The sequence below is a fragment of the Heterocephalus glaber genome, unplaced genomic scaffold (genome assembly GCF_053883595.1).
Source record: "Heterocephalus glaber isolate CG9 unplaced genomic scaffold, H.glaber_assembly_v1.0 deba00001662, whole genome shotgun sequence".
NCBI classification, from domain to species: domain Eukaryota; kingdom Metazoa; phylum Chordata; class Mammalia; order Rodentia; family Bathyergidae; genus Heterocephalus; species Heterocephalus glaber.
In genome coordinates, this window is record NW_028258403.1 from 1,699,233 (window position 1) to 1,985,058 (window position 285,826).

A 285,826-nucleotide genomic window follows, 5' to 3' on the forward strand; every position below is an offset into this window, starting at 1 on the left:
AGCAAGAGAAACCACCAGTAGTGTGAAGAGACAACCCACAATGTGGGAAAAAATTTTCACCTGCTATTCCTCAGACAAAGCTCTACTATCTCGAGGGGCTGGGGATTTACCTCAGTGGTTTTGCCTCCTGCTGTGCAAGCACAAGGACCCAAGTTTGATCCCCAGTACCAAAAAAAAAAAAAAAAAAAAAAAAGGTCTACTATCTCGAATCTATAAAGAACTTAAAAAAATCAGACCTCCCAAATTTAAAGACCCAATCCAAAAATGGACATCTGAAATGAACAGACATTTCTCACACAAAGAAGTAGAAATAGAAAATATGAAACATATGATAAAATGTTCAACATCATTAGTCATTAGAGAGATGCAAATGGAAACAACACTGAGATTCCACCTCACCCCAGAAAGAATGGCTGCTATCAAAAAATCAACCAATAGCAAATGCTGGTGGGGCTGTGGGGAAAGAGGAACACTGCTCCACTACTGGTGGGAATGTAGACTGCTGCAACCACTGTGGAAATCAGTATGGAGATACCTCAGAGAACTAGGATTGGAAGTCCCATTTGACCCAGCTATTCTCCAGCTGGGTATCTTCCCCAAAGAATTAAAAGCCTCATACCACACTGATATATGTGCACCCATGTTCATAACAGCTAAAACCGGGAAACAGCCCAGTTGCCCATCAATTGGAGACTGGATAAAGAAAATGTGGGATTTGTTATAAAATGGAGTATTACTCAGCAATAAAGAATAGGAAACTGGTGACATAGCTAAATGGATCCACATTGAGGCAATACTCTTAAGTGAAATTAATAGGACACACATGTGTAAATACCAAATAGTTTCTCTGGTGTGAGAAACTGAAAGTGTAAATAAGGACTAAAAGCTATAATAGATAATGTAAAACAGGAAGAAAAGGTGCAAAGGGGAATGGGAAGTGTGAGAGGTAGAGTAAAAGAAAGAAGGGAATGGAGTTAATATGAGAAAATGAAAATATTAAAAGAAAGTCTTTGTAGATAGGAAGGGGTGGAGGGGTTGAAAGAGAGGGCAGGAGAATGGGGAAAAAATAAGAACCAAGATGGATTATGTAAAGGTACAAATTCCCAATGATGAATGTCATTATATTATATACCTTAAATGTACCAATAAAATTTTAATAAAAGAAAAAATGAAAGATACTGAAAAAGAGACAAAAACCCCTGAGGCCCATGTTTATCAAAACCTCTGCACTAAGTGGACTCAGAAGAGGAAAAGAGCTCGATCTGAAGGAAAATTGTTGAGATATCAGGTTTCTTAGCTCAGATGACTGACAATTTCTCTTGGCACAGGGTGGTAAATGGAAGCCCAAATAATAAGTGAAATTATATTTCTTCAGCAGTTTTGGTGGAATAAATCAGAATTGAGAGTACTAAAAGAAGATAAAGCAGCATACTATTTCATGTGTTCCTGAATTTGTGGAGCTAGAATTATACCTGCAACAAACATTGTGGAAAATATAAGTGAAGTTTTAAATAGAACCTGTTGTGGCTTGTGTTTGGGAGTCCCCACAATGTCTCTTGCTTTTTCAGAGGTGGGTGAATCTAGAGTGTGTGTTTGCTTCATGGTGGGGCTAGGCCTGAGGGCACTGGAGTTAAGGGCATGAGTACTATCTACCCTGAGTAGTCTGAATAAGATAAAAGAGGCAGAAAGACACTGTTAAATTCCCTTTTTGCTTTTGATGCTTCAGCAGCCAGGAACTGTTACTCCTCTGCTATTCTGCCTTGAAGCCAGCTGATTATGGACTGAAAACTCTACAAACTGTAAGTCAAATAAATCTTTTCCTCTTTAACTTTGTGTGTTGGGTATTTGGTCTCAACAACAAGAGAAATGTAAAGAACACAGAAATTTTATATCAAGGGTTGGGTTGTTGCTGTGACATTTCCTGGTCATGTGGCTCAAGAGCCTTTGTAACAGGACTGTAGGAGGGGAAAGAGTTGGGAAAGATTTGAAGATGCTGGCTAAAACAGTAGAGCTTGAACACATTAAGCTGTACTATATGGGAGATTCTGGTCAGAGCTCAGAAGACAGAAATCAGGTAAAGACCAGGCTCAGGAGTTTTCTGCTAGGAAGGACTGCATTGGTTACTGGACTCCAGATGATGTGTGTTATGAGTTGGCAGAAAGTGTGTCTCCATTTTTTTGTGTGCAGAGATTTTGCCTGAAACTGACATTAAGGATGGCACATTAATTAATCTTCAAGAAGAAATCATAAGGCAGAGTAAATCTGTGGTCATGGCATGGCTGCTGTTGGGGGCTTTTAGCCAGATCATTTTGAGAATCAAGAGCAAAAAGCCCAGCGCAATGACATAAAATGTTTTGAATTTGGCCAGAAGGTACATTCTAGTAAAACTGAACTAGAAAGAGAGACTAGAGATCTTGATTGCTGGCAAGGGACAGGAGAATAGAAAAGATGGTTTGAGGGCATCACAAGAAGCAGAAGGGCTCCACCCTTTGCAGCCTCAAAATTTCAAAAGTGAAAGACTTTGCTTTGAGAAGAAAGCCCCAGAGGACCACGTTCCAGAATGGCAGTGGACATATCATTGTGCAGAATGGCAGTGGCCACACCATGTTATACAGTAGCAGAGACCCAGAAAATTTGTTCCTTGGAATTGGATTCAGAGAGCTCAGTAATTCAGGCACTTAACTCCTACAGCCAAGAGAGAGGGAAAACAGGCTACTAAATTCCAGCTAGCAGCAGACCTTGACATCATGTACATGGTGCTGGCTTTAGGTGCATGCAGAATAAAAGAGTTGTGGGATCAGGAAAACTTCAACCTATGTTACAGAAGAAGGCATGGGAAGCTAGGCAGTGAGCCCCTGAGAGAGCAGTGTGTGAAGCTGTGAGTGAAGCTGAAGGTGCAGTGGAGTCACCAGAAGTTTGGAGAATTAAGGAGCATGGATCATCTGAGGAAAACTGCCAGGAGGCAGCAGAAGCAACCCAAGAGAGAAGTCTTGGGAGCTACAATGACCAGAAGTGTCATAGAGGTGGAGCCAACCAAGCCCTTTGGACTTCACAACTTGCCATAGATTGCCAGGGATGCTGGAAGTGGAACAGTGGGATTTAATGTTTGCCCTGCTGGATGTTGGTCTTGTTTTGTTCCCATTCCTTGCTATCTCCCTGTTTGCAACTATTGGAATGAAAATGTTTATCTTGTGCCATTCAATATTGGAAGTGTTTGACTTCCTTTTCATTTTTACAGGGGATTGAAGCTAAGAGTTTGCCTACAATCTCCAAGGAGACTTTGGACTTGGCCTTCTCAGTAATACTGAAACTGTTAGGACTTTGGCAACTCTTAGAGATGGACTACATACTTTTTTGCATAAAGGAATAGGCATGAGTATTTGGGAGGTCAGAGGCAGAATGTTGTGGATTGTGTTTGGGTGTTCCCCGCAAAGCCTTGTGATTTTTCAGAGGTGGGTGAATCTAGAGTGTGTGATTGATTCATGGTGGGGGTAGGTTCAAGGGCATGGGTATTAAGGGCATGAGTGCTACCTGCCCAAAGTAGTCTGAATAAGATAAAAGGTACAGAAAGATGCTATTAAGGTCCCTTGGTGCTTTGCTGTTCCCATGACCATGAACAGTTATTCCTCTGTTACTCTGCCTTAGAGCTAGCTGATTATGGACTGAAAGCTATATTAACTGTAAGCCAAATAAACCTTTCCCCCTTTAACTTTAAGTGTTGGATATTTTATCTCAGCAACAAGAGAAAAGTAACAAATACAGAACCCTACTACTTTTTCAGTTCTAAAGTTTTATGGATCTATGAGTACACAAAATATTCAGGACAATTCTAGCACCTTTGGAATGAATATAGAATTATGTGGCTAAATGTAGACAATGTGAAGATTAAAACTTTTTGCCTGAATAGATTATTAGTGGATCAATCTTTTTCATTACTTTCTAACCAATCATAAGAGATTCCTGGGGAAAGCCTGAAATTATGCTTAATATCCTAATGTACCTAAGCACCACACATGGCCAAGTGAGCAGCTGACAGCTTCTTCTCAGGAAAGAAGCAAGATGGCACAGGTGAATAGATGAGCTGGGTGTAGTGGTGCTCATCTATAATTCTAGACACTCGGGAGGCTAAGGCAAGAGGATGGCAAGTTCGAGGCCAGCCTTCATTCTGTTCCTGACTCATTCATTCTGTTCCAGGGCTCACACTGTGTGAGATAGTTTATAAAATCAACTTAATTTCATTATACTAATCATATTAATTCAGTACTTAGGTGGTAAATCTGCCTAACTCTACAGCCTGTTCATTGCTTTGTTGGTATTATTGGAATGATTCTATCTCAGAGAATGAACAAGAACTACATTTCTGCTCATGGATTCATCAAGCAGTAAATTTTTTCCCATCCTGGAGGTCATATCTTCACTCTGTTGGTTATTTTCTTTGTTATGCAGAATTTAAATTGATATAATACCATTTGTTAATTCTAGTGTTATTTCTTGGGCAAGTGAGGTTCAGTGAGGAAGTCTTTGCCTACATTTATATCTTCAAGTTTTTTCTATTTTGTTTTCCAGTAAATTAAGTTTTTTCTGTTTTAACATTTAGATATTTGATCAATTTTAATTTTGGTTTTGTGCATGATGAAAGATATATCTATATTCAATCTGCTACATGTGGATGCCAGTTTACCCAGCACGATTTGTTTAAAAAGCTATCTTTCCTCCAGCATAAACTTTTGGCCCCTTTGTCAAACGTATGTGAATCTTTGAATCCTGCAGTTGCTTCTGCATCCTCTATGTGGTTCCATTGATCCACATGTATGGTTATTGTTCAAATTCTATGCTGTTTTGTCATGGTAGCTTTGTAATATGACTTGAAATTCAGGATTATGATACTTTCTAATTTGCTTTTGTTGCCCTGGATGGCTTTTCCTATTCCAGGTCTCTTCCATTTCCATACGAATTTTAAAACAGTTTTCTCTAGATCTGTGAGAAATACTGTTGGTATTCTGACTGGAATTGAGTTAAATCTCTCTATCAGTTTTTGAAGTATATCCATTTTGATTATATTGGTTCTGGGTCTGATCTTTATAATTTCTTTTCTTGTACAAGCTCTGGGTTTGGATTGTTCTTGTTTTTCTAGGATTTGAGATGCATGCTTAGATTATTTATTTAGGCTCATTCTGTTTTTCTGCTTTTCTTTTTTCACAGTTATAAACTTCCTTTGTAGGACTGCTTCCATTGTGTCCCATACATTCTGGTATGTCATACTGGCATTATCATTTAATTCTACAAAACGTCTTATTTCTCCTTTAACCACTTAACAGTTTACCCTGAACATCACACAGGCAACATGGTTGTTTACATACTGACTATCCCCAGCATTGCTTGAGCAGGTGTCATTTCAAGCAATAGAGTCTTGCATTGAATAAATTTGATACAACTGTGATTTTTTATATTTTCTGTTATACTGCCTTATAAAAATTAATGAAAAATATGCAAAATTTGGTCATCTTGTGTTTAAATAATCAATCTAATAAGTGGTTAATTTCTTGTTATCCATTGATTACTCAAGAGTATGTTGTTTAATTTTCATAAGTACACATAGTTTCTGTGGTTCCTTTTGCTGTTGATTTCTATTTTCATTGTACTGTAATCTGATAATATCCATGGTAAAATTTTGATTCTTTTTCATTGTTTTAAGCAAGATTTATTAGCTAATAGGTGGTCTGTTTTGGAGAAAGGTACTACTAAAAACAACATGTACTCTGCTATTGGGTGAAACATTCTTTAGATATCTACTAAGTTCTTTTGTTCAACAGTGTGATTCAACTCTGATATTTCTTTGATTTTGTCTAGATGACTTGTTTATGTATGATATTATGACATGGAGATTCCCCACTGAAATTATACCCATGTTTATCTGATCTTTTATGCCCATTAGTGTTTGTTTTATGAAGTTGGGTGCACTGTGACTTGGTGGAAATATGTTTATAATTCTTATCTCTTCCTTTTGAATAGTCCCATTGCCATTCTAATATCCTCCTTTGTATCTTTTCAGTTTTGGCTTAAAGTCTATTTTATCTGAGAATAGGATAGCTACTACTGCTTGTGCTTGTATTGCTATTGCATGAAATATTGTTTTTCATCTTCTGATTTTTCAGTCTATGAATTTCTTTTGGGGTTAGATGTGTTTCTTATATAAAACATACCGTTAGATTTCATCTCTTGATCCATTTTGCTAATCTGTGTCTTTTGATTGTCAAATTGAGCCCAATCACAGTTATAGCTACAGTTGATAGGTATTTACTAATGCTTGTCAGTGTATTATTTACTTGTTGCTGTTTTGCTTTCTTTACCTTCTACTTAATTGCTAGCCCTATCTGATTCATTCATTCTATTGGACATTTTGGCATTGCTAGTTTCATTCTCTCTCTCTCTCTCTCTCTCTCTCTCTCTCTCTCTCTCTCTCTCCCTTCTGTTTTGGTTTTGTGAGACAAGGTTTTGCTATGAAATTCAAGCTGGCCTTGAACTTGCTATGCAACCTAGGCTGGGCTCAAACACACAGGATCCATGTGTTTGACAGGATCTGTCTTAGCTTCCTGAGTGCTAAGATTATAGACATACACCACTATGCCCAGAAGTGATTTTTTTATTATCTTTTTTATTATGATATCCTTGAAAAATTTTTTGTTGGTTTCGTAGTCATGAATTTCTTTAGGTTTTCATTACCGCAGAAATATTTGTCTACCAATTTTGCAAGAATTTTGCAGGATCTATCAATTTAGGTTGGAAGTTGTTTTATTTTAGGGCTTGAAATACTTCATTCCAAGCTCTCCTTGCATTTTTGGTTTGTAGTGAAGAAGTCTTTTAATTCTGATGCATTTTCCTTATAGGTGATTCATTGCTTTTCTCTAAAACCTTCAAGATTCTGTTCTTGTGTTGCATTTCTGATATTTTAATTATTTAGTAGTGTGGAGTAGTTTTTTTCTGATCATGGCTATTTGAGGTTCTTTACGCATTAGTCATCTGTATGTTACATTCTTTTTTCATGTCTGGAAAGCTTTTCTGCTCTTACATCCGTAAACAGGCTTTTTGCCCTATGTGTTGTCTTCTGATTTTCCATTAATTCTTATTACTCTTATATTTGTCTTCTTTGAGTCATCTAGCTGCTGTCCAATCCATTTTCATGGTCTCTTTTTTTTAAAGTATCTCTTATTAATTGATTACTAACCATCCCCCTGCCATATAGATCTGACACTGTGTCCAAACATAGGTGTCCTGTGCTGTCCAGATTTACTACTGAATTTTAAATCTCCTAGATTTGTCTTTGTAACTTTTTAATGGACTCTCTTTCATTGCTGGGTATTCATGTTTCACATTTCTTTCTTTATCTATACTAGATTTTTATTGGTGTCTTCTCTAGCCTCATTGATCATTTGTTTCACTTGGGTCATTATCTTTCTAGTTATATCTTTTTTTAATTCATCCAACACCTTCTGAACTGGTTTTTTTTAACCTACATTGATACCTTTCCAGATATTTCTGATGTGTGACTTTGATTTCCTCCCATTTGATGTCCTCTGGATTAGCTTTGGGGAAGTTGGGAGTTCTTGGAAGCATTTTGTTGCCTTCTTTTCTCTTGTTTCTTTCTTTTTGTTTTCTGTGGTGAAGTTTGCAGTGTCTTGGCTCAATGGCTGCATCTTTGGGAATGAGCCTCTCAATATTGTTCATTATCCCCAGACAGTCCAGATATCAGCATACAGAGAAAACTAATTGACAGCACCAACTATGTCACCTTGGAATAGCAGCAAAGTGAGTGAAAACAATGGCACTGAATATCAACTAGATCCTAACAATCCCTGAGAATCACTCATGAACCACCCTTAACCAGAGAAAAGAGGACAATTATCTTAGTGTAGCCTTAGCCAACACTGATAGTGACCTCATCAGATCGATATTTTCTACTGGATGTAGGCAGTGGTAGAAAATTACAAGATCACTGGATGAAATTCTATCTCCTTCAGGTCCACCCTTCTTGAAGTTTACACCCACTATACCTGGCCTCCCACCACACAATACAGACCCCATGATCTTCCTGGTCTGAACTTGAGCTTATCAGGTGATTTCAGATCTCTGGCCAGGTTTCACACTCTCCAAGCTTGGCTCCCAAGGCTGTCACTCACTTTAAGTAACACTTTTAGCCCTGGAGCAAATTCTTCTCCTAGGTGTTGGTCTCATATTCAATTAGGTCAGTTTTTTGGTTGTCACCTGTATGACCTTGTGCCGTGGGGCTTGCAAGGGACTGTTTGTGTTGGGGCTAAGGCAAGGCCTGTCTCATCACTCACAAATGTCCAAGGCTGCAATGTCAGCAGCAAGATGGGGTAGTGGGGCAGATTCATTCTTTATAGCTAAATAATATTCCATTGTATATGTGTACCACATTTTCCTTACCATTTAATCTACTGGTAGGAAGCTAGATTGATTTCAAATCTTACCTATTTCTTTGACAGGCTGACATAATTATCTTTAGCTATATATTTAGGACAACTGTATTATATAGTGGATCTTCTTTTAGTTTTTAAAGAACCTTTATACTGTTCTGAATATTGACTATATTAAGTTATACTCTTATCAACATTTCTTTTCTCCACATCCTCATTAGGTATGAAATTTTTTGTTTCTTTGATAATAACCATTCTAACTGAGCAACACATATTTCTAAAATAACTATTAAGAAGTACTGACTATGTGTTCTACCACTGCTTGCTCATCTTTGCTGATCTGGCTAAGGGAGCGTGTGTGGTGATATTGAAGTTAGTTTAGTTCTTTCTAAGAAGAATTAACATGCAGTACTAACATCTGAAGAATGATGACCATAATAGAAACAAAGGAAAAGATCAGAGGACTGTGCAAGAAAAATGTTATAACTTCTTTATTAAATATGGTCAAGGAAGGGTTTTCTGGAAAAGTACAGTTATGGAAACTTTATGACATAGTAGTTTCTTTCCACTGCAATAATGAACACTATAATTTGACAGTCTATCAGATGGAAACCCTTGGTAGTCTGAGATCCTGAATTTGGAGCCTTGTGGAATTGCAAAACATTTAGAAAACTGCAGAAATTGCCAAACTGAAAGAGAGTTTTATGTTTTGTGGTTTCTCATTTCCTGTGTCCTCATTGAAGAGCCTGCTTTGGCTATGAAATCTTTAGTCAGTTCCAGGAGAAGAGTCACTTTTTTCCTTCCACCTGTGTTTACAAAGTCTTCTAAATAGTTGGATTTTTCATCATGTACTTTATTTTGAATGAAACATATTCCTATGCACTGATGTAGGACACCATTATATTTGTTACAGAAAAGCTGTCTTTTCCTTTCTGTTCTATTGTCCTTTTTTATTCCCTGGGTGAAAATCAGGGTGGAGAGCCAGGGATTTAGCTCAGTGGTTCTGGCACCTGCCTCACAAACTGAGGACCCAAGTTCAATCCCTGGTACCAAAAAAAAATTTTTTTTAAAGCTTTAAAAATAAATAAATAAATAAAAAATTTAAAAATAAAAGAAAATCAGGGTGGACTCTAAGTTATAATTCCCTGGAAAATCCAATCAACTAAGGACTAATTATTCCCCAGACAGAACTATCATTTGGTCAGCTATATTGCAGGTTGCTAATTAGAATCTTTTACCTCACACACACAAAGATATAACATAAGGCTCTTTGTTTTGCAAAAGGTTACAGTCCTAGGCAGAACATGAAATTATCTTCTTCTGAATCTAGAAAAGTTTTCACCTCAAGTGCTCTCATTTTACACATATAAATGTTTTACACTTTAGCACATTATTCATTGATCCATCCTATATTTTGCTAGTAGATCTGCCTCTAAGATCACTCAATAGTTGTTTTCTCTTTAATTTCACCAATAATTTAGTTCTTACTTGACATATCTGTTACATATGTGTTTGGGAGGGGTATGGAGAAGAATATCAAATGAGCAGGTATGTTTTGCTAACAGAATCTGGGATGATTCCTTTGGAGAAGACACTAAAGCTGGGTCTTGACAGAATGGCAGAAATTTGATCAGCGGAAAGTATTCCAGATGGAAGAAACAGTATGATATTTCATCCTTTCTAGTCCATATTTCTTTCTACATCCCTACTTTACATTTCCTTTTAATTTTTCATGATAAATTGTTAAGTTGTATAATGCATTTTTGTGGGGAGGGGTTCAAATTCTAATTTCTGTCACTTAATTCTTAGCATAACTTAAACAACTGCCTACTCTTCGCTTTAAGAATTATAGCTCTCCTATGATTGAAGCTTAAATTTTATTTAAATTCTGAGACAGGGTCTTCCTATGTTGCCCAAGATGGTCTTGAACTTGAGGTCATCCTGCCTCAGCCTCCTGAGTAGCTGGGATTGCAAATTTAAGCATTGTATGTTTTCTGAAAAATTGAAGAAATTGGTCTGCCATCTGAGGAGAACAGACTCTAATTCAGGTAAGAGAGAGTTCTGATTCTCACTGCCTTTCGTTGAAAACAGGATTGAAGATTTCAGTTTTGAATATGAACAATTTCTAGGCCTCAGAGAAAATTTATGTGTTTTTCTTTCCTTATTCTTTTTTTTTTTTTTTTGATGCAACCAAATGAAGGGACTGTGAGACAGAAAATACTTCAATTCCCAGGAGAAACTATGCCATAGGCATCTAAGATTACATAGGCAATACTTCACAAATTGAGTGCTAAATTTTAATATCACTTTCTCTAGTGGCCAAGGTGCAGAATGATACTTAGGGCGGTGTAGCAGTGTAGAATATCCAGGAAATACCACAGTTTAGAATACATATATAGCTAAAATAAAAATATGATGATAGTTGCATTAATATAAACCCAAGATACTGCATTAACCAATGTCTGCTAACACCTCTTGTAGAACTGGCTTGGTATATAAATGGTTTATTTTAGAGGAGTCTGGGAAGGATAATTCTGAATCTAGGAGCTTGGAGGACAAGAGATTAGTGAGAGAATGACATACTAGTACAGGCTTTGGGGCTAAAGGGAGTGCAATGAGTATTTAAGAAGGAGTAGGTGGTATTATGATGAGAGGTGGCAGGGGAGGTGGCAGTGAGGGATTAAACACGGATCCCAGCTAGGGAGGCGAGTCACCGGTTTGGGGCGGGACTGAGTCCTCATTCAGGCCCACATGCAACCTGCACCCCGCCTGGCTGCATGAACACCTGCTGCCTCGCCTGCCTCCTGTGGTCCATCCGGTCAGCTGTGATCCTCCTGAAGTCCCTATGCTGTTCTATTATTGTTGGTCCCCTCGCGCGACAACAGCAACCTTTTTAAATTATTGTTAAAAGATTAACTGGCGATTAAAAAAAAAAACCAAGACACACATCATCTGTAAAATTCAGTTGAGCACCCTGATCCTTAGGCCCCTAAAAATTATATTTGACTTTAGGTTGTCAGTGACTTAAAGAGTGGTATAATGGGGCCGGGGATGTAGCTCAGTGGAGCCGCCCCTGCCTCACAAGCGCAGGGTCCCCAGTTCGATCCCCCGGTAGCAAAAAAAAAAAAAAAAAAAAGGTGGTATAATGAAGAATACCTGGAAAGTGGAGTCTACTTGTTCTTGAATTTTGCTTTCTTCTTCTTTTATTGTACTGAGAATTAAATGCAGAACCTTTCAATTGAGGGTACATTTTCGGCTATTTTGTATTATTTCAGAAGAATCTTGTGAAATTGCCTATTTGCCACACTGGGCTGAAACTTGTTTGGTAAAAAGGGGTTTTTTTGTTTGTTTGTTTGTTTTGTTTTGTTTTGAACCCTGGATCGAACTCGAGTCCTTGCACTTGCGGGGCAGGGGACGGAACCACTGAGCTAAATCCCCGGCCCTCGAACTTGTAATTCTCCTGCCTCATTTTTCCAGAGCGCTGGGACACTTTTAGGTGTGCAACACCATAACCTGCTTTGAATACTTGTCTTTAAGAGAATGATGTGCACAACAGAAAATTTATAAAATAAAATTAGAAAGAAGAGAATATCCACTCATACTTCCTTCACAGAAAGATAGCTGCTGTTAAAATTTTGTTGTTTCCTTCAGATCTTTAAATTCACTCACAGTCTTTAAGCAATTGAAATAATTTGGCTTTAATTTAATACTTACTTGTCCAGAATTAGGAATTCTTTGAATGTCTTTGAATCTTTATTTTCTAACTTATAAACTATGAATTATTCTTCACTGGTGATTTTGCAAAAAAAATATACAAAACATATTTAGAGGTTGAAATTTTTTTAAATCAAATTAATTTTATCAAATTTGATATTTCAATCCTGAAGAAAATTACTAATAAAAGAAAATAAAGGGCAGAACTTATGGTAGAATAAAACTTGAATAAATTATCTTAGTAGAGCTTATGTGAGACAATATGAACATTATTAATTCCAGTAAGTTTATAACACAGAGGGCTTATTATAAGGACCCGGATAATTCAGGAGCTGAATTTAAAGAGAAGATGATCATCATTGAAATTGAAATCTGAGCTGAAAGATTAGGTTCATTAGATTTTCTTAAATGCATAAATATCTGTAATGAGAAAGAAATCAAGGAAGAAAACAAAATACAAAGATAGATTTAGGAGGCACAATAGATAAAACAAATAGTACTTACAGAAGGATAAAAAGAACTGACTCAAGTGGGAAGAATAAAAGACCAGAGGATGGAGAAAAGTATTCTAAAAGGTCTTCTTAATTAGCGTTGGGAAAATGTAAGGAGGGGAATACAACGTACTGCTGAGAGAAATAGTTGACTTCTTATTTCAAAATAAGAGTAGAACAATGTGTAACTGGAAAATGGATAGTAAACATGAAATGAATATTATACTAGGCCTTCTATATTAAAGGATAATAAAATGAGTAGTATCTGCAACCAACAAAAATTTAAAAGAAGTATTATTTTTGTATATGACATAATTGTAAACCTACAGAACTTAAAAATTTCCAGTAAAAAAACTCCAGAAAGTAGGCTATATATAACAGACAAAAATAAATCCTTCCTTCTATTTTAGCATATTTTCATTCTCTGGGATTTTTTCAAGTAAAAATTAGGAAGTAGAAGCCTCTGTACATCCTCATATACCTTTCCTTAAACTCTTAGGTGCCTTGGTTTATATTTCTCTCTTCTTGGTTATATACCAGAGCTCAAACAAAATTTGAAGTGATCAAGTGGTCTCAAAGATCTAGGCATGAAAAGAATCTGGGGATACTCCATTGTTACTCTTGGACTGTGTAAACTCTATTTGTTAAAAAAGGCAAGATGATCTTCAATTTTTGATATTTGTGTCATTACTCTATAAACAGGACATCCCATTCAATGTAAAAATTACATTTGTCTGCTTTCTGTGTTCTTGAAGGAACAGTAGCTTTTGGATGAGCCTTCCCAAGGAAAGTTGATGGATGCAGGAAATCACTCGGTGGTGTCTGAATTTTTGCTGATGGGACTCACCAGTTCTTGGGAAATTCAGATTCTCCTTTTCCTGTTTTTCACAATATTTTATGTGGCAAGCATGCTGGGAAACCTTCTCATTGTGCTCACAATCATCTCAGATCATCACTTACATTCCCCAATGTACTTCTTGCTGGCAAATCTCTCCTTTATCGATACAGGTGTGTCAAGCATCACAACTCCAAAGATGATTTATGACCTCTTCAGAAAATGTAAAGTCATCTCCTTGAAAGGGTGCATCATTCAGATGTTCTTTATCCACACTGTTGGAGGTACAGAGATGGTGCTGCTGATAGTCATGGCCTATGACAGATACACTGCCATCTGCAAGCCCCTCCACTACCTGACCATCATGAGTCCGAGGATGTGCATTTGTCTCCTGGCTGTTGCTTGGATCATTGGGTTCATCCACTCTCTAGGCCAGCTGGCTTTTGTTGTAAACTTACCCTTCTGTGGAGCCAACAAGATGGATAGCTTCTATTGTGATTTTCCTCGGTTCATCAAACTTGCATGTGTAGACTCCTATAGACTGGAGTTCCTGGTCATGGTCAATAGTGGTTTCATCTCCATGGGCACCTTCTTCATCTTGATTGTGTCCTACATCTTTGTTTTGGTCACAGTTTGGAAACACTCTTCAGGTGGTTTATCCAAGGCACTCTCCACTCTCTCAGCTCACATCACTGTGGTAGTTTTCTTCTTCGGTCCTTGCATTATTGTCTATGTGTGGCCATTTCCTACCTTACCTATAGATAAATTTTTAGCTATCTTTTATGTCATTATCACACCTTTTATGAATCCTGTCATCTATACGTTTAGAAATAAGGAGATGAAGGTGGCAATGAGGAGATTGTTAAGGCTTTGTTTCAACAAGAATCCTTAAAGGCACACTCCAAGATACTCAGGTTAAGATTGTTTATTCTTGAAAATTAATTTTTTAAAATGTTTTACACGTCTTTTTAATTCAGTTTTCAAAGTCTCCTGTGAACTCTCTCTCAAGGACTGTTTTGATCTAATCAAATTTTGTGCTCACTTTGGCAGCACATATACTAAAATTGATCTAATCAGACTTCCTGCAGGAATTCTTTCTCTAAGGATTTTGAAAATATCAAGGAGGTGTTAGTTCAGCCTTGGAATGTTGCGTTTATTACTGGAGGCCATGCCTGTTACAGAAGACTTCAATGATGGTGATTTCTGAAACTTCACGTAACAGCACGCATTCCATTAACACCCACTTTGGGGACAGCTCTCTTACACTGATTCTGAAGGACAAATCTCCTCTAATCCACATATGTACCTCTATTTATGCTGCCTGAGTTTCTCAGTGTCTATGTACCTGGAGATAATCAATTATTCATAAACATGCAAAAAGCTCTACTTTATGTGAATTATATTTATAACTAATTAAAAGTGTGGAAGTTAATAAAGATAATGCATTTCAAATCTACAAATGAAAAGGTACAAAGATACATCTCAAGAAGTACATTACCTTACTTTGCTTGTGATAAAGTAGACATTTTATTATTACTATTATTATTACTATTATTATTATTATTATTAGACACTGGAGATTGCATCTAGCATCTTCTCACTGACCTGCATCTTCAGCCCTACTTTGTTTATAAATTTTTTTTAAAATTGTGTCATTGTCTTGCTGAGTTTTTACACTGTTCAAGATGAATTTGTACTTATGGTCTTTCTGCCCCAGCCTCCCAGGTTTTAAGAATTATAGGAGTGGGCCACCATTTCCAGAATTATGCTATTCATAAATACTAAAAAATGACTGTTTAAGTAGAGTATTCCTTGTTCCCACTGTTACATTATGAGTAGGAGCAAGTATCATTTGAATACAGTATTATTTAAGTGTGGATTATACAGTGTTTAAGGAACTGATCTGCCCTCCATGAGCTGCGGAATATCCTGCAGCCCTCAGTCTAATGGCAGAAAAAGACTCTTAGTAAGATTGAGAGAACAATGTTGAAGGTTGAAATTCATATTTTAACTAGACATTTTCCTATCCCTTGTAAAAATTTTCCACCTCTGTAAAAATGTTATATTAGATCCTTTTGCACTTGAAGATAGATAGCTTGGCACTCCTGCTATGCAGTTCTTGCAGTTATACATTCAAAATTCCATCTCAGGATGTTCCATGATAATATCATGTATAGGAGAATTTCCACATATAACTTGCATTAAACTTGTTTTCTTCCCTTTAGAAACCTGGTTATCTTGTACTCACTTTGGTGGCATATATATTGAAAAAAGAAACCTAGCTTGCTCGCTTTGTTCCTTTCTTTTGTTCTTTCTTTTTTTATTTGGGACAGAGTAGCTAGGTAGTTCAGGCCAGTCTTGAACTCACTATGTAGCCCAGGCTGGCCTCAAACTCACTGTGATTCTCGTCCCTAAGCTTTCTGAGTGCTGGAATTATAGGGGTGAGCCACCAGACCTGGCAGAAACCTAGTTTTCCTTACTTCTTTGCTACCTTGGTGATGTCATCAAGCCTGGGTGAATCCTAGGTTCAGTCCATGTTTGCTGAAATCCTGTCATTTAAACATTTTTTTATTCTTTAAAAATTTTTTGTGATGCTGGGGATCAATTAAGTATATTAAAGAAAATTGAAAGACTATATAGAAATATTTGATCATATCTGAAGAATATTTTTATTAATGCCATTGACAAAGATGTATTTGTATATTTCAGTTCAGGGACTAATAAAATCAGAAATATGAGTCTTTCTTATAAAGATGGATAAGAGGTCTGCCTATCTACCTACAGTGAAGACTAAACAAAAATTTTAAAGCAAATATAAATTCATCAATGTTATGATCCAATAAACAGTGCTATCAGTTGCTAAACTATTTTTGAAGAAAGTGGAATACTCTTGATTCCTATCGATTGAGACTTTTGCTTTTCTGTTATTGTTTTAGTTGTATGATTTGTCAACCTGAATAATTAACACCCAACTAAAATGGCTAGCGTTGTTCTGGTTGTGGAAGACCCACCCTAGGGTTGATTGTTGTCAAGAATGCTATAAAAGGGAGACAAAGAAGGAAGATTTGCTTCTGTCTTCTTCAGAGGAGCCCCAGTCTTCACTTTCACATTGCACCTCATCTCCTGGCTTCCAGCGCAGACTCTTCAGCCTTCCAGTGGAGACTGTTTGGCCTTCTGGCACAGACTCCTCAGCCTTCAGGCACAGAGCCTTTGGACCCCTGACGTAAGACACTCTATGGAGCTCCAGACCTTCAATGGGATCCTTTGGACCATGGAGAAGGTACTCCACTAGTCTATGTCAGACATACAAATGAGTTACCAGATGGCTTTCCTTAACTGAGATCTTATGCATGCAAGACATGATGAAGAAATGTGATCGCTTTTAAATCTGAATCATTACCCAAGGACTAGCTTTGAAGGTTGGTACAGGAAAAAAGTTAAGAGTAGAAAGGCTGGGTAGCAAAGAGACAGTCCACAAGAATGGCCAATAGAACTGAGAAAAGGAGAAATACAGTTGGACACTAATTTACCTACTTTATAATCTCTTAAAGACCAAAGAAGAGAAAATGATACAAATATCAGCATATCTGGAAACTTAGCTCTTGCCTTCAACTCTTCAGACTTCTTGAGTACTGAGTATCCATCCCTTAGTGATAGTCTCTGAGTGGCATCCAGGGGGACACTTACTTGCTTTGAGGCATCCCTCCTGGAAGGAGTCCCCTCACAAGACTGTTGTTACCTGGAAATCTTCTGCTTTAAATTCTATAATGCTATCTTCATTTCTATGAAACTGGAAAACATTTACATGATAATTTTTACTTTGAAAATTTGAAAAAATATAGAAGATCAAGAGAAAGGGGAGCACTAAAAATGTGTTCAAATGTTGCTTCAGGCTGTAAACAAACAGCTCACAAAGGAGAAATAACACTACCAGGTTTGGAGTGAAGTAATTGGGAAATTTCAGTTGATGACAACAGAAGGCACTATATTATATTTTGCCAAATTAAAGCCTTATTTATGTTTTCACCCTTTCTACTTTGTCAGAAACACTGATCAAGGTTTTGTCTTTTCTAATCCTTTTTAGACTACTGATTTAAAGAGAAAAATTTTAAAAGAAGCCAATTCTGTAGACACCTTCAGAGTTTAGTTTTATAATAAAAACTGTTTGAAAAATTAGACCTTTACATTCCTGAGGATAAACATGTAATATTTTACCTTATTTTGCTCAGTTCAATTGTTCAGAAGATCAAAATGGTAAAGACAACATAAAATTTAACATTTTAATACTGATGTTGTACACTGTTTTACTTAACACTTTGGGGAAGTAACTGTCTCTGACATCAACTCAAGACACTTTTGTTTCTAATGTAATCGATTTTTGTAATGGCAGTCAGCAAATAAAGGGATGCGTATTATTCAAAAAAAAATGTGTTCAGGACCAGTTCCTTAACTTCATCTTTCATTCAGCACATGTCAGTTCTTTATCAATTTGAGAGGTTTGAAAATTCATTCACTTCCTGGGTTTCCTCCTTTTTAATATAATGCAGAAATTCTTCTTTGCAAAAAGGAAATCTTTCATCCTCTGTGAATATGAAGAAGTTGTTGGCAGTGCACTCAGATGTTTGATATTCTTGAATTTACTAAAAACAAATAATATTCTAATCATCTCAATTCCTTTAGCCTTTCCTCTTAGAACCCATATTCTAGTTGTTTATCTGTTACTCTTGCTTAATCACCCCATTTCACCACCAAACATCTCTTTGTACTGACCTAGAAAAAATTATAGTAAATTATTTTAAAACATAAAAACTAGAAGATTGATTGCTGGCTGTTAAATATTGCACATTCAGTTTCCTACTTTTTCTTCATTCTTCCATCATCTAACTGCATTTTATACTGTAATATTTTTGTTTGGGATAAGTTAGATGTCCAGAAGTTTTTCTTCTCATCCAGTTTGTAATCACTTTCCATCTTGATTCCATAAAACAGGGGTTTCAATTTGGAAAATTGCACATATAGCTAATATCTAATAAACTTTCTCCTCTTTATATCTTATCTCTTTTTAAAAAGTAAATCTGACAACAAGCATTTAGGAAATTAAAAAGCATATTTGTCTTCATTTTTGGTGCTAATAAAATTCCCTAAAGACTCCTGGGCACAGTTAAAACTTAACCTGCACTGTAGCTCTGTCCTGAATCAAGGTCCAGAGCCCACACTCTGTACCCTCATCATTGGATCTTTAAGTCATTTCTAAATCCTAGTTAAGAACTATGATGCTTTTTCTATATATATATAATGATTCATATTTATTTTTCTGCTGTAATCATCATCTCATTTCACTACCATCACCTCTTTTTCTGCTACCAAGCCAAAGTTTAATTCAGGTACGCAAAAAGCAAATGACTACATGAGTCTTCTTTGCTGCTGAAGCATATCTAGTATAGTATCTTCTGAACATCATGAACTTAATGGCTTCTTCCTTCATAGCTATTGAAAAATTATTCTGAAGCACTCAGAGGTATAGAAAATGTTCGATATATAGAAAAGTTAGCTAATTAACTGCACTGAAGGATGGTTCCTACATGAAGCTATAATGATCTGGTACTGTAAAAATAAATTCAATTAGTCAGGGAGGTTGTCTTTTTTCTATTCATTAAATTTATTGGTACATTTTAGGTATACAAAATGATGACATTCATAATTGGGAATTTGTAACTTTACATGATATATCTGGGTACTTATTTTTCCCCTTTCCCTGCCCTCCCTTCACCCCCTCTGCCCCTCCCTATTTACAAAGACTTTGTTTCCATTTCTTCCTTTTCTCATATTTATTCCTTTCCCCTCTTTCCTTTCCCCTACCCCTTCCTTTTCCCCTTCCCATTTGGACCTTTTCTTCCTATTTCACACTATCTATTATACATTTTGATCCTTATTTATACTTTCAGTTTCTTAGACCAGCCAAACTAATTGATATTTACACATGTGTGTTCTATTTATTTCACTTAAGAGTATGCCCTCAATGTGCATCAATTTAGATATAAATGTCTCTAGTTTCTCACTCTTTATGGCTGAGTAATACTTTCCTTTATAAAAAAAAATCTTTTTTTATCCTGTCTCCAGTTGATGAGCAATTGGGCTGCTTCCAAGTTTTATTATTACAAACTACTGCTATAAACATGAGTGCACATATACAATGTGGTATGATTTTTTAAATTCTTTTGGGAAAATACTCAGCAGGGGAATACCTCGGTCAAATGGGACCTCTAATCCTAGTTTTTTGAGGTATCTCCATGCTCATTACTATAGTGGTTGTACCAGTCTAAACTCCCACCAACAGTGGAAAAGGGTTCCTTTTTCCCCACTTCCCGGCCAGCATTTGTAATTGGTTGATTTCTTGATAGCAGCCATTCTTTCTGGGGTGAGGGGGAATCTCAGCGTTGTTTTCATTTGCATTTCTCGAATGACCAGTGATGTTGAACATTTTTTCATATGTTTATTTGCTACTTTTACTTCTTTGTCTGAGAAATGTCTGTTCATTTCAGATGCCTATTTTTGGATTGGTTCTTTAAATTTGGGAGGTGTGATTTTTTTTCAAGTTCTTTATATATTCTAGATAGTAGACCTTTGTCTGAGGAACGGCTAGTAAAAATTTTTTCCCACAGTATGGGTTGTCTCTTCACTCTGTGGTTAGTTTCTCTTGCTGTACAGAAGTTTTTCAATAAGATGAGATCCCAGTTGTAGATTTTTGGGGGCTAGTTCACATGCAACTGGGGTTTTGTTCATGAAATCTTTTTCTACACCAATGTCTTCAAGAGTTCTACCTAATCTCTCTTCCAGCCAGTTAACGTTTCTATTTTAATATTTCGATCTTGTTGGGGTCTCCTTGGTGGGAGACTGGAACCTAAAGACAGTATCTGACAAAACTTATAAAAAGAAGGAGCACAGGGGATCAGAGCTCCATGAGGAGTTAAGGCAAGGTTTATTGCTAGTATTCCTTTTTTTATACATTTTTTATCTGGATACATCAATCATTAACAGTTTACAATGCTAGTCAACTAACCACCAGTTAGTTATATCTGTGAGTACCTAAAACATCTAAAGAACCACCTGTGCTCCCTTAATCTTAGTGCCTCTTATCTAAATCATCTTCATTACTTAAAGCTTGTAAAGAATTAGCTACTCTTATCTATTCTTATGCCAAGCAAATATCTGAGAGTCTCAAGGGACCACGTGGAAGGAACACTGTGGGAATAACAAATAGCTTTCTGAAGTTATCTTTAACTTCTCTATCTGGGCTTGCCACAGACATCAGGACAATCTGTCTTCCCAAGGCTGTCAGAGAACTTCTCCCATCCTCCACAATTCACCCTTCTTTAAATTATTGTATATGTAGGAGGCGTTCTTTTCCAAAGAGCAAGCATAGCAGTAGCAGTAGCATGTAAATGAGATTGAATTATTTGTCTTTGGAGGACACAGTATCCTATAACAAAAATGCAAATAAAAATCAATAAATCCATTAGCCTGCTCCCCATGCTATGGGTTAAACTTTGAATCATTCCTCATGGGCCCAAAACACTTAATCAATCAGCTATATAATCAGCTAAAGTAGCGAGAGAAGTATCAGGGAGTTGTTTATTGAAAGTATCAAATATTTCTCATTGGAGCTCCTTTACATCCAGGGTAAAATTTCCCCTTAAATTTTGTAAATGAAATGTAATTTGGTCCCATGTATATTTACTGTCATTAAATTTTGCAGGAGTTATGCAAAATTGAGAATTCCAATCGCATTTTAACATTGACGCTGCATATCCATCACTTGATCTCCAAGCCATTTTAACCCATATTGTAATTCACCAATTTGTTCATATATATCTTTGTCTATAGAAGTTTGCATGGCCCAGAGTTGGTGTGAATCTTTTTGCCAATTTTGTATAAATTCAGTATTTTTGATACTCTGTTGTAACGCAAATCCTGCTACTGCTGCAGTGGCACAAATAGCAATAAATCCTAATATTCCTAAAATTACCCATTCTATGAAACACTTGGATTGATGTATCAAACGTTTTAACAAGCAGTGGGCAAGCCCTGCCATAGGTCCCTCCTCCCATTGTCTTTCTAAATTTACAGGGACCCATATACCCATGTGATTTCAAAATCAACAATGACACATTAGAGAGATTAATATCAAGATTAGGATGAACACAAGCACGTAAAGTACAATTATAACAGATAACAGCTTTCAAGTTTTCATTGATTTTCAATTTTCCCGAAGCTAATACATAAGGTAATTGAACACAGGCAGCAATTGGAATGTCCTTTTCTTTACAGAATTGATATTGTAAGGAGCTCTGTTTATTTCCTGAAAAGTTGCCAGTCCATAATTCAAGAGGTTGTGTAGCTGCAGCCAATTTCCATAGCTCCCATTGTTCTGGTCCCAAAGAAGCATTATTCAAAACAATCCTGGGGCCGGGGATTTAGCTCAGTGGTTTCGCCGCCTGCTGCGCAAGTGCAAGGACCAGAGTTCGATCCCTGGTACAAAAAAAAAAAAAAATCCTGAGTCGAGGGGGAGAAAGTCCACTATCATGTCATGCTGTAAGACCTTCAGGATGATTTCTATCCAAAGAGTCAGTGGTTCGAGTCCAACTAACTTGTGTAACATAATCACATGACAAGGTTTATCATTATCATTACAATTATTTAAAAACATTCCTCTTGGACCCCCAATCTATTATAGAATAATTACTTAATGAATATAATTTGCCATGGGGAGATCAGCATCGAGACCACCTAGGCATATGTTTATATACATAGTTTTGATAAGAAAACCCTTTACACACTGGATAGGACCCTCCTTTTAAATTATAGGTATATTTATAGGATCTGGCCAATGACATTGCTGTGAACATCCCATAATCATACGAGAACCCAGAACAGGAGGGTGGATGTAAGCCCACCACTGCTCTTGAGTTTTAAAACAAGCAAGATCCTCCCCTAAACAAAGAGGCAGTGACTCATAGCCCAGAGAAATATTGAGAGGAGTTCCCTGCTCAAAGGGAAAGGTGGGAATCCCCGTGCCCCAAGGAGGAGGTAAATAAGTAGATTCATTAGTATAAACTAAGGAGCCAACCTCATTCCATTCTACAATTGCCAATAAAGGTGGATGGGGGACGTAAGCCCAATAGTGATGATCATAAGCACTCACCCCAGTCGAAGCACAAACCATGACAGCCATCCTAGCCAAAAACAGGTTCTCAGGTGTTTGAGGAAGAAGTACGGGTCAATACTTGGCCAGCGCAAAGAGTCAAATGTTTAATCTGGCCCCAGGTGGGAGGATCAACCCGATAGTGAGGACCCCGGAGTTTTTCGGTTTCCCTCGATCTTTAGAGCTGCCATTTCCTGAACCCGAGGTTGGGGCATTTCTCCCTTCAAGGCTGTCTTGATTCCCTTGGGGCTGGGCTACGGGAATTTGAATACCGCTGGCTTCCCTGGGTGTGACTTTCCAAAGATGCAATCATATTTCTGGATTGGATCCATTCTCTAAAGAAACAGAAGCATAGCCTCGACCCTGAATTAATAACTGAGCAGGTTCCCACACATTTTTTTCAAAAGTTTGGACCCGAACTGCTCGGGGAGTCTCCAGAGGAAGCGTGGTCTCCTGAAAATGTAATTCTGCTTTAGTTAATATTTCCCCTTGTGGTAAGTTCAAAAAATTTAAAATAAACAGCCATATTTAATAATTCTTGTGGTGATTGTAACATTTTAAATAACTTTCTTCTATATTCCTTTTGATTAATATGTGTATTTGCTATCAAATCCTCTACCTTTTCTGTGTATGCCCCATATGCCCCCTTCTTTAATTTATGTAATTGCAATTTAAGAGTTCTATGGGCTCTTTCTACTATAGCTTGACCTTGAAGATTATATGGAATTCCTGTAATGTGTTGGATCTTCCACTGTTCACAAAATTGTTGAAATATTTTTGAAGTATAGGCAGGAGCACTATCAGTTTTTAGAATTTGGGGAGTGTCCATAACAGCAAAACAGGCTATTAAATGTTTAATAACATGGCCAGAAGATTCACTGGACATAGCAGAAGCCCACATAAAAGAAGAATAAGTACCTATAGTAACATGAATATAAGCCATTTTACCAAAGGAAGGAAAGTGGGTAACATCCATCTGCCAAAGATTCTTAGGTTGTTTTTCTCTAGGGTTACTACCCATTGGGAGAGGAAGGATATGTAAAGGGTGACAAATAGAACAATGAAGAATAATTTGTTTTGCCTGAGAATAAGGGATCTTATATTTTTGATGTAATCCTCCTGCATTAGTATGTAAATGAATATGTTTATCTTCAGCTGATACAAAAAATACCTTAGTTCTGGTTGTGGAACTGCATAACTCTGTAATCATAAAACCTCCTAGCCCCAACTGTGATTGAATGTGAGTTAATGGATAAAGATGCTTGTTAGTTTGGGGACACTAGATAAAATCTGTAACAGACCTAAAGTTCCAAAGTAAACTACTCAACTCCTTGTTTGCCTGGAACTGATGTTCCAGATGCCACAATCTATAGAACAATCTATAGCCTCGGACTCTGAGCCAGTTGCCTCTCTAAGCTACTTCGCTTTGGGAGTGCTGTCTGGCCAGACTAATAAAGTTCTGTTTTACTTTCCAACTTGTCCGGTGTGTTCCTTCCCAGGTGTTCTTCACTGCAGTCAGCTCCTCGGAGCATTTGATAAGGCCCTCAGTCTTACACTGGTGAGTTTATCAGCTTGTTCATTACCATATGTTAATGGACCAGGCAGTTCTGTATGGGCTCTTATATGAGTAATGTATATTAGAAAGGAACAAGCTCGTAAAAGTTCCTGAAGGAGAGAAAAGAGCTCCAAAAGTACAGGATGTCTTACCATTAAGAAGGAAGTTAAGGGCCAGGGATTTAGCTCAGCGATTCTGCTCCTTGCCTCAAAAGAAGTGTAAGGTCCTGAGTTCGATCCCCAGTACCAAAACAAAACAAAAAAGACAAAAGGAAAGCAATCAATATATTTTTGGTCACATACACCACATAATTAGAGTCTGTAATAATATTAATAGCTAAAGGAAACAACTTTAGAACTTGAATAAGAACATACAATTCATTTTGTCAGGCAGAAGAATATTGAGTAGGAAATATCTCATAATTTTTTTCCCACCATATAGCGGCACAACCCTGTTTAGTACCATCAATAAAGATATTAGGAGCATCAGAAAGAGGGTGTGGTGAAACAACTGATCAACAATCCACTGAGTATGTTTAAAGAATTCCCATATCTTAGCAGAATTGTAATGGTATTGGATTTGACCAAAATATGCATAGTGATAATTGAAATGCTGTGGATAAAGTTAATAAACTAGTAAAATGTTCAGAATTAAAAGGAAAAATTATTACTGCTGGCCCAGCTCCAGTGAGCTGATGGATTTGGGATAGACCTTGAAAAACAAGAAGAGATATTAAATCATAATAAAGAACAACATTTCTTTTTTGTGTATGTTTTGTGTGGATCCATTCCACAGGTTGATCCTCTTGGGCAATTAATACAGTGGGTGTACCTTCAGAAGGCAAAATTATTAAATTGAAAGGCTTAGACAAATCTATCCTAACTATAAATTGTTCCTTTATTTTCTTTTGTACCAATTCAAGTTCCTTTTATGCTTCTGGTGTTAATTCTCAAGGGCTGATTAGATCTGAATCTCCTTGTAATATCTTTAAAAGATTGAATTCCTAAGGATGGGCGAAACCAATTAATATGACCTAAAATTTTTGAAAATCATTTAGTGTTTTTAAATGAGATAAATCCAATTTCATAAGTTGTGGCATAATTTGTTTTTGATTTATGATATATCCAAGATATTGATAAGGAGATTTTATTTGAATTTTATCAGGAGGTATAATCAACCCATAGTGCTGCAAATCCACCTCAACCATTTTTTAAGGTCATCTCAGTAAGTGCAGTAGCCAGCATCTTTGCTTTGTAAGATTGTGAACTGATATTTTGACAAGCTTTTAAATAATCCCAAACCGTTCCTGTCTCTTTAATGGGTAACATAGCCTTTTGATAATCCTCATTAGCATTTTCAAAAACCAGCAATCTTTTAACTGTTTGTGAGCTTGTTCTCCAACCACTCCCCTGGATATGGCCGTTTCTAATCTGGCAAGGAACTCAGAATAAGGTTCATTAGCCCCTTGATATATCTTAACATAACTTTGTTTTGGTTCTCCCTCTGGGGAAATACAATCCCAAGCTTCCAAAGCAATTTCCTGTAATTGATCATGAATTATAGCTGGTAATGTGATTTGATTATTAATATCTTCAAACTGTTCTATTCCTGTTAACATTTCATAATTTATTCCAATACTACGAGCTGTTTTTTCTTGGGCCTTTTGCATAGCTTTAATAAACTTCCAGCCTGTCCGGGCGGTCCCGCGCTCCGCGCCCCCCACCCCGCTCTCTGCCCTCGGCGCATTGCCTGCCCCGCTGCGCGGATCGCCACCCCGCGGGCCCGCAGCCCTCTCTTCGCGCGGAGCCGGCGGCGGCAGCAGCAGCAGCAGTGGGAGGAGGAGCCGGGAGGCGGCAGCCGGTCCCATGGCGTACAGTCAGGGAGGCAGCAAGAAGAAAGTCTGCTACTATTACGACGGTGACATTGGAAATTATTACTATGGGCAAGGTCATCCCATGAAACCTCATAGAATCCCCATGACTCATAACTTGCTGTTAAATTATGGTTTATACAGAAAAATGGAAATATATAGGCCTCACAAAGCCACTGCTGAAGAAATGACAAAGTACCATAGTGATGAGTATATCAAATTTCTACGGTCTATACGACCAGATAACATGTCTGAGTAGGGTAAGCAGATGCAGAGATTCAATGTTGGGGAAGACTGTTCGGTGTTCGATGCACTCTTTGAATTTTGTCAGCTCTCCACTGGTAGCTCAGTTGCTGGGGCTGTGAAGTTAAATCGGCAGCAGACTGATATGGCTGTTAACTGGGCTGGCGGATTACATCATGCAAAAAAATCAGAAGCTTCAGGATTCTGTTATGTTAATGATATTGTGTTTGCCATCCTTGAATTACTAAACTATCATCAGAGAATCTTATATATTGATATAGGTATCCATCATGGTGATGGTGTTGAAGAAGCTTTTTGTACAACAGATCGCGTAATGACTGTTTCATTCCATAAATATGGGGAGTACTTTCCTGGCACAGGAGACTTGAGGGACATTGGTGCTGGGAAAGGCAAATACTATGCTGTCAATTTTCCAATGAGAGATGGTATAGATGATGAGTCTTATGGGCAGATATTTAAACCTATTATCTCAAAGGTGATGGAGCTGTATCAGCCCAGTGTGGTGGTTTTGCAGTGTGGTGCAGACTCTTTATCTGGTAATAGGCTTGATTGCTTCAATCTCACAGTCAAAGGTCATGCAAAGTGTGTAGAAGTTGTAAAAACTTAACTTGCCGTTACTGATGCTTGGGGGCAGTGGATATACAATCCGCAATGTTGCTCACTGTTGGACGTACGAGGCTGCAGCAGCTCTCGATTGTGAGATCCCTAATGGCAGCCTTTATTTGAAAATTTGCACATGTTACCTCATGCACCTGGTGTCCAGATGCAAGCTATACCTCATGAAGATGCTATTCATGAGGACAGTGCGATAAAGATAAAGAAGACCCCGACAAGAGGATTTCTATTTGAGCATCAGACAAGCAGATAGCTTGTGATGAAGAATTCTCAGATTCTGAAGATGAAGGGGAAGGAGGTCGTAGAAATGTGACTGATCATAAAAAAGGAGCAAAGAAAGCTAGAATTGAGGAAGACAAGAAGGAAACAGAAGACAAAAAAGCAGATGTAAAGGAAGAAGATAAATCCAAGGACAATAGTGGTGAAAAAACAGATACCAAAGGAGCCAAATCAGAACAACTCAGCAAACCTTGAATTGGAGAGTCTTCCCAATTTTAGAAAATCATTAAAAATCGAGGAAACATTGGGACAAAAACTTTTCTTTTTGAAGACTTCAAGTTTCATTTTATACTACTTTGGCATGGACTATATTTATTTTCAAAATGGCTTTTTGTTTTGTTTTTCTTGGCAAGTTTTATTGTGAGTTTTTCTAATTATGAAGCAAAATTTCTTTTCTCCACCATGCTTTATGTGATAGTATTTAAAATTGATGTGGGTTATTATGTCAAAAACTGATCTATTAAAGTAATTGGCCTTTCTGAGTGATTTTTCTATCTTTCGTAATTATCTTTATTAAAAAATTGTACTTGGAAAAAAAATAAAATAAAATAAAATAAACTTCCAATTACTGTAATCCAATCATAAGGGATAAAATTTCCTACTGATCTCACAAACCCATTTAACATTTCTTTAGAGAATTGAGAATGAGGTCCATACATCATAACAGACTTTTTAACTGATTGTAATAATTGAATATCAAACCCTTCATATCTAGGCACATTACCTCCTTGAGCTCCGGGTTGTCTAATTACAGGAAAAAGAAAAGGCTTATCATTGTCTGAACCGTTTATCTGAGCAATTTTAGCAAACAAATCAGAAATGCAATGGTGAAGGTGAGCAACTCTTTTTACTTTTGGTTTAGCCCCAGACCCTTTTCTGGCTGTAAGCTTAATAACATCAGAAGAATAATCAGGATCAGGAACTAGATCAAAATCAGAATTTTTAGAATCTGATGAGGAGCTAGAAGAGCACCGCTGTGAACCCCTTGATCCCAATTTTAAAGGTTTTGGGGAATCATGGAATGAAATCAAAACTTCCAGAGGATCCGTGGAGGACCTTCCCCAGAGAGGGAAACAGATTTTTACTTTCACTTTTAACTTTGTCCTTTTGTGCATCAGGTATTTCATATTCATGCAAAGACTGTTTTGCCAAATTGTAAACTTCCTCCCTCTTTAACGTCCTTTCAGATGTAAATGGATTCATGACTACAAGAATCAAAGCCCAAATAGGCCAAAAGTCGACGGGGATGTTCTCTCCCTGTCGCAAAGCTTTTTCCACATTTTGTTTAACCCTTACCCAAGTCTCATCTTGCAATGTTCCTGTATCAGGAAACCAAGGATTATATTCTGTTACTACTTTTAAACAAACTTCTATATGAGCTTGGGACACGTGGGCACCTTGTGTCTTCACCAAATGATGAACTAAAGTAGTAAAAACAGCACCATGTCCCTGTGCTTGCCCCATAACCCCATTATTAGTTTTGCTTATCATCAATACTGCCTGAGCCCCAATTTGTTCAGGTCCCTGTTCAGGCACCACTTATTGGGGTCCCCCTGGTGAGAAACTGGAACCTGAAGACAGCATCCGATGAAACCTATTAAAAGAAGGGCACAGGGAACCAGAGCTCTTGGAGTTAAGGCCAGGTTTATTGGTAATATTCTTCTTTTATACATTTTTCTGTAGGATACATCAATCATTAACAGTTTACAATGCTAGTCAACTAACCACCAGTTATATCTGTGAGTGCATAAAGCATCTAAAGAGCCATCTCCTTTAACTATGCTCCTTTAATCTTAGTGCATCTAATCTAAATCATCCTGGCTACTTAAAGCTTCTAAAAAGTTAGCTATTCTTATCTAGTTTTATACCAAGCAAATATTTGAGAGTCTCAAGGGACCAGATGGAACAAACACTGTGGGATCGACAAACAGTCTTCTGAAGTTATCTTTAACTTCTCTATCTGGGCCTGCCACAGACATCAGGACAATCTGTCTTCCCAAGCCTCCACGAGGGCCTGAGAACTTCTCATATCCTCTGTGAGACCAAAGCGACTCCATTTTGCTAAAATCCACTATTCCCCTAGTCTCTATTGTCCTCACAAAATAATGGTTAAAATGTGCTTGCTCTGGGACAAAAGACATAATCTGTAATGAAGCAAAGTTCCTAAGTTAATTACTCAACCATCTGTTTGCCCAGGAAATGAACATTCCGGGTCCACTATCTATAGAACAATCTGTCAATGTGCTGACCATCAGTACGTGACAGTTGACCACTAACCTTTGTCCCTCTTTTCCCCAATAAAACCTACATGTAACCACCCCTCAAACCCCCGATGGGCCTAGCCAATCAGAAATATACACTTCATGCTTGCAAAATGCCAACCAATCATGTAACTGCTAAGTGAAAAATCTCCAAACCTTGCTGTAACCACAATAAAAACCCTGCTAATTTGAAATTCGGGACTCTCAATCCTGATCCGCTGTGTCGGCGATGGTTGAGAGTCCCTGCTCGAGCTTGAATAAACAACCCTCATGTGTTTGCATCAGAATCAGCTCCTTGGTGGTCTTTGGGGACTTCGTGATCTGGGCACAACATTTGGGGGCTCATCCGGGATCCCCCAAGACCCCAGGATCCCCGTACCGGAGGGTCGATGCCGGCCGGTGAGTGTCTGGTGTCTCTTTGTTTGTCTGCAATACGGGGGGCCCAATTCTGAGTAGGTTGGCAGACGGTCTAGGCGGACGCGCTGCAAGGGCCGCCAACCCGGGATCCTGGAAGACGTTCCAGATCCTTCTGGAGGGGACGGAGTGCCCCATGAGTATGAGTCTGTGAGACTCCTGGAGGGACTGTGCGGGTCGCTCCCGCAGTACAGCATGAGGCCGTCGTCCCATTTTTGGTATTGCCTCTGGTCGGGCGGAGGCCAGTTTTGTCTTGTTTTTTGTTTTTCTGTTGCATTTGTTTGTCTGTTTATTGTGGTGACTTGGACTGAGACGATGGGACAGAATGGGACCAAACCCCGTCCCTCATGATGGACCATTTTAGAGAGGTTAGAGAGCGTGCTCATAGTCTAAATTTAGAAATAAAAAAGTCTAGACTTGTCATTCTATGTAGTTCGGAGTGGCCTTCCTTTGAGAAGGGATGGCCCCCCGAGGGAAATTTTGATTTACAGATCATATGCAAGGAGCTGTTTTCCGTCCCTATACCGGACATCCTGATCAGGTTCCCTACATTGTCACTTGGGAGAGTCTAATCTGCAACCCACCCCCATGGGTCAAGCCCTTTTTGCCTCCACAGAAAGAACAGCCGGAGGTAATCCTGACAGCCTGTGAGAAAACTCCCAAAGAGCACGACGGAAAGAAACAAACCAAAACTGAGCCGACCATGCCGCTTTACCCAGTCCTCCAAGGAGGAACCGAGGAAGATCTCCTTTCCCCCACCCCTTATAACTCTCTCTCTAGTCCCCCACAACAATGGGGGGGGAGAGGTCCCAGCCCCAGCCAGAGCTGGGGAAGAAGGCCCGGCTCCGGGTACCAGCAGCTATGATGGCCCCGCCCAGAACACTTGCCACCGGCATGCTGCCTCCCCAGCAGGGCCGGTGGACTCTACTGTTTTCCCACTGAGAGCCATAGGGCCCCCTGATGAGCATGGTAACCAGCCTCATCATTACTGGCCCTTCGCCACCAGTGACCTTTATAACTGGTGTACTCAACATGCCAAGTTTTCTGATAACCCTAGGGATTTGATTAACCTATTAGAAGCTGTTTTGTTCACCCATCAGCCCACTTGGGATGATTGTCAGCAGCTCCTCCAGATCCTGTTTACCACTGAGGAATGAGAGAGGATTCAAAATGAAGCCAGGAAATTGGTTCCTGGTGACAATAGTCAACCCACCACCAATATTGATGCTATCAACACTTCTTTTCCTTTGTCCCGGCCCAATTGGGACTTCAACACAGCAGAAGGTATGGAGAGGCTCTGGGTCTATCACCAGGCTCTGTTGGGAGGTCTCAAAGCGGCTGCTCGAAAGCCCACCAATTTGGCCAAGGTAGGAGACATACAGCAGAGGCCGAACAAAAGCCCTGCAGCCTTCCTAGAAAGAATTCAGGAAGCCTTCCGTAGGTATACTCCCATGGACCTGGAAGCAACTGAGACAAAGGCAGCTGTAATAATGCAATTTGTCAACCAGGCAGCACCAGATATTAGGAGAAAATTGCAGAAAGTAGACAGATTAGGAGAGAAGAGTATTCAGGACTTAGTGGCAGTGGCAGAGAGGGTATATAACAACAGGAAAACCACAGAGGAGAAACAGATAAAAGCAGATGACCACCAGACCTGAAACCTGGCTTGAATTCTTCTGGCCACCACTGTGGGAGAGCTGAGGGATCGTGAACATTGTTTGAGAAAGATTGCAGCAGAAGGACAAGGTAAGGGGGAACACAGGGATTGCCCCCGATTGGGAAAGAATCAGTGTGCTTACTGCAAGAAGGAAGGCCACTGGGCTAAAGAGTGCCCCAAAAGGCCACAGGGGGGCCACCCAGAGGCCTCCATCCTGGCCATGGGTGAACTAAGTGATTAGGAGGGATGGGGCTCGGCGCCCCTCCCTGAGCCCAGGGTAACCCTTAAAGTGGAGGGGGAGCCTGTTGAGTTCCTGGTAGATACCGGTGCTCAACATTCAGTTCTGCTTAAACCACATGGCCATATATCTGACAAAACTTCCTGGGTCCAAGGAGCCACAGGCATGAAAAAAAATATTCATGGACTACCTGAAGAACAGTGGACTTTGGGAGTGGGCCGGGTAACCCACTCATTTATGATTATACCTGATTGCCCCTATCCTCTACTTGGAAGAGACTTGCTCACTAAGTTAGGAGCCCAAATCCATTTTCAGCCCAGGGGCATGGAGGTCCTTGACCAGGAGGGAAAGCCCATCCAAGTATTAACTATGAGCCTTGAGGACGAATATCTGCTACATCAGAAGCAGTCCCCTCCTGATCCTGACTGGAACAATGGCTTGCCATGTTCCCGCGAGCATGGGCTGAGACTGGGAGCATGGGGCTGGCCGGACACAGGACACTTGTGTTCATAGAGATAAAGCCAGGAGCGGACCCTGCATGAGTTTGCCAATATCCCATGTCCCTAGAGGCCCACAAAGAAATAACTCCACACATCAGGATGTTGCTTGCTCAGGGTATTCTAAGGCCCTGTCAATCGGCCTGGAACACCCCCTTGTTGCCGGTGCAGAAACCCCACTCGGATGACTATTGACCAGTGCAGGACCTCCGTGAGCCTTCCACTGGCACCCAAAAGCCAGCACATCTTCACATTTGAATAGAGCGACCCTGAGCAGGGCATCAACGGACAGCTGACCTGGACCCGACTTCCTCAAGGATTTAAAAACTCCTCCACCATTTTTGACGAAGCTTTGCATGAAGACTTGGGCTGGACAGAGGCTTTCCCCACCAAGCACGAAACGGCACAGACTGTGGCCAAAAGCTTTTAAAAGACATCCTACCAAGGTATGGTTTTCCTGTTATGTTAAGATCAGACAATAGACCTGCTTTTGTCTCTAAGGTGAGTCAGAGTTTAGTGCAGGTCCTGGGAGCAAATTGGAAATTACATTGTGCATACAGACCCCAGAGTTCAGGACAGGTAGAGAGAATAAACAGGACCCTAAAAGAGACCTTAACTAAATTAGCCTTAGAGACTGGCGGTGACTGGGTGGCTCTCCTTCCCTTTGCCCTCTATAGGGTATGCAATTCACCCTATAAGATGGGACTGACTCCCTTTAAAATTATGTTTGGGGTGCCCCCTCCCATTATCCCTAACCTCCAGTCTGAAGTGCTCACTGAGCTTGGTGATCAAGAGCTGTTATTTTCTTTAAGAGGTATTCAACTGATTCACAAGGACCCAGGACAGGACCAGAACCCAGACGAACCACTCTGGAAACTCATGGTCCAAACTTTCCAAACCCTAAATGCCTCTCGACCTGATCTTACTCAATCTTGTTGGTTATGTTATGATATTAAGCCCCCTTACTATGAAGGGATAGCCTTTCTGGGGAATTTTACTGAATCAGATAGTCCTAGCCAATGCAGATGGCAGCAGAAGGTTTCAGCTAGATTAACCCTGCAGTCGGTGGTCGGACGAGGCACATGTCTAGGTGATGTGCCTCCCACCCACCAACACCTGTGCAGCCAGACTCATTCAATGTCCTCAGAAAAATATTTCGTACCCCCTTCAGATGGTTGGTGGGCATGTTCTACTGGGCTCACCCCATGTGTACATGGAGGAGTACTCAATCGGACTAAGGACTTTCGTGTGCTGGTGCAATTAGTACCTAGACTGCTGTATCATTCAGAGGAGGAAGTTTATACTCACCTAGTTCATTTAGTGGGGGCCCCCAGTCGGGTAAAAAGGGAGCCCATAACAGCAATCACCCTGACAGTACTCCTAGGCCTGGGCTTGGCAGGAGCAGGAACTGGGGTCTCCTCTTTAGTCTTACAAAACAAGCATTATAATGATCTGAGGGCTGCCATAGATACTGATATAGAGAGACTTGAAAATTCCATTACACACATTCAGGAGTCATTAACCTCCCTAGTGGAAGTGGTGCTCCAGAATAAAAGAGGCCTAGATTTAATCTTCCTACAACAGGGAGGGCTCTGTGCCGCCCTGGGGGAAAAAATGTTGTTTCTATATAAACCACTCAGGAGTGGTCAAAGAATCTATGGCAAAGGCTAGAGAAAGTCTCGCTAGATGAAAGCGAGGGTGAGAACAAACTCAAAGTTGGTTTGAATCCTGGTTTAATTCCTCCCCATGGCTGACTACTCTGATCTCTACTCTACTGGGCCCCTTGCTTATTCTGTTACTACTGTTAACCCTTGGACCTTGTATACTCAATAGATTAGTCTCGTTCATCAGAGAACGCATTAACGCTGTACAGCTGATGGTGCTCAGGTCCCAATACCAGCCAGTTTCTACAGACCTAATAGAATTAACCCCCAGAGGCCCATGATTGGTCCTCTATAGCATCATGAGAAGGGGGGAATGTGAGACCAAAGCGACTCCATTTTGCTAAAATCCACTATTCCCCTAGTCTCTATTATCCTCACAAATTAATGGTTAAAATGTGCTTGCTCTGGGACAAAAGACATAATCTGTAATGAAGCAAAGTTCCTAAGTTAATTACTCAACCATCTGTTTGCCCAGGAAATGAACGTTCCGGGTCCACTATCTATAGAACAATCTGTCAATGTGCTGACCATCAGTACATGACAGTCAACCACTAACCTTTGTCCCTCTTTTCCCCCATAAAACCTACATGTAGCCGCCCCTCAAACCCCCGATGGGCCTAGCCAATCAGAAATATACACTTCATGCTTGCAAAATGCCAACCAATCATGTAACTGCTAAGTGAAAAATCTCCAAACCTTGCTGTAACCACAATAAAAACCCCGCTAATTTGAAATTCGGGACTCTCAATTCTGACCCGCTGTGTCGGCGACGGTTGAGAGTCCCTGATCAAGCTTGAATAAACGACCCTCGTGTGTTTGCATCGGAATCGGCTCCTTGGTGGTCTTTGGGGACTTCGTGATCTGGGCACAACATCCTCCACATCTGTGTTCATACTTTTTCTTCTATTATCTTTATCCAGTTTTAGGATTAGCACAAAGTTGATTTCCTAAAATGTGGGGAGAAGTGTTCCTTCTTTTTTCTGCTTTAAATGTTTGATATAATTTATCAGTTAAAATGCATATGAGCCTGTTGTCATATAGGTAGGTTTTCAAGCTAGGAATATACTTTCTTTAATAGGTGCTATTCAAATTTTATATTTCTTCCAGAGTCAGTTTCATTAATTTGTCTTCCAAGGTACTTCTTAGAAGTTGTCAAATTTATTTCAAAAAAGATTTTTGTAATATGCTTTCTATATCCTTTTAAATTCTGTAAAATCTGTGGTAATGTCCTCTAAATCTTGATATTATAATTTTTAAAATGTATGATTGATATTGTGTAATAGGAAGCAAAGGTCTAAAGGAGTAGGGGAAGTGGGAGGATTAGGAGAAAGGAAAGAAGAGAAAAGAAAAAATATGAGAAAAGAAAAAAATGGAAACAAAGCCTTTGTAAATAGGGAAGGGTTGAGGGGGTGAAGGGGGGCAGGGGAAGGGGAAAAAAATAAGAACCAAGATACGTCATATAAAGGTAAAAGATCCCAATGATGAATATAACTGTATTTTATACCTAAAATGTACCACTAAACTTAATGGAAAAAAATGTGTGTCTGTGAACCTTCAACTTTGGTGAGCTCACTTCTCACCACCTGTACACATTTCATTCTTTAACATACAGCTTCATCTTAAACTTCAACTTGAAAACTTCTACCTGAAAAAAAATCCTTTTATAGAAGAATGAAAGTCTGAAGACAGTAGAAAAAAAAAGAAGCCTAAAGAGAAAGATTTTGTCTGTTTGTCCAATTTTGTTCCAAAGAGAGGTCAAACCAAGCAGGCTCTATTTAGTCATTATGGAAATGTTCCTAATCACTTGCTAGGACATTTCCTCAGATTTCTCATGGAGTAAACAAGAAAAGTAATTTTTCTTAACATTTCCATTTGCTCTGACTCAGTGTGTAGTGTGCTAATCAGTGATTCTTTTCATCTCAGACAAGTGGTTGTATTTCACTTAGAATCAATCTTCCAGATTTTAAGGAAAAATTCTTTAGCTCCAACTCTCCTCTAACATGTTGTTCTATAATTCTATTTCAACATCCTTTTCCAACAGTAAAGAAAAAAAGAAATTGTTATCAGTGCAGACAGCATGAAGAGCTCTGAAGTTTCCTATTTCATTCCTGCAACCTGATCAAGTAGGTCATACTACACAGCTGTCCAGTGCAGAAATATACCTAGGAGGCTGCATACAACAAGAATGAGCCCTCAGGCCAGGGAAAGCTCAGGGCATCAAATCTCTTTCCAACTAAGCTTACTTACTTCCTTCTCCATGTTGGAATACAATTAACCCGCCCCATGTTACTGTGAAAACCCTTCAGATGGCACAACCAAGGAGTGTGCACCAGATTCCCATGGACAGCCACGGTATTTGGGGCAGCTGTGTACAAGGTGGTGTTGGTTGGCCACTCCTTCTCAGCAGCTAAAGGGTTCCCATTGAAGAAATTCTGGACACCAATGAGGCTCTCAGCAACCCTGTGGCCAATGTCTTAAATAGCTGTTTTTACCTCAATTTCAAAAGACATTTTCTGGGTACTTTTACCCTACAATGTCCTTTTATTGTAAATAATAGAATAATTAGCCAATGATTCAATGCCTAATGTGACACTGATGTGGTGCTTAAGCTAATGCAACTATGCAATGAACCCACATATAGCAGTCTTTTAATACTAAAAATAAAATCACATCGAGAATCCAGGGTCCCTTCTTAACATGTATGTGTTAATTTCTATTTCATGAAAACACATCCTTAACCCAAGAACTCTCCTATCAACTAAGTCACTTGGATGTACCATACAGGTCATGGAGGGCAGTCAAATAGTTACAGAATGATTACACAAGAAGCATTAAGAAAAATCTGTCCAGGGCTGTGATTTGATCACAATTTCAAGGAGGACTGGGCAGGTCTGACCTGAGTCATCCCACAGGACAGCAAGTCTGAGAGAGGACTGTGTTGTCAGAGTGAAAAGCTGGATTTTTTTCTTTTTTTATTCCTTAAGTTTATTGGTACATTTTAGGTACACAATATAATGACATTCATCATTGGGAATTTGTACCTTTATGTGATATATCTTGGTTCTTATTTCTTTCCCATTCCCCTGCCCTCCTTCAACTCTTCCACCCCTCCCTATTTACAAAGACTTTGTTTGGATGCACATTGAGGTCATACTCTAAAGTGAAATAAATAGGACACACATGTGTAAATACCAAATGGTTTCTCTGGTGTGAGAAACTGAAGGTGTAAATAAGGATCAAAATGAAAAATAGATGTGAAATAGGAAGAAAAGCTCCAGAGGAGAAGGGGAAGTGGGAGGGTTAGGGGAAAGGAAAGAAGGGAACGGAATAAATACAAGAAAAGGAAAAAATGGAAACAAAGGCTCAGAGTTTATAAGGGTTTTGTAACCAATCAGGGCACAGTGAAACTAAAATTTAGATTTTTTTTTTCCTATAGAGAGAAGTGGCTCCTCCAAACTGGCTCAGACCTAGGGCACAAACAGTCATTCTCATGTCTCCTCAGCCCATGTGAATCTACAGGATGCACAGATGCTAGCACCGGGAGGTCAAAGTCCACAGACAAGGGAGGGAGAGGCTGGGTCCAGGAAGGATGAAACAGGCCTGGAATCATCTACCATCTCACCAGATCACCATACTCCCTCCCTACACTGCTCCTTGCTATAAAGGACCCTCACACACCTGTACATGGGGAGATGATGATTTGGGCTGTAAGCCCCTCCATCTCCTCAGAACTAGCTTTGAATAAAGCTTTTTTTAGTTTTTTACCAAAATAAATGGCCTTCTTTCATTTGGTTAATGGCCAGAAAAGAAACCTGAGGATAAGGACCTAATGGCTGGTAACATTTTGAGGATATGAGAGGGCTACAGGATTGTCAAAATAAGCATCCTAGGCAGGTTTAAGTCAATCTACACTCTGCTTATCTCACAAAAGTACTTGTATTATGTCAAGAGTTACACACTGAAGGACTCAATTTGACATGGTTCACTGCTCTGGTCCTCACAGAAGCCCATAAGGCTCACGATAAGGACATGTGTATGCATCAACTCCAAGGAAAGAGTCACAGGGCATTGGGAAGAAATATGTGTGATGGGCCAGGGATTTAGCTCAGTGGTGCCACCGCCTGCCTTGCAAGTGCAAGGTCCTGAGTTCAATCCCCAGTACCCAAAAAAAGAGAAATACGTGTGTTGCACATCAAAGGTATGCTTGTTGTCATGTATGGTGGCAAAAGCCTGTAATCCCAGCACTCAAGAGGCTGAGGCAGGAGGATCTCTGTGAGCTCAAGGCCAACCAGGGCTCCACAGTGAATTCAAGGTCAACCTAAACTACAAAGTGAGACTTTGTTTCATAATAAACAAAAGGGCATGTTTACTATTTCCTTATACACGTGACTTAGCCTGGGTAGAAGGTTAAGGACACTTGGTTTGTGTTCTTTCAGAGAAGTCTCATGGGGCAAGAAGCTAGGTCTAAAGTCTCGCGCTAAGTGCCCTGGTCTCAGAGGCTTTATCACCACCACTGTAGGCAGGCAGGTAGCTAGTGCTCTGCAGATCTTGGTGTGGGCTACAAGTGTTGCCGCCTCTTTCATGATGGCTTCAGTCTGGACTGCGCCACAACCTCTTGGGAGATGTGGGTCGTCGGAGCCTCTTTAGTGTTGGAGTTTAGGCTGCAGGCATCTTGGTGGCACCAAAAGAACAGAACCTCTGGATGGACTCTTCCTGGAAAGCTTTACCAATTTGACCAGCTGGACAGTGTTCCTCATTAACATCTGTCTGTCAGTAGAGTCGTAACATCATTTCACTGTGGTGACAGGGACTCATCTCTGAATTCTTTTCTTTTTTTTAACAGCAAAGAATTCTCCCACTTTTTATTTATTTCAACATACTGATATTTCCATAAACTTGTAAGTGGAAGATCTTTTCATATATATAAATATACAGAAATTATTTTAAAAGTCTGTTCACATAATGGATTTTTGGTACTAACAAAAAATTGATACAAATAATTGACTAGAAATGAAATCACTAAACCAAGATGCACAGGACACTTCATTTCAGGGAAAAAAATAATCCAAATAATCTGTGTTAAAAGAATAAAGGACATTTGTCATAAGATACATTATCATACTCCCTTAAACAGGGACTATTAAAATTTTTTAAATTAAAAAATATTCAGGCTTAATTCTATCTATACATTCAGGAACAATCATATCACTGGTTACATACAATTCTCTTATCATGCAACAACTCCTTACCCGTTTCCTAAGGTCTAATTAAGTCAAATGAGCTAATAAAAGCAATTTAATTATCAAGCTGTAAACCAAAGAAGTACAGAAATTGAGCAGTTGAGTTATATATCCTGTTTATAATATTGCTGCTACTCAACTACTTTCTTCACATAGTAGAACTATTAGGCATTGATAGGCAATGAGAATTTCATTATTACAGCAAATGACAGAGTATGTTAGAGAAAGGAGAGTTCCCAACATTGTGACAATCTTTGTGATCCTTGTATGTGTAGAAAGGAGTGGAAATAAAGGTAGGTATGTAAGGGAAAGCTGAGATAGCTACATTAGAATTGCATTTATTGAAGAAACTGATTTCAAGTCTGCCCAGTGTATCAAAACAAGCAGAGCAGACACTAGTGCAAGTTTAACCTAGCAATTTATTTAAGTTTTGATGAGAAAAATTTCAGTCTTTTCCTTGTAAGCACAAAGAAATCCAACAGGAATTTTGAAGGCAGTAACCAGAAAATATAACAGTAACTCTTGGAATCCTTCTCAGTCAAACAGACAAATCACACTGAAGACAACTGTTAAAAATACCTTTAAAGCCTGAGTATTTATCAACCTATATGTCCTGCTGTTCCAATTGGCTTTTGATAAAATACAAAAAGCCCAACAAACTTTTTGTAAGAGGTACCACATCTACAGGTGATGAAAATAAATTAGTTTCCCTCCCCCTAAAAGACGTTAACTTCTAACGCATAAAAAGCTATATAATATCTCATACAAATTAACCAGTGTTCTTACAGAAGTAAAGCAGTTTTGGACTGATGACATTATACCGTATTTGTGGTGAAGTATGAGGCATAAGGATGCGTGCATTCATGAGGCATTTTCAGTCTAATCAGTCTCTAAGGTTATCATTGAATTCTTGGCAATATATAATAAACTGGTATGTATTTTGGTACTTAAATCATAAATTGTGGAGAAAAGAAGCAGTGTATCATAGTAACGGGATTTGTATTTGACAACTGCAGTGCAGAACAAAGCTCTTCTATGAACTTTGGAATTTGTTTTGCCGTTGATCACCTGTAGTAGATCCTTGCTTCGCTTCTTCAATATTCACGCTTTCTCCATCTGCAGTCTCTGACATTTCTTCGTCTTCCTCATCGTCATTTAGGTCTTTTGAAATTAACTGTCGATGGGGCCGGGGATTTAGCTCAGTGGTTCCGCCGCCTGCCTCAAAAGCGGAAGGGACCCGAGTTCAATCCCTGGTACCTGGTACCAAAAAAAAAAAATGAAATTAACTGTCAAGCTAACTTAATATTCCGTCCTTCATTGTAGTGAAGCTTCCTTTTCATTTCAAATTGTCACATATTTTCTCGCTCTTCTGGTGAGAGATCATTATCCTCCTCTCCACTGCTTTCTTGCTCCCGAATCCAATACTTTGGCTCTGAGCCTTCAGCAGTAGCTAATTTCTCAACTAAGACATCTGGAGTTAGGGCTTCAGTGGGTTCTGAATCACTACCTGCATCTTCATCATCACCTATCATACTATGGAAAGGAGTGCTTGGTTCGCCTATGTTCATTAAATCATAGTCTTTGTCTGCTGGGTGATAGGTTGCCAGGATGTTCATTTCATCCCACTGCTGGGACTTTTTACATTTCCAGTAACTGATAAAAAACAAAACAGGAATATTTTCTTGGCAAAATTTCTTCAGGGATATCTCAGCTCCTCCTCGACGCTCTGGCGGGGCTCTTCGGCCGAGGCCGCCACCGAGGAAGTCGCAGCCGTCTTGTTCTTCGAGATCCCCTTGATGGGCCGGTGCGACGCCGTCCAGACTGCCATTGCCGGTGGTGCCGGCTGTTGGCTCAGGGTCGCTGCTGGCGAAGGGTCCAGGAAAGAAAGGTCGAGCACTCGCAGCGAACAGCCAGGTAGCCGCAGAGCCAGCTCCGGGCTAAAGCCGCCGAGAACTCGCTGTCGCGGGAGCAGCTCCCGGCGTCACTGTCACCACACGCTGACCGAGACGCCACAGTGGACGGCGCTCAGCGAGAGCCTCCTCACTGCTGCCTGCGACACTCAACCCGAGCCCAGAGAGACGCCGGGCTCCATCTCCGAATTCTTTATAGAAAAAGCACCTGGATCCCAGTGTTTCAATGGCTTCAAGACAACCAGAAGTGCATGCTCTTGGGCCCAGTGGGCCTCTAGGCAAGATGTCCCTGCCCATCGGGATGTGCAGCCAGGCATTCAGCTATGACGCTGCCCTGGAGAACCCTGCGCCCATGACTCCTCCTCCAGCGGACATGGGCAGCATCCCCTGGAAACCAGTGATTCCAGAGCACAAGTACCAGTACCTCGCTAAGGTGGAGGAAGGAGAGGCCAGTGTATCCCCCACTGCCGTGACCCTGGCAACGGCCACTGACAGTACAGACAAGGTCCTGGTGGTGAAGGCTAAAGCTACCCATGTCATCATGAGTTCCCTGAAAACAAAACAGACCCAGGAGAGCATTCAGCATTTCGAGCAACAGGCAGGGCTGAGAGATGCTGGCTACACACCGAACAAGGGCCTTATCACCGAGGAGACCAAGAACCTTCCTGTGGCAGAAGCACTCCATGCTTCCCAACAGATGTAACCCTCGATGATATCAAAGAATGGCTAGAAGATAAAGGTCAAGTACTAAATATCCAGATGAGAACAACATTTACACAAAGGGTTTAAGGGATCAATATTTATTGTGTTTGTTAGCATTGAATCTGCTAAGAAGTTTGCAGAAACTCCAGGCCAGAACTATAGACACAGACTTGCTAATGCTTTTTAAGGAAGATTATTTTGCAAAGAAAAATGAAGAAAGAGAGCAAAGGGGCCGGGGATTTAGCTCAGTGGTTTCACCACCTGCTGTGCAAGCGCAAGGACCAGAGTTCGATCCCTGGTACCCCCCCCATAAAAGAAAGAAAGCAAAATAAAGTGGAAGCTAAATTAATAGCTAAACAAGAGCAAGAAGAAAATCAGAAGTTAGCAGAAGATGCTGAAATGAAATCTCTAGAAGAAAAGATTGGATGCTTGCTGAAGGTCTCAGGTGACTTAGATGATCAGACCTGTAGAGAAAATTTGCACATCCTTTTCTCAAATCATGGTGAAATAAAATGGACAGACTTTGTCAGAGGAGCAAAAGAGGGAGTGATTCTAGTTCAAGAAAAAGCCAAGGAAGCACTGGATAAAGCCAAAGATGCAAACAATGGTAGCCTACAATGAAGGAACAAAGAAGCGACGTGGGAAGTCCTGGAAGGAGAGGTGGAGAAAGAAGCTTTGAAAAAAATCATAGAAGACCAACAAGAATCCCTAAACAAATGGAAATCAAAAGGTCGCAGATTTAAAGGGAAAGGAAAAGGAAATAAAGCTGCCCAGCCTGGATCTGCTAAAGGAAAAGGACAGTTTCAGGGCAAGAAAACAACATTTCATAGTGATGAAGAGCGTGATGGAAATGGTGCAGCTGGGCCAGTGAAAAGAGCGGGAGAAGAAACAGACAAAGAAGAACCTGCATCAAAGCAACAGAAAACAGGAAACGGTGCCGGAGACCAGGAGTTTAGGGACCGATTTGTTTTTCATTCATCTTAGATTTTAAGCTGCCTTTTGTCTTTGGAGGCTTTTAAAAAGAAAACTGAATTAGGTCCACTTCAATGTCCACCTGTAAAAAAGGACGATTATTTTGTGGTTGTTTTAACTTGTCTTTCTGTTGTTATCCACACACATTTTTAAAAAATGTGTAGTTCTGTTTGTGTTCACATGACTCAAGTATCAAAAGGAAGATTCTTCCACTAAATTGCCTTTGTAATATGAGAATGGATTAGGATAAAATAACAAAATATATACTATATTTTTTTTAAAGTAGGAAATATTTATTGAGAGAGAGATAGAGCTCCTGAGACAGGAGGGGACCTGAAAATGGGTTGCCACGGTCCCCACTTCACAGAAGAAGTTTTATAGAGCAAAATCACAAGAAACTAAAGCTGCAGAGCGGAGAGACAACAAAAGAAGAGAAGCAGCCTGCATCAGCCCAGTCCTGCCCAAGCAGCACCCCTCATTCTTCCCCGAAGCGGAAATCCAAAGGCTGGTTCATGTCTGGTTCCTCCACACCTTAATGGGCCCAAATCCTAGCACCATGGATCTTGGAAGTGGGGATAAAGATAGAACCTCATTAGATAAGTGGAATGTCTTTGGAGCAAGACCCCTCCAGAAGTCTGATTCTGGAGGTTTTGCTGTCCAGGCCTACAAAGGAGCCCAGAAGCCCTCTCCCATGGAGCTCATCTGCCCCCAGGCCACTTGAATGGCTGAAGATCCAGCAACCTTCAAGCCCCCCAAGATGAACATCCCAGTGACAGAAACAAAGAAACCACCACCGCCGACCCATAATCTCAAACCACGTGACTTGAATGTTCTCACACCTACTGGGTTCTACAGTGTTTTCTATCCCAGGTTGGAGGGACAAGTATGGACAATGACTTTACATGAAATATATGAAATCATGAGCAGAATTAGAAGGGGTGGAGAACTTCCTTGCTTGCACTGACAGAGACACAGGGGCAAGGGAAGTGGTTAGGTTCACAGGGAGACCTCAAAGGTACCGCAAGGACCTAAAAACAAAAATAGTTCTTGGGATACAGGTGGGCAATGATATAAAAAGGCATGAAACACAGTGACGCTCCCTAGAATGCAGGAGAAAGTGGTTTTATTGATGTGAATACAGTGCAATAAAGCTTGGCAAAATTCTGAAGGCCAACATCTCAACACAGACAGATCTCTAAAGCAGAAAAGAAATATACATGCATATATTCATTCCCAGGTCTAGTCCAGTATCCTAGACACGAATTCTCCCAACACTTACCTCTTTCTTCTGTGGGAGCAAAGAAATAAAAAGGGAGAGAGAAGAAGAAACTGTTGCAGAAACTGTGTGAAAAGATAGGAAAAGCAATCAAAACTCTTAAGTGTACAGGAGCCAGCAACAGAGAGGCAGGGTCAACATTCTGGCAATAATTACAGGCCACAGCGAACAATCTGGGGGATTAGCAACAGTTAGGAAACGTCCCTCCAGTGAGCCTGCAGAGAGTCAGGTTGACAGGATTTGCACCCCAGTGGTAATTTTTGTTTCCATTACAGCAGGTAATGTTGGGCACTGCACAGGTAACAGCCATGTTTTGGAAAGAGTCATGCAGAAAGCTGTTTGTAGGCTTGCAACACTGGAGGAAACTGTTGACATGAAACATTGCTCCCATGCATTGGAGAGCACTGGGCTGAATGTGCTGGATGTGAAATCACTGAGCCCCAGTGAGGCCCTGAGTCACAGCCCAAAGAGGACACAGTAGCGCAAACAGCCCCAGCAGCAACAGGAGACGAAATCTCATATTTCACACCATCTTTTCTGTGTAGGAAAAGAGATTAGAGTAACAACACAAGCAATAAGAGCAAAATTATTAATCATAACTATTATATTCTTATTTTGCCTTTTAAGATCTCTTACGTCTTAAAAATCTCTACTCACATAGTCTCCCAATTCCAGTGAAAAGAATATTAGCTGAGTATACTTTTTCTTTGATTGGGATAGCCCAATCCCCTCTTTGACTTGTACTCATGTGGTCAATAAACTTCAAATCAGATACCTGGTTTTCTACCTTTTCCCCTGAGATGTTGACCTTCATCTCTGACCACCACCTCCCATCCATCTTCACTGCCCTGCTCATCCCATTCTGAAGTTCTCCCCTCTTACCGGTGCCTGTGCTTGGTTCCTGGTGAGCTCAGAGATTCCTTCTGCTTTTCTTCTCCCCGGCCCACCAGTGCTGCTTGTGCCAGGCAGGGAAAGATAGGTTCTGAAACCCAGGAAAGGGAAACCTGCCTCCTAGCAGATGTGAACTCTTTCTGCAGTGAGAATGAGAACCTAGATCTTTAAATCTCCTCTTTAAACTTATAACATTATTCATATTTATAGAGGAAGAACTCTATTTGTGTAACAAGATTACTCAAAACTCACAGTTTAAGAGAAATGATCACTTGTTTTGAACCAGAGTCTCTCTGTGTTGCTGGGTAGCCTCCACTGGCCTAGAATTTACTAACCTCCTGCCTCACCTCACAGAATTCTGGGATTACAAAACCAGCAATGAACAACAGGAGTTTGAAATTAAACACACAATGTCATTTACAGTGCCCCAAAGAAAAGAAATACTTAGGTATGCATCTAATTAAAGAGGTAAAGACTCTGTGTTACTCAGCTATTTCTTACTGTGACCAAAAGTTAAAGGGGATCAAGGGCGGTGAAAGGCCTCAACTAAGATAACTGAATTATTTTGCTGGTCCACCATCAAGACTACAAAAATAGCCCATGAAAATGCAAAAATTAGTTTATTCAAATTTTGGCCAAATTCAGAGAACACATCGTCCACTCCTTCCCCCGAAACCTCAGTTCACAGCAGTACTAAGCTAGACACATAGATAATCCACGTTTGTGGATAGGAAGAGTCAATATTACTAAGATGTCACTTCTTCCCAATTTGATCCATAGACTAAGCACAATATTAATCCATAGCTCAGAAAGTTATCTTATGAATATTGGTAAATCTTGAAATTTGTATGAAAAGCCAAGATTCGGAATGGTCAACACGATAAGGAAAAAATAGCACAAATTCCAAAGACAGTCCCCACTTTCAAAACACTTTGCGCCTCTAGCAATCAAGAAAGTCAGCTAGTCAGCTTCCACTGCTGTAAGGAAACACCTGAGATGAGCAATTTAGATGAGCCTCACTGAGGCTTGAGGAGGATGGAGAGCTAATTCCACAGTGGCGCTGCCAGGTGGGGCCTTTGCGGGGCGAGGAGGATGAGATGAAGTCACCAAGGTGGAGACCTCAGGATAGGTTCTGATAGTTGAAAACAAGAGGGAGAGGGACGGCTTAGACACACACCCACTCCCCTGTCTCTTCCCATATGATATCCTGGCCACCCTGGGAATCAACTACTCGCACGTGTGCCTCTCGAGCCCCCTCTCCACTCTCTCACCGGCCCTGCAGGGAGGCGGGGTCTGCTGAGTTTCAGGGAACCCCCAGACCTTCCTGGTTTGGTTCTGGGGCAAGCGCAGCACAGGATTCTTCGGGCGCTGCTGCTCTCTGCCGGCCGGACGGCGCATTACAGTCCTCTCAGGGCACTGCGGAGCTGGCAGCAGTTTCAGGGAAGGAGCTGGGAAGGTGATGATGACTTGCATGTGGGTCGCGTGAAATTTGAAACGTCCGACGCTGACGTCCTAGTGAAGATGCCAAGTAGACAGTTGGATGTACTAGTCCCAAGGGGGGGGGGGACAGAGCGAGAGAGAGAGAGAGACAGAGACAGAGACAGAGACAGAGAGAGGCTGAAGGCAAAGTCGGGAGCTGTGGGAAAGTAGGGGTGAAGCCTAAGGCTGGATAAGACCAGCAAGAGCCTGTGAAGAGGGGACCATAGGTGAGCCCTGAGTCTCCAACAGCAACTCCCCACGGGAGAGGGGGAGCTTAGCGGGGAGCCTGAGAAGAAAAGCCCTGCGAGTAAGGGAGGAGCCAAGAGGCAGGGCTCCCCAGAGACCCCCTCGCCCCAGGACCCATAGGTGCTGGTCACCCCTCTTTTTTTTGTTCATTAATTTTATTGGTACATTTTAGGTATACAATGTGATGACATTCATCATGGGGAATTTGCACCTTTACATAATCTATCTTGGTTCTTATATTTTTTCCCCATTCCCTTGTCCTCCCTTCAGCCCCTCCACCCCTCCCTATTTATAAAGATTTTGTTTCTGTTTTTTCTTTTTCTCATATTTATTCCTTTCCCTTCTTTCCTTCCCCCAACCCCTCCTTCTTCCCCTTCCCCCTTGGAGTTTTTCTTCCTGTTTCACACTATCTATTATACATTTTGATCCTTATTTACACTTTCAGTTTCTCACACCAGAAAAATTATCCAGTATTTACACGTGTGTTTTATTTATTTCACTTAAGAGTATCGCCTCAATGTGCATCCATTTAACTATAAATGTCTCTAGTTTCTCTTTCTTTATGGCTGAGTAGTACTCCATTTTATTAAAAAGTAAATCTTCTTTATCCAGTTTCCAGTTGATGGGCAATTGGGCTGCTTCCAAGATTTAGCTATTACAAACTTTGTCACCCCTTTTTCTGCCACAGGAGCCCTGATTGCAGGGCAGTGTCAGCACAGAGAGAGGATTCATTAGCTGTCCCTAATGCTATTGAGTGTAAAAATTCAACCCCATCGGGGTGGGGAGGTCTTACTTCCAAGATAAGCAGCGCCCCACAATCCCCATTATCCCTACTGGAGAGAGGGATTCACTGAGATTGACAGAGTTCCAGACCCAGAAGAAGACAGGGCTGTTCAGGAGGGGATTAGGAAGAGTCCGCATATGAGTCGTGTGATGTGTCCTACAGGAGAGAATGGAGACGTGGGCAGTGGAGTATCTGCATCTCTCTTCCTCTGATTCGCCAGCGCCACCCCAACCCCCAGGACTTCTCGTTCATTTCATCGCTGCTCCTGCCCTCTGCTGGCGGGACCGCGCACTTACACATCCCCGTGTGAGTGATCACCTGACTTCACTCTGCCAGCTCCTCCTCCCTCCCAGGCTCCTCCATCCTCCCCCTCTGACTGCGCGCATTCTTTTGGAGATCTTCACAAGTCAACCATAGACCCACCTCATCTTTTAAAATTGTGGTGAAGTACTAACGCACTCCTCATTTCAAAGACTCATGTGTTTCACTCTCATGTCAAAGAATCATGTGTTTCACTCTCATGTCAGGAATTCATGTATTTAATCATGTCAGCCATTCTGGGTCTATGCTATAAAATGAAGAACTTGGAATGAAAGACCTTACAAATTCTTTCCATTGCTGTTCTCTCTGGTTCTCCGAAACCTTGGCCAAAAAATAGGAGTGTGGTGCTTGTGACTGTAGAGGAATGTCTACATTCTCCACAATTCTGATTTTTTTTTCCATTAAGTTTATTGGTACATTTTAGGTATACAAGACAGTTACTGTCTGAATTTTTATAAAATTTAAATCTGATTTTCATCACAGATTAGCCCTAAACCCAGAGGACATATCCGATTACCTGAGCTGAAGTTACTATCCTGTATACACACATATGTTTATATAGAATGGTCTCCTCTTATCCACCACTCCATTTCCCAAGAAATCAGTTATGCATGGTTCACCACAGATAAGAAAGAGGGTGCATACAGTACAAGATAGACAGGCTGAGAGAATATTCACACAACTTTTATTACAATATATGATTATAATTGCTGTTTTATTACTGATTATTGTTGACTTTTCACTGTGCCTACTGTATAAATTATTATCATAGGGATGTATGTATTGGAAATAACATAGCACTGTATATATGAGGTTCAGTACTGTTATGGTTTGGGTCTAGATGTCTCCCCAAAGCCTTATGTGATATTAGGTGGGTTTTGTAGATGTGGCTGAATTTAGAGTGTGTGATGCTGGGATTAAGAGCATCTGATTACTAAACCAGTACAATGATTGCTTTGGAACCACCCTAATCTCAGTACCCTGTATAAGATAAAAGTGGCAGAAAGACGCTGTTAAGGTGTGGGAGAGGGATCAATCTTCCAACTGCCTGGAAAGGGGGACCACAAGGACTAAAGAAAGAAAGACAATAGAGACTTAGGTGATTTCAAAGAACATGGGAGGCAGGAAGGTTAGTGCCTCAGAGTGGTCAAAGACACTCCAAGCTAGCCATTACTTATTGGGCACACACAATAATTGGAAGACTATCAAGTGACTTAGAGAGCAGCAGTAATCCTATGTTGCTGAGGGTCTTAGGTCAATGAGGATCTTATGTTCTTGAGGGCAGTAAGGAGAGCATTCTTACAACAGTAGATGGGACAAGATAGCAGGCTAATAAAGAAGTTGTCCTTCCCCATGGTGAAACCTTTCTCCTTTTTTATTACCACTCAGTTCTCAAAGAACCAGGATGTAAATGGAGTTATGTTTCCCAGTGCCATAGCCAGCTTCCAGCCAAGGTGACATTGGGCCTTAGTCAGCCATAGCCATACTGTAATTATTAAATGATTTTCACCACAAATTATGTAGAATGGCTATTGACAGGAAGATTCCCTTGTTGATTTTGCTGCTTTCTGGCCACTATGAACTGTTCCTCCTCTGCCAACTTGCCTTGGAGCCAGCCAACTATGAACTGAAAACCTCTAGAAACTGTAAGCTAAATAAACATTTACTCCTTTACCTTTGAGTGGGTGCCAGGTATTTGTCACAGCAACAAGAAAAAAGTAACTAAGACATGATTTTGGTACTGAGAGTGGGGTTGTTACTGTGACATTACATGGCCACGTGGCTGAGAGCCTTTGGAACTATCTTCTGGGAAGAGGAAGAGTTTGGAAAGGTTCAGAGATACCAGCTGAAAAAGTAGAGCTAGAACACTTAGGCTGTGCTATATGGGAAATTCTTTGTAAGGAAGATTTTGTAGAAAAACAAACCTTAACAATATAAGAGACCAAGGATCTCTTTGAGAGGCACCAGAAGGAAAATCCAACTCCTAAATATTCCAGCAGTAATCACTACTACTTGGAAATAGTGCAATAGCTGAAAGTAAGAAATCCAGGCAATTAGAGTATAGACCCAGGGAAGCCTGACTGTTTATCTCAGGGTTCTCCCTATGCCAGTCATCCTGCACCATAGCACCAGGCAATCCACCTACACTATTGATTAATGTTTCATTTTAATATTTATTCACATTTCCATACTGTTCTCTTGAATAAACTAAGAATCATGAAACTAGAGATTTGCTGTATTGATTATTCATGCACACTAGAATAAACCTTTAAATATAAACACTTTAAATGTGTGTCTGTGAACATTTAACATCGGTGAACTCATCTCTCACCTCCTGTACACATTTCATTCTTTAATTTATAGCTTTATCTTAAACTTCAACATGAAAAATTCTACCTGGAAAAAAATCCTTCTATGGAAGAATGAAAGATTGAGGACAGCAGAAAAAGGGCTAAAATGAAAGACTTTCTCCATCCAGTTTTGTTCAAGAGAGAGGTGAAATCAAGCAGACTCTGTTTTGACATTATGGAAATGTTCTTAATAACGTTCTAGGAAAGTTCCTCATATTTCTCATGGAGTTAACAAGAGAGGTCATTTTTGTTAAAATTTCCCTTTGCCCTGATTCAATGTATAAAGTAGTGTGCAGATGGGTGATAATTTTCATCTCAGACTTAGCAAATGTCTAAATAAATGCCTTCTATTTTCAAATTTTATGGTGGTTCCATTTAGAATCAATCTTCCAGATTTTAGGGAGAAATTCTTCTGCTCCAACTCTCCTCCAACATGTCACTCTGTATTCTGGTTTGGCACCAATGATTGAACTCAGGAACTTGCACTTGCTGGGCAGGCTCAGTACCACCGAGCTGAGTCCTCTGCCTGTTCTATAACTCTATTTGAACATTCTTTTCCAACCTCTCTAAAGAAAAATAAGAAATTATCAGTGCAGACAGCATGAAGAGCTCTGAACTTTCCTATTTCACTCCTGCAACCTGATCAAGTAGGTCACACTACACAGCTGTCCAGTGCCCTCAGGAGAGAAACCTTAGGAGGCTGCTTACAACAAGAATGAGCCCTCAGACCAAGGAAAGCTCAGGGCATCAAATCTCTTTCCAACTAAGCTTACTTAGTTCCTTCTCCACGTTGGAATACAATTAACCAGCCCCTCCACCCCACCCAGTTACTGTGAAAACCCTTCATGGGGCTTGGGCAAGGAGCACACACTGCATTTCCACAGAGAGCCAAGGTGGAAGCTGTGTGCAAGGCAGTATTGACAGTTGGTGGCTCCTTATCAGCAGCTTAACGGTGCTCATTGCTAGAGTGACCCAAGACTGAAGAAACACCAAGTGCTGGACACCAAGGAGGCTTTCAGCAACCCTGTGGCCAATGTCCTCAACAGTTGTTTCCACCTCATTGTGGAAGGCAAGGTGTTTGCCTGCTGTGCTTACCTTACAGTCCCTTCATTGCAAATAGTAGAATAATTAGCCAGTGACTCAACAGCTCCTGTGACACTGATGTGGTGTTGAAGCTAATGCAACCAGGCAGTAAGCCCACAGTTTGCAGTCTTTTGGAACTGAAGATAGAATAACTCCAAGAATCCAGGGTCCCTTCTTAACATCTTTGTGTTAATGTCTGCTTCACAAGAACACATCCTTAGCCCGAGATCTCTCCTATCAACTAAGTCACTTGGATGTACCATACAGGCCACGGAGGGCAGTCAAATAGTTACGGAATGATCACACAAGAAGCATTAAGAAGAATCTGCCCAGGGCTGTGCTTTGAACACAATTTCAAGGAGGACTGGGCAGGTCTGACCTGAGTCATCCCACAGGACAGCAGGACAATCTGACGCCTCTCAGCACTCAGGTCTCCAGAACCCAGGCGGTGATCACTGAGGGAACAGGGAGAGCGGTGTCAGGGAAGGCCCTGAGCTTCTGACTTGAAAGGAGAAGCTGCTTAAGAGTTAGGATGCCACTCAGCTCTGGATGGTATTTATGTTCAGCTAACAGAGGCGTGATGTGGCCACTTTTTTAGCTATTTTAAGGCTAATCAGGAATCCAAACTATCACAGTGAAAATTTATTTTTGGAAAGGATGCTACCAAGGCCAAAACTTATTTTTAATACAATACAGCCTTGTAACTATATTGTGTCAGTTTAGCCTAGAGCTATAAACTCATGGTACAATTTTTCCAATGATTTGAAGTCTACAAGCAACCCCTTTTCATCATATATGAAATTTATAAAATTGCCTCATGCACAATACAGAATAAGCTTGCCTAACAATTGAAGGAATTAAGTGATTCCACAGGAAAAATGGTAAAGCCAGTGCTATTAGCTCTGCATGCTGTCCTGTGTGGGTGATTTTAGTGTCCATATTCACACAAGGATATCAACTGCAATATGATTCCATGTTTGGATGACAAGAATATAAAAGGATAATAAAAGATGTTTAAACTCATTTTATTGGGAGATGTTATATAACCACAATAAGTAATTTTGACTTTTTTTTAATTAAGACATGAACCAGTGATTTACCATCTTGTACACTTAGGGCCTTCTCTACCTTCAGCATGCTTCCCATCTCTTTGTCTTTTCCCTCAGCAGCACCTGTGCATGAAAGGTCCATCGCTTCTCTAGTGCTTTTACCAACTACTCCTCATTCCACATTGTATGATGGGGCTTCCTCTTAGGAGCCTTCTTGGACCCATCAGAAAACTGCTCCCTGTTATAAAGAATCCATTGGTCAAGAAACAGGCTCTTTACGGTGAGAAAAAGAAGTTTATTCCACTGAACAGGGACTAGAATCGGGAATTTAAATCAGGAGATTCTAGCAGGTAGCAGGGAAAGATTTCATCTGTGAGTGGATGGGCTAACATTGGGAGAGAAATAGCAGCCAGTACAAAAGGAAGACCATACTTCTGTAGATTTGGGGTAAGGGGCCATAATCATAAGGAATTTTTATTACTTAGATGCCCAAGGACAGTCTTCTCAGGTAGGTATACAGTTACTGGTCTTCTCTGTACTATGGGGGGTGGTAAACCTCATTTTGAGTCCATTTGCCATATTTACTGGGAAGCTGCTGTTGTTTGCTGAAAGCAGCCTGCTTGCTTTTTCCTGTTGGTTTAGGGCAGGCAACTCCTGTCCAACACACACATGCTTCCCTCTCCTCAGTCCTGCTTTCACATGGTTTTGGGTCTGAGAGGGTGGTGAGGTTGGCCCCATATTAACTCCTTCACTGGTTCTTTCGAGAAAACACAGTTGCAGCCACCTGATTCCTGAAGCATCCTAGCCAGGTGCTGTTTCTGAGGTTGCTTTCCAGCAAGGAGTAAGGCATGGAAATCAGATTCCTTTTGGTGAACAGCAAATGGAAAAATTAAATGCCCTCCCCCTTCAGATTGATACACTTCAATGATGTGAGAAATCGATCCCCGGTACCAAAAAAAAAAAGAAAAGGATGTGAGAAAATTCCCTTTCTTTGTTGATTGCTTGATGTGAAGTATGAAACTTTTAGGTGTATGCTATTTTAGATAAAAGGTAGCTACAAAAAAGAGCATGATGGTGCTGGGTAAAGGGACAAAGGTCAAGCTCAAATGCCGTAATTCTCTAGCATACTAGGAGAGAGAGCACAGCCCCAGGAAGACATTGCATGTACTAAAAATGAAAGGAGTCTCTGAAATTATAACCCTAAGTTTCCATTATTTTTTGTTGAATGAGATGTTTCCACATCAGAAAAATATCTGTTACCTGGCAAGTCAGGATCTTAGCCCACAGAGCTTGGAAGAGACTCCAGGTCATTATATTGAGGTATTTCAAGTAGCTTTCACCTTGGATACCAACTTTATTGGAAGAACCTACCTAGACAGCTGTAGAAAAAAAAATCTATATGATGCTGTGGTTGAAGCACTGCCTCTACATGAAGAGAATACGGCACACATTTGCCATCCCTCACCTAATATAAGCCCCATGTCATGCGCCCCTGCTAGTGGCACAGCTGTGACTGGAACACAGGACTCCTTAGTCTTTCTGCTGAGAGATTAATTCAGGAAGTAGTCCCCCAGTCCCACTTCATCCCTAAATTCTATGCAGGCATATCTCCTCTTACTGTCACCATCTCCTATAGATTTCCAGTGTACTTGGCCTGTGAGTCAACCCTCAGTTCATGGCAGCCCTTCCTGAGGCCTAGTGAAAGCACAAGATTAGGATTCAGTCCTCCCTTATTCGTTACATTGGATCCTTTACTGGTAGTTATGTCTGTCATTAGTCTACAGGCTCAAAGAACAAGGGAAAGGCCCTACTTCCAACATGTATGACTATGAGAAATTGTAGAATTCAGCTATGTAGTTGTAAGAATTGATCACAAGATGTTTGTTAACTGAGAAAATTAAGTCGTTTCTGGGAAATTCCACAAGTCTGTTTGTTAAAAGAATGCCAGAAAACTTTGAGACCTTGTAAAAGTCTCACGGGAGAAAACAGGTTTTCATAGTTTTCTTATTTACTATTTCCTGGGATCAGAGGACCGCGACCCAATGACTCTATGGGTGGTGAGAGAGATAGGACTCACTATGCACATCTGTGATGTTTGTGGTGGGCCGGTGGGCTTGATTTTGGCTGAAGTCGTCCTGCTGTCTTGATACTATCTGATAAGAAGAGGGCTGTGGTGTGCTCTTTGATGTACGGGATTGGTAAAGGAAACAGGGGACTTGTGAATTCGCCAGTAGCTTTTATGAGTCACTTAAAGTCACTGGTTATCATCAGAGGTGAAAATCAGAAAGACGATAGCCAGAATAACTAAGCTGCTTTCCTACATGTATAAAAGCCTTGCTTCTTTCCTTTGTGATGGTCGAATAGTGCCACAGGAATTAAACTGCTGCTCCTCCCCCAGGCTGTCTCCTTTTCTTTCTTTAAAAGTCGGTGCTTTCTGGGGTTTCAGGTCTCCCTCTAGAGAGACCACCAACATATGACCAGCTCTGTTATTGCCTTGGCACATTTATAGACTTGGGAGTGACTCTGACAGTCCCAGGTATTGTGTAATTGAAGCCCATATGGACTAAGATGACAGGTGAACACATCTCAGTGACCCAGCCCTCCTTACTCCTCACAGCTGTCAGTGTACGGACAAAATGATCATCTTCTGCCTCTTCTGGTCATCCATCCACTCCTGCTTCTCTGTGAGATAAATTCCTCCATCAACTTAGGAGCCAGTAGCCCCTCAGTCCAGCCCTATCCCACATCAAGACAGAGCAGCCACCAACACCTGAAGTGAGTTCTTCAAAGAAGAGTAAATAGCTGAAATAAATAAATAAATTTTAAGAATTTTTTAAAAGAGTAAATAGTTGAGTGTCATGGTGATATAGGACCTACCAGTGATATAGGGAAAATAAAATAACTCTCAAGCTGTGAGATGTCAGATATGCCAAGTTTGTGTTTCCCAAAATCAAAGAATGAATTCTAAGGAACAACAGAGGTGAAGAGTAGGACATATTTATGGAGACAGAGACATTTTAGCTCCTAAGAGACAGGAGGACTCCCAAGTGTGTTCCCAAAAAGCCCGCTTCTCAAAGGCAGTTTTAACAGCAAAATCACAAGGTGGGTACAACATGAGTCAAAACTATGGTCAACCAAAAATATTCCAAGTATAACCATTTAGTAATATTGATCCAGTACAGAAGCAGGTCACATACATATGCAAAGAACTTTTCAGGAAAGGATGGATCCAGAGATCTTGGTCACACACTGGGGTGACTGATGTCGATCTAGACTTTATGGCCACGTGTTACCACTTATCTTATCCCTTGGGGAAGTAGGTAGGCCTGGCCATTTCATCTTTATCTTGAGGCCTGGCTCCAATCAATGCATCTCTGGCCACAGTTGTAATGTGTTTGCTTCTGTTGCATTGACTTTCTTGAAGGCCTATCCCTGGCTGACTGCCTATAATATTTGTACATAACATAGCTGTCTATAAAAACAGCACATGCTTGTAATTCCAGCACTCCTGAAGTTGAGGTAGGAGGATGGAAAGTTCAAAGTGACCCTCAGCTACATAGGGAGACCCTGTCTAAAACAAAAAGCTAGGTACACTGGCATAGGCCTGTAATCCCAACGCTCTGAGGCTGACACAGGAGGACTGTGTGTTGAAGGCCTATTTAGCAACTTAGCAAGACACTGTCTCAAAATTATAAAACACATAAAATAAGAGCTGGGGATGTAGCTTTGTGTGAAGGACCTGGTTTCAATCCCCAAGATGAAAAAAAAAAGGGAAATGATCACTAGATCAGTTTCTTATTTTCTATGAGCCACCTTCGTCAGTATTTGCACTCAGTGCTTTTTCTCTAATTGTGAAAGGAAAGGCTGCTCCTAAGCCCTGCTCTTGGTATGCACTTGTCTCAACTTTTTAAAAACTGAATAAAGGACTGGACATTGTTAGCATTGTTGCTCATGCCTATAATCCCAGCACCTGCAAGGCTGGGGCAGGGGGATTGTGCGTTTGAGGACAATTTAAGCCAGATCCTATCTCAAAATTTTTAAAATAAATAAAAAGAATTAGGACTGTAGTTCAACATTTCCTGATTACACACACACACACACACACACACACACACACACCCCAATAAAAAAGAAAATACCATTCTCTCTCTCGCTCTCTCTGTCTCTCTCTCTCTCTCTCTCTCCCTGCTCTCTTTCTCTCTCTCTTTCTCTGTCTATCCATCTCTGAGGGATCTGTATCATCTTCAAATAAGAAATATACTGACTGAACCAGGGATTCAGCTCAGTGGCACCATACCTGCCCAGCAAGAGCAAGGTGATGAGTTCAATCCCCAGTACTAGGAAAAACAACAACAACAACAACAAAAGAATGGACACTGGCTTCAAGGGAAACATACAAAATCACGAGCAGTGTTTGAGGGGCTAGAGGATTCGTTGCTCGCACTGACAGAGACACAGGGGCAAGGGAGGTGGTTGAGTTCTCAGGGAGACCTCAAAGGTGGCCTAGGTAGTACAGGGAGACCACTCCCCCTCCACCACCTAAATTCAGGCAACACCCCAGGGTTAGACCTCCTTACACTGTTCTAAGAGAAGCAAAAATAAAAATAACCAAAGTCCAGCCAATCTCTATATCTCCATTCCAGAGCACAGGCATACTAGGCAGTGGCCTGACCTTCAGTAACCTTTCCTTCACTCGAAGCTCATTAAAGGTTCATAAATATGGAATTGCATCTCATGCATGTAAGTTATTCAGAGTGAACTCTGGGAAACATACTCAAGTTACAGTGTCTCTGAGATGACTCAGCAACCTATAATTCCTGTCAATCTTATCCAGAGACCAAATGAGAGACACCTAGACTGAGGTGCACATTCTTTAAAATTCAAAAGCCTGATTTTTCTATATGCTTTTTTTTGTTGAGGGGGTGGTACTCAGGGGATTGAACTCAGGACCTTGTGCTTGCCAGGCAAGTACAGCACCACTGAGCTACATCCCCAGGCCATTCTGTATGCTTTTTATTTTCTTGTCTCCCTGACACTACTTTTCCATTCAAGCCACCTGAGCATGTTTTCCTGATATCTTCAGTAAATGCAGTTGCTTTTTCTTTTACCAAAGGATGTACACTTGCACTAGAGTGTGGGATACACAAGAGTCTGGTTTATATCTGTCCAATCTAGTACACAGATTCATACTGTGGATTCACAGACAGATAAGTTAGGTAGAAATATTATAGGCACCCAGACGGGGCTAGGCCCTCGAGAAACTCAATACAAAAGATGAAAACACATTACCACTGTGGTTGGAGGTGCATCTGTTGGTACCCAGGCCTCAAGATAAAGATGAAATTACCAGACCTCCGTACTTCCCCAAGGGATAAGTGCTAACACCTGACCCAAAAAAAGTCTAGACCAGTCACCTCCATAGGTGACCAGATCCCAGGAACTATCCTTTCCTAAAAAAATTCTTTGTTCTTTCCAGGTATAACTGCTGTGAGACCTGCTTCCCATTGGATCAATATTACCCAAGTAGCTATACTTATACTCTTACTGGTTGATCATAACCTTAACCCTCATGGTTACCACCTCATGATTTTGCTCTATAAAAGTTTCTCTCTGAGGTGAGATCCACAGCAACCCATCTAGATCCCCTCATGTCTTTCTCAGGAGCTATCTCTCTTAATAAAATTTTCCTACTCTTAACCTCCACTGTGCCACAGAATCCATTCTTCAATTTTGGGGAGCTCAAACTCAGCGTATCTGACACCTAGCAGGTTGGAAATTATATTATTTCCCCTGTATCATTTGGAGGTCCTGTATCAATAGGAACCTACAAATAAAAACATTCTTGGAATACTGGCAGGAGATGATTTGAAAGGTGATAAAAACACAGTCACACTCAATGGAATGCAGTAGGAAGTCATTTTATTGTTGTGAATGCACTGAAATAAAGCTTGGCAAAAGTCCCAAAGGCCTAGAACTCTTCCTCCTTTCCATATTTGCCGTGCCTCAACACAGACAGATCCCAAAGCAGAAAAGAACTATTTTTATTCATATTCAATCCCAGGTGTGGTACAGTATCCTAGGAACTCTAATTCTCCCAACACTTCCCCTGTTTCTTCTTGTGGGAACAAGAAAATCAAAAGCAAAAGAAACTGTAATAGAAATAGTGTCAAAAAAGAGAAAAGCGATCAAAACTTTAGCAAATCTAATCTAAGTGTACAGGAACCAGCGGATCCGGAGGGTCACCTGCCCGAGGTGGACTACAGGCCACAACAAAGTTTGCAACCATGGCTCTAGCCGTGTAGCGGCAGTTAGGTTTGGTGCTCCCTCTAATGAGCCGGCAGACAGTCTTGTTCACAGGACTTGCACTCCGGTGGCAGTTGTTCACACCATTCTGGCAGCGCATGTTGGGCAAACTACAGACATTAATCACATTTTGGAGAGAGTCATGCAGGAAGGTGTTTGTACCCTTACAGCGAGGGAGATGTTGGTTGATAGGTCTCATGGCCACATTGCATGAGGCGATTGGATTTGGGCTTACATGCTGAATGGCAAACCACTGAAACCGTGTGAAGGGCTGAGACACAGCCCAAAGAGGACACAGTAGCCCCAGCAGCAGTAGGAGTGGAAATCTCACATCTCCCACCATCTTTTCTGTATATGAAAAGAGAAGATCATGGTATTAATGGAAGTCATAAAAGAAAAATTATTAATCATAACTATTTATATTCTTATTTTGTCTTTAAAGATTCCATACTTATTTTTTAAATTCTCTTATGTAGTCTCACAATTCCAGTGAAAGAATGTGAGGTAAGCAGACCTCTCCTTTGACTGGGTAAGAGAAGCAAAAATAATTCCTCTCTTTGACTGGTACTACTGCATGCAGTAACCCTCATGCCAGAAACCTGGGTTTCACCTCCTCCCTCCTGAGATGTTGACCTTCATCTCTGACCACCTCCTCCCAGCCATCTTCACTGCCCTGCTCATCCCAGCCAGAAGTTGTCCCCTCTTACCGGTGTCTGTGCTCAGTTCCTGCTGTGCTCAGAGCAGTGCTGACTCCAGGTTCAGAGGATTCCTTCTCTTTTCTTCTCCCCAGCCCACCAGTGCTGCTTCTGCCAGGCAGGGGAAGATAGGTTCTGAGCCCCAGGAAAGAGAAACCTGCCTCTCAGCAGATGCAAACTCCTTCTGTAGTGAGGATAAGAAGCTAGATCTTTAAATCTCCTCTTCAAGCTTATAACATTGTCGGTGCTTATAAAGGAAGAACTCTCCTTTGTGTAACAAGATTACCCAAAACTCACAGTTCTGAGGAACTGATCACTTCCTCATAAAGATTTAGTGCTTTCTTCTTGATGAAAAGCTTCAGTTTTTTGAAGCTTTATAATTTCTGTTTTTTAAGAAAAAATGTAAAAGTGATATAACAGCCACCAAATACTTAGTAATTGTTATAAAGAATCCACTTGTCCAAAATGGGCTTTTGAAAGGAAAGTTTATTCCAGTTAACAGGGACTAAAATCCGGAGATTCTAGCAGCCAGCTTGGAAAAGCCGAGTTTATCACATTCGCATGTGGATGAGCTGACATTGGTAAGAGACATAGTGGCAGCTAGCTGGGTGAGATTTCATCCGTGAGTGGATGGGCTAACACCAAGAGAGAGATATATATTAGCAACTAACTGGGAAAGGAATTGGGCTTGTATAGGTATTGGACTGGCTAAGGAATCTGGGGTGAAATGTTTATAACTTGGATTCCAAAGGACCGTCTGCTCAGGTGTTAGTGTTAGACAATGACCGACTTCTCAGCACCAGGGTGGTTGTATACTACATTTTGAGTCCATTTGCCCTATTTACTGAGAAGCTGCTGTTGTTTGCTGAAAGCAGCCTGTGTGCTTTGTCCCATTTGTTGTTGAAGGATTCACTTAAGTCAGGCCTAACAGTAAGTTTCTGACTTGCAACAGTAGATGTGAGTGAATTATTCATTCATGTAAGTCTGTCTTGGGCCAGACCCTAGGCTACTCCGATTCAGGAGTGCCTGGTCTACGGAAAGACAGAGTCAAGTAAGTAGGCAAGGCTGTTGGACATATAAAGATAAAGACAGACAGCATTCAGTTTGATGGAGGACATGGTAGAGGCTGTGGGGAGCCTGTGGAGACCAAGATTTATTGGGACACAGCACCTGAATTGATTTTTGAGGAAAAATTAGACATAGGTGAAGAGGGTGATAGGGCATAAAAGAGGAAAGTGTGTATGAAGAGACCCATAAGCAGGAAAAAGAAAGGCAAATTTAAGCCATCTACCTTTGAATCTGCTCTTTCCTTCCCACTGCTGCTGCAACACTCTTTCTCTGAACCTGATTTTTCATAGGCTGCCCACATAAAGCTTCCTTCATGCACTGTCTGCCTCCAGCCTCTCTTCCTCACATCCAATCTGCTTCCAGATCAGTCTTCTCCAGCAGAGTTATAATGGGTTCACCACTTTTGTCCAATGCTTTTTTTTTGTTTTGGTACCAGGGATCGAACTTGGGATCTTGCGCTTTCGAGGCAGGCACCTGAACCACTGAGCTAAATCCCCAGCACCCCCCAATGCTTTTTTTCTTTTTTTGAGACACGGTTTTATTATATAGCCCAGACTGACTTTGAAACTCAGTCTCTGAGGGTGGCCTTGAACTCACATGGATCCTCCTGCCTCAGCCCCCTGAGTGCTGAGATTACAGACATGAACCGCCATGCACAGCTTGTTCAATGCTTTTAATGGTTCCAAATACTTTCAGGAAAAAAAATGTTGTGTTGACTTGCACTGAGATTACATGCAGAACACAATGTTAATACACAAAAGCCAGTACTTCTTTGGTTTTCTTTTGTTTTGAGCCAGAGACTCTCTATGTTGCTGGGTAGCTTCGGCCGGCCTAGAATTCACTATTCTCCTGCCTCAGCCTTCTGGATTCTGGGATTACAGAAATGTGCTACCATGTTCAACTCAAAATTCATTTGCTTTTTTTTTTTGAAACAGGATCTCACTATGTAACCCAGGCAAGCCTTAAACTCACTGTGCAGCACTGGCTGGCCTTGGAATTGCAGAAATCCTCCTACCTCAGCCTCCTCAATGCAGGGATTACTGGTATTTGCCACCAGGCCCAGATCATTTGCATTTTTACACATCAGCAATCAACAATAGGTATTTGAAAATAAAAACACAATGGCATTTAAGCTGCCCCAAAGAAAACTGAAATACTTAGATATGCATCTAATTAAATATTTAAAAATTGGACCGGGGATTTAGCTCAGGGCTGCTGTTGCCTGCCTCACAAGTGCAAGGTCCTGAGTTCAATCCCCAGTACCAAAAAAAAAAAAAAAAAAGTAAAAGTTGTGTGTTACTCAGCTATTTGTTGCAGTCATCAAAGGTTACAAGTGATCAGGAGTGGTGAGTGACAGGGGCTGGCACTTTTAGAGTCTTGATTTGAGGCCTCAACTAAGATAACTGAATTATTTTGCTGGCCCACCATCAAGACTACAAAAATAGCCCATGAAAATGCAAACATTAGTTTACTCAAACTTTGGCCAAATTGGGAGGGCAGATAGTCCACTGCTTCCCCTACCCCTCAGTTCAGTTCACAGCAGTACTAAGATAAACAAACACGCATAGATATCTCTGGGTAAAAAGAGTCAATATTATTAAGATGTCACTTCTTCCCAATTTGAGCAATAGATTAAGCAAATCTCAATCAATATCTCAGAAAGTTATTTTATGAATATTAATAAATTTTGAAATTTGTATGAAAAGCCAAGATTCAAGAATGGTCAACACGATGAGGAAAAAACAGCACAAATTCCGAAGACAGTCCCCACTTTCAAAACACTTTGCACCTCTAGTAATCAAGAAAGTCAGCTAGTCAGCTTCCACTGCTGTAAGGAAACACCTGAGATGAGCAACTTAGATGATCCCCACTGTGAGGTACAAGGAGGATGGAGAGCTAATTCCACAGTGGCGCTGCCAGGTGGGGCCTTTGGGGGGCGAGGAGGATGAGATGAAGTCACCAAGGTGGAGACCTCAGGATAGGTTCTGATAGTTGCAAAGAAGAAGGAGAGGGGCCATTCAGGCACTCAACCCCCTCCCTGTTTCGTCCCACATGACATCCTGGCTACCTCGGGACTCTGCCACCGCACGTGCGCCTCTCGACCCCCCTCTCCACTCCCTCAGCGGCCCTGCAGGGAGGCCTGAGCTGCTGGGTTGGAGGGAACCCAGCACACCATCTTGACGTGGGTCTGGCCTCTGACAGGAGCCCAGCAGAGGATTGCGCAGGCGCTGCTGCCCTCTGCCGGCTGCATAGCGCATTACAGGCATCTCAGGGAAATGCGGAGCTATTAGTTGCAGGGAAAGAGCTGGTGATGAGGATTTCCACGTGAAGTTTAAAGTGTCAAACGCTGGCGTCCTAGTGAAGATGCCAGGCAGACAGTTGGATGTACTACTCCAAGACTGAGAGACAGTGGGGCTGAAGGCAACGTCAGGGAGCTGTGGGAGAGGAGGGGCAGTTCAAGCATGAGGCTGGATAAGACCAGCAAGAGCCTGTGAAGAGGGGACCATAGGTGAGCCCTGAGTCTCCAACAGCAACTCCCCAAGGGAGAGGGGGAGCTTAGCGGGGAGCCTGAGAAGAAAAGCCCTGCGAGTAAGGGAGGAGCCAAGAGGCAGGGCTCCCCAGAGACCCCCTTGCCCCAGGACCGGTGGGTGCTGGTCACCCCTTTCTGCCAGGACAGCCCTGATTCCAGGGCAGCGTCACCACAGAGAGAGGATTCATCATCTGTGCCTAACGCTGCTGAGTGCAGAAAATCAACCCCGTCGGGGTGAGAAGGTCTTACTTCCCAGGCAAGCAGCACCACCACAATCCCCATTATCCCTGCTGGAGAGGAGGTTCACTGAGAAGACTGACAGAATGCCAGACCTAGAAGAAAACAGGGCTCATTCTTGGGGCGGGGAGAGGTGGCATTTGAGTCCTCCGGTATCCCAGCAGGCAGTGCAGCCCGGAGACGCTGACAAAGGAGCAGAGAAATATTCGCGGCTGTTTTCCCAGGAACCTGTGTTGCAGAGATTGCCAAAATGCTTTGGAGTTTTTAATTGAATATAAGAAAAGTCCAAAGTAGATTTGAGACTGTAAAACAGAAACTGCAGTAAGGGCGATTCAGTGCCTATGCATCAACAAAAAGACAACCAGAGTTAGTAGAAGGAAATCTTCCTGTTTCTGTGTTTCCCACGGAGCTCATATTTTATACAGATGATCAGTCAACACATAAGCAAGTGTTGATTCTGTACAATCCCTATGTGTTTGCCTTAAAGTTCAAAGTTTTGTGTACTACTCCAAATAAGTATGCTGTCGTTGATGCTGCAGGTGCAGTAAAGCCTCAGTGTTGTGTGGATATTGTGATTCATCATAGAGATGTTTGATCCTGTCACTGTGGTGTAATAGACAAATTCCGTCTCCAAGTTTCCAAGCAAAGCCAGAGGAAGGCTTCAGGAAGGAGAGAGGTTGTTGCTACTCTTCTCCCATCTGCAAAAGAACAACAAAAGGAAGAAGAGGGGAAAAAAAGAATAAAGGAACACTTAACTGAAAGTTTATTTTTTGAGCAGTCATTTCAACCAGAAAGCAAAACTGTCTCCTCAGGACCTAGTTTACCGGTGGTCTTCCTGGGAGTGGTGTGCATTGCAGCCCTGATGCTGCCTACGCTGGGGGACATGGAATCGCTGGTGCCTCTCTACCTCCACTTAAGTGTGAACCAAAAATTAGTGACTGCTTATATCTTAGGTCTTATCACAATGGCTATACTTAAAACATGAGTGAGGATTTCAACTGACTTCTAAAGTAAATTAATCTTAAATATGAATGTGGACTGCCTTTCTCTATTTCACTCCATTATCATGCTACACATTATTGAATGATTTCAAATCATTGTAAATGTATAATATATTTTAAATTACTCTATAATTTTATTTGAAGGACTCTAGCACATTATGTTACAGTCAGCAAGGATGCTTCTGAGTGACATTTAGGAAATTATTTAATGAAATTCTTTTTATATCTATACCTATGGTACAAAAAGATTTTAATTAAAACATTTGTTATTTTCTCATCTTTTTAAAATTCACTTTGATTGATAAAGGTCACGGGTCCTTCAAAGTTAAAGGCCTCAAAGAGCAAACTTTCCAGCCTGAAAATCAAATTACTTTTATTTTCTAGCTGTGAACATAAACATAACTATCTGAATTATACTTTGCCCTCTATTGTCATAAAGAGTTGCTATGATGGGGCTGGGGACTTAGCTCAGTGGTTCCATTGCTTGCCTCGCAAGCGCAAGGACCCCAGTTTGATCCCCAGTACCAAGAAAAAAAAAAAGAGTTGCTATGATGTTTCTAAAATAAGAGTTTGCAGTTAATGTGTAGAAGGTTAAAAAAGGGATAAGGTACTAAGGGATTGTGCTTATTCTAGGTCTTGCACAAGATAGGACCTATTTAATTCATTTTGTGACCTACAGAATGGGTTGTGGTCCAGACACCAAGCATAGGAAACAGGTTGACCTCTCCATTTGGTCTGAGAGTTCTAAAGGAAGGCTAGCATTTGTTTGGTTAGTTGGTCCAGGCTGGCTTTACCTCTGATTCATGCTTTATGTTAATGGGAAGATCACTTAATCTTTTCTCCCAAACCCCTTGCCTGCCCGAATGTAAGTTACTTGTTCCAATTGAAATTATCAGATACCAGGTGGTGTGTGTGAGGATGATTTTGCCTTTCAAACTCTAAGCCAAGTATAGGAAACCCTTGATAACCTGTGTCTACTTTGTATCTGTCACTGAGACATTTTTAAGTTTTTATTTATTAAAACAACTTTACCAAAAAAATCCACTAAGCACAACCATTTACATTTCAAATAGCCTCTTCTGATCTCTAACGTATGAATATATATGTAGTTTTAACTGTTATTGTCATAGCAACTGATCATTTGTTTTAGAATTTTTATCTGAAAGCACAATGCATTGAGTCTCTTGAAAGTCACCTTTCAGATCTTTTTACAGAATGAATTTATGCACTGCTGCTGTAGCATTCTCAAGGAATATATGTAAATACAAATGTATGCCTGAAGCGGATTTCTTGCAGGAAACAGTACTCTGCTTCTAAAAGCTTTTGTGCCTAGTCTTTCATAGAAAAGCATTGTTTAACCACTTGGAGAGCATAAATCATTGCAGGATCATGTCTGTACATTGTGTAATGACTGAAAAAGCACATCAATGTAATCTACTTTGAACTTTGTAAAAAAAAAAAAAAAAAAAAAACAGCTTGTTTGGAAAGCTCTCTTGTTTCTCTGTTTCTCAAGTCCTGTGTTGTGCACGCGCATGTCCAAGTGCACACATGTATGTGTGACAGCACATTGTAAAAAGCAAATTACTTTCACAAATAAAAGAAAATGGAGGGAAAAAACCAAAAAGAAAACAAGGCTGTTCAGGAGGGGATTAGGAAGAGTCCTCATATGAGTCGTGTGATGTGTCCTACAGGAGAGAATGGAGACGTGGGCAGTGGAGTATCTGCATCTCTCTTCCTCTGATTCGTCAGCGCCACCCCAACCCCCAGGACTTCTCATTGATGTCATCGCTGCTCCTGCCCTCTGCTGGTGGGACCGCGCACTTACACATCCCCGTGTGAGTGATCACCTGACTTCACTCTGCCAGCTCCTCCTCCCTCCCAGGCTCCTCCATCCTCCCCCTCTGACTGCGCACATTCTTTTAGAGATCTTCACAAGTCAACCATAGACCCACCTGGTTTTTTAAATTGTCGCCAAGTACTAATCCACTCCTCATTTCAAAGAATCATGAAGGGGCCGGGGATTTAGCTTAGTGGTTCTGCCGTCTGCCTCGCAAGAGCAAGGACCCGAGTTCGATCCCCCGTACCAAAAAAAAAAAAAAAAAAGAATCATGTGTTTCACCTTCATGTCAGGAAGCCATGTATTTAATCGTGTCAGCCCTTCTGGTCCTGGGCTATAAAATGAAGAGCTTGGAGTAAAAGACCTTCCAGATTCCTGCCATCACAGTGCTCTCTGGTTCTCTGAAACCTCAGCCAAAGAATGGGGGTGCGGTGCTTGTGCCTGTAGAGGAATGTCTACTGAAAATGAAACCCAAAATTCTGAATTTTTGTACTATGTAAATATGATTTTCATCAAAGATTAGACCTAAGCCCAGAGGACATATCCAATTACCTGAGCTGAAGTTAGTGTCCTGTATACACACATATGTTTATATAAAGTAATCTCTTATCCCCCACTCCATTTCTCAGGGAATCAGTTACCCAAGGTTAACAACAGGTAAGAAGGAGGGTGCATACAGTAATATTTGTAATTGCCCTATTTTATTATTGATTATTGTTGAGTTTTCACTGTGCCTAGTGTATAAATTATTTATCATAGGATGTATGTGTTGGAAATAACATAGTACTGTATATATGAGTTCAGTACTGTCCACTAGAGGTCTTGGGATTTAACCCTCATGGTTAGGAGTGTCTATGGTAATTGTTGTCGTTGTTACTTTAATAGCATCAAAACATTAATTTATCATTTTATTATATTTCTGACCATATGCAAATCCCTATCCCTCAGAACTCTGAATTCAAGTGAGCAAAGGTCAATGCGGAGAAGTATAAAGACACAGCAGAGAAGACTGTGGGACAATCTTACACCTCTTCAGATTTGAGAACCTTTTAATATACTAGGACAGATCAGTCAGCAAACATTAAAGTAGCAATTCCTATACTTAGTTGTCTGTCCCTGTAAGCTTTGCTTAGCCCTGACTTGTAAACCAAAGAGCCAAAACTCATTAAACTGATGAGGAAGTTGTGATGGATGCTTTACAGATTAAAATATCTCAGCTTCACTCAAAATCCTTAACTGCTCATGATTTTTCAAGGAGCACTGGAAATAAGCAAGGAAGCCGGTGCCTCCCTACTGCACTTGCTTCATAGGAGACACCTGGGATTAAGCCTCACATCAATGCTGTCCAGTAGGGAACACTTTCCAGGCCTTTACAGAGATGATACAGGCTTGCATTTGTTCTCACAATGTAGGCTGACCCACCCTCAGAATTAAGTCTCTTAATGTTTCCTGATGGGAAAAAGAAAAGAAGCACCTTGCCTGAGCTCACGTGATGGGGGAATAGCACAGCTATGAGTCAAACTCTGACCTATCATTTTTACAAGTCCTTACATTCTGCACAGACAGCCAAGCTGGTTCCTCTTCAATAAAGGGCATGAGGAAACTGGGCCACTGAGAGTAATGGATGATGCTCCATCCAATAAAGTGTCCTTTGTAAGAAAGGTTTTGTAGAAAGAACAAGCCTTGCCAATGTAAGAGGCCAAGGGTCTCTCTGAAAGGCACCAAAGGGGAAATCCAACTGCTAAATATTCCAGCAGTAATTGCTATTATTAGTAAATAGTGCAGTAGCTGAAAGTGAGAAATCCAGGCAATTAGGCTATAGACCCAGGGAAGCCCAATTGTTTATCTCAGGATTTTCTGTATCTCAGGAATCCTACACCAGAGCACCCATCCACCTATACTCTTAATTAGTATTTCATTTTAATATTAACTCACCTTTTCACACAGTTTTCTTGAATGAAGAAAGAAACATGGAACTAGAGACTTGATGTATTGATTGTTCACATACACTGAGCTACATCCTTTACTGTGAACACTTTAAATGTGTGTCTGTGAACCTTCAACGTCAGTGAGCTCACATCTCACCAGGTTTGTACATTGCAGTCTTTCACTTACAGATTTATCTGCAACTTCAACTTGAAAACTTCTACCTGGAAAAAATCTTTATATGGAAGAATGAAAGTCTGAGGACAGCAGGAAAGAAGAAGTCTACAATAAAAGATACTGACGTGTTTGTCCAGTTTTGTTCAAAAGAGAGGTAAAAACAAGCAGGCTCTATTTTAACATTGTGTAAATGTTCCTAATCGCTTGCTAGGACAGTTCCTCAGATTTCTCATGGAGTAAACAAGAAAAGTAATTTTTCTAAACATTTCTATTTGCTCTAAATCAATGTGTAAAGTAGTGTGCAGATCGGTCATTCTTTCCATCTCAGACATAACAAGCATCTCAGTAAATGTCTTCTTTATTCTAAATTTGTGGTGATTCCATTTCACTTAAAATTAATCTTCCAGGTTTTTAGGAAAAATTATTTTGTTCTAACTCTCCTCTGACATGCTGTTCTGTAATTCTATTTCAAAATTCTTTTCCAACCTCTCTAGAGAAAGAAAAATTGTTATTAGTGCAGACAACATGAAGAGCTCTGAACTTTCCTATTTCACTCCTGCAACCTGATCAAGTAGGTCACACTACACAGCTGTCCAGTGCCCTCAGGAGAGAAACCTTAGGAGGCTGCTTACAACAAGAATGAGCCCTCAGACCAAGGAAAGCTCAGGGCATCAAATCTCTTTCCAACTAAGCTTACTTAGTTCCTTCTCCATGTTGGAATACAATTAACCAGCCCCTCCACCCCACCCAGTTACTGTGAAAACCCTTCATGGGGCTCAGGCAAGGAGCACACACTGCATTTCCACAGAGAGCCAAGGTGGAAGCTGTGTGCAAGGCAGTATTGACAGTTGGTGGCTCCTTATCAGCAGCTTAACGGTGCTCATTGCTAGAATGACCCAAGACTGAAGAAACACCAAGTGCTGGACACCAAGGAGGCTTTCAGCAACCCTGTGGCCAATGTCCTCAACAGTTGTTTCCACCTCATTGTGGAAGGCAAGGTGTTTGCCTGCTGTGCTTACCTTACAGTCCCTTCATTGCAAATAGTAGAATAATTAGCCAGTGACTCAACAGCTCCTGTGACACTGATGTGGTGTTGAAGCTAATGCAACCAGGCAGTAAGCCCACAGTTTGCAGTCTTTTGGAACTGAAGATAGAATAACTCCAAGAATCCAGGGTCCCTTCTTAACATCTTTGTGTTAATGTCTGCTTCACAAGAACACATCCTTAGCCCGAGATCTCTCCTATCAACTAAGTCACTTGGATGTACCATACAGGCCACGGAGGGCAGTCGAATAGTTACGGAATGATCACACAAGAAGCATTAAGAAGAATCTGCCCAGGGCTGTGCTTTGAACACAATTTCAAGGAGGACTGGGCAGGTCTGACCTGAGTCATCCCACAGGACAGCAGGACAATCTGACGCCTCTCAGCACTCAGGTCTCCAGAACCCAGGCGGTGATCACTGAGGGAACAGGGAGAGCGGTGTCAGGGAAGGCCCCGAGCTTCTGACTTGAAAGGAGAAGCTGCTTAAGAGTTAGGATGCCACTCAGCTCTGGATGATATTTATGTTCAGCTAACAGAGGCGTGATGTGGCCACTTTTTTAGCTATTTTAAGGCTAATCAGGAATCCAAACTATCACAGTGAAAATTTATTTTTGGAAAGGATGCTACCAAGGCCAAAACTTATTTTTAATACAATACAGCCTTGTAACTATATTGTGTCAGTTTTGCCTAGAGCTATAAACTCATGGTACAATTTTTCCAATGAATTGAAGTCTACAAGCAACCCCTTTTCATCATATATGAAATTTATAAAATTGCCTCATGCACAATACAGAATAAGCTTGCCTAACAATTGAAGGAATTAAGTGATTCTACAGGAAAAACGGTAAAGCACAGTGCTATTAGCTCTGTATGCTGTCCTGTGTGGGTCATTATTAGTGTCCATATTTATTTATTTATTTATTTTAGTGTCCATATTTATGCAAGGACATCAGCTGCAAAATGATTCCACTTTTTTTTTTTGGTACTGGGGATAGAACTCAGGTCCTTGAGCTTGCACAGCAGGCAGCAAAACCACTGAGCTAAACCCCTGGCCCCCAAAATGATTCCACTTTTGGATGACAAGAATATAAAAGGATAATAAAAGGTGCTTAAACTCATTTTGTTGGAAGACGTTATACAACCACAATAGGCTAATTTCAACTTTTTCACTAGAACATGGACTGGTGATTTACTCTCTTGTACACTTAGACCTTCCTTACCATCAGTATGCTTCCCATCTCTTTGTGTTTTCCCTCACCAGCATCTGTGCTTGAAAGGTTCATCCCTTCTCTAATGCCCTGACCAACTGCTCCTCATTCTTTTTTTGGGGGGGTACCGGGGATCAAACTTGAGTCCTTGCTCTTTCGAGGCAGGCGGTGGAGCCACTGAGCTAAATCCCCGAACCCCTCACTCTTCATTGTAGAATGAAGGAGCCTCACATTAGAAAACTGCTCCCTTTAGCCATAGGCTCCCATGAAACCATGTTTATACAAGTGGGCTCTTTCTATGCTGTGTTTTGTTTCTCTGTTTCACTACAAGTTATTTGGGGGCCAAGACTGTATTTCCCACACGTTAATATGTGGGAAGACTGACAGTTTGAAAAAGCAAGGCACAGTCCATAAATGCCTGGTTTATAAATAAAATTAAATTCCCATTTTACACCAGGAAATACAAGCACTGGGAGTGAAAAGATGGTTGTGTAGAAAGCAGCACAAATGGGAGCAAATCCAGTTTTAAGAATCTAGATTGGAGTCATTTGCATGACATCAGATATTCAGTCTTTCACAGAATTTACAGAATGATCTCTGTGTTTTCAGCTTATGTGAGTTGACATGGAGTGGAGGCAATAATCAGGTCAAGACTAAAATGTAGGGCTGGGGATTTAGCTCAGTGGTGCCACACCTGCCTTGCAAATGCAAGGTCCTGAGTTCAATCCCTGTTACAGGAAAAAAGAAAAAAAAAGATTAAAATCCAGAGAAACTGAATCCAACACAGTTACAATAGAGGAAAAAATCATGAGGAACTCAACAAACTGCTTTAACTCTGCAGGGCTTTGAACAGCAGGAGACATAAAGACTCACATTCCCAGGATGGAGGGGTGATGTGATGCAGAACGTTTGTGTGAAGAGAAAAGCAGGGATATTAATAAAACAGTTTGCTGAATCTTAGAAATTTTTCTGAGAGGACTAAGTGGTCACACAGATATCCCATCAGGAACAGAAGTAACAGTTTTCTATAATCTAACAATTCTTTCCAAGTTTTGAAAGAAATGCAAATATCCTGGGCATTAAAATGGATATAGAACATTTATTGACATCACTTTCACATCACTGAATTTACCTTGATCCTGCTTGTCTTCCCCAAAGATTGCTCCTTTTTGTCATAAAAGACTTAATTGTGCTAAGCTTGGGGAAAACATTGGCCAACTTCCTTAACTGAACCTGTGTTTTATTGATTCACAAATATAGTTTACACCCAAATGAGATGATGTTTGCTTTATTTGAAGCTTATTTATAATTTCTTGTTTTGCAGGGCTGGGGAACTGAATGAACTATGGGAACCTAAAGCTAAACTAGCATCACGATCCTTCCCTCCACCCCACCCCTGCCATGTCCAACTGCACATGCACCAGAAGTGAGGTTGATTGCAGTCAGACCCCACAAAGCAAAGCAACTTCGAATTTCCTGACAGAATTTGATTCTTTGCACCCAAGGTCCCCCTGTCATCTTCCTCCTCTTTCTTTCCTCCCCAGAGTTTCAAAAACACTGTTACATTCAGCTCATGCTTTCAGCAAAACAAGAGTGTGGAGTTTCTTGACTCCACTCCCTTCAGGAAGCAACTCAAAGACGCCACTCAAACAGCCTTGGGGGGTGCCGGGCCACCCATGAAACCATCTCGGGAGCCACTGATGCTCTCTTTAGGTCAGCCCACTCCTCTGAACCCTCGCACATCCTACTTCATTGCAACCAATGACAAACCTAATAAGTAGGTAAGATCCTCATTGTAGGTAAGATCCTCATTGTAGAAAAGGGGAAACTGAGGGACAGAGAAATAAGTTTCTGTAAATTGCTTAGCACTTAAGGTGCTGAACCAGGTTGTGCACTAAGGCAGTTTGAATTCTGAGCATGGAGGGATATTTTGATATTTCTTGACTCTGCAAGTATCAAAATTGTTTTTCAGAAAAAATAGGTCTCTTACTCTAAGGAAGTTCTGCTGAAAAGAAATGTATTCATCATACATTTTCCCTAAAAAGGATTCAGTGTTTTGGTTTCTCTTCAATCCCTCTAGCCAGGTCTGACCTACAGGGTCAGTGGTCATTGTGGATAAGAACAGCCCAACCACCCTCAATGCACACAAGTGTTGTGGAGCGGGTAGAAGGGTCACACTGGGTAGGGTCACCCTAGAGGCCCCCTTGTCCTCCCAGTCCTGACACCCTCTCCCTTTCTTCTCCAGGTCTGGGAAAGCTTCTGGATGAAGGCAAGGAACACCTGCTTCCCCAGCCCCTTCACCTTCCCTCCAGGAGAGGTGCTGTTGGTAGATGTGGAATTCTTTTTTTTTTTTTTTAATTCTTTTATTGGTACATTTTAGGTATACAATACGTTTACATTTACCAATGGGTGCTTGTACCTGTACATGATGTATCTTGGTTCTTATTTTTTCCCCCATTACCTGTGCGTCCTTCACCCCCTCCACCCTTCCCTATTTACACAGATTTTGTTTCCATTTTTTTTCTTTTCTCATAATTTTTCCTTTCCCTTCTTTCCTTTCCCCTTCCCTTCCCACCACCCCTACACCTTTGGACCTTTTCCTATTTCAAATTATCAATTATTCATTTTAATCATTTTCTTCCCCCCCCATTAACTTTATTGGTACATTTTAGGTATAAAATACAGTTACATTCATCATTGGGATCTTGTACCATTGAGTCTCTTGGTTCTTATTTTGTTTCCCCCTTCCCTTGCCCTCCCTTCACCCCCTCCACCCTTCCCTATTTGCAAAGAGCTTGTTTCCATTTTTTTCCTCTTCTCATATTTTTTCCTTTCCCTTTTTTCCCTTCCCCTACCCCTCCCAATTCCCCTGCTCTTTTAGACCTTTGCTTCCTGTTACACAATATCAGTTATACATTTTTTAAATTACAATATCAAGATCTAGGAGACATTACCACAGATTTTACAGAATTTAAAAGGATATAGAAAGCATTTTATAAAAATCTTTTTTGAAATAAATTTGACAACTTCTAAGAAGTACCTTGGAAGACAAATTAATGAAACTAACTCTGGAGGAAATATAAAATTTGAATAGCACCTATTAAAGAAAGTATATTCCTAGCTTGAAAACCTACCTATATGACAACAGCAGGCTCATAAACATTTTAACTGATAAATTATATCAAACATTTAAAGCAGAAAAAAGAAGGAACACTTCTCCCCTCATTTTAGGAACTCAACATTGTGCTAATCCTAAAACTGGATAAAGATAATAGAAGAAAAAAGTATGAACATAGATAGAAATTTGTTTAACAAAACAAACTATTAGAAATCAGATCTGGCAGGATGTAGAAAGTGGTTTTGTTATAGGGGTGGCAGTGTTGGTTCAGCATTGGAAGATCCACCCCCAAAAGTCATCATTTTAACAGAGGAAAGGAAAAAGCCATATGATCCTGTCACTAGTTGGAGAAAAGGTATTAGACCAAATTCTACAGCTGTTCATGGTAAAAGCTATCAGGAGACTAGAAGTAGAACAGAACCTTCTCAACAGATTAAAGACATGTACTCCATACTTCCAGCGAGAATGCCTTATATAAATGGAGAAGATACAATGCTTTCTCCTTAAGGTGGGGAACAAGGGCAGATATGCTTACTCTTTATCTGTCCATTAAACTTTGAAACCTAGTCCCCACCAAAATAGTCTGGCAATAAAATGACACAACTAGGATAGGACTGACACGGCAGAAGCAAAATCTTTATATGTAGATGAAATGATCATCTACAGAGAAAATACTAAGAAATCTCTAGGAGCCCTGAGAACTTGTACTTGAATTTAGCAGGATTAGAAAACACAAGGCATATATAAAAATTCAGGTCTGTGTATAGTTGCTATAAATGAAGACTTGGATATTGGCATTTAAAAGTTATGTAGGAGTACAAAGGACCCAGAAAAGCCAAAAACAAAACAAAAACAGTGTTGGAAGATGTTTAGCACCCAATTTTAAGACTTCTTCTAAAGCTACAGTAATGAAGGCAGTGTTGGTGTAAGGAAAGACATATAGATCGTTGGAATAAAACAGAGAATCTAGAAATAGAACCACACATATATGGTCCACTGAGTTTTGAAAGATTATTTAACATTAGCATTTTATAGAATATAAACTCGATTCAAGAGCTGAGGAAGAGATAGTGCCTTCAGCAAATGGCACTAGAACACCTGGTATCCGTATATAAAAAATTAACCACAACCCTTTTTTTCCGTACATGAAAATAACTTGAAGGGATCTGTGAACCTAAATAAGAAAGCCTAAAAGTATAAAACTTCAAGAAGAAATTATAAGGGAATATATTTATGAATTCAGGGTAGGCAAGAACTACCTAGGATACAAAAAACATGATATATAAAAGAAAAAAATTGATAAATGAAATTCCATCAAAATTTAGAGCTTTAAATGACATCATTAAAATGAAAAGTAGTCCTTAAACAGACCATATTTACAATGCATATAACCCATGAGCAGAATATATAAAGAATTCTTAGAGCTCATTAATAGATAACCCAATTAAAAAGTAGACATAAGAAGATGATAAATAGCCAGTACAGCACAAGGAATGGTGTGCAACTCTAGAATCAGAAAAATAATAATCAGTACAATAACAAGATTGAATTATACACTCATTAGGGAGATGAGGTTAAAAGTTTTAAAAGCCTTGTCATGACTTTTTCTTTTTGTTGGATTCTCCCGCTTTGCGTTTAATTTGTCATGCCCAGTGGATTCATTCTGCCGGGTTTCCTGGGGTTGTGATCCTCATTGTCTTCTCCTAGGGTATGGTCTAAAATATTTTGGAGTGCCGGTTTGATATTCATGAAGTTCCTGAAGTGCTCTTTATCATGAAAGTATCTTATTTCTCCATCAATGTTGAAAGATAGTTTTGCAGGGTACATCAATCTGGGTTGGAGGCTATTTTCCTTTAGGGCTTGAAATACATCACTCCAAGCTCTTCTTCCCTTGAGGGTTTGCATTGAGAAGTCTGCTGTGATTCTGATGGGCTTTCCTTTGTATGTGATTTGTTTCTTTTCTCTCACTGCTTGTAGAATTTTATTCTTCTGTTGGACTTCTGGAATCCTAACTATTATATGCCTATGTGTAGATTTTTTTTTTATTAAGGCTAGCTGGAGTCCTATATGTCTCACTTATCTGTATGTCAAGTTCTTTTCCCCTCCTTGGGAAGTTTTCTGCCATCACTTCTGTGAACAGTTTTTTTATGTTATCTGCACTCTCTCCTCTTTCTTTATTGACTCCAATCAGTTTTATGTTATTCTTCTTTGCATCGTCTAGCAGCTGCTGGATTGATTTTTCGTGTTCCCTTACAATTTTAAAACAATTTTTCTTTTCCTCCTCACTAATTGCAATCTTATCTTCTATATGTGAAATTCTATCCTCACATTGGTTCATTCTGCTGTGCAGACTTTCGATGGAGTTTTTAATCTCTTGGAAACCTGTTTGCATCTGTTTTATGGATTCCATTTGTTTCCTATGTTGGGATTCCATCATATTCCTCCGATCCTCTATTTTTTTATCTGTGTCCTCTCTAGATTTATTAATCATGTCTTGCACCATGAGAAAAATCTTTGCTGTTATCTGAGTAATTATTTCTGATTTTATTTTTCCCAGATCCTCTTTTGTTGCCAGTTCAGAGAATCCAGGTGGTTGAGTATCAGAGTGTTCCATCTCATTTCCCTTTGGGGTTGCTGTAGGTGATCCAGAAGTCTGTTTTTGAGACTTGTTTATGTGTCTTCTCATTTCCATGGGGGGGGGGTGCTTCTGGCACCCACGCGGCTCACCTTCTCTGCCCTAAGAGCTTGGGATGGCAGTGGGGGAGCTTCCTTCCAGGTGCTCCATTTTAATCGTTTTCATCCTTATTTACACTTTCAATTTCTCACACTAGTGAAACTATTTGGTAATTACACATGTGTCCTATTTATTTCACTTAAGAATATGGCCTCAATGTGCACCCACTTAGCTATAAATGTCTCTAGTTTCTCATTCTTTATGGCTGAGTAGTATTCCATTTTATAAAAAAAAAAACACATCTTCTTTATCCAGTTTCCACTTGATGGGCACTTGGGCTGTTTCCAAGTTTTAGCTATTACAAACTGTGCCACTATACAGGGCTGCACATATATCGCTGTGGTGTGATTCTTTTAATTCTTTTGGGAAGACACCCAGCAGGGGAATACCTGGGTCAAATGGGACCTCTAGCCCTAGTTCTTTGAGGTATCTGCACACTGGTTTCCACAGTGGTTGCACCAGTCTGCACTCCCACCAGCAATGGAGAAGGGTTCCTTTCTCTCCACACCACACCCAGCATTTGTTATTGGTTGAATTCCTTGATAGCAGCCATTCTTTCTGGGGTGAGGTGGAATCTCACTGTTGTTTTCATCTGCATCTCTATAATGACCAGTGATGTTGAACATTTTTTCATTTGTTTATTTGCTGTTTTTACTTCTTTGTCTGAGAAATGTCTGTTCATTTCAGATGACCATTTTTTAATTAGGTCTTTAAATTTAGGGGGTCTAGTATTTTTCAATTCTTTATATATATTCGATAGTAGACCTTTGTCTGAGGTACAGCTGCTAAAATTTTTTTCCCACATTATAGGTTATCTGTTAGCTCTGTTGGTGGTTTCTCTTGCAGTGCAGAAGCTTTTTAATAAGATGAGATCCCACTTGTTGATTCTTTCTGCTAGCTCCTGTGCTATTGAGGATTTGTTCATGAAGTCTTTCCCTATGCCAATGTCTTCAAGAGTTCTACCTAACTTATCTTCCAGCAAGTTTAGTGTTTCTGTCTTAATATTTAGACCTTTAATCCACTTCAATCTTTGTTTAGTGCATGGGTCTAGTTTTAATCTTTGGCAGGTTGAAATCCAGTTTTTCCAACACCATTTAGTAAATAGGCTATCTTTCCTCCAATGAGGATGGTTGTCTCCTTTGTCAAATATGAGGTGGCTGAGTATGTCTGGAGTTGTTTCTGGATCTTCTAATCTATTCCACTGATCCTCAGGTCTGTTTCTTTTCCAATACCATGCTGTCTTTATCACAGTAACTTGGTAGTATAGTTTCAAGTTGGGGATTGTGATACCCCCATCCATGCTTTTGCTATTCTAGGTTTCTTCTGATTCCAAATGAATCTTTGGATTTTTTTCTCTAGTTCTGTGAAGTATATTGTTAGAATTTCAATCGGCATTGCCTTAAATCTATATAGTAGTTTTGGAAGTATGGCCATTTTCACTATATTGGTTCTTCCTACCCAGGAACAAGGGATATCTTTCCATTTTCTTATTTCCTCTTCGATCTCCTTTTTCAGAGTGCTGTAGTTTTCAGTGCAGAGGTCTTTGGCTTCCTTTATTAGGTTGATTCCTAGATATTTCATTTTTTTAGATGCTATTCTAAAAGGAATTATTTCCCTAATTTCCTCTCTAAATGAGTCTGCTGTTTGTGTACAAGAAGGCTATTGCTTTTTGAGTGTTGACCTTGTATCCAGCTACTGTACTGAATCTGTCAATTAGGTCTAGAAGACTTTTGACCAATTTTGGGGGGTCCTCTATGTAAAGTATCATATCATCAGCAAATAATGACAGTTTAACATCTTCCTTTCCCATCTTTATTCCTTTTATTTCTTTCTCTTTTCTAATTGCTGTTGCTAATGCTTCCAGAACGATATTGAACAGGAGTGGTGATAGTGGGCATCCTTGTCTTGACCCTGATTTTAGTGTGAAAGTTTTCAGGTTTTGACCATTTAGTATGATGTTGGCTGTTGGTTTTTCATAGATAGCCTTAACCAGGTTGAGAAAAAGACCTTCTATTCCAATTTTCTGTAGCGTTTTTATTATGAATGGGTGTTGGATTTTGTCAAATGCCATTTCTGCATATCTTGAGATGATCATATGGTTTTTGTCCTTGACTCTGTTAATATGGTGTATTACTTTTATTGATTTACAGATGTTGAACCATCCTTGCATCCCTGGGATAAATCCAACTTGGTCAGGGTGTATGATCTTCTTGATGACCCTCTGTATTCTGTTTGCCAGTATCTTGTTGAGGATTTTTGCATCTATGTTCATTAGGGAGATTGGTCTGTAGTTCTCTTTTTGGGTTGGGTCTTTCCCTGGTTTTGGAATCAAAGTAACACTTGCTTCCAGGAATGAATCTGGAAGCCTTGCTTCCCTTTCAATTTCCTTGATGAGTTTAAAGAGTAATGGCATTAGTTCTTCTTTAAATGTCTTGTAGAATTCAGTAGTGAAGCCATCAGAACCTGGGCTCTTCTTTGTTGGTAAATTTTTTATTACATTTTCAATTTCACTCATTGTAATTGGGGTGTTTAGATTTTCTATATATTCTTCATTTAACTTTGGTGATTCATATGTATCTAGGAATCTGTCCATTTCTTCTGTGTTTTTCATTTTATTAGAGTACAGCTTCTCAAAGCAGGTATTGATGATCCTTCTGCTGAGTCTGTTGTGACTTCCCCTTTTTCCTTCTTAATTGCATGGATTTGAGCCTTTTCTTTCCTCTGTTTGATAAGGTTGGCTAAAGGTTTATAAATTTTATTTATTCTTTTAAAAAACCAACTCTTTGATTCATTAATTTTTTGTATCATTCTCTTAGACTCCATTGCATTGATTTCTGCTCGGATCTTTGTAATTTCCTTTCTTGTACAAGCTTTGGGTTTGTTATGCTCTTCTTTTTCTAGGAGCTTGAGGTTCTGCATTAGGTTACTTAACTGAGTTCTCTCTGTTTTCCTAATATGGGCATTCACTGCTATGAATTTCCCATGTAGAACTGCTTTCATTGTGTCCCATAGATTCCTGTATGTTGTACTGGCATTATCATTTACTTGTAGAAACTGTTTAATTTCTTCTTTAATTTCCTCTGTCACCCATTGGTTGTTCAGGAGGGTGTTATTCAATTTCCATGTGTTCGTGGGAGTTTTGCAGTTTCTTATGTTATTGACCTCCAGTTTTATTGCACTATGGCCTGATAATATACAGGGGATGTGGAATTCTAACAAAAGCTACATCAAGACACCTGGGGAGGGAGACCTTCCCTCAGCCACAGTTGCCTTATTTGCCTTTTGTTACCACCAAGTGAACATGGACAATATGTGAGGGAGAGAGGTGACAAGGACTTTGTCAAATGTGCAAGGCTTGGATTCCTGTGCTGCAGTGCATTTCCCTGCAGCTGCCTGTGCATCAGCAGACAGATGAGGTTCACATGGGAGACAGAGTCCTACGGGCAGAGTCCCTCTCCCCAGCAAACCTCAGGAGATGGCCTGGGTGATGCCCACCCCTCCCTGTCAATCTCCTTGTTCTCATCTGAGTGGATCCCAAGATGCTCCCCAACTTTTCTTGCTAGCCAATCCTCATTGCATCTATATAAGTGCACACCCCAGGGGCTGAGTGACTGCAGAAACTTACCTCCAACGCTGGAGTGTAAAGGGCCCAAGCAGTGGTCTCAGGAGCTTCCTCTGCTGAAGTTCTGGGGAGGAGGAAGTTAAGGTGAGTGGTGCAGTGAGAAAGCTTGGGCTCTCACTAGGGCCGAAATGCTTGTGCCAGGCCAACATCAGCTGGGGGGAGAAGGGTGGGAGGGTGGGTGGGAACAGGCAGGTACACAGAACTCATGGACTGCAGGAGGAATTCTCAAGATGAGGAAAGACAGCATCTCTCTTTGGGAAACAATAGAACCCCTTTATGATGCCAGTGTCAGGCACTGGACTGCGTTTCCCTTATGTTCTAAGACAACAGGCTCTGTCACCCACATCCTGGATGTCATGGCAATAACTCAGTGATAAACATGGGCTCACAGTTTGCTCAAAATGATCTTCTGATGAGCCATTTAAATACTGGGGGAAGGGCCAGGGATTCAGCTCAGTGGTTTTGCCGCCTGCTACGCAAGTGCAAGGACCCAAGTTCGATCTCCGATACCAAAAAATAATAAAATAAAATAAATACAGGGGGAAAATATATTTTATTTTTCAAATGTATTTTAGATGAAAAAAATCCAGTATTTAAATGAGGCACTGCCAGTATTTTACATGACATTAAGTTACCACCTACTGGGGTGGATGCCCTCAGAGAAGCATGAATATGAGTGTGTCATCACTTGGAAAATGTCTCTGGAAAAGACCTGTCTTTGTGAAAGGAAGACTGTGTGCCAGGAAGCAGCAGGGGGGAGATACAGTGCAATATCTGAAGGCCTGCTCTTCCTTCCCTTTCCCTTTCCTACTTAGGCTCCCCCAGGACCGTGAGGTCACCATGGCTCAGGAGCAGTCCTTTATCCTCTTCCCACTGCTCATCCTGGTGCTCCTGGGGCTGAGGTAGGTCCAGCCTTTCTTGGGAAAAGATCTTCAGAGGTGAGATCTCAGCAGCAGCTCATGGACTCAGACAGTTCCCCCAGCAGCAACACCAACTATGGCAATGAAATGATGAAGCACCGGTATTTGACCCAGAGATGCTGCAAGCTGGTGAACACCTTCATGCATGATCCCCTGGCTAATGTCCAGGCTGTCTGCTTCCAGAAAAATTTCACCTGAATGAATGGGCAAACCAACTGCTACCAGAGCACCTCCAGCATGCACATCACAGACTGCCACCTGACGAGCAACTCCAAGTACCCCACCTGCTCCTACCACACAAGCCAGGTGGAGAGGAGCATCACTGTAGCCTGTGAGGGGAATCTGTATGTGCCAGTTCACTTAGACACTTCTGTGGAGTCCTCCACCTAAGCCAGAGCAGGGAGACACCCATCTCACCCCTTCTCAGCATTTCAACACCCACCTTTCCTCTCTTCTCTCTTTCCCCCAAAGAAATAACTACAGTTAGGGCTCCTGTCCAACACACACATGCTTCAGTGTCCTGCTTTCTCATGGTTTGGGGCTGAGGAGTGGATAGTGAGATGGGCCCTATATTAATTCCTTCACTCCTTCTTTCAAGAAAACACAATTGCAGTCACTTGATTTCTGAAGCATCCTACCCAGGTACTGTTTCTGAAGTGTCTTCCAGCAAGCAGTAAAGCATGGAAATCTGATTCTTTTTGGTGAACAGCAAATGAGGAAATTGAATGCCCTCCCCTCAGATTGACAGATTTCAGTGATGTGAGAAAATTCCCTTTCTTGTCTATTCCTTGATGTCAAGTATGAAACTTTTAGATGTTTACTGTTTTAGATAAAAGGCAGCTACAAAGAATCACATGGTAGTGTGGGGTAAAGCAACAGAGGTCAAGCTCAAATGCCATAATTCTCTGGCACAGCAGGAGGGAGAGCATAGCCATGGGATACCCTGCGTGTGCCCATGGTGGAAAAGAGGAGTATATGAAATTATGACACTGAATTTCCATTATATTTTTGTTGAGTGAGCTATTCCCACATCATAAAAATGGCTGGTACCTGGTAAGTCAGGACCTTAAACTGCAGAGCTGAAAGAGACCTGAGGTAATGGTATTGAATAGTAAGTAGCTCTCAGCGTGTGCATCAACTTTATTGGAAGAACCTACATAGACAGCTGTAGAAAAAAGTCTATATGGTGCTGTTGTTGAACCAGTACCTCTACTGAAGTGCATACAGTGCATACTTGCCAGCTCTGACCTAATATAAGCCCCACTCTTTGAAGGACTTGCTAACAGTACCCTGCTAGTGGCATAGCTGGGACTGGGATTCCTTAATCTTTCTACTGAGAGTTTAATTCAGGAAGTAATTCCCCAGCCTCCCTCTTCCCTAAATGCTGGGGAGAGTTGGCTGTCTCTTGCTGCCAACATGCCCTACAGATTTCCAGCGTAGTTGGCCTGTTCTTGCCTCACAGTTCATGGCAGCCCTTCCTAGGGGCTAGTGAAAGGGCTAGATTAGGCAACAGTCATCTCTTAATCATTACATTTGATCCTATACTGGTAGTTGTGTCTGTCTTTAGCCTACAGGCTCACAGAACTAGGGAAAGGCTCTACTTCCAACAATTATGACCAGCCGTTGTTGTCTTTCACATTTATAGACTTGGGAGTAACTCTGAGGTGGGTATTATGTAATTGCAGCCGATATAGACTAAGATGACAGGTGAACACCTCTCAGTGACCCAGCCCCTCCTTACACCTCATAGCTGTTAGTGTACTGGCAAAACGATCATCTTCTGCCTCTTTTGCCTGCTGGTCTTCCATCATCTCCTATTTCTCTGTGTGGCAAATTCTCCCTTTAGTTCCATCAGCCAGTAGCCTCTCAGCCCAGCACTAACCCACACCAAAGCAGAGCAGTCACCAACACCTGAAGTGAGTCCTTCAAATAAGGGTAAATAGCTGGGTGTCATGGTGATATAGGACCTCCCAATGATATAGGGGAAATAACGTAACTCCCAACCTGTGAGATTTCAGTTATGCTGAGTTCATGTTCCCCAAAATCAAAGAATGAATTCTAAGGAACAACTGAGGTTAAGAGTAAGAAATATTTATGGAGACAATGAGATTTTAGCTCCTGAGAGACAGGAGGGGGCCCAAGTGCATCCAACAAGCCCACTTCTCAAAGGAGTTTAATATAGCAAAATCACAAAATGGGTACAACATGGCTCAAAACTATGATCAACCAATAAGGTTACAACTATAGGCCCTTAGGGAATATTGACCCAATGGGGAAGCAGGTCATGTATATAGGCAAAGAACAAAGAACTTTTCAGGAAAGTATGAACCCAGAGATCTTGGCCACACACTGGGGTGACTGGTATCTATCTAGACTTTACTGAACCAGGTGTTACCACTTATCTTATCCCTTGGAATTTGGGCCTGGCCACTTCAACTTTATCTTGAGGCCTGGCCTCCAACAGATGCATCTCCAGGCACAGTTATAATGTGTTTTCATGTTTTATATTGACTCTCTCTAGGGCCTATCCCTGTCTGACTGCCTATACTATTTCTACCTAACTTAGCTGTCTATAACAATGGCACATTCTTGTAATCCCAGCACTCCTGAGGTTGAGACAGGAGAATTGCAAGTTCAAAGTGACCTTCAGCTACATAGAGAGACCCTGTCTCAAAAAAACAACATAAAACATCAGGCATAGTGCCACAGGCCTATAATCCCAACACTCTGGGAGGCTGAGGCAGAGGACTACATGTTCAAGCCCTGCCTAGCCTACTTAGCAATTTAGCAAGGCACTGTCTCAAAATTATAAAAAAACATAAAAAAGAGCTGTGTGCCAGAGACCGCAATATTGATTATGCCCAAAATATTGTGCAACCACTGCAGTCTGCAGAGTTAAATCCCTTGATTGGCTGACTTTAAGAAGCGAGTCTGACTGAAGCTTCGTGACTCACAGAAGTATCTCATGAGCCATGCAGTAGTGTGCAGGTCAATATGACCTCCCCGCAAACAGCCACAGCCAAGGCCAGAGTAATGGCCTATGAAGCTGTAGGGCTAATACAAGATAACATCCATAGCTGAGGTCAAAGTAATTGCACCCAAATTCCATTCCCACAATTACTGCCTTCATAGCTTGAAGGACAATGCTCTAATTACAACCATATATTTTGTCTATCTTGCTTCTAATTTGAAAATGCTTTGACTTCTCTTTAAAGCCTTGCCTGCATCAGTTTCCATGGTAATTTCACGTACTGCACATCTATACATGCACCTTCACCCTGATCGATGAAATAAAATTCAGTGAAAGAGACTTTGGCCATCCCAGTTCACACTTTCTTTTTAACTCTGTCTTAAGTTTTTCTTCAACCTTGCATCGCGCATTGGGCAGGTGGGGACTAGAGACTTACTGCAGGAGTCTCTGGCAGCTGGGGTTATAGCTTTGTGTGAAGGACCTGATTTCAATTCCCAGTTCCAAAAAATAAAAAAGAGCAATGATCACTACATCAGTTTCTTGCTTTCCATGTGCCACCTCCATCAGTATTTGCTCACTGAGTTTTTTCTAATTGTGAAAGGAAAGCCTGTTCCAACGCTCCACTCTTTTCATGAACTTATCTCTAATTTTTAAAAAATGAATAAAGAACTCGAGATTGTTGGGCATAGTTGTACATGCCTGTAATCACAGTACTGGGAGGCTCAGGCAGAAGGATTATGAGTTTGAGGCCAATTTAAGCCAGATCCTGTCTCAAAATCTTTTTTAAATAAATAAAAAGAACTAGAGATGTAGTTCAGCATTTCCTGGGTTTAATTCCCAGTACCACAGGCCCCCTCTACACACACACACACACACACACACACACACACACCCCACACACACACAAAATTTTTTTAAACTACCATTTTCCTCTCTCTCTCTCTCTCTCTCTCTCTCTCTCTCTCTCTCTCTCTCTCTCTCTCGGATCTGCATCACCTCCAAATAAGAATGGACACTGGCTTCAAAGGAAATATATGAAATCATGAGCAGAGTTTGAAGGGCTAGAGGATTCCTTGCTTGCACTGACAGAGACACAGGGGCAAGGGAGGTGGTTGAGTTCTCAGGGAGACCTCAAAGGTGGCCTAGGTAGTACAGGGAGACCACTCCCCCTCCACCACCTAAATTAAAGTGACACCCCAGGGCCAGCCCTCCTTACTCTGTTCTAAGAAAAGCAGAAATAAACAACCTGTTGGATACATATTCACTACTGAAATTCCTCTGCTGTTCTCCATTTGATGAGTTCAATCTGCGGAAAAGTCATGGTTGACAATGGCTCAAAGAAAGGAGGAGAGCAGTTAAGTATTTTAACCAAGAGCGTTTTGCTGGGGAGAACAATAGACCAAGTGGACTCCACTGGCAAACCCTTGGTGATGCTGCCCCAGCATAAATGTCAACTACATCATTTAAAGCTTTCCAAAGATGAAGAGACTGTGTACAATGTCTTTTTTGGAAGATCAAGGTCTGCTCTACACTCCTATCTAAAAAGACATGAAAATGGAGGAAACCAATCTGGAAAAAGCCCTGATAATCCACTCATTAGAGCATCACCAAAGTTTGGCCCCAGTGAGCCTGTGCCTTGTGGCAGCAGACTTGCAGAAATCCAGCACCATCCACACCCTGTCCCAGCTGCTAAAACCCCACCAGTCTTCCTATCATCTTTCTTTATGGAAGTTGGCCCTGGATCTGGCAGAATTGAAGAGCGAAGGCCTTGCCCTGTCCCTAGAAGAGAGCTCAGTGCTATGACCTTGTCTGAACTCCACGACGCAGAGCTCTCTCCCACTGTTGCCTTTAATGGCATGCACTTCAAGGTGGAGCTTTCTGAAGACACATGAGGTAACACTGAGATACCATCTCTGTCGGCAAAACTGGAGGCAATCTGAAGAAATTCAGGGTCCCAAAAGAGTGTCATTGTCTCTCAGCGGACCAGCATGCTGAAAGTGACAGCGCTGCACCTTAAGAAGGGTGGACTGACTTATACCACCATTGATGGCTCCTTCAACCCCAAGCAGAGAAAGGACTTGGTACAGGCATTTAACCACTCCAGGGCCTCAGGCTATGCTAATCTCTCTCTTGGCTGGAGGTATTAGTCTAAATCTGACTGGAGGAAACCATCTTTTCCTTCTAGACATGTGCTGGAATCCAGCCCTTGAAGATCAAGCTTGGGACTGAATTTTCTGAGTAGGGCAACAGAAAGATGTTGTCATTCACAGATTTACTTATGAGGGGACAGTAGCAGAGAAGATCTTGCAGCTTCAAGAAGAAAAGAAAGATTTAGCCAAATAAGTTCTATCAGGATCTGGAGAATTTATCACCAAGCTTACCTTGGCTGACCTCAAAGTCCTTTTCAGCATCTAACCTCCTGTCTACAGGGTGCAGTCAGTGCCACTGCTGGTTTGAATTAGTCTCTGGGTAAAACACCCTAACCTTGAACCCTGAGCTCTGTTCTTGCATTCCACTTCACCTACAAGCTTTACTTGCTCCTCGAAATGAGGCATAATCTTATCTCTAGAATTGAGGATGGGTTATTATGTTAAACATCTGGTTACTCAATTATGTTAATCAATCAGCTTGTTTAATGCACAGTATAGAAACCAATCAATTATTTCAGTTAGATACAGTTAGACAACGCTCGCAAAATTGTACATAAGCTTCAGTAAAGCTCAAAAAGCCCTGCATTGCCTTTCTAGGCTTAGTTGGTATGAGAACCCGCATTACTACCTCCTCTAAGACAGGCTCATATCTTCTTGCTGGTCCTGCCCTTCTCTTCTTGCTCCTGTAAGCATTTCAATGGGCTTCCTGAAGTTGTCTCAGTCCAGGCAATTCTTCCTTTCAAGCTTAAAGTCAAGGAGATGCTTTGCACATAAACAGATGTTGAGTACTGTATCATTACTTCATTTAGTATCCGTGCGTCCTTTAGAGTTTGCATCACGGTATCATTTAGTAGTGTATCACTTAGTAGTGTATCGTGTATATCAGTGTGAATCTCACTTAATCACTATTCATTTAATATTTGTATCATGTATCAAAGTATTTCCATCATATCACAGCATTTGTACCATGTTAATGTTTGTACCGTATTTTAGTTATTAGTAGGAATTAGCATTATGTCATTTAGAATTTATGGAATCATTCAGCATTTGTGCTATCATTGTATAGTCTAATAAATATGTGTTTGACAGTGTTGCAGATATAATGCTGGGAAAAAAAGAGAGAGAAGCAGAAATAAAAATAATCAAGGCAATTTCTATACCTCCAGGCCAGAGCACAGGCTCACTAGGCAGTGGGCTGACCTTCAGTAACCTTACCCTCCACCTCAAACCCCATTAAAGTTTATAAATATGGACTGCATCTCACACATATAATTTAATCAGCATGAACTCTGGGACACACATGCAAGTTACGGTGCCCCTGAGATGACTCAGCACCCTGTCAATCTTTCCTGTCAGTTTTACCCAGAGACCCAGTGAGAGACACCTGGGCTGGGGTGCACATCCTTTAAAATTCAAAAGCCTAGGGCCGGGGATTTAGCTCAGTGGTTCCGGCACCTGCCTCACAAACGCAAGGTCCCGAGTTCGATCCCCCATACCAAAAAAAATAAAATAAAATAAAATAAAATTCAAAAGCCTGATTTCTCTGTGTACTTTTTATTTTCCTGCCACCTCCGACACCACTTTTCTGTTCAGGCCACCTGAGCATGTCTTCCTGTTATCTTCAATAAATGTAGTTGCTTTTTCTTTTACCAAGGGATATACACTGGCAATTCTTTGCTCAATATACACAAGAGTCGGGTATGTATCTGTCAGATCTACCACATACTATGCATCATACTATTAAATTAGGGAGAAATATTATAGGCAATGAGACAGGCCTAAGCCCTCGGGAAAATCAATACAAAAGATGAAAACATATTACAACTGTAGCTGGAGGAACATCTGTCAGAGACCAAGCCTCAAGATAAAGATGAAATGACCAGGCCTACAGACTTCCCCAGGGGATAAGAAAAGTAGTAACACCTGGCCCAATAAAGTCTAGATCAGTCAAGACCAAGACCTCCCCAGACCCTTCCCTTCCTAAAAAATTTCTTTGTTCTTTTCATGTACACTTTCAACTTGACCTGCTTCCCCATTGGATCAGTATTACCTAAGTGGCTATACTTACACTTTTGTTGATTGAACATAGCCTTAACCCATGTGGTAACCACCTCATGATTTTCCTCTATAAAACTTCCTCTCTGAAGTGGGATCCATGGCAACCCATTCGTGCTGCCTCTTATCTCTCTCAAGAGCTATCCCTCTCAATAAAATTTTCCTACTCTTAACCTCCAGTGTTCCACAGAATCCATTCTTCGATTTGGGGGAACACAAACTCAGCATATCTGACACCTAGCAGTCTGGGAGTTATATTATTTCCCCTGTATCATTTGGAGGTCCTGTACCAATAGGAACCTAGGAATAAAAACATTCTTGGAATACTGGCAGGAGATGATTTGAAAGGTGATAAAAACACAGTCACACTCAATGGAATGCAGTAGGAAGTCATTTTATTGTTGTGAATGCACTGAAATAAAGCTTGGCAAAAGTCCCAAAGGCCTAGAACTCTTTTCCTCCTTTCCATATTTTCCATGCCTCAACACAGACAGCTCCCAAAGCAGAAAAGAATTATTTTTATTCATATTCAATCCCGGGTGTGGTACAGTATCCTAGGAACTCTAATTCTCCCAACACCTCCCTTCTTTCTTTTGTAGAAACAAGAAAATCAAAAGGCAGATGAAATTGTAGTAGAAACAGTGTCAAAAAAGAGAAAAACGATCAAAACTTTAGCAAATCTAATCTAAGTGTACAGGAACCAGCGGATCCAGAGGGTCACCTGCCCGAGGTGGATTACAGGCCACAGTGAAGTTTGCGAACCTAGTACTAGCTGTGTAGTGGCAGTTAGGAGGGGTGCTCCCTCTAATGAGCCGGCAGACAGTCTTGTTCACAGGACTTGTATTCTGGTGGCAGTTGTTGTACAGACAATCGCTGCACGGGACATTGGCCAAAGTACAGACATAAATCACATTTTGGAGAGAGTCGTGCAGAAAGGTGTTTGTAGGCTTACAGCCCCTGTGTGGGAGATGTCGGCTGATATCTCTCGTTGCCCCACTGCATGAGGTGAGAGCATTTGGGTGTACTGCTGAACTTCAAACCACCCAAATGGGGCGAAGGCCGGAGCCACAGCCTAAAGAGGACACAGTAGCCCAAGTAGCCCCAGCAGCAATAGGAGAGGGAATCTCACATCTCGCACCATCTTTCCTGTGTAGGAAAAGACAAGATCATGGTAATAATAGAAGTAATAAAAGCAAAGTTATTAATCATAAATACTTATATTCTTGTTTTGCCCTTAAAGATTTCGTACCTATTTTTAAAATCTCTCCCATGTAGTCTCACAATTCCAGTGAAAGAATGTGAGGTGAGCAGACCTTTCCTTTGATCGGCATAGCCCATTCCCCTCTTTGACCTGTACTCATGCATGCAATAACTCTCATGTCAGATACCTGGGTGTTTCACCTCCTCCCTCCTGAGATGTTGACCTTCATCTCTGACCACCTCCTCCCAGCCGTCTTCACTGCCCTGCTCATCCCAGCCAGAAGTTGTCCCCTCTTACCAGTGTCTGTGCTCGGTTCCTGGTGAGCTCAGAGCAGTGCTGACTCCAGGTTCAGAGGATTCCTTCTCTTTTCTTCTCCCCAGCCCACCAGTGCTGCTTGTGCCAGGCTGAGGAAGATAGGTTCTGAGCCCCAGGAAAGAGAAACCTGCCTCTTAGCAGATGCAAACTCCTTCTGTAGTGAGGATGAATCTCTAGACTTTTAATCTCTTCATGCTTATAAACAGTATCTGTATCTAGAGAGGAAAATCTCCCTTTGTGTAACAAGATTACCCAAAACTCACAGTTCCAAGGAACTGATCACTTCCTCATAAAGATTTAGTGCTTTCTTCTTGATTAAAAGCTTTAGTTTTTTGAAGCTTTATGATTTCAGTTTCTTAAAAGAAAAAAGTAAAAGTGATATAACAGCTGCCACCTATTTCGTAATGCTGTGAATTCCAACAATGAATGTGAGTGAATTATTCATTTATGTGTGTATGTATTGAGCCAGATCTTGTGCTACTCACATTCAGGAGTTCGTGTTCCAATGAAAGACAGAGTCAGGGAAGTAGACAAGTGTGTTATACATATAAAGGTAAAGGTAGACAGCGTTTACAGGGTGATGCAGGACATTGCAGTGGCTGTGGGGAGATTGTGGGGAGCAAGAATTATTGGGACACAGCATGTGAAGTGAACTTTGAGGAATAATTAGAATGGGGTGAAAAGGGTGTTAGAGCCTAAAAAGAGGAAAATGTGTGTGAAGGGACCCATAAGCAGAAAGAAGAAAGGCAAATTTAAGCCATCTACCTTTGAATCTGCTCTTTCCTTCCCACTGCTGCTGCAACACTCTTTCTCTGAACCTGATTTTTCATAGGCTGCCCACATAAAGCTTCCTTCATGCACTGTCTGCCTCCAGCCTCTCTTCCTCACATCCAATCTGCTTCCAGATCAGTCTTCTCCAGCAGAGTTATAATGGGTTCACCACTCTTGTCCAATGCTTTTTATGTATGTATGTATGTATGTATGTGTGTATGTGTGTATGTATGTGTGTGTGTTGAGACCAGACTTTCACTATGTAGCCCAGGTTGAATTTGAAAACTCTCTACTTACTCAAGGCTGGCCTTGACCTCGAAGCAATCCTCCTGCCTCAGCCTCTTGAGTGCAGAGATTACAAGCGCGCACCACCACACCCAGCTCGTCCAATACTTTTAATTGTTCCAAATATCCTCAGAAAAAATTTTCTATTTGTGGTTTACCTGAACTGAGGTTAGTTACAGGACACAGGTTACCACACAAAAGTCAATGCTTTTTGGTTTGGTTTGGTTTTGAGCCAGAGTCTCTCTATGATGCTGGGTAGCCTGAGCTGGCCTAGAGCTCAGTATCCTCCTGCCTCAGCCTCCTAAATTCTGGGATCATAGAAGTGTGCTACCATGCCCAGCTCAAAACTCAATTGATTTTGTTGTTGTTGTTCTTTTCTTTTCTTTTTATTTCTTTTTGAGAGAGGGTCTCTCTATGTGGTCCAGGAAAGCCTTAAACTTACTGTGTAGCCCTGGCGGGCCTCAAACTTGCAGCCATCCTTCTGCCTCAGCCTCCAGAGCACTGGTATTACAGGCATGCACCACCAGGGCCAGCTCAATTGCTTATTCACATACCAGCAATGAACAATAGGAATTTGAAAATAAAAACACAATGACATTTACATTGCCCCAAAGAAAAATGAAGCAGCCTTGAGCATCTCTGGTGCTCCGCCACAACCCCAGCACCCAGAGGAGAAGAATGGCACTGAAGCGAATTTCCAGCAACAAGTGCTTTGGAGGATTGCAGGAAGTTTTTGAACATGAGAGTGTGGAGCTGAAATGTTTTGGGTTTTTCTCTTTTTTTTTTTTTTTTTTTTTTTTTTGGTACCGGGGATCGAATTCGGGTCCTTGCGCCTGCACAGCAGGTGGCGAAACCACCGAGCTAAATCCCCAGCCCTGGAGCTGAAATGTAAAATGAAATTTGCTGTCTACTTACCACCAAAGGCAGAAACTGGAAAGTGCCCTGCCCTGTATTGGCTTTCTGGTTTAACTTCCACAGAGCAAACTTTTACATCAAAATCTGGTTATCATCAAGCTGCCCCAGAACACAGCCTTGTCAACACTGCTGCAGATACCGGCCCTCGTGGGTGCCATATTAAAGGGGAAGATGGTAGCTGGCACTTCGGCACCAGAGCAGGGTTTTATGTGAATGCCTCTGAAGATCCTTGGAGAACTGACTACAGAATGTACTCTTATGTAACAGAGGAGCTTCCCCAACTCATACATGCCAATTTTCCAGTGGACCCCCAAAGGATGTCTATTTTTGGCCACTCCATGGAAGGCCATGACAGGGACCATTCAGGAACTCACCCACTCCCCTGTCTCTTCCCACATGACATCCTGGCCACCTTGGGAATCAACCACCAGTACATGCGCCTCTCGACCGCCCTCTCCAGTCTCTCAGCGGCCCTGCAGGGAGGCCTGAGCTGCTGGGTTGGAGGGAACCCAGCACACCTTCTTGGCGTGGGTCTGGCATCCAACAGGAGCCCAGCACAGGATTGCGCGGGCGCTGCTGCCCTCTTCCGGCCGCATGGCGCATTACAGTCATCTCAGGGCATTGCTGAGCTGGCCGCAGTTTTAGGCAGGGAGCAGAGAAGGTGATGAGGATTTTCCACGTGGGACGCGTGAAGTTTGAAGTGTCCAACACTGACGTCCTAGTGAAGATGCAAAGTAGGCAGTGGGATGTACTAGTCCAGAGCTGAGAGAGAGCGAAGCTTAAGGGAAATTCGAGGAGCTGTGGGAGAGGAGGGGCAGTTCAAGCATGAGGCTGCATAAGACCCCCCAAGAGCCGGTGAAGAGAGGACCGTAGGCGATCCCTGAGTCTCCAACAGCAACTCCCCACGGGAGAGGGGGAGCTTAGCGGGGAGCCTGAGAAGAAAAGCCCTGCGAGTAAGGGAGGAGCCAAGAGGCAGGGCTGCCCGGACACCCTCTCGCCCCAGGACCTACAAGAGCCCCAATTGCAGGACAGCGTCATCAAAGAGAAAAAATTCATCAGCTGGGCCTAACGCAGTTGAGTGTGGAAAACCAACCCCGTCGGGGTGGGGAGGTCTGACTTCCAAGGCAACCCGCGCCCCACAATCCCCATCATCCCTGCTGCGGAGGGGGGTTCACTGAAGAGATTGACAGAGTTCCAGACCCAGAAGAAGACAGGGCTGTTCAGGAGGGGATTAGGAAGAGTCCTCGTATGAGTCGTGTGATGTGTCCTACAGGAGGGAATGGAGACGTGGGCAGTGGGGTATCTGCATCTCTCTTCCTCTGATTCGCCAGCGCCACCTCAACCCCCAGGCCTTCTCATTGATGCCATCGCTGCTCCTGCCCTCTGCTGGTGGGACCGCGCACTTACACATCCCAGTGGGGTGATCACCTGAGTTCACTCTGCCAGCTCCTCCTCCCTCCCAGGCTCCTCCATCCTCCCCCTCTGACTGCGCACATTCTTTTGGAGATCTTCACAAGTCAACCATAGACCCACCTGGTTTTTTAAATTGTCGCCAAGTACTAATCCACTCCTCATTTCAAAGAATCATGAAGGGGCCGGGGATTTAGCTCAGTGGTTCTGCCGTCTGCCTCGCAAGAGCAAGGACCCGAGTTCGATCCCCCGTACCAAAAAAAAAAAAAAAAATAGAATCATGTGTTTCACCTTCATGTCAGGAAGCCATGTATTTAATCGTGTCAGCCCTTCTGGTCCTGGGCTATAAAATGAAGAGCTTGGAGTAAAACACCTTCCAGATTCCTGCCATCACAGTGCTCTCTGGTTCTCTGAAACCTTAGCCAAAGAATGGGGGTGCGGTGCTTGTGCCTGTAGAGGAATGTCTACTGAAAATGAAACCCAAAATTCTGAATTTTTGTACTATGTAAATATGATTTTCATCAAAGATTAGACCTAAGCCCAGAGGACATATCCAATTACCTGAGCTGAAGTTAGTGTCCTGTATACACACATATGTTTATATAAAGTAATCTCTTATCCCCCACTCCATTTCTCAGGGAATCAGTTACCCAAGGTTAACAACAGGTAAGAAGGAGGGTGCATACAGTAATATTTGTAATTGCCCTATTTTATTATTGATTATTGTTGAGTTTTCACTGTGCCTAGTGTATAAATTATTTATCATAGGATGTATGTGTTGGAAATAACATAGTACTGTATATATGAGTTCAGTACTGTCCACCAGAGGTCTTGGGATTTAACCCTCATGGTTAGGAGTGTCTATGGTAATTGTTGCAGTTGTTACTTTAATAGCATCAAAAAATTACTTCATTATTTTTTATATTTTGAAACACATGCAAATCTGTATTCCTCAGAACTCGGAATTCAACTGAGCAAAGGTCAATACAGAGAACTATGTATGTACTGCCAAAGCGAGCACAATACAGAGAAGTATAAAGACAAAGATCACCACAGAAGACTATGGGATGATCTCTCACTTCTGAGACTTTTCAGATTTGAGCACTGCTTAACATACTAGGGGAGAAAAATCAATAAGCAAACATTAATGTAGCAATCCCCATACTTAGCTGTCTGTTCCTGTATGCTTCTGATACCCCTGACTTGCAATTAAATTCATTAAACTGATGAGGAAGTTGTGATGTATGCTTTACAGATTAAAATACCTCAGGTTCATTCAAAATCCTTACACCTCTTGATTTTTCAAGGAGCACTGGAAATAAGCAAGGAAGCTGGTGCCTCCCTACTGCACTTGCTTCATAGGAGACACATGGGATTAAGCCTCACATCAATGCTGTCCAGTAGGGAACACTTTCCAGGCCTTTCCAGAGATGGTACAGGCTTGCATTTGTGCTCACAGTGTAGGTTGACCCACCCTCAGACTTGTCTTTTAATGTTTCCCTAATGGGAAAAAGAAAAGAAACACTTTGCCTGAGCTCGCATGATGGGTGAATGGCACAGCTATGAGTCAAACTCTGACCTATCATCTTTACAAGTCTTTGCCCTCTACACACACAGCCAAGCTGGTTCCTCTTCAATAGAGGGTGTGAAGAAACTAGGAGGCTGAGATAGAGTAACGGACAATGCTCCCCACAATAAAGTGTTCGGGTTTTTTTTGGTACCGGGGATCAAACTCGGGTCCTTGCGCTTGCAAGGCAGGCAGCGGAGCCACTGAGCTAAATTCCTGGCCCAATAAAGTGTTCTTTTAAAGAAAGATTTTATAGAAAGAACATAGCTTGACAATGTAAGAGGCCAAGGATCTCTCTCTGTAAGATACAAAAAGGAAACTCCAACTACTAAATATTCCAGCAGTTAATTTTACCAGACATTTAAAGAAGAACTAACACCATTACTCTTCAAACTCATCAAGGAAATTGAAAGGGAAGCAAGGCTTCCAAATTCTTTCCTGGAAGCAAGTGTTACTTTGATTCCAAAACCAAGGAAAGACCCAACCCAAAAAGAGAACTACAGGCCAATCTCCCTAAGGAACATAGATGCAAATATCCTCAACAAGATACTGGCAAACAGAATACAGAGGTCATCAAGAAGATCATACACCCTGACCAAGTCGGATTTATCCCAGGGATGCAAGGATGGTTCAACATTCATAAATCAATAAATGCAATACAGCATATTAACAGAGTCAAGGACAAAAACCATATGCTCATCTCAATAGACGCAGAAAAAGCATTTGACAAAATCCAACATCCATTCATGATAAAAACCCTACAGAAAATTGGAGTAGAAGGTCTTTACCTTAACCTGATTAAGGAAAAAAACCAACAGCCAACATCATACTAAATGGTCAAAAACTGAAAACTTTCACTCTAAAATCAGGAACAAGACAAGGATGCCCACTATCACCACTCCTGTTCAATATAGTTCTGGAAACATTAGCCACAGCAATTAGAAAAGAGAAAGAAATAAAAGGAATAAAGATAGGAAAAGAAGAAGTTAAACTGTCATTATTTGCTGACGATGCGATAGTTTACATAGAAGACCCAAAAAACTCCACCAGAAGACTTCTAGACTTAATTGACAGATTCAGTAGAGTAGCTGGATACAAGGTCAACACTCAAAAAACAATATCCTTCTTGTACACAAATAACAGATTCATTGAGAGGGAAATTAGGGAAACAATTCCTTTTGCAGTAGCATCCAAAAAAAATGAAATATCTAGGAATCAATCTAACAAAGGAAGCAAAAGACCTCTACACTGAAAACTACAGCACTCTGAAAAAAGAGATCAAAGAGGAAATAAGAAAATGGAAAGACATCCCTTGCTCCTGGGTAGGAAGAACCAATATAGTGAAAACGGCCATACTTCCAAAACTGCTATATAGATTCAATGCAATGCCAATTAATTCCAACAATATACTTTACAGAACTAGAGAAAACAATCCAAAAATTCATCTGGAACCATAAGAGACCTAGAATAGCTAAAGCAATTCTAAGCAACAGAGACATAGCTGAGGGTATCACAATCCCCAACTTGAAACTATACTACAAAGCTACTGTGATAAAATCAGCATGGTACTGGCAAAGGAACAGACCTGAGGATCAGTGGAATAGATTAGAAGATTCAGAAACAACTCCAGACATGCTCAGCCACCTCATTTTTGAGAAAGGAGCCAACCACCCTCATTGGAGGAAAGATAGCCTATTTAATAAATGGTGTTGGAAAAACTGGATTTCAACCTGCCAGAGATTAAAACTAGACCCATACCTATCACCATGCACTGAACTAAGATCAAAGTGGATTAAAGATATAAATATTAAGACAGAAACAGTAAAATTGCTGGATGATAAATTAGGTAGAACTCTTAAAGACACTGGCATAGGAAAAGACTTCATGAACAAAACCTCAGCAGCATGGGAACTAGCAGAAAGAATCAACAACTAGGATCTCATCTTATTAAAAAGCTTCTGCACTGCAAAAGAAACCACCAACAGAGCTAACAGACAACCTACAATATGGGAAAAAAATTTTAGCAGCTGTACCTCAGACAAAGGACTACTATCTAGAATATATAAAGAATTGGAAAAAAATCAGACCCCTCAAATTCAAAGACCTAATTCAAAAATGGGCATCTGAAATGAACAGACATTTCCCAGACAAAGAAGTTAAAGCAGCAAACAAATATATGAAAAAATGTTCAACATCACCAGTCATTATAGAGATGCAGATGAAAACAACGCTGAGATTCCACCTCACCCCAGAAAGAATGGCTGCTATCAAGAAATCAACAAATAACAAATGCTGGTGGGGTTGTGGGGAGAAAGGAACCCTTCTCCATTGTTGGTGGGAGTGCAGACTGGTGCAACCACTGTGGAAATCAGTATGGAGATACCTCAAAGAACTAGGACTAGAGGTCCCATTTGACCCAGCTATTCCACTGCTGGGGATCTTCCCCAAAGAATTAAAAGAATCATACCACAGTGATATATGTGCACCCACATTCATAGAAGCACAGTCTGTAATAGCTAAAGCTTGGAAACAGCCCAAATGCCCATCAACTAGAAACTGGATAAAGAAGATGTGTTTTTTTAATAAAATGGAGTACTACTCAGCCATAAAGAATGAAAAACTAGAGTCATTTATAGCTAAATGGATGCATATCAAGGCCATACTCTTAAATGAAATAAATAGGACACACATGTGTAAATACCAAATAGTTTCTCTAGTGTGAGAAACTGGTAGTGTAAACAAGGGTTAAAATGATTAAAATGAATAATTGATAATTTAAAATAGGAAAAAAGGTCCAAAGACAAAGGAGTGAAGGGAGGGGAAGGGGAAAGGAAAAGAGGGAAAGGAAAAACTATGAGAAAAGAAAAAAAACTGGAAATGAAATCTATGTAAATAGGGAAGGCTGGAGGGGGTGAAGGCTGCACAGGTAATGGGGAAAAAAATAAGAGCCAAGATACATCATGTACAGGTACAAGCACCCAATGATAAATGTAAATGAATTGTATACCTAAAATGTACCAATAAAAGAACTAAAAACAAACAAACAAAAAATATTCCAGCAGTAATCGCTACTATTGGGAGATAGTGCAACATCCCAAATTAAGAAAATCAGGCAATTAGGGTATAGACCCAGGTAAGCCTGACTGTTTATCTCACTATTTTCCATATATCAGGCATCCTGTATCTTAGCTCCATTCCACTTGTACTATTAATCAATATTTCATTTCCAATAACTCATCTTCTCACACTGTTTTGTTGAATGCAATAAAAAATATAAAACTACAGATTTGATGTATTATTCATGTATATTAAAATACAGTAAATCCATAGTGATGAATATTTTAAGTAAGTGTGTGAACCTTTAACATCCATTATCTCACTTCTCACCCGTTGTACCTACTTCGTTCTTTTGTGTGTGTGTGTGAGACAGGATCTCACTATTTAGTCCAGCCTGACCTTGAACTCACAGCAATCCTCCTGCCTCAGCCTCCCAAGTACTGGGATTACAGGCGCGTGCCACCATGCCCAGCTCACATTTCCTTCTTTACATACAGCTTTATCTCAAACTTCAACTTGAAAATTCTATCTGGAAAAAAGTGCTTTCATGGAAGAAAGAAAGACTGAGGACAGCAGAAAAAAAAAAAAAAAAAAAATGAAACCTCAAGTGAATGCAGGGCATTGTGGTACACGTCTGTGACCCCAGCATCCAGGAGGGTGAGGCGGGAGGACTGCCATGAACTTGAGGCCAGCTTGGACTACATAATGAATTCAAGGCCAGTTTGAATTACAGAGTGAGGCCCTGTCTCAAAAAAAGCAAACAAAAAAAAAGTGGAAGATTTGTAATATTTTTTCAATTTTGCTCAAAAGAGAGGTTAAACCAAGCAGGTTTTATTTTGTCCTCATTGAAATGTTCCTAATTGCTTGCTGGGACAGTTCTTCACATATCTCATGGAGTTAACAAGAGCAGTAATTCTTGCGAACATTTGTTTCTCTTTGCTCTGGTTCCATGAGTAAAGTAGCACCCTGGAAGGTGAAACTTTTAGTGTCAGATTAGCAAAGGTCCCTGAGAAATACAGGCCAATGACTAACCCATTTCAACTTAACCTACCTTAGCAAATCATTGTGAAAAGGAGGGTGATGAAACACTGCTTTATGACCTTAGCTTAAAAGTGCCCAGTCCATGAAGGAGCTTGCAAAGACCTAGAAAAGAGGAGTCTCAATTTACATGATAGTTACAGTCCCAGAAAATTCTTCTTATTATAAACCTATGCAAAACAAAAAGGCATTAGGATGGAGACTCAGATAGTTATAAGCTGTTTTCTTGCCCACATCAATATCAAAGAGGACCATCACAAGTTGTGTAAGTCACACACTGATTCTTCATCTTTTAGGACTTTCCTACATGTTGCTATCTGTTCAGGTCACCTGCTACCCATTAAATGTCAGTAACTAACCTACCCAATCATTATGTTGCCAAATTATCTCTGGGAATTTCAAACCCCATAATCACTGAAAACAACTCGGCTAGAATGATGAGAATTTGTGTAAAATTCCTTTTCCTGTGCAATCAAATATGAATAGCTCAAATTGCATGTTCGCCACATTCACACATCCTAGCGATGTATATTTCATTTTGTAAGTTTTCATTTATTTTTAGACTCCAACAATGTCCAAATCATTATTCACTCGACATAAACATTCCAAGTTTTGGGCCAGGGATTTAGCTCAGTGGCACCATGCCTGCCTTGAAAGCACAAGATCCTGAGTTCTATGCCTGGTACAAAAAAAAAAAAATCCAAGTCTAACAATGTGCCTTGGCCTTCTTCTCCTCGGCACCCAAGATACAAATATAAATAAGAAAAAATTTTGCCCTCCAAAGCTCCAACCAGAAGCCCAGAAGCTCAGCGGCAACTATGAGGTACAGTGATGAGTTAGTGTCACAGAGCTCTCTGAGACCAAAATAACACAATACACATAAACTGCCCTGAAACACAATGGCATTAGCTCCTTCCTTTTTCCTACTGAATGACATCAAACAGGCACGAGAAAGCCCAGGAATGTCTCTAATGTGGCCTCCTCAGCAACAGCCTTCCTCAGTGAGGTCCAACCTTTGGCCCACCTCACCTTCTGTACCTGTGCTAGTGTTGGGGTGACCTGCTCAGAGGCACCCTCAGTCTGTGATGACTGTGGCGTTTCTGTGACACCCGATGGGTCAATGTCTCCTGAAGCTGGCTCAAGAGGTGTTGATTCTGAGGAGCCAGATATCTCAAAGACAAGGTGTTTTGCCAACTCACTCAGAGATGGACCTCACAGGAAAACGAGGGAGCAGTTGTCCTGAGGGGACAATCAGATAAAAAATTATTTGGCCAAACTGTCAGTATGCCTTGGTTGTTTGCCTTGCTACCTAAGACAAACTTCTATGCTCAGTAGAACTCTGTGTCTTTGTTGTTCCTCAATAAATCTGGGGGTTTGAGTCGGTTTGGGTCTTCACTCCATTCCACACTGCCACACACATAAAGATATTATGTTCTCTGTCTCTTGTGTCTTCATTCATCTCTCTAACAGGGTTGCGGGCCTGAATCCAGGAGATGGCCTCAGTGCCCTATTTCAGTAATTCTTCAAGGATATCTAGGATGGAGAAAAGGATTGCTCTGTGTCCTAATATAAAAGACTGTCTCTAGGTATTATTTGGTAGAAGGCTGTGTTGAGGTCACTGAAGGCTTAACTCCAAAATGAGAGTCTGTGTCAATATTGACTTAAGTTGGATTGACACTGGACTGAGGTCCAGCCCAACTTGGCAAGAGTGGAGTCGTGTCACTTGTCTGTGGTAGCAGGGACGTGACACACTGATGGGAAGGAGGAAGTGAGGAGAAGCCAGAGCACTTCTTGGCTCTCTGCTCATGAACCAGATCCAGCTATCCAGAAAGTGATGTCAGATACATCACATGGTGCCTGTGTGGCTCCGTCTGGGCGGTACCTTAGAGTGCGGGACTGATTCTAAGCTCCTTTGTCTCTCAGCTGCCAACTAAAAGAATTTAGCAAGTTCTTCCTGGAACTTGTTCGATCTTGTCAATAACCAGCTTGGCATCTATCACCCCTGCCCAGCTGTTGCTACTCTGAGATCTGTACTCACCCAGAAAGATCTCTTTCAATAAAATGCATTGAATAAATTCTACTATTGTGATGAGGGTCCCGATATAGTACTTGCTACAATATTACATGCAGTTCCTGGTTTTGGAAAGGTGCAGTCCCTGGTTTTGGAAAGGTCTTACTATGCTTCCCTGAGACATCCTGAACTCAGTAATTCTTTTCCCCGTGGCTATAGACAATCCATAACATAACTGTAATGCTCTCAATTTCTAAGAACCTTCACAACTGATCTGCCCCCTCCCAAATGTACTTCGAACTTGGAACCTTGCGCTCGCGAGGCAGGCTTTGGAACCACTGAGATAAATCCCCAGCCCTGTACTTCTATCTTGATCACATCAACTAGCCAATGATTTTTACATCTAATTATTCATAATGACAAATAAGCAAAGGCTGCTCTTTCAGGCTTGATTTTATAAGATCAAGAGGAACTCTTTTGATGATGTTGCTACATGAATTAGCCCGTGTATCATAGGCCAGGATGTCTCAGACCATAGCATTGCTGGATTTCATTCCCTTGGTGTTTTGAGAGGGGACTTGACTGTAAGAGTGGAAGTGGTGCTGGGGGCCCAGACACTACTAACTGCCCTTTTCACGCACAAACCAGGGTGGATTACCACATCTTGTCTCCCCATCTTGGTTTTGCACCAAAAGAAGCAAGAGTACATGGCAAGCTGGCTGACTTCAATTCTCTTCTCCATTTTTGGAAGGGCGTCAGCAAGCAGGTCCTGTATTCATCAATAATCCCAACCTCCTGAGGATATCTAATGAGCTCAATTCAAACAAGTTCTGAGCCCAGAATCAAGAGGAATCTTTAATCCAGCAATAATTTAAGTTCCTGAAATATTTTTGAAAGATTAGAAGGGAATTTAAAACAACTCTTCCTTTGTTGGCCAATCCACTCATATTGTCAATAAAACATACAAAAGCAACAATTTGGTTGGGCCAACCATGCCTGCCCTGCTCCGTAATGATGGCCTGCATGTCTATATCCAGATTTCTCTAGAATCAGGAAAGTTGCTTTTTACATTCTTTTCTTGACTTTATTCCAGCTCCATTCTCAAACATCAAATCTGCTTTTGCAGTTTCTGTACCAGAGCTCTGAGTGCCTGTGCTGACCTCTTTCTCACTCTGACCCTCAGGGCATGTTTTAAACTCTAGTTTGTGATGCTCTTGGGGAATGGAGGAAACAAAAAGCACACCCTGGCACAATGAAAGGTCAGTTCTGGATGCCACACCAATGCCTTCTAAGCACAGCTGATATTCCTGATTGTATCTTTTACTTCGTGAAATTCTTTTTTTTTTTTTTTGAGACAGGATCTCACTATTTAGGCCAAGCTGAACTCAAACTCGCAATCCTCCTGCCTCAGCTTCCCAGGGTTAGGATTCGTGGAATATTTTATGTGCAATATTTTATGTATGTTAACTCATTATAACTTATTCAGTGTATGCTATTATTATCAGCATTTTGAAGACTAGAAGTCTGAGGCTTAGAGACAATGAGTAAATGACCAACATCATCAGGACTCACATAATTTTAGAGATGCAAACTGACAGAAATAACTAATCACTGCCCGTGAGCCCTGCAATTTAATAAATGTATTCTTTATGACAAATTTGTGATGGTTCCATGTCACTTAGAATCAATCTTTCAAGATTTTAGGAAAATTTCCTCTGTTCCAATTCTTTTCTGACATTTCATTCTATAACTCTATTTGAGCATCCTTTTCCAACCTCTCTAGAGAAAGAAAGAAATTATTATCAGTGCAGACAGCATGAAAAACTCTGAGCTTTCCTATTTCATCCCTGCAACCTGATCAAAAGGGTGAAATTATACAGCTGTCCGATGACCTCAGGAGAGATGTGAAGGTGGCTGAACAAACTGGGATTCCCATGGGACTCATGTCACAAAGCACATGAGTGTCATAATTCGGGTAGCAGTATGTGAGGCCGTGACATGATCTCAGCTATATGAACAGATTCTGAGTGCAAGAAGCTGTGGGATTCAGTCCAGATCTTTAACTCACTGACTATGGAATCTTGCCAGATCCTCCCATCACTCTTTATCTGTAAAATGTAGGGCTTGGACAAAATGACTTTGGTAAGAAGATGTACATGTGTAGACAAACTAGGCTTATATTTATGATCACATGAAATAAAATAATTTTATATCCATGGTGCATTACTAACATGGCTCTACATGTGAGTCATATTAAGGCCTAATCTTCAGAGTAATATTTGCATTTGGGCAAGACATCATTTCAGGAATAAGAAGCTCCAGGTCCTGAGATTTAGCTCAGTGGTTCCACTTCCTGCTTTGCAAGTGCAAGGTCCAGAGTTCAATCCCTGGTACCAAAAACAAAAAAGACAATGGAGAGAGGAATAAGAAGTTCTGAGATCATCTGGGTTAATACACCTATTAATAGCCTAGAGAGATCAGTCAACCAACAAGCATAAATTTAATATTAGATTTATTTATAGAATTAAAAATCAATCCTACAGCTGCTAGATGATGAAAAGAAGAATAACGTAAGATTGATCCAAGTCAATGAAAAAGCAGGAGATAATGCAAATGCCATAAAAACCAAAGTAATGGTAGAAAACTTCCCAAGAACAGAGAAAGAATTTGACATACAAATAAGTGAGGCATATAGAACTCAAATTAGTCATGATCAAAAAAAAAATCTACACCAAGGCATATAATGGTCAAGATTCTAGAAATTCAACAAAGAACAGAATATTAAAAGCTGTTAGGGAAAAGGAACAAATCACCTATACAGGAAAGCCCATCAGAATCCCAGCAGACTTCTCAACACGAACTCTCAAGCCAAGGAAAGCTTAAAGTGAAGGATTTTAAGCCTTAGACGGAACCAAACTCCAACCCAGATTGATGTACATCACAAAACTATCTTTCAAAATTGATGGAGAGGGGCTGGGGATTTGGCTCAGTGGTTCCACCACCTGCCTCGCAAGTGCAAGGTCCTGAGTTTGATTCCCAGTACCAAAAAAAAAAGATGGGGAAATAAGATACTTCCATGACAAAGAACACCTGAAAAAATTCATGACCACCAAACCAGCTCTCCAAAATGTTCTGAAGGACATTCAAGAAAGAAATAACAGAAACAACAATACCATGAACCCCAACAGAATGAATCCACCAGGCAAGGCAAGCAATTAAACGGGGGGGGGGGGGGGTGAAGGGAACTAACAACAGGAAAATAACATAACAAGGATAATTCAATACATATCGATTATAACAATCAATGTAAATGGTCTCAATTCCCAAGTCAAAAGAAATAGACTAGCAGAATGGATCAAGAACCAAGACTCAACAATATGCTGCATACAAGAAACACATTTAATTCAAAAAGAAATTCACAGACTTAAAGTCAAAGGATAGAAAACAATACTCCATGTGACAGGGACCCAGAGCAAAGCAGGAGTTTATTCTATTTGCAAACAAACTGGAATTCAAGCCAAGACTGATTAAGAGAGACAAAGAAGGTCACTGCCTCCTAGTAAAGGGAATAATCCATGAGAAAGATATAACAATTGTAAATATATCTGCACCAAATACTAGCACACTCAACTATATAAATAAATATTTAAAAGACATGATAAATCAAATAAACATTTATACAATTGTAATGGGGGACCTCAATACCCCACTGTCACAGACAGATCAACTAAACAAAAACTCAACAAAGAAATAGCAGAACTAAACAAAGCTTTAGAACAAATGGACTTAGTAAATGTCTAAAGAGTGTTCCATCCCAAAACATCAGAATATACATTCTTCTCAGCTCCGCATGGGATGTTCTCCAAAATAGACCACATACTATCTCATAGAACATGCTTACGTAAATGCAAAGGAGTTGAAATTGTCTCATGCATATTAACAGACCATTGTAATGAAATTGGAAGTTAATGGCAAAAGAAACTTCATAAACACATGGAAACTAACACCCTCCTGAACAATCAATGAGTCACAGATGAAATTAAAGAAGAAATTGGACAGTTTCTACAATTAAATGATAATGCCAATACAATATACCAGATCTTATGGGATGCCATGAAAGCAGTTCTACAAGGGAAATTTTTTTATTGAGTTTATTGGTACATTTTAGGTATACATTATGATCACAATCATCATTGGGAATTTGTACCTGTACATGATATATCTTGTTTCTTATTTTTTTGCCATTCCCCTGCCCTCCCTTTAGTCCCTCCAGCCCTCCCTATTTACAAAAGCTTTGTTTCCATTTTTTCCTTTTTTCATTTTTTTCTTTACCTTCTTTCCTTTCCCTTGACTCCCCTCCCTAGTTCCCCTTCCCCTTTGAAGATTTTCTTCCTGTTTCACAATATCTATTTTGCAGTTTAGTCCTCATTTACGCTTTCAGTTTCTCACACCAAACCAACAATTCAGTATTTACACATGTGTGTCCTATTTATTTCACTCAAGGGTATGACCTCAAGTTGTATCCATTTGGCTGGAAATGTATCAAACTTATCCTTCTTTATGGCAGAATTGTACTCCATGGTATAAAAAAAGACACATCTTTATCAATTCATTGGTTGATGGGCATTTGGGCTGTTTTCAAGATTTAGCTATTACAAACTGTGCCACTATAAACATGGGTGCACATATGTCACTGTGGTATGATGCTTTTAATTCTTTTGGAAATAAACCCAGAAGAAGAATATCTAGGTCAAATGGGACATCTAATCTCAGTTTTTTAAGGAATCTCCACACCGATTTCCATAGTGGTTGCACCAGTCTACACTCGGTGTTCCTTTTTTCCCACAGCTCTGCCAACATTTATTATTGGTTGATTTCTTGATAACAACCATTCTTTCTGGAGTGTGATGGAATCTCAACATTGTTTTCATTGGCATCTCTTGAATGACCAGTGATACTGAACATTTTTTCATATATTTTCTATTTCTACTTCTACATCTGAGAAATGTCTATTCATTTCAGATGCCCATTTTTGGATTGTATCTTTAAATTTGAGAGGTCTGATTTTTTTTTAATTCTTAATATATTCTAGATAGTAGTCCTTTGATGAACAGCTGGAAAAATTTTTCCTAAATTGTAGGTTGTCTCCTCACTCTGTTGGTGGTTTCTCTTGCTATGCAGAAACTTTTTAAGAAGATGAATCCCAGTTGTTGATTCTTTGTGCTTGTTCCTATGTGATTGAAATTTTGTTCATTAAGTCTTTTCCTACACCAATATTTTCAAGAGTTCAATCTAACCTATCTTGCAGCAGGTTAAATGTTTCTGTTTTAATATTTAGATCTTTGATCCATTTTGATTTTAGTTTAGTGCATGGTAAAAGACATGAGTCTAGTTTTATTCTTTGGCAAGTTGAACCCCAGTTTTTCTGGTACCATTTGTTAAAGAAGCTATCTTTCCTCCAGTGAAGGTATTGGGCTCTTTTGTCAAATATGAGGTCGCTGAATATGGCTGAAGTTATTTCTGGATCTTCTAATCTGTTCCATTGATCCTCAGGTTTGTTTCTTTGCCAGGACTATGCTGTTTTTATCACAGTATCTTCTACAAGGGAAATTTATAGCAGTGAATTCCCATATCAGAAAACAGTATGAGCTCAAAGAAACAAACCAACACTGAATCTCCACTTTCTTGAAAAAGAAGCACAAATCATGCCCAAAATTCATACAAGCAAAGAAATTATAAAGATTAGAGCAGAAATTAATGCAATGGAGACTAAGAAAACAAAACTAAGAAACAATGAATTGAAGAGTTGGTTCTTTGAAAGATTAAATAAAATTGACTAACCGTTAGCCAACCTTATCAAAAAAGAAAAGAAAAGACTCAAATTCATGCAATTAGGGATGAAAAGGGTGAAATCACAACAGATCCTGCAGAAATCCAGAATATCATCAATATTTACTTCGAGAACCTATATTCTAATAAGATGGAAAACACAGAAGTGAACAGATTCCTTGATACATATGAATTACCAAAGCTGGATCAAGAAGATATAAAAGTTCTAAATAAATCAATATCAGTCAACAAAATTGAAGATATAATTAAAAACCTACCAACAAAGAAAAGCCCAGGTCCTGACAGATTCACTGCTGAGTTTCTACAAGAAATTTAGAGAAGACCTACTACTGCTACTTCTCAAACTCTTTAATGAAATTGAAAGGGAAGCAATACTCCCAAACTCATTCCTGAAAGCAAGGAACTAGAGAAGGATGCAACCAAAAAACGATAAATACAAGCCAATCTCCTTCATGAACATAGATGCAAAAGTCTTCAATAAGATACTGCCAAACAGAATGCAGCAAATCATCAAGGAGATTATACATCATGATCAGGTAGAATTCATCCAAGGGATGCAGGGATGGTTCAACATACCCAAATCAATAAATGTAATATACCACACTAACAGAGCCAAGGACAAAAACCATATGATCATCTCAATAGATGCAGAAAAAAGCATTCAACAACGTCCAACACTCATTCATAATTTTTTTTAAAAACCTACAGATTTGGAATAGATGGTCTTTTTCTCAATCTAATAAAAGCAACCTATGACAAACCAAGAGCCAACATCATACAAATGGACAAAACCCAAAATCTTTTGCTCTAAAATCAGTAACAAAACAAAGATGTCCACTGTCACCACTCTTATTCAATGTAGTGCTGGAAACATTAACCAGAGCAATTAGACAAGACAAAGAAATAAAAGGAATAATAAGAAAGGACGAAGTTATCATTATTTGCAGATAACATGATTCCCTACATAGAAGACCCCAAAAATTCCACCAAAAGACTAGATTTAATAACCAAATTTGGTAGTGTAGCTGGATACAAACTCAACACTCAAAAATCAATAGCTGGGCCGGGGATTTAACTCAGTGGTTCTGCTGCCTACCTCAAAAGCGCAAGGTCCTGAGTTCGATCCCCAGTACCAAAAAAAAAAGAAAAAAAATCAATAGCTTTCCTGTACATGAATAACAAACTTACTGAGAGAGAAATTAGGGAAATAGTGCCTTTCACAAGAGCATCCCAAAAAAATGGAATACCTAGGAATCAATCTAGCAAAGGAAGTAAGAAACCTCTACATTTGGCTGGACATAGTGGTACACACCTGGAATCCCAGCACTCAGGAGGCTGAGGCAGGAGGATCACTGTGAGTCCCAGGCCAGCCTGAACTACATAGTGCATTCAAGGCCAGCCTGAACTACATAGTGAGACCCTGTCTCAAAAAAAAAAAAAGAGAGAGAGAGAGAAGAAAAAGAAAAAAAGACCTCTACCCTGAAAACTACAGTATTCTGAAAAAGGAATTCAAAGAAGATATCAGAAAATGGAAAGATATCCCTTGTTCTTGGGTAGGAAGAACCAGTATAGTTGAAAATGGCCATACTTCCAAAATTGTTATACAGATTTAATGTAATCCTGATTAAAATTCCAACAGTATATCTCACAGAATTAGAGAAAACAATCCTAAAATTCACTTGGAACTAGAAGAGACCTAGAATGCAAAAGCAACTCTGGGCAACAAAGGCAAGGTTGGGGGCATCACAGTCCCTGACTTGAAATTACACTACAAAGCTACAGTGATAAAAATACTATGGTATTGACAAAAAAACCAAAAAAACACACCCGGGATCAATGGAACAGACTAGAAGATACAGAAACAATTACAGATATACTCAGCCACCTTATCTTTGATGAAGCAGCCAAACACCTTCAGTGGAAGAAAGACCACTTCTTTAATAAATGGTGCTGGAAAAGCTGGGTTTCCATTTGCCAAAGATTAAAACAGGATGCATATATTTCACCATGCCCTAAACTCAAATCAGAATGGATCAAAGATCTAAATATTACAACCCAAACAATAAATCTGCTGGAAGACAGTATAGGTAGAACTCTCAAAAACATTGGTGTAGTCAAAGACTTTATTAACAAAACCCCAATCCCACAGGAACTATCACAAAGAATGAACGACTGGGACCTCATCTTACTAAAAAGCTTTTGCACATCAAGAGAAGCCACCAACAGAGTAAAGAGGCAACCCACAGCGTGGGAAAAAATTTTTGCCAGCTGTTGCTCAGACAAAAGACTACTATCTAGAATATATAAAGAACACACACAAAAAAATCAGACTCTCCAAATTTAAAGACCCAATCCAAAAGTAAGCATCTAAGAAGTACCTATTCATTTCAGATGTCTAAACCAGACATTTCCTTCTTATAGCCCTATGCGACATGGCAGGATGATGACAGACCTTCCCCTACTGCACAGTGCTCCAGGGTCTCCAGATCCCTGTGTGGTGTCTACCCAGCTTTGCACTGCCAGAAGTGTTGTCTCACATGCTAGTCTTACCTGAATGCCTTCAGAATCATAGGACTCCTAGGACGCTATTCACTTGTGCCTTTTCCAGAGAAGATGGGATATAAAAATAAACTCTATGTTAATCCTTACTGTTGCAAAACCTTTCTTAATGCCCTCTCTTCTAATTTTCCATTAGGTTTATAATTTTCAAGACATCAGTCATTCCATTGACATCCTTTGGTTCTTCTGAAAGTTCCTCTCACCTTACCAGGCCACTTTGCGAAGTAGAGATGCCATGAAAAATAATGGTATCACTTAGGTACTGCATTTCTTGTGCCCCCTGACTCCCAATGCTAGCCTTTCCTCCCAAGAAGCCATCTCTGGTTTCCCTTAGGAGCTCAGGGAGCCCTGAGGTCCTCCATGGTGCTAAAGGGACCCAGGGAACACATCTTATGCTGGTTGGCCAGTAACTACCACAATGGCCAAGATGACATGATTTGCCTATATCTATCCCAGAGAAGGAAGAGATGAATAATATATATGGTCTAGAGAATAGTTAAATAACTTCCTGAAATCTCTTCACTCTTTTCTGGCCACACTGAACAGTGGAGAAACACTTCCCATCCTTTTTCCATCTTTGCTTGGAGCACCCTTCCCCACCCAGTCTTCCACAGAAAATTATCATTTATCCTTCCAGATTGTCTGTTATCATGTCCTGCAGGAAACCTTCCCTATCCCCAGACCTTTGGTTAGACGTCCCTCTTCCCTGCTCAACTTGCGTTAATATTATCTAACTACTCTCTTTCCACATCCAGCACCACGCTGACCTCTACTCCTCACTCACCCTGTCCTCCATAGACACCTAGTAGGGTTCTCTTTATTCCAGGTTTTTTGTTTGTTTGGGGGGTTTTTTGGTACCAGGGATTGAACTCTGGTCCTTGAGCTTGCGCAGCAGGCAGCAAAACCACTGAGCTAAATCCCTGGCCTATTCCAGGTTTTTTAACTTGGACATTCCTTTGCCTGAATCATTCTCCTTCCATGGTCCCCTCCTTCAGATATTTCCTCAACTGTCATCTTCTCAAAGAAACTTTTCTAAGGATCCTATTCAAAATTGCAACCCTACCAAATACTCCACATCCCTCTTCCCTGTTTTTTTTTTTAACCCAGGATTGAATTCACAACCTTGAGCTTGTGAGGCAGGCATGGTGCCACTAAGCTAAATCCCCGGCCCATTTTCTTTCTTTGGTCTGGTACCGGGATCGAACTCATGACCTTGCACTTGCCAGGAAGGCACAGCATCACTGAGCTACATCCCTGGCCCCCTCTTCCCTGCTTTCATTTTGTTTTGGAGTAGGGGGTTAAGACAAGGTCTCACTATGCAGTTCAGACTGGACTTGAACTCACTGTTTAGCCCAGCCTGACCTCAAACCTAGTGCCTCAGACGAATCACCCGCTGCAGACAGGCAGGTCTGTGCACGCCCTACCGTGGTCCTGAGTCGCGTGGAGGACACCGAATCACCCGCTGCAGACAGGCAGGTCTGCCCACGCCCTGCCAAGGTCCCCAGTCTCGAGGAATACGCCGAGTCAGCCCACTGCAGACAGGCAGGTCTGTGCACGCCCTACTGAGGTCCCGAGTCATGCAGAAGACCCCGAATCACCCCGCTGCAGACAAGCAGCCACCTGGTTCCACACTACAAAGACGCAGAGGACACCAGACCAACAGACCAAGGTACTGAGTCCCACTGTTCCTGGCCCAGAGGTAGGGGCTTCTGAGCCGTCAGCCCACTGCTCCTGGTCCAGAGGAAGGGGCTTCCCAGTCACCATCCCTCCCGCTGCTCCCAGCCCAGAGGAAAGGACTTTTGGGCCACCTTCTGTCCCGCTGCTCCCGGCCCAGAGGTAGGGGCTTCTGAGCCACCATCCCACCTGCTCCTGGTTCAGAGGAAGGGGGTTCCCAGTCACCATCCCTCCCGCTGCTCCCAGCCCAGAGGAAAGGACTTTTGGGTCACCATCCCTACCGCTGCTCCTGGCCCCTGTCTCACCTCTCCCAGCTCAGAGGAGGTAATCCGTGCAGGCGCAAACAGCCCCCCCCCCCGCTCCAGTCAAAATGAGAAAACACATAAATAAGTCTCAAAACCAGACTTCCAGATCACCTACAGCAAACCCAAAGGGGAATGAGATGGAACACTCTGATACTCAACCACCTGGACCCACTGAACTGGCAACAAAAGGGGATCTGGAAAAAAGGAAATCAGAAATAATTTCTCAGATAACAGGAGAAATTGTGCCCCTAGTGCAAGACATGATTAATAAATCTAGAGAGGAGCTCAGGAACATGATGGAATCCCAACAGAAGAAATAAATGGAATCCATAAAACACATGCAAATAGATTTCCAGGACATGAAAATCTCCATTGAAAGTCTACACAGCAGAATGAGCCAAGGTGAGGACAGAATTTCAGGTACAGAAGATAAGATTGCAATTAGTGACCAGGAAAAGAAAAATTGCTTCAAAATTATAAGGGAACATGAGAAATCAATCCAGCAGCTGCTAGATGATGCAGAGAAGAATAACATAAGACTGATTGGGCTCAATGAAGAAACAGGAGAGAGTGCAGATGGCATAAAAAAAAAAATCTCTTCACAGAAATAATGGCAGAAAACTTCCCAAGCAGGGGAAAAGAGCTTGACATACAGATAAGTGAGGCATATAGGACTCCAAATAGCCTTGATCAAAAAAAATCTACACATAGGCATATCATTGTTAACATTCCAGAAACTCAACAGAAGAACTAAGTTCTCCAAGCAGTCAGAGAAAAGAAACAAATCACATACAAAGGAAAGCCCATCAGAATCACAGCAGACTTCTCAACACAAACCATCAAAGCAAGAAGAGCTTGGAGTAACATATGCCAAGCCCTACAAGAAAACAGCCTCCAACCCAGATTGATGGACCCTGCAAAACTATCTTTCAAAATGGATGGAGAAATAAGATACTTTCATGACAAAGAGCACCTTAGGAACTTGGTGAATACCAAACCAGCACTCCAAAGAATTTTACACAATAGCCTAGGAACAGACATTGAGGATCACAACCCCAGGAAGCAAAGCAGAATGAATCCATCTGGCATGACAAGAAATTAAATGTAAAGGGGGAGAACCCAACAAAAAGAAAAGGTCATGGCTGTAGGGGGCCCTGCCCCCCCCCCCGCTGGAACTCTTGAGTGCCTTCTATGGACATGCCCAGGCTTGCTGCAGGCCTTTGACAGACATGCCCGGGCTTGTTGCAGATCTACCCGGCAACAAGGAAGTATCCCCAGTACCCTCCTCTTGCTCCTCCCCTCTAGCCCTACGGTATATATGTTGTAGCAGCTTCCACAATAAACGAGACTTGATCAGAAACCTGTCTTGTCTCCATCTCTTGTGTCCCCTGTCCCCTCTCATCCTCGCTCCCCCTCTAGGATCTTCGTTGACTTACCCGCAGGCCGGGACACATGGCAATGACAAGTCAATACGTTTCATTTATAACCATCAATGTTAATGGTCTCAATTCACCAATCAAAAGAAATAGACTGGCAGAATGGGTCAAGAAGCAAAATCCAACAATATTCTGCATACAAGAAACACACTTAATTCAAAAGGAAACTCATAGACTGAAAGTTAAAGGGTGGAAAACAATACTGCATGTGACAGGAACCCGAAAAAAAAGCAGGAATAGCTATCCTCTTTGCAGATGAAGTAGATTTCAAACCAACACTGATTAAGAGAGACAAAGAAGGACACTACATCCTTGTAAAGGGAAGAATCTAAGAGGAAGAGATGACAGTCATAAATATCTATGCACCAAACACTAGTGCACCCAACTATATAAAACAAATACTAACAGACATGAAAAGTCATATATGCACTAATACAATTGTAGTGGGGGACCTCAACACCCCACTGTCACAAATAGATAGATCAACTAGACTAAAAATAAGTAGTGAAATACTAGAACTCAATCGAACTCTGGAACAAATGAACTTGACAGATGTTTACAGAGTCTTCCACCCCACAAAATCAGAATACACATTCTTCTCAGCTGCACATGGGTCATTCTCCAAAATAGACCACATACTCACACATAGAACATGTTTAAGTAAGTGCAAAGGAATTGAAGTTATCCCCTGTATATTATCAGACCATAGGGTGATGAAATTGGAGATCCATAGCAAAAGAAACTCAAAAAATTTCATAAACAAGTGGAAATTGAACAACACACTTCTGAATAACCAATGGGTCACAGAGGAAATTAAAGAAGAAATCAGACAGTTCCTTCAATTAAATGACAATGACAATACAACATATCGGAATCTATGGGACACAATGAAAGCAGTCTTACGAGGGAAATTCATAGCAGTGAATATGCATATTAGGAAAACAGAACGAGCCCAATTAAACAACCCGATGCTGAACCTCAAACTTCTAGAAAAAGAAGAGCAGGACAACCCCAAAGCTCATGCAAGGGAGGAAATTATAAAGATCAGAGGAGAAATCAATGCAATGGAGACTAAGAGAACAATATAAAAAATCAATGAAGCCAAGAGTTGGTTCTTCAAAAGAATCAACAAAATTCACAAACCTTTAGCCAACCTTATCAGAAAAAGGAAAGAAAAGGCCCAAATCCATGCAATTAGGAATGAAAAGTGTGAAATTACAACAGACCCAGCAGAATTCCAGAGGATCATCAATACCTACTTCCAGAACCTATATGCCAATAAGATGGACAACACAGAAGAAATGGACAGATTCCTAGATACATATGAATTACCAAAGTTGAACGAAGAAGACCTAAAAATTCTGAACAACCCAATATCAACCAATGAAATTGAAAATGTAATTAAAAACTTATCAACTAAGAAAAGCCCGGGCCCTGATGGCTTCACTGATGAATTCTACAAGACATTTAGAGAGGAACTGCTGCCACTACTGTTCAAACTCTTCAATGAAATTGAAAGGGAAGCAATACTCCCAAATTAATTCCTGGAAGCAAGCATCACCTTGATCCCCAAAGCAGAGAAAGACCCAACCAAAAAAGAGAACTATAGGCCAATCTCACTAATTAACATAGATGCAAAAATCCTTAATAAGATAATGGCAAACAGAATGCAGAAGATCATCAAGAAGATCATACACCCTGATCAAGTGGGATTCATCCCAGGGATGCAGGGATGGTTCAATATACAAAAATCAATCAATGTAATACACTATATCAATAGAGACAAGGACAAAAACCATATGATTATCTCCATAGATGCAGAAAAAGCATTTGACAAAATCCAACATGCATTTATGATAAAAACCCTATAAAATATTGGGATAGATGGTCTCTACCTCAAACTGATAGAAGCCATCTATGAAAAACCAACAGCCAATATCACTAAATGGTCAAAAACTGAAATCCTTCACACTAAAATCAGGAACAAGACAAAGATGTCCACTATCACCACTCTTGTTCAATATAGTCCTGGAAACATTAGCCACGGCAATTAGATAAGAGAAAGAAATAAAAGGAATAAAAATAGGAAATGAAGAAGTCAAATTGTCATTCTTTGCAGATGACATGATACTGTATATAGAAGACCCCAAGAACTCCACCAAAAGTCTTCTAGACTTAACAACCAAATTCAGCCAAGTAGCTGGTTACAAGGTCAACACACAAAAATCAATAGCTTTCCTCTACACAAATGACAGACTCACTGAGAGAGAAATAGGGCAAATAATTCCTTTCACACTAGCATCCAAAAAACTGAAATACCTAGGAATCACCCTAACAAAAGGAATCAAAGACCTCTTCTCTGAAAACTATGGCACTCTGAAAAGAGAGATTGAAGATGATATCAGAAAATGGACAGACATCCCGTGCTCCTGGGTAGGAAGGATTAATATAGTGAAAATGGCCATACTTCCAAAACTGCTATATAGATTTAATGCAATTCCAATTGAGATCCCAGCAGCATACTTCATAGACCTCAAGAAAACAATCCAAAAATTCATCTGGAACAAGAAGAGACCCAGAATAGCAAAAGCAATTCTAGGTAACAGAGATATGGCAGGGGTTATCACAATCCCCAACCTGCAACTATACTACAAAGCTACTGTGATGAAAACAGCATGGTACTGGCAAAGAAACAGACTTGAGGACCAGTGGACCAGATTAGAAGAGGCAGAAACAACACCAGACACACTCAGCCATCTCATCTTCGATAAAGGAGCCAAACACCCTCACTGGAGGAAAGATAGCCTCTTTAATAAATGGTGCTGGAAAAATTGGGCTTCAACTTGCCAAAGATTAAAACTAGACCTATATCTCTCACAATGCACTAAACTAAAATCAAAATGGATTAAAGATCTAAATATTAAAATAGAAACTCTGAACCAGTTGGAACAGAGGTTAGGTAGAACCCTTGAAGACATCGGTGTAGGAAAAGATTTTATGAACAAAACCTCAGTTGCCCGTGAACTAGCACAAACAATCAACAAGTGGGATCTCTTCTTATTAAAAGGCTTCTGCATAGCAAGAGAAACCACTAGCAGTGTGAAGAGACAACCCACAATGTGGGAAAAAATCTTCACCTGCTCTTGCTCAGACAAAGGTCTACTATCTCGAATCTATAAAGAACTTAAAAAGATCAGAGCTCCCAAATTTAAAGACCCAATCCAAAAATGGACATCTGAAATGAACAGACATATCTCAGACAAAGAAGTAGAAATAGCAAATAAATACATGAAAAAATGTTCAACATCCCTGGTCATTCGAGAGATGCAAATGAAAACAACGCTGAGATTCCACTTCACTCCAGAAAGAATGGGTGCTATCATGAAATCAACCAATAACAAATGCTGGTGGGGCTGTGGGGAAAGAGGAACCCTGCTCCACTGCTGGTGGGAGTGTAGACTGATGCAACCACTGTGGAAATCAGTATGGAGATACCTCAAAGAATTAGGACTGGAAGTCCCATTTGACCCCACTATTCCACTGCTGGGGATCTTCCCCAAAGAATTAAAAGAATCATACCACAGTGATATATGTGCACCCATGTTCATAGCAGCACAGTTTGTAATAGCTAAAACTTGGAAACAGCCCAAATGCCCATCAACTGGAGACTGGATAAAGAAAATGTGGTTTTTTTATAAAATGGAGTACTACTCAGCCATAAAAAATGAGAAATTGGAGACATTTATAGCTAAGTGGATGCACATTGAGGACATTGAGGCAATACTCTTAAGTGAAATAAATAGGACACACATGAGTAAATTCCGAATAGTTTCTCTGGTGTGAGAAACTGAAAGTGTAAATAAGGACTAAATGTATAATAGGTCATGTGAAATAGGAAGAAAAGGGGCAAAGGGGAAGGAAGTGGGAGGGCTAGGGGAAGAGATAGAAGGGAATGTGATTAATATGAGAAAATGGAAAAATAGGAACAAAATCTTTGTAAATAGGGAGGGATGGAGGGGTTGAAGGGAGGGATGGAGGGGTTGAAGGGAGGGCTGGGCAAGGGTGAAAAATAAGAACCAAGAGAGACTATGTAAAGGTGCAAAGTTCCAATGATGAATGTCATTATATTGTATACCTAAAATGTACCAATGATTAGAATGAATAATCGATAATGTAAAATAGGAATAAAACGTCCAAAGGGGTAGGGGTAGTGGGAGGGGCAGGGAAAAGGAAAGAAGGGAAAGGAAAAATGATGAGAAATGGAAAAAATGGAAATAAAGTCTTTGTAAATAGGGAAGGGTGGAGGGGGTGAAGGGAGGGCTAGGAATGGGGAAAAAATAAGAACCAAGATGCATTATGTAAAGGTACAATTCCCAATAAGAAATGTAATTGTGTTGTATACCTACAATGTACCAATAAAAGAATTTAATTTAAATAATTAATTAATTAATTAATTTTTAAAAAAAACACCTTGTGCCTCAACCTCCTGAGTGCTGGGATTACAGGTATGGCAGACCACCCTGACCAAAGTCAGACCAGGCTGTCATGAGGAGCAGACATTTTTCTCCCATAATTGGCTATAAAGTTTTTGGAGCTGGGCCCAAGCCTGTGACTCACAGGAGCTTGTCTAATAATGCTGTGAGCTAGTACAGCTTCCATGCCAATAGCTGCCATGGAGATCTAAGTCCTGATTTGTGAAGTTGCAGCACTCCTAGTGAGGTAACACTGCAGCCAAGGAACATGTGGCTCCAATCCACATTCCATCCCCAGAGCTGCCCATTGCTTAACTGTTTTCAGTAACTTTCTAGTTAACCATAACCCACCTTTGGTCAGTTCTGCTCCTTCTGCAAGAATGCCTAATCCTCCTTTCTATAAGCCTTGCCTGTGTCAGCTGATATCATAGGATGCCACAAATCGCTCTACCCAATTCTTACTCATAGCTGTCAATAAATACCAATGGACCCTACTGATTGTGGTCCTTGCCACATGCCCAGCTGCATCACCACGTATTTGGTGTGGCCCACTCCAGTTCCCCACTACCTGTTTAAGTCTTGTTTCTGTATCTTTCTTTTGCCTTGCATCATATTGCCTTGTAAGAGATCAAGACTCTTGGCCAGGGCCTCAATAACAGGCTCAATAACAACCTTGCTTCCCTGCTTTCTTACAGTAGGGATTTCATTTAGTTATTTTGCTTATTGGCTGCCCCTATTGAAGTTTTTATTGTGATGATTTGTTTTTGTTTTGTTTTGTATTATTTGAAGCAGGGTCTTGCTATGTAGTTCAGGCTGATCTGGAGCTCATTATGTAGCTTAGACTGTCCTCAAACTCATGGCTTCAGCCTCCCTAGTAGTGGGATAACAACCTACTAAAGTTTAAGATCAACAAGAGCAGAGATTTTTGCCTGTCTTGTATACTAGTATATTCCCAATGTTTAGAATACCATCCAAAAGAAAGAAAATCGCAGCTACTGTCCAATAGAAATAGAGTGGAAGCTTGTTACAGTTGTATGATTGTGTCAACTTGAGTAAGAGAAGCCCAACTAAATTGGCTTGGCAATTCCACACAGCTTATCACTTGGTGTAGGGGAGAAATGAAGGACAGATGTGCTTCTGTTCCTTTGGAGGAGCTCCAGTCTTTGCTTTCACCTTGGGTGTCATCTCCTGGCTTCTAATGCAGACTCTTCAGCTTCCATCACAGATCCTTCAGCCTCCTGGTGAAGACCTATCAGCCTCGATGTAGATTTGCATGGTACACTGCAGTGAGCTCCAGATCTTTGACGCTAACCTTCTGTCTCCAGTGTGCAGACAGGCCCTCTGCACTATTCTACATCCGACTCTGTGGGTGGCCTTTGTAAGCCAATCTTGTAATTTCTTATATACTTGTACATTCTGTGTTATGTCTGTTTCTCTAGTACACACTAACTGATACAGACTTTGGCACCAAGAGTGGCTCTAGAGAAACAGAATTGTAAAAGTGAAATGTTCAGTGGTTTTAGGGGTTCCTGGAGTCAGCTCTCTAATTTGATGAAACCTACAGATGCCATGGTCTCTCCAATTCTCTGGAGAACACTGATAGTCCTTGGTGTGGACTGTTTAAAGTGATATGCAATGTAGATCCATTTAATTATCCTAATTCACCACTTATGAGACGTAAGGAATTTAGTGACCCTGTACATGAAAACTTTGAATATTTTTGAATATATTTTGGGAAATACAAGGATGAGGTTTTTGACTGGCTAGTCTTGGCATCTCCAGAAAAACTAGTGAAGAAAAACAATGAGCTCAAAACATCCAAAAGAAATCTAAAGTCTTCTATGAGGGAAAATTAATAAAGGAAAACAAGGAGCTCAAAGATTCAAATTCCCAGTTCCAGACACAAATAAGATATTTAAAAGTTTCTAAGTGTGTCCTGAAAGAAAACCTCTCTTTTAGCTGCAAGGCTGAGATTGCAGAATCCTAAACACAGGCCCTCATAATTCAATTGGCTGAACTACAATGTAAATTTAATGCTCAGCCTCAAAGGGAATCTTAAGCAAAAGTGAGGGCACTGACTGGAAAAGAACAGGATCCCATAAACTGGGATGGAGATGTTTGGGAGGATCGTGATGAAGCAGAGGATGTTCAGTTTCTAGATACTAATGAGATTATTTTGCCAGAGGAAGAAGTTTCTCCACCCGCAGTGGCTGAGGCATCCCCACCCCCCACCCCATGGTGTTGGCCTCTTCCAGTATACCTGAAGAAACTAATCCTGTGTTGAACAAGCAACATAATGCTGACACTCCTCAGGACCCACCCTCACCACCCGCTTTTGCCTCTAAACTCACAGAAGGTTCCTAAGGATGAGATACGTAGTGTGACCCACGAGGAGGTCTGATGTTCTCCCAAAGAATTTCTTGAGTTTTCTAACTCTTATAAGCAGAGGCCTGATGAGCAAGTCTGAGAATGGATTCTACAAGTGTGACATAATGGTGGCAAAAACATACACCTGGATCACACTGAGTTTGTTGATTTAAGCCAGTTAAGCAGAGATTCTGAATTAACGTTGCAGCTCGTAGAGTAAAAAAAAGATGTTAATAGTTTATTTAGCTGGTTGGCAGAAGAATGGATCAAAAGATGCCCCCCGGTGAATGAGTAGAGGTCCCTGCTATTCCATGGTTACTGTTGATGAAGGGATTCAGAAGCTTAAGGAAATGAGAATGCTGGAGTGTTTAACCTAGTTCTCCACACTGGGTTGATCCAGAAAATTTCACTACACCTTAAGAGACAGAATCATAAGGAGAGCAGCCCCATAGAGCCCTGTTATTGCTCTTCTTTCTATACCAGACCTTACAGTGGGGTCCATGGTTACTCAATTGGGAAATTTCAGAGCAATGGGCTTCATTGGATCCCGGAGTAGCAGAGGTCAAGTGGCAGCACTTAATCACCAAAGACTGGGTGCATGTACTTACCAGAAAGGACAGAAGCAGAACAATGGCCAGAATGGGCTGACATGTGTAGACCTACAGCACTGGCTGCTCAGCCACAGTGTTCCCAAAAGTGAAATAAATGGGAAGCATACAAAATTTTTACTAGATTTATATAATCAAAAAATTTAAGGGCAAATGAACAGAAACCTACTTCAAATCATTGAAACCAAGAAGCATGGCCCCTCAACCAGTTCCCATATTTGAGCCACCTTACACATCCAGAACCCTTTGAATGAAGGGAAGGCCAGGTCCCCTTGGAGAAGGATCCTGATGCACCAAAAATTTGTGCATTCAATCTTTCTCCCGTTCTTCTCCAGAGGGACTTAAGGCCTTACCTAATGACTTGGAAAGCTGCTAGTTTTGAGTGGGGCCCAGAATGAGAAAAGGCTCTGCAACAGGTTCAGGCTGTTGTGCAGGCTGCTCTGCCACTGCAGCCATATGATCCAGCAGATCCAATGGTACTTGAAGTGTCAGTGACAGGAAGAGATGCTATCTGGAATCTGTGGCAAGCCCCCATAGGTGAATTGCAACAGAAGCCTTTAGGATTTTGCAGCAAGGTTCTGCCATCATCTGCAGACAACTACTCTCCCTTTGAAAAACAGGTCTTAAAAGAAAAGAAAAGCAGGTCTTGGCCTGCTACTGGGCCTTAGCGGAAACTGAACACTTGACCATGGGACACAAGGTCACCATGCAACCTGAGTTGCCTATCATAAGCTGGGTATTATCTGATCCACCCAGTCATAAGATTGCACATGCACAGCAACAGTCTATCATTACTGTGAGGGTTTTTTTTTTTTTTTGGTATTGGGGATCGAACTCGGGACCTTGTGCTTGCGAGGCGGGCGCCGGAATCACTGAGCTAAATCCCTGGCCCAACAGTCTATTATTAAATGGAAATGGTAGATATGTGATGAGCCACAGCAGGTCCAGAAGGTACAAGTAAATTACATGAGGAAGTTGCCCTGACATCTATGGCTTCATGGGGTATACCATATGATCAGCTGTCAGAGGAAGAGCAAGCTAGGGGCTGGTTTATGGACGGTTCTGCACGCTAAACAGACACCACCAGCAAGTGGACAACTGCAGCATTAGAACCCTTTTCCAGGACATCCCTGAAAGATAGTGTTGAAGGAAAAGTGTCACAGTGGGCAGAACCTCATGCAGTGCACCTGGTAATACATTTTGCCTGGAAGAAGAAATGGCCAGATGTGCGACTATATAACTAATTCATGGGCTGTAGCCAATGGCCTGACTGAATGGTAAGGAACTTGGAAGGAACATAACTCAAAAATTGGTGACAAAGATATCTGGAGAAGAGGTCTGTGAATAGACCTCTCCCTACGGACAAAGGATGTAAAAAATATTTGTTCCCCATGTAAGTGCTCACCAAAAGGTGACCTCAGCAGAAGAGAACTTTAATAATCAAGTGGATAAGATGACTTGTTCTGTAAATAGTGGTCAACCTCCTCCTTTAGCTACCCCTGTCATTGCCCAATGGGCTTATGAACAGAAAGGCCATGGTGGCAGGGATGGAGGTTATGTATGCATGGGCTCAGAAACACAGACTCCCACCCACCAAGGCTCATGTGGCTACAGCCACTGTTGAATGCTCAACATGCTAGCAGCAGAGACCAACACTGAGTCCCTGATATGGCACCATTCTTCAGGGTGATCAACCTGTGACCTGCTGGCAGGTTGATTATATTGGACCAATTCCATCATGGAAGGGACTGTGCTTTGTCCTTACTGGCATAGACAGTTATTACGGATATAGATTTGCCTTCCCTGCACCTAATGCTTCTGCCAAAACTACCATCTGTGGACTAAGAATGCCTTATCCACTGTCATGAAATTCTACATTGCATTGCCTCTAACCAAGGAACACATTTTACACCCAAAGAAGTGAGGCAATGGGCTCAAGCTCATGGAATTCACTGGTCTTACCAAGTTCCTCATCATCCAGAAGTAGCTGGATTGATAGAAAGTTGGAAATAGTCTTTTGAAGACACAGTTACAGCACCACCTAGGTGGCAGTAGCTTTCAGGGCTGAGACAAGTGGGTTGTATAGGCTTTGAATCAGCATTCTCTATATAGTACTGTGTCTCCCATAGCCAGGATTTGTGGGTCCAGGAATCAAGGGACAGAAGTGGGAATGTACCACTCACCATTACCCCCAGTAATCCACTACCAAAATTTTTGCTTCCTGTTCCCAAGACCTTATGTTCTGCTGGCTTAATAGTCTTAGTTCCAGATGGGGGAAAAACTTGTACCAGAAAGCACAATGATACCATTGAACTAGAAGTTAAGACTTCCCCTGGTCATTTTGATCTCCTCATGCCTCTGAGAAAACAAGCTAAAAAAGGAGTCACAGTGTTGTCAGGGGGTGCAGACTATCAAAGGGAAATTGGACTATTACTCCACAATGGAGGAAAAGAAGAATACACTTGGAGTGAAGGAGATCTCTTAGGTTGCCTCCTAGTATTACTACGCCCTGTTGTTATTATTAAAGTCAATAGGAAACTACAATAACTTAATTCAGGATGAATAACAAATGGTCCAGAACCTTCAGGAATGAAGGTATGGGTCACTCCACCAGGGGAAAAACCAAAATCTGAGGTGCTTGCTAAAAGCCAAGGGAATACAGAATGGGTAGTAGAATATAATTCTAAATACCAGCTATGATCCCTTGATCAGCTATGTAAATGAGGATTGCAATTGTACTAGTTCTCTCCTAATATGATTCTAATGTAATATAATGTTGATAGAATTAATACTAGTTCTTAAGGATTGTTAAACCTATGTTATAATGTTAATTTATGAAATGTTAAGAGTAAGCATCACCCAAAGAAAAGTTGCCTTCTATTCTAGGGAGGGAACTAGTGTATTTCCATTTGTACACAGGAAAGTTATAACATGTTAGGTATAATTATGTGCTGGTCTTTGTATCTAGAGACTGTATCTTTGTATCTAAAGAAATGAGTCTGGTTGTCAGTTGACAAGGGGTGGACTGTGAGGATTGTTTGATTGTGTCAACTTGAGTAAGAGAAATTCAACTAAATTAGCTCAGCAATTCCACACACTGGGGTGTTCAAGACCCACCCTAGGGTGTCTTGTCACCTGGATGGTATAAAGGGGAAATGAAGGACAAAAGTGCTTCTGTTTCTTTGGAGGAACTCCAGTCTTCACCTTCACTTTGGACATCATCTCCTGGCTTCCAGTACAGACTCTTCAGCTTCCAGGACAGGTCCTTCAGTCTTCCAACATAGACTCATCAGCCTTCCATTGCAGATCCATCAGCCTCCTGATACACAGAACACTGTAGTGAGCTCCAGATCTTTGACTAAATCCTTTGTTCTCTGTAAGGAACAGGGAAAGGGGACGTTACTAGAACTTCTACAGTGAGTCCTAGTCTCCTGTGAGCCATGACAGCATAAGTCAAATTAATTAATATACAGACAGAAAATGAGACTAGAGAAGAAGCTGAGCTTTGGCCTGGTCAATGCTGCTCTGGGCAGCAAAAGACCCCAGACCCCGAGCTTGCCATGCCTATATTCAGAACATCAGCAGAAACAAAAGTAGCAAATGACTCAGAAAATATGGGATGATCCTAGAACTATGGAACTATGCAGATGAAGATTTGGTTCCTCCCAGGATGTCTCCAGCTGGTGTAATCCTGCCCTAGAGTATCACAGCATCACAGGACCATTGAGGTCTTAGCTGTGACCGGAGATGAAAACCGAATTAGGTCTCGACATGCTGGCCTGTAGCCAGGAAAACTAGGCCCTAATCATGATTTAATTATGAAATGATTTTTCCCCCAAAATCATATAGAATTTCTCCCAACAGTTCTCCAGTGTGCAAAGAGAAATTCTGCATTCTTTCATATCCAATTTTGTGGGTGGCCAGGCTGCCCTCCCATTCACTGTGATCCCCCTTCCTCAGCCTCCAGAGTGCTGGGATTACAGGCATGCACCACCATGCCCAGCTCAACCTTGATTTTTCTTTTTTCTTTTTTTTTCCCCAAATATACCAAAATCTATGGGACACAATGAATGAGGAAGCTTATTGCTGAAAACACACACATAGTGCAATCACAAATAAAGAACTTAATGATGCATTTCAAGGTCCTAGAAAAACAAGAACAATCCTAATCTGAGACTAACGGAAAGAAATTATGAAGATCAGAGCAGAAATGAATGAAATTAAGACAATGCAAAGATCAATGTATCAAAGAGTAGGTTCTTTGATAGGATGGGAAGGGGATCTGGAGATACAGGGAAGGTAGAAGAAGTAAAAGGGTCAAGATGTAATATGTATATTTACCATTCCCCATGATGAATTTATTTACTATGTATCACAAACATATACTAATAAAAAATTTGAGGGAAAAGTGTACCCTTAAATCCTCTTCTATCCCTATACTTCCCCATATTTTCTGGTGGATGATTGTTTAAAGAACACATTATTTTACTAAGGTGACAATGACTTTTCACAGTAAATACCAGATATAATCAGGGAAAACTTATAGATACTATCTCATGCCACACAATACCACCTGGCAAACTCATAGTGATTTATTCAGGCTTTGAAGCTCGCTCAAGTTCTACTTCAAAGTTCATAAGCACTGCCAGTGCCAGTTTGGGGCCAGATCTATTTATCCCTTGATCTCTGAGGAAGCAGAGTTCTTTATACATAAACTCTGAGCTCAGCTTTCACAGCTCAAATAGAAGTATCCTCTTTACATGTACACAAAACCAACTCAGAGTTTATCTGTATTTTGTTCAGAGAATACTTCTAAAATAATCTGTCCATGGCCAGATACTGCCAACATCTCTGCCCTGAAAGCTTTCTCCCCTTTTTTAGGACTCTAAAGAAACTTCTGCTTTTAAAATTCACCAACCGGGGCCGGGGATTTAGCTCAGTGGTTCTGCCGCCTGTCCTGCAAGTGCAAGGATCAGAGTTCGATTCCCTGTACAAAAAAAAAATAAATATAGAAATAAAATAAAGTTCACCAACCATATGGCATCTAGAGAGCCAGCAAAACATCTCTTCTGGGCATTCATCCCACTCACTGAGGATACTTCATCTGATATTTATTTGAAATATATTATGAAGGGCCGGGGATTTAGCTCAGTGGTTCCAGTGCCTGCCTCCCAAGCGCAAGGTCCCGAGTTGGATCCCAGTACAAAAAAAAAAAGAACGAGAGAAAGAGAGAAAGAAATACATTACAAGTATGTGCCAAACATTGCCTAAGTACTGGGGATATAGCCAGAACTACCTTAGACCTAGGGAACTGGAGTTCATCCCTGGACCTTACCCTACATTTAAACTATCAGAATCCTACAAAGTATTTTTTTGTATTAAATTCTTTTATTGGTACATTGTACGTATACAACACAATTACATTTCTCATTGGGAATTGTACCTTTACATAATGCATCTTGGTTCTTATTTTTTCCCCATTCCTAGCCCTCCCTTCACGCCCTCCACCCTTCCCTATTTACAAAGACTTTATTTCCATTATTTCCATTTCTCATCATTTTTTCCTTTCCCTTCTTTCCTTTCCCCTGTGCCTCCCACTACCCCTACCCCTTTGGACCTTTTCTTCCTATTTTGCATTATCGATTATTCATTCTAATCATTGGTACATTTTAGGCATACAATATAATGACATTCATCATTGGACATGTGCACCTTTACATAGTCTCTCTTGGTTCTTATTTTTCACCCTTGCCCAGCCCTCCCTTCAACCCCTCCAGCCCTCCCTATTTACAAAGATTTTGTTCCTATTTTTCCATTTTCTCATATTAATCCCATTCCCTTCTATCCTTTCCCCTAGCCCTCCCACTTCCTTCCCCTTTGCCCCTTTTCTTCCTATTTCACATGACCTATTATACATTTAGTCCTTATTTACACTTTCAGTTTCTCACACCAGAGAAACTATTCGGTATTTACACATGTGTGTCCTATTTATTTCACTTAAGAGTATTGCCTCAATGTGCATACACTTAGCTATAAATGTCTCCAATTTCTCATTTTTTATGGCTGAGTAGTACTCCATTTTATAAAAAAACCACATTTTCTTTATCCAGTCACCAGTTGATGGGCATTTGGGCTGTTTCCAAGTTTTAGCTATTACAAACTGTGCTGCTATGAACATGGGTGCCCATATATCACTGTGGTATGATTCTTTTAATTCTTTGGGGAAGATCCCCAGCAGTGGAATAGCGGGGTCAAATGGGATTTCCAGTCCTAGTTCTTCCTACAAAGTATTAAATTCACTGAAGAACACAGATCCAGTGCAAACCATAATCCTACACTTCTGCTTTTATGAATAACCTCGCTCTGGTAGAAGGGAAACCCTTCTCCCTATCTCTTGCCTTAGTTCCTCAAAAAATGAGAGCATCCAAGTATATGACGTTTGTATATTTTATCTGTCAATATAAGAGACAGACGCTACTTCAAGTACTGGAAAGATTTGGATAGCATAAGCATTTAGATAAAAGAAATCACTGACTTGTCAAGGTCTTCTTCCCAGATAGCATGACAAATGATATTTATGTGTCATTGGCACCAAGCATCTTTCTTCCTTTATGTTCCAATGCACAGTTCCAAAATGACTCACAAATTAGCACCATACTTCCAACAGCTGTTACATAGCTGCTGAAGTGCATGAAACACAGTTAATACATCCAGAGCCTTCACCAGTCTATAGCAATTCCTGCCCCGCTCGTTAGATTTCTGGCCAGCACAAAAACTCTTCTTCGCCTCCCACGGATTTCGCCAGAACTGCGACCAAATCCTACCCACTTACAGTGTGAGCCTCAAGGGGATTTACGTATCAATTGCTTATTGGCTCCTTGCAAGTATTCGCTCTTCTCATTGGCTGATATTGTCTTGGACACGCGGAAGTGGCTCACCAGGGCTTCGGAACTGAACGTCAGCTACGCTTCTGCTTCCGGTTTGCTTCCGGCGCCATGGCGACCGCAAGTAGACTGAAGTTAAGCAGTTGGCGCTGGTGCCTTCGAGTAGTTCCCCAGTCCCGGGTAAGTGTCTGTTTCCGCTGCTCTCGGAGTGACAAGGTTGCCAGAGACACCTTTGCTCCAAGGAGGAGCGCCCTCAGCAGCCCCACCTGAGGAAGCACCTGCATCCTTCATTTCTGCCTGGCAATCAGCTTTTCTTTGCTGGCCTTACAGGCCCTCGCAGCCCTTGTTCCTGGCGTGACCCAGGTAGATAACCAGTCCGATTTTCTGGGGAAAAAGCCCCACCGTCAGCACCCTGGCGTCCTCCACCTCCCGCACGTGCGGCTGCCACCCGCACTAGCTAACGCTGCGCAGATACTGCTGCTTGGTGAGTAACCGCCGGGTAGGAGGCCCGAAAAGAAATGAGATGAGGCCTGCACAAAGGTGATTCCGCTTTTCATCTTTGGCCCACAGACAGCACAGTGTCTGATGTAGAAGACAAGGTGCAAACGCTAACCAATTATCTCTGGAGCCGGCATTTGCCTGTAGAGCCAGAGGAGTTGCAGAGACGGGCAATGCATCTTGAGAAAAAGTTCCTGGAAAACCCAGGTAGGATTTAAGAATAGTTAAGAATATTTCCAGATTGGAATAGCAGTGGGAAATGAAAAGTAAGGAATAATTTCACAATCCAAAATTGATGCTGCACTTTCTTATTTGACTTTTTGGCAAGAGCAGTTGTTAGTGTCTTACTAGAAAGTAGTCTGGTCCACAGGTTGCTCTCGGGTTTTGGATGAAGCTTAGAAATCCAGCTCTTTGGGATTTTTCCCTCCTGCAAGTCCACAGGATTAGGATGTTTTGCGTTTTTATTCAAGTGAAATAAAGTTCCTACATGGCTCCCTGTCCGGTACCAAAACCCTCTTCAGACATAGAAGAAGCATATTTTCATGGTAATGAGCTTCTTCGTCTTACAGACCTGCCTTTTTTTCATCTTGTATTCACTCCGCTCCTCATGATATTTGGCTCAGAGTAGGTATTCAATAGATAGTTTCTAAATAGTGCCGAACTGAGCACAGTCATGAGAGTCAGATTTTCAACGCCCCCCCCCCATAGGAACGTTGGAGATTTCATGATCTTAAATTTTGGGGATTTGAAGAAATCCACAGTTTCCTCCTTATCATATCCTTTAAATTTTTCTCACATTTCTCTTTCATATAAAACAAAACTCGTGGAGCAGGGTTTGTTAAGCTAAATAAACTGATCTTAGAGGCAGGATCCTGTCTGATACACTCACTCTTGCAATGATGGTGATTACTCTTGTTCTTCCCTGAATTTTTTCTCTAGGTTTAGCTTCTCTCCTGAGCTTGGAGGCTGCTCCAGTGGGAACAAGGGAGGATTGGGTTGGGCAGTGTATTTAATATTAGATCTAGTAGCCAGAGATTTAGCTCAGTGGTTCTGGCGCCTGCCACGAAAGCACAAGGTCTCGAGTTCGATCCCTGGTACCAAAAACAAACAAACACTTTATAATATTAGATCTGATCCCTGTTCCCTCCAGGTGCTCACCTCTAGTCCTTGTTCTCACCCCAGACACACCTCAGACAGAGAAGAAACTCCAGGCAGCAGTGCTACATGCCCTTCGAAGAACTACCTACCATTGGCAGGAACTAAGGTGAGGAGGGCTAGAATAAGTGCAAAGGTAACATTGAATTTGAAAAGCAGAATCAGGGGTGTGTAATTACACAATCATTTTAGTATTTGAGAAAGCTACCTGGACCCTTCTATACTGGGGAGTGGAAAAGTTGGAAGAGTTCTTTCCAAAGATTTCATCTCCTAAAAAAGTAACTATGGGACTCAGGTTATTTCCCAGTGGATATGACTCTGATTTTCCTTGCAGCTACAATGAGGAACTGAGCCTGGTGTACATGGCAGCAAGACTGGACGGTGGCTTTGCAGCAGTCTCCAGGGCTTTCCATGAGGTGAAAATCCCTCAACTTCTAACCTTAACCTTTTTGCCTCAGCTCCCTTTTTCTTAAAGTAGTCTTCCAGAGCAGGGATTCTTGGGACTTTATATGTGCATATTTTAAAAGAAAGTCTCTATCCTCTGATGAAAGGGTTCTGTTACTCAAGGAAGGTTTACAACTGGTATTTCACACCGGGTGTGGTGACAGGCCTGTAATCCTAGCACTTGGGAGGCTGAGGCAGGAGGATTTCGAGGTGTTCAAAGCCAACCTGGGCTACATAGTAAGTTCAAGACCAGCCTTGAGCTACCTAGTGAGACTTTGTCATTAAAAAAAAAAAAGAATGAGAGCCAGGTGTTTAGCTCAGTGGTTCTGCTGCCTGCCTTGCAAGTGCAAGGACCCAAGTTTGATCCCCGGTACCCAAAAAAAAAAAAAAAAAAAAAGAATGAGTATTTGTCTTTTGAATACTCCCTACTGGTCCAGAGTAGTTGTCTCCCATCTTTCTCTCTCTCTTCCCCTTTCCCCGACCTTCAAATAAATTGTCTTTTTTTTTTTTTTAAATCACTATTTCACAAGCTTTCTATTCTAGAAAGTGCTTATATTTAATCTCAAAATACATTCACCTCTCATCTTTTCTGTCATAGTCCTCTAATTCATATTTACAAAGGCCCTAAGTAATTCTCTGTGTACCCTTCTATGGAATGTTGTATATTTCTTCAGATCCAGACTCGAATTCCACAGTTCCAGCCACAAACCATGATGGACTTTGGCTCTGGTACTGGTTCTGTCACCTGGTGAGTAACTTTCTTCAGCTGTCTTTGTCAGTCTAGCTCTAAAGCTATACTTACACCACTTCAGTATCACAACTGAGAAAACAGAGGAAATAGGAAAATTGGGACCTACGGTGTTTCTTCCCTCAGATGAAGCAAGAAAGAAGATGGCATATGGATTGGGGCCGGAGCTTACAGAAATGTCAAGTGCAGAAAGAGGCCATGTTTAGAAAGGCTAAAAAGGAAAGAAATTTAGTGTAGAGAATAGGTTTTACATATCAATCAAAAATTATTTTGCCTATAGTGGATTTTTGAGTCTGCCTTTTTTTCAGGAGTTGTGAGTGAAATAAGAAAATAACATTGTTAGTTTTTCGAGGTATTTTAACATAACACTTGTTTCCCCAAGGGTTAGGGTTGGGAGTAGATGGCTCTCTCATAAGGATGACTTTTTGTCATAAGAATCGGTGGCTTTTTGAGGGCTGGGCCTGGGGCTACACTCCTGTAATCCCAGCACTCAGGAGGCTGCAGCAGGAGGATTGTCACAATTTCAAGCAAGACCCTGTCTCCAAACAAAAAAAACAAAACCCCCCAAAATAAATAAGAATGTATTGTTTTTGTTTTGCTTCCAGGGCTGCTCACGCTACTTGGGGCCAGAGCCTCCGTGAATATATGTGTGTAGACAGCTCAGCTGCCATGTTGAATTTGGCAGAAAAACTACTGAAAGGTAAGAACAAGTGCTAAGGTAGGGCTTTTCCAAAGTTGAGGGAGTTAAGAACCCAAAGGAGTCCTAGAAAGATTGCTTTATTGGGAAATACAGGAGAGGGCTGAGAGTTCAGATAAATCTGGTCTTGCAATGTTATGATCAAGAAGAGGGTGCTAGAGGCCTCTGTGGGCTGTGACTGGGTTGGGTAAGGTTACCAGGACTGGGGAGCTGATCCGCTCCCTATCCCTTTTCCCATTTACTTACCAGATTGCAGCATAGTCTCACCTAGTGTGTTTTTCTTTATCCTCAGGGCTGTTTCTTTTTGTTGTTGTTGTTTTGGTTTTTTGTTTTGTTTTGTTTTTGGTACTGGGGATCAAACTCATGAACTTAAGCTTGTGAGGCAGGCGCAGTGCCACTGAGCTAAATCCTTAGCCCCCTCAGGGCTGTTTCTGGTCTGTATCTCTTTAGTTTGTACTTGTGACCATAAACTTCATATGTACATTTTTTGTTTGTTTTTTGTTTTTTGATACCTGGGATTGAACTCAGGACCTTGCGCTTGCAAGGTAGGCGGTGGCACCACTGAGCTAAATCCCTGGCTGTTTTTTGTTATTTGAGACAGAGTCTTGCTATGTAATTCAGGCTACCTTTGAACTCACAGTGTAGCCCAGGCTAGCCTTGACTTGCAGCGATCTTCCTGCCTCAGCCTCCTGAGTGCTAGTATTACAGGTGTGTGCCACCATACCTGGCTACTTCAAATGTACTCTTAGTTACCACATCTCTTCTTTCTTCCACAGGTGGTTCAGAATCAGGGAAATCTTATGTTCCAGCTGTCTTTTTTAGACAGTTTCTACCTGTATCACCCAAGGCAAGTAGCAGTACTGAGGGTGTTCTAAATGTGGAATGCAGCAGAGGGGAAGCGGTGGCCCCAGTTTTACAGTCTAGCATTGAGTGTTCGAAGATAAAGGAAAGCAATAAAAGAAATGTAGGGGCCAGAGCTCTGTTGTACTTAGGGTGGGGGAGTTGTCAGTTCTCTCATGTTCCCTGTCTCCTCAGGTGCAGTTCGATGTGGTAGTTGCAGCCTTTGCCCTGAGTGAACTGCCCAGCATGGCTGACCGAACTGCAGTACTTCACACTCTGTGGCGTAAGACAAGCCATTTTCTGGTGAGTTGAAAACTCTTCCCTTTAAGGACTGAAGCACCTTCATGGACTTCAGGCCTTTCCTCTCCTTCCCTTTACTCTCGAACATGGTTCTCCTGTTCAGATCTCTACATCCCTCCTTTAAGATCTTCTCTGTATGCCCATTTCCAAGCCTGACAGCATCTGCAAATGCTGTTAAAGAGCTGCTGACATGCATCTGTTGATTTTCCCCTTTCGTGAACAGGTACTGGTAGAGAACGGAACAAAAGCCGGACACCGTCTCCTCATGGATGCCAGGGACCTGGTCCTCAAGGTAAGTTTCTTTGTCCCCCTTCAGCACCCACCTGTCTATCACCAATTATTCTTGCTCCCTTGAAAGCTGAGGAGACTGTTGTGTGTTGGGAAGTGCAACTCTTAGGAAACTAGACGCACACAGTCATAATAGTAGAGGGCAGCGGTTGGCAAACGAGCTGTTGCTTCAGATCAGCTCACTCCTGTTTGTGTATGAGCCCTGCATAGTCATGACAGTCTTTGTCTGTGACTGCTTTTACACTGCTAATTGCAGAGTTGAACAGTTGGGACAGAGATAGCTTTTGCCTTCTCCCACGCCATTTTAAAAATTTGCAGCAAGGCACAGTAGTGCATGCCTGTGATTTCAGCTATTTGGCAGCCTGAGTCTGGGAGATTGCAAGTTCAAGGGCAGCCTGGGCATCTTAGCAAGACCCTGTCTCCCAGTAAAAAAGGCTGGAATGTAGCTTAGTGGTAGTGTACTTGGGCAGCTTGTACAAGGTCCTGGGTTTAATCCCTGCTACAAAAAGAAATGTTCCAGCCCCTGATGTGGCGCATTGCTGAGCCAAGAACCTTGTCTGTGTAAGAGAATATGAGCCAGTGTGTAATTATAAATTTAGTTGTACTGAGTGAATGTTTTTGAAAGTGGAGGTTGCTGGCAAAGGAGTGTCTCATACTGTGAGCCAAATTTCTGCCTTTCTACTGCTACAAAGAGAAAGTTCTTTGTTTAGAGCATTAGAGATATAGCCAGCTTAACTCAAAGGACATAGTTCATCATTATTAGAATTGAATGTTAAAAGAGTCCTTAGTCTCCCAAGCATTGATTGAATTATGAAAATAGGCTGTGCAGACCCAGCTTCATTTCTTGGACTTTAGGGAAAAGAGAAGTCACCTTTGGACCCTCGTCCTGGGTTTGTCTTTGCCCCGGTGAGTATGACTTCAGCCTGTCCCAGCACATGGGTCCAAGTGTGGATGTGGCCAGGCAAAGTAAGTGGATGAAGCTTGGCCACTCCCCACCACTCCATGTCCCTCTCTTTACCTAGTGGCTCCCATGGCTTTCCCTGCCATCTGCTCCTGGCTCCCTTCTCCCTGGCCCGTCTGGATTCTATCTTCCGTATGACTGATGGCTTTTTTGTCATGTGTCTTTATGTGTGTTCACAGTGTCCCCATGAACTCCCTTGTCCTCAGTTGATGGCCTCTCAGCCTCTGGCCTGTAGCTTCTCCCAAGGTTACCATCCCATCCCCTTCAGCTGGGTATGTATCCTGGTAAATATTATAACAGGGAGAAAATAACCTGGGAAAGCAGGAAGAAAAGGAGTCAGAGATGGGGAGAGTTGGAGAACTTATAGAATAGTCTGAAAATTTTACAGCCTGAATGTATATGATTTATAGAACATGAGAAGACTTCAGAGCCAGGCAGAGGGCACACACCTGAAATCCCAGCACTCAGCTGAGCCTGAGGCAGGAGTTTTCCAAGTTTGAGCCCAGAATGGGGAACTTAGTGAGCTCCATCCCAAAAAATTAAAAAATGGGTGGGGGATGTACCCCAGTGGCAGAGCACCCCTGGTTTCAATCAGTACTGCAAAAAGGGGGGGGGGGGGTCGCGAACGGCAAGAATGTGGAAACTAAAAAGCTTGTCCCATAATCTTTTTCCTCTAAACAGTCTCTGTATTCTTACCTTAGAATAAGAAGCCAAAAGAGGAAAAGTTTTCTATGGTGATTCTTGCCCGAGGATTTCCAGAGGATGGTAATCGCTGGCCACGAATCACTCAGCCTGTCCTCAGACGGCCCCGCCATGTGCACTGTCACCTGTGCTGTCCGGACGGGAACAGGGAGCATGCTGTCATCACAGCCCGCCGGCACGGCAGGTATAGGAGGTGTGACCAGAATCAGTGGAATGTGCCAAGAACCTGAGCCCCCATTCACACTGCGTTTCTATTTCACAGGGATCTGTACCGTTGTGCCCGTGCCAGCTCCTGGGGAGACCTTTTACCTGTGATCACTCCGTCCAAATTTCCTCCATCCCCTGCACAGGATCCACTTCAGAGTTGACAAAGTTTTCTCAGACCTGCTGAGGCTAGAGCTACCTGGTATCCAGGAAGGAAGTGCTGATACCCCTGTATATCTATATTTGTTTAAAGTTTTAATAATAATAAATTTTTAAAGAATGAAAATGGATTTTGTTTTCCCAGCCTATCCTATAATGAGGAGCATCCTGAGATTTTCAGTACCAGGCTTCAAATCTAAGGCTCACCCTCTCCTATACCACTGCTCCTACCAGAGACTGCAACTTCCTGGGAGATAATCTGGAATAATGGGGAAAGCTCTTTGAAAACTGGCTTAGCAAGTCTCACAGTTGTTTTGCAGGCCACCTGAGTAGGGGAAACAGCAGCTACTGAATCTATCTTTTTTATCTCTACTTTCCCTTTTTTTTTTTTTTTTTTTTTTTTAGGAAAGTTCTTGCTATGTTCAGGCTGGCCTTTAACCCACTATGTAGCCCAGGCCTAATTCACAATGACCCTCCTATTTTTAGGTTCCTCTGCACCACTGACCAAATCACATGAGGCCATATATTTGGGTAAACAGGAAAAAGGATTTATGCAAAGCTAGCTCTGAGGAGGTGGAGGGGCCTATTTGCCTCAAATCACCATCTCACCATTGGCAGGTGGGCAAGGGTCTTATAGCAAGGAACAGAGGGAAGGGGACACAAGGTAATGCAGATCTTTACACTTGCTTTCTCGCTTTCAGCTCATCCTCCTTTTTCCTGTGGCTCCTGGGCTCCCAGGTCTGCATCTATCTGCATATTCTATCACCTCTTTTAGGCTGAAGAGAGGAGGGGATGTTGTTACATGAAAATTTTAAAGTTTTATTTTGCAATGCTGGTTACAATTCCTCCTTTATTTTAGCCCTCCATCTTGAGGGCTTTGAGGTGCCACATCACCTGGCTGGCTGTTTCATGTTGGATTTGCTGTGCACATTTTATCACAAGTAGCTAGAACATAAGCAAGGGAAAAACCATATGCCTGCGCCTGTCAAGGTATCACTGAAAGTTGTGAAGTTAAATGTAAAAGAAATCTCTCTGCTTCCGGGTTGCCCTATTGTCATTCCCTTGCACTATGTGTGTTTTCTGCCTTGGAGCCATCCAACCATGCACTGGACCCACTGAAATTGTGAGCCAAAATAAACCTCTCTTCCTTTAAAAAAAAAACTCAAAGTCAAAAAATACCTGTTATACCTGTTAAAAGGGTGGAGTTTTTTATTTCTTTTAGGTAGTCATGCATAAGAATCCTTTTATAATTTTTGCAGCTCTACTTATTTTGGTGTGGTTGACACACAAGTGATTCTTTGATGCTTGGGACTTTGCCCCCTTGTCCCTGAATGCATTTTTTTGTTTTTGTGTTTTGAAGGTATTGTCACTTAACCGTCTGCAGCCTTATCCCACAGTGTGCTTGCAGCTTTTCCCAGTGATGGTCAGTCAGAGCATGTCCCACATTGGAGGGGTATGACAGACAAGAGTCAGTGTCATAAAAACCCTTTTTGCCAAATATGAGCAGTAAAAGATTTAGAACTAGTGACTGTTTATTTAGAGTTTATTCTTTATAAACTTTATAAACTTTATTTAGAGTTTATTATCAAGTCTAACATCTGTTTTGTAGTCAGCACCTTTGACAAACAATAGTTATAAAGATTATAAACATAAAACAAGGCAAAAAGAGCCTGGCCTGGGATTGATTACAGGCATGCACCACCACACGCAGTGGGGTTTTTTTTTTGGTACTGAGAATGGAACTCAGGACCTTGCACTTGTGAGGCAACCACAGCACCACTGAGCTAAATCCCCAGCCTCTCTCAGACTTACTTTTTAAAGTTCTTTTTTAACCTATAGTTTGACAAAAGTCTCTTTTTAAATACTTAGTAGCTAAGTGTAATGATTCACTCCTGAAATCCCAGTACTTGGGAGGCTAAGGTAGGATCACAGCAAGTTCGAGGCCAGCCTGGGCTACATAGTTCAAGGCAAGCCTGAACAACATAGTGAGACTGTCTCAAAAAAAGCCAAAAATAAATAAGAAAATAAAAATTACTACTTATTGTTTCTCTATAATATTTTATAGCTTATTAAAAGGATCAGATATCTTTTGATCCTGTGTAGATATATACCAACAATATGAAATATATTTAATAGACTCATAATTTATAAATTTTAAGAAAAAATATATTTAGCAAATGTTTTACTACTTTATTTGTAAAAAAACTTAGATGTTTTATTTATATATTTGATTTTTAACAATTAGCTATTGTGTACAAAATGTGAAACTTCTGACAATGTCTCAAAACCTTTTTGTGTGTGTGTGTGTGGTATGGGGGATCAAACTCAGGACCTTGCATTTTCCAGGCAGGCACGGCACCACTAAGCTAAATCCCCGACCCAAAACCTTTTTTTTTTGCTGAGGAAAAACCTTTTAATAGTTGTCAGTATCTCAAAATTGTACCCATGTGTATTATAACAATGTAAAGATCTTTGAAGGGTTTGGGGGGGGGGGCTTTTGAACTTGAATATTTATATTATTTCAATGAATTACTTCTGACCAAATTTTTATGTCACCAAAAGCAAACTCTTGGGCTGAGCATGGCAGCACATGCCTGTAATTGAGCACTCAAGAGGTTGAGGCAAGCCTGGGCTACAGTGTGAGTTCAAGGCCAACCTAACTGCATAGTGAGACCTTGTATCAAAAAAACAACAACAAGGGCGGGGGGGATTTAGCTCAGTTGCTTCACCACCTGCTGTGCAAGCGCAAGGATCTGAGTTTGATCCCCGGTACCAAAAAAGAAAAAAAATCAACTTGTATTTGAGCCGGGGATTTAGCTCAGTGGTTCCGCTGCCTGCCTCGCAAGCGCAAGGACCCAAGTTCAATCTCCGGTACCAAAAAACAAAAAACAACAAAAAAAGCAGCCTTGAGAACATTCTGGAACAAACTAATCCTGAAATAGATTCAGCCATGACATAGAGATCACCATAGGGATCAGAAATAGGCAGACATGAGCCTTTACCTGCTACTCACTAAAAGCATGATATGCATTTTTAATTTTTAATTTTTTTTTGAGATAGAATCTTGCTATGTAGTTCTGGCTGGTTTTGAATTCACTATGCAGCCCAGGCTGGCCTCAAACTTGAAAGGATCTTCCTACCTCAGCTTCCCTGAGTGCTAGGATTATAGGCATGTGCCACCACAGGGCTGATGTGCTTTTTTTTTTTAATCAGGGATTTAGAAGCCATTTTTGCTATAAACCCCAACTTTTAACCAATGTCTAGCAAAATATTGCCTCTTAGGACACTTTCCACTAATACTAGAAGCAGCCTTTCTACTGACTATTGTTATATAACATTTTCTGAGAAGCTAAATAATTTTTTTTTTTTTTTGAGACAGGGTCCCATTATGCAGTTCAGGATCGTCTTGAACTCACTATGTAATCCAGTCTGGCCTTCAACTCACAGTGATATTCCTGCCTCAGCCTCCCAAGAGCTAGGATTACAGGTGTGCACACCACACCTGGCTAAGAAGCTAAACAATTTAAACTTTTAAATAAAAGAATGCCAAGTTGGGCATAGTGGCCCACACCTGTAATCCTAGCACTTGGGTGGGGCGGGGGGGGGGGGGGTCGGTGGCTGAGGCAGGAGAATCGCTGGGAGTTTGAGGCCAGCCTAGGCTACATAGTGAGTTCAGGCCAGTCTGAACTACACAGGGGGACTCTGTCTCAAAAAAAACAAAAAAAGAATGCCAAGCCAGTGCTATTTTTTTTATTATTGCAATGTTCAACTGACTCTGATTTCCAAGGGTCTTTAAGTCTTCTGACAAACTCAAAAATTTTTAATTATATTTCCCTATATACTCTTTAATCTTTTAAAATAACTTTTGTGAAACTAAGAGGTTTTTTTTTTTAAGTCAAATACCAAAAATATAATTCTGATTGGCTAACACAGGCAAAATGCATGTTAATGGTTGAGGACACCTTTGTTATTTTTTTTAAATATTTTCTGAAGTCATGTGAACAAAGAAGTATTTGGATTTATGCTTCTTTTAGTTACTGAGCACTTTTTAAATTAATCTGGTACCATCTAAACAGTATACAAACCTAATACATAGGACATGACGTATAATACACATATTCATGCCAACACACATAAAGACTTGATGTTATCATTTATTGACTTTTTAAAAGTTATATTATTGGGATGGTTTTCTTTTTTACAGTCCTAAGCAACCCTTAATTTTAAATCTGTATCTGAAGGTAGAATTCCAGGTTGTAGCAAAGTGAGAAATATACATCTCAAAAGAGATTGGTTATGTAGTTAATCTGAGTTTGAATTTCCTGAAGCTTTTTTTTCTCCCTTAACTGAATAAGTCAGTCAATTTAAAAGCTCTTGCTCCAGGTTTTAAGACATTTTTAATTATGCTAAAACTTAGAATAACTGGTCAGAAGTTTACACATCTTTTCCTGGCTCTATTGTTCAAGGCCTCTACTAGGAAAATAGAAACCAGTTTAGTCCTGCAGAGGTCACCAAAGCTGTTACCGGCCACTTAGGCTCATATTTGTAGGTTCATCTGCTCACGGCTGACCAAATCAAAAGAGGCCATGTATTTTGAGTAAAAAAGAAAAAAGATTTATGTAAAGCTAGCTCTGAGGAGATGGATGGACCTATTCATCTCAAATCACCATCTCACCCTTTACAGGTGGGCAAGGGTCTTTTGTCTAAGGAACAGAGGGGAGGGGGACCCAGGGAGATAATGAGATTTCCACGTTTGCTTTCTCACTTCCAGCCATTTAAAGCTCAGCCTCCTTTCTTGTGGAAAACAAACCAGGCTTCTGGCCTCCTGGGGCTGGCACCTGCATATTCTGTCACTTTTTTGAGCTGAAGAAAGGAGGGGGTGTTGTTATGTAAACATTGTTTTAAAATAAAATAACTTTTAAAGTTTTATTTTGCAGTGCTGGTTACATCAGGACAAAATTGTCCATCTCCACCCCATATATCCAGGCAAGATCCTTCTATTTATTGGGTTCATTTCAGTTTTCTCCTTGACCTTGAAATGTGTTCTACCTGTTTTGCTTTTTTTGTTTTGTTTTTTAACTTTTAGAAGGTAGAATGGTTCAAGCCTCTTAGAAGAGAAAAGTAACCTATTACTATGGGGGCTCAGTTACAGAAACAGGCACAGTCAGAAGTGACAGTATCAATGTTGCAACACTGGGAATTTTTACTTCATATTAGACTTTTCCATGCCTGGAGCTATTTTTCTGGAGTTACAGGAAAGGGGAGTCCCTTCACCTACTTGTTTCAACAGAGTGGCGGCAGCACCACCTCTCAGCCCCACCTCTCTACCCCAGGTGGCCCCAAATCCCCTTTGAAAGGGTTTGGTTCAGGTATCAGCATCACCACCTATAAGATTTGAGATGGAGCAGAGAGGATGTGGGAGGCTTAAATCAAGTGTCCTGAGTGAGGCAAGACCAGATTGTCCCCAGTACAGAGTAGCTGGGAAGTAGCTACCATAGACTGTCCCGTTTTACCCAAAATGTTCACCCTAGGCATGAACTAGACTATCCAGAGCTCTTGGATTAGTCAAGGCATTGAAGAGAAGGCACTGAGTTGTGCCTGGCAGGAAGTCTGGAGTTTCTGGTTTTGAAGCTCAAGAGGTGTAAACCAGGGGCGGGGCCCCAAGTAGGAGGAGGAGGGTAGCTGGGGCAGGGCCCTAGTCAGCTGTGCAATGCTGCTCAACCAGAGGCGACCCAGAGCGGGAGGATACCAACAGCCTACTGAAACTCAGGGAAGTAGGAACATTTCAGCTTTGATCATCTAAGACAATGCTTCAGTTCCATTTGTCATTCTGACACCTCTGCTTATCCTGCATCCCAGAGATGGAGTCACTAATAGGAGTAAAACTTGGCTGCCTGTTTGCCCTGCTGGCTCTCACCCTTGTCTGTGGCCTTAGTCCCATCTGCTCCAAATGGTTCAAGATTGACACAGCTACAGGTATAGCCCTACGTGACTTGGTCCCTTAACCTGAGTCTCACCTCGACCCTATCCTGATTCCTTGCTCTGATTCTCTGACCACCCTGGAGCTCAGAATATTGAGTGCTGCCTCAGGCTCTTCAGTCATCTTTATCTCCTCAGTACCAACTGGATTGTAACTTCTACTTTTTTATTAGGTCACCACCGCCAAGTCCTCAGCCTCCTGGGCTGTACTTCTGCTGGTGTTTTCCTGGGAGCAGGTTTCATGCATATAACTCCTGAAGCCCTGGAAGGAATTGAATCTGAGATCCAGAAGTTCATGGAGCAGGTGAGCAGCAGGTGCTAAGCTACAGAGTTGTGAGGCCTGAATGATAAACAGAACCAAGGAACAAAGAGGGAAAAGTGATGGAGTCAAGGACGTGGATGAGACAACAGAGAAGATAACAGCTCTTGTGTTGTGCAGAATGGTGAAAGCAGGTCAGATTGGGCTTTAAGACAAGCAGTATTGCTGAAAGGACAGGACAGGAAGTTGAGCTACTCCATCTCCCCACTAATATTGGTGTCTTTCTCCCTAGAACAGAACAAGAGGCAAGGCAGATTCTTCTAATGATGCTGAATCAGCCTTTGTAAGTATTTCCCACCAGCCTCCATCTGGAGGGTGAGGAGAACCAGATTCTTTCATATCCAGACCCTTTTGAAAGGAGTATGTGAGAAATTCTAAGAGTTCCTTCTGCTCCTAGTTCAGTGTAGAGGAAAGGAAGCACCAAACCTGGTCATTTTGTGTTATGGAGCCCCAGAAAAAGACTCTTGCTTTACCATTACCTTCTTTCCCTGGGCCCTCTGACAATCTTCCCATTGCTTTTCCATATTTCTAACCCTACTGATACTGTGTCCCTTAGCCCCTCTGGTATTCTCCCTATTGCATGTCTTCTCCTGCTCCATACCCCTCCTCCCTTTTTAGGTTCTATTACATTTCTCCCATTCTCTTCAATCTCCTGATCCCATAGTCCATCCAATGCACTGTCATCCCTCTCTTTCCCATCTCATGGCCCCTCTTTCTGTTCCTAGGTGGAGTATCCCTATGGAGAACTCATCATCTCCCTGGGCTTTTTCCTTGTCTTCCTTTTGGAGTCGCTGGCATTGCAGTGCTATCCTGGGGCTTCCGGACAATCAACAGCACAGGAGGAGGAACGGGGTGGGAATCCTGTCTTCGATTTCCACAGCCATGAGTCTCTAAGCTCACCTAAACAGAGTCCCTTCCGGGCCTTCGTCCTCTTGCTTTCACTCTCCTTTCACTCAGTGTTTGAAGGGCTGGCTGTGGGGCTCCAGCCAACAATAGCAGCTACCATACAGCTCTGTCTCGCTGTCCTGGCTCACAAGGGGCTCGTCGTGTTTGGTGTAGCATTGCGCCTGATAAAGACAGGCACTCAATCTCGATGGGCCATATCCTCCATACTGTCATTAGCTTTCATGTCCCCCTTGGGCCTAGCCCTAGGGATGACCGTAGCTGCAGGGGACTCGGAAGGGTGGAAGGGCTTAACTCAGGCCATATTAGAAGGTCTCGCAGCTGGCACATTCCTGTATGTGACATTTCTAGAAATTTTGCCCCGGGAGCTAAGTAGCTGTGAGCCCCCTCTGGCCAAATGGGGCTGTGTAGCTGCTGGTTTTGCCTTCATGGCCTTTATTGCCATATGGGCCTGAGAGACTCCTGACTTTTCTGATGGATCTATCTACTTACAAGGAACTCTCCCTATCCACAAGGGACACCTCCCAGTGGGCTTTGGCCCTCAGGCATTTTTGTACTAAGAAATGACATTCCATTAGGCATCATGTCCATGGACTGGACTCAAGATTTACCTACATGAGATTCCATTTCTTACTCAGACTGAGAAAAGAATGTTGTTTGAATGCCTGTTAATTGGAGAATTGATATAATGAGCATCACTCCAGATTTGCCTCTTGTCCAGTTTATGCTGCTGTGGGTAATAAAGTGCCCATTTGACCCCTCCCCTTCAGCCATACTGTATTTCATTTTTCCGAGTTGCCTAGAAGCCGCCTGGTATAGGCAGTGGTAGAACAGGAAGGGGAAGGATGAACACTGGATGAGAATGGTCTTCTGGAGTCAAGGCCCCTATCTGTTTTGTCAGTTGCAGGCCTTGCTCCCAGATAAGAAAGCATTACTGAAATTCCAGCAACCTCCTCCCACCTTCCCCTCGAAGTTGAGTATACATCAGCACTCCCAGCATTTAAAGGGAAATAGGTTTTAAAATAGAACCCAGAGAGGGCTGGGGATTTAGCTCAGTGGCACCACACTTGTCTCACAAGGTCGTGAGTTTGATCGTTGGTACAAAAAAAAATATCCAGGGACCCATATTTTTTCTCCACCAACCACTTCACCGCATTTACAGTACCTACTTTCTGCAATGCCCTATGTGCCCAGCAGGCTGAAGATCATCGGGGCCTGTTTCTATCAAGTTCCTATTTTTTTCCACACTGAGCTCCCAAGGGTCAGGACACGATTGCTGTTCCTGAGCCTCTGCTCCTGGCTGCCTTAGGCTAAGGGATTAGAAAGCGGTGTGTGTGGAGGGGGAAAAGGGAAATACTTCGGGTGATTACTTGGCTCTTGGAGGTTTCCTTTCTGCCGGCCCTACCAATTGCCTTCCAGGTTGAGTAATCCTTGTAATGTGTTGCTTCCCTTAAAAACTGCTGAGGAAAAAAAAAATACTAAGAACAAACATAAAAGCAGATTATCTGGAATTCAACAAAATGGCTGTCGCCCAGCACCAGCCCCTTTGAGACGGAGGACTGTGTCAGACTTACTGGAGAAATGAGGAAAGAGAAGATAGACCCCAGGAGCTCACTCATCCTCCAAGTTTCCCCCTTCTACAGTTTTTAGTATGGAAGCCCAAAGCAGCTTAACATGGAGTCCGTTCTTACCTTAGTCTTTGTCTCCTTTCCATCTCGCTCCTCTCCTCACAAATTAAATATGCAAGCTTCCTTACAAGCCCAGTTGATACATCCAGGGCCCAGCTTCCAGCAAAAATAGATACATAATAGATGCTAGAGGGCTGGGGATTTAGCTCAGTGGTTCCACTGCCTGCTTGGCAAGCCCAGGGTCCTGAGTTCAATCCCTGGCACCAAAAAAAAAAAAAAAAAAAAAAAAAAAAGAACATAATAGATGCTAGATAGATGGGCAGATAGGTACATAAACGTGCCTAACACAGGAAAAACTTTCTCTACAGTGCCCCCTTGTTGTGTTTTTTCCTGAGTATTAAATGCAGGCACGTGTGATACACTCAGAACAGTGCCAGGTGTGTAGTAATACAACACAGTTCTACAAGAGCACTGCTACTTGCCAGACACTGTACTGTTGCTTTTGTGTTTAGTACCTCATTTTCACAACTCTTGATAGGTAAATATTGTCTCTGTAGTATGTCTGAGGAAACTGGCATTCAGAAAAGTTAAACAATTGGATCACATAGCTCTCTGGACTTCAAATTCATGTCTCTATGACTCTTTAGTGCTCAATATACAGATTCTCTTCTCCTTCCTTAGCTTTAACCCCCACCCCATCTCCCATTCTATATGTTAGGATCCCAAAAGAAGACAGTCATACATGAGATAATTGAGGCACGTTGATAAAGGGAGGGTTTGTAAGGCGTGTACAAGATTTTGACAAGGCAAGAAATGATGATGCAGTACCCTGGGGGCTGTGTATAAACAACACTGTTACCTCTAGTGAAGAGAGAGGAGAGGTTAACAGAAACTGGAGAGGATGTAGGGATACAACCAACCACAGGGACCCAACAAGGACAGCAGGAAATAACCTCCCTCTCCTGTTCTTTGATCCACTGCCAGGTCTTACAGGGAAACCCAAGAAGCCAGGGGACAGAAAAGTCTGTTGGTGTGCTGCAGACAGGCCAACCTCATGGGGCACGACTGTTCTCTGCCACTGTCTTTTTTTGTTGGTTTGGGTTTCTTGGGACACGGTCTCACTGTATAGTTTAGGCTGGCCTTGAACTCACTATGTAGCCCAGGCTGACCTTGCACTCAGCAATCCTCCTGCCTCAGCCTCTCAACTGCTGGGGTTATAGGTGTGCGCTCCCATGCCTGCATTCTCTACTACTTTCGATGTACATGATCTTGTCAGGGCTTTCCCAGGAATGGATTGAAAGGAACATGAAGGGCTGGGGATTTAGCTCAGTGGTTCAGGCGCCTGCCGCACAAGCACAAGGTCCTGAATTGGATCCCAGGTACCAAAAACCAAAACAAAACAGAATAAATAGGTCAGCATACTGGTATTGGGCCAGGGATTTGGCTCAGTGGTTCTGCCGCCTGCCTCGAAAGCACAAGGACCCAAATTTGATCCCCGGTACCAAAAAAAAAAAAAGAAAGAAAGAAAGAAAGGAACATGATTGCCAGGTATGGTGGCACACGCCTGTAATCCCAACACTTGGGAGACTGAGTCAGAAGGATTGTCATGAGTTCAAAGACAGCCTGGGCTTCATAGTGAGTTCAAGGGCAGCCTGAACTACATAGTGAGACCCTGTCTCAAAAAAAAGAAAGGAACAGATCATATGGAGACTACAGAGCTATTTCCAGGACAGAAGTTTTTAAGACTACATTAAAAAGACAGAAGTACGTTAGACTATCAAGGCTCTCCCCCGTGTGTTTCTGGGTCACTAATGCTATCAGCATTTGAAATAAATGAGATGGAGGCTGAGATATTTTAAGCACAGATGAACCATGCACTTTTTGCCTTCTTCAATCCCAAGAGCCTTGGATTCATTCCCCATTAGACTCCTCTGCATTTAGCCATCAATGCTTTCCTTCCTCCCCAAGTCTGTTTCATTTTCTTTCCCCAAAATTCTTACCAACTAAGCCTAGAATCATCTTTAGTTTGAATCATATTATATCACGAGCTGGAATAAAGCTAGAGAGTGACTCCAGATAGAAAATATTAGGGGCGAATATCAGGAAAAAGAAACAATATTGTGAACATTTTCAAAAGCCATAAACTTCCAACGAGGAGCCAGAGAAGGCTACAAGGGAACAGAAGGTGAAATGTGATAAAAACAAGAAGGCTGGAGTAGGAATAGGCATAAGAACCACAGGACAGAAAGGAGAGCCTAGTGTGGTGCCGATTGCAGGAGTGAGCTTTGATTCACTAAGCCTTAAGAGATAGATCATAACAGATGATAACTAGAATGATGAGAGTTTTTAAAAAATCAGAATGGGGGAAGATATGCAGAATGGAAAAAAAGACAAAGGGAAGCTAGCTGGGATAATCTGGAGAGAATTTATGTGGGACAATTTTCACATCTCAAACACTGTCATTCTTCCCCATCCATCTTCTTCCGTGCTTGAATTTTTATATATTTAGGAAGAAAACAGAACAAGGCCTGCAACTGCCTTCCTTCCTAGGGACAGGCTTTCCACTTCTGCCACCAATAAATTATTCTCTGATGTCACCCTTTGGAACGCCCCACTTTCCTTTGCTCTCAAACTGAGGTTTTGGTTTGGATATTGCAGTTGTAGGAGAACAATTTATTTTTTAATTTTATTTTATTTATTTATTTATTTATTTTGGTACCAGGGATCAAACTCAGGTCCTTGGCGCTTGCTCAGCAGGCAACAAAACCACTGAGCTAAATCCCCGGCCCAAGGAGAACAATTTATTAAGAAAGATGGGGAATCATGTCCAAGAGAAACCAGAGTTTAGGGAATATGCAGAGGCATGGGACAAAGTCTGAAATCAACATACAGGATTGAGATACATCTCATAAGAGATGGGAACAAAAAACAAAGCTCCAGACTAACTCTCCTGAGACCACTGGTGCCGCATGGCCCATCATAAAGGACAGTTTCGGAGGGTTCTGCCTCCCTCACACCCTCACAACAGGAAATCCTTCATAGCAGGAAATGCTCTAGACTCTGTTCTGACCGAGAACAGCTGCCAGAACGTGAGTGGGTTGGCATGCATGGGTGTGGCACTCACCCAGACACCCACAGCACCTGAGTGGGGTGTGCACTGCCACCAGCACATGTGAAGCAAATGGTGTGCAGAGAGGAATGGAACCCTCAGCGTGGCTCTGTGGCTATGCTTATACAAATACCAATCATAGATTACATTTTTAAATTTTAATTGTGTCTTCAGTCATTGTCTTTAGATTTATTGAATGTCCAATACAGAATGCATTCTACTTTTACTGTACGTTTATCTAACTTCAGAAAAATTCCAACGTTAATGAAAAGAATGAGTATAAATAAATTACTTCGCTCTGAGCACCACCTCTGGCCTTTCATCAGAACTGATTCTCATTTTCCAGGTAATCCTAAAATCTCTCTAGCAAAGTGGTGTCTCCCACTTCGACATTTTTCCTATTAAATTACTCTGCAAAGTTTAACATCCATCCCTCCCACTATAGTTTTATTGTTTTGTGGTAGTCATATATTGTTTAATGGAGAAAAGGTTCTAAAGAATGCATCATTAAATGATTTTGTCATTGTGTGAGCATTATAGAATGTGTTTTCACAAACTAACAAAGCTATAAGATTGTTAAGCAATAGAATCTTACAGAATTACTGTCTTATATGTTGAACAAATGCCATTATGACTGTACCTTCAGACAGTTGCCCTTGAAAATCTTTATGAGATCCAGAATTTTCAAGCTGAAACAATAAGACTCTTCAATCTATTCATTTTATTTTTCCCATTGAATATTCTTCTAGCTACCTTAAGCCTCTGTCCCTGTGAGAAGTACTCACATTCCTTAGGAATGGAGGAAAGATAAATAGGAGTTCTGAACCTGAAGCAGAGAAAAAAAGGAGGAAGTGTGTGGTTCACCTCCCCACACCCTGCTACCAGGCCTGAGCTCTAATCTTAAGAATGGACACAAGCCACAGGCTGTGGTATCAGGACCTCTCTATATTACTACTGGGCAGAATCACAAAGAACAATGCCACACACACACACACACACACACAATTGGGGGAAACCAAGGAAGGGACCTGAGAAATGGAGAAAGTTATTAAACATGCTGTGAGCCACAGGAGGGCACTGTGTCTCTATGGGCTAGAAGAGAACATCTAGGACCAACAGGGGAGGTCAGGCAAGGACAGCAAAGCCCCATCCCTGCCTCCCAGCACAGCATCTTTCCTTTCACTAACTTTGATCTCTCATGCAGACATCTATGGGAGAAACATACACAGTCACCACCCCTTTCACACAACCACCTATGTGGTAAGTATGCGTACACGTGTACTCAGAACTGTAATTTGCTCCCCATTTCTGAGGATTAGCCTGCTAATGGTGTTACCTATGTTAGGCAAATATGCTGAAAAGACCTTCCTTGCCTTCCGTAATACACTACCGCAGTGTTGCCAGTAAAGGCTGCTGTTAGCTTCAGTTCTTTGCGTATTTTGCCTAGAAGCTCGTGACTCCAATGATGCCATCCATACTGTTTCTATTCTTTACATGGCATTTCATCACTCTGCTGCCTGCCCTGCACATGGCCACCTTATACCCATGCAATAGCTAGCTCCATAATCCCTCTGAGCACCCAATATCCCTCCTCTTTCTCACCCTGGCCTACCATATTTAAAGAGACTCAGGGCTGGGGATGTAGTTTATAGGTAGAAAGCTTCCTTAGTATGTTTAAGGTCCTACGTTTGATGCCCAGCACTTGAGGTGGGGGGGGAGGGCAGACTCAAGAACAAGCAAAGCATGGTAGCACACACCTATCATCCCAAGTAGGCGGGAGCATTGTAAATTCAAGCCAGGCTGGACAACTTAATGAGTCCTTGTCTCAAAAAAGGCTAGGGACGTAGCTCAGTGGTAGAATATTTGCCTAGCTTGTGCAAAACCCTGAGTTCAATTCCCAGTACTGCAAAAAACAAAATTAAAATGAAAACAAGATATAGCCTGTGACTCACTACAAATCAGTGTGTCACCACTAGATACCAAGATGCATCAGTCCTCAGTCTAGTTTTCACTGAGATGGTGTCCAATGGCCTGTGGAGTTTCTACAAACTTGTAATGACCTTGTGTTATATACTCCAGCATAGCACTCCTGCCAATAATGCTATAAAGTACTTTCCCATTTTTATTTCAAAAGCCCAAGAATCAACCTCCAACTGTTAGATATCTGAATTCCCCTTCCTCTTGGTGATTGTTCGTTTGCTAAAAAGCTTCTTAGAAACTACAAATACAGTACCCCCTTGACTTATGAACACAATTTGTTCACAAGGGCTGGTTGTAACTCAAGTCAAGTCAATTAAAGGCTCAGACTTCTCCACACAGCCTTTGAAGTCTCTCCTGTATACAGGAAGATCTGTGTCCTTAGAGACATTGGCCCAGATTTCTCAACCCCACATGGAAAGATGTTGTAATGTTCCTTCAGAACTCCTTAAGGGTTAAATCTGTAACTGAGACCATCTGGAAAAATAAGCATCCAGCAATCAAATCCTAACTCAAAACTCTGGTCATAAAACTAAAATTCCAGTCATAACCCAACTTGTTCCTATGTCGGGCTTGTCATAACTTGAGGGTCCCCTGTATAGTCTAACTCCCAGACCCCACCAATTCCATGAGGGAATAATAATTCTGGAGAGGAACACAACCCCAACACACACACACACGCACGCACGCACGCACGCACGCACACACACACACGCATGCACACACACACAGTGTTTTGCGATGACCCACCTGAAAGCCTTAAGAATGGGATGGACCACAAGCAGCCCAAGGCCTGTAATAATGTGAGTCCTGGTCTGATTGAACCATGGAAAGAGGAATCCAGGTGGCGCCTAGTAGCATCCTGCAAGACATCCTTGGGCATTTCAGTTTTTTTTTTTTTTGGTACTAAATTGAACTCGGGACCTTGTGCTTTCGAGGCAGGTGGCAGAACCACTGAGCTAAATCCCCAGCCCAAAAGTTCCTGATCTAGGAAAGGGGGGTAGGGATTTTTTTTTTTTTGGTAACAGGGATCAAACTCGGGACCTTGCGCTTGAAAGCCAGGCATGGTGCCACTGAGCTAAATCCCCAGCCCTCAGCCTTCTTTACTTCTCAAAGATCATGATGTTGGTTGTATCTTTGAAATTCTGTATCCCTTTTCAATGACTTTAACTACTAAGGAAGTCATCTACAATGTAACGCCTCTCCTCCAAGCTCAGAAGTACTACCAAGAAGAATAATACCACTCTGGAACGGGGGCCAGTTTCAATGTGGCCCTGTTTTGTGCAGTGTTTATGCTACATAAGCCTCTGCCATGGTTTTTGTCACTCTGAGAAGAGAATCAAACAAGGAGAGGCAGGAAAAGGGCATGATGCTGGTATACTCAGACCAAGAATAATAATGGGACACAGATTCCTCTACAGTTTATTGTCACAGCCGAAGTTGTGCGAGATAAACCACTACCACGTGTAAGTGCGGTCAGAGACTCAGGGTAGGCCTCCCCACCCTACTGCCAAGCCCCAAGCAGCCTGGCCCAAGCTTGGCTCCTTCCCCCTTCCCACTCTACAAGTAGACTGACAGCTACCAAAGTTAGTGCAGCGAAATGGCCCAGGCCTCTTCCTACTGCCCCTGCTCCAGTCCTTCCACCATACCCATTCACTGCCCACCAGCTCCCATTCCAACTTCCTTTTTACACACTGGATGTTTCTATCACATCATGAGAACCACGAACCCACTGCCAAGACTCCCCCCCCCCCCACACACACATACATTTAGGCCCATTCCCTCAGGGGCCCGAAAGGGTTAAAGAGAAGCCATATCAGCTTTGGTGAATGGAGCCCTTGCCCCAAGCCCCTCCCTTGCATATATGGGATAGAGGGAGTCTGATGGGAGCCCCATGACAACCACAACAGCCTCTATTCCTTCATCCACCAACACCAGGATCAGGGAGGGCGGGTACATGCCTTCTCTGTAATGTCAAAATGGAAGAGGGGATAATTTACGGCTCTGGGTCCCTAAGAGACATTAGGACATCTCTCCCAGGAGTGGGGAAATCACAGGTTAAAGGTCAAGGTTAGGGTAGCAATCAAAGATCAAGGTCATCTTCTCATGTGATCTGCCCTTTTTCCCTGCTTACTCTCACCCAAAGCCCTTATGCACCTCGGAGGTTAGTGCTGCAGGAGGTGAGGGCTGGGTCCCACACCAGAGCAACAAGGGTCACTTTAACAGGAGACCTCCATGGTGTGCCCTGGGGGCCCTGAAGGCAGAGTCCCAGACTCGCTGCCCTGGGACAGGGTGCGGGAGCGGGACCGGTTGCCATCGATGGATGCTGCACTGGTCAGAGAGGCTGTGCGTGATCTTGACAAGCGAGTCATGCAGGATGAGGCCACTGTGGAGACAGGAGGATAGCAAGCAGTCAGAGAGGAGTGGGGAAGGGAGGCTGGCAACTCAGAGCAAGGTGCTAGGGTGGAAACCAGAACTGCAGTGGAGGCCTGGGAGTCAAAGAGCTTAATTTGGCAGGTGGTGAGTCTAGGGATTAACCAATAATGGTTCTACCCCTACCCCAGGTACACATCCCTCACCTGTCCTCAGGATAGCCTCAGGATACTCCCCATACTCACTGTAGCCCATGCCTTGCAGGAAGTACTTGAAGGCCTCGGTCAGCTTGCCTGGCTGTGGAAGTAAGATAGGGAGAGGGAGGTGAGGTTAGAGACCAGGCTGGAGCCCGGGGTCATGGAAGTATGGGAATGTCGTGTGTGTCCTGCAGGGTACTCACCTGAGTTAATTGGGGTTGACCTCCAGAGTCAGCCATCTGCTCCAGAGAAAGCCACCCAGAAAAAATGACACACTTATAAATCATTTGATCCATGCAAAGAGGTAGAAAAATGTTGCTCTTTCCTAGCTTCCTCATTCCACCCCTTTGCTTCTTCCTTCATTCACCCCACTTGCTCGGGCAGAACCTGAAGGCTTTGGAGCCGAGTTTGGAGAGATATATGACTCCGGACAGGGGCCAGGAGTCAGGATGAGCGGGGAGTGGGATTACTGACCTTCAGGAAGGAGGTCTGGGTGGGGTCCAGTTTTGAGTTACATTCCACCTGGAGTAAACAGAGGGTGAATGGATGAGCTTACATTCTCTGTGCCCCTGGCAAGGGACCTTGACCACAGTCTCTTTCCCTATGAGCCCCCTACCCAGGTCCTCTTGACCAGAAATCAAATTCTTAATGTCCCAAAGTTGATCTCCCTCTCCCAGAGTCTGCCCCTTGGCCAGATACTCTTCTTGGGGCCAGGGATTTAGCTCAGTGGTTCTGGCACCTGCCTCGAAAGTGCAAGGTCCCGAGTTCGAGTCCCGGTACCAAAACAAAAACAAAAACAAAACCAAAGATACCCTTCTGATCACCACCTTTGGACCCCAACCATCCCTCACCATCCCAAAATCTCCTACTGACCACTGCATCTTCATGAGGCGCTTGGTCTCCTACCACCAGCATCACAGGGCACCTAGATGGACAATGTCAGGGAGAAGGCAGTGAGACCCCACTCCCTGGGAAGAGCATCTGGGAAAATGTCTGTCTCACATCAGGAACCAGACTTCCTTTCCTGTGAAGATCCCACCAAGAGGATTCAAGAGAGGAGACCTAAAGAGAAGCAACTGGCTAAAAAGAATGAAGTGAGAGGTGCCAGGGAATTTCCCTGGCTGGGACTCTTCTTCACAGTGGTGGCGAACCCATGGCATGAGTGCCACAGCTGGTTGTTTTGTTATCATCGAAAGTTCTAAAAGGTTCACCATCACTTTCTCTTTTTTTTTTGGTACCGGGGATTGAACTCGGGTCCTTGCACTTGCGCAGCAGGTGGCAAAACCACTGAGCTAAATCCCCGGCCCTCACCATCACTTTCTAAGGAATATAAGCACCTCTGACAGAACCAGGGAGGGGGCAAAGCATTATCTCTTCAAGTCTTACCTGAAGGTGATGTCACCACCTCGCTCTAAGTTCAGGTCTCGGCGGCTAGAGAAGGGTTCAAAGGAGGAGGCATTTTAGGCAGGAGATGCTATCCATTCAGATATAAGGTCTCCTTCCCACCCCACCCCTCTGTGAGGAAGCTATTTGCCTTCTTTATGTTCAAATAATAGTGATTAAGAATGGAAACCAAGGGCCGGGAATTTAGCTCAGTGGTTCTGCCGCCTGCCCCGCAAGCACAAGGTCCCGAGTTCGATCCCCGGTACCAAAAAAAAAAAAAAGACTGGAAACCAAAGGGAGGGCAGCAAGCAGATCCTAAGCACGAGCACTACAGTTGCTGTGCCCTAAATCCTTGGTCAGAGGGGAGTGACGGGCAGGAAAGGCGCAAGAACAGGAGGTCATCCTCCTTCCGGGAACCTAAAAGTCCACAGGAGATAAACAAAAAAGAGACAGTCCCTCACGATTCTCCCTGCTGGGTCTGTCCTGACGCTGCCATAGTTGCATGGTAAATCCTGGCCTGTACGCATACTATGTTCTCCAGAGACACCCCTCTCTCCTACGCTTCCCACCACCCCCAGTTACCACTTCTACCTTCGACATTTCTCGAACATGCTTGTACACAGCCCACCCACTTGTTGTAGCTGTTCCAGTAGAGTTCAATGTTGTCCAGGTTGGGTGCATGCATAACGATATTTCTGTACTTTTGTATCAACTCAGAATTTCCAGACAGCTCTTCCTGAAGGAGAAGAGGAGATAAATGAGGGTTGGTAAGATAAGCCAACAATTACTGGATAAAAAGAAGCAAGCTTTCTTCCCTCCCCAGATGCATTCCAGCTAAGGAGGTCACCCCAAGCATTCAAGACCCTGCTGGTCCTTCTACTCCTTCCATCTTCCACACCACTTACCTGGCTAAAAAGATGTCCAAGGATCATCTCCGGAATGGAAGAGGTAAGGCCTGTTAACTAGGAGGAAAGGGCGGCTAAGCAAGTGGAGGACAAAGTGGGGAGAAGAAACCCAGGCAAAGTGACACAGCTTCTCTTTCCTGCCCCGTCATCTCCTCCTTGAAGTTCAGCGTCCATTCAGTTACACTAGTAGAGTCTAACCGGACCACCCAAGGGAAGCCCCACCCTAGTTCTCAAACACGGGTTCTCCAAACCTTGTGGGCTGCCCAATCCATCCAGCCCTTGGCATTGGGATCAATGTTGACGAGAACAAGACCTTCGACTGTGTCTGGGTGGGTAAGCTGAGGGGCAGCAAAAGAAAGATCAGAAAGAGGGCATGGCCTTATCCTCTCCCTCCACACTCCCACAGGGCCTGACTCCTCACTTTCATCTCTTCTTCTTCAATCCCACGCACCCCACCAAACACACACTAACAAGAACTATTCTCCTCTTCAGCCTGGACCCTCCTTTACCCTATCTGGAAGTTTGTATTTCTTACAGCATATCGCGACAGGATATAGGCTCCAGCTCCAACACCAACTCCAATTATTGAAGAAAAACTATAAAAGGGAAATGTAGACCTATCACAGCCCAATCTCTTCAAACTTCTCACCCTCCTTCCACAGGCCACAAGCACAAAGGACAGCAATGGACCTTCCTTATGTAAACAGGAGGGTACCGAGGTGCTAAAGGTTGCCACTGGTAGTCAGTGTAGATCCCTGAAGTCCAGCCCCAGCTTCCTCTTGGAGGGCTACTATCTTAACCTACCAACCAGAGACTCTTCTTCTATACACATAGCTCTTTGTCCACGCTCACCTTTCAGGTGCTAGTTTAACTTGTTCTGCTTCCCAGTTCTTCTAGAGGAACAGGAAGTATAGAACTTAACGCAAGATGTGAAAACAGACACATCTTTAGCGAACAACAGAATGAGGAAATAGAGGCAAGGAGGTGAACCAGAGCTGCTGAGAGCCAAGAACAGCCAAGTGAGCCCAGAACCCAACAGTCAGTACCTCCCTTTATCATACCAAAAAGCCTCCGTGGCTTTCTCTTCCTTCTCCCTCTCTCCCTGACACACAATGCTCCCAGTTCACCAGGTGTGTGTCTGGAGGAGGGGGAGTAGGCAGGGAAGAGACAAGTCCATCTGGTTCTCAAGGATTAGATCACCACCACCTCTTCCTGTCTAGCTTGTAGATCTGAGAAACCAGTCCTCAGCCTGCAGCACGGCCTAGCATAGACCCTTCCTCTGCCTTCCCTCCATCTATTACAGCTACTTTACTGATTCTAGTCAGTTTTCCAAACCCCCCATCCTTCGTTTCAACACTCAAGGTGGAACCATGGAGGAAGAAAATGTCAAGGACAAGCCGGGCATAGTGACACACCCCTGTGCCTGTCATTCCCAGCACTTGGGAGGCTGAGGCAGGATGATGACTGCGAGTTCAAGGCCAAGCTGGGCCACAGAGTGAGTTCAAGGCCAGTCTGAACTGTATAGCAAGACCTTGTCTCAAAAATAAATCAATAAAAACGAAACTATCAAGCACAGGGACCAAAACTAGCCCAAGAACCACAGTGGACACAGGAGTTCTAAGGGGTTCCTATCCTGGAAAGAAAATTCTAGGTTAGAAGGGTCCCCAGGCCTCTCACTTCAAGTACTGCAAGATGCAAGGGATCATGTCTGCAAGCTGGTCCAGAGATGGGTACTGGTATCTAGGGAAGAGAGCAATGTTAAGAAGCTACCAAGCTGTGCCTGGACCCCCGACACACACCTCCAGATGCTCTCTGTATCCTCTGCCAGAATCACCACTGCCTTCCCTTTCCTCCTCCCTGGTCCCCTCTTCCCAACACCTGCCCTGTGCCTCAAAGTCTGCTGAAGGGTAAAGAGCTAATTCTCACCCCACAGGGAAGACAGGGGCTCCTTCTTCCATTCCAGGGGCATCCACATGAACCCGAACGAAGTTTTGAATAATTTCCTGCATGTCCCCAAATTGAAACAGTGGCTGGAAACAGGATTTATCTAAAGAGAACCCACATCACCCCAACAACAGAATCAGACAGGACGAAGTATCCACATGCAAGAACCACCCTCCTGCTTTGACACCAGTCAGTTTAGGAGAGAACTTCTCCTTGACATGCCACTGGGCATCTAACCGTGCCCTGCCTGCCCATCTGACCATCCCCTGACTCTGGGCTTTATCCTTTCCCTCCCAGCCTCTTCCCAGAAAGGAGGTGGGGAGGGAAAATGAAGGTTCTTACAGTTGAGTCCCACATCATGGTAGGTGAGTATTGCTGGGCGTTTGGGTTTGGGGGTCCCATAGACAGTAAAGGTGACAGAGCCATAAGGTGTCTCCACAGAGTGAGTCTGTAGGAAAACAGTCACCATCAGGGAAAGGTTACACCAAGGAAGAACCACACAAGTCAGCCAGGTGACCGTGGGGCAAAGAGAAGAATTAAAAATAGGATCACAGGGCCAGGGATTTGGCTCAGTGGTGCCACCACCTGCCTCACAAGCGCAAGGTCCCAAGTTCGATCCCCAGTGCCAAAAAAAAATAGGATCATAGCAAGAATTTAAAAACATGACAGTGGAAGACAAGTAGAAAGACGAGACTATCACAGCACTCTGGGAAGCGGGGAGTGGAGGGATGGGGAAAGGACAGAAGAGAAAGCCAAGTAGGGGCCCTCTCAATACTGGGAGAGAAGAAAGCCACTCCTCCCACCCTGGGACCCCCACCCGCATTACCTGTCCCGGGTCCAGGAGGATTCGGGCAGCTAACTCAGCCTCCTAGAGGAACACACACACACAGACGCACACAACCACAAAGAGTCACGCAGGGAGAAACAGACAGACAAAGAAAGGAAGGTAGAGAAAGACCACAGACAGAAGCAGATTGACAAAGAGAGACAGGAGAGGATGGTTAGTGTAGTGAGAAGACAAGGGTCTTGTATGGGACAACAGATGGCAGAGGTGGAGAAAGCAGGGAAGTGCATTAGAATGAGCTGTAGGCTTGGGAAGCCAGGTGGCAAGGCGGATGCTTGGAGGCCTGGGATTCAGGCAGGGAAGCCACAGGGTCTCCAGTAACCTTGGCAGCCTCCGGTGTCTGTCCTGGCAACAGCGGCTTCTCCTCCGTGATCGGCACCTCCTGTAATTCTGCCATGGTGGCCTGGCAGGGAAAGGAAATGAAATGCATGCTTGCCTCATACCACCTCTAACACCTGGTTTCCCCTCTCAGCACCCTTCCACGCAGGTACAGAGGGATCCAGGAGTTGACCACACAGGGGGCTTTTCCTCCAGCTCCATTTTGGGGGAGAAGGAGCAGGAGGAGGGGGCTGGGAAGAGGAATCAGGACACCAGTTCTTCCCCAAATCACCCCTTAACACCCACATCTCTAGACAGCCCCCCTTCCCCTATCCTGGACAGCAGTACGGTACCAGAGTGGAGTAGCAGTGTGGCTCTTGTTTCCCAGGCTCTATTTAGGGGATACCCCACACTCCCAGTTAGGTATAGGGCGAAACTCATGGCTCAGTGACTGGGTACTCAAAAGGAACCAAGGGATAGGATAGTGAGAGTTCACAACCGTTTGTGACCTTCAACTAAGCTCAAGGTCAGTAGCTCAAACCAATAACCAGTGTGGTAGGGACCACAGCAGAGGGACATGAATATCCAACACAACCAAGGCCTCCCTTCTGGTAAGACTCCAGACTCTCCCTCCCAACTGCAAATAAATTAGCAAATAAATTCAAGGTGCTGAGGGGGACCGGGGCTCAGCACCTGAGGTGACCTGCACAGGTGGAAGGTTGCAGCCTGTGGGTGGGGCCACTTACTGGGCTCCTACCGGCTGGATGCAGAGGGGTTGGGGTCAGGGTTCCCACTCCTGAGACTCTGGAAAAAAACACAGTAATGAGGTGAGTGACACGGGGCATAGGAACGACACGGGCGATCCTGGGTCTTTAGGGACAGAAAGCCCAGGCCAAGACCCAGACTCCCAGTGTCACCAACTCTCCCCAGGTCATTAAACCTCTCCAATCTCTACCCCTAGGTCCACAGAACACGTCCTCTCCAGGGTTCGATCAATACTGGCTGGGCCTGGACGAGCCTGTGGGGCCACATAGAGCAGGCTGGGGAAGGGGAGTGGCAAGAAGGAAGTGCTGATGTGGTGGAAGAAGAGAGGGTGTCTGAAGCTCTGGATTCTAACCCTGGCTCTGGCACTAACAGCGTGACCTTGGCCCTGTCAGTTACTATTTAATCTCCTTTCTGCAAAGTAAAATGGGGGTGGCCAGGGGACCCCAAGATTTGTGACAGCTTTCCACTGAGCTGAGGGAGGAAAGCGTGACTGCTTTTCTCCGTTTCAAAACAAACTAAAAAACGCTCGTGCCTTAGCTTCTCTCCTCCAGCTAGTCCGCCTAGGTCCTCCAAACATAGAGGGGAGGGGGAGAGCGGTCCCACAATCTCCCAGCTTCCCCGACGGCCTCGAGAGCGGGCGCCAGCTGGGAAGGGATGGCAGGACTTTCAGGGTGGCCAGGCCCAACACCCGGAACCCGTCCCTGCGAGTCCCCTGCGCAGCCACCCCACCCCCGCCTGGGGACTGACCCCGTCCCGCAGCGGGCGAGAAGCCCCCGGGACCCGGGACGCAATCTCACGCACGCCCCTAACACGCCCTGCACTCGCAGAGCCTCTGCCTTTGCGCGCAGCACCCGAGCGCCCCTTCCGCGCCGACCCCTTCCCCGAGCCGCAGACCCCGTATGGCAGGGGCCCCCCTCCCCCCGGCGCCTTCCAGCCCCGCGGCCCCTCCTGCCCCTCCCCCTACCTGCCGCCACGATCGCCGCCACCTTCACTTGCCTTTGACTCGGGCCCGCCCCGGCTCGGGCTCCCCGCAGACCCGCCCCCGGCCCGCCCACGGCCACAGCTCCCGCAGGCCCGCCCCGGACCCCCGTGAGCACGCCCCCTCGCCCCGCCCGGCGTGGCGCTCTAGGAGGGGGTGCGCTGGGGGCTCTCGGGGAAAGCCGACCGCTGGGTGCTTCCAGGCTCTGCGTGCGCTCCCTGCAACACGCCCTAGCGGGCAGGCAGGGGGTGTGCATGGGGACCCCGTAACCCTGCTAGGGATCCCCACGCCCTCCCGCAACACCGCCTCTGCCCGTGACCTAGATCTGCCTGTCGCGCCCTGGCCCCTTCCTTCGTCCCCAAACTCAGTGGTGGGGTCGGCAGAGGGGAGACGCCCAAAGTACTGACAGCCCACGATTCAACTCCGCCGGTCGGGAAACAGGAGGAGGGGGGCGAGGCTTGCCCCCGAGGAAGCTGGGGTCTCGCCGGTCAGCCCCGTGTGGGGTTGGGGGCGTCGAGGGCGCAGGAATTTCGACTCCGGGCGCCCAGGTCCCGGTACCTCCTCTCTTTGCCGAGTCCCAACGCTCGCTCTCCGCCTGCTCCAAGAGAAGTTGGACAACAAGAGGGGGGGCGGGGAACGCGGGGGGCCGCTATAAATAGAGGGCGATCGCAGGAGGGGGGAGAGGATGGCCCACGGGGACTCCCGGGTCAGGGCGCTCACCGGGGAGGGTGCGAGGGAGGGGCCGGGGACCCCCCAAACGGCTCTGACTCCTGGGTAAACAGGCGCGGGGGCGGGGTTAGCCCTGCAGGGGTGGGGTAGGGGCTTGGGGAGGACGCTGTGTCCCGGGCTGGGGCCCAAGAGACCCTGTGGCTTCGGCACTAACTCCTCCCAGCCCGGCCCAGAAAAGGAGAAGGAGACCAGCTCAGACTGGCTAGGTCGCCACGGCCAGGCGGTGGTGTCTCATGGTGCCCGGGTGGGTTTGCCATCCTAGACTTCCACACTCCTGCACACCCGCGGCACCCAGCCCGTGCCCCTCAGGGGAAGGGCCCCTGGAATGGGATCGTTGATGTTAACACTAAGGGAATTCAAAGTGGTCTCAGGTAAAAGGAAACCAGCCTGAATTTCCTCCCGGGATCATCCCCACCCCATCCCCCTTCAGCTTGGTTCCTGCGTTGCCATTTCGGGGGCTGGGCACCAGGCCAGTTGGGAACAATGGCCAATGGAACTCGAGCTGCCAACTGCAACACCACCACAGACGGCTCCCCAAGACCCCCAAATTGCCCTCGCCATTCCTGCCTGGGAACCACCCTCTCACCACCCCCCCTCCCCATCCGAGGAACATCAATGCCCCTTTCATCCCCACTTGGCAGGTCTGTTGGAAAGAAGTAGAGGCCAAAAGGGAGGAGGGGACCAGAGTAGAACTGTGTAGGCTCAAACCCAACCTTCAATAACTCTAAATCTAGGGGATTTTCTGTATCCTCCAATCTGGAGCACCCCAGTTTTCCTCTGACGCTTTCTCCCTTCCTTCATAACTATTTCCTGAGAAACCTGCTTAGAAGCTAGGTGCTCTGGCTCCCAGCCTAGCCCCCACACCTCTGGGTGTGGGCTTCACACTCTCATAGACAAGGAAAAGCCTTCTGGAATTAGGATCATAGCTACAAGTGCCTAGGAGGGGAGAGACCTCAGCAGCCCTAGAGGAACTTGGGGTGAAAGAACCTACAGAGAACTTTGGGCCTGCATGCTTCTTTGATGTGCCTAAAGCAGTCTTACTTGGTGTGGGGGAGGGAAAGACCTGAAGGTTCCAGCATCTAAATTCGTCTCTGGATCAGGATGACTCAGGGGGAACCTGATAAGGGGCCTGCCTGCACAGGGGCTTGGGGCAAGCAGGAGGTGGGAAATTTCCACTGAGATCTGTTTGCTTCCCGAGGCCTAGGGGGTTCCCCTCAGCCTTCTGCAGACCAAACTAAGGCTGGTTCTCCTTTAGAATAGGATTCTTTTCTGTCAGGGCAGCTCTGAACAGATCTGGGTGTAAGTGTCCCAATAAGGACAATGAATCCATGCTTCTCTCTCTCTCTCTCTCTCTCTCTCTCTCTCTCTCTCTCTCTCTCTCTCTCTCTCTCTCTCACTCTCTCTCTCTCTCTCTCTCCACACACACACACCCTTTCTCTGAGCCAGAAGCACTTCAAACTATACCTTCAACTAAACGGCAGTTTAAGCACCTGTTAGGTGTAAACCACTGTATGGATGGCATGTGAAGAAGTGGAAGTCTGGTCACACCCTCTCTAGAAGTTTATGACCCAGTAGTCAAGGGAAAATATAAACACATAAAAGGTTAGGGGAAGTTATATAAAGATCAGTGGTTCAGAGAATAAGTCCCGAACCAATAGTTTCCCACTCCTCTTAAATGGGACATCAGAGAGTTCCATTTCCATATAATGATGGTCTTGATATCCTCTCGATGGAGAAAATATATAAATTCAGTGGCTTCAGAGAATTCTCTACAGTATTCTGATAATCACAATACCTGTAGATGTACCAATGCCTGTATATGCAAAGGGCGCATTATCTGCTCAGTATTTTGTGTACAGATCCCTTGCAGTGCTTCAGAAGCTCTCACTCCAAACCTGCAGCCTGCAGGTTAAGAGCCACTATCTTACCATAATTCAGAGGAGAAAAAGGCCTTTGTTTCTAGGAAACAGAAAAAAAAAAAGCAACCACAGATATTTGAGTGGGAGAGAGGGGCATTCTATCCAGGCAGAGAGCATGAGGGGAAGTTTGGAGATAGTAATACACAAGTTATTTGTATAATTAAAGTGTAGCTACTATGCACCAGGCACTTCTCACATGGGTATCATGTCCTTTCTATATAGATGAGGAACCTGAAGCCCAGAATTACTGATTTGCCAAGAGCCAGCCAGCTAGTAAATGACATATCTGCCTTCCCCACTCAGATTTGCTCCACTCCAAAGACACTATACGCTCTCCACGACCAGCCTCTCAAGTACAAAATGATGAGGCCATTAAGACTCCAGCAGGAGAATAATATAGATGAGAGGAGGTGATTCGTGGTAAAATACCCTGGGCCTGTGCTGTGCAGGTCCTTGAATGTTAGACAAAAAGATTGGGCAGTGAAAATCCATAATCTATTCTTGAGCCATAGCATGTTCTTGAGCAGGAGCAGTGGGTGAACATTAATCTGATAAGAAGGTAACGGAGTTGGATAATGGAGTAGGTGGGAGTGATGTTTTAGACTTAGGAAAGAGGTCATTTAGAAGCCAGATCTGATGTGAAAAGGACTTCAGTAAGGGTGGAAGTTATAGGAAGGGAAAGAAAAGAATGGGTTTATGAGATTTAAAAAGTTATAGAAGTTGGTGACTGATTAGATAAAAGGGGGAGGCAAGTCACCAAACCAGTTGTTCTGTTTCTGTTTTAGGATCCCCATCTCACCAGCGGGGGGGAAAAGGCCAAAGAGAGAAACATGAGGAACATTTTTGACTTACACAGAAATTTATCTGGAGGATTTTCAGACTCTGAGACTCATCTCACCCCAACAATTTTAAACTGACCAACCCGGATCTGTGATACTCAGACCCCTTCTCTATTCCTGCTGGGCCCAACACAGGAAGCCCTTTAAAGTTCCTGTTGAAGTTGATCTGCTAAAGCTAGTGAGATTCTCCATGCTGGTGACTAAACCTGAGCCTGGAGACTGCACAGAAGGGCAATGGATTGAAGCCAACTTGTTTCCATTTATTCCATCTTCCATGGTCTGAAGGTGCCCCCCCCCAAGTTCACATGTTAAAGTCCTAACTCCCAAAGTGAAGGTATTAGGAGATGGGGTCTTGGGGGAGTCATGGGTAGGTTTCATGAGGACAGAAGCTTTGTGAAGAGGATTGGTGGATAGCCCCAAGGGAGCTCTTTGCCCCTTTGCCCACCACCATGTCGGGACACAGAATTCACCATGTATGAAACAGCAACCCTCACTAAGACACCAAATTTACTGGCACCTTGGTCATAAAACTCCCAGCCTCCAAAACCATGAGAAATAAATTTCTGTTGTTTGTCAGCCATCTAACTTAAGATATTTTGCTATAGCTGCCTGAACAGACTGACGCCTTCCCTGGGCTCTGCTTAGGTTTTTGTTTTTTTTTTTTTTTTTGGTGCCAGGGATCGAACTCAGGTCCTTGCACTTGCGCAGCAGGCGGCGAAACCACTGAGCTAAATCCCTGGCCCTCTGCTTAGCTTTTGTTGTGAGGCAGAACATGACACAATGTAACCAGGACTCAGAGGACTGGTAAATTGGATTGAATGATGAAGGAAGTGTAATCATCTGAAGAGGCCAGAAGGTTGTCAACTTGCTGAATGCAATCTGCAAGGTAGAAAACAAAGCCCCTCCCCTGAAGACAAAGGTATAGCTGGAGCCAGAAATGATGTCACAAACACTGCTGAGGTCCAGGCCTCAGCTTTCCTCCCTGCCCCTTTCTGTCTCCTTATTGCCACACAATCTCCCCAACCAGCTGGTTCCTGCACACCTGCACACCCGAGTATATAACAGGCAGGGCATGATCAGACCTCATCCGGGCACTCTTAAGTAACAGAAGTGGTGGGGAAGGGGAAATTAATCAGTAAGGGAGCTCAATACTAGGATCCATGGTGCTGGGAAGAGGTTGCAGGCTGTAGCTCCGGAAGAAAGGATGGAGCCAGCAAGGGAAGGAAGGGAGATAAAAATGGAAAAAGGGAATTGTTCTTGTCACTGGCTTTGTCTTAACCCACCCTCACTACCCCTCAGGGCTTCCCTCACCCTCAGGTTCTCTGGCACTTCCAGCTGACCATGGCATCAGAAGCGGAAAAAACGTTCCATCGATTTGTTGCCTTCGGGGACACAGCAAGCAGTGGCACTGAGATGAACAACAAGAACTTCACCAAGCTGTGTAAAGACTGTAACATCATGGACGGCAAGATGGTCACCTCCAATTCTGTGGACATCGTGTTTAGCAAAGTGAAGTAAGACATCTCAGGTGGGTGTGGGACCAGCAGAGGTTCCTGTACAGAGGGTCCGAAGTGGGCCTACCAAGCACCCATGGGTGCCTGGCTGGTGCTGCCCTCTGGCCTCAAGACTTTCCATGATACAACAGATGAGGCCAAGTCAGAGGAAGGGAACGGTCTGACCTTGGAAGCTCATGGGTTCATGATTCAAATTCCTGTGTTTCTTAATGACCAGGGCCAAGAATGCCCGAACCATCACATTTCAGCAATTCCAAGAAGCAGTGAAGGAACTGGGCCAGATGCGGTTCAAAGGGACAAACCCAGAGGAAGCCTTGGCAGAAATTTTTAAACTCATGGAGGGCAAGGAACCAGCTACCACTGGTGTTACTGTGAGTGCCACTCTTCATCCCTGCTCTCGACCACACTTGTCCAAGTCCCTGTGGCTCCAGTCTGCCCCTCCTCCTCCACTGTGCAAACCCTGCCAACAGTGTAACTTCAGGCGACGGGGCAGAAGGCCTACAGTGCACTGGTACCAGAGCAGACTGTGGAGACCGCATAGTCCTCCAGGAGGGAGGAAACTGTAGCCCCAGGTGCACAGCAGTTTGGGGAAGGAGTGCTGGGCTAAACCCCTAGCTGCAGTGTAGCTATTTTAATAGTAGTATTTAGACTCATTCCCATCTCCAGTGTCTGACCCAGGTGTCCAGGGCTTGGTGAGTTTGGGGTGACATCAACATCAAAGACTTGGTACCTAATCCCCAGTCCTTTTCTGCTCTTCTTTAAATTTAATCTAGGACCTCCTGCCTCTCACCCACCCTCTTTCTTAATTGCCCCTTGTACAAAAAGGTCTTTCTACTCTGCGCATTGGGTTTGGGTCGGCCCCTCACAGGTGGACGGCTCTTGCCAGATCTCCTGCCCTCTGCTGCATCCAGGCCCCCTGGGAAGCAGCCCTAGGCTGAGGCAGAAAAGAGCTCAGGGCACTTGCTCTGAGGGCCTAAACCCGTCTTTGGGGAAGGGCTAAGGGCTTGACCCGCTCCTCTGGCTTGCAGAAACCAACGACAGCAGGCGCAGTAGACTGCTTGACAGACATCAGTAAGTATATAGGCAGCCACAAGGAGCACTTTGACAAGAGTGGCAAGGGCAAGGGCATCGCAGGACAGGAAGAGAAGGCCAACAACTCGGGCTATGTGAGTGGCTACAAGGTGCTGGGACTTACGATGAGAAGAGCAGCAAGTAGACAGGAGCCTCATCTTAGTCCCCTGACCCTGCATCTTTGTCACCAGGGACACGAGGAGACAATAAACATCTGTGTGTGGAGCAAATAATGAGCTTGGTTTAATGGGGGGAGGGGATTGGCTCATTGGTGGAAGGGGAAGAAGAGAAAGCCAGAAAAGTCAGACATATACCCTTTACCTTGCTTAGCCTCATGTTTACCGGCCAAAGTTAGCATTTCCCTAAGAACACATCTGAGGAATATATTTGGAGGTAAGAGATGAAGCAGATGTGGAGGCAAGTCAACCTCGGTGGTGCATGCTTATAATCCCAGCATTCAGGAGGCTGAGGAAGGAGGATCCCCTTGAGTTCCATGGCAGCCTGGGCTACATAGTGAGTTCAAAGCTAGCCTGAACTACATACTGAGACCTTGTCTCTAAAAAAACAAATCTGCCTCCCAAAAGAGAATAATGATTTCTTTTTCTTTTCTTTTTTTTTTTTGAGTGCTGGAGTTATAGGTGCGCACCACCATGCCCAGAAGCAATTTCTGATTTCTGATTTGATGACTCAGATATTACATATTAGACACTTTCCTGTCCCTTGAACCATCCACATCTGTTACAATTCAAGTTTTATTGTGGAAGAAGTAGAAGGCAGGTTGGGCCGCCTGACTCCTATAACACATTTGTTCTAGAGCTGGGGTAGGGAGAATACATTTTCAATACCCAGCCCAGAAGTGAGTTTTACCCACCCCATGTCCATTATGCTATCCATGGAACAGAAGACTTTGTGACTGCTGAGGGCAGCCCAGGGAGATAGCTAGAGATGGGTGGCCACCAGGATTTCCAGAACAGCAATAAAGAATTAAACCAGGCATGGTGGTGCACGCCTGTAATCCCAGCACTCCGGAGGTTGAGGCTGGAGGATCGCTGTGAGTTTGAGGCCAGCCCGGGCTACATAGTGAATTCAAGGCCAGTTTGAACCACATAGAGAGACCCTGTCTCAAAAAACCAAAATAAATAAATAAATAAAATTTTTAAAAGGAATTAGATCAGAACTAAATTGAGTCAAATGTATTTTTAACTTTTTATTTTGAAATGATTACAGACTCACAAGAATTGTTAAAAAAAAAAAAAAATAGTACAGAGATCTCAAACTTCCCCCAGTTTGCCCTAATGGTTCTACGTTCTGTTGCTGTTGTTGTTGTTGTTGTTGTTGTTGTTGTCGTCTTGTTTTGTCTTTGTTTTTTGAGACAGGGTGATACAAGATCTGGCTAAGTTGCTAAATTGCCCAGGAAATTTCAGTCTTTGTGCCTCATCCTCCTAGAGTCCTGGGACTACAGGCAGGCACCAGTATACTTGGCACAGTGATTCTATTTTCACTTATGATTTTAGTATCTGTGCTGCCAAAGCGAGCACCAGATATGGTTTTTAAACATTACTTGAGTGGGGGATGGGGACATAGCTCAATGGTAGAGCACTTGCCTAGCAAATGGGACACTTTGGGTTTGATCCCCAGCACCACCAAAAATTTTTTACATGACTAGAGCTGGGCCTGCCTCACCCACTGCTTTGTCAATGGCAGACTTTGAAGTTTGGACAATTTGGGGAGGAGCTTCTGGAAGGAAAGGGATGCAGGAACCTTGAGGGAAATGGGTAAGAGACAATAACGTGAAATTCCAGTTGGCCGAGGTGAGAGGGATGGAAGGAAGAGACCAGAAAAAGAAAGTAGGGTGCCCAAGCAGTTGCAAGTGTGGATGAGAGACAACACTGGCTTCACGGTGGGAGGTGGAGGAAATGACAGGTTACATGAAGAGGGAATCAGTGATCCCACAGAGAGGCTAGAGACTGAGGGAGCTGTGGAGAAAGGAGGCTAAGGTGGGAGGGCCTAAGGCTCTCAGGAAGGTACTGAGATACTGCTGTGTGGGTTTGTGAGTGGAGGGAGTTAGAAGGGAAATGGAAAGACGGAGATGGGAAGCATGGGGGGTGGGACTGGAGCCTGTTGCTATGGTGTGAGCTGGGGCCCTGGGCCTCCATCCAGGAGTCAGGATCTGGCCCAGTGCTGGGACAGGCACTGCCAAGTGGACACAGCCAGCTTCTTGGGTGGGTTTTACTGTCGCTGGGAAAGGGAGGTTGGGGGTGGAGTAGTGAGGAGGTGGTAAACAAACTGGAAAGGACATAGGAGATACTACAGCTTTCCACTGTGATCATTTTCCTGGGCATTTTCCTACCTGCCTGGTCTCTGGGCCATGCCTGCCATGGAAGTCAGGGTAGGAAGGCTTATTACAGGAATCAGAGTTTCAGACATAGGAAGGAGGTAGGGATGGTTCGGGAATTAAATTCCCTAAATGAGGCTGATGATACCTATTGGGCTACCTTTATACCTGCGGGAGCAGACCAGATAGACCCTTTGTCTGGTTACACTGGTGGTGTAGGAACAGCCAGTGGATGGATGCTTAGGGTCCAGGGTGCAGGTTGTGAGCCAAAAGAAGTCCCGAGTAAGTGTGCAGTATTCATTGTAGACATCACAGAAGTAGTCAGTATAGTTGCAGAATTTCTGGATGTCTTTCCAGGGGGCATGTAGCACATAATGGACCTTTGGGCAAAACCAGTTTTGCCTTCTGCCCCTCACATAGGCCATAAAGCCATTGCAGTAGCCCTGGAAACCCTCTGCGAAGGTAACCTTGGGATAGTCGATGTGTAAGTTATGGAAGTTTTGAGCTTCAGGATGCACCTTGATGTTCACCACCGGAGCTGGCCCTAGAACAAGCTGAAGGAAAAGGAGCTGGGCCACAGCTGGTGCCATTCCTCCTGCTGGCAGAGTTAAGGTGGTTGGAGTTAGGGTGGACCTAGGGTGGCTGTACGCCCCTCCTAGAGCCTCCAGCACTGTTCAACCTTCCCCATGTGCCTTCCTTACTCTCTAAGAGCTGGCTGGTCACTCAGACCTCATCCTTCAAATCCTTATACCCCAGAGAGAGAAGGTACTTGCCCAAAGCCACCCAAATTGATCAGCCACCCACAGCCATCCCCATCCCCTGGTCCACTGCAGGGTTTTAATCTCACCCAATCTGTAAACTGCAGCACTTGCGGAATAAGAAATCCAGCTGGTCCTCAGGTGAGAGACAATTCCCAGTTATCTACCCCACACCCTTTCTAGTTTTAAAAAAAAAAACGCATAAAGGCTAGAAGGAGCAGGCTGAGCTGATGATTCGCAGACAGCTCTAGAAGCTCTGGAAGGCCTGGAGCTGAAGACAGGTAGGTGGGGGCAGGGATGCTTCTTACCTGTGACCAAGGACAGCCTAGCGTTGAGTTGCACTAAAGATTTCTGGGTGAAGACCAGTCTTGGAGGAAGAAGTATCCCCTGAGTTTGAGCAGCCCCTGGGCTGAGGGGGTTGGATGGGTGGGAGGAAAGAGACATTGCTGTCTGGCCTTCTCCTCTTTGGTGTCTTTAGAACACTTAGTTCCAATTTCCTTGCCAGAAATCCCTAAGTCCCTGGGCTTTCTTTGATGTTTGCTCTGGCCCATCAGCCCTGCTCCCACAGCAAGGTGGGAAGAAAAGCGCTGTCATGTTTCAGAGGAACTAAGTGTTTCTTATTCCTGACCCTCAGAGAAGAGAGGTTCCACCACTCACAGGAGCTCAGGAGGCTGTGTGTGCATGGGGGCCTCCCATCAAAGTGCCAGGCTGAGGCCAGGCATGGTGACACACACCTGTGATCCCAGCACTAACGAGCCAAAGGCAGAAAGATTGCTCAGAGTTCGAGGACAGTGTGGGCTACATAATGAGTTCAAAGCCTGCCTGAACTACATAGCCAGACCTTGTCTCGAAAACACTTTTTTGAAAAAGTGCCAGGCTGAGAATCAAGGACCTCAAAGGTCCCTGTTTACAATCCTGCTCCTGTCACATCAACACCTGTCACCTGTGATACAGGCCCTGTCAGTCTGTGCATATTGACTCTGAAGCCTCTAACTTAGCAGTTAAGTCCACTGCATAACCTAGACATGAGGCGACATGACCTCAAGCCCAAGCCAGGCCTAATCAGACTCCCACTGTTAGCTAGTCTTTGGGTAATTTGTCATGCTGGGGAGAGAGCCAGGCTCCTGGTTCTCTTGCCTCAACTATCAACTATCCACCCCTTCAGCAGAGCCAAAGAGCTAGCTCCCAGAGCTGCCAGCCCTAGTCCTTGACCTCCATAAGCCTTGCAGCCCTGTCTTGTGTCGAGATGCTGTCCACATTTTGGGCTGCTGCTTAGGAGAACCTTTTTACCCCCACCAGCGGGACAGGGAGTCCAAAGGCTGTAGGAACACTGGGTGCTCCAGGGGGCTGCAGGGAGACACACTGGAGCTCCCTTTATGGCCCCTCATTCACAGCACCCCTAGACTGGCCCTTTCGGACAGCACAAGCTAGAATCTAAAAATGAATCCATCCTCCTCACAACTTCTCCCCCTGTGTTGTAGTTTCTTCAGTGTTACAGTTTAGATCTAGAATAACCCCCCTAAACTCTCACATGTTCAGAGGTGGGGTATTGGAAAGGTGTTTGAGTCATGAGATCATTGTCCTGGCTGGTGGAGTCATTTATAGCTGAGTTGATAGGTAAGTGCGCTGTAAGAAGGTGGGGCCTGGTTGGAGGTGGGTCACAGTGGGTGGGTTATGTCTCAGAGGGTTCTATCCCCATTCTTTTTTTTTTTGGTACAGTACCGGGGATCGAACTTGGGTCCTTGCACTTGTGCAGCAGGCGATGATGAAACCACTGAGCTAAATCCCCAGCCCTCGATCCCCATTCTTGTCCGAGGCTCCTCTCTTTTTTCTCTACTTCCTGGCTGCCCCGAGTGAGCAGCTTTCCTCCACTGTACCCCTCCACCATGCTGTTTCTGCCTTGGAAACAGCTGACCAGGGTCTGAATCCTCCCAAATCATGAGCAAACTAAACCTCTCCTCCTTTAAGTTGTGGGTGTTGGGTGGATGTCATGTCCTAGTGACGAGAAAGTGGACAAATACACTCATTTACAGGTACAAGAAATCTGAGAGTGGTCCTAAGCTCTTCCATCCCCTTGACCCCCATACTAAGAGTCAGGATCGCACGGTGGATAAGATTCAGGCTTTCGAGTGAAACAGACCAGAAACTCAGTCCTGACTCTGTAGCTTCCATGCTGTGGGCCATCATCTAAGTTCACTAAGCCGATATACACTTCCGTTTCTTTGTCCTCTCAGGAGAAGTGTTTTATGCATCATGGCAGGATCACATTCATTAAGGTAGGTACCAAGAGCTCTTAGCCCAGTGCCTGGTCTACGGTGAGTACTCAATATGAGTATGAGTCCATCAGCCATGAAGCCCTGACAGTCTTCACCAAAGCTTTGTCCAGATCCATCCCTCTCATTCCTGTTTCTTCTGCTCAGGCTCTCCTCTCTCCTGGATACCATACACTCTCCAACTCCAGGAAGGCTCAGTACAAATAGAACTGCCAGATGTAGTCTCTTCTTTGGTCTAACACTCTGCAGCAGCCCCCAGCCCACCCTTGTGCCCTTGCCCTGATGTCCCCTCTACCAGGAACGTTGCTGCCACCCCCTCTCCCTCTCAGCCCATCAGTCCTGCAGGTCCCATTTCAGAAATCTGTGCTTGGAATGACCTCCCCTGGGAACTGTGCACAGCCAAGCAAGGGAAGATAAAGCCCGTGCAAGCAGGTGGCTCCTCTGTGTCATTCAGGCTGCTCAACAACACAACACCAAGTGGCAGCCATGCAGACTGGTTCATGCCCGAACCAAGCTGACTCAGGTCTTTTGAGGAAGCCAGCCATAAAGGCTGTGGCCCCAGCCTGGAATCCTGCCACCTTGACCTTCAAGTCTGCCACTTCCCTGAGAAGAGAAAGAGGCTTTCTGTGCCTCTTGGTCTTCCTCTTTCTTCATTCTCTGCCCACACATTACCACTCTGCAGCTACCAGCCCTTACCTTTGCCTGCGGGATTACAGAAACTGAAGGGCACATGGTAGAAGAAAGAGTTCAGGATTTAATACTGAATGACCTGCTGCCCTCCTGTTTCGTCTTCTGTCAGATGGGAAAGTACCTTCCTTACCTCATAAGACTGCAAGAATAAAATCAGACAGCAAATGTGAAAGAGCTTTTTAATCATGAAATAATATGTAAGTGGATAACTAACTGGACACAGGCTCCTAAGTTCTACATTAACTCACTTTTGACATTTGCAAAGCCACATTTATTCTCTAAGCAACCCTGGTGATAGCACCCCCAAGCCCAACCTCATCCTTGCTCCACCCATCCGGAGCTCTTTCTCACTTATGGCCTAAAATTCATCTCCATGAAGATTTGATTACTTGGAGATAACTTTTAAAATTAGCCAGATATTATCTGAAAGACACTTCGAAAAACGTTGTGGATTATATCTATAATTCTGTAGGACAGTCATACATAAAAACACATGCTACAAAGTCATGAGCACAGGTCCAGGAGTGGTGCTGAGTGGGGCCAGAGTGATAGACCTTTGGGTTCCCAACTACAGTTCTGGAGGTCTGGCCTCTACAATTCTGTCCTCGAAGTGCTGCTATATAGAATTGCTTCATCCATTCTGATATCCTGCTCATGGCTTGATATGCTCCCTAAGCCCAGGATTTGTGGACTTGCTCTCCATTGCTCTGGACTTTACATATACAAGAACCACCCTAAAGATGAAGAAACTAAGTTCTGGAGGGATGGTAGCTTGCCCCAGGTTGTATGTCAAATTCAGTGGTTCTTGACTGGGGATAATTTCGTAATGTCTGGAAAATATTTAGGGTGCCATAACTGGAAGTTGCTACTGCCACAAGGCCAGGGATATTGCTAAAAACCTGGATTGTGCAAGACAGCCCCCCTGACAAAGAACTGTCCAGAGTAAGATGTAAATAATTCTGAGACTGAGAAGCCCTGATCTCATTAATGAGATAGTCAAATTTCCTTACAAGAGCAGACTGACTTATATCTCATGTTTTTGTTTTATTGTAGTACTGGGAATTCGTGTGCAGGGTCTCCATATGCAGGGCAAGCTTTCTACCCCCTGATCCATATCCCCATCCCTTTTTTTATTTGTTTTTATTTTGAGACAGGATCTTGGTAAATTCCCCAAACTGGCCTCAAACTTGCATCCTTCTGCCTCGGCCTCCCATTAGCTGGTATTACAGGCATGAACTACCATGCTGGTTTACTTTATGTATTTGAAAGCTTTGGAAAACATATGAAACCTGGAAATGTTTTTTGGGTTATTTGTTTTTTATTTTATTTATTTACTTTTGGTACCAGGGATCGAACTCAGGACCTTATGCTTGCCAGGCAGGCACAGTGCCACTGAGCTAAATCCCTGGCCCTTTTGTTTGCTTTAAAATTTAATTTAATTTAATTTAATTTTATCTCATTCCCCCATTCCCCTCTCCCCTCAAGTCTCCTCCCCTCCCTATGTACAAAAGCTTTTTGGAAATGGTTTTTGTTAAACAGAGTTTTATTGTAATGGTGCTGGTTCTTTTACAGTCAAAAGGAGTGCCAGTAGTTCAACACTGAAATGATAACTTTGATTTATTTTTCTTATAAAGAGGACCCTCTGAGATGGGCACACCTGTAATCCCAGTACTCCAGGAGGCTGAGGCAGGGCCATCACAAATTCAAGCAATCTTGGCAATTTAGCAACTTAATGAGACCCTGTCTCAAAATAAAAAATAAAAGGGTTGGGGCTCTTCAGGAAAGGCCCTGAATTCAATCTCCAGTAGCTCCCCCCGCCAAAAGAAGACCCACTGCCTGTAAACCTCAATACATTTTATCCCTCCTTCTCCAGCAGTAAGCATTTGTAGAACATTAGCTACACAACAAGTGAGGGGTGAGTCCTTGTAATTCCAGGGAACTCCCAAGATTCTGCCCAGAGTACACTCCACATGATTTCACTGACATTTCTTTTGGCCCTGTCCAACTCAAGTGGCTCGAACAGTAGACCTGGTCACAGACGGTTCCTGGGTTCTCCTTAAACCCAAGGGATGGCTGAAGCCATCCAAGGCTTCTTGTTCAATTCCACTTCTGTGTGAGGTACAAAAGGACTGTGACCGAGGCTTCTAGCCTTCTAGGAGTTGACCGTCTAAGCTGGAGGGAAACAATAAATATATATGAAAAAATAATCAATGGTTCAAAGCAGAAAATAATACTTCCAGAAGACAGTAAATGCTGTAGAAAGATCTGTCTGAATTGAGAAAATCAGGGAAAATTTCCCAGAGGAGAAGGGTGGTCATCCTGGGGCCTTGGGATGAGTCTCTTGCGGCAGGTAGGAGTTAAGTGGAGATAAAGAGGATTACGAAAGCCTGTTTAAGAGAAGGGAGAAAACCAGTCTGGCAGTTTTTGAGGTACTAAATAGGATAAAAGTCAGAGGCAAAGGCAGAAAGATGGTTTTTCTAGATGGTGGCAGGCTCGAGGCTCAGGCTGAGGAACTTACTCTGCTCTGTGCATAGGAGGTGTGGAAAGCTGGCTTCTAAGACAGGGTGACCTGGTGAAGCCTCTCATCCCACACCAGGTCCTTTTCTCCTGCAGCCCCGCTTGGGAGCCAAGGATTCCAACTTTCTGTTTTGGAGTTTGCCTCTTTCAAACGCACAGCTGTTCCAGGAAAGGTCATGGGAATTCAAAGACCCAAACTGAGTCCCATGTCTGAACCAAACTTGCTGTATGTTTCACTTTTCCCAAATACAGAAATGAGCCCATTACCCTTGTTTATCCAAGGATCAACAAAATTAGGATAGCAGAACTTGGATCTGCTCCTGCTTAGAGGAAAAGTCACTCTCTCCTGGGTTTTCCACTGGTATCCAGAGGCTGTGTGGAACTCCGGAAGAGAGAGGCTTGGCTCTAAAGGGCGGGCGTCATGCCAGGCCAGGCCTCCTCCCTCAGCTCCCATCCCAGGCCAGAGGAAGCAGCAGCTGTTGTCCTTTGGGGAGCACAGGCAGAGGTCCACCTGGCACTGCTGGGATTTTCACAACACCCGCCCCAACTTAAAACACACACACACACACACACACACACACACACACACACACACGCACACGCACACGCACAGTAGTCTGGGGGGAGGCTGGGCCAACAGCCGTGACCGTGGCAGTACAGAGAGGAAGAAAGCCTGGTGGAGGTTGTTCTCTTGAGGGGCTGCCTTCCCTCATCTTGTCTCTCACCATTTTGCCTCCTGCTTTCCTTTTCTAAGTTTCTCTCCTCCTTCTGCAAGGCTCCCTGAGGAGTCCTTGGTCTGAGGTCCGACTCCTTTTGTTCTGCCTAACCCTGTCTCCTTCTTTTATCTTTTCCTTTGGCCCACAAATGGAGTGAAGAAAAAAAGGAGTAAAATTATCCTACTAAGTGCAAAGAGAAGCAGATCTTGTGGATAGTTTAGCCAAATAAATATACACAATTACTTTCCTTACCCAAATAATTGTGTCCAAAGGTTTCAGCCTGAATTGTACAGATGGCAGCTTCAACTCTTCCACTTCAATTTTCATATGCAAACTTCAACTTTCTCTCTCTTTCCTGTTGACCTGAGACACCAGGGCCTTGTTTATTTCATCTGCACTCAGCACTAAGCAGCCTTCTGGAGAGTCCAGCATAATGGAGTTGCAGAGCAAACCAGGATAACTATAATGACAGGAAAACACAAGCTCAGGGGGCAGTTCAGATCGTGGTTTGGAAACATCTCACTGCAGGAGAATGGGAAATGGAAAGGAAACTGGGCTAGGAATTCAAATGAGCCCAAAGCCTACTACCCCTCTTCCTACCTAGCCCAGAGCTCATCTGGCCAGAGTTGATCTGCATTTGATCTGCTTTAAAATAAGGATTTTATCCCCAATCCTGAGGGTTTCTACAGCAGCAAAATAGTGTTTAGAAGGTCTGCTTTTAAGGGTAAGCACCTTAACAAAGAAAGAAAGGGCTGTCCCCACAGTCAGGACCTCCCCGAGGGACGCCCACAGAGCCTGAGGCCTGGGTTATCTTCTTCTCAAGTCTCTTTTGCCATCTAGTGGTGTTTTCCGTCTACAACGCTACCTTTCCTTCTGAAACCATTCCTCCTCACACACATCTGCTCGCCCTCCATTAAAATCATCTCCTTCTGGCCTCACAACAGACATCCCACCAACTTCCTCACTCAGAGCCCTAACTTTGAAAACCAGAAACAAACCTCATGATCAAGATGGTTTACATGACCTCTCCACAGTTATAATCCACACGACACACGACAGCCGCACAATCCTTGATACAGACAGGCCTTGTACTCGTCTGCTCATAGTAAAAGTCACAATCTCAGCCTCTCTCTCTCTCCCTCTCTTCCTCTCTCTCTCTCTCTCTCTCAGATTGAACCCAGAGCCTTAGGACTAAGCTACATCTCCAGCCCATCCCCCCACCCCCTTTATTTTTGAGACAAGGTCTTGCTAAATCACTAAGTTGACCAAGGTGGGCTCAAACTTGGAATCCTCCTGCCTTGGCCTCCCAGAATGCTAGGATTACAGGTGTGCCTGTAATTACACTGTGCCTGGCCATCATAGCCCTTCTAACAGTCCTAAGGCTCCCAATGGTCCAATTTCTGACCTCTCTCTGAACCCCTCCTTCACTTACTGGTCACCTTTCTGTTCCACCAGCACCCGAGGCATCTGTGTGCTTTAGGGCCTTTGTAGTGCTGTTCTCTCGACCTGGAACATTCTTCCTCCAGACAAGCACAAGTTCAGCCACTCATCTTTAAGTCTCCATCTCTCCCCTCGATGACCTTTTTTTTTTTTTTTTTAAAGACAGGGTCTCGCTCTGTAGTTCAGGCTGGCCTTGAACTCACTATGTAGTCCAGGCTGGTCTCGAACTCCTGGTGATTCTCTTGCCTCAGCCTCCCGAGTGCTGGAATTATAGGCAGTGCCACCACCCCAGATAGCCCTACTTAAATTAAAAATTACTCCCCATAATCCCTGCCCTTTCTACTTTTTTCTTTAGCAATTATCACTTTAAGCAAAATATATCTGTATTTACTGTCTTTCTCCAATGGAATACAAGCCCCACAGAGGTAGAGATTTGCATCTCTTTGGTTCACTGATATATCCCAAGTACACTGGCATACAGTAGGTGCTCAATTAATATTTCTTGACTACATGCATACAGGTGAACCTGAGATTCTGAGTTCACCTACTACTTACAGGTGAATTTTTGAATACGAAAATAACATCTCTGTTTCCCAGCCTTCCCATCCACATGGTAATGCTTCTCTGCCCGAGGTTCTCAGTTTACCCACATATCATACTCCAAACTCCTAGGAGCCCCCAGAGCAGCAATGACCCAGGCTATAACCACCACAAGGAACAGGTGAAGGAAAGGCTAGGTAGGATGTTAGAGCAACGTCACCAAAGGCATTTCAAATGTAAACATTTCGATAATGGTCCAGTTTTGCAACTTCCGTAAAGTAGGGAGGGGAAGAGTGAGAATGAGAAGTGTTGGGTCCCTTCCCCAGGTAAAGCCAGGTGACCCTGCTTGGCACCTAGAACTGGAGAGGCTCAGAGAAATGAATCACCCTGGAACAGCTAAGCTGTTGGGGATGGTGCTGGGCATCGTGACTGTGACGATTCATCCACTTCCCTTGTTTCCTCCAACAGATAAGCAGAATACCTGAGTGACAAGAAACTACAAATTCGTCTTCTAGGCTATTCTACCATATGTCTTGTTGGAAAAAAATGTAATCCTTAACAGCACAGTGATTGATGGTTCTTAAATATCAGAGACACATTTCGGGGGAGAAAAATGACAGCTCTCCCTGAAATTCATCTGGGTTGACACGTGGATCAGGTACTTTACTAAGAGTCATTAAAATCATGTGGACAGGGCCCACACGCAGTATAATCTGAATGTCGGGATCCCAGTTTCCTCACTGCTGAACTCGTTAGGCAGGATGACTGGGTCCATAGGCTTCCACTTACTTGGGACAGGTAAATGGAGAGGCATTAACCTGATTCATTTCCTGATAGAAACAGCATAGCCCCGGTCAGCTTTTAAGGAATCAGGCAGCGAGCAGAGGCCCTTAGAGATCTGACAGCCCAGCACGGGTGGATACATCCTCAGTCCCTGGAACAGGAGTCCCAGTTTGAAGACTAAACAAGAAGGTGAGGCCTGCAACAAGATACGGTGAGGAGAAAGAATAAGGGAGAAATGATGGGTTCTGAGCATCTGCACACTCTGAGGAGTAGTGAGATATATCAGAGATCTCTGCAGTGGGTTCTGATCTCCTGCTCAGTGCCATGATTCAAGGATGAGAAAAAAACTAAAAGACAGAACTGAAGAGACAGAGAAACCAGGGAGCCAGGACAGCCAATGTTGCTTAATCAGCAAAGGCACTGGCCAGTCCAAGCCACTCATTTTGTTTGTTTGTTTGTTTGTTTTGTTTTGTTTCCCAGGATCAAACTCAGGACCTTGCACTAGTGAAGCAGGCAAGAAAGCCACTCGTTTTTCTTGGTAATCAATTGGGGTAAAGGTGAGCTACGTGCAGGGACATGCAGTCATGCAGTTACTATGGAAACTAACGCGGGCAAACCTTGTAAAGGAAAAAGACAAAGGTCTCTCAAATTAGGAACAGAGTAGACAAAATATATGGTTGTAGTTAGAACCTTGTCCTTCTAGTTAAGAAGGTTTTCACTGTGGGAACAGAATTTGGGTGCAAGTTATTCTGACCTCAGCACATAGGCTTTGGCCGGACTCACTTCTCAAAACAAGCCAACTGAGCGGTTAACTCTTTACAGCCTGCTCTGCTTACAGCCTGCTTTGGAGCATAATCAATATTGGGGTCCCTTGCAAAGATAGACAAAGAAGGCACTCAATTTAGAGGGGATAGCATATGAGGGAGGGGAAGAATGGTCAAGAGACAACAGTGATGCGGGAGGAGACAGAAAATGAGAAAAAAGCTCAGATGGGGAAATGGGGATAGAGGTGTGGAAGGGTTGAGACACAGTTATAGAGCCAAAGGAACAGTGAGGAGATGGCAGCTGAAGGAGAGGAGATAAAACAAAGGGTGAGAGGCAATAGGGACAGGATGACAGGAGAGGAGTCTAAGGTCACAGTAGGTGGGCACACGGAGGGGGAGGAGGAGATGAGACAGCAGGCTAGGGAGAGGGGTGCGCGGCCACAACAAGCAAGCATATGGAGGCAGTTTCTCCACTGAACACCTGCACTCTCTGTCCCTAGCAACCGCATCCCTCCTTCCTGACCGCTGTCCGAAAACAGATGACACCAGCCAGACCAAGATGCTTCTCCCTGCTGCTGCTCCTGCTGCTGGGGCTGTGGGTGGCAGAGATCCCAGTCAGTGCCAAGCCCAGAAACATGACCTCAGCTCAGTGGTTTGAGACTCAGCACGTGCAACCCAAACCTCAAGCCTGCAACCCAGCAATGGACCGCATCAACAAGTACACAAAGCACTGCAAACCCCTCAACTCCTTCCTGCATGCATCCTTCTCCAATGTGGCTGCCACCTGCCAGACCCCCAGCATACCCTGCAAGAACGGCCATAAAAACTGCCATAAGAGCCCAAAGCTTGTGTCCCTAACCACCTGCAAGCATGCCTCAGGGAGGTACCCCAACTGCAGGTACAAAGAGAAGCATCTGAATGCATCTGAATACATAGTGGCCTGTGACCCTCCCCAGAGCAAGGACTCTGGGAAATTCCACCTGGTTCCTGTGCACCTGGAAAAAGTCATTTAGGTTTCCAGGCTCCTTACTCCTTGCTTGAGCCTCATTCCTCCTCCTGGCTTCTGCATCCATCCCTCTTCCTCCACCCACAGCATACTCTTTCTCTTTTCTCTTGAACCCTTCCTTGTTCAGTTCTTTGGAAAGGCCAGGGCAGAGCTGATGCTGACATGGTGGGCTGAGCTCTAGAGAAAAATATTGTCTTTCATCTCTCTCTCTCTTTTTTTTTTTTGCCACACTGGGGATCGAACTCAGGTCCTCAGGATCTTGTGGTCGAGAAGCAGGCAAGGTGCCACTGAGCTAAATCTTGACCCCATGTCTTTCATCTTTTTTTTTTTTTTTTGGTACTGGGGATCAAACTCAGGTCCTTGTGCTTGTGCAGCAGGCAGCGAAACCACTGAGCTAAATCCCCGGCCCCTCTTTCATCTTTTTGTTGCTGCTTCCACCCCCACTCCCAAGGTTATCCCCCAAGAGAGGGGCGGAGCAAGCTCAGAGCCTCGGCTTCCCTGGACTGTGTTTTTGAACACCTCTTCCAAGCCAACTCACAGCATCGCATCCGTATCAAGGCAGCATGACAAAGGGAGGAAACAAATGGAGAAGGTATATATAGAATGTATAAACAGCACTGATTCCACTCCTAAACTAGAGGTCTTCCCAGCCCTGATGTGGGAAGGTAACCTGTTGTGGGGAGAGGTAGCAAGAAAGGGGGTGGTAAGAGAGAGAGAGAGAGAGAGAGAGAGAGAGACCACATCATATTTACATAACACTTCATGTTTTTCATGACACAGCCACATGAGTCCTCTAATCCTCGATGAGATAGTCTTGACAGAGATGACTTATCTTCTTCATGGATGAGGAATTTGGGATTTCAGAAAGCTTAAGTCAGTTAAACAGCCCAGTAGCAGAATCTGGACTTGAAAATAAGTAGCCTTCATCTAAATACAACACTACTGTACCAGTTGGGCAAGAAAGAGTCCATTGCAAGGACAAGAGAAGTAGGGAAGAGTTCACCTATGACGAAATATACCCAGACAGCTCATCAGAGCCAGTTACTCTGTGTTGGCTGCAATAAAGGTCATTACCTCTCTAGCCAAGACTTTTTTATGAGGCGCCTTAATCCTAAAGGGAACCTTAATTCATTCTTTCGCTCCCTGACTGCCCCTCCCTCTTCTCTAGCCCACGTCTCTTCTGGCCTGGACCCTAGGTCTTATTTTGGCTGGATTCCCTTGGCCTGAAGGCAAAGGGTAAGGGGCGTGTCCTAGCATCATCCCACTATTCCAAGATCACATTTCCGTTGACCTTAAGGGACTTCCGTGGCCCAGAGGCTGCCTGTCATAAACAGACTGGTGGGGCTGCCAGAGCTTCCTTCCTCAAGATAATGATCTCCCCTGCCTCAGTGCTTCTCTGGCTGTCCACACTGGCAGTCTGCCCAGGCCTGAGGGGTTGAGAGGTAGAAATGCCCTCTCCCTGTCCGCTAGGCTGAAGACACAATCTTCCCCTCTGGTAAGTAGAGCTGGAAAAGCTTAGGCTTTTTATTGACTGAATCCTGACACCCCTTCCCATTGCCTGTAGCCCTGACCATCACCAGCCCCTTCTGTCTGCCTTTATCTCAGTCCAAAATAAATTGTACTGCCTCCCATGCCCATCCTACTTCCCACCCAGTCACCTTGTTAGGCCTTCCCACACCTGTTGGAGGGGCTACTCTGCTGATCCCTCCCCTATCCCAGAACCTTTATTCCCAACCAGAGTCAGATGATCATTGGAGCCAGACAGAATTGAGTAGAAATCCTGGTGCAGTTGTTCGTCTCCATGACCTTGAGCTAATTACTGAACCTTTCTGCAGGTCTGTTCCATAAAGCAAAGTGGGAATAATATTACCTACCAAACAGGATTATAGGAGATTTAGAAATGACATTTAAGTAGCTCTGGTCAGAGACAGGTGTGGTGGCATATGACTATAATCCCAGCACTCAAGGAGGCTGAGGATCACAAGTTCAACCCCAGCATGGGCAACCTAGAGACTTAACGAGACCCTCTCTCAAATTAAAAATAAAAAGGCCTGGGGATATAGCTCAATGCAAAGGCGATAGCTTCAATTCCCAGTAAAAGAAGGAGCTACTGTTGCTGCGGCTCTGATCAGCCCCAGGTGCTGGTAGGCACTGGACAATGGCAATTAGTAGTAGTGGTAGTAGCTATATCTGCCTTTGACAAGTAGCAGACCAAGGCAAACATCCCATGCATAACTCTGTGGACCTTGTTCTGCTAGAGTAATGCTCGTGAGTGGGCTAAAGGACAAACCTGCAGGCAAGAGTACCGCTATGTGAGACAGGTGGTTTAAGAGGATGAAAGGAGAAGGGCAGGGGAAGGATGATAAAAAGAAAAGAGGGCAGAACATTGAATGATTTGTTCAGAATGTGAGGCAAGTTAGTTGAGCAGTTGTTAATTGACTGAATGTAAAAATCACCTTTTCCTGAAGCATTGCTATCATGAAATGGACTTCTAGGATACTGAAATGAATACAAAGCCTTACCCAAAGTTGTAATTTATTTTATACTTCTGTGGTCAACATACTATATATTTGTCTTTCTATAAATAGATGATTTTTAACCACAGTGTATGGAAAAAGTACTTCGGGACACCTGGGGGTTTTTTCACTTTGTTCCTTTTAAAACACTCTTCATATTCTTTTTTTCTTCAGTGCTGGGATCTAACGCAGGGCCTAACATATTAAGCAAGTACTCTCCCATTGAGCATTGAGGTACAAACCCAACCGCTCTTTGTATTCTTTTTTTTGGTGCCGGGGATCGAACTGGGGTCCTTGTGCTTGCACAGCAAGTGGCGAAACCACTGAGCTAAATCCCCGGCCCCTGTTCTTTGTATTCTTATTGATGATTTTTCTTATCTATATTATGGTTTTGGAGACAGATATCGTCTTCACAAAATCTTGAAGTGGATAAAATCATGCCTTTAATGCATCCTCCAAAAATGAAATGAGGAGCTAGGGATGTAGCTCAGCGGCACCTCGCCTGCCTGGCAAACACAAGGTCCTGAGTTCAATCCCTCAGACCGAGAAAAAAATGAAATGAATTTCCAAATAGGACATTTCTTGAAAGACTCATTACCTAAATTGTGTTAACTAAATTGTACTAACTAAATTGTTCTAAAGAAGGGCTTAAATAGAGCACTTGCCTACCTGCAGAAGGCTCTGGGTTGGATCCCCAGCACCACAAAGGAAAAAAAAAGCTCTAAAGTAATCAGTCAGTGGTGACACAGGCCAAGAGAGAGTAGCTCAGGGAGGTATTCTTGGAAAAGAGATGTAGGGGAGTCTGAGAAGTTGGAAATGCTCTACTGTTGGTGTAAATATGTTTTCTATGTGAAAACTCGTTGAACTGTACACTTAAGATTGATGTACTTTATTGCATGTTATACCTCAGTTTTTAAAAATCCTCCAAAAATATAGTTCTTAAGGATGACCTTGTTTATGTGATAAATGCTAATACATCAATTATAAAAACATTACTGTATAATTAAATCACATATACAATTGCAATATAATATATATTGTTTTGCCTTGTACTAGTTGTTAAATTAATGCTGTATTATTTATTAAATTGTAATAAATATTTTGAGCTAAAAAGTATAAGGTTCTTAAAGTAATGTAGCTAACACAGTTCTCTTATTATTTATATTATTTGTCAACTAATTTTCCTATATTTTAATGATCTAATAAATTTTAATAATAATTTTATATGTATTATTATAAGCTTTTACGGCCATTCATTTATAATAATAAATATGCATTGTATTTTCACTAGCTGATAGAATTTCAACATTTTTAAAAATTCATAAGGAACATTTTATCCCTTATTATGTCTAGAATGCTCAACAATATTTGAAAGTGACTACATGCTTCGATCCTAACAATGAATCCAAATGACCTGCCTTTTTCTCATTACTAATACTGCAACTCATTCAATTTGACAGTCACTCATTCTTACCACTTCACTATTTCAACTTTGCATCTTGATTCGTCTCAAGGGAGGAATTTAAATTATAGTCTGGGGACTGAACGGAAGGACCCATATGAATACAAGACCAGTGAGAACTGGCTCGAAATAAAACAAAGCTGCCTTTGATTCTGCTGCAGTGCTACCTGGATAGAGTGAAAACTCAAGAATCAGACTGAACTAACTTTCAGTCACTGCAATGCTTTGTACTCTGTTCAACTCCCCACAGATGGGCATTTTTTCCTCACCCGTAAAATAACTATAAATACTTCTATCTCATTAGGCTGCTACAAGATAAATGAGGACATGTTTTTAGAGAAATCGATCAACAAATAGGTAGATAGACACACACTGCTTAGCTCTCTGTCAAGAACAAAGTAGACCACAGTAGAACACAGTGACATTCAATCTACTTATGGTGGCACAGGCACCAATCAGTCAGCACCACACTGGCTCATCTGCCAGGCCATTATCTACATGGTGAGTCTCACAGAGTAATTATCAATTAACAGGAAAGCAGTGTGGCAAGGAAAGGTAACACTAACTTTGGAGACAGACAGGCCTAATTTTTAAGCCTGCTCCTGCCACTTACTAAATCTGTGATTTTAACCTCCCTGAGCTTCAGTTTCCTTTCTAAAAATTGGGTTTAGCTGGGCGTGGTGGCAAATACTTGTAAATCCATCATTTGGGAAGCTGAGGCAACAGGATCACTGGGAGTTCGAGGCCAGCCTCAGCTACATAGTGAGTTCAAGATCAGTTTGAACTGTGTAGTGAGAACCTGTCTCAAAAAACTAAAACAACCGGGGATTTAGCTCAGTGGTTCTGCTGCCTGCCTCGCAAGGACAAGGAACCAAGTTCGATTCCTCAGTACCAAAAAAAAAAAAAAGGTATAATAATTGAAACAAGCTGGATGTGGTGGCACATTCCTATAATCTCAGCACTTGGGAGGCTGAGGCGGGAGGGTCACCACAAGTCTGAGGCCAACCTGGGCTGCCTAGTAACTTCAAGCCAGTCTGAACTACATAGTGAGAACTTGTCTCCAAAAAAACTGGAAAAAAAATGTGAAACAAAAAAAGCACGATGTCTAGCCAGGTGTGGTGGCTCATGCCTACATTACCAGTACTATGGGAAGCTGGGGCAGAAGGGTCACAAATTCAAACCCAGCCTTTGCAACTTGGTGACTTAGCAAGACTCTGTTACAAAATAAAAATAAAAAGGCCTGGATGCAGTTCAATCCAAACATCCTGGGTTCACTTTCTAGTACCAAAGAAGGAGAAAAAGCATAGTGCCCTGACACATGAAGCACTTTTTTAAATGATGGCTACTTTTTTTTTTTTTGGTACCGGGCATCAAACTTGGGACCTTGCGCTTGTGGGGGAGGCAGCAGCACTACTAAGCTAAATCCCTGGCCTGACGGCTACTGTTTTTAACAAAGCACCAACACTATGACTAGGGCCAGGGATTTAGCTCAGTGGCACCATGCCTGCCTCACAATTGCAAGGTCCAGAGTTCAATGCCGGGTACCAAAACAAAAAGCAAAAAACACTATGACAGGGCCAGGTATTTAGCTCAGGGGTTATGCTGTCTGTCTTGAAAGTGTAAGGACCCAAGTTCGATCCCCGGTACCAAAAAAAAAAAACACAAACAAAACACTATGACAAGCACATATTAGATGTTCACCAAGCAGTGATTAATAGTAGCCATTTCCCACTGCTGCTGTCACACAGCCCTGTGGTAACCCAAACCTTAAGTAGTATAGTGTATATTATCTCAGCTACCTTTAGTAAATATACACTCTATACCATCAGACTCTTAGTCATTTTAACACTTTACCACACACATTGAATTTGTGAAATCTATTGTCCTTATTCAATATTGTTTCTGCAGAAATGTATCTAAAATATTTTTAATGTTTTACTATTGAAATTATTTGACTATAACTAATTCATGATTGATATGGTTTCTTCTGCAATCATGGTACTGTACTCAGAAATCTCTGTAAAATGAGAAAATCTAAACTAAGATCATTTTCTAATGTAATTAACTTTTTATGCATACCAAATTTCAAAATAAATGACATCAGTTTTATGTTATTTTGGTAGCAAGTAATTTAATATTTTAAATTTGATTTTGCACTTGCTTTTTCCTGTACTAAAGCCTATATATTTTTCCCAATCTCAAATATTTTAGGACCTTGACAACTGTCCTGGCCCCAGATACTGAGCCTCTATGCTTAATGGATAAAAAAGACCTAAGACTGAGGCATCTGTGAAGACCTATGATGAATAAGTAGGGTCAAAATACACAGAAGAACCTTTCCTCCAGGCTGCCGAGAAGCCTGCTAGCTGCAGGGCCAGCACCTACTGAAGGAAAACACTGTTTGCAACTTAATTGGTTTCACAGCTTGCAAAGTGTGTGGTCAGTCATGTTGGTCAGCAGAAAATGTTTAGGCCAGACCTCAGCTTCTGCTGTCACCCCCACCCAATCCTTCCAAAAGCCTAGTGGCTTTGATCTGAAACAGTTAATGAATAATCACTCCTGGGCCAGGGATTTAGCTCAGTGGTGCTGCAGCCTGCCCCGCAAGCACAAGGACCTGAGTTCGATCCCCAGTAGAAAAAAAAAAATAATAATAATAAATAAATAAACACTCCCATTCTAATGGGAGAGACTCAAATGAGGGTCTCCAAGAGAGAAAAGATTTCCTGGAGATAAAAAAAGATTTATTCCCTGGTGCTCAAGTCAGCTGTCTGCTGGGCAATGTTTTCCTGGGTTCTAAATATCAATATTTTACTTGATTTGTGGGAAGGAGCACATGAAGGGATCCCTACTATGGAAAGGGTGAGTTCTGTTAGACAGCACAGTTCCATCTTGGGTTAGAGGGACCAAACTCAGAATATGCACATTCAGAAATGCAGATTCAAGGAGCCTTAGGGATTTTTAAATTATCTGGGGGGAGGGCAGGTTGAAGAACATTTCTTTTCCTCAACTATAGAAGAATCACACAAATTCTAGTGGTTGGGATCCAGAGTAGGGTCCAACACACCAACACAGGTCTTTGAGAAACTGTAGCATAGAGCATGTATGACCATTAACCATAATACGTCAATTTGACTGGATTGAGAAATGCCTGGCAGATTAGTAAACCACAGTTCTGGGTGTATCTTGGAGGTGTTTCTAGAGATGATTGCCACGTAGGACAGAAACTGAGGGAGGAAGATCTGCTCCTGTTATGGCTGTCACCATCCAGTAGGCTTATAGCTGGGATTGAATTAAAGGAAAAGAAGAAGGAAGTTGAATGTTTCAAGAGCTCCATTCTGCTTGAGTGGGTGAGTCTTCTGGTGCCATCTCCTGTAGACTTCAATCTCCAACTTCTTCAGCCTTCCAGCACAGAGAAGACTGATACTAGAGACTCTCTGGGCCTTCAACTTTGGATTGGTGCTGCATCCTTCATCCCTCTTGTTCTGTAGCTTCCATCTTCTTGCACTGAGATGCTCCTCTGCTTCATCCTTTGGTTCTCCAGTACACAGGTGACTACTGTGGACTCTCCCACCTCTGAGCTATAAATTCCCTTACATAATCACATTTTTTTTCATATTGATTCTGTTCCTCTAGAGAACCCTAGCCAATAGAGATTTTGGTATGAGGAGTGGTTCTAGAGAGACAAATTTGTGAGGATGAATTTCTCTTATTTGTTTAGTGGTACTTGGAGTTGGCTCAGTTATTTGATGAGACCTAAAATTGCCATTGCCTTGCCTTCTGGTAACATATAGTACTGATACTCCATGCTGTGAGCTGTTTAAAGTAATATGTAACATAGATCCATTTGTTTCTTCTAATTCACCACTTGTGAGATGCAAAGAATTTAGTGACGCTATACACAACACTTTTAAACATTTTTGGAAGAGTAAGAAATGTAATCATGTTGGCTGGTAGCTCTTATCGTGGGACAAAGTAATAAATGAGCTCAAAGATTTAAATTCCCAGCTCCTCACACGTATAAACAGCCTACAGTCTTCTAAGTGTGTCATGAAGGAGAATTTGTCTCTCATCGTGTGATTGACTGAATTACAGTACAAGTTTAAAGCTCAGCCTCCAAGGGTATCCTGTAAATGGGGATGGACAAGTTTGAAAGGAACATGATGACTGGAGACACTGAATTCCTAAATCTGATGAGATTTTCCCAAAGGATACCATTTCCTCACCTTTAGTGGCAGAGACATCCCTACTCCTGCTTCCTATGGTGTTGGCCTTTCCTCCTACACCTAAGAAAATGAATCCTGTGTTACCTATGGAAGCAGTAATGTCCTATCCTGGTGCAGTTACCAAACAAAACAATGCCAGTGCTCCTCAAGACCCACTCCCACCACCCACTTTTGCCTCTTGGCCTATTACCAGGCTCAAACCATAGGAAACTCCTAAAGGTGAGGTCTACAGCATGGCTCATGAAGAGGAAAGCGACACTCCTAAAGGACTTCTTGAGTTTTCTAATTCAGATAAGCAGAGACCCAGGGAATAATTATGGGAATGGAGTTTTAAGGGTGTGGAATAATAGTGGAAGGGACACAAACTTGGACCAGGTTGAATTTCTTGATATAGGCTTATTAAGCAGAGATTCTGGATTTAATATAACAGTGCATGAAGGTTTTTTTAAGGTGCTAATAATTTATTTGGTTGGCTGGCTGGTTGGTTGGTTGGTTGGTTGAAATATGGATCAAAAGATGCCCACTGTGAATAAGCTGGAAATGCCTGATATTCCTTGGTTTTCTGTTGACGAGGTATTCAAAGGCTCAGGGAAATAGGGGTGCTGGAATGAATTTTCCAGGTAAAACCTACTCCTCCACACTAAGAGCATCCAGAAAATTCACTCTTCACTAATAATACCCTAAAACAGATTTGTGAGGGAAGCACAAGTACCTTTGAAGAGCTCCATCACTGCTCTTCTCTGTATGCCAGACCTTACAGTGGGGACTGCAGTCACCCAGTTGGGAAACAAATGCAATGGGTATAATTGGATCCTGGCGTGGCAAGGGCCAAGTGGCAGCACTCAATCACCAAAGGAAGGTGGTGTACTTAATGTGATGGACACAGAAGCAAAACAATGATCAGAATGGTCTGACTCATTCACACCTACCTCATTGGCTAATTAATCACAGTGTTCCCAGAAGTGAAATAGGAAGTCTACTAAATTTTTACTGAGCTATACAAGCTGAAAAATTTCAAGGAAAATGAATAAAAAACCCACCTTGGGGCCAGGGATTTAGCTCAATGGTTTCGCTGCCTGCTATGCAAGGGCAAGGACTCAAGTTCAATCCCCGGTACCAAAAAAAACCTACCTTGAATCATAACAGAGAATCATGGCCCCTCAATCAATTTTCAAACTTGAGTCAGTTTACAGACCTAAAACACCTTGAATAAAGGGGAGGCCAGATCCCCTTGAGAAAGGATCTGGGTGCACCATCAGAAAGATACACTAGTGGGCTGGGGATTTAGCTCAGTGGTGCCACCGCCTGCCTTGCAAGCAGAAGGTCCCAAGTTCAATTCCCAGTATGAAAGAAAGAAAGAAAGAAAGAAAGAAAGAAAGAAAGAAAGAAAGAAAGAAAGAAAGAAAGAAAGAAAGAAAGAAAGACTGTTAATCTTTTTCTCATCCTTCCCCAAAAGGACCTATATCCTTATATCAGAGTGACCATACATGGGGGAAAAGGAAATAATCAGACATTTGGGGGATTACTAAACACTGGTTCTGAACTAACACTAATTCCAGGAGATCCAAAACACTATGGGCTTCCAGTAAGAGTAAGGGCCTGTGGAGGTCAGGAGACCCATGGGGTTTTAGCCAAGTCCAACTCACAGTGAGCCCAGTGGGTCCCCAAATATAGCCTGTGATCAATTCCTTGGTTCCAGAATGAATAAATGGAATAGATATACTTAGTACTTGGCAGAATCCTCATAAGAGTTCCCTAACTGGCAGAGTGAGAGTTAATATGGTAAGAAAAGCCAAATGGAAGTCAATAGAGTTGCCTCCACCTGGGAAAATAATAAATCAAAACAATATCTCATCCCTGGAGGGATTACAGAGATTAGTACCACTATTAAGCACTTGAAAGATTCAGGAGTGGTGGTTCCCACTATATCCCCATTTAACTCTCCGACTCAACCTGTGCAGAAGGCAGATGAATCTTGGAGAATAATGGTAGATTACCAAAAACTTAACAAGTAATGACTCTAATTACAGCTGCTGTAACACTTGTGGTTTTGTGGGATGAGCAAATTAACACATCACTTGGTACCTGGTATGCAGTTATTGATCTGGCAAATATCTTTTTCTCCATACTTATCTATAAGGTTCACCAGGAACAATTTGCTTTTAGTTGGTAATGCCAGCAATATACTTTCACTGTCTTACTTGAAGAGATATATAAACCCTTCATCTCTGTGACACAACTTACTTCACAGGGATGTTGATCACCTTTCTCCTCCATAAGGTACCACACAGGTCCATTACATCGATGATACATTGATTGGACTTGGTGAAGCGTTCTCATGTCAGAGGATAGGAAATAAATCTAACTAAAATTCAAGAGCCCACTACCTCAGAAATTTGTAGAAGTCCAGTGGTGTGGGGCATACAGATATTCCTTCTCTATGAAGGATAAGTTGTTGCATCTGACCCCTCCTACAACCAAGAAAGAAGCACATCACTCAGGAGGCCTATTTGGATTATATTGGCAACACATTCCTCCCTTGGATGTGTTACTCAGGCTTATTTAGCACGTGACTCAGAAAGCTGCTGGTACTGAGTGAAGCCCAGAACAAGAGAAGGCTATGTAACAGATTTAGGTTCTTGTGTCAGTGTGTCAGTAACAGACAGGGATGATGTTTGGAGCCTCTGGCAGGCCCCCATTGGTGAATCATAGCAGAGGCCTTTTAGGATTTTGGACCAAAGCTCTGCTTCATCTGCAGACAACATTTTAGTAACCCCAGCAGAAGAGAATTTTAATAATCAAGGGAAGAGGATGATCCGTTCTGTGGATAATAGTCCACCGCTTTCTTCAGCCACTCCAATGGGCTCATGAACAAAGTGGTCATAGTGGCAGGGATGGAAGTTATGCATTAGCTCAGCAAAATGTTCTTCAACTCATCAAGTCTGATCTAGCTATAGAGACTCCTGAATGCCCAATTTGCCAGCAGTGGAGAACAAGAGTGTCCCCAGTGTGGCACATTTTCCCAAGGTGATCATCTTGCAACCTGGTAGTAGATTGATTATATTGGACCCCTTCCATCATGGAAAGGGCAGCACTTTTTCCTTATTGGAATTGACACTTGTTAATGGTAGGGATTTACCTTCCCTACACACAGTGCTTTTGCAAAACTACTCTTCATAGATTTGCAGAATGCCTCATCCACCCTCACAGTATTCCACACAGCATTTCTTCTAAGGAACATACTTCAAGGACAAAGAAGTAAGGCAAAGGGCTCATGCTCATGGAATTCACTGGTCATACCATGTTCCTCACCATTCAGAAGCAGCTGGGTTGAAAGCACCATTGACTGCCCTTTCAAAGATGCAATTACAGTACCAGCTGGGACGAGGTTCTTCAGAAGGCTGTACTGTATATGCTCTGAATCAGCATCCATTATATGGTACTGATTATCCCACAGCCAGGATTCACAGTTTAAGGACTAAAGGGGGTAGAAATGGGAATGGTACCACTCACCATTACCTCTAGGGATCCACTAACAAAATGTCTGCTTCTTGTTCCTGTGACCTTATGATCTGCTGGCTTAGAAGTCTTTGTTCCAGAGTGGGGAATGGTTCTACCAGGATATACAACAATGATGTCACTGAACTTGAAGGTAAGACTCCCTTGTGGTTATTTTTGGCTCCTCATGCCTCTGAGTCAACAGGAAGAAAAGGACATTACTCCCAGGCATGGTGGCACATGACTTTAATCCCAGAATTTGGGAAGCTGAGGCAGGAAAACTGTCTTGAATTCAAAGCCAGCCGGGGCTACATAATGAGTTTAAGGCCAGCCTGAACTACACAGCAAGACCCTGCCTCAAAATAACAAAAAATAATAAAAAGGAAGTTACAAAGTCAGGTGAGGTGGCACACACCTGTAATCCTAGCACCTGGGAGGCTGAGGCAGGAGGATCACTGCAAGTTTGAGGCCAGTTTGTGCTACATAGTGAGATCAAGGTCAGCCTGAATTACATAGTAAGATCTTGTCTCAAAAATCCAAAAATAAATAAAAAATAAATTTAAAAAAGGGAAGTTACAGTGTTGGTAGGGGTGACTGATTCAGACTACCAAAGGGAAGTTGGACTACTACACCACGATGGAGGTAAGCAAGAATATGTATGAAGTGCAGGTGAAGGGTGTCTCCTAGTATTAACATGCTCCCCTTTTTTGCCAGCATCAGATTTATTTATTTTATAAGTCTTTATTAAGTAAAGTATCACAAACACAGATTAACAGCCAGGCTAACCAGGCAGAAAATATATAAAACACATAAATCAACTATACTAAATCAAGGTACACTTTTAGATACATCAGCCATGCTGAATTACAATAACCTTTTCTCTTTTTTTTTTCCTATTGCCTATCTATTCTAATTTTGCACTTTATTTATATATTGGGTTTCTCATATAAAAGAAACCATGTGATATTTAAGTTTGTGTGTCTGATTTACTTCACTTAACATTATGGTCTGAAGGTGCATCCATTTTCCTATAAATGACCAAAGTTTATCCCTTTTTATGGGAGAGTAATACTCTGTTGCATATAAATACTACATTTTTTAGCCATTCATCTGTTAATAGACATATAGGCCATTTCCAAGATTTGCCTGTTATAAATTGTGCTGCTATAAACATGGATATGCACGTATCACTGTAATATAACTCTTTTAGGAAGATATCTAGAAGGGGAATAGTTGGGTCAAATGGAGTTTCCATTTTTAGTTTTTGAGGAATCTCCTTACTGATTTCCATAGTAGTTATATCAGTTTACACTCCCACCAACAATGAAGAAGAGTTCCTTTCTCCCCCTGCCTTGTTAGCATCTGTTATTGGTTGATTTCTTGATGGTATCCATTCTTTTTTGGAATGAGATGGAATCTCAGTGTTGTTTTAATTGACATTTCTTGAATTCCCAGCAATATTGAACATTTTTTCATATATATATTAGCTATTTATACTTCTTAATCTGAGAAGTGTCATTTCATTTTAGTTGCCCATTTTTTGATAGGGTCTTTAAATTTGAGGGGTTTGTAGCCAGGCATGGCGGCGCATACCTATAATCCTAGCACTCGGCAGGCTGAGGCAAGAGGATTGCTGCAAGATCGAGGCCAGCCTGGGCTACATAGTGAGTTCAGGGCCAGCCTGAACTACAAAGGGAGACCCTGCCTCAAAAAAAAAAAAAATTGAGGTTTAATTATTATTATTTTTTGAGACAGGGTCTTGCTTTGTAGTGCAAGCTGGCCTTGAACTCACTATGTAGCCCAGGCTGGCCTCGAACTTGCAGCATCCTCCCACCTCACCTTCCAAGTGCTGGGGTGACAGGCATGCACCATAACACCCAGATCTTGAGGGGTTTAATGTTTTTGAGTTCTTTATTCTAGATATTAGTTCTTTGAAGACTAGCTGGCAACTTTTTTCCCCATTCTGTAGATTTTCTCTTCACCCTATTGGTGGTTTCCTTTGCTGTGCAGAAGCTTTTTAATTTGATGTGATCTGATTTGTTGATTCTTGGTAATTATTTCTTGTGCAATCAGGGTTCTGTTCAGGAAGTCTTTGCCCACACCTGTATCTTCAAGAATTTTACCTATTTTGTCTTCTACAGGATTACATGTTTCTGTTTTAATATTTAGATCTCTGATCTATTTTGATTTTAGTTTGGTGCATAGGTTCAATCTTCACATGCCTTGTCATTAGGGTCAGTTGGAAACTACAATAACCCAATCCAGGCAGGATGACAATGGCCCAGAATCTTCAGGAATGAATGTGTGGGTTATCCCACCAGCTAAAGAACCAAGACCATCTGAGGTGTTTACTAAAGGCCAAGGGAATACAGAATGGGTAGCAGAAGAAGGTAGTTATAATCTCAGCTGGGACCACATGATCAGTTAGAGAAACTAGGATTGTTGTTGTTATGAATATTTATTTCTTTTCACGTGTATGTGTGTGTGTGTGTGTGTGTGTGTGCAAATCCGCATGTGTGTGTGTTACTGAGAATTGAACCCAGGACCTTCACACTGAGCTACATCCCTACTCCTTTTTAGGTTTTGGGGTTGGGTGTTTATTTGTTTGAGACAGGGTCTCACCATGTAGTCCAAGCTGGCCTTGAACTCACTGTGTAGCCCAGGCTGGCCTTGAACTTGCAGCAATCCTTCTGCCTCAGCCTCCTAAGTGCTGGGATTATAAGCATGCACCACCATGCTCAGCTCCCCTTTTTAGTTTTTATTTTGAGACAGGGTCTTGAAAAGTTCCTGAGTTGCACAAGCTGGGCTCCAACTTGTGATCTTCCTACCTCAGCCACCGAGAGTGCTGGGATTACAGGCATGTACCAGCATATCCAGCTTTCTTTCTTCTAGAGAACCCTAACCAATATATAATTAAGTTAATGTCTTTGTTACAAAACATTGATTGATCTAGTATCAGTATGTATTGTTAAATCTACATTTTAATATTTAAGTTATGAAATGTCACAAGAAGAGTAAGCATCACACAAAGAAAAACTTTGCCTTCTATTCTGGGGAGGGATGTAATGCATTTCCATTTGTAGGCAGGATGTCTGTATCATGTTAGGCATAATTATGAACTTGCTGTCACATTTGGAGATTAAGTGTGGGTTAAGGAGATATGTCTGGTTATCAAGTTGACAAAGGGTGTGGATTGTGTTAGATATGTCAACATGATGGGAGTAAGAAACATCTAACAGATAGTAAAGCCCAGTCCCTGGTGTGTCTGGGAAGTATTTCCAGAGTTGTGGGTAGAAACAACCAACAGGCTTGTAGCCTGGGTTGAATAAAAAGGAAGGAAGAAAGTTACCTATATGAAGAGTTCCGCTGTGCTTGAGCAGGTGTGTCTTTTACTGCTGTCACCTGTGGACATCAGTCTCCAGTTTCTTCAGCCTTCCAACACATAGCAGACTCACACCAGTAACTCTCCAGTGAGCTTCCAGGCCTTTGATCTCGGACTGATACATGCATACTCATGTTTATAGCAGCACAGTTCATAGTAGCTAAATCTTGGACACAGCCTATACGTCCATCAACAGATGAATGGATAAAGAAAATGTGGTATTCATCCCTCCTGTTCTATAGCTTCCATCTTCCTGGGCTGGACAGCTACTGGATCCTCCAGCTTTCCAGTGTGCATTTGGATCCTATAACCTTACATAATAAATCTCTTTACCTAATTATGCATATATTTTCTATTGACTCTGCTCCTCTCGAGAACCCTAACCAATACAGCAAGTTTCCAAAAATTACAGTTATTTGCTTTTCCTCTGACAATTTTCACAATATCCATTCATTTCAGTGTTGAAATTTACTAAATATACATTTACTTATTTAATTCAAATAATTTTTGAAAATGAAACTGTATAATCATCTGTCACAGGATACTAGGGTTACTTAATAAATTGTAATTAAAAATAAATATAGTGGGGCTGGGGATTGAGCTCAGTGGTGCTGCTCCCTTGCCTCACAAGCACAAGGTCCTGAGTTTGATCCCTAGTGTCAAAAATAAATAAATAAATACATACATACATATAGTGAATGTCATCTGATATTTAAAAACTCTTTCCAGATATTATTCAGTGGAAGACTCAGCCTGAGGTCTGTTGTCTCTATTGAAAAGGAGGAAAAACAAATATTAGTGGAACAGAACTGACCTTCTTGCTCTAAGAGGAGACTTTCTCCTAAATGTTATCAGAAGGGTTTAGGGAGTTATTTATGGCAATGCTCATGCACCACCTAAAACCACAGAGCAACACTCACTAAGCTCTGCCTCTCCAGGAAGCTCTTTCTCCTTCCCTTTGCAGCTGGCACTAGACCAACGGGACCAATTGAAAGTCAGGAAGTTCCTGGCCCCGGCCCTGCCACTCATTCCGTGGCCTTGGGAAGGGCACTTGCCCTTTCAGGAACTTGAGCGCCATTATCTGCACAATGAGGTGGTCAGTTGAGGTGATCTCCACAACCTCTCCCAGCTCCGACTCTATCATTACAGGACATCCTCCAACAGGCATGGCAAGAACCCAGCTCACCATGTTGCTTTGCCAGATGGAACAGTGGTTCCCTGACGCACAGTGACCATTTTTCTCTAACTTCAGGAATAAACACGGATACAGAGTAGAAAGGAAGGAGCCTGACTCACAACCTTAATATCAAGCCTTTCAAGAATACTTAAGCCAAAAAACAAAACAAAACAAAAAGAATACATAAGCCATCATGGGAGAACTTTGGTTTAATTTTCTCCAGAGACTAATTTCCCTTCATGATGACTTCTCAGAGATTAAAAAAAAGAAACACCCGCACACACATAAACACACACTAAGAAAAGAAACATGGAGCCGGCCAGGCATGGTGGTGCACACCTGTAATCTCAGCACTTGGGAGTGAAGCAGGAGGATCACCATGAGTTTGAGGCCAAAGTGGGCTACACAGTGAGTTGAAGGCCAGCCTGAAGATACTCTTAAGTGAAATAATTAGGATACATATGTGTAAATACCGAACAGTTTCTCCAGTGTGAGAAACTGAAAGTGTAAATAAAGACTAAAAGGTATAATAGATAATGTGAAATAGGAAGAAAAGGGGCAAAGGGGAAGGGGAAGTGGGAGGAGTAGGGGAAAGGAAAGGAGGGAATGGAATTACTATGAAAAAATGGAAACAAAGTCTTTGTAAATAGGAGGGATGGAGGGGTTGAAGGGAGGGCTAGGAATGGGGAAAAAATAAGAACCAAGATGGATTATGTAAAGGTGCAAATTTCCAATGATGAATGTCATTATATTATATACCTAAAATGTACCAATAAAATTAATTAAAAAAAATAAGGCCAGCCTGAACTACATAATGAAACTATCTCAAAAAAAAGGGAGTGTGGAAAGAATAAGAGCTTTGGAAACTGAGAGGTCTTGATTAAAATCCTATATTATGATATAGTCTTTAATCATGTGATAATGGGGAATTTCTCTAACTTGGGAGGGTGATGCAAGAAGATCACAAGTTTGAGGCCAGCCTGGGCTACATAAAGAAACTGTCTCAAAAAAAAAAAAATTATCTGCTCTAACTAAGCAATAAAATTTCAGTGGTAGGGCTGGGATTTAGCTCAGTGGTGCCGTGCCTGCCTCGAAAGTGCAAGGTCCCGAGTTTGATCCCCAGTACCACAAAAAAAAGAAAAAAAAATTCCAGTGGTATTCAATCTCTTTAATATCTTGGACTTCCGGAACTCTGAAGTTCTGGTATGAAATTCATGAGGGACCAGCAAGGCTCCTCCTGATGACCCACCCACCCCTCCCCTCTGTTCCACTGTCTGCATCCTTAGAGGAGATGGCACCAGCCAAGACAGAGTTCCATTCCCTGCCACTGTTCCTGCTGCTGGGGCTGTGGGTGGCAGAGATCCCAGTCAGTGCCAAGCCCAGAAACATGACCTCAGCTCAGTGGTTTAAAACTCAGCACATGCACCCCAGCCCTCAAGCCTGCAACTCAGTGATGGGCCACATCAAGTACACAAAGCACTGGAAAGCCCTCAGCTCCTTCCTGCATGAACCCATGCCCGTTGCAGCCACCACTTGCCAGACCCCCAACATAGCCTGCAAGAAGGGACACAAAAACTGCCACCCAAGGCTGTATCCCTGACCATGTGTCAGTATACTTCTAGAAGGTACCCAGACTGAAGATACAAGGAAAAGTGTGTAGATGCATCTTGCATGTGGCCGGTGACCCTCCACAATCGAAGGATAAGCATGACACTCATTGGTTCCTGTGCATTTAGATGGTATTATCTAAGGCTTGGGCCCCTCCCCAAAGTTCTACAGATTCCACACTGCTGCAGCATTTCTTTCCTGGTTCTTTACTAGTTCTTACCCTCTTTGAAAATACCATTTCTTCCCACAAGCCCAACCTCACATACTCTGTATTTCTTAGGGGGTTTTACAGATGCTCCAAATGATGAGGGGAGAGGGACTCTTCTCTAGCCCTTCATTGCTGCTTACTTTTTCTTCTTATATCTGGTATTCTCTGCCCTTCCAAAGTCAAACACTTGGGAGCTTAGCAAGAGCGGATGCAGGTTTTATGAGGTAGGTGGCTTATGTAATTTTGGAAACCTTCTTAAAGAAAAAGAATATAAAATTACAAATGAAAAATAAGTTATGGCTTTAGAAGTGTTTTGGTAGGGCAGTTCAAAGGAAACCTAAAAAAGAGCAATTGTATAATGTGGGCAGGCATCTGTGCTAGGTTCCTTGTGTTGGACAAAGGAATGTGTCTGATTTTGCCGAAATAAAAGGCTCTACTATTCCTGATTGAGTGTGTGTGTGTGTGTGTGTATGTATATATATATATATATGTATATATTAGTTAGGGTTCTCTAGAGGAACAGAATCAATATAAATATGTCTAATTATACAAAGGGATTTATTAGGTGGGCTTTGAGGATTAAAAACAGAAGAGTCACAATGGCCATCTATGGGATCAAGAGTAGAAGAATCTAAAATGGCTGTCCCCACACTGGTGAGCTAGAAGCTCCAGAAGCAATGAAGGTTGAAGGCCCAGAATGAAGGTTGAAGGCTGTAGAGTGACCAGCGTATGCATCTGTGTCAGAAGGCTAAAGAGTCTGCACTGGAAGGTGGAAGAGTCTATGCTGGAAGGCTGAGGAAACTGGAAACCAGTGTCCAAAGGCAATGGTAAATAGGAGAATTCCCCCCAAAAAAGGGATACTTCCTTCTTTCCCTTTTTATTCTGTCCGGGCTGCAAGCCTATTGGTTGTGCTGCCCACAACTGGACTAGGTCTTCCCTGCTCAGTCTGCAGGCCTCCATGTTAGTCATCTACAGACATTCCAATATTTACTAATCTGGCCAGGGATTTAGCTCAGTGGTTTCGCCGCCTGCTGTGCAAGCCCAAGGACCCGAGTTCAATCCCCGGTACCAAAAAAAAAAAAAGAACAAGAACTAATCTGCTAGGCTGTTCTCATTCAAGTGAAGCTGACATATCACAATTAACAATCACCATACATTACTGTTTGGAGGGAAGTATAGAGGTTTTCAGTGCCTGTTCCAAGGCCCTGAAATGCCTTCTTCTATCTACGAACATCAGCCTCACCTGCTCTGCAGGCAGGAGGAAGAATTGAGCTTTTAGGGTCTTGGAGACTTGTCTCCAGATCTGCTGTCCAATACCTTGAAAGCTGTCAGGTGGTGCCATTTCACCTAAAAGGAAAGAAGGAGAGAACAGGTTGAGCCTCAGGACACCAGTCAGACCCCTGAGGCCTGACCTCTTCTTTGAGTTTAGTACTTGTGCTCATGCTTCATTGATCTGACCCAGGACCTCAGCCTCAGGCTTCTGAAGTCAATTTCCCTTCCTTGGGAATTTCAGAATCAGGATCTACAAAGAATCTTTTTTTTTTTTTGTACCAGGGATCAAACTCACAACATTGTGTTTGTGAGGCAGGCACAGTGCCACTGAGCTAAATCCCCAGCCTACAAAGAATCTTCATCAGTGCTCTTCTAGCAGCAATGAAGGAGAAGTTTCATATGCAATCTGCTAATACAATTAAATGAATTCTAAGAAAGGAATAGAACCCACAGATAAAGAAATTACCAGCCGAAATTTATTAGATTCAATTAACATAAAATCACTCTGTCAAATTGCTATGTGAGTTTTCTTCCTCTTAATTTCAGTACTTATCATGAAATTTACAGAGAGAAATATATACAGTAAGTCCCTGACTTATGAATGAGTTCCATTCCAGGAGAATGTTCATAAGTCGGATTCATTCCTAAGTCTGACAAAATGAGGTGTACACTAAGTACACCTGGGAAGGTTTGCAAATTGAATGTTGGCAATTCGAGGACTTACTGTACATAGGTTGTATACATATACACATATACACATACCTAGTACACTTCCATACTCCTATGTGTACGCAAGGACACATGCTCATATGTGTGTATAACACTCATACACACATGCACACATATTTGATAGTAAGGCACCTCCTCTCCTTCTCTCACTCCTGCTTCCTCATCACACCTCTTTCCATATTTGCAGAAAAGTTTTCCAAGAGTCTATGACTCTGAATAAGGAAAGGATGTTTGTTGAAATATGAAGTGGCAGAGAAAGCATGGAATTCAGAAATTCCATTTCCCAGCCCTCTCCCAAGCTTTCTAGAACCTGAGCTCATACCCACACCATCCTATCCCAACTGCAGTCTCCCACCCAGCATGGTGCAGCCCCTCCACTGTGTTCTGCCCATCGCTACCACCATGTTGCCTATTCCTGAGTTTATGAGTAGGGAAGACATACTGGAAGTGTGAGAGAAACAACATTTGTCTACCTTCTGGCTTCTTCCCATGGTTGTAAGCAGGCTCTTTCCTGTATATGCATTTTCAATGATGGTGTTTCTCAGGGTCCTATTCTTAGCTCTCTTTTCTTCTTATACTGCACTCTCCCAATGTGATTTGATTTATGCCCAAAGTTTTAACTGCCACTTACCTACTCCCAAGGCATATCTCAAGCTCAGATCTCCCAAAGTCCAGGCACAAATGTCCATCTACGTACGGTTACTGGCCACCTCAGAGTCCTGCAGGCATCTCAACCCAAACCACTCAAAACTAAGCACATGATCCTTCTGACTTCTATACTTTCCCTCCTCCTACAGCCTCCCAGGATAGGTTAGTGGGTACATTATACTCAATCATTCAAGCTCTAATCCAAGACACACAACTGTGTCAACTTCCTTTGACATCTATCTCTTAGCAACCTATCTCAGGTACTGCCTCAAGAGGGCACACAAGTTCTTGGGTTTTCCTTTATTTTATTTTTAACAAATAGCATTGGGTCCCTAATATGCGCCCAACATGTTATGGACTTGAAGGAGACTGGGCTTGGGAGGAGTTAGGCAAACACATCTCAGTTAGTGCAACTACAGTTTGCTATCTTGTTTAGGAGGCAAGGATAAATAACACACAGGAAACACTATCAAACAATAAAACAGAAGAGAAGAATGAATCAAATGGATTGCATATGCTTTTTCTCCCACTCCTTTAGGGTTTCCTTCATCCTGACCTGAAGTTCATTCTCTGTTTAGCACTAAACTTCCTGTGGCATTCTCTGGACTAACATAAGGTCTGTAACCAGAGTCTGGCAACACCGGGAATAATCCAACTAGTCAATACCTTTAAGAGTTGCAGCCCCAGAAACTGGGAAGCTATAGAAAGAATTCAGAATACAATGAATCCTTCACTAGACTAATTATATCCTAACAAGTGGTATAGCAACTCGGGTAGGAGTTTCCAACTTCCTTGTGTAGGCTGAAGAATTAGGTGGAGTGTAATTTGAATCTAGGAGCCATTGGCTGTAAAATTGGCCCATTTGGAGAGTAATGACGCAGGACCCATAAAACAGGGCTCAGTGGGGTACTTGAGGGCCTGAGAAGAGCTGCCCAAAAGTCTTGGAACAGAATCTCTACTGAGTGTACTCTCTGGGCCACTGAGAACGGTTTCCAGAGCATTCCTTGGGAAGGGGCACCCCAGGCATTTGGGATGACATCTTTGTTTCCTAGTGGGTAAGTAGATTTTTTTAAAAAATAGATTTTAATATTGAGAAATTTTAGAATTAAGGGTAGAAAAATTTAAAAGAATGAAACAACCTTACATGTTTGTTTTAAGAAATTTATACATATCTGGTTGTTCTTGTTCTTGTTTTCTGGTACTGGGGATTGAACTCAGGGCCTTCACTCTGAGCTACATTCCTAGCCCATTTTTTATTTTTTATTTTGAGAGAGTCTTGCCAAATTACCCAGGTTGAGCTTGAACTTGTGAGCCTTTTGCTTCAGCCTCTCCTAGTGCTGAGATTACAGTCAAGCAGCACCCTACCTGGTGATGTTTGGTATTCTGGATACTTGTGATGGTAGAGAGCTTTTCGGAGCTGGGAATATGGCTCCGTGCTAGAGTACTTGTCTAGTATAAGGGAGGCCCTCGGTTCAATCTCTAACACCAGAGAGAGAGAGAGAAATGTAGTTCATTACAGTAACAAATTAGACTTACAATTCTAATTTAAAATGTGTGTGATTTGAAATGGAACCTTCATCTAAAATTTGGGGTGGAATGTTTAAGAAAATAGAGGAATTGATTCGCCCTATTTATAAATTGTTAGATTCATAACAGTTTTAGGTATTCAGGAATGTTTTGTTCATTAGCTCAGATAACTGAATTACTTTAAGAGACTCGGAATACATTAAATTTATAATTTTTTAACATGTTCCTGCTGACTTGAACCACTGATGATACATGCATGATTATCTCATTGATGGAACACCTCGGGCAGACATGCATGTACCACTAGTGGGTCAGAGCCACCCAGCAGAGAGACATACAAATTACAGCCACATCATTAAGATGCTAATGTTTAACTACATTTCTAAATGGGACCAAATAGTCATCAATACACTTCTCTAAAATGACTATTAGACTTTTTGTGTAAATTTTTTTTTATGTGTAAATTTTTTATAAACATAAAAGCTGAAGGAAAAATTAGTCTTCTGATTTGTAGCTTTAACAGAGAACATAAATTTTATTTTATTGTTTTCAGTGTGGGAGATTTTACCTAGGGCCTTTGCATAAAATGCTTATTTTTTATTTTGAGACTGCGTCTTACTAAGTAGTTAAATTGCTAAGACTGGGCTCAAATCTAGGATCCTCCTGCCCCAGCCTCCTAGAGTGCTGGGATTACAAGTGTGCACATCTGGTGGGAACATAAATTTTAAAAAGGCAAGCAGCCCTCTGGTTATTCATTGCTAGGAACAAAAGGGCCATTTTAAAAACTCAGACTGACATAGCAAAACCATGTTTTCACCTGCACTTTCACAGCTGGCTTTGTGACTGTCTGTTTTGTGTTCTCATGTGTGCTGGTTTTACTAGGCATTTCAGAAGGGAGGGAGGCTACTGACGATTCAGGAGCGAAGGCTTAGACTCAAGGGCAGGCAGATGGCAGTGGTGCAACCAGAATTGAGCCCTGACCTCTAGCTCCCCGTGCAGCCTGCTGGCCCATTTTGCTGTGGAATTAGGGAGACTCTTTCATTGTACTCTGGGGAACTTAGAAAGGGAAACAGGCTTCCCTGAGGCCAATGTGCTAACAGCAGAGGAATGCATCAAAATATACCCCAAGAAAAATTAAAATTCAGAGACCATAATTGAATCTCCATCCTCAATAGGGATTTTTCCTCCTTGCCCAAACTTGGTGTTTTGAGACAATATTTTACTAAATAAAGTGGCCATAAGCAAACAAATGAACAACCCCAGATTGTTAAGCAATAATTCCTTCAAAAATTAGAGGACTTGCCTGGAAATGTGTGTGCGTGTGTGTACACATGTGTTTATGATGAGTAGGTAAAGTTATCTCACTCAGATTAGGAGTTGTATTGCACCAATTACAGATCAGAAATGAAGAACCAAATTCTTCATTTAAAATGCAAATATCTTTGTCAGAAAGAATACAAGATAATGTAACAAATACTTAGAATCAATCACTTAGGCACTAGGATTGGCTTGGGATTTGGTGGTGTAACACAACTTTCCATAAAGTTTTGTAAACTGGGTGCAGTGGCACATGCCCGTAATCCCAGAACTTGGAAGGCTGAGGTAGGTAGATTGGAAGTTTGAACCCACCCGGGGCAATTTAGTGAGACCGGTCTCAAAATACAAAATAAAAAAGGACTAAAAAGCAGGGGGGGGGGGTCTCTTTAGGGGTCCTGGCAATGTGGCTCAGTGCAGAGGCCCTGAGTTTGATCCTTAATATTTTTTTTTGATCCTTAATATTGAAAAAAAAAAGTTTTATAAAGTCTACAAGCAGGTAAATGTGGGATAAGACTTGCAGGTAGACAATGAGCACAGTAAAAATGTCAAGAGACTGAAGAAAAACTTTGACCAACTTGCCTGGCAGTTCTGAAGACTGGGGATGGGAGAGGGTAATTCACGCTGGTGTAATTCCCAAATTTTGCCTGTCAAGACTCTGACTCTGAGGTCTCCCAGTGAGGGATCTGGGATGCTGCTAATACAAGTGGCAATGTGGCAGGCAGTGGAACCACTGAGCTAAATCCCCAGCCCTGTGCTACATCTTAATAAATGTCATTTAGAATTTAGTTTTGAAGCAAAAGGATGGGGGTAGGAAAATACAGAGGTCTGGAAAGCTTATAAAATAACTTCTTTAAAAACTCACTGTGCTGGGCCGGGGATTTAGCTCAGTGGTGACGCCACCTGCCTCGCAAGCGCAAGGTCCTGAGTTCGACCCCCAGTACCAAAAAAAAAAAACTTCACTGTGCTTAAAAGTTTCAGCAAGAGGAGATCTACTACTTATAGAAGCAGATGGTCCCATTTTCAGGCAGCTCTAAATATTAAAAACTCCCTTTCATAGAATCTAACCTACTTATCCTTATAATTGCAACAATTCACCGATGCTCCACTACACCTCAGAACAAGTCCAGCTCCTCTTCACAAACAACCTTTTAAATATTTCAAGACTTTCATGACCCATGCCCTCCAAATATTGCCTCATCTGGCAATAACAAGAGCTATAAAGTGGCTCTTACTATTTGACTCAGTAATTCCATTTTGTAAAATATACCAAATGAAAGTAACTCAAAGTGAGGAGGACATTTTTACAAATCTATCCATACCTTTGCTTTGTGGAACAGAAAAGCATAATACAATACAAATTCCCCAAAATCAAAAGCAATTAAACAAATGGTGTACAATGATTTAACATTTTCACTGAAGATAATAACGTATGCAAAAATTATCCCGATGCATAAAAATGTGTGGGCAACACTACATAAAGAAAACAGAACATAAAACTGCATTTTCAAATGGGTTACAACTACATAAAAGTTTCTGAGTTTTGAAATCAAGCAGTTCCATAAATGCATCTGGAGTCTTTCCAGAAGTTCCTCATCAAGCTACGTGTGCTCCAGCACAACACACACACAGCTGACTCAGAGGATGGCTCCATTTGTTTTCAATTCTGTCCTGTGTAGCTTCCATTTGCAAACATCCTCCAGCGGCAAAGAGGAATGCGAGGGCTGAGCCCAGGAAGACAGGAAAACAATGTGCCTACTCCAACCCTCGGACTCCCACACCTGCTCCTGTTTCCACCCCTTTTTTGTTCCCACCCCCATTGCTGTCCGATGGGGCTTTTTGCTCTCCACATAGTCTTCACCTGGTTTGATATCTTCGCGGGCCTTGTCAGACACTGACTAGGAGAGACCACTGACAAAGTAGTTCAAAGTTCTGACTTCACAAAGTTTAGTTTTATTTGGGGATTTAGCTCAAGTGGTACAGTGCTTGCCTAGCAAGCACAAGGCCCTGGGTTGTTTGATCACCAACACACACACACACACACACACAAGTTCATTTTTAGGTTACATGTGGCATGGAGTGGGTCTATCATAAAACAGTCAATAAGCAAATAAATACATGGTCAGATAGAGATAAATATTGTGAAGAAACAGAACAGAATTGGGCCAGGGATGTAGCTCAGTGGTGCCGGCAACCACAAGGTCCTGAGTTCAATCCCCGGTACAAAAAACAAACAAACAAACAAACAAAAAAAGCCACAGAATAAGTGAGAGACCGATTTTGATTGCATGGTCAAGGAGAACATTTAAGATAACTACACTTTAGTTCAGGATGAACTGTGGAAAAAAGGCTCCAGGCAGAAACAAAAGAAAGCAAAAAGCTGCCAAATTAGGAATAAACAAGACATGTTAAAAGAACTGAAAAATCAGCTGGATGTGGTGGCGCACACCTGTGATCCTAGCACTCTGGGAAGCTGAGGCAGGGGAATTTCAAGTTCAAACCCAGCCTGACAATTTAGCAGACTTAGCAAGACCCTGTCTCAAAATAAAAAGGCCTGGGGATGTAGCTCAGTGTGAAGGCCCCAGGTTCAATCCTCAGTACTGAAGAAAAAAACAAACTGAAAAGTCACTACAGCCAGAGGATCACTAGCTGCCTACCACATCAGAGGAGTGGTAAGCGATGAAGGTGGAGGCAGAAAAGGAGTCTGTGATGCAGATGAGCAGCCCTTAGAAGAGGCCTACGAGGGCGGGGGATTTAGCTCACTGGTGCTGTCGCCTGCCTCATAAGCACAAGGTCCTGAGTTCCATCCCTGGTACCAAAAAAAAAAAGAAGAAACTGGTGAGATCTACTCTTGGATTTTTAAAAACACTGTAAATTTATTTATTTGCAGTACTGTAGCTCAAACCCAGGGGTGCTCTACCACTGTACGACACCCCCAGCCCTTTTGAGTTTTTATTTGGAGACAGGGTCTCACTAGATTGCCCAGGTGGCACCTGAACTTGTGGCCCTCTTGCCTCAGGCTTCCTGAATGCTGGGCTCACAGGCATGCACCACCACACCTACCTTAAAAATTTTTTTTCTATTTACCTTTTCTTTTGCAGTGCTGGGGATCACACCCAGGGCCTTATGCACACTAGGCAAGTGCTCTATCTCTGAGCTACACTCCCAGCCCCCTGAGTCAGATTTTTAAAATTTCACTCTGAGTCTATGCAGAAAATAGCTTATCAGGAGATCAGAGTGGAGCTGGTAGAACACAGTGGAAACTAATGCACTGGCAAGACAAGATGTTGCAGGTATGCGCTTTGGTGACACTTAGAGAACACAAGTTGTAAACTTTTTAAAGGAATAAAAACCAAAATTAATGGGAAATTAATTCAAAACATAGAATTAACATATGTTTATGTATTCTGCTTGTTTATCTTACCTACCTACCTTGCAAGGGCAAGGTCCTGAGTTCATTCCCAGGTACCAAAAAGAAAAACTGTACCTGAAATTCCCCTTCGGTCCTTTATTAGTTATTCCCTAAATTGAGGCTCAGAACAGAAGCAGAGCCCTAGTTGCTGCTTGCCTTCAGGTAGACAGAGAATGAGCAGCCAAACGCTTCACCCTAGAGTAACTGCTACAGCTTCTAAAGACTGCCAACCAGGCAATAACCGTTACAGATATTTCTTCTGCCTTGCCCATGTAAGGATAACACTATTTCTCCATACAAACTGTAATGGAAACTTTTTATCCCAGTACCAGGGATCGAACTCAGAACCTTGTGCTTGCCAGGGAGGCACAGCACCACTGAGCTACATCCCTGCCCCTCTTCTTAGACATTATTTTACCAATTACTCTAGAACAAGTCTGGAGTGGGGGCAGGGAATGGGTTTTCTTCTCTGACCTACAGGGACATACTGATCACTTCTACAAATTCTTTTAGCACTGGCTGTTACAAAAACAAATTTAATACTTTTAAACGTGATGTTTAGGTTGCGTTTTTTGCGGGGGGAGTTGTTGTTTTTTGGTACCGGGGATCGAACTTGGGTCCTTGCGCTTGCGCAGCAGGCAGCGAAACCACTGAGCTAAATCCCCGACCCCTGTTTAGGTGTTTCCCTTTTTTCTTTTCTTTTTTTTTTTTGGTACCGGGGATTGAACTCGGTCCTTGCGCTTTCGAGGCAGGCAGCAGAACCACTGAGCTAAATCCCTGGCCCTGTTTAGGTGTTTTTAAAAGGTGATATTTGTTCAGAGCCCCTTTATGGACTTTGGCAGCCTAGATGAAGCCCTGGTAACTCAGGAGTTGAGTGTGAAGGCTCTGGATTCAGACTGCCTGGATTCAAGTCCCAGGTTCTCCATGTACTGTGTAGCTTAGAGCAAGTTATGTAACTTCAGTAAGCCAGAATTTCATCCATAAACTGGGAGCTGATAAACACCACAGAATCTTCAATTAGTGATATATGATAAGAGGTGTTCCTGGATGCAGGAGAGGGTCTCTAGGCCTGCTCTCTTCACAGCCTCCAATTTCTCCATTATAACGTTACTCTTTCATATCTCCTTCCAAAACCACACACAATACAAACTTTATTGTGTACGTGTGCATGCGCACACACTTTTAGATAAGAGCTACATTCTCTACAGAAAGTGGTATTTAACCACTGAAAGCACATATGTCATTTACTTAAAATAAACCTTTGTAATTTAGCATAAGTTTAAAAATTCCTGGGCCAGGGATTTAGCTCAGTGGTTCCAGCGCTTGCCTCAAAGAGCAAGGACCTGAGTTCGATCCCCAGGTACCAAAAAAAAAAAAAAAAAAAAAATTCCTGGAAGAAGGGGTAACTGCATTCCAGGCCCTGTATCCAAACTCTCTCACTCCACCAGTTCAAAAACTCTCAGTGGCTCCCCCTTTTTTCCCCCATGGAAGGGAGGCTTTTTTTTCTAGAGTTCATGGCCTATAGCCAGTTCAATTTATATTCCGTTACCTAGTTGTGGGAACCTTGAACTCTACCAAGTGTCCCCCTTAAAGAATTTGCTTAAGTATAAGGAATCTAAGACCCAGTAAGGGAAAGTTCACACTCTCTGAACACTACAAGAGGGTGAGGTGGACTTGAAACAAGGGATGAACAAGGTTCATAAAACATTCCTGGGAAAGTTGCCTTAAGTGCTGCTACTGGGCAGTATTTACCGAATGAACACCAGGGGGTAGCAAAATCTCACTCTCTTTGCTAATTACAAGGAAACTGGAAGTCTGGGTGACTGAGGATCGCCTAACTGGTGGTTGTAAAGAGTGTCTCTACAGCTCTACTGTACTGGTACTCTACTACTGCATGCTCACCAGGGTTTGCTGTCCCAGATTCTTTTCCGGCGTTTTGGAGCAGAGGACTCTTCTCATCTCCAAAAAGGACGCACATGTTTCTCTTCCTTTCCAGACCTAGCAGGTGGGGGAAAGGTGTAGTTTAGAGTCCTGGGGAGGTGAGAATAGAGCCTGTCATCTTGGAGACGACCTCCTCTCCTTTCCTCTTACTCTAACAACTGGCCAGAGGCTCCAGGCTTCCATCGTCTTAGAAATTGCATCCAAGCAGAAGATTTTCTAAAGCGTCATCCCCCAACTGCAGTGGCACATGCCTTCAAGCCCCTCTCGAGTCTATTTGGTTGGCTTTCCCATGTCTTCTCAAGGCCCACCCTTTGGTGGAGCTCACCGTGAGGCTAGGCATCCTTCGGATAGGATACAGGGGCAGGACAGATACAGCGGCAGGACAAAGCAGTCCCCACCCCCACCCCCGCCGCCCCTTGCTGCTCCTGTGTCTCCACCATCTCTCTGAGAAGGTTCATTTCCTACCCAGACGCGGTGGAGAATGCTCGTGGTCTGGTGTGGTAAGGCAGAGGGGATGGCGCTACAACTTTCTTACCTGGCCTAGCCCCCTTTATCTACTGCGTGGTCCCCACAGCTACAAGCCCTAGCGACTCTGGGACATTATCGCCAACGATAAGAAGGAACAGTCTGGCATCCAGCACCAAAATGTGAGGTCTGACCTGGAGCTGGTGTCCTGCTGGCCTAGGGAAGGGGGATAGAGGATGCAGTGGAGAAAGAGCCAGCGAGGCGAGAACTCTGAAAAAGTTCGCCGATGTGCAAGGCCCTGGTCTCCTCAGCCATGATACCCACCCCATCCCAAGCTTTCACCCCTCTGCTTCGTACCCCCGCCTTCCCCAGGCAGCACAGGGGAGCCCATGGTGGTAGCCTGGAGGGTCGAGGCCCGAGAAGAGGAGAGGAAAGAAGAAGAGTGGGCAACGCCTTGGGCACTTGAGGGGATCCCCTGATGTCCCCACCTCCACTCTTCCCAAGGAGATAAGGGCCTGGGGTCTCTTGTGAGCCCCCGGGTCCTTCCAAAGTCCAGCCATCGATGGGAAGAAGAGTCCTTCGGCGAGAAAGGCTGGGGGGGGGGGGGCGAAGGGACGGTCTGGGGAAGGGGACCGCGGGGAATCCACGCACACCGAGACTCTGGAGAATCCCTCGCAGCGGCTGAACTGATGCCGCCGCCGCCGCCGGGAGCGAGGTGATGGCGGGAAAAGAGGGGAGTCCTGGGCGGGGCGGGCCTCCGAGGGTCAGGGTCCGGGCTACCCCCGGCAGGGCGGGGCGGAGGAGGAAGCGGGTTTTGGGTGAGCCGGGCGGATTGGCTGGGAACTTCGGGGGAGCTGCGGAGAGGCTTGGCCAGGGAGCCGGAGTCTCTCTCGGCGAGGGACTCCACGTCGCGGCGGGGGCGGGCGCTGCGGGCGGGGCGGGGAGGGGCGGCCGTCTCGACCCTCCCTGGCGGGGCCCCACGGCCTGGGCGCCCCAGCCGGCGGAGCCGCCACCGCTGCCGGAGCTGTCCCCAGGCCAGACCCAGGGAGACGCGACGCGAGCGGCGGGAAGGAGGCGGTTGCACGCCCTGCCCGCCCGCCCGCCCGAGCGTCGGACGCGGCCAGGCGCCGAGCCATGGTGAGTCCCGCGTAGCAGCCCCCCGTGTCCCCTTGGCCTTCTCGCAGTCCGCTCCGGGCGCGGGCCCCAATCGTGCGCCTGCCGTGCCCGCCTCGCGCCGCGCTCCTGGGACTCCCCTCCTCCCATCCCCCTTCTTCGATCGGCCCGCCTGCCTGCTGTCTTGCTGTCTCCCCACCACCACCCCTAGCAGCCCTCACTTACGCTTTCTTTCTCTCTCCTCTCCCCTCTACTCCAGCCCCAGCCCGCACAGCTCCTCCTGGCCTCCTCAGTCCTGACCAGTGCTTTCCTTTGCAGATCTTCCCTCCCCCTCCCGATCCCAGTTCCTTACCCTGCGGGTTGGTCCTGCAGCGGCCCTAGAAGGGGCACTGCCTCGGGTCAGAGCTGACCTGCCTGGAATCACCATTTTCCATCCCCAACCCGGTGTGACGGGCCCACCCATCCGGCCCTAAGGGACTAGCCGCAGCTGTGGCTGGGCCAAGGGCCAGGGGCACGGCCAAAGAGGGAAACTCCCGCGGAGAAAGAGGGGCTGCTGCAGGGTAGTGGATGGGAAGAGGGGTGGCACGGTACTAGGGGGCGTGGCGCTGCCACAGCCGACCAGAGATTGCGGGGAACAGAAGCGCTTCCTCGAGCACTAGCGAGGCGGAGAGGGAGCACGGGCTGGAGCTCAGCGCTCGAGGGGGAAGACTCTGGGGCAACAACTGGGGTACTGGAACCCACATCACAGGAGTGCATGCAATTCCTGGAACTTTGGTCCAGAAGTACTCGTGAAGAACCACTGCAAGAGTGGGCGCTGCCAGGGAGAGCGCCTTCTGCAAGGGGAGGGGTGCGGCCACGGAGGGCGCTCACTGCAGAGTGGGGGGGTAGGCCCTGGCAGGGGGCGCTCACTGCAGGGAGTGGAGGAGGGGCAGGACACCCACGGGGCTGCTCCTCTACGGAGAGGAAGGGCACCCCCTGGTAAGCTGGAGCGAGAAGAAAGAGGAACTGGGCCAGGCAGAGCTGACTCAGTCTCTCTGGGTCTCTGGTCCCGGCCAGCGAGAGGCCCGGTCTCTGGGCTCCCACCGCCTCCCGCCCTAGACCCCTCCTCCCCTCCTGCCGCTGCCGTTTCCTGTGGCTGAGACTCCCAGCCATGAGCTCACCGCCCCTAATGGGTTGCAGCTGCCTCGCTACTCCAGCTCTAGTTATCCCCTCCCGGCCTTGCAGCCGAAGGCCCACCCCGTCTCACCCCTGCCCCACCCCTGCCCATCCCGACCTTCCCTCCACCCACGCGCACAGCCCCCGCCGGCTCGGGAACACTGCGGGTCTGTCTGCTCGCCCACACACCTTGGGGCTGGGGCTGTGCGCTGACGCACTGAATGTCCCTCTCTGGAGTGGAAGCCCTAGCTGCTCAGGCGGCCGAGACAAGCAAGCTACTTTAGCTGGAGAGTCTCAGTAAAATATGCAATGTTGTCTTCCGAGCAAAAGCAAGGCATGGGGCGGAGGGGAGGCAGAAAGCTGGGTAAATACTGCACTGAGCACCCCCTTTCCCATTTAAAGCAAAGAAATCTGATAAAAGGAACTTCAAAGGCCATCTTGAAAGGAGAAATAAGCTTGCTAAGGAGCAGCCCAGGGAGCTGTTGTTCAGGGTGTGGGATGGAGAAAGATGTCCCACTGATTCATTTAGGGAGGCAGGTCTGGAGGAAGCCAGGGTGTCTCGAGCTGGTGGCTCCAGGTCTAGGTTGACCGAGAGGTCCCTGTGGAATTAGAAAGGATTTCAGCTGGAATGCATACCATCATCAAGTCCTCCTCCTCCCTTCCCCACATACTCCTTTTGTGCCTTATTCCTACTTCAAATGCCCCCACCCAGTTCATTGTAATCCAATCCCACATGCTCTGGGAATGGATGATTGCTTTAGAGCCACTCTGGAAGAGAAGAGTACTGTAAAAACCTGGACCCACTACAGTTTTCTACTCATCGATCCTCTCAGGGATGCAACTGACTGTGGGTGGCACCACCACTTAAGATGGGGGGTCTCTGGATGGTGGGCTCACTTAGAAACAATTTGCAGGGGTCAGGGATTTAACTCAGTAGTTCCGCCACCTGCCTTGCAAGCAGAAGGACTGGAGTTTGATCCCCAGTACCAAAAAATAAATAAAAATAGAAACAATTTGCAGGATGGCTGTGTGGAAGCCTCTTGCTCCACCCTTCAGAGCTGGTGACCATCAACTCACTCCCCTGAGGCCACAGGAGCCTGTCTTATCTCCTGAGGGCCTATGCCATCACTGATTCACGAGGAATCCAAGGCACTCACAGCACATTCTCCCTGTGTCTCCAAAGCCTCGGTCTCACAGCTTGAGTATGCAGCGCCGCTAAGCCTGTGTATGGCTCTGACTGACTGCCCAGCTCCACACCCATCTTGGGCTCTGTTAGCCAGCATTTCCTGAGTGCTCACTCTGTGCACACATTGTATGATGAGGGCCTTGGAGGACACAGCTGCCTGCAGACCAACACAGTCCCCAAGAAACCCTGCTTGGGTATCTCCAGGGGTCTGTAGCTGGGTCTTGTTTCTCTCAGGAGCCTGAGCCAGTGGAGGACTGTGTGCAGAGCACACTCGCCGCTTTGTACCCACCCTTTGAAGCCACAGCCCCCACCCTGTTGGGCCAGGTATTCCAAGTGGTGGAGAGGACTTATCGGGAGGATGCGCTGAGGTACACGCTGGACTTCCTGGTACCAGCCAAGCACCTGCTTGCCAAGGTCCAGCAGGAAGCCTGTGTGAGTGGCTCTGGCCTGTTGTGCCTCCCTGAGATCCACTGCTTAGCTCTGGACTAGCTAGACTCATTTCCTCCCACGCTGAGATGCACCCTGCCTTAATACTGATTTCCCCAGAGGAAACTCAGCCTCATTTTGCTGACCTCCTGTTCAGATACTGACATATACATGCATATTTGTCTTCTCCAAATATTTTTTTCCCCGAATATTTATCTCTAAGAAACATTGATTCCCAAAGACCCTGACCCTGCAGTCCCAATTCCAGACATTTCTCACTCGTATGAATTTCTCAAGATACTAACTCCCCCAGAAATGACTCAACAGAGATCCGTTACTTCTACAGCTATAAAACCCTAAGTCTTTGATTCCTCTAAGACAATGGCATCTGCTGACCGTATCTTTGTAATGATTTAGTTCTTGCCCTCCTACACACTAGCTTCCTACCAGCAGCAGACTGACCAGTCCTAATGCCTTCCTCTCTGCCGCATGAACACCCCCAAGATCTTCCTTCCTGCTCCCCTGGAGGTGTAACCCACCAGGCATAAGGCCAGTCCTGCCTAGGGTGGGCCCATTCTCACTACCACCTCCCACTGAAGGCGGCCTCCTACCTCTCTCCCCAGGCCCAGTACAGCGGATTCCTCTTCTTCCATGAGGGCTGGCCCCTCTGCCTGCATGAGCAGGTTGTGGTGCAACTAGCAGCCCTTCCCTGGCAGCTGCTTCGCCCCGGAGACTTTTACCTGCAGGTGGTGCCCTCAGCAGCCCAAGCACCCCACCTGGCACTCAAGTGTCTGGCCCCAGGGGGTGGGCGGGTACAGGAGCTGCCTGTGCCCAATGAGGCCTGTGCCTACCTGTTTACACCTGAGTGGCTGCAAGGCATCAACAAGGACCGGCCTACGGGTCGCCTCAGCACCTGCCTGCTGTCTGCGCCCTCTGGGATTCACCGGCTGCCCTGGGCCGAACTCATCTGCCCACGATTTGTACACAAAGGAGGCCTCATGGTTGGACATCGGCCAGGCACACTGCCTCCTGAACTGCCATCTGTACCCCCAGGGCTTCCCAGCCCTTCACTCCCTCAGGAGGTGCTGGGCACTCGGAGTCCTGGGGATGGGCACAATGCTCCAGCTGAAGGACCAGAGGGTGAGTACGTGGAGCTTTTGGAGGTGACACTGCCTGTAAGGGGAAGTCCCACAGATGCTGAGGGCTCTTCGGGCCTCTCCAGGACCCGGACAGTACCTACCCGCAAGAGTGCTGGAGGGAAGGGCCGGCACCGGAGGCACCGGGCATGGATGCACCAGAAGGGTCTGGGGGTTCAGGCTCAGGACCAGGATGGATCACGCCCACCCGGTGAGGGGAGCAGCACTGGAGCCTCCCCTAGGTCTCCGCCAGGAGCTGAAGCTGTCCCAGGGGCAGCAGACCTGGAGGTATCTGAACCCCCAACAGAGGCCTTGGGGGAATCCCCTGAATCCTGCTTCCCAAGATCAGGGGACCCTGGAGCAGGTCAGGGGGCTGAAGGACCACCTGGTACCCCTCGGAGAACAGGCAAAGGAAACAGGAGAAAGAAGCGAGCCACAGGCAGAGGGGCTCTGAGCCGAGGAGGGGACAGTGCCCCACTCAGCCCTGGGGACAAGGAAGAGACCGACTACCAGGAAGCCCTTGTCAGTTTGCCCTCACCAAACGAAAACAAGCTTCCAGAATGCAGCCTGGTTAAGGGTGAAAACAAAGACCCTGGAAAGTCAGAATCAGAGCCCAAAGAGGAGATCACGCCCCCAGATGAAAAAGAGTCTTTGCCCCCAGAAGATAGTGGTTCTGCAGAAGAGAGGACCAAAGAAAGAGAGCAAGAGGGATCGAGCCTGGTTTCGGTGGCAGGTGAGATGATGCCGAGCCCCCAGGAAGGTGGCCTTGGAAAGGGGCTGCAGCAAGAGCGGGTTAGGCTGAGATCGGAACAGCCAGGCCCACCCCCACTTTAGGCCCAGAGCTCTGTCCCTGTCTCTGCAGGGTCTGCAGACCCAGAGGAGCTCCTGTCCGACTCCCCAACACAGCCTCTGGAGCCTGTGCAGGAAGTAAAAGTGGACAGCATTCCACAAGAGGCCCCTCCAGTCTCCATCTCTGATGACCCTGACATAGCCTGGGATTTGATGGCATCTGGATTCCTTGTCCTGACTGGTCAGTTGATAAAGGGAGAGGGACTTGGGGAAAGAGAAGGAGTTGAGGTGGGCTTGAGAGGGAGGTAGCCGAGGACTGCTCCCAGCCAGGACAGCCTGGCCATTTTGTGTCTTCAGGAGGGGTGGACCAGAGTGGGCGAGCTCTGCTGACCATTACCCCACCGTGTCCTCCTGAGGAGCCCGCACCCTCCCGAGACATGCTGAGCACTGCTCTTCATTACCTCCACTCACTTCTCAGGTAACCATGGTGAGCCCTGGCACCCTGGACTTAACCTCCTGAGTCACAAGGACCTGACTTCTTTCTTCTCAGGACACTGACCTTCTGACCTCTAGGACACTTCTTCAACCCTCAGATTTTCAAGTTATTGACTTCTGACCTTACTGACCTCTGATTTCCAGGATAATATCTCTACTGATCTGCAGAATCAACACTGCTGACCTCCGTGTTCTATGACACTACTTAGACTGTCAGGACATTGAGTCACAAAGTACCTGTGAGACACCATGACACAGACTGGCATTGAATTCAGACCTTTCCAAAACATGGAATTGTTAACTTTCCAGACCTTAATCCCTTGACACAATAGCCACAACATCAGCTCCTGAATGCTATGCCACTACCACTCGGACACATATCCCAGACTTTGGCTCTTTGCACATTGCTTCCTAAATATACCAGGAAGTAACTGCTCCTGAGGACTGTGAATACTAAGTCAGACCCATGCCTCTGACCTGCCCTATCTGCTGTCTCTCTGACACACACCCCCCCACACACACAGACTGCAGCCTCCTGCCCTTCCTGCCCCACAGGCCTGATCTCCAGTTATTGGGACTGTCTGTTTTGCTGGACCTTCGCAAAGCACCCCCACTGCCTCCAGTGCTCATTCCTGCTCTGAGTCAACTGCAGGTAACCATCCTCCTGAGACAGGCACTTGCCCTAGATACAACTCTTAGTTGCCCATAGTTTAGGGTTATTCTTCTCTGCCTTCAGGACTCAGGAGACCCTCCCCTTATTCAGCGGCTGCTGATTCTCACTAATGGTGACCCTCCCACTGAACTCTGTGGATTTCAGGTTTGAGCCCTTCACTCTCTCACCTGGTCTCCCATCAGTAGTGGAGAGCAGAAGGGGCTGGCTGGACCTCCAGGCCGAACTCTGAATCCCTGGGTGCCCAGGCAGAAACTCCCTGCCTTCACATGTCTGTAGGGTGCTGAGTGGCTGTCAGAGAGTGATCTGAAAAGAGTGGCCAAGCCAGAGGAGCTGCAGTGGGACCTAGGAGGTCACAGAGACTCCTCTCCCAGCCACTGGGTAGAGGTACATAAGGTGAGCATCCCCTCCACCATCTAGGGCCTTAGGAACCAGCTGAGGCCCTAGATATCCCAGCTGAGGACATTCTAGGAGACAAGGAAGATGCATAGGGTTGGGAAAATATAGTATCCATTCCATTCAGCAAGTATTTATGGTTCACAGGCCATGAGCAGAATACTGTGCATATTGTATCATAAGGAAACAGGCAGAGTATGTTATATTCTTCATATGACATTCAGTAATGTATGAATTTTGGTGGGAGATTAAGTCATGAAAGAACTAGAAAGGAGTGCAAGATAGTGTCATTGGGGTCTTAGAAAGTACTAAGAGTCAAAAGGTTTGTTTGTTCCATGTGGCCTTGGACAAGTTACTTTACCTCCCTTCTGGATATGCTGTCCTTTCTGTATCTGCTCCCTGAACTAGTCTCCAGGCCTGTGGATCTTCATCTGCAAAGTGCAGCAATTGTGATACAACCTGTAAAGGTTCTTCCAGTACTTATCTCCCATGATCCCATGAATCTAAGTCCTGTGAGTAGTCAAGAAGAGAAGAACAAATGTGATGTGAGCTGTAGCATGATCTATAAGCTGTGTGCCAAAGGGGAAGTGGACCTGAAGAGGCAGAAAAGAAGGTCTGGTAGGGTGAAGACCCAGTGAAAGACAGAAGAAAGAGGAGACTTGCATTTAATAAGCTGTACAATGTGTCAGGCCCATACTTGGCTGGTATCATCTCTTTAAAACCCACAAAATCCTGTCTACTTCCAACTTTATGGTAGAAGAAACTGAGATTTAGGGCTTCTGGACCTGCCCAATGTCATCCAATTAATAAGCAACAAAATCAGAAACTGAACCCAACATTACCTCCATAAAAGTCTCTGGGCTGTGTGGCGTGGTGGTGTGGTGTCCCAGCCACTCACAAGAGGGAGGCGAGAGGATCAGAAGTTCTAGGCCAGACTGGGACACTTAATGAGAACTATCGCAAAATAAAATATAAAAAGGGTTGGATGTATAACTTGATGGTAAAGCATTTGCTTAGCATGGACTAGGTTCAATCCTGAGTACCATGAAAGAAAAAAAATTCTCCAAGCTGCCCCCACCTAGGGCTTATGTTCTCTATTCTAAACTCTGACCTTGAGCTCCATCCCTGCATTTGGGTTTCAGGAAGTAGCAAGGCTATGCAGCCTGTGCCAAGGTGTGCTGGGCTCCATACGGCAGGCCATTGAAGAGCTGGAGAGAGCAGCAGCGTCAGAGGGAGAGGTATGAGATGGAGTAACAGGGGATGGGATAGGGATGGGACCTTGGTGAGCACTGCCTAGTGGAACCTCAACTGTCAATTAATCCTGGTCCATAGGAGGTGGTGGGAATGCCTGACCCTCTGCAGAAGGTGCTGGCTGATCACCGACTGACGGCATTGCAGAGAGATGGGGGAGCCATCCTGATGAGGCTGCGCTCCACCCACAGCAGCAAGTACGAGAGATGGGTGTGTGGAGGCAGGTGGGAGTGGTAGGCAGCAGAGGGCTGGCTGCCAGTGAACCTTAGCCACCAGATAATTCTTACTATGCATGTATCTGACCAAGATAGCATGCTTTTGCACTTACTATCACAAAAGTTAAGTTAAAAGTTTTGGCCAAGTTAATTCAGAAGAGTTAGGATTCAAATTCAGGCAGTCTGTCTGGCCCATACTCTGATCCACAATACTACGCCACCTCTCATGTTTGCAATACTGGAGGTTCAAGAACAAACTGGGGGGTTGGACAGAGGTTCATTCTGTCTCTTCCTCCTTCCCCAGGTTGGAGGGCTCGGACCCAGCTACCCTCTATCAGGAGGTGGATGAGGCCATTCACCAGCTTGTGCGCCTCTCCAACCTGCAAGTGCAACGGCAGGAGCAGCGGCAGCGCCTGCACCGACTCCAGCAGGTGAGCTGGGGTCCAGAACCCCTCCTACTCAGCCTGGGACCCTGGCCTGTAGTCCACCTTCTGATACTTAGTATTGATGGTGGTCCTGCCTGGCTAAGCTGAACACCCCTCCCTCTCTCCTCGCCTCCCCTGGAGAATGGGCATGGGAAGTGGGAGATTTAACAAGAGGGTGAGAGAATCTTAGTACCTGCAAAGATGAAGCCAGATCTTCCCTCTGTTGATGTTTGGTCAGGGATCCTTAGTGGCAGTCAAAATGCTTGGGGTCCCCTGGAGATGCTGAAAAGAGCTGATTGACTCTGGAGTGCCTACCTTCATATTAAAAAATAATAATAATGAATATCTGTTGACTCCAGCTCTTTAGCTACACTGCCAGGGAGGTTGCCTCAACTCCTTATGTGGTGTCATCCCCCAAACCTAAGGATGGGGTGGAAGGAGAGGGTACTGCAAGCCCCTAAAAGGAACCACTGCCTTTGTAAGGAAGATTAAGAAGTAAGATTTCTGGGCATGGTGGTATACACCTGTAATGCCAGCACTTGGGAGGCTGAGGCAGGGGGATTGCCATGAGTTCAAGGCCAGCCTGGGCTACATAATGAGTTCAAGGCAAAAAAACAAAAACAAAACAAAACAAAAAAACCCCCTCATCCTTCCTGCCTCTTGTTCTCACTAGTTTTATATATTTCACCCCCAAGCCTAGGCCTGAACCTCTAACCCTTCTCCCTCAGTACTTACTACCAACACAGCTTCATCTAGCACTTTATTAAAGTCTTCTTACCCAGGTTTTCACTTGATCCTCGCGGAAACTTTTTCTCATTCACAACTATCAATCATGTGTGACAGATGAGGCGAAATGCATTACCCAAGGATCTGCAGATTGGGGTGGTGGAGCTGGCACAGGGCCTCAGCCTTTCCTTCACAGCCTGCTCTTCAACCTGTCTGCCTCAGGTGCTGCAGTGGCTCTTGGGCCCAGGAGACGAGCAGCTGGCAAGTTTCGCTCTGCCTGGGGACTCCCTGCCTGCTCTACAGGAGACAGAGCTGCGATTCCGGGCTTTCAGCACTGAGGTTCAGGTGAGAAGGGCGAGGAGAGAGACACTGAGGAGGCAGGGGAGACTTAACTGGGATTACAGCCCAGGTCTGAGCACAGCCTTCCTTCCCCAGGAGCGCCTGGCCCAGGCCCGGGAGGCCTTGGCTCTGCAGGAGGACCCTGCCTCCCAAAAGGTTTTGGATGCCTTTGAGCAGCGGCTGGAGCAGGTGGAGAGTGGCCTCCATCGGGCCCTGCGGCTTCAGCGCTTCTTCCAGCAGGTGTGCACAGAGACCCTTCTGTGCCCACTAGTTGTTTGCTTGGGCCTAGAGAGGATGGTCAGGTACAAGCAGGAACTCGGGAGCCCTCTCCTTGGCTTTGACGCTTAGCCACCTCCTTGCTGAATGACCAGAACCCAGGTCCTAAGCCCGAATATCCCCCCGTAGGCATCTGCCTCACAGGACTGCTGTGAGGATCACATGAGACAATATGGAAACTCATTTAGCACTGAGCATTAGAAACTCTTAAGTAGTAGCTGTTGTTTAGGCTCTTCTGTCTCCATAGCATCTCCAAGTGACATGGTTAGACAGTCACGCTGCGACAGTCAGAGGACAGGGAGGGCGACAGGCTCTGGGAAACCTATCAGAAAGAGGACCAGAGCTGTCACATGCTTCTGGAAGTGGCATGGGTCCTCACCCTTTGTCTTCCATCTCCAACCCTTTGGCTTTATAGGCACATGAATGGGTAGATGAGGGCTCTGCTCGGCTGGCAGGAGCTGGGCCTGGTCGTGAGGCCCTGTTGGCAGCCCTTGCCCTGCGGCGGGCCCCAGAGCCCAGTGCCGGCACCTTCCAGGAGATGCGGGCCCTGGCCATGGACCTGGGCAGCCCAGCAGCCCTGCGAGAGTGGGGTCACTGCCGCGCCCGTTGCCAAGAACTGGAGAGGAGGATTCAGCAGCAGATGGGAGAGGAAGCCAGTCCGCGGGGCCATCGGCGGCGACGGGCAGACAGTGCCAGCAGTGCGGGGCCCCAGCGGGGCTCCCATAGCCCCTCACCCAGCCTCAGTTCCCTGCTGCTTCCTAGCAGCCCTGGACCACGGGCTGCTCCGTCCCATTGCTCCCTGGCCCCATGTGGGGAGGACTATGAGGAGGAGTCCCCGGAGCTGGCTCCAGAAGCAGACGGCAAACCCCCAAGGGCTGTGCTCATCCGAGGCCTGGAGGTCACCAGCACTGAGGTGGTAGACAGGACGTGCTCACCAAGGGAACATGTGCTGCTGGGCCGGGCTGGGGGGCCGGACGGTCCCTGGGGAATAAGCACCCCCCGGATGGAGCGCAAGCGGAGTATCAGGTGAGAGCCTGGCCCTTGTGCCCAAGAGGCAGACCCAACTGACCAGCAGGAATAAACATGGTATCGCTGAGGTTTGTGGCTCCTTCCTGTCCCCGGGTGTCACGTCCTCTGCCACTCTGGTTGTACCTACAGTGCCCAGCAGCGTCTGCTGTCTGAACTGATTGCCTGTGAGCAGGAGTATGTGAGCAGCCTGAGTGAGCCAGTGCCACCCCCTGGGCCTGAGCTGACTCTTGAACTGCGGGGCACCTGGGCTGCTGTCCTGAGCACCCGGGAAAGGCTTCGAAGCTTCCACCGGACACACTTTCTGCGGGAGCTGCAGGGCTGTGCCACCCACCCTCTGCGCATTGGGGCCTGCTTCCTCCACCACGTGAGTGACTCTGTCGTCCACAGCCTCTTCCTAGTTCTCTCCCTTCTCATGTTGCAGCCCCTTCCCCCTGTCCTGCCTCAGCATTCATTGCCCTTTCCCCCTTGAGTGCTCCAGGACTCTGGGGCATGGCCCTGTTTTCTGGGCCCATCTGGTTCTACTCAGCCTATGTCCCTGTCTTCAAGTATTGCCTGGACTCCTCACTTCCTGGCAGGCCGAGTGCTCCCTGTCCCTCCTGTGTGCTGCCTTGAGGAAGAAGAGGGGGAAGGGAGAGGTTCGCCTGCAGGGGCCCCTGAAGGATGCCTCACCTCTTGTTTGCTGGTGCAGGGGGACCAGTTTGGCCTCTATGCTCAGTATGTGAAGCACCGACACAAGCTGGAGAGTGGTCTGGCCGCCCTCAGCCCCCCAGCCAAGGTAAACTTTGCTCCAACCCTCATGAGAAAGAGGGTCGGGAAACCCACCTCAAAACCCCTCAGGGAATAAAAGCTCTCCTGGATATGCCCAGGAGTGTCTGCTACCAGTAGTCTCTCAGAATTGCTCAGGGTGGGACAAGCACTGGACTGAAAGCCAGATGAGGCTGGGTTCTTATCCACGTCCCAATCTGAGGGATCCTGGGCAAGACTCTTGATTCCTCTGGGCCTGTTTCTCCATCTGGTAAAAAAGAGCAGTAGTCACTCACAGGGAGCTCGGAGAATCAAAAGACCTCACATAGGGGCCAGGGATTTAGCTCAGTGGTGCCACCACCTGCCTCGAAAGCGCAAGGTCCCAAGTTCGATTCCCAGTACCAAAAAAAAAGACCTCACATCAAAAGATGTGAAAGTGACTTCAAAAGCTAAGAGCCAAGGAGTATAAAGGGTTAGTACCTGGGTTCTTCTTCCAATGCTCTTCAAGACAAGAGAATGTTTGCATCTCCTGCAGGCCCTCTGCCTGCCTTCTTTCTGGAGGGAAGTGTTTTGCTTTACCTTTGGGAGTATTTGGGGGTTATCTACACCCAAAAGCATAGACCTAGCCCCCTCACCACCTGACCCCAGAGCTTGGCTCCATAGGCTCGCTCCCCTCCCCTCATCCCTGTCTGTCTCCCCACCCTAGGGCTCCACAGAGGGTAGCCCTTACCTGCCCCTGGCCCTGCACCAGCCCCTAGAACAACTGGCTCGGTATGGGCGCCTCCTAGAGGAGCTTCTGAGAGAAGCTGGGCCTGAGCTGAGTTCCGAACGCCAGGCCCTCGGGGCTGCTGTGCAGCTGCTCCGGGAACAAGAGGCCCGTGGCAGAGACCTGCTGGCTGTGGAGGCAGTGCGAGGCTGTGAGGTAAGGCCCTGGTTCCAGTCACTGCTGCACAAACTGCCAAGCCCTGTGGCCTCAGAAGCAGTGCAGCCTGGCAACAAAAGAACCAGACTCGTCTAAGGGCCGTAGGCTCTGGTTTCTAACCTGCTGGGTGGCCATGGCTGAGTCACTGAACTTAACTGGCCCTCAGTTTGCTCATCTGTAAATAAAGAAGCTACATCCTGACCAACATCCCGTGTTCCTACATCTGCATTGTGCTCTCCTGTTCCTTTCCCAAGGCTTACCTTCCCTATCTGTCCTATACTCCTGCCCCCATCTCAGGACCCAACACATACCTGTTCTCCTGTGCCTAGTCTTTTTCCAGCCCTGAGATTCCAAAACAGGCTGGGATCTTACCTCCTCTGGGGTAGACCTATCCCAGCTCTTTGCTGGTTCTCTTCCTGGGTCCCAAACATGCAAAGGCTTCTCCAGAGGATGCTGAAGCCCTACCATGCAGTGCACCTTCCCATTTTCAGAGTGGAGCTGTGTTCCTGGATGGGGTGTGCTGGGCCTGGTGACCAATGGACGCATTCTAGGCTGAGGGCTTCCCTGATTTCCTAAATGCCTAAGAACCAGTGCATGATTCTCCTTGCCCTACAAATTTGTTTTTACTCCTCATTAAATGTACACAAGGACTCCTGACCAAGAGCTTTTCCTTTTCCTTTCCTCAGATAGATCTGAAGGAGCAGGGACAGCTCTTGCATCGGGATCCCTTCACTGTCATCTGTGGCCGGAAGAAGTGCCTTCGCCATGTCTTTCTCTTTGAACACCTCCTCTTGTTCAGCAAGCTCAAGGGCTCTGAGTGGGGGGCTGAGAGCTTTGTTCACAAGCAGGCTTTTAAGGTACGTTGCCTAGAATTGAAGTGTGAGGGGTTGTGCTCTTCTTAAGCAAGTTCAACCCAAAACCAGATTCAGAATCCACATCACCTAGAACAGTCTTTGGCCTGTACTCAATCATCAAGTTAGGGTGTCAAGGGGTGACAGAAGTCCCTGTCACTGGGCTATCCTATAATGTTTTCCTTAAGTTCATGTGGGAGACTTATCAGGCATCTCTGGAGGAGGATCTTTCCCATTAAGGACATACATGCCTGTTGAGTTAAGAGTATGAGAAGAAAAGACATTATATGTAACTTAACCAAAAAAAGGGCCAGGGATTTAGCTCAGTGGCGCCACACCTGCCTCGTAAGCACAAGATTCTGAGTTCGATCCCCTGTACTGAAAAAAAAAAAGACAAGATCGAAAAGAGGAGAAGAAGCCATGCTTTAGGAAACCAGTCAGATAAATGTTCATAGTAGCAACCTATGATCCTGTGATCCAACAATATGGAATGATTCCAAAAGTTCCCACACTCTGCCCCCCATACTAGTTTGGCCTCTCAGTTGGGAGCACAGTATAGAGAAAGAGGCCCAGGTTTGAAATAACGTAGACACAGGTTCAAATCCCCACTCTGTAATCTGTGGCAAGACCTTGGGCGAGTTGCTTCATGTCACTGGGCTTCATTTCTCCTTCTGTAAACTATGGTTGTTGTGAAGACTACATGTAGAGCACTTGGCACTGTTTACTAAACATCTACCAGATGCCAGGCTAAGCATAGTGCTTGCCAAGTGGCACCAGCTACCAGGATTCATGCATCTCCACCCACTACCCTCTGTCCTTTCTCAGACTGCTGACATGGGGCTGACAGAAAACATTGGGGACAGCGGGCTCTGCTTTGAACTGTGGTTCCGCCGGCGGCGTGCACGAGAGGCATATACTTTGCAGGCAACCTCAGCAGAGATCAAACTCAAGTGGACAAGTTCCATTGCCCAGCTGCTGTGGAGACAGGCAGCCCACAACAAGGGTACTGGGAAGAACCGAGACAGAGTGTGGCAGGAGGCATTCTGGAGAATACGGGGGTTCTTGGGAAAACTGTAGGATGAAGAAAGAGGAATGAGTTAAGAGAAGATTCAAGATCTGGCTTCAGGGAGATTGCCGAGTTTTGAGATTAATCTAAGGTTGCCAGTCATGTTGGCACACACCTGTAATGCCAGCACTCAGGAAGCTGAGGCAGGATCACCACAAGTTCGAAGCCAGCCTAGGCTACATAGTGAGTTCAAGGCCAGCCTGAACTACATAGTGAGACCCTGTCTCAACAAAAGAAAGGAAAGGAAAAAAGAAAGAGAGAGAAAGAGAAAGAAAGAAAGAAAGAAAGAGAGAGGAAAGGAAGGAAGAAAGAAAGAAAGAAAGAAAGAAAGAAAGAAAGAAAGAAAGATTAATTAATTAGTCTAAGGTGTACCAAAAGGAAAGAGAAAGCTAACAAATTTCAGGAAAGCAAGAAGAGCAAATGGCTGGGCCAAAGAAACTGCTCACTGGATTTGGGAGTGAGAACAGGTGCCACTTGCTGTGTGATCTGAAGTAGTTTGTTGTTCGGTTGATTTGGATTTTAGTTCAGTTTTTTTTATTTTTTAAATCTTTGAATTTAAGTCTATTCCTTAGAAAAATTAAATACTATCTTCACTTTAGTGTAACAGGGAAAATTAAGACAGACTACATGGAAACACTTCGCAAACTATAACAAAATGTAAAAATGTGAGGTTTTTTCATAATGCCCAGGATAAAGAGAAGCTGAACATTAGAAGAAAAGTCAGGTGGCCAGGATGATAAATGGGCAGAATACAACATAAATCTGAGGAAGTCAGACTACTATCACCATCCATGTCATGATAGTCAACGGAAAGAGGAACCAGATACCAGAGAAATGAGAGGGAGAAATCAGGTGAAAAGAGGAAAACTAAGAGTCAGCCATGATGTGCCAGAGTGGAGCTGAGGAACAGCAGGAAGAGGTTGCTAATAGGGTGTCTGTTCCCTAGAGCTCCGAGTGCAGCAGATGGTGTCTATGGGCATTGGGAATAAACCCTTCCTGGACATCAAAGCCCTTGGGGAGCGGACACTGAGTGCCCTGCTTACCGGGAGAGGTGAGGGCCAGAGTGCTGGGGGAACCCCCAGAAGTTACACCTTTACTAACAGTGCAAGCAATGGGGAGGCCTGGTGGGAGTCAGGAAGGGTAGTGAATGGATATCTCTTCTGCCACCCATGGGACTAACTGGGGTCCCTCTATGAGACTGAGTTGTTCCAAGGAGCCAGGCCGGCTTTCCCATACCAGCACACCACCCCCACCCCCATCCCCACACCCCCACTTTCTGCAGCTGCCCGCACCCGGGCCTCCGTGGCCGTGTCATCCTTTGAGCATGCCGGCCCTTCCCTTCCCGGCCTCTCACCGGGAGCCTGCTCCCTGCCTGCCCGCGTCGAGGAGGAGGCCTGGGATCTGGACGTCAAGCAAATTTCCCTGGGTGAGGCACCTCTCAAAGGGTGGCTCCCAACAGCTGGGTCATCATGATATTCAGGCTGCCTGCTGCTAAGCAATTCCTTTTTCTAGCCAAGTAGCCCAGTTGTCATGACAACTATGTACAGCTTCCCCATTGCTAAAAGAGGCTTTCATCTGGTTGCTAAGGTGATGCTTACAGCAGCTTGTTGCTAAGAAGTACTTCCTCTGTACCTCTCTACCGCTCCTTGGGTTTCTATGGAAACTACCTCAGCTTCCTGTTGTACCCTCCTGGTTCACCATGGCAATCCTTAGTTTCCTGTCGCTTCTTCCCTGGTTGCTGTAATGATGCTGCTGACAATTTCCTGCCTCTTGGTAGGGGGGTTCTCTTGCAACTGGATTGCTATGGTGACTCACAGCTTCCTGTTGCTATGGAGCTTTTTCTTCCCTGACAGAGCAGCTTGGTTGCTTAAGGTAACCTGGAGTAGTTTTATACCCTGCTCTCACCCAATCTTCCCCCCACTAGCCCCAGAAACACTTGACTCTTCTGGAGATGTGTCCCCAGGACCAAGAAACAGCCCCAGCGTGCAACCCCCCCACCCTGGGAGCAGCACTCCCACCCTGGCCAGTGGCGGGATCTTAGGGCTATCCTGGCAGGTAAGTCTCTGCAGTAAGGCTAAGGATGGGTGATCTCTGGTCACTTTCTGGGTGGGCTTTTCTCTTCATGCAGCCCATTGAGGGGCAAAGGGAACCAGTAGTCTTGTGCTCCCAGCTAAGGCTACAGGTTGGATTTCTTGTTCAGTATGCTTTTCTCTCCCCCAGTCCTAGCAAAAAGGCATCAAGCTCAGAAGTGAGAATCTTTAACAGGGCAGGCTTAGGAGACAGGGAATGTGTCTAAATTCACTGCAGTTTCTCTGCCCTCAGAGTCACGCCCGAGCCCTGAGTGACCCCACCACGCCTCTGTGACCTAGGTGAGTCAGCATCCCTTTCCACCATGTCCCGAATGCCTCACTCCTCCAAGTATTGTCCTTCCTAACCTCAGCAGCTTGAGAAACAGCTTCTTCCCTCTTTCATTCCATCTCCTTCTTTTCTCCTGGCTTCTAGAGCAGATCCAGAACTTGGCTGCAGCCCCTACCTCAGCACATTTTGGGCTAGGATGGCAGTGGCACATAATGGAGGACTAGGAGAGGACAATTCCCTCCCTCTGCTTTCTGGACAGGGAGGAGGGCTAAGGATCAGAGCATCCCCCTGCTACTGCTATCTCTAGCTCTTCCCCTGCTTGGTGCCTTCTGCAGGAGCCAGCGTGGCCACCTGCTTCCCTTCATACCCTGGAGGTGGGAAATTACCCCTCTTCCAGTCCTTCCCCATCCTGGGCCACTGCACACCCCCAGGGCACTGCTGCACTGACAGCCTGTTTCCTCTTCTCCTCCGGACTCTCCCAGAGAAGACAGTCTCTTCCAGGTCAACAGGAGCTCCTGGTGACTCCATCCTGTGGTGTCACAAGAAAGGGAATTATGCAAACCATAATGCTAGAGGGGGGCCGGAACTGCAGACTTATATATGTAATTACTGTTATTATAATACTATTATTATATTAAATGTACTTACACTTTGCCTCCCAGGAGCCAAAGCCGTCCTCTGGATTAAGGTGTTTTGACTAACTTGAGCACTTCCCCTCAACCAACCATTAAGTAGAACACAGGAAATAAAACCGAGGCTGAAAGGTACTCTCCACCCCTTACTGGCCCAAAGCTAACTGCATGAGCCTAGGCGAATGTGCTCCTCCACAGTGGCTCAGTGAACTCTGAAGTTCCTCTTCCCATACTGCACCCACTTCTGAAGGCTGAGCTGGTCACAGACAAACTGGGGTCCAGCAGTTCCCTAATGAGGTGCTCAGGCCCACAGTGCAGGAGAACTCCCTAGGCTACTTGTTAAATGTTAATGTTTAGGCTCCACCCAGAAGTACCAAATGTGAAGCCTTGGACTCAAGATTTTGTTTCATATCAAGCCCTTATCAAGCCTAAGTACTTGAAAAAGTGACAGTTTCCTGGATGAAAGAGACCGAGTAAGGGAGTAAGACATAGGCAGACAGAGACAGACACAGAGCCCTGTGCCTCAAGACACCTGTTTATTGGGGACACGACTCTGCAACAGGGATGACAGGAATCGTACCAAAAATAGCAATGTCTACAGGGCCCCCGATGGGGCTAGAAGGGTACAGTGCCCCCCACCCCCACCCCTTGTACAAAAATAAACTCTCAGGCCTATGGACCAGCAAAAACTGGCAGAGTGGTTCCTCAACAGGGACACAAGCCTCTGCCAGCCCTGGGACCCCGTTCTTTGACCCTCACCTCTGCCACTTCTAAGGCACTGTGACTCCCCTGGGCTGGGTGGGCACCGCCTGCCCACCCTCTTTCGCCCGCTGCCCCTCCACCTCTGGTCGGCCTGGGGCTGGGATGTGGGTCCCACGCTGCCCCCTGCTGGCTGCTCTACCCAACTACCTCTAGCGCTTCCCCGCTCCAGTGGGGAAAGCTCACTAAGCTAATCACCCCTAAGAGGGCTCCCTACCGCTCCTGCCCCCCTAGTCCTGCCTCTCCCGATCTTAGCCCAGGGCCCTCCTCGCCTTCCAGAGGAGGACTGGGAGGGGTCTCTCCTGATGGTGCTCGGGTATAGGGGGGAGATGCATCAGCCTGGGGCTGCCGGCGACCCCGAGCCCGGCGGCTGTGGTGCACTTGCAGGTGCAAAGCCATGAGCTCGGGGGCTCCAGTGGCAAAGGGGCAGAAGAGGCAGCGGTGGAGGGCACCCCCTGGCCCAGCCTCACCTCCTGGCCCTGCCCGTAGGGACAGGTCCAGGGGTTCAGCCTCACCACCTCGCCCATTGCGCAGGGTCCTCCCAGGGCTAGCAGGCTTCCGACGGGAGCCGGGGCCAGTACTGCTGGCGGGCCGGGGGCTTGCAGTACCCTCCACCCAAGTAGCAGGCTGCTGAGCTGGCTTAGCTCTGGACAGCGGGGCTGAACCCTGCTGGGAAGGGGGTGGTGGCTCAGGGGGTGGTCCCGGACCTGCACCGCTCCTCTGCTCACGGTGGTGACGCTGCAGGTGATACTTAAGTGAGCCAGACTGGGTGCCCGCGTAGTCACAATGTGGACACTTGTAGGGGCGCTCACCTGGGGAGGAAGAGTGAAATAACATCGTGGGATCACAATCGCTGCATACCCCCACTCACATCTGGCTCACTTTACAGACTTCATCCTCAGATCAGGAACGAAACACTGCCTCTCCCAATGACTCTGACTTAATAAATGAACACTTCCCAGCTGATCTCATTTGGCCAATCTGAAAGCTGCCAAACCTCCCTCCAGCCCCTCCCCGTGCAGGAGCCCACCTCCCTCACCTGTGTGTACTCGCAGGTGTACTTTGAGGTGATGCGCTGAGCGGAAAGATTTTCCACAGAAGGGACAATCCTTGCCAGTGGCACCCCGGCCCCCTTCAGGCCGGGCCCCTCCAACCAACAGGCCATTTTCTTCTGAAATAGACAGTTTGAGAGAAAGTTACAGGGGGTCCTTCTGCCCTATCCGAGTCACATGCTCCCACATCCACCTCACAAGCCCGTTTACAGGGACCCGAGGAACTGGATATCTTGGGAGTTAAGAGCTAGTGCCCTCAGAAGGTGGCAAAGCCTCCAGGGGTGGCAGGGGGTTGAGGGGTTCTTTTTAAAAGGAACCCATAGGAGGTGGCTGTAGAGTCAGAGAGGATGTGACTCAGGAAACCCAAGAAAGGAGAGGCCTTACATACCCTGCGTGGCCGTGGATCTTGCCTGGGTCCCAACGGCAGGTGCTGAGTGCCCTGGGCCCTCACCCGGGCGCGGGTGCAGGGAAGCCAGAGGGCCCAGTGATCTGCCCCGGGTCCAGCTCTCCTCCTCAGCCTCCACTGCCGCCGCCTCCTCCTCCTCTTCTGGCTCCTCTGCACGGTGCCGGCGAGCTCGGGCAGGGAGAGTGGAGGGCAGCGGGCGGAAGCCTCCAAAGCTGCGGCCAGCCCCAGGCTCAGCACCCTCACCATTAGGCCGGGCTTCGCCAGCTCGGAGGCTCAGGTAGCCCAAGAGGCTCGCAGGCTCACGGCGCTCAGCTGCAGTGGGCGCCGGGGCCAAGAGGAGTGCAGGGCCCAGTGGCTCATAGGCCAGCAGACCCAGGTCAGGAGGCTGGGGGGCCCGGGCAGGCCCTGAGCCAGGCCCTGGGGCACGCAGAGGGCCCAGCTTGCTGGCGTGCACCTTCATGTGGTTCTTAAGGAACCAGGGCTCCTTGAAGCAGCGGCCGCACACAGGACACGCATGATCGAAGGAGGCCTTGTGTTTGCGCATGTGGCCCTTGAGAAACCAGGACTGTGTAAAGCTCTGGCCACACACTTGGCAACGGAACTCCGGAGGCGCAGGGGGCTCCTCTGGAACTGCAGGAGCCGGGGCAGGGGTAGCCTCACGTTCCTGTGGCTCAGGTTCTGGCTCGGGAACCGATCTGGGTTCAGGTTGTGGTGCAGGCTGAGGCTGAGGTGCCGCGGAGGTGGCCGCCAGGGGGCGCTCAGAAGCCCCATGTACGGTCAGGCTGTGGTGCAGCAGCTCCTCTTCCTGGCTGGAGCCGAAACTGCACAGGCTGCACTTCCAGGGTCTGTGCAGGATGTGCAGGTGGCGTTCACGCTCCGCGGAGGTGCGAAACTTGCCTTTGCAGTAGGGGCAACGGAAGGCAGACGACGATGAAGGAACCTGAGGCCGTGCGAGGCCCTCAGCGGCTGGGGTGGCCTGCATGCCGCCAGAGGTTCGCGCTCGCCCCAGTCTGGCCTCGCGCAGTAGGGCACGCTCCTCCAACTCCAGCAACAGGCGCGCCGCGGGGCTCCGGGGTCGCTCCGGCTGGTGCGTTCTCAGGTGCGAGCGCAGCAGAGCCCGCTGCGCCGCGCGGTGGCCGCAGTGTGGACACTGGAAGGCCTGGGCACCCGGGTGCGCTCGCAGGTGCAAGGCCAGAATGGAGTTGAATCGGAAGCGCTTCCCGCACACGGGGCAGGGGAAGCGTCGATCGCCTACACGGCTCTCAGACCAGCCCACCGCTCCCATCCCGGGCGACCCCGCGCTCACGCCTGGCCCGTTGGAGTAGCGCTGCAAATCCAGTTCGCCGTCGAAGGCAGGTGGTGATGGCGCTAAGTGGCCGCTGGGGACACGGGGACGTGAGCCCTGTGAAAAAAGATGAGCATAGAGCAAAGGCTGGAGAATGGTGATCTGTGAGTTAGCAAAGGCATCAAAGGCCAGAATACTAGGGAAGAAGGGTTGGGGCCTGATCCAGAACAGCTGGTGCCACTCACCTCTGGAAGGTGGGGAATGGGTGGGGACTGGCTGTTGGGGCCAAGGAGACAGTTTCCAATAGGTGGTAAAAACAGAGGTGGGCAGGGAAGGGAGTACCGTGGTAGGTGTTCGGTAGGTATTTGTGGGTTCAGGCCAGAATTTCACTCACCTCCATGGACCCCCTTCACATTCTTTGGTTCTGGGGAGTGCAGGGACGAGGAGGAAAAGCTGCTAGTGAAGGCAACAGGTGTTGAGGAGCTAAGACGAGAGAGTTTTGGAAGAAAAATAAGCCCTGATTTTCAGCAAGGGTAAGAGTCACCCTCAGTTCCAGGCTCTTAGCACCCTGTATTCCTGAAACCTCTTTTCCTATTGGCATCCTAAGGCACAAGGGTGCCGCTGACCTCAAAAATAGCACCCCTTGATTTGCCAGGCCCAAAAGCTTTCCTGATGATCCAAATTTCTTCCCCCTAATTATACATTTTAAAGGCCTGGTCCAGACCACCACCACCACCTTACCACCTGGTGGTGGGGGCAGTATCACAGTATACCTCTCTTCCATGTGGGTGGAGCTCTGCACCTTGATCAGTACCTGAGAAGGGCTTGCCATGCCCCCCAGTTATCCAGGTGGGACCAGTCACTCTCAGACCCTTAACTGACCAACCAGCCAAACATCCTTCCAGGTTCCCTGGTCCTTGCTTCTGTCCTTACCCTTTTGGTCTTTCCCCCTCACTCTCCCTCCCTCTCTGCCTGGATTCCTGATCCATTCATTTCCATTCATTACAGAGACTCATTCATGCATGGGAGAGAAACACCTCCCAGCAGCAGAGTCTGGAGACAGACAGAGGGGGAGGGGCATGGAGGGGGAGACAGCCAGAGAAGGAAAGGAGAGTTGGGGGAGGAGTGGAAGTTAAGGGGCACTGCCAGCCTGAGGGAAGGGTTAAAAACTGCAAATACCATCTAGGATTCTTCCCATTTCAAACCTTGGAGCCTGCAGTTTGATGGGGCATCTCAGCCCCTTTGTCCAGAGCTGTTCCGAAGCAGGCTTTCCTCCTCTCTGCAGGGGAGAGGCTTCCTCACACAAGAGGAGGATTACACTGGCTCTGAGCTCAAGAGGCTGGAGTGAGGGATGGGGGGCGGGGCCGCGCCATCTGCACAGATAGGGCTCGGCACATGCTCTGAACAGGAAGGGGTTAAATTCTCCAGCTAAAATTCCCTAGGCCTGAGATGGTGCAGAGCTCCAGAGGTAAGGAAGAAGTGCACAGAGAGGAAGAGGATGGGGGGCAGGGGCCCAATTCTAAGCAGCAGAGGTCAGCTTTTGGACTTAGAAACTATCCCAGAATTAGAATGAATGGAAACAGGCCTGGGAAGATGGGAGAAGTCATCCAGTCTACCAGTCTACCTTCCTTCACCCCTGCAGCATTGTATATGGTCAAGGCTGGATGAATGTAGGCCCAGTGACGCCCACCCCTGCCTGTGATAGGATATTTGAAATATAAAGAACTTTCTACAACAGGCATTATGAAACCAAAATGAGTTACCAAGAAAGAAAAGGACTCAAGCGGTTTTTTTGTTTTGTTTTGTTTTTTGCTTACAGATCTTTAAGAGAAGAGAACTGGGCCAGGAATCTGCCCTCTTAGCAGAGAAAGGGCTCTGGAGATTCAAAGCTGCCTTATTTTGAACATTTAGTAAATGTGGTAAGACTCCATGAAGGGGAAAGTACCTGTTAACATGGAGAATCTGGGCTTTGGGAGATTAATTGTCTGAGGGCCACTAGACAGCCACCACTACTGCTATGACATGTGCATTTCTGTAGCTCCAAATTCAGGGATCCTCTTACCATCTGGATCCTCCAGATAAACCCCCTTCCTAGAGCCAAGAGCCTAGCCAGGTTCACTATTTCATGAAAGGTGAACTAGAATAATAACCCCAGTCTGAACATTACTTGCCCCACAACTTTCAGTCAATCACTTAACCTTTCAGTATACACATCTGTAAAATAAGGGTGTTAGACTAATTCACAATATTGATATTTTCCAGCTCGAAAGTGTCATAGTTCTAAGTCCAAGACTCTTCTGGACCCTAGAGATGTTAAAACATATGGTCACTTCTTCAGTACCATGGAGAGAGCAGTGGGCTACCAGAGAAGCCACTTTGGCCACCTCAGTACCACAGATAGAGCTATGAAGTGCTAGAGGGGTCACGTTTCCCATTTTAGCATCACAAATAACGAATTGAGAAAAGCTAGAGAATTTTTTTTAATTTAATGGGAACCATAGGGAGAAGAAAAAAAAGTGGTACCAGAGGGATTATTTTGGCCTTTTGGATGTCACTGAAAATAGACTGAGGTAATAGAAAATAGATGAAACTAGGAAATTTTTAATTAGCTATAAGGAGTGTCCTGACAGTTACAGTTTGTACATCCTGGAATGAGTTACTGAGGCATCGTATTTGGGTCCATCACATTCTGTTGCTCTCCTGGGGATTCCCGGAACATCCTGGTGTACAGCCAATCTGGTATATTCAGAGGAAGCAGATGGCCGGGGAAGGGGGGAGGAGGGAGGCTGGGAATACTGCATGGTCATAGCTGACTAACCTATGGGCACATATTTTGATTCTGAGAAAATTCTAGGGCCCCTAAAACTGCCTGTAGGACAGCAAGCAAAACACCTCAAGGGAAGCTGGCCTCGTTTCTGAACCAAAAAGAGCAAGAACAGAGCAAAGCTTCTCCCCAACACACACACACACACACACACACACACACACACACACACACACACACACACACCCCGACAAAAACCCACTTTACACACAGCAATCTCCAGGACTGAAAGTGATATGTAAGACCCAAACTGAAACTGAATTCCCAGTGGAAAAATTCCCCCAGAGGGCAGCCTAAAATCAACAAAATTCACTGAGAGGCCCAGTGAAGACTGCCTCAATCATCTCCACACTAAGCCAGATTCCCAGGCAACCGACCTCAGGAGGGGAGAGCACTGCCAAGGACTGCGATTCTACGAACTGGCTTGGAACCTAAGTCATGCATGCATTGCCCGTGGACAATAATCGAGTTTTCTATACTCAAGCCTTAAACACCAGCCACGAGACTTGGCCAGACAGTAGCACTGACCTACTTTTCATCCCCACTGGGAATCAGGGGTTATCTTGCCCTTATTTGGATTCTACACGGCTATAGGGCCAAAGATAGGAATCAGAATATTTCCAAAGCAACAGGCCAACTACTCCCACATGTTAGGAACACTGGTGGGTACAAGGATGTCAACCATCAAAGCTTACTGAGTAAAGAAAGATGGGTGTTTGGTGAAAATTATAAACAACGACAGGTACACAGAAGCATCTGCTAAATGGAGAACCAACTGGACTGTCCCTTCAGCCCTGTGGTTTAAAAGTTTCTAGGGTCAAAGTATAAGAAGCAAAGGTTCAGGATCTTTGACATCTAGTTGTAACTAGGCCTCTGTCTCTGGTCATCTCTAACACTTGATGTTTTTCCCTCTGTTGTGAATCCTACACCTCCCAAGTCTGCTAACAATCATGATAACCACTGTGCTAGAAAGGATTAAAAGGAAAAGGAGTTTTTCTGGTGGTCTAGAGTCAAGACCATCCTAATCATAGTCATGGAACAGTTCCCTTTTATGGTCTCCTCTCCATGGGCTCTAAACCTCGATAACCAGGTAGCTCCTCCAAACCCACCCTATACAGCAGCCTGCCACCTTGTACACCCAATTCTTGGTAAATAAAGCCTCCTTCCCCCTGTCCTCACTATTGAGATGGGACACGGACCCTCAGTCATGGACTCCAAACATACAGCAGGAGATGACAAGAAGCTACACCTGCTGCCACCCTACTATGATGAATCTTACCCGAGGCATGTCCTAACTTGACCCTGATTCTGAAAGTTCTGGATAACCTGGATTTGAGGAAGGGGGACATGTAGCTTAATTTCTATTAACTGGAGCTGACCTGAGAAAAGTCAGTCCTAATGCCCAGGTAAGCATAAGCATCGGATCTTCAGACCGGGGGTGGGGGAGACAGGAGGTGGGCAAGAGAGTCCTTGGGAAAAGTCCCCTCCCAGAAATCGGTTGGCAAGTAGGGTTGGACCTGTGATCCCGTGTGAGAGCTTCTTCCTGAAGCACCCAGACCCCTCCCAGGGAAGATAAGCCAGAAGAACCATGGGGGGCAGGGTTGAGAGATAGGGAGGCCAGGACTCTGCTACCCCGGCCAGGAGAACAAAAGCTGTTACAGCCGCCTCCGCCGCTGCTGCCGCGGGCCGAGCTCTTTGTGACACTTTGTTTGGGACGCAGAGAGGGAAGCACCCCCCATCCTCTCCCCTCCCCCACCCTCCCCACTCCCGGAGAGTTTGGGTTCCTTCCCCCTCCCCCACCGGCCCTACCTGGGCCGGGGGGCGCTCGTCTTCCCAGGCTCGCGGCTCCAGCGCCCCGAACCCCCAGGCCCCTCGCGCCCGGCCTTCGGGCCCCTACAAAGACACTCGCCACCCCCGCCCCCAACCCACCCCCGCAGGCCCTTCCCCTTTGGTGTCCGCTCCCCCGGCTCCCCCACCTGGCCCCCCTCCCTCGGGGGCCCCCTAGCTCTCCAGGCTTCGGAGGCCGCCACCCCCACCCCGCCCCCCCAGGAGCTCCGGGCGAAGTTTGCTCGGGGCCGAGCCGGCGCCCCTCCCCCGCCCCCGCCCCCGCCCCCTGCACCTGCTCCGAGGCGGGCGCGCGGAGCGGCCCCCCCTGGGGGGGAGGGGGCGAGGGCGGGGGCGGGCGGCGGACGGGGGGGGGCCAGGAGCGGGGGGGAGCGGCTACTCACGAGCTCCGGGCGGGCGGCGGCGGAGCGGGCGGCGGCGGCGGCGGGCGGCGGGCCGGCGGCGCGGGCGTCAGCGTTACGTGGGGCCGGGGGAGATGCGCCGGGCCCCGGCCCCCCCGCCCCCGGCCCGGCCCCCGCCCCCTCCCCGGTCCCCCCGCCCCCGGCCCTGGCCCGCATTGTGTGCGGCGGGAGGCGGCCCGGCCATTAGCATGCGGGGGGCGGCGCGGCGGGGTTTCGAGCGCGCGGGAGCACGGCTCTGGCTCTGGGGACTGGGAGCTGGGGACCCCGGGAGCCGCGCGAGGCGGCCGCCAGGGGCGGGGTGCGCGCGGTTTGGAGACGGGGGGCACTGTCGGAGGGAGGGAGCGAGGAGGGAGCGGGGGTGGGGCGCACAGACGATTCCAACCGGAGACTGGAAGAGATTTTGAAAGGTCATCTCGTCCTTCCCCCAGCCTCCGAGCAGGACCGCCCCTCCCACCCTAGACCCGGACATACCAGGGAAGGGGTTGGCGCGGCCGCCGCTTCTGCCCCAACATGCACAGACTCGGGAAGTTCTTCCTGGGGTTTTATCTTAAAGCCTCTCCCTTACAATTTCTGTCTCTCTTTTGGGGGAGGAGGAGGGGCGATTATAGAGATAGTTAATGTCTGCCGTATAAGAAACATTATTAAAGTTACTCTTCGGTCCTTTCTGTTCTTGATGAACAATTCTGGCTCCTTCCTCTCGAATTCTATTTTCCATTCTTTACGATACTTTAACGGCTCTTCAATGCAACAAATATTTACTGAGTGCTTACCTAGGACCAGGCACTGTGCTTAGCGCGGTGGGGGCTGCTCACACGGAGGGGGGGTACTTTCCCTGGAGGAGGAGGAGATTGTAGTCTGGAGGGTGGCCACAAACTTGTATTATATTCAGATTTAATGAATATTTACTGAATACCTGTTCACATGTAATGTCACATACTCCTTACAATAATCCTCTAATATAATTAGTTCGCATTTACATGTAAGAGAAATGAGGCTTCAAGGAGTCACCCCACTGGCCTGCAAGTTCAGGGTTCCTCAATGCAAACCCAACATGTCACATTGCCATTAAATAAAAATTCACATGGGGATTGAGGAGAGAGGAGTAGGCACTCAGCAATTCTCTAGATCCCTTTAAAATGTGATTCCCACCGTTCAGGAAAGAAGAGGATGCAGTGTTCCAATAATACTTGCGCAGCACTGAGTGGGGCAGAAGTATAAGGAAAACCACTTGCTTTCCAGGAGCCTGTGTCCTGGTACTCCCTGGGGTCTTCTGGTTGAGTTTCACCTATCCTCAGGAACAGTAAATAATAATCATAGCCAGTAACGTTTATTGAGCACTTAAGTGCTGAGTGTTGGGCTAAGCTGGTTCATATGCGTTTTCTCTTTTAATGCTCAAGGCAACCCCCAGAGATTAGTGTTAATTTCCCTTTATAGATAAGGAAACAGATTAACTTGCTCAAGGTCATCCAGGTAGATCAGGGACTTGAACATAGGTCTGTTTGTCTCCAGACTTTAGGCTCTGCAGATGGCCTTTCCTTTGTTCTACAGAGTATATATACAGGTCCAGCTGGTTTTGCTTCTTACTGTAGAAATAAATGTCCCCACTTCAGCTTCTGAATAAGCCTTTTAGTATATCAGTGTCAGGCACATCAATATGACCTCATCAGCACCATTAATGGTTATTAAGCATTCACCCTGAATCAACAACCCATTCACAGGCATATTGTTAGCTCCCTTTTATCATTGAACACTCTGAGGTTCAAATAGGTAAAAAAGTTAAAATAATATATCCAAGACCACATAGTTGGGAAAATGGCAGAGCTGAGATTCTAGCCTAGGCCACAGTCACCTTTTCTGTGAGAAATAGTGTTGTAATAGCATCCTTCCCAAGACTGACCATTTGGGGACCATGTTCTGTATATGTCTAAGTGCAAGTTACCACTGAGTCAGAAATGATCCTCATTACTAATAAATGGGGCTCCCCATCCACTTAGCCAGTGTTCACCTCAGTGTTCACCTCAGTGTAAATCATCAAGAAAGAAGAGGGCTGGGGTTTAGCTCAGTGGCACCTCGCCTGCCTTGCAAGCACGGACAAAGGGGCAAATGGTAATGAGAAATCTAGATAGTAATATAGCATCCCATTAGAGCAAAACAAGTAATTTGAGGAGGAAATCAAAGAAAAGAAAAAGATTAGATGGAAACACGGGGAAACTGAGGTCCAGTGTGATAATGTCCATGGGGTGAGGTGAGTGAACCCAAAAGAGGAACCCAGGATGGGAAAAGATGGGGGCAACAGGAAATGGGAACAAAGTAAGGAGGTGTCTTGTGAACTGAGGTTGGTGAATGCCCAGGGCCACTTCCTGTATCTTTAGGCCCTCACAGGGACCTTTGCCCCACCACACCCCAGCCCTGACAGCCTTCCTCTGCCAGGACTAATTTATTCTTGCTCTGAATTACCTATCCCCTAAGGAGTCCCAGAACGAAGCAAGGTCCCTTCTTTTTGGAGTAGCTGCTTCAGACTAGGTAGGTGTAAGGTGCTGGGCCTCAATTCCCTGAGTACTGAAAGTGGGCAGAGGAGGTAAATGGAAGAGATGTTGTGTCTTTTAATGCGTGCCTTCTGAAAGACTTTGTAATGAATTTTTCCGGCCTAGGAAGCACCCAGCCTTCATGGTCAAGAAAGCCCCCATGGAGGATAGAGCTGATCAGCAAGAACAGGAGAGACCCAGTCTTCGTCTGGAAAAGCTACAGGACTGGGCAAGGCACAGGCAAAGTGCACACCTCTTGGTGCTGGCGGTGAGGCTAGGCTGCCCCATTCCAGGTCTCAGCATGTCTACTTGTGCCCAATTCAGTTCCAGCCATGTTCCAGGAGCACCTATCATGTGCTAGAAACTGTGTTAGGCTCCGGGTGGGAGGAGAGTGGAGGAAATACAGAAATAGGCAAGACGAGACCCTTAATCTCCAAGTAGCTTCTGTTATGTGGGGGAAAACATACAGATAAGTAAACTACAACATAAGGCAGAACAAATAAAATGGTATTTAAAATTTAAATATCACTTCCTTCACTGCCTTTGGTTGACTATTTTCCTTCCTACCATGCATTCATTCCAATCCCTGAGTTTTACAAGGGGCAAGGGTTCTACAGAGGAAAGAGTCCTTGACAGTTCCCCCCAGCTACCTTGTCCTGGCCTCCAGGTGAATCAGCTATGGCTGGCAGTAGTTGTGGTGCCCTTTGCTGTCTCAGTCGCCTGCCTGAACTCTGCTTGTCACATGGCCACAGCACTGCCACTTGCACCTGGAGCCTCAGTAAGACCTATCACAAGGGAGGGTGGAAGGAAAGTCCCAGGGGCAACTCCCTAATGGAACCAGAGTTTGCCACTTGCTCTTCTCACCATGCAGGGTCTCCTTACAGGAATTGTCACCCTTGAGCTACGAAGAGCACCTCGCCTGTGGAAGGTGAGAGGGGAAGAGTGCAGTACTGTCCTCCCACCTGCCCCCCAATAGACACAGACACACAGACACACACAACTACCTCAGCCTAGCAAGTAAGTGACTCTGTAACTATTCTTAACTAATCTTACCAGCTGTCTAACCCGGACTGGCCTAAAATACTAAGGAGAGAAAACAACAAGTTAGAGAGCTAATAGCCTTGTTGGGAACTGAAAAAGAACAGGAGCTGAGTTCTGTTTACAGCTAGGCTCTAGGTGGGGCTTGTGGTTGGAATGAGTCCCTCAGGCTGGATAGGGCTGACCTGGCTCACTGGCAGGTTCGGGCCATGATGATATCGAACACCTTCAACCTCATCTTGGGCTTCATTGCGCTGGTGGTGGAGGTGATGAAGACAGCCTTGGGGCCTGCCTCTACTGCCCACTCTCAGGTACGGGCCAATGAAGGAGCCTGGGGCAAGAGGAAATAGGGAAAGGCAGGGCAAGGAGGAACAGGTGCCAGGTCCCTACAGCATCCTCAGTTCTGTCTACCTGCAGCCGGCAGGCTTGCTGGTGCTCGAACTCAGCGCTGAGGCCTTCACCACAGGAGGAGTGCTGATCTCAGCATATGCCCTACTGTTGCTGAACCAGAGAAAGCCAGGATGCTTCAGGAACCAGAGTCTGCACTACCAGGAGCTGCAGGAGGTATTGGGGACAGGCAGGAGAACATGGAGCAGCTACTAGCTATTTTTTCCACTAGCAATCTGTAAGGAAGACAGTGGGGCGGGAGGCAGATTAAGAAGACCTAGATTGAAACTGGTTTTCTGGCTTTGGACATTTCTACTCTAATGGTGGGTAAAAGGGGATTGGGTATCCAAATGATTGGGACCAGAAGAATAGGTACGTATAGGAAGCTGTGTATATTGGTAAGGCTTTGAGAAAAAATGGGGGAGGAGAAAGGTGGGGTTTTTTTGGGGGGGGGGGGTACCAGGGATCGAATTCGGGTCCTTGAGCTTGCGCAGCAGGCAGCAAAACCACTGAGCTAAATCCCCGGCCCAGGTGGGGGTTTTTTGTGGGTTTTTTTGGTACCGGGGATCCAACTCGGGTCCTTGCGCTTGCGAGGCAAGTGGCAGAACCACTGAGCTAAATCCCCGGCCCTGGAGAAACCTATTTTTCTTTGGAGTTTCTCCTTTCTCATCCCTATAGCTGGCTCTCTCCTCTGTCTGGTTTTCAGGGCCTCTCAGAGGTGGAGGAGGTTCCCAGTTTGGAGAATGGTCCCAATGCAGCCAGCATAGAAAATGGAACAAACGAGTGTGCCAGCGAGGGGAAGCAGACAGATGCTACTGCCCTTCAACCCTAAAGGTCCACTGCCCAGATGCTCTGCTTCTCACCCCACCAAACTCAGAAGCTAACCAGACTCCCTGGCACATGCATAATGTCCTCTTCCCTTCTGCGCTGCATAAACATATACCAAGGCGAGAGACCTCCTTCCCATTCTTATCTTCCTTTCCCACTGCCTCTTCGCACAGCTTCATTTCTGCCTCATCTCGCTGTCTTTCCGTCCATCATTCACAATTTCATTCGCTCCAGGTCCGGATTCCTACACACACCAACCCTGCATCCACATCCCTTCGACCCAGGTCCTGGTTAGACTAGCAGAGACTATAAGTCCCAGGATGCCCAGCTACCCCGTGGCCTGCTGGGAAATAAAGAGCCTTCCCTTCCCTTCCCTCCGAGGCGGGGGAGCTGTGCATCTGCTGAGTGACGCGAGGAGCTGGAAGTCAGGTCCTCACCGAGGATCCTCGGACGCGACCACTGGCCCGCGTGGGGGGAGGAGGCGGGCGGGCAGCCCCGCACAGGGGCGCCAACACCGCAACCTTGAAACGTACGGCTGACTCTGCCCCACACCACTCTGGCCAGCAGCTTCGGAGCCGGCGAGGGCTGGGGGCTGGCGCTTGGCAGAACTGGCGACCCAGGGGCAGGCGCCGCGCCCCCTCGCACGAGTGCCCAGGTCCAAGGTCCTGAGACTTGGAGCGCGCGCGAGAAAGGGGTTGGAGATGATGACTCAGAATCGCGGGGCCTTACTCGTTCCCCTCCCCCGTGGCCTGGGCCCGGTGGGCAGGCGAGTGGGCCTGGCAGGCAGGGGGAGGGACGTGGCGACCCGACCTAAGACTTTCCCGCCTCTTGCGAGCAAGCCGGTGTGACGAGCCCGCGTTGCCGCCGCCCTTAACGAGGCGGGAGCGGCACTGCGCAGGCTCACCCTCTCGGCAGCTCCGGGAACCTTTGATCCCTGGCTGCGGTCCGGTTGCTGAAGCTCAGGTTGCACTCAACCCCCCACCATTTATGACCTTTGCAAATGTAGGAAGATGACGAGTTCGGGTGGGCTTGGGGAAAGCCCAGGAAAACTGGGAGTCCCAATAGCACCAGCCGGGCAGAAATTAGAAATTGACCAGAGCTGGAGTACTAAGAGAACTCACCCCAAATTCACATAGTGCCCAGGATGGGTGTTCGCCTCACACTGATTTTTGTTCTCACTTGAGAAGGCTTCTTTCCCTAGAGAATGCTGCTGCTCCAGGCTCAGCCAAGCCCAGGCACCAATGAGGGTAGAGTGCAGCCTGGCTGCCTTGCCTTGCCACTGCAGTGGCGCCAGTGCACCTCCTTTTTGCTGTGACACCTTGGGAGTGGTAAAAGTCGCCCTATGACAAAGTTAAATGCGAGTACGAGTGGGTGGGGACAGTTCTGGGATCAGGCTCCGGAATGGAGAAGACAAAATCTGAGCCGCCTCCTTTTCCTCCCCTAATCTAACTGCCAAGATAATGGAGAGCTCATGTGTAAAAGACTCTGAGGAAAGAGTACTGTAATTTTCTTCAGAGTCAGGTGGTGGTAGTAGATGAGGAAGCTGGGGAGAGAAATAAACAATTTGCTTTGTCTTCCGGGTTTTAGTGATGAGATCAGAAGTCTAGATACCGGGTTCTATTTCTTAAACGCAGTGCCCATACAAATGGACCTTGTAGCCCTCAGGTTAGGCTAGGTTATACTGTGGTAACTGCTAAAACCTTAGTGATTTACAACCACTTAACATAGGTTTAGTTCTGGCTCTGCTCATTCTGTTACTCAGATACCAAATCTGATGAATCTCACTATTTTGAGGTCCTATTGTGTCATCATGAGGCTTAAGGTTACCTCCTTCAGAATGTAGAGCAAGCAGGAAGAATTTGTCCCCCGAAGGGACATGTGTTACTTGGTCAAAGCAAGTCATATAGCCACACTCAAGTTCAACGAAGTAGGTAAGGCAGTCTTCATATATGTAGAAGGAGAGGAGAAGCAGAAATACTTCAATTAAAAGAAAAAGGGTTAGTCATTTGATAATTCTTTGACAGCTTAGTTTCTACCAAAAGCTACCTTCTAGAAGGTAGGTTCACTTCTGTTTCTTTGGTTTGGTTCTGTGAGGCCCTAAGTAAAATTATTAATAGAAATTATTCCTCAAAAAGCAACAGGACTGGGTGTCAAGAAATCTAGATTCTGATTCTGTTATTTGGGCAACTCAAATCTCTCTGAACTACCTTTTGCTCACCTGAAGGTTATACTCATATATTTGTCCTCTTATTGGAATGTCAAAGCTAAAATAAAATCACGAGGAAAAGTACTTTAAAACTATGAGGCACTCAGGTGTTGAAAATAAATTGTTTACAAAAGGAATGGTTTGAATAAGTGAAGCAGATTGGGTATAAGGTAATAGGGAATGGTGAGACGTGTAGTAAACTAGAGAAGACGTGTTCTATTTAAGTGAATATTATCATTCAGCTCCACCAATTGTTGCAGTGTGGGACTGTGAACCTGGTGGTGCCATAGCTTTAAATTTCTATAGAAGTAAAAAATTCTGGCTTTTAAAATGTGAAATTTTCTAATTTTAAAATAATTTTAATTTTGGGTTTTGGGTTTTTGAGACAAGTCTCACTGTTTAGCTCAGTGTGGCCTTGAGCTCACTATGTAACTCTGGCTGGCCTCATGCCGATCCGCCTGTTTCTCAAGTGCTGGGATTACAGGCATGCACCACCACGCCTAGCTATAACAAAATTTTTTAAACTCAAGGGCCAGATTCAGCCTATACTCCTTCAGTTGCCAGTCTACACATTACACAAATAGACACCTGGGCACTGTGGCCTGTGCCTGTCATCCCAGCTACTCAGGAAACATTGCTTGATGAGAAGATAGCAAAGTCAAGACCATCCTGGGCAGCATGGCCAGACTCCATCTCCAACAACAACAACAAAAGAACAAAAACGGGTCTGTTGCACGTCTGAAATCCCAGCTTTTAGGGAGGCTGAGATGGGAGGATTGCAAGTTCAGGGTCAGGCTGGGTAATGAAGTACGATCTGGTCTCAAGATAAAAAATTATAAACCGCTAGGGATGTAGCTCAGTGAAAGAGTGCTTCCTTACCATGTACAAGGCTCTTGCTTCTATCTCCAGTACTGCAAATAATAATAAAATAAACAATTTAAAACCCACATGGTAGGATTTCACGTTTTGGATGTACAATACAGTTCATGTAGACTTTGTGAAATCCAAGAGTCTTGGAGGGATTGAACATGGAGTTCTTGGTTTTCAGGGAAGGGTCATTTTGCCCTCCAGAGGATATTTTGCAATGTCAGAGACATTTGGCTAATCACAACTCAAGAGGAGAAGGAAGGGCAAGGGGATATGTAATGGCAGAATTAGATGAGAAGTGAGAAGATTTGGGATTTAGCCTCCTTGCTAATAATGCTCCTTTCCTGCACATAACCCTCTGGCAGCTGCAAGAGGGGACAGAGACTTGTCCTGTGTTGATCGGTGTCTCCCATCCACGCTGATTCCTGCCAGATCCCTGGCTGCTCCCTGACAGCGTTCAGCTTTGCTGCAAGGCACCCCAGCAACCACTGTTTCTTCTCCATTCTTCATCAGCTTGGCAGCCTCTGTGGCGGTCACTCATTTCACTTGAATTAGAGCTGCACAGAAAGAGGGGACTGTGACAAGGCTCCTGCTGACGTCAGTTTTTAAAGGCCACGACCCCTATCTCTTGCTGTTAGGCCCTGGAGATATAACCGTGCTATTTGGCTTCCTTCGTGGGCAGCTGAACTCTGTGGTGGTTGGAAAAAACCCCATACTGATGAATTTCACCTTCAATTCTTTGAGATTCAGTCATTTATTTTGGCTTTGGATACGTGTTTATAAACAACTGACGATGTTTTCCAAATGAATTCTCTTCCGTTTCTCGACCTGCTTTTTTGCAAGATGGCTCAGGTTTTTGTGTCCAAGGGTGTGTCCTCTGCTGCCATCTCGTGGCCTCTTGACGGCGTGGATCGACGTCTCACAAATTGCCTCCTTTCAGTTAATGGCGTTTGGCAGCGGCCTGGTTGGGCAGGGAATTTTCCCCTCCACTCCGTGAGGCTCCCCCAAGCCCCCCCCCCCCCCCGTGGATTTGCAGAGGAACCGGGGCCTCGCAGGGAGGTGGGAAGTGCAGGGTCCCTTCCGGTCATCAGTAGCTCCTTGGGCCTCTGCGTCTGTTATGCAGTCCTGGCCACCAGCCACGGAAATCAGTGAACTCAGCTGCCCAGCAGTAATCAGAGCTGACCTCCCCTGGTTGGCATGATGAATGCTACCTAGGCTGAGATACTTTTAATCTCAGTGAGAAGTGAAGACACCCGCTTCCAGTTTCTGGATTCTGGTTTTTGTTGTTCCTGCAGTTGCAGGTCCCGCTGGTGCTGCCTCAAATTCGATATTTGATTAATGGGCTGAGCAGGACAGTGGCGATGGTGTAGTCCGCGTGTTTCCTGTAAATATGAGGGAATCTGTGAACAGAGACTGGAGGCCCATCTCCAGGGGCAGGGTGTCTGGGAGACTGCCCAGAGTTGGGCTGCTGGCAGCTGAGCAGTGATGTAGTGCAGGAGGGAAGACAGAAAACTATTTTAGTTGACATTTTTTCCATTATAATAATGTTCATATAACATGTATAAAGTTAAAAAGCCTTCAGCTGCTAATGAAAACTCCATACATAGGGTCGAGATTTAGCTGAGTGGCGCCCTGCCTGCCTCACAAGCTCAAGGTCCTGCGTTCGATCCCCAGAACTGGAAACACACACGCACACCTTAGTACTGTCCCCTCTCCCTCAACTCAGCCCACTTAACCCTACCCTGGCCTTCTCAGTTTTGTTGTTGTTGTTTTGATTTTTGGTACGGGGAACTCACGCTTGCCAGGCAGGTGTTGCACCACTGAGCCACCACCCCCCCCCCAAAAAGATGCAGAGCGGAATGAGAAAGAGAACTACTCTTGGTGTTTCTTTTAACCACTTTCCCCTTTGTGATCATTTAGAGAGGACCTGCTTGTACAGTTTCCTCTGGCCTCGGGCCACCGATAGCCCTATTTGGAGGTAAACAGCTAACCTGGTGTGTTGCCTCTTTTTAAAGTTCAGGTGCCAAAAAAAGAAAAGAAAAAAAAAATCAGGTGCCATGTACTTAAATGGGAGTGCTCATCTTCTTCTTTTATGTTTTCTTCCTCACTTGCTTTTTTTTTTTTTCCTGCCTAATTTCAGTGATATTTTTGTTGTGTGATTTTCTTTATTCCATTTATCATTGGAATCTTTGATTTATTTTTCTTATAAACTTTTCCTAAGTTCTGTCCAGAATTAGTACATTTTCTTTGTTGGTTCCTGTCCATTTTCCCTTGCCATTGTAAAGCTTTCTTGTTTACACTGTTTTTCCCCCAAACCAAAGCTCCCAAGATATAATTTTTTTTGCCTCTCTATAATTATATGTCCCCAACTCCACCTTGAAAACTAATGCTGTAGAAGGATATAAGAAGAAAAGTCTTAATAATTTATCGTTTAACTTCTCAAGATTCTTATAGGTAAAAAGAAAACCACAGGGCCAGGGATTTAGCTCAGTGGCGCCACACCTGCCTCAAAAGTGCAAGGTCCTGAGTTCAATCGCCGGTACCATAAACAAAAAAGAGAGAGAGAGAGAGAGAGAGAGAACTACAAAGATGTACAAGAACCAAACAGCACATCCAAACTCTGAATTCTTCTCCTAGGGTTTGCTCCCTCCTCTGCCTTGAGTTTCTGTCTCGTGTTATCAGTCAGTCACACAAGCTGACTCGCTGCACTCCTTGCCCTTATTTTCTATAGCCAAACACCCACGACCACATTGTATAGACCAGTGGTAGCAAACCTATGGCACACGTGCCAGAGCCAGCTGTTATCACTGAAAGCTCTAAAAGTTCGCCACACTGGTAGAGTTTTCTCCTTCTCTTGAATCAGTCCTCTTCTCCCTAGCACTGGCACAAACCCCCTAACCAGCTTCTGTCTGGGCTTGACCTCCTCAGATACGTCTTCCACACTGCCACAGAAATGTTGTCACATCACTTCTCTGCTTAAAAGCCCTTTGGTTTTCCCTGCCACCCACAAGGTTAAGTCCAAGCTTTTAAAAATTGTGCACCACCCTTTGTGATCTGCCTCCTATCCAGCCTTCCCATGTCATCTCCCACATCTCCTCCCTTGCACTTCATAATTTTGTGACAGCAACTTGAGGAAGGGGACATTGAAAAAAACTATTTAAAAATAATTAACTAATATGTATGACAAACCCCTCCACAACATCCTTGAGCCCCCCTTTGGTTTTTTGGGGGGTTTTGGTACTGGGGATTGAACTGGGGACCTTGCACTTGCGAGGCAGACAGCGGAACCACTCAGCTAAATCCCCGGCCCCCATGAGCCCACCTTTGATAAACCCAAGGATGATGATGACAATGGCTCAGTGATGGGCTGGATAGGAGTCAGGACTATTTTTCGTAAGACGTCAAAACAAAACACTAGTAGGACATTAAAGTTCCGTCATATCAAAATAACTGAGTCAAAAATTCTCATTTCTTCTGTAATTTCAGCACTTGGGAGGAAGGCCAGCCTGGGCTACATAGTGAGTTCAATACCAGCCTGAATTACAGAGCAAGACCCTGCCTCCGAAATCAAAACAAAATAAAATTCTCATTTCTGATTTTTATTATTGTCACAGCCTGATAAACTTTTCTTTTTCAGTACCAGGGATCAAACTCAGGCAGACGAGGTTCCACTGAGCTACATCCCCAGCTAATAAACAATTTTAGGTGAAAAAAAAATTCTCACTTCTGCCAGGTATGGTGGCACAGATAATCCCAGCACTCAGGAGGCTGAGGCAAGAGAATCTCAAGTTTCAGGCTAGGCTGGGCTATACAGAATTCAAGGCCAGCCTGGACTACATACTGAGATCCTGTCTCAAAAAATTCTCACTTTGCATATATAATATGTCTTATTTCCATCCCCGTTCAAGCTGTTGTATCTATAGTCTTAGCCTCACATCAACACAAAGTGTTGCTAACTGCTACTTATCTTTCAAGACTCCATCTGCTCATCCTTACCCTCATTGGGAAACTGCCTTGTCTCTCCCACCACCGCCACCACTACCACCATGACTGTGTTCTTCAGTGTTGCCATAATGTTCTATATACAGTTCTATACTTACAGCATTTTATTCAAGTTATCATTTATGTGTTTACCTTCGAAGAACTTTTTTTTATTCAACTTTACAATGCCATGACCTAACCAAGCAAATAGGAGACATTTGAATGATATTGTCTAAATGAATGAACAAATCCAGTAAGGCAGAAGGAACCTGCCGTGGTTTGAAGGTATGTGTCTCTCTGAAATTCTTATGTTGAAATTTAAACCTCACTGTGATTATAATAAGAGGTGGGGTTTTTAGATGGTGATTAAGATCCCTTTAAGACCCTTCAGATTAGTGTCCTTATAAAGGGCTTAGGGGAGGCTAACTGGTCCCATTTTGCCCTCTTTTGCTTTTTCTGTCCATTCTGCCATGTGAGGACACCACCTTCATCCACTCTGGAAGATGCAGCAATAAGATGCCATCTTGGAATCAGGGACTGGTCCTCACCAGACACTGAGCCTGCCCATTCCTTAATCTTGGACCTTCCACCTCCAGAAGTATGAGAAAAAAATTTTTTCCATTATTTATAAACAACTCAGTCCTAGGTATTCAGTCACAGCAGGACAGGCTAAGACAGAACCTTAGACAAAATTCTACATAATACAGAAACTTCCTATGTAATATTTATATTCTGACAGTCATTAAGGGTCTTCTTAAACATTGATAATAATGACACATATGTTGTTAAGCTTTTCATTACTGTGACAAAATACCTGAGGAAAACAATGTAAAGAATGAAAGGTTTATTTTAATTGTTTTTTTCAGTACCAGGGATCGAACTCAGGACCTTGCACTTTTGAGGCAGGCGGCAGAACCACTGAGCTAAATCCCCAGCCCCAGAAAGGTTTATTTTAGCTGATGGCTTCAGAGCCTCCTGGAGGAGCGGGTATAATAAAGCAGAGTTGCTCACCTCAGAGCAGCCAGGAAACCAAGAGAGCAAGAGAGAGAGGAAGGAGCTGGGATAACCAATATACCCGAACGCCATGTTCCCTATTACCTAATTCCTCCAACTAGGCCCCACTTCCTAATAGGTTAGTGAGCTATGAGTTCATTAATGGATTAATCCATTGGTGAGGTTAGTGCCCTCAGAATCAAATCATCTCTTTATGTCTCATCTCTGAAAATTGCTACATTGGGGATTAAGGCTTTAATACGTGGGTTTTGGGGAACATTTCATATTTAAACCATTCAGTACCACTAGAGAAAATCACTCAAATATAGCAGCTGATGCCACAATGAATTCACAATTTCAAGTTGGAAATTGAGGGATGTAACTCAGTGGTGAAGCACATGCCTAGTGTGCATAAGACCCTGGGTTCAATCCTGAGTACCATACAAAATCAGCTCAAATTGCAATAAGAACCTGTAAGCTACAACACAGTACGCTATTAGGAACTCTCAATTTTTGTAGCTGCTATTTCAAATTTTTTACTTTGTTTTTGTTAATTTACATTGTATCTGTAATAATAATGAAAAAAAAACTTAAAAAAATAAAACCCCAAAAAGTTAAAAACCCTCTAACAACAAGAATTATAAGATTTTCTTTCTCAGAGGTTGAAGGGAGGGCAGGGGAAAGGGAAAAAAATAAGAACCAAGAGAGATTATGTAAAGATGCAAATTTCCAATGATGAATGTCATTATATTCTATACCTAAAATGTACCAATAAAATAAAATTTTAAAAAAAGATTTTGTTTCTCAGATTTTTTTTATGACAGTGTGTCACAAAATTGCTATCCAATCACTTCTCCCAAAGCTCATCAAGAAACAAACCCTCAACATATTTTTTTGAGGGGATATTTTGAATCCCAACCCTAACAGTGTTCAAACAAAAACTTGCACACAAATGTTCATAGCAGGACCAATCACAAGTGCCAGAAAGTGGATACAACTCAAATGTCCATCAACTGGTGACAGAATGTGGCCTATGTCCATATGATACAATGGACCATAGGGCGTGACTATTTCATGGGTATGGAGTTTCCTTTTTATACTCCCCCCCCCAGCCCCAGTACCAAGGATCGAACTCAGGACCTTGCGCTTTCAAGTCAAGCACTGTGCCACTGAGCTAAATCCCTGGCCCTGGTGTTTCCTTTTTGAATGAGAAAAATATTTTGGAAGTAGGTAGTGATGATGACTGTGCAACATTGTGAATGTACTAAATGCCGCACTGAATTGTACACTTTAAAATAATAAATAGTGGGCCAGGATGTAGCTTAGTGGCACAGCACCTGCCTGGCAAGCACAAGGTTCTGAGTTCGATCCCTGGTACCAAAAAAATAAAATAAAATGAAGTGAATTTTATGTCGTGTGAATTTTATCAATATAAGGCACATTAGAAATAGTTGGTTCTGTTTTTCTAGAAGTGCATGCATAGGAAATATAACTCATCTCTAATAGTCTATGAGCGGTCACTTAGGATTAATTTTCTGATTTTACTATAGTAATCCTGGATTACTTGAGTCTTTTAAAAGCATATAATAGAATACTATTTAATAAAATAGAGGAAATGGTCATCATTCTTGTTTATTTGTTTGAGACAGGGTCTCACTGTGTAGTTTAGGCTGGTCTTGAACTCATTATGTAACTCAGGCTGGCCTTGAACTCGTGAGGATCCTCCTGCCTCAGCCTCCTGAGTGCTGTCATCATATGTTTATATATTCTTAAACCGATATTGTACTTGAGTGACCCCAATTTTATTGTAAAAATTGCTTACAAAAAACATGCTGGAAAAAAAAACATGCTGGAAGAATTGCCAACATATTAACTTGCCAGCATAACTTGCCAGCAGTTAACGAGGGAGGTGGGCTGAAGGTTGAATTAATCACCATTGGCCAATGATTTAATCAATCTTACTTCCACAAAAACTCACAAGGACAGGGTTGGGTACTTCTGGGTCCCTGCGCACTGGAGGATGGTGCATCTGAGAAGGCACAGAAGCTCCACGCTCCTTTCCCCACACCTTGCTTTTTGTACTGCTTCATCTGGATGTTTTCTGGATTTTTGTAATATCTTTTACAATAAATCAGTAAACATAAGTATTTCCCTGAGTTCTATTAGACATTCTAACAAGTTACCAAATCAAGAAGGGGCTCCTCAGCACTCCAATATTTAGACATATAGTTGAAAGTTCTAAAGGTCCAAATTTGAGATTGTCATCTGTTAATGATTTGTCCCCCCAAAGCCTCGTATCGTCATAGGTGGGGCTTTTTCAGAGGTGACTGGGCCTAGAGTGTGTGACACTGGAATTGATTCATGGTGCAGTGCTAGGCTCAAGGGCACTACGATTAAGGGTGTGAGTGCTACCTGCCCTAAGTAGTCTGGATAAAATAAAAGGGGCAGAAAGATGCTGTTAAGATCCCTTGCTTGCTTTTACTGTCTTCTACTTGCCATAAACTTCTCTGTGATGCCTCTCTGCCAAAGCACCCTGCCTTGGAGCCAGACAATTATGAAACCTCTACACACTGTGAGCTAAATAAACCTTTCCCCCTTTGACTTTGGGTGTCAAGTATTTTGTCTCAGCAATGAGAGAAAAGTAATTTAGAATGTAGTAACAGAGAAGCAGGGTTGTTGCTGTGATACTACCTGACCATATGGTTCAGGGGTCTTTGGGACTGGCCTGTGGAAAGAGTATGGAAAGGTTTTGAGATGCCAGCAGAAAAAGTAGAGCTGATACACCTTAGATGGTACTTGATGGGAGATTTTGGTCAGAGCTTGGAAGACCAGAAGGCTGATAGAAATCCTGCTGGTAAAGACCAGGCTCTAGAGGTTTCTGCTGGGAAGAAGGACTGCATTGGCTGTTGGACTCCAGATGATGTGTGTTATACTTTGGCAAAAAATTTGTCTGCATTTTGCTCATGTCCAGAGACTTTGCCTGAGACTATGATTAAGGGTGGAGACTAATTAATCTTTCAGAAGAAATTTCAAGACAGTCTCACTTTGGAGCAGTGGCATGGCTACTGTTGGGGCTTTTGGCCAGATTTATGTTGAGAGGCAAGAGCAAAGAGCCAAGCAGAATGATTCAAAACGTTGTGAGTTTGGCCAGAACAGAAGCTCCTGTGGTTGTTGAAAGGACTAGCAAGGAAAAGCCAAGTATTTGAGAAGAATAAAATAGAAAAGATGGCCTGAGGACATCACAAGAACCAGAAGGACTCCGGCCTTTGCAGTCTCAGGGTTGGAAAAATGAGAGACTTTGCTTTGAGAAGAGAGCCCCAGAGCACCATTCTCCAGAATGGCAGCAACCTAGAGAATTTGTTCCTTGGGGTTGGGTTCAGAGTGCTCAGTGATCCAGGCACTTGACCGCTATAGTCAAAAAAGAAGGAAGCTTGGCTACTGCTCCAGCTGGCAACAGAACTCAGTGTCATCATCCACGTGGCACTGGTTTTAGGTTCATGCAGAATGCAAGAGTTGTGGGGTCCGGAAGGCCTCCACCCAGATTTCAGAAGAAGGCCTGGGAGGCCAGGCAGTGTGTCCCTAAGAAGACAGTATGTAAAGCTGTGAGTGTGAAGCTGAAGGTGTTGTGGAGACCCCAGAAGTTTGGAGAAGCCAGGAACATGGATCGTCTGAAGAAAACTGCAAGGAGGAAGCAGAGCCAGCTCAAAAGAGAAGCCATGGGAGCTACAAACACCAGAAGGGCCATAGGGGTGGAGCCACTCTAGCCCTTTGGAGTTCACATCTTGCCACAGATTGCCTCTGATGCTGCACATGCAACTACAGAGCTTAATATTTGCCCTGCTGGATTTTGGACTTGCTTTGGTTCCATTCTTTTGTATCCCCCCTATTTGTACCTTTTGGAATGGTACTGTTTATCTTGTGCCATTGGATGTTGGCAGTGTTTAACTTTCTTTTCATTTGTATCAGGGACTTGCTGCTAAGAATTTGTCTTAAATCTCAGAAGAGAATTTGGATATTTTAGCAATGCTGAAACTTTTAGGACTTTGGCAACTCTTAGAGATGGACTGAATGTCTTTTGCATAAAGGATTATATATTAGTCTTTGGGGGGACAGGGGCAGAATGTTATGGTTTGTGTCCAGATGTCCCCCTAAAGCCTCATATAGTCATAGGTGGAGCTTTTTTCAGAAGTGACTGGGTCTAGAGTATGTGACACTGGAATTGATTCATGGTGCAATATTAGGCTCAAGGGCACTAGGATTAAGGGTATGGGTGTAACCCTCCCTAAGTAGTCTGGATACAATAAAAAGAGCAGAAAGACACTGTTAAGATCCCTTGCTTGCTTTTACTGTCTTCGACTTGCCATGAACTTCTCTTCTGTGATGCCCTTCTGCTAAGGTACCCTGCCTTGGAGCCAGCTGATTATGGACTGAAATCCTTACAAACTGTGAGCTAAATAAACCTTTCCCCCTTTAACTTTGGGTGTTGAGTATTTTGTCTCAGCAATGAGAGAAAAGAAACTAAGATCACATCTAAAGTGGGAGGAGCAGACTGTGAGACAAAGCCCTAGCCATATGAGAGCTGATTCTAATCTCAGGTAGATAGTGTTAAAATTAAATTACATTAGGGCCGGGGATTTAGCTCAGTGGTTCCACTGCCTGCCTCACAAGTGCAAGGACCAGAGTTCGATCCCTGGTACCAAAAAAAAAAATTAAGTTACATTACAGAACACTCAGCCAATGTTAGAGAATTGATCAGTGTGGGGGAAAAACACACACACACATCTAATCATATAAATGTTAGGAGTCAGGTGTGGTGGTACACACCTGTATCCTCAGCACTCAGGAGACTGAGGCAAAAGGACTGCAAGTTTGAGACGAGCCTGGACTATACACCAACACCCTCTCTCAAAAAACAAAAAGCTAGAGGAAGCTTTTGGGGAGCTTTGTGTTCGGAGGAAACTATTTTTTGCTACTCTATAAAAGCCATGACTGATTTAATGTATAGTTTTAGCCAATGACTTATGTCAACTCAAATGATAACACAGATTCCAAAGTGAACACAGGCTAGGTCAGACTACAAGGGCTGGCCAAAGTCCAAGGACTTTGAGAGTAAAGAAAAGGTCAAAGCACCACCTCAGACATTTCCATGCTCCTGATGGAACTGCATCTAAATTTCAAAGGCCTCTAGGATAAGGATACCTGTCTTCCTTTTTGGCCCTTGAAAAGGATGTCTCTCAGACCTCACCATCCCCACTAATGCTTGGGTTGTAAGTGCGTATATTCTTTAAGTGCCATAGAATGGTAACATAGTTGTGCAATCCCTATGGAACTTCTTACACAGCTTGGCCGCTTCCAGGGTTTGATTCTTGCTGTGGTGTTGGGCCTACTGGAGATTTCAGTAGAGCTAACCTAGCCAAGGTCTCCAAAGCTATGTGGCAAACACACTTATCCTCATTTTAGAGATTACTATAATTAAAATGATTCTATTAAAAAATGATGTTGTGACTCACTGCACATTTCACTGAGAAAATAGAAGAATCCAACTGAAATCTTCATTTTCCTTCATCAAAGCTATTAAACCACTACAGCTGGAGTTTATCCACTTTCTCACTGGTTCCACTGGGGCAGCTGTTTTCACTACCATCAAATCCCAGCCCCTCATTGCCATACTGGATCTCACCTTCTCTCCCTTATCTACAGGGAGAGTGATGAGGGAATTTTCCTCTTATTAGACCCTCCCTCTTCTGCATCATCAATTTCTTTCTCTATAGAATTATTCCTATTAGCCCAAAATGTGTTATGGTATTTCCCATTTTCAAAGAAAAGCCTCAGCTGAGGATGTTCATCATCACCAGGCCTGTCTTATAAGAAATGCTAAAGGGAATTATTCAAACTGAAAGAAAAGGAGCCTAATTAGCACCTTGAAACATATGAAAATTTAAGACTCACTAGTTACAGCAAGTACACAGTGTTAAATTCAGAACACAGTCAGACCTCATTTTATTATACTTGCTTTCTTGTGCTTCACAGATAATGTTTTTTGGGAGAGACTGCTTGTTTTTGTTTGCTTTTGCAGTACCGAGGATTCAACCAAGGGCCTTCTCACTCACTTAAATCCCCATCCCTTTTTTCATTTTTAAATTTTAGTTTAGTTTCTTTTTTTGGTACCAGGGATCAAACTCAGGACCTTGCACTTTCAAGGCAGGCGCCGGAACCACTGAGCTAAATCCCCAGTCCTTCATTTTTTAATTTTGAGAGAAGATCTTGTTAAGTCACTAAATCCCATAGACTGAAGCTGGAACTTGCAGTCCTCCTCCCTCAGCCTCCTGGAGTGCTAGGAATAGAAGCAAGTGCCACCACACCTAGGTTTTTAAAAAAATGTATATTGAAGGTTTGTGGCAACCCTGTGCCAGCCAGGTCTATTGGTGTCATTTTTCCAACAGTGTGTGTTCACTCCATGGCTCTGTGTCACCTTTTGGTAATTCTCACACTTTGAACCTAAGGCCTCACACAAGCCAAGCACTTGCTCTACCAAGGAGCTATGCCCCCAGCTGTACAGCCCCAGCTCTGTGCCCTCCTTGGTCATGATTCTTGATATTACCATTGTACTTGTTTTGGGGAGCCAGGAACCAAACCCATGTAAGGCAGAGAATTTATAAATGTTGTGTCTGTTTCCCATCTGCATCCCTCTTCTCAAGCCTCCCTATTCTCTGGCACACAACAGAATTGAAAGTAAGCAGTATCATAAAGGAAAAAACCCTTCAAAGTCAGGCTGAGTGCCGGGCATGGTGGCGCACACCTGTTATCCTAGCACTCGGGAGGCTGAGGCAGGAGGTTGCTTGTGAGTTTGAGGCCAACCTGGGCTGCATAGTGAATTTAAGGCCAGACTGAACTACATAGCGAGACCCTGTCTCACAAAAAAAAAAAAAAAAGACAGGCTGAGTACCTGTCTTGTGAGGGGCTAATCAGTTAGTGTCTAAATTGAAGTCAGTGCTCAATTACCACTCCTCTAATGCTAGAGCCCTTAAGAATTATACCAAATCTATTCTGCTTGTCCTCTCTACATGGAACAACAAAATCTGGATGACAACACATCTGCTTACCACATGTTTTACTGAATATTTTAAGCCTACTGTTGCAAACTACTGCTCAGAGGAAAGATTCCTTTCAAAGTATGATTGCTCACTGACAATGACATAGTTACCCTGGGGCTCTAAAAGAGGTCAGGAACAAGGCTGATGTTGTTCACATGCCTGCTACCACAACATCCATTCTGCAACCTGAGGATCAGGAATGATTTTGACTTTCCAGTCATGTTATTTAAGAAACGTTTTGTAGGGCTATAGCTACCATAGATGGCTATTTCTTTGGTGGATCTGGAAAAAGTAAATGGAAAATCTTTTAGAAAGTATTCGCCATTCTATATCTATTCAGAACATTTGTAAGCTGGGTGCAGTGGCATGTGCCTATAAAGTTCAGAAGGCTGAAGCAGGAGGATCACTTGAGGGCAGTCTGGACAATATAGCAAGACTCTCTCCTTGTTTTATTTATTTGTAGGGTTGTTCTTTTGTTTGTTTGTTTGTTTTTGAGACAAGGTCTCATATAATTCAGGCTGGCCTTGAACTCAATCTGTAGCCCAAGCTGGCCTCAAACCTGCAACCCTCCTGCTTCATCCTCCTAAATGCTGGGATTACAAGCATGTGCCACCACACCCAACAAGCTTTTTAGGTTCTTTATATATTGTAGATACTAACCCCAAAGGTTTTCCCCCATTCTTTAGATTGTCTCTTCACTCTGTTGGTTGTTTTCTTTGCTGTACATAAACTTTTAAATTTTATACAGTATCATTTGTTGATTCTTCCTTTTATTTCTTGTGCTACTGGAGTCCTCATCAAGAAGTCTTTACTTGTGCTTATGGCTTCAAGTGTTTGTCTTATGTTTTCCTCCTAGCAGTTTTAATGTTCCAAGTCTTATATTAAGTTTTGATCCACTTTGAATTGATTTTTTTATACTGTAAGAGACCAGGATCTAGTTTCAATCTTCTACATATGAATATTCAGTTTTTTCAGCACCAGTTGTTAAAGAGGCTGAATTCTCTCTAGCATAGTTTTTGGCCCCTTTGTCAAAAATCAGATGACTGAAGGGCATGGTGGTGCACAGCTGTAATCCCAGCATTTGAGAGGTTGTGAGTTCAAGGACTACATAATGAGATCCTTTTTTTTTTTTTAATCAGCTCACCTAGTGGCTTTGCTCCATAACCCCTTCCCCGGGAAATAGGGTCCCCCTTCTGTCTCTCTTAGACAGAAGACATTTTTCTCTCAATAAATTTTTCTGACTTAAAAAAAAAAATCATGGCTGGGGATTTAGCTCAGTGGTTTCGCCACCTGCTGCGCAAGCTCAAGGACCCTAGTTTGATCCCCGGTACCAAAAAAAAAAAAAAATCAGGTGACTATAGATATTTGAGTTTTTTGTTTTGTTTTTGTTTGAGACAGAGTCTTGCTATGTAGTCCAGGCTGGCCTCAAATTCTCAGTAATCCTCCTAGTGCGCCACCACACCTGGCTTGAGTTTCCTTTTGTGTCCTCTCTTCTCTTCATTGGTCTACATTTTTGTGACAATATCATGCTGTTTTTGTTACTATGGCTGTGAAGTATAACTTGAAATCAGGTATTATGATGCCTCTAGTTGTGCTCTTTTTGCATAGGATTGTTGTGTCTTTTGTGTTTCCATATGAATTTTAGGGCTTTTTATTTTGGTTTTGTGAAGAATGTTATTGGAATTTTGATGGGGGATTGCATAGAATCTGTAGATTGCTTCTGGTAATATGGCCATTTTTAAACAATATCAATTCTGCCAATCCATGAACATGTGAAGTCTTTCCAACTTTCAGTGTCTTCAATTTCTTTCCTCAGCATTTTGTAATTTTTACTGTAGAGATCTTTCACCTCCTTGGGTAGGCTGATTTCTAGACAATTTGTTATTTATTCTGAAGCTGTTGGGAACAGAAATAAATCAGTTTTCCTGATTTATTTTTCAGATAGTTGATTGTCGGAGTATAGAGTTATTGTGCTGGGATCACAGGCATGCATCACCACACCTGGCACAAGAAACATTTAATAGACTGAAAGTCAAAGGATAGAAAACAATACTCTATGTGACAGGAACCAGGAAAAAAGCAGGGTAGCTATTCTATTTTCAGACAAAGTGGTTTTCAAGCCAAGACTGATTAAGAGAGACAAAGAAGTTCACTACATCCTGGTAAAGGGAATAATCCAAGAGGAAGGAATAACAGCCATAAATATATATATACACCAAATAGCAGCACATCAAACTATATGAAACAAGTATTAATGGACATGAAAAATCAAGTAAGCACTAATACAGTTGTAATGGGGGACCTCAATATGCCACTGTCACAAATAGACAGATCAACTAGACAAAAAAAATCAACAATAGGGCTGGGGATTTAGCTCAGTGGTTCTGCCGCCTGCTTCGCAAGCACAAGGACCCAAGTTCGATCCCCAGTACCAAAAAAAAAAAAATCAACAATAAAATATTAGAACTGAACTAAACTTTTGAACAAATGGATTTAGTAGATATCTACAGAGTGCTCCACCTCACAACATCAGGATACACATTCTTCTCACCTGCATATGGGACATTCTGCAAAATAGACCACATACTAGCTCATAGAACATGCTTAACTAAATGCAAAGGAATTGAAATTATCCCATGCATAGTATCAGACCATATTGCAATGAAATTGAAAATGAAAAAGAAACCACAAGGACTTCATAAACACATGAAAATGAAATAACACCCTCCTGAACAACCAATGGGTCACAGATGAAATTAAGAAGAAATCTGACAATTTCTACAATTAAATGATAATGACAATACAACATACCAGAACTTATGGGACATAACGAAAGTGGTCTTATGAGGGAACTTTATAATGGTGACTATCCATGTCAGGAAAACAGAGTGGGCTCAAATAACCTAATGTTGAACCTCAAGCTTTTAGAAAAAGAAAAGCAAGTCAAGCCCAAAGCTCATATGAGGGAGGGAATTATAAAGATCAGATCAGAAGTTAATGCAATGGAGACTTAGAAAAAAATGCAATCAATGAATCAAAGAGTTGGTTCTTTGAAAGATTAAATAAAATTGATACACCCTTAGCCAACCTTATCAAAAAAAGTAAAGACTCATATCCATGCAGTTAGGAATGGAAAGGGTGAAATCACAACAGACCCTGCAGAAATCCAGAATATTATCAATACCTCCTTCAAGAACCTGTATTCTAATAAGATGGAAAGCACAGAAGAAATGAACAGATTCCTTGATTCATATGAATTACAGGTTCAAGAAGAAATAAAATTTCTAAATAAACCAATATCAGTGCTTGTTTTGGCAGCACATATACTAAATAAACCAATATCAGTCATTGAAATTGAAGATGTAAACCTACCAACATGGCCAGGGATTTAGCTCAGTGGTGCTGCCGCCCACCTCAAAAGTGCAAGGTCCTGAGCTCAATCCCCAGTACCAAAAACAAACAAACAAACAAAAAAACCTACCAACAAAGAAAAACCCAGTCCCTGATGAATTCACTGCTGAATTCTACAAGAAATTTAGAGAAGATCTAATGCTGGTACTTCTCAAACTCTTTAATGAAATTGAAAGGGAAGCAATGCTCCCAAATTCATTCCAGGAAGCAAGTATTACCCTGATACCAAAAGCAAAGAAGGATCCAACCAAAAAGGAGAATTACATGCCAATCTCCCTAATGAACATACATGCAAAAATCCTCAATAAGATACTGGCAAACAAAATGCAGCAAGTCATCAAGAAGGTTATATACCATGACCAAGGTGGATTCATCCCAGGGACAGAGGGGTGGTTCAACATACACAAATCAAAAATTTGATACACTACACCAGGGATTTAGCTCAGTGGTTCCACGGCCTGCTTCGCAAGCGCAAGGTCCCAAGTTTGATCCCCAGTACAAAAAAAAAAAATTTTTTTTTATGTTCTTTTATTGGTACATTTTAGGTAAACAATTCATTTACATTTATCACTGGGTGTTTGTACCTGTACATGATATATCTTGGTTCCTATTTTTTCCCCATTACCTGTGCGCCCTTCACCCCCACCCACCCTTCCCTATTTACATAGACATCATTTCCATTTTTTTTCTTTTCTTATAGTTTTTCCTTTCCCTCTTTTCCTTTTCCCTTCCCCTAAAAAAAAAAATTAATACACTATATTAACAGAGCCAAGGACAAAAACCATGTGATCCTCTCAATAGATGCCTAAAAACCATTTGACAAGGTCTAACACCCATTCATGATAAGAAAAAACCCTACAGAAAATTGGTATAGATGGTCTTTATCTTAATCTGATAAAAGCCATCCATGACAAACCAATAGCCAACATCATAATAAATGGAAAAGAGCTTTCATTCTAAAATCAGGAAAAGGACAAGGTTGTCCATTGTCACTACTCTTAATTCAATATAGTTCTGGAAACATTAGCTACAGCAATTAGACAAGAGAAAGAAACAAAAGGAATAAAGATAGGAAAAGAAGTTAAATTAGCATTATTTTCAGATGACATGATACTCTACATAAAAAACCCCATAAACTACCAAGAGACTTCTACATTTAATAACTAAATTCAGTAAAGTAGCTGGATATAAAGTCACCACTCAAAAATCAATATCCTTCCTATGCATAAGTAACAAACTCACTGAGAGAGAAGTTAGGGAAACAACACCTTTCACAATAGCATCCCAAGAAATGAAATACCTAGGAATCAATCTAACAAAAGAAGTAAAAGACCTCTATATTGAAAACTACAGTACTCTGAAAAAGAAGATTGAAGAGTGCTGGGAACCCCTGTAGTGTGCTCCAGTCTCCTGCCCAGTGTATTATGCAGGCCTGAGAAAAAACATTAAAAGACAGAACTAAGAGAGACAGAAAGCAGGGCACCAGGACAACCAATGCTGGTACAACTGACAGAGGTGCTGGCCAGTCCAAGTCACTGATTTTGCTGCCCTTTCCCTTTAATTTCTTGCCTTGCCTGATGGATTTGCTCTGTTGGTCCTCATGGAGTTGTGACCCTCATTGTCTTTTTCTAGGATGTTGTTTAAAATTGTGTGGAGTGCTGCTTTGGTATTCATGAAGTTTCTCAGGTGTTCTTTGTCCTGGAAGTATCTAATTTTCCCATTGACTTTGAAAGATAATTTTGCAGAAAACAACAGTCTAAGTTGGAGGTTATTTTCTTTTAGGGCTAGAAATACTTCACTCCGGACTCTCCTTGACTTGAGGGTTTGTGTTGAGAAGTCTGCTGTAATTCTGTTGGGGTTTTCTTTGCATGTGATTTGTTTCTTTTCTTTAACTGCTTGTAGGATTTTGTTCTGCTGAGTTTCTGGGATCTTGACTATTATATGTCTAGGTATAGATATTTTTTATCATGGCTAGTTGGAGTCCTATATGCCTCACTTATCTGTATGTCAAATTCTTTTCCTCTGTTTGTGAAGTTTTCTGTCATTAACTCTGTGAACAGATTTTTTATGTTATTTGTACTTTCTCCTGCTCTTTTGTGAACTCCTATCTATTTTACGTTATTCTTCTTTGCATCATCTAGCAGCTGCTGGATCAATTTCTCATGTTCCCTTATTTATTTATTTTTATTTTTTTGGTACCGGGGATCAAACTCAGGACTCTGCTCTTTTGAGGCAGGTGCCGGAACCACTGAGCTAAATCCTCGGCCCTCCCTTACTATTTTTAAGAAATCTCTCTTTTCATGGTCACTAACCACAATCTTGTCTTCTATATCTGATATTCTCTCTTCACATTCACTCAATCTGCTGTGCATACTTTCAGTGGAGTTTTTAATCTCCTGGATATCTGTTTGAATCTCTTTCATTGGTTCCATTTCTTTCCTGTGTTGGGTGGTCATGATTTCCATTTCTTTCCTATGCTGGCATTCATGGGTTCCATCATGGTCCTGAGCTCATCTATTTTTTTCTCTGTTTCTGTTCTAGAGTCTCTAATCATGTCTTTCATTCTGTTCACCATCTCTGTAGTTATCTGGGAAATTATTTCTGTTTTGTTTTGTTTTGTTTTTGGCAAAACTTTTTTCTTGGATCAAACTCGAGACCTTACACTTGCAAGGCAGGCAATGGAACCACTGAGCTAAATCCCTGGCCCTGTTTTGAATTTTTCTAGAGCCTCATTCATCTGTTTTATTACTTCCTGTGCTATCATTTCTGGGTGTCCAGGTGGTTAATTATCAGATTTTTCCACCTTGTTTCCCCCAGAATTTGCCTTTGGTGAGCTGGAATTCTGGGTTTGTGTGTTGCTTAAATGTCTTCTCATTTCTAATTTTGTTGTTGGTGCTGTTTTTTGGTTGAATTCCTGGCCTGATACTTCACTATTGCTTATTGTGAGCATCTTTTTTTTTTTTTGTACTGGGGATAGAACTCGGGTCCTTGTGCTTGCGCAGCTGGCGGTGAAGCCACTGAGCTAAATCCTCGGCCCTATTGTGAGCATCTTTATTACTTGTGTTTAGAGCCCTAATGGAGTGATTGCTTCTCAGAGATATCTTCCAGGTATAGCTGGTCTTTTTAGGCTTTGCACCTCTGCTGACTCTTAGGTAATCTCATTTTCAGTATACCAGAAAGGACAACTGATTAGATCAATCATGACACCTTAGCCCAAGTGATACAATCAACATTAGCAATAGGATCAAGCAAACCTTAGAAAATGACAATTCGTGGTAGCAATTAACCTTTCACCTTTAACCGTGTGAGCTAGATCAAAGTCAAGGACCAGCCCTAAATATGTTTGTAGTGAATAAACCCTTCAATATAGCAAATTTACCCTTTGGGATAAGGATTTAGAAGAGGTTGGGGAAGGAGGGGCAGAAAGATAGAAGGAAAGGAAAAGGTTAGAAGTGAAGCTAGAGGACACAGGGAGATCTTGCAAATTTTGGGAGTCATTTAAAGACAAGAGGAAAAGACAGAGTGTAGGAACATTGACAAGAACAGAACAAACTAACAGCCATAGGGAACCTAGAAACAGTATTCACCTTCCTATAAGAATAGTGACAGTCTGGGCTGGGGATTTAGCTCAGTGGTTCTGCTGCCTGCCTCAAAATTGCAAGGTCCTCAGTTTGATCCCTGGTACCAAAAAAAAAAAAAAAAAAAAAAAATAGTAACAGTCAAGAGAAGAGAAGAGAGCAAAAAACAATCTGATATAGGACAGGAACAGGAACAAAGAGGGAGAGAATTGCAGAACAAGAAGGGAGAGAAAAAGAAAAGAAAAAAGAGAAAAAGTATATATATTTTTAAAAGGGCCTCCCTCAGGGTATGTCTCTGTTTTCCTGGTGGACAACATGGGCAGCAGTGTGCAGATCTAAGTCTATTAGTCTCATCAAACCGGCTGTGGTTCACTTAGATTCAGGCTGATTTCTGACTGCAAGGCCCAAGTTGAGGTCCCTGACCTCTTGCAGGATTGAACTCTGCAAGGTTCTACTGCAGGAACCCCTGTCCTTCCCCTGAAGTGAGCCTGTGTTTCTATAGGAGGTGCTAATCCCACCAACTTATCAACCACAGTGGTCCAGTCTGCCTTACTGCAGAGATTTTCTTCACTTTTCCAGTAGGCTTCAGTTTTCATTGAGGAGCTTCAGAGAGGCCCTCTCTCTGTTGTTCACTTTTGCTCTATCTTCTGGAGCTCATAACCACGGCCTTTATGGCCACTTGGTGCCTCTGCAATTTGGATTCAGATACTGTGTGGCCCACACAGTGAGCTCCAGGGGTGCAGTGCTGGTGTTGGAGGGATGGAGGTTCTGGGGGCATGGCGCTGGCATCCTTTTTTTTTTTTTTTTGATACTAGGGATAGAACTCAGGACCTTGTGCTTTTGAGTCAGGCATCGGCACCACTGAGCTAAATCCCCAGCCCCAAGTCACTATTTTTATTGGTAATTAATTGAGGTAAAGGCAAGCTACATGCAAGGGCAGGGCTATGTGCAAGGATGCACAGTCATGCAGTTTCTATGGAAATTAATGTAAACAAGGCTTGTAAAGGAGAAAACAAAGCATTCTTAAAGTAGGAACAGAATAGACAAAGTATATGGTTGTAATTAGAACATTGTCCTTCTAGTTAAGGTTTTATTTGTGGGAATGGAATTTGAGTGCAAGTTACTCTTACCTCAGCAGGTGGGCTTTGGCCAGACTCACTTCTATAACCAAGCCAATTATGGGGTTAATTCTTCACAGCCTGCACTACTTACAGCCTGCTTTAGGCATAATGAATACTGTGGTCCCCTGCAAAAGAGGATATGAGAAAATGGAAAGATAACCCTTGTTCTTGAGTAGGAAGAACCAATATAGTGAAAATGGCCATACTTCCAAAAATTGTTATACAGATTTAATGTACTTCCAATCAAAATTCTAACAGCATATCTCACAGAATTAGAAAAAAACAATCCTAAAATTCATTTGGAATGAGAAGATACCTAGAAAAGCAAAGGCAATTCTGGGCAACACAGGCAAGGCAGGTGGCTTCACAATTCCTGACTTGAAATTATACTACAAAGCTACTGTGATTAAAAACAGCATGGTATTGGCAAAAAAAAACCAGACCTGAGAATCAGTGGAACAAACTAGAGGATACAGAAACAACTCCAGATATACTCAGCAATCTTATCTTTGACAAAGGAGCCAAACACATTCAGTGGAAGACAGATAGCCTCTTTAATAAATGATGCTAGAAAAACTGACTTTCCACTTGCCAGAAATTAAAACTGGATGAATATATTTCACCATACCCTAAATTCAAGTCAAAATGGATCAAAGATCTAAATATTAAAACAAGGGGCTGGGGATTTAGCTCAGTAGCACCACGCCTGCCTTGTAAGCACAAGGTCCTGAGTTTGATCTCTGAGACCAAAGAAAAGATTCTCTGAATAAATATTAAAAGAGAAACACTAAATCTGCTGGAAGATAGAATAGGTAGAACTCTCAAAGACATTGGTGTAGGCAAAGACTTAATGCACAAAATCCCAATTGCACAAGAAATATTACAAAGGATCAACAACTAGGATCTCATCGTACTAAAAAGCTTTTGCATAGCAAAATAAATCAGCAACAGAGTGAAGAGATAACACACAGAATGGGCAAAAATTTTTGCCAGCTATTCCTCAAAGGACTAATATCTAGAATATATGAAGAACTCAAAAAAAATTAGACCTCCAAATTTAAAGACCCAATCCAAAAATGGGCATCTGAAATGAATAAACACTTCTCAGATGAAGAAGTAGAAAAGTCAGATAGATATATGAAAAAGTGTTCAACATTACTGGTCATGAGAGATGCAAATTAAGACAACACTGAGATTCCATCTCACTCCTGAAAGAATGGCTATTGTCAAGAAACTGACCAATAACAATTGCTGTTGAGACTGTGGGAGAAAAGGAACACTTCTCCACTGTTGGTGGAGTGTAGACTGGTGCAACCCCATTGGAAATCAGTGTGGAAATTCCTCAAAAAAACTAAAAGTAGTGGTACCATTTGATCCAGCTATTCCTCTTCTTGGTATTTTCCCGAAAGAATTAAAAGCATCATATTACAGTGATATATGTACACCGATGTTTGCAGCAGCACAATATGTAGTAGCTAAATCTTGGAAACAGCACAAATCCTCATCAACTGATGAGTGCATAAAGAAGATGTGGGTTTTTTAATACAATGGTGTACTACTCTGCCATAAAGAAGAATGAGCTTGTGACATTTCTAGCTAAATGGATGCACCTTGAGATCATACTCTTAAGTGAAATAAATGGGATACTCATGTTTAAATAATCCATTGTTTTTCCTGTGTGAGAAACTGAAAGTGGAAATAAGGACTAAAATGTATAACAGATATTGGGAAATGGGAAGAAAATGTCCAAATGGGAAGGGAACAGGGGAGGGGAAGTGAGAAAGGAAGGAAGGGACAAGAAAAAAGTGAAAATAGAAGGAAAACTGGAAACAAAGCTTTTGTACATAGGGTGGGGAGGGGGCTTTGAGGGGAGGGGGAATGGGAAAAAAGTGAGAGGTATAGTGTACAGGTGAAAATTCTCTATGATGAGTTTTATCATTATATAAGTCTAAAATGTACTAATAAATGTTTTGCTATTAAAAAACAAACAACCAACAAAGAAAAGCCCAGAATGCAAGGGATTCACCACTGAATTCTACAAGAACTTTAGGGAAGATCTAATGCCAATAATCTTCAAACTCTTTTAGGAAATTGAAAGGGAAAGAGTAGTGAAAAAAAAATTTTTTTTTTGATAGAGGGTCTCACTTTGAAGTACAGGCTGGCCCTGAATTCACCATGTAGTCCTATATAGTCACTATGTAGGCTGGCCTTAAACCCATGGTGACCCTCCTGCCTCAGCCTCCCCAAAGCTGGGATTACAGGTATGTGCCACTACACCTGGCTTAAATTTTGTAACCTTTGACCAACCTGTTCCCCAATTGTTTCTTCCCCCTCCCTAGCCTCTGATAACCACCAGTCAAAGCTAGGGATCTGGCTCAGTCGTAGAGTTCTTGCCTAGCAAGTGTGAGGCCCTGAGTTCAAACCCTAGTCCTGCAAAAAAGACCAAACTAACCACCAGTCTACTCTCAATTTCCATGAGATCACATCTGCTGTATATATATATATATATATATATATATATATATATATATATATATATATATGGGTATTGGGGTGAGCTAAATCCCCGGCCCACATTTGCTATATTCCACATATGAATCAGCTCATGTAATACTTGTCTTTCTGTCCCTGGCTTCACTAAATGCATGCCCTTCAGTTTCATCTGTTTTGTCAAAAATGACAAAATTTTCTTCTGTTTTATGGTTCCTTTATGTATATATATACTAATTTTGTTTAATCATTAATCTAACGATCATTTGGATTTGATCATGGTCATTAGGATTGCTTTTATGTTTTTGTTATTGTAAATAATGTTGCTATGAACAGAAGTGTACAAATATCTCTGAGCTTCTGTTATCAATTTTTTTCATTATATGGATTTGCTGGATCATATGGTAATCATACTTTTAATTTTTTGAGGAGCCTCCATACTTCTATAATGGCTGTTTTCTATAATGGCTATACTAATTGATGTTCCCATCAACAGTGTGCAAGGGTTCTATTTCCTCCATCTCCTCACCAGCACTTGTTATCTTTAGTCTTTTGGTAACGTGCCTCATGGCATGAATTCAGAAGTATTCCCTCCTCTTCTATCTTATGGGAAAAGATTGAAATGGACTTGTATTCACGTATCTTTAAATGTCTGGTAGAATTCAGCAGCAAACTGATCAATTTCTGGATTTTAGATAGAAGACTTTATTACTGGCTCAATCTTGTAGCTCATTATTAGTCTGTTCAGATTTTCTATTTCTTCATAACTCGATCTTGGTAGGTTGTATATTTGTAGGAATTCATTCATTTCTTCTAGGCTTATAATTTCTTTTTTGTTATAATTGTTTATATTAGTCTGTTATGACTGTTTTTCTGATGCATATGTTGTAATACTTCATTTTTTATTTCTGATTTTATTAGTTTAGTCTTCTTTTTTGGTTACAGTAAGTTTTGTCAATGTCACTTATCTTTTCAAAAAACTTAGTGTTAGCCTGGCATGGTGGCTTATGCCTGTCATCCCAGTACTTGGGAGCTTGAGACAAGGAGGATTGCTTTTAGCTTCAGGCCAGCCTGAGCTACATAGTGAGACTTTGTCTCAAAAAACCAAACCAAAAGAAAAAAACACCTTAGTTTTGTTGATACTTTCTTTTTCTTTTTTTTTTTTTTTGGTACTGGAGATCGAACTCAGAACCTTGTGCTTGTGAGGCAGGCAGCGGAACCACTGAGCTAAATCCCTGACCCTGGTGATACTGTCTATTATCTTTCTAATCCTTGTTTCATTTATTTTTACTCTGCTTTTTATCCCTTCCTTCCACTTACTTTGATTTTGTTCTACTAGATCTTCGAGGTACAATGTTAGGTTTTTTATTTGAGATCTTTCCTCTTTTTTGATGTGTGTCTTTATTGCTATAAACTTTCTGCTTTGCACTGCTTTTGCTGCATCTCATTAGTTTTGTTTTGTTTTGTTTTGTTTGTACTAGGGATTGAACTCGGGACCTTGCATTTGGAAGGCAGGTAGCACAACCACTGAGCTAAAACCTCGGCCCTCTCATTAGTTCTGGTATGTCGTGTTTCCATTTTTATTTGTCTCAGGAGATTTTTAAATTTCTCTTTTAATTTCTTCACTGACCCATTGTTGCTTAATTTCCATTTATGTGCTTTTTTTTTTTTTGATACTGGGGATTGAACTCAGGACCTTGCACTTTCAAGGCAGGTGTGGTGCCACTGCCCTTATTTGTGCATTTTGTAAAATTTTGTATAGCATTGCAGTTGGAAAATATACTTGAAATGATTTTAACCTTAAATTTTTAAGAACTTGTTTTGTGGTCTAATATATGGTCAATCCTGGAGAATGTTCCCTGTGCACTTGAGAAGAATGTATTTTGCAACTGTTGAAGGGAATCTTCTGTATGTATTTGCTAGGGCCATTTGGTCTAAAGTGTAGTTTACTTAGTTTCTTTATTGATTTTTCCACCTGGATGATCTGTCCCTTGCTGAAAGTGGGGTATTGAAGTCGTTCATTATTATTCTATTGCAGTCTATCTCTCTTCAGATCTACAATATTTGCTTTATATAATTAGGTGCTATGATGCTGGGTGTACATACTTTCATAATTGTTATATCCTTGTGTTAAATCAACCCCATTGTCACCATGTAATGACCTTCTTTGTCTTTTTTATAGTTTTTTATTTTAAATCTATTTTACCTGACATAAATATATATGCTCCTACTTTAAATTTTAAATTGTACAGAATATCCTTTTCTTACCCTTTAGTTTCAGTCTATATATATCCTTACAGGTGAAGTGAGTCTCTTGTAGGCAGCCTACATTTGGTATTTGTTTTTTTCTTTTAATTCATTCAGCCACTCTATATTTTTGATTAAAGAATTTAATCCATTTACATTTAAGATGATTGTTGGTAAGTAAGAATTTACTACTGCCATTTAAACTATTTTCTAGCTCTTTTGCAGCTCCTTTGCTCCTTCTTCTTTTGTTCTTCTTATTCTTTTGGCTAAGTGATTTTTTTTTTTTAGCGATATGCTTTGATTTCTTGCTTTTTATTTTTTCTGTATATACTATCATTTTTGCTCTGTCTTTTTTAACCCCACTGCTGGAGTTTAAGTCCAGAGCTCCCTTCTACTACTGAACTATATTCCAGCTGTAGTTTTATGTTTTGTAGTTACCATGAAGTTTACCCCCCGCAAAAAAATACCTTTTAGTTATAACACATTATGTTAAGCTGATGACAACTTAAGTTTGATTGCAAAAAAAATTTTGTTTTTTGGTACCGGGGATTGAACTCAGGACCTTTCCCTTTTGAGGAAGGCAGTGGAACCACTGAGCTAAATCCCTGGCCCGCAAAAAATTTTTTTAAACTCACATTTCTACACTTTTATTCCATTTTGAACATTTTGATTTTGTTTTTTTTTTTTTTGGAGACAGAGTCTTACTATGTACTTAAGATTGTCCTTGAATTCACTGTGTAGCCCATTCCAGCCTCAAACTCACAGCAATCTTCCTGCCTCAGCCTCCCAAATGGTAGAATTACAGGCAGACACCTCCATGCCCAGATATTTTGTTTCTTTTTTGTTTGGTTGGTTTTTTTGGTACCGGAGATTGAACTTGGGACCTTGCACTTGCAAGACAGGCGCCAGAACCACTGAGCTAAATCCCCGGCCGTATTTTGTATTTTTGATGTGGCAATTTACTTTTTTTTTTTCCTTTCCAGTACTGAGGATTGAACCCAGGAGTGCTCTACATATCAGCCCCATTCTCTAAACTTTGTAAAATAATGCTTTCATCTGGCATCAGACAATCTATTCTCTTGGTTTCTGTGTACTTTGTTAGCTGCTTCTCCTTCATCTTCTTTCCTCAAGCCTCCTTCCCTTTCTAGTCCAAGTACCAGTCCAGTCTGATTTCTTGGTCTTCTTGCCCATAGACACTATTTCTCTAATTATCTCATTCTTTTAAACTCTGTCGGGTGTTGATCCTGTAAGTTTGTATCTCCAGACCTAACTTCTGTTCTGAACCCCACAGCCATGTATCATCTCCACTGAGATGTCTAACAGGGATCTTAAACAGCATGAGCAAAACAGAACTGCCAATTCTTACCCTAAAAAGCAAGCCTCTGTCTCAATCTTTCATAACTCAAATAATAGCAGCACCATTCACACCGTTGCTCTGGCCAAACTTAGGGTCGGGCTTGATTACTTTATTTTTGTCCCTTTCCTGTTCTCTTTATATCTAAAATATGTTCCCAACTCAACACCTTTTTTTTTTTTGGTACCAGGGATCGAACTCGGGACCTTGTGCTTGAGAGGCAGGCGCCAGAACCACTGAGCTAAATCCCCAGCCCCTCAACACCTTTTTATACCTCCAATATTCTTGCTCACGCTATCATTATCTTTTATCTGGTTTATTGTAATAACATCCTAATCTTTTCCTTTCTTCAGTTTTACTTCCATTAATAGAGTTAATACTTACAAACAACAGAAATTGGCTATTTAAGCTGAAAAAGAAATAATTTGAAAGAATATTGACTGGGAATTTGGAGACAAACAGCATTGGCAAGTGGGTAGGAAAATGTAGTGGAAATAATGGAGTATTATGCAGTTATTTGAAGCAATGCATTGGAGCAGTTTGATACAACTCCATAGATACTATTCCCCAATGGCCGCTCGTTGCTACTAGTTTTACTGTGAAGGGGTGGTCAATGAATATCTCAAAGCAAACTTCAGAAAGCAGAGAAAATAACTTTGAAGCCTTTCTCTCACCTACTTTCTCCCTATCACTCTACCCAGACCTCTCTCCTACTTTCTGCACCACCCATCTTCTCCCACCCCTTTCCATACAGACTCTAGAGTTTCCCTAGGGTTTCTCACAGAGATAGTGGGATGACAGCTCATTCCTGGAGTTTATGCTTCTCTCTTACATTATGTTTTCTACAGGACTGAAGGAGAAGAGTCCAGCAACCTGAGCTAATTTTCCATTTTAGTCACAGGTGTATTCTGGTTCTTCACAGCTTCCTGCAGTTACTAGTGCCTGCATTGATTGAAAGGAGGGGTTGACTAGAAATATTTTTAAATCTGAAATCTCACAAATTATAGGAGGCTGATTTACTGTCAACAGTGTAGTAGTCACAACCCCAGGAAGGAATCTGGAATGCCTTGTGGATTGAAATTATCTTAATTAATTGAACAAATACTTGAGTATTTGCCAAGGCCTATAAGTCAGGCATGGTGCTATGTGCTAGAAATGAAAATTCAAGAGACCATCCCTGCCCTCTTGTGGAGAAGAAGGGAAACTATCTTATAATACATAAAATTATAAATTGAGATAATTGCTTTAATAGTTATTTGCAGAATTATTACAAGTATGGCTCCTTGTCAAAAGAATGGTTTCATGTGAAGATAGCATTTGAACAAAGAATTTAAAGAACATGTAGAAATTTTTAAAGAAAGAAAGGGGAAAATATTATAGGCAAAGAGTACAGTGTGAAGTGAAGGAAAATGGCTCAAGGAAGCATAGTCTATTCTGGAAAATACAAGTAGATCAGTGTTTCTGGAGCATAAACTCTGAGGAAAGAAGCAAGAAGTAAGACCAGTGAGTAAGCAGTACTGAGGAGTTTAGACTTTCTCCCATAAATTGATGTTACCAACTTTTTTTTTCTCCCATTAAGTTTATTGGCACATTTTACGCATAAAATACAGTTACATTCATCATTAGGATCTTATACCTTTACATTATGTATCTTGATTCTTTTTTTTCCCCTTCCCCTGCCCTCCCTTCACCCCCTCCACCCTTCCCTATTTGCAAAGGCTTTGTTTTCATTTTTTTCCTTTTCTCATATTTTTTCTTTTCCGTTCTTTCCTTTCCCCTACCCTTCCCACTTCCCCTACTCTCTTAGACCTTTTCTTCCTATTACACAATATCAATTATACATTTTGAAATTACAATACCACGATCTAGAAGACATTACCACAGATTTTAAAGAATTTAAAAAGATGTAGAAAGCATATTACATAAATCTTTGTTGAAATAAATTTGACAACTTCTAAGAAGTACCTTGGAAGACAAATTAATGAACCTAACTCTGGAGGAAATATAAAATTTGAATAGCACCTATTAAAGAAAGTATATTCCCACCTTGGAAACCTACCTATGTGACAACAACAGGCTCGTATAAATTTTAACTGATAAATTATATCAAACATTTAAAGCAGAAAAAAAAAGGACCACTTCTCTCATTTTAGGAAATCAGCATTGTGCTAATCCTAAAACTGGATAAAGATAATAGAAGAAAAAAGTATGAACATAGATAGAAATTTGTTTAACAAACAAACTATTACAAGTCAGATCTGGCAGGATGTAGAAAGTGGTTTTGTTATAGGGATGGCAGTGTTGGTTCAGCATTGGAAGATCCACCCCCAAAAGTCATCATTTTAACAGAGGAAAGGAAAAAGCCATATGATCCTGTCAGTAGTTGCAGCAAAAGTATTGGACTAAATTATACAGCTGTTCATGGTAAAAGCTAACAGGAGAATAGAAGTAGAACAGAAACTTCTCAACAGATATAACATGTACTCCATACTTCCAGCAAAAACACTTTACATGAATGGAAAAGTACAATGCTTTCTCCCTAAGTTGGGGAACAAGGGCAGATATGCGTACTCTTCATCTGTCCATTAAACTTTGATAATAGGCCCAAACCAAAATAGTCTGGCAATAAAAAGAAACAATTAGCATAGGATTGGCAAGGTATAAGTAAACTCTTTATATGTAGATGAAATGACCATCTACCGAGAAAATACGAAGAAATCTCTAGGAGCCCCTAAAACTTGTATTTGAATTTAGCAGGATTAGAAAACCCAAGGTATATATAAAAATTCATGTCTAAGTATACTTGCTATAAATAAAGAATTGGATATTGAAATTTAAAAGTTATGTAGGAGTACAAAGGGCCTAGAAAAGTAAAAAAGAAAAAAAATAGTGTTGGAAGACATTTAGTAGCTAATTTTAAGACTTCCTCTAAAGCTACAGTAATCAAGGCAGTGTTGATCTAAGGAAAGACATATAGATCATTGGAATAAAAACAAAGAATCTAGAAATAGAACCACACATATAAGGTCCACTGAGTTTTGAAAGATTATTTAACATTAGCATTTTATAGAACACAAACTCAATTCAAGAGCAGAGGAAAAGATAGTGTTTTCAGTAAATGGCACTAGAACACCTGGTATCGGTATATAAAAAATTAACCTCAACCCTTTATTTCCATACATAAAAATAACTTGAAAGGATCTATGAACCTAAATATGAAAGACTTAAACTATGAAACTTTAAGAAGAAATTGTAAGGGAAAATGTTTATGAATTTAGGGTAGGCAAGAATTTCCTAGGATATAGAAAATATGATGTATAAAAGAAAAAAATTGATAAATGAGATTACATCAAAATTTAGAACTTTAAATGACATCACTAAGAAAATGAAAAGTAGTCCTTAAACAGACCATATTTATAATGCATATAACCTAAGACCAGAATATATAAAGAACTCTTACAGCTCATTAATAAACAACCCAATTAAAAAGTAGACACAAGGGCTGGGGATTAAGCTCAGCGGTTCTGCCTGCCATGCAAACGCAAGGTCCCGTGTTCGATCCCGGTACTAAAAAAAAAAAAAAGTAGACACAAGAAGATGATAAACAGCCATACAGCACAAGGAAAGATGTGCAACACTAGAATCAGAAAAATACTAATCAGTACAATAATAAGATTGAATTATACACTCATTAGGGAGATGAAGTTAAAAGCTTTAAAAAAACAAATGTCAGCTTAGGTGTGAACCAGTTAGAACTTTCTAATACTGTTAATGTGAATGTAGAATGACAAAACCATTTTGGAAAACAATATAGAAATTTCTTGTATTACTGTTAAGAACCAACAGTCCTGTTCTTAAGTTTTCACTTGAGAGGAGTGAAAACACACGTTCACAATAGATATGTACATGCAAGTTAAGTATCCCTTATCTGAAATTCTTGGGACCAGAGTGTTTCAGATTTTCATTTGAAATCCACTTGATCTGCAAAGAGAATAGCTACTCCTGATTTTGGGGGGGGGGTCCTGTCACATGGAGTATTGTTTTCCACCCTTTAACCTTCAGACTACGAGTTTCTTTTCATATTAAATGTGTTTCTTGTATGCAGCATATTGTCGGATCTTGCTTCTTGACCCATTCTCCTTCTCTTTTTCTTTTGATTGGTGAATTGAGACCACTAATATTGATGGTTTTAACTCATACATATTGACTTATCAGTGTCATGACTTTTTCTGTGTGTTGGATTCTCCCCCTTTGCATTTAATTTCTTGTTGCACCCGACGGATTTATTCTGCTGGGCTTCCTGGGGTTGTGATCCTCATTGTCTTCTCCTAGGATATTGTCTAAAATTTTTTGGAGTGCTGGTTTGGTATTCATGGAGTTCCTAAGGTGCTCTTTGTCATGAAAGTATCTCATTTCTCCATCAATTTTGAAAGATAATTTTGCAGGGTACATCAATCTGGGTTGGAGGCTGTTTTCCTTTAGGGCTTGAAATACATCACTCCAAGCTCTTCTTGCCTTGAGGGTTTGTGTTGAGAAGTCTGCTGTGATTCTGATGGGCTTTCCTTTGTATGTGATTTGTTTCTTTTCTCTCACTGCTTGTAGAATTTTGTTCTTCTGTTGGGTTTCTGGAATCTTAACTATTATATGCCTACGTGTAGATTTTTTTTGATCAAGCCTAGCTGGAGTCCTATATGCCTCACTTATCTGTATGTCAAGTTCTTTTCCCCTCCTTGGGAAGTTTTCTGCCATCACTTCTGTGAACAGTTTTTTTATGTTATCTGCACTGTCTCCTGTTTCTTCATTGACTCCAGTCAGTCCTATGTTATTCTTCTTTGCATTGTCTAGCAGCTGCTGGATTGATTTCTCATGGTCCCTTACAATTTTAAAGAAAATTTTCTTTTCCTGGTCACTAATTGCAATCTTATCTTCTATATCTGAAATTCTGTCCTCACGTTGGTTCATTCTGCTGCATAGACTTTCAATGGAGTTTTTAATCTCCTGGAAACCTGTTTGCATCTGTTTTATGGATTCCATTTGTTTCCTATGTTGGGATTCCATCATGTTCCTCAGCTCCTCTATTTTTTTTATCTGTATCCTCTCTAGATTTATTAATCATGTCTTGCACTATGGGCACAATCTCTGTTGTTATCTGAGAAATTATTTCTGATTTCATTTTTTCCAGATCCTCCTTTGTTGCCAGTTCAGGGAGTCCAGGTGGTTGAGTATCACAGTGTTCCATCTTGTTTCCCTTTGGGGTTGTTTTAGGTGATCTGCAAGTCTGGTTTTGAAACTTGTTTACATGTCTCCTCATTTCAGTGATGGGGGGGGCGGATGCTGCTGGTGCCCGTGTGGCTCACCTCCTCTGTGCTTGCAGTGGGGTTCGGCAGCCTGGAAGCCTCCTCTTGTGTGCTGGGAGTGGCTCACATCCTCTATGATGTTACCAACTTTATTTTTTTTTTTTTTTGGTACCGGGGATCGAACTCGGGTCCTTGCACTTGCACAGCAGGCAGTGAAACCACTGAGCTAAATCCCCGGCCCTTACCAACTTTAAATAAAATGTTAAAAACAGATTAGATTTACCAAAAAAATTAATAATAAAAATAAGCCATAATTTTAAAAAATTAAAATGAAAGCAAGTATTTATAAATAGGTTCTATAGGTTTCATAGTTACATCCATATTTTTAGATTTTATAGTTAGGGTTATAATCTATTCATAATTTTTATATTGTATGAAGTATGAATCATAGTTTATTTTTAGGCACATGGATAACCAAATATTCTGATGCTATTTCTTTAAAATACTTTCATTTTTCCACTGCAATGTTTGGGTATCTGTCAAAAGTCAGCTGTCCACATATGTGAGGGTCTATTTCCAGACACTGTTCACTGATCTGCTTGTCATCTTTACAACAATACAACACTCTCTTGATTATTTTGCCATTATAATAATTCTTGAAATCAGGTATCATTAAAGCTTCCATTTTGCAGGGCATGGTGGTGTATGCCTGTGATCCCAGAACTCAGGAAGCTGAGGCAGGAGGATCACCAGGAGTTTGAGGGCTGCTTGAGCTACATAGTGAGTTCAAGGCCAGCCTGAACTACATAATGAGACCCTGTCTTAAAAAAAAGTTTCAATTTTGTTCTTCAGTGTTGGTTATTCCAGATCCTTTGCATTTCCATATGAAGTTTAGAATGTATCTGTCTATCTGTTTGACATAATGTCTCTCAAGTTGCCCAGTCTGGCTTCGGACTCTTGATCCTTCTGTCTAAATCTCTAGAGTACTGGGATTGTAGGCATGTGCCTCCACATCTGCCTGAATCAATTTTTTAAAGATCTATAGAAAGCCTACGTGATTTTTATTGGGATAGAATTGAGTCTAAAGACCAATTTGAGGAATATTCACATCTTAACCATATTAAATCTTGTAATTAATGAATTTCATTTACTAAGGTCTTCTTTCATTTCTTTAAGTAGCACCTCATTTTTATATACATGTATTTTGTCATATTTCCTTCCTTCCTTCCTTCCTTCCTTTCTTTCTTTCTTTCTTTCTTTCTTTCTTTCTTTCTTTCTTTCTTTCTTTCTTTCTTTCTTCCTTTCTTCCTTTCTTTCTTTTTTTCTGGTACCAGAGATCAAACTCAGGAACATGCACTTGCGAGGCAGGTGACAGAACCACTGAGCTAAATCTTGGCTGTCATATTTTCTTTAGACAAAGATCAATTGTTTACAAATCCAAGAGTTTATTTCTTCATTCTCAATTCTGTTGCATCAACCTGTATACCTATCCTTACACCATTATTCCCATTGTTTTGACAATTGTTTATAAGATTTATAGGAAGTTTTTAAGAGGATGTGTGCCAGAGACTCCTGAAGCCAGTCTCTAGTGTCCACCTACCCAATATACAATGAAAGTTTGAAGAAAAACTTAAGACTGAGTTAAAGAGAAAGTGTGAAAGGAGAAGGTCAATGCTCCTTTGGCAAAAGACAGTGGCCCACCTCTTCCACCAAATTTTATTATTCATCAATCAGGGTGAAAGGTGCAATATGTGTAATTAACATGAAAACCAATGCAGGCAAGGCTTTAATGAGAAGAGTCAAAGCATTTTCAAATTAGAAGCAAGATAGACAAAATATATGGTTGTAATTAGAGCATTGTCCTTCAAGCTATGAAGGCAGTAATTGTGGGAATGGAATTTGGGTGTGATTTGCTCCTACCCCAGCTACACATGTTATCTCATATTAGCTTCACAGGTTGATAGGCCTGGTTTCAGCCATGGCCATTAGCAGGGAGGTCATAATGACCTGTGCACTACCACAGTGCTCATGAGATACTTCTGTGAGTCACATTCCTTCAGTCCGACTTGCTTCTTAAAATAAGTCAATTGAGGGATTTAACTCTTTGCAGCCTGCACTGCTTGCAGCATGTTTTGGGCACAGTCAATACTGTGGGCTCTGGCAGGTGTATATTCCTCCAACTTTGTCTTTTTTCCAACATTGATTAGGTATTCTGGTTTCTTAGCAGTTGCATGTAAATTTTAGGACCAACTGGTCAATATTTTGCAATACAAATCAATTTGAACTTTATTCTGTAATCAATTTTGACAGCTGAAATGAAAGAGAATTGTTAAATAGCACATGTTTTATTCTGCTGACCATAGAGTCTTTGAACAATTGTAAATAAGAATGGAAATTACATTGTGAAATTAACTTTGTGAGGGTGTTTCCTCTTCACTTAAAGAAGTTCTTTAAATAAATAGGTTTACCTTTTTCATTAATACATTTTTAATACATGTTTACATTGCTTGTGTGGAGCTGGTACAAGTTAATAATACATTTTAATTCCGTTTTTCATTCCCTTTCTCTCCCTTCCTTCTCTTCTCTCTCCATCTCCTGATCCTCTTTCCATTTGAGAAAGACCTATCTCCTTACTTCCTATTAACTAAATTTTATTTTATTCTTTATATATAATTTTAGCTTCTTATATAAGAGGAATAATGCAATATTTAAGCTTGTATGTCTGATTTATTTCACTTGACATTATGGTATCAAGATGCATTCATTTTCCTACAAATGACACAAGTTTGTCATTCTTTATGGCACAGTACTACTCCACTGTGTGTAAATACCACATTTTCCTTATCCATTCATCTATTGAAGAACATATAGCCTGCTTCCAAGATTTAGCTATTAGGAATTATGCTATTATAAACATGGGTATGGAATATATTACTGTAACATGATGTCTTTCACTCTTTTGGGAAAGAAGAAGAGCTGGGTCAAATGGAATTACTATTTTTAGCTTTTTGATATTAATATTTTTAGCATATTGATTCCAAAATGTTTTCTCCATTGTACATTTCCACCAACAATGTAGAAGGGGGTTCTTTCCCCTGCGGCCTCACCAATATTTATTATTGTTTGATTTCTTTTTTCTTTCTTTCTTTCCCTTTTTTTTTTTTTTTTGAGACAGGTTTCACTATGCAGTTCAGGCTGGCCTTAAACCTACTATGTAGTCCAGGCTGGCCTCTAACTTATAGCAATCTTCCTGCCTCTGCCTCCTGAGTGCTGAGATTACAGGCATGTACCACCATACATGGCTTATTCTTTGATTTCTTGATGATGGCTATTCATTCTGCAGGAAGATGGAATCTCATTGTTGTTTTAATTTCAATTTCTCTAAGGAGGGCATAACACATTGTCATAATTTTGACATTCCCACATTTAGTGCCTTCATAGCTTGGAGGACAATGCTCTAATTACAACCACATATTTTGTCTATCTTGCTTCTAATTTGAAAATGCTTTGACTCTTCTCTTTAAAGTCTTGCCTACATTGGTTTTCATGTTAATTACACATATTGCCTCTTTTACCCTGATTATGCATAAACATGGGTGTGTCAAGCCTACGTTTATTTTTTAGAATATTTCTATTGATGAATTATTAATTTTAATTTTATTATATTAAACAATGAGTGCTTAACAGGAAAAAATCACAAAAAGAATTGCATTTTTAAAAAAATTCTTTTATTGGCACATTTTAGGTATACAATACGTTTACATTTGTCATTGAGTGCTTGTACCTGTACATGATGTACCTTATTTTTTTTTGCCCATTGCCTGTGTGCCCTTCACCCCCTCCACCCTTCCCTATTTATGTAGATTTTGTTTCCTTTTTTTTTTTTGCTCATAATTCTTCCTTTCCCTTCTTCCCTTTCCCCTTCCCCTCCCACCACCCCTACACCTTTGAACCTTTTCTTATTTCAAATTATCAATTATTCATTTTAATCATTTTAATCCTTATTTACATTTTCAGTTTCTCACACTAGAGAAACTATTCGGTATTTACACGTGTGTCCTATTTATCTCACTTAAGAGTATGGCCTCAATATGCATCCATTTAGCTATAAATGTCTCTAGTTTCTCATTCTTTATGGCTGAGTAGTACTCCATTTTATTAAAAAAACACATCTTCTTTATCCAGTTTCGAGCTGATGGGCACTTGGACTGTTTCCAAGCTTTAGCTATTACAGACTGTGCCGCTATAAACATGGGTGCACATATATCTCTGTGGTATGATTCTTTTAATTCTTTGGGGAAGATATCCAGCAGGGAAATAGCTGTCCTAGTTCTTTGAGGTATCTCAATACTGATTTCCATAGTGGTTGCAACAGTCTGCACTCCCATCAACAATGGAGAAGGGTTCCTTTCTCTCCACACCCCTGCCAGCATTTGTTATTGGTTAATTTCTTGATACCAGCCATTCTTTGTGGGGTGAGGTGGAATCTCAGTGTTGTTTTCATCTGCATCTCTCAAATGACCAGTGATGTTGAACATTTTTTCATAAATTTATTTGCTGCTTTTACCTCTTTGAGAAATGTCTGTTCACTTCAGATGCCCATTTTTGAATTGGGTCTTTGAATTTGGGGGGGGGTCTGATTATTTTCAATTCTCTATATATTTTTGATAGTAGACCTTTGTCTGAGGTACAGCTGCTAAAAATTGTTTCCCACATTGTAGGTTGTCTCTTAGCTCTGTTGGTAGTTTCTCTTGCAGTGCAGAATCTTTTTAATATGATGAGATTCTAGTTGTTGATTCTTTGTGCTAGCTCCCGTGCTACTGAGGATTTGTTCATAAAGTCTTTCCCTACGCCAATGTCTTCAAGAGTTCTACCTAACTTATCTTCCAGCAAGTTTATTGTTTCTGTCTCAATATTTAGATCTTTAATCCACTTCAATCTTAGTTTAGTTCATGGTGATAGGTAAGGGTCTAGTTTTAATCTTTGGCAGGTTGAAATCCAGTTTTTCCAACACCATTTAGTAAATAGGCTATCTTTTCTCCAATAAGGGTGGTTGGCTCCTTTGTCAAAGATGAGGTGGCTGAGTATGTCTGGAGTTGATTCTGTATCTTCTAATCTATTCCACTGATCCTCAGGTCTGTTTCTTTGCCAGTACTATGCTGTTTTTATCACAGTAGCTTGGTAGTATAGTTTCAAGTTGGGGATTGTGATACCCCCAGCCGTGTCTCTGTTGCCCAGAATTGCTTTTGCTATTCTAGGTTTCTTCTGATTCCAAGTGAATTTTTGTACTGTTTTCTCTAGTTCTGTGAAGTATATTGTTGAAATTTTAATCGACATTGCATTAAATCTATATAGCAGTTTTGGAAGTATGGCCATTTTCACTATATTGGTTCTTCCTACCCAGGAACAAGGGATGTCGTTCCATTTTCTTATATCCTCTTCAATCTCCTTTTTCAGAGTGCTGTAGTTTTCAATGTAGAGGTCTTTTGCTTCCTTTGTTAGGTTGATTCCTAGATATTTCATTTTTTTAGGTACTATTGTAAAAGGAATTATTTCCTGAATTTCTCCCTCAATGAGTCTGCTATTTGCGTATAAGAAGGCTATGGTTTTTTGAGTGTTGACCTTGTATCCAGCTACTCTACTGAATCTGTCAATTAGGTCTAGAAGTCTTTTGGGCGAGTTTTTTGGGTCTTCCATATAAAGTATCATATCATCAGCAAATAATGACAGTTTAACTTCTTCCTTTCCTATCTTTATGCCTTTTATTTCTTTCTCTTTTGTAATTGCTGTGGCTAATGTTTCCAGAACTATACTGAACAGGAGTGGTGAGAGTGGGCATCCTTGTCTCGTTCCTGATTTTAGCATGAAAGTTTTCGGGTTTTGACCATTTAGTATGATGTTGGCTGTTGGTTTTTCATAGATAGCCTTAATCAGGACCTTCTATTCCAATTTTCTGTAGTGTTTTTATCATGAATGGGTGTTGAATTTTGTCAAATGCCTTTTCTGCATCTATTGAGATGATCATATGGTTTTTGTCCTTGACTCTGTAATATAGTGTATTACATTTATTGATTTATGAATGTTGAACCATCCTTGCATCCCTGGGATAAATCCATCCTGGTCAGGGTGTATGATCTTCTTGATGACCCTCTATATTCTGTTTGCCAGTAACTTGTTAAGGTTTTTTGCATTTATGTTCATTAGGGAGATTGGCCTGCGGTTCTCTTTCTGGGTTGGGTCTTTCCCTGGTTTTGGAATCAAAGTAACACTTGCTTCCAGGAATGAATTTAGAAGTCTTGCTTCTCTTTCAATCTCCATGATGAGTTTAAAGAGTAATGGTGATAGTTCTTCTTTAAATGTCTTGTAGAATTCAGCAGTGAAGCCTTCAGGACCTGGGCTTTTTTTTGTTGGTAAATTTTTTATTACATTTTCAATTTCACTGATTGTAATTGGGGTGTTTAGAATTTCTATATCTTCTTCATTTAACTTTGGCAATTTGTATGTATCTAGGAATCTGTCCATTTCTTGTGTTTTCCATTTTATTGGAGTACAGGTTCCCAAAGTAGGTATTGATGATCCACTGGATTTCTGCCGGGTCTGTTGTGACTTCACCTTTTTCATTCTTAATCACATGGATTTGAGCCTTTTCTTTTCTTTTTTTGATAAGGTTGGCTAAAGGTTTATTGATTTTATTCTTTCAAAAAACCAACTCTTTGATTCATTAATTTTTTTGCATCGTTCTCTTAGTCTCCATTGCATTGATTTCTGCTGTGATCTTTATAATTTCCTGTCTTGTACGAAATTTGGGTTTATTACACTCTTCTTTTTCTAGGAGTTTGAGGTTCTACATTAGGTTATTTAACTGAGTTCTCTCTGTTGTCCTAATATGGGCATTCACTGCTATGAATTTCCCATGTACAACTGCTTTCATTGTGTCCCATAAATTCCTGTATGTTGTACTGGTATTATCATTTACTTGTAGAAACTGTCTAATTTCTTTTTTAATTTCTTCTGTGACCTGTTCATTTTTCAGGAGGATGTTATTCAATTTCCATATGTTTGTGGGGGTTTTGTGGTTTCTTATGCTATTCATCTCCAATTTTATTGCACTATGGTCTGATAATATACAAGGGGTAACTTCAATTCTTTTACATTTACTTAGACATGTCTTATGAGCTAGCATGTGGTCTATTTTGGAGTATGACCCGTTTGCAGCCGAAAAGAATGTGTATTTTGATTTTGTAGGGTGGAACACTCTGTAAACATCTATTAAGTCCATTTGTTCAATAGCTTGGTTCAGTTCTAGAATTTCATTGTTAATTTTTTGTCTAGATGATCTGTCTATTTGTGATAGAGGGGTGTTGAGGTCCCTCATAATTGTATTAGTGCTTATTTGGTTTTTCATCTTCATTAAGATTTGTTTTGTATAGTTGGGGACATTTGTATTTGGTGCGTATATATTTAGGATTGTCATCTCTTCTTGGATTGTTTCCTTCACAAGGATGTAATGACAATCTGCCTCTTTTTATGTGTTTTGGGTTGAAATCTACTTTGTTTGCAATTAAGATTGCTACACCTGTTTTTTTCTGGGTTTCTGTCACATGGAGAACTGTTTTCCATCCTTTTACTTTCAGTCTATGAATTTCCTTTTGAGTTAGGTGTGTTTCTTGTGTACAGCATATTGCTGGATTTTGCTTCTTAATCCATTCTGTCAGTCTATTTCTTTTGATTGATGAATTGAGGCCATTAACATTGATAGTTATAATTGATAGATATTGACTCATCCTTGTCATGATGTTTTACTGTTGTTGGCTCTTTTATTTCTTATTTTTTCCCCCTTTCCCTTTAGTTCTCCCCCCTGCCCCTTTAGTTTCTTACCTTTCCTGGTGGCTTCCCTCTGTTGGGCCTCATGGACTTGTGACCTTCATTGTTTTTTTCTAGGATGTTATTTGGAATTGCTTGGAGTGCTGTTCTGGAGTTCATGAAATTCTCAGGTGTTCTTTGTCATGGAAGTATCTAATTTCCCCATCAATTTTGAAAGATAATTTTGCAGGATACAACAGTTTAGGTTGGAAGTTATTTTCTTTTAGGCCTTGAAATACTTCACTCCAGGCTCTCCTTAACTTGAGGGTTTGTGTTGAGAAGTCTGCTGTGATTCTGATGGGCTTTCCTTTGTAGGTGATTTGTTTCTTTTCTCTAACTGCCTCTAGAATTTTGTTCTTCTGTTGGGTTTCTGGGATCTTGACTATTATATGCCTAGGTGTAGATTTTTTTTGCTCGTGGCTAGTTGGAGTTCTATATGCCTCACTTATCTGTATGTCCAGTTCTCTACCTCTGTTTGAGAAGTTTTCAACTATTACTTCTGTGAACAGTTTTTTTATGTCTATTGTATTTTCTCCTGTTTTTTCATGGACTCCTATGAGTCTTATGTTATTCTTCTTTGCATCATCTAGCAGCTGCTGGAAGGATTTCTTGTGATATCTATTTTTAAGAAATCTCTGTTTTCATGGTCATTAACCACAATCCTGTCTTCTATATCTGATATTCTATCTTCAGATTCTCTTAATCTGCTGTGCATACTTTCAATGGAGTTTTTAATCTCCTGGATATCTGTTTGAATCTGTTTCATGGATTTCATTTCTTTCTTATGCTGGGCATTCGTGGCTTCCAGTTTGGATCTGAGCTCATCTCTTTTTTTATCTGTTTCTGTTTTAGAGCCTCTAATCATGTCTTTCACTCTGCTCACCATCTCTGTAGTTATCTGGGAAATTATTTCCGTTTTGAATTTTTCTAGGGCCTCATTCATCTTATTACTTCCTTTGCTATCAGTTCAGGGTGTCCAGGATGTTGATTATCAGACTTTTCCACTCATTTCCCCCACAATTTGCCTTTTGTGGGGTGTTAGTCTTTGTTTGTGCCTTGCTTAAATGTCTTCTCATTTTTTTTTTGTACTGTCCTTGGTTCAATTTCTGGGTTAATACTTCAAAATTGCTTATTGTAAGTATCTTTTTTGCTTGTAATTAGAACCCTTATGGAATGATTGCTTCTCAGAGGTTCCTTCCAGATATAGCTGGTCTTTGGGTTTTGAGTCTCTAATGACTCTGAGGCTGTCGCATTTTCCTTATACCAGGAAGGATAACTGATTAGACCAATCACAACACCTTAGCCCAAGTGATACAATCATCAATACCATAGCATCAAATACATCTTAGAAAATGACAATTTGTGAAAGTTATTAATCTATCACCTTTAACTGGGTGAATTAAATCAAAATCGAGGACGAACCCAACATATGTTTATAGTGAATAAACTTCAATATAACAACTTTACCCTTCGGGATGGGGAGTTAGGAGTTGGCGAGGGAGGGATGGAAAGGTAGAAGGATAGGGGAAGTTTAGCAGTGAGGCCAGAGGACACAGGCAAAGAGAAGAAAAGAAAAATAAAGAAGAAATCTGAATTAGGGCCAGAACAGGAACAAAAAGGGAGATGAAGAACAATGTGGGACGGCAAGAGAGTGAGTGTGAGAGAGAGAGAAAAGAAAGAAAAAAAGAAAAGAAAAATAAAAAGTTGAAAAGAGTAGGAAAAAAATTAAAAATAAGAGCAAAAAAATCCCAGTAATGATAATAATAATTTTGAAAACAACAAATAAAAAATAAAAATGAAAATGAAGGCCCTCCTTCAGGGTATGTCTCTGCTGTCACAACAGACAATGTGGGCAGCAGTGTGCAGATATAAGTCAGTGAGTCTGAGCAAGCCAGTCACAGACTCATGAGATTCAGGCAGATTTCTGGTTGCAAGTCCCAAGTTGAGCTCCCTGTCCTCCTGTAGGGCTGAACTCTGCAAGGTTGTACTGCAGGTTCCAGCTGCCCTTCCCCTGAAGATTGTCCAGGTTCCAATGGGAGGTGATGAGCCCTCCAATTTACCAAGTACAGTGGTCTGGTGTCCCCTGTGTCTTTGTAGTGTGGAACCAGGTAGTGGTATAGGCAGGAGGCCAGAGGTGTTTGGGGGGGGGTCCTGCAGGTGCCATGGGTGTGGCCAGTGGCGAGGGGTCCTCACCTTCTGTCTGGTCACCACTGCTGGGCGTGGTGTGGGTTGGATGAAGCGGGGCTCCTGGCGGCCTGAGACCTCTCTCTCTGGTGGGCTAAGTGGGTCACTGCCATGGGCACGGCCAGTCTACAATACTATTTTTAAAAGCATACAATTTTTAATATTGAAACTGTGTTCTAAGATGCGTGATGACAAACCAAGAATTACATCTCAATGTATTTCAATTAATACGACTGAATTAATAACATAAGAATTATCAATTTAGCCGGAGATTTAGCTCAGTGATTCTGGAGCCTGCCTTGCAAGCACAAGGTCCCAAGTTCAATTCCTGGTACCAAAAAAAAAAAAAAAAGAATTATCAGTTTAAATATATAAACTTAGAATACCATTTCACCCAATACCTACTAAAATGTCAATGGTAGTTACCAAAATGGATACAAAGTGGTCAAAGGAATTGAACACCTTCCTGAGAGGCTATCTGTCCAAATCTAATATAGACTGAGTAAGTAACATGAACAATCAGAGTTAAAATTACAAATTTAAGTGAGGCATCATGGCACATGCCTATAATACCAGAGCTCAGGAAGCTGAGGCAGGAGGATCGCTGTGAGTTCGAGGCCAATTTTGGCTACATAGTGAGTTCAAGTCCAGCCTGAACTACATAGTAAGACTCTGTCTCAACGTCCCCCCCAAAAAGTTACAAATTTATTTTGAAAGCATTAAGACTCAAATACTCCCAAGTATTTTTAAAATTTAGAAAAGGATATGCTTTCCATAATAATACATATGTAATTATCAACTGGAGGTGATTTTGCCCTTCAGGGTACTTCTAGTAACATTTTAGGGTGTTAAAACTACAGTTGGGGGTACTACTGTGATTCAGTAGGCAGAGGCCAGTAATGTTCCAAAATATCCTGTATAGTATGGAGAGGAAAGTTCTCCCCACAGCAAAGAATTACCAGCTCTAAATGCCAAGAGTGTCAAGGTTGAAAAACCATATTAAACTGTTTAAAACACAATACAATAAAAAATGCCATCAGTATAGAAACTTGTTAATAAGTTATACTTCCTCCACACGTTGGTTGGCACAGTATTTAATAACAAGTTTGCAAGAAGGCAGCGTGAATCCAGCAATATGTGGGAACTGCAAGAACTGGCTCTGGTGCCAAAGAGACCAAAAATGGAATTCCAGCCAATTCTAACAGGTCCCGGCCTAAGTTGTTAACAGTGAAAATAATACCAGTAATACCTGCCTATTAGGGTTGTTGTGAAAAATATTAACTGAGAACATTTTTCTAAAGGGCTTAGTGATGAGGCTAGGACTCAGAAAAATCACAAACAATTACAAATATATGAAAGGAATGTAAGTTTCTTCTAAAAATAAACCCAATATTTAACCAAAACTAGATTTCTTACAAAATTAGCAATTTACCTACACTGGCCCCATCTTCTGAACCTAAAATATTCCTGTTACAAAACCTGTCTATTCTAGAGCCATGTCCATTATTTTTCTGTGATTTAGAAAGTATCTTATCTTCACCTGACAGATCACTTCCACTGGAACTCCATATTATATCTATAAGCTCACTGGTACCCTTATAAAGGGCAGTTTCTTTTTCTGGTCTTGGAGAAAATTCAAGGTACTTTCCTGTAATGGTTGCCTTTTCAGTTGTCAATGACTGACTCCCAGAAGTATCCTGAAATCTTTCTCCACATTTTAGCCAAGCTTCAGAGAGGGAGGCAGTTGCTCCCACTGTCCTGAGACCCGTTTTGGGGGATTGCAGTGGTCTCTCTCCTGGAAAGGATGGGTACTCTGCATCCCAATTCCTTTTCCTCTTGGGACCACAAGTGCAGCCACTGTGAGGCATCTCTGCACACTTGCACTGCCTCCTCTTATTTACGCTGCCTCTGCACGGTATAATTTGAATTGGTAAAATTTGCTTCAGATTGCTTTATTGACTAGTATGTGGTCTATTTTGGAGAGAGTTCCATGTGCTGCTGAAAAGAATGTGTATTATAGCCAGGGATTTAGCTCAGTGGTTCTGCCGCCTGCCTCACAAGCACAAGGTCCTGAGTTTGATCCCCAGTACCAAAAGAGAGAGAGAGAGAGAGAGAGAGAGAGAGAGAGAGAGAGAGAGAGAGAGAAAGAATGTGTATTCGCTTGTTGGGTGAAACACTGTAGGTATCTACTAAGTCCATTTGTTCAAGGGTTTTATTCAACTCTGATATTTCTTTATTGATTTTTTTGTCCAGTTGATCTGCCTATTTGTAGTAGTGGGATATTAAGGTCACCCACTACAATTCCACTTATGTTTTATGTTTTCATGGTCTTTTATGTCCAGTAGTACTTGTTTTATGAAGTTGAACACACAGTTGTTCGATGCATATATGTCAGTAATTGTTATCTCTTCGTTTTGGATTATTCCCTTACCAATTACATAGTGCCCTGAATGTTTGTGTCTCTCCCCCAATTTAAATGTTGAAACAAAATCTCTAAGGTGATAGTATTAGGAGGTGGAACCACTGGGAAGCAACTATATCCTGAGTATGGCCTTCATAAGTGAGATTAGTGTCCTTATATGGAATTTAATCATTTCTACCTTGTGCCATTTGAGGACACAGCTGGAAGACACCATGTATGAACCAGAAAGTCAACCTTCCCCAAACACTCAATTTTCCTGGACCTTGATATTTAACTTGTATTAGCTTTCTTGTGACTGGTTCAAAATACCCAACATCCACAACTTAAGGAGAGGTTCATTTTGACTTATGATTTCAGTCTGTGTATGCTTGGCTGGCTCCAAGACAGAAATGGCATGGTAGAAGGTATGGCAAAGTGAATCTGATCACCTCATGATATCTAGGAAACAGAAAGATATATAAAGATATATATCCTATAAAAGCATACACCCAGTGACACACTTCTTCCAACAAGGCCACACCTCCTAACAGCACATTTAGCTATAGACTTATCAGTGGATCAATCCCTCATGATCCAAATACCTTCCACACATCTCACCTATGAACACATGAGCTTTTAGGGGGTACATTCTAGATCTAAACCGTAACAAACTTCCGA

At 43.3% G+C, this 285,826-nt stretch overlaps 11 protein-coding genes, 1 long non-coding RNA gene and 6 pseudogenes across 44 annotated transcripts; 12 read left to right on the forward strand and 6 right to left on the reverse strand.

The window, feature by feature from the left end:
• Positions 1–13,410: 13,410 nt before the first annotated feature.
• Positions 13,411–14,367, forward strand: LOC101714712 (olfactory receptor 4F3/4F16/4F29). The gene has a single exon (XM_021244587.2). It carries the CDS (start codon positions 13,435–13,437, stop codon positions 14,365–14,367), a length of 933 nt encoding a protein of 310 aa, XP_021100246.2. The 5' UTR covers positions 13,411–13,434.
• An 11,716-nt stretch (positions 14,368–26,083) lies between these two features.
• On the forward strand, positions 26,084–27,673 carry LOC101719697 (histone deacetylase 2 pseudogene; annotated as a pseudogene).
• Positions 27,674–40,183: 12,510 nt separating this feature from the next.
• Positions 40,184–41,059, reverse strand: LOC101720051 (protein phosphatase inhibitor 2-like; annotated as a pseudogene).
• Positions 41,060–41,326: 267 nt separating this feature from the next.
• Positions 41,327–47,801, forward strand: LOC101715069 (putative monooxygenase p33MONOX; annotated as a pseudogene).
• A 14,612-nt stretch (positions 47,802–62,413) lies between these two features.
• Positions 62,414–64,175, forward strand: LOC110343852 (motile sperm domain-containing protein 1 pseudogene; annotated as a pseudogene).
• A 16,460-nt stretch (positions 64,176–80,635) lies between these two features.
• LOC101720752 (ribonuclease pancreatic-like) lies at positions 80,636–81,105 on the forward strand (annotated as a pseudogene).
• A 38,738-nt stretch (positions 81,106–119,843) lies between these two features.
• Positions 119,844–126,593, reverse strand: LOC106007793 (uncharacterized). The gene is made up of 3 exons (XR_001182365.3): positions 126,268–126,593; positions 124,767–124,896; positions 119,844–123,106 (listed from the first exon to the last, which is right to left on the reverse strand). It is a non-coding gene; the product is annotated as an uncharacterized LOC106007793 (long non-coding RNA).
• A 67-nt stretch (positions 126,594–126,660) lies between these two features.
• Mettl17 (methyltransferase like 17) lies at positions 126,661–133,739 on the forward strand. The gene is made up of 14 exons (XM_004865023.4): positions 126,661–126,796; positions 126,947–127,100; positions 127,187–127,321; positions 128,297–128,378; positions 128,604–128,685; positions 129,388–129,461; positions 130,067–130,161; positions 130,935–131,005; positions 131,194–131,301; positions 131,522–131,590; positions 132,442–132,492; positions 132,727–132,819; positions 133,249–133,433; positions 133,512–133,739. The coding sequence occupies exons 1-14, from the start codon at positions 126,728–126,730 to the stop codon at positions 133,615–133,617; spliced, it is 1,374 nt and encodes a 457-aa protein (XP_004865080.2). The 5' UTR covers positions 126,661–126,727; the 3' UTR covers positions 133,618–133,739.
• Positions 133,740–137,243: 3,504 nt separating this feature from the next.
• Slc39a2 (solute carrier family 39 member 2) lies at positions 137,244–141,577 on the forward strand. The gene is made up of 4 exons (XM_004865027.3): positions 137,244–139,588; positions 139,765–139,895; positions 140,143–140,193; positions 140,636–141,577. The coding sequence occupies exons 1-4, from the start codon at positions 139,474–139,476 to the stop codon at positions 141,266–141,268; spliced, it is 930 nt and encodes a 309-aa protein (XP_004865084.1). The 5' UTR covers positions 137,244–139,473; the 3' UTR covers positions 141,269–141,577.
• Positions 141,578–148,937: 7,360 nt separating this feature from the next.
• Ndrg2 (NDRG family member 2) lies at positions 148,938–157,864 on the reverse strand. 15 transcript variants are annotated; one of them, XM_013065712.3, is made up of 17 exons: positions 157,794–157,864; positions 156,789–156,900; positions 156,238–156,295; positions 155,496–155,576; positions 154,672–154,777; positions 154,312–154,432; positions 154,063–154,125; positions 152,921–152,981; positions 152,637–152,723; positions 152,386–152,442; positions 152,113–152,216; positions 151,484–151,528; positions 150,971–151,022; positions 150,572–150,619; positions 150,301–150,336; positions 150,146–150,197; positions 148,938–149,913 (listed from the first exon to the last, which is right to left on the reverse strand). In XM_013065712.3, exons 4-17 carry the CDS (start codon positions 155,568–155,570, stop codon positions 149,747–149,749), a joined length of 1,074 nt encoding a protein of 357 aa, XP_012921166.1. In that variant the 5' UTR covers positions 155,571–155,576; positions 156,238–156,295; positions 156,789–156,900; positions 157,794–157,864; the 3' UTR covers positions 148,938–149,746.
• Positions 157,865–159,804: 1,940 nt separating this feature from the next.
• On the forward strand, positions 159,805–163,540 carry Tppp2 (tubulin polymerization promoting protein family member 2). The gene is given in 5 exon segments (XM_087197141.1): positions 159,805–161,857; positions 162,022–162,236; positions 162,454–162,607; positions 163,265–163,415; positions 163,418–163,540. Coding segments are annotated over 4 exon segments (513 nt in total). The 5' UTR covers positions 159,805–161,857; positions 162,022–162,063; the 3' UTR covers positions 163,453–163,540.
• Positions 163,541–164,922: 1,382 nt separating this feature from the next.
• On the reverse strand, positions 164,923–166,576 carry Rnase13 (ribonuclease A family member 13 (inactive)). The gene has a single exon (XM_021244571.2). The coding sequence runs from the start codon at positions 166,230–166,232 to the stop codon at positions 165,771–165,773; it is 462 nt and encodes a 153-aa protein (XP_021100230.1). The 5' UTR covers positions 166,233–166,576; the 3' UTR covers positions 164,923–165,770.
• Positions 166,577–169,528: 2,952 nt separating this feature from the next.
• On the reverse strand, positions 169,529–211,170 carry LOC106007800 (uncharacterized). Of its 2 annotated transcripts, XR_015445784.1 has the most exons (7): positions 211,003–211,170; positions 207,165–209,378; positions 206,008–206,103; positions 196,447–196,550; positions 192,178–192,979; positions 172,849–173,056; positions 169,529–171,535 (listed from the first exon to the last, which is right to left on the reverse strand). XR_015445784.1 is itself a non-coding variant. In XM_087197138.1 (5 exons), exons 2-5 carry the CDS (start codon positions 207,772–207,774, stop codon positions 192,959–192,961), a joined length of 831 nt encoding a protein of 276 aa, XP_087053264.1. In that variant the 5' UTR covers positions 207,775–209,378; positions 211,003–211,170; the 3' UTR covers positions 189,903–192,958. The 2 variants fall into 2 exon arrangements, 1 of the variants encoding a protein (XP_087053264.1); XM_087197138.1 differs by lacking the exons at positions 169,529–171,535; positions 172,849–173,056 and having other exon boundaries at positions 189,903–192,979.
• LOC101723691 (ribonuclease 7) lies at positions 175,150–180,754 on the forward strand. 4 transcript variants are annotated; one of them, XM_021244578.2, is made up of 3 exons: positions 175,150–175,570; positions 175,840–175,897; positions 176,624–180,754. In XM_021244578.2, exon 3 carries the CDS (start codon positions 176,663–176,665, stop codon positions 177,134–177,136), a length of 474 nt encoding a protein of 157 aa, XP_021100237.1. In that variant the 5' UTR covers positions 175,150–175,570; positions 175,840–175,897; positions 176,624–176,662; the 3' UTR covers positions 177,137–180,754. The 4 variants fall into 4 exon arrangements, with proteins under 4 accessions (XP_021100237.1, XP_021100236.1, XP_021100235.1 ...); XM_021244577.2 differs by having other exon boundaries at positions 175,150–175,548; XM_021244576.2 differs by having other exon boundaries at positions 175,152–175,570; positions 175,840–175,916; positions 176,624–180,753.
• Positions 194,679–195,137, forward strand: LOC101724051 (ribonuclease 7-like; annotated as a pseudogene).
• Positions 207,521–224,743, forward strand: Arhgef40 (Rho guanine nucleotide exchange factor 40). 8 transcript variants are annotated; one of them, XM_013065687.3, is made up of 24 exons: positions 207,521–207,648; positions 210,200–210,397; positions 211,015–212,260; positions 212,390–212,557; positions 212,674–212,794; positions 213,367–213,463; positions 213,548–213,628; positions 213,761–213,877; positions 215,020–215,115; positions 215,210–215,325; positions 215,648–215,774; positions 216,717–216,839; positions 216,930–217,073; positions 217,525–218,135; positions 218,268–218,502; positions 218,827–218,913; positions 219,589–219,804; positions 220,491–220,661; positions 221,481–221,658; positions 222,668–222,772; positions 223,004–223,147; positions 223,646–223,776; positions 224,029–224,090; positions 224,224–224,743. In XM_013065687.3, the coding sequence occupies exons 1-23, from the start codon at positions 207,646–207,648 to the stop codon at positions 224,083–224,085; spliced, it is 4,572 nt and encodes a 1,523-aa protein (XP_012921141.2). In that variant the 5' UTR covers positions 207,521–207,645; the 3' UTR covers positions 224,086–224,090; positions 224,224–224,743. The 8 variants fall into 8 exon arrangements, with proteins under 8 accessions (XP_012921141.2, XP_012921142.2, XP_012921143.2 ...); XM_013065688.3 differs by having other exon boundaries at positions 224,229–224,743; XM_013065689.3 differs by having other exon boundaries at positions 224,562–224,743.
• Positions 224,744–225,220: 477 nt separating this feature from the next.
• On the reverse strand, positions 225,221–239,382 carry Znf219 (zinc finger protein 219). Of its 6 annotated transcripts, XM_087197135.1 has the most exons (6): positions 233,755–233,864; positions 233,266–233,671; positions 228,608–228,696; positions 226,911–228,330; positions 226,510–226,641; positions 225,221–226,282 (listed from the first exon to the last, which is right to left on the reverse strand). In XM_087197135.1, the coding sequence occupies exons 3-6, from the start codon at positions 228,611–228,613 to the stop codon at positions 225,684–225,686; spliced, it is 2,157 nt and encodes a 718-aa protein (XP_087053261.1). In that variant the 5' UTR covers positions 228,614–228,696; positions 233,266–233,671; positions 233,755–233,864; the 3' UTR covers positions 225,221–225,683. The 6 variants fall into 6 exon arrangements, with proteins under 6 accessions (XP_087053261.1, XP_004865092.1, XP_087053263.1 ...); XM_004865035.3 differs by lacking the exons at positions 233,266–233,671; positions 233,755–233,864 and adding an exon at positions 239,183–239,382; XM_087197137.1 differs by lacking the exon at positions 233,266–233,671 and having other exon boundaries at positions 233,755–233,883.
• On the forward strand, positions 234,044–239,189 carry Tmem253 (transmembrane protein 253). 3 transcript variants are annotated; one of them, XM_004865032.3, is made up of 7 exons: positions 234,044–235,806; positions 235,935–236,076; positions 236,476–236,586; positions 236,680–236,736; positions 237,047–237,157; positions 237,264–237,410; positions 237,940–239,189. In XM_004865032.3, exons 2-7 carry the CDS (start codon positions 235,951–235,953, stop codon positions 238,063–238,065), a joined length of 678 nt encoding a protein of 225 aa, XP_004865089.1. In that variant the 5' UTR covers positions 234,044–235,806; positions 235,935–235,950; the 3' UTR covers positions 238,066–239,189. The 3 variants fall into 3 exon arrangements, with proteins under 3 accessions (XP_004865089.1, XP_087053265.1, XP_087053266.1); XM_087197139.1 differs by having other exon boundaries at positions 236,693–236,736; XM_087197140.1 differs by lacking the exons at positions 234,044–235,806; positions 235,935–236,076 and having other exon boundaries at positions 236,168–236,586; positions 236,693–236,736.
• Positions 239,383–285,826: the final 46,444 nt, after the last annotated feature.

Coding starts and splice junctions, on each gene's coding strand:
- LOC101714712 (XM_021244587.2), top strand. CDS start 13,435: ATGGATGCAGGAAATCACTCGGTGGTGTCTGAATTTTTGCTGATGGGA.
- Mettl17 (XM_004865023.4), top strand. CDS start 126,728: ATGGCGACCGCAAGTAGACTGAAGTTAAGCAGTTGGCGCTGGTGCCTT. Junction 128,379..128,603: donor TACCATTGGCAGGAACTAAG/GTGAGGAGGGCT, acceptor TTTTCCTTGCAG/CTACAATGAGGAACTGAGCC. Junction 130,162..130,934: donor GGCAGAAAAACTACTGAAAG/GTAAGAACAAGT, acceptor TTTCTTCCACAG/GTGGTTCAGAATCAGGGAAA.
- Slc39a2 (XM_004865027.3), top strand. CDS start 139,474: ATGGAGTCACTAATAGGAGTAAAACTTGGCTGCCTGTTTGCCCTGCTG. Junction 139,589..139,764: donor CAAGATTGACACAGCTACAG/GTATAGCCCTAC, acceptor CTTTTTTATTAG/GTCACCACCGCCAAGTCCTC. Junction 140,194..140,635: donor ATGATGCTGAATCAGCCTTT/GTAAGTATTTCC, acceptor TTCTGTTCCTAG/GTGGAGTATCCCTATGGAGA.
- Ndrg2 (XM_087196997.1), bottom strand. CDS start 155,570: ATGGCAGAATTACAGGAGGTGCCGATCACGGAGGAGAAGCCGCTGTTG. Junction 152,982..154,062: donor TGCATCTTGCAGTACTTGAA/GTGAGAGGCCTG, acceptor TCCCTTTTATAG/TTTTTCTTCAATAATTGGAG. Junction 152,724..152,920: donor ATATCCTGTCGCGATATGCT/GTAAGAAATACA, acceptor GCTGCCCCTCAG/CTTACCCACCCAGACACAGT.
- Rnase13 (XM_021244571.2), bottom strand. CDS start 166,232: ATGGCACCAGCTGTGGCCCAGCTCCTTTTCCTTCAGCTTGTTCTAGGG.
- LOC101723691 (XM_021244578.2), top strand. CDS start 176,663: ATGACACCAGCCAGACCAAGATGCTTCTCCCTGCTGCTGCTCCTGCTG.
- Arhgef40 (XM_013065687.3), top strand. Junction 218,136..218,267: donor GAGCGCAAGCGGAGTATCAG/GTGAGAGCCTGG, acceptor TTGTACCTACAG/TGCCCAGCAGCGTCTGCTGT. Junction 220,662..221,480: donor TTCACAAGCAGGCTTTTAAG/GTACGTTGCCTA, acceptor GTCCTTTCTCAG/ACTGCTGACATGGGGCTGAC.
- LOC106007800 (XM_087197138.1), bottom strand. CDS start 207,774: ATGGGAGGAGGGGAGTCCCAGGAGCGCGGCGCGAGGCGGGCACGGCAG. Junction 206,104..207,164: donor AGGGATTCTCCAGAGTCTCG/GTGTGCGTGGAT, acceptor CCCACCTGCTAG/GTCTGGAAAGGAAGAGAAAC. Junction 196,551..206,007: donor ATCTGGGACAGCAAACCCTG/GTGAGCATGCAG, acceptor CTTTCCTTTTAG/GTGAAATGGCACCACCTGAC.
- Znf219 (XM_004865035.3), bottom strand. Junction 226,642..226,910: donor AAGATCCACGGCCACGCAGG/GTATGTAAGGCC, acceptor TGTCTATTTCAG/AAGAAAATGGCCTGTTGGTT. Junction 226,283..226,509: donor ACACCTGCGAGTACACACAG/GTGAGGGAGGTG, acceptor CTTCCTCCCCAG/GTGAGCGCCCCTACAAGTGT.
- Tmem253 (XM_004865032.3), top strand. CDS start 235,951: ATGGTCAAGAAAGCCCCCATGGAGGATAGAGCTGATCAGCAAGAACAG. Junction 236,587..236,679: donor CACTTGCACCTGGAGCCTCA/GTAAGACCTATC, acceptor CTCACCATGCAG/GGTCTCCTTACAGGAATTGT. Junction 237,411..237,939: donor ACTACCAGGAGCTGCAGGAG/GTATTGGGGACA, acceptor TCTGGTTTTCAG/GGCCTCTCAGAGGTGGAGGA.